This window comes from Balaenoptera musculus, chromosome 3, assembly GCF_009873245.2.
Source record: "Balaenoptera musculus isolate JJ_BM4_2016_0621 chromosome 3, mBalMus1.pri.v3, whole genome shotgun sequence".
Lineage (NCBI taxonomy): Eukaryota > Metazoa > Chordata > Mammalia > Artiodactyla > Balaenopteridae > Balaenoptera > Balaenoptera musculus.
Genome location: NC_045787.1, coordinates 63,883,502 through 64,158,567, shown reverse-complemented (window position 1 = coordinate 64,158,567; position 275,066 = coordinate 63,883,502). Strand labels below are relative to the sequence as shown.

General features: G+C 37.4%; 2 protein-coding genes across 4 annotated transcripts; one reads left to right on the top strand and one right to left on the bottom strand.

The window, feature by feature from the left end:
• Positions 1 to 14,629: 14,629 nt before the first annotated feature.
• On the top strand, positions 14,630 to 16,522 carry RPS23 (ribosomal protein S23). The gene is made up of 4 exons (XM_036845306.1): positions 14,630 to 14,775; positions 15,240 to 15,399; positions 16,079 to 16,199; positions 16,328 to 16,522. Exons 1-4 carry the CDS (start codon positions 14,772 to 14,774, stop codon positions 16,472 to 16,474), a joined length of 432 nt encoding a protein of 143 aa, XP_036701201.1. The 5' UTR covers positions 14,630 to 14,771; the 3' UTR covers positions 16,475 to 16,522.
• A 16,185-nt stretch (positions 16,523 to 32,707) lies between these two features.
• ATG10 (autophagy related 10) lies at positions 32,708 to 264,095 on the bottom strand. 3 transcript variants are annotated; one of them, XM_036849388.1, is made up of 8 exons: positions 263,788 to 264,028; positions 249,151 to 249,270; positions 206,303 to 206,410; positions 124,800 to 124,938; positions 111,083 to 111,180; positions 35,116 to 35,213; positions 34,338 to 34,453; positions 32,708 to 34,013 (listed from the first exon to the last, which is right to left on the bottom strand). In XM_036849388.1, exons 2-8 carry the CDS (start codon positions 249,256 to 249,258, stop codon positions 33,976 to 33,978), a joined length of 705 nt encoding a protein of 234 aa, XP_036705283.1. In that variant the 5' UTR covers positions 249,259 to 249,270; positions 263,788 to 264,028; the 3' UTR covers positions 32,708 to 33,975. The 3 variants fall into 3 exon arrangements, with proteins under 3 accessions (XP_036705283.1, XP_036705285.1, XP_036705284.1); XM_036849389.1 differs by lacking the exon at positions 263,788 to 264,028 and adding an exon at positions 264,048 to 264,095 and having other exon boundaries at positions 32,773 to 34,013; XM_036849390.1 differs by lacking the exon at positions 206,303 to 206,410 and having other exon boundaries at positions 263,788 to 264,030.
• Between the last annotated feature and the right edge of the window lie 10,971 nt (positions 264,096 to 275,066).

Below are 275,066 nucleotides of genomic sequence, written 5' to 3'. Positions count from 1 at the left end.
AGCATGGAATGCAATGGTAAAGCACACTGGCTTTAGAGTCAGACAGCACTCAAGTACATTCCCAGCTCCAGCTCTTACTAGCTATCTGATATTAGGCAAGTTACTTTTCCTCATTTGCAGAGTGGGGACAAAAGTACTTAACTCAAAGAATTGTTGTGAAGATTAAACAAGGTCCTGAATAGCCAAATCTACCTTGAGAAAGAAGAGCAAAGCTGGAGGCATCACACTTCATGATTTCAAAATACATTACAAAGCTACAGTAATTAAAACAGAACAGTACTGGCATAAAGACAGACATATGGAACAATAGAACAGACTAGAGACCCTAGAAATAAATACATGCACATAAGGGTAACTGGTCAACAAGGGTGCCAAGAACATACAATGGGGAAAGGACAGTTTCTTCAACAAATGATGCTGGGAAAACTGGATATCCACATGCAAAAGAATGAAATTGGATCCTTATCTCACACCATACACAAAAATCAACTCAAAATGGATTAAAGACTTAAAACCTAGAAGAAAGCATAGGGGAAAAGCTTCAGGACATTGGTTTCGTCAATAATGTTATGGCTATGATCCCAAAGCATGGGCAATAAAAGCAAAAACAGACATAGGACTACATCAAACTAAAAAGCTTCTGCACAGCAAAGGAAACAATCAACAGAGTGAAAAGGCAACCTATAGAATGAGAGAAAATATTTGCAAAACATACGTCTGATATAGGGTTAATTTCCAAAATATATAAGGAACTCCTACAACTCAATAGCATAAAACAAATAACACAATTTTAAAATGGGCGAACGATTTGAATAGACATTTCTCCAAAGAAGACACACAAATGGCCAACATGTATATGAAAAGTGCTCAGTGTCACTAATCATCAGGGAAATAAAAATCAAAACCACAAAGAGACATCATCTCACACCTGTCAGGGTGGTTATTATCAAAAAAAGAAGTGTTGGCAAGGATGTGGAGAAATTGGAACACATGTACACTGTTGGTGGGAATACAAAATGGTGCAGTTGCTATGGAAAACAATATGCAGACTCCTCAAAAAATTAAAAATAGAACTACCATATGATCCTACAATTGCTCTTATGGATCATTATCCACAAGAATTGAAATCAGGATCTCAAAGAGATATTAGCACTCCCATGTTCACTGCAGCACTATTCACTATAGCCAAGAGGTAGAAAAAACCTAAGTCTCTGTTGATGGATGAATGGATAAACAATACATAATATATACATACAATGAAATATTATTCAGCCTTTAAATAAAAAGGAAATTCTGCGATATGTGACAACATGGATGAACCTTGAGGACATTATCTAAGTGAAATAAGCCAGTCACAAATACTATATGATTCCATTTATATGAGGTGTCTAACACAGGCAAATTCATAGAATCAAAGAGTGGAATGGTGGTTGCCAAGGGCTGGGGAACGAGGAAATGGGACTTGCTAATTAACTGGCACAAAGCTTCAGTTAAGCAATATTAATACATTCTAGAGATCTGCTGTACAAGACTGCATCTATATTTAACAATACTGTACTGCACACTTAAAAATTTGTTAAGAGACTGCATCTCATATTGTGTTTTTATCACAATACAATAAAATTTTAAATAAATAATTAACACAGATGAAAGCCTTTTCTTACCTCAATGCCTAGCTAAATAAAGAATATCTATTGTTGGGCTTCCCTGGTGGCGCAGTGGTTGAGAATCTGCCTGCCAATGCAGGGGACACGGGTTCGAGCCCTGGTCTGGGAAGATCCCACATGCCGCGGAGCGACTAAGCCCGTGAGCCACAATTGCTGAGCCTGCGCGTCTGGAGCCTGTGCTCCGCAACGGGAGAGGCCACGATAGTGAGAGGCCTGCGCACCGCGATGAAGAGTGGCCCCCACTTGCCGCAACTAGAGAAAGCCCTCGCACAGAAACGAAGACCCAACACAGCCATAAATAAATAAATAAATAAATAAAATTAAAAAAAAAAAAAAAAAAAAAAAAAAAAAGAATATCTATTGTTATTCCTTCTTTGTCAGCCTCCACTCCCACCCACCACCACCTAAAAAGCATCAAACAAACAACAAAATTCCTAACAGTTGTTTTATATAAAAACATACAATTAAAAAGCCACAATAAAGAAAATCCTCCAAGATGAAAGTGTCAGCATTTTTGACACTTAAGAACCTTGATCTTTTTAATGGCAAAGTACTGGTAGCTGAAAGGGGCTATTTGTAAGTGGCATTTCAGAGAGGGTGTGTTATAGGAAGACTTGGGACTTGACCCTGATGAGATACTACCTTCCTCACTGTCCACTTTGCACAAATACCATCTTCTAACATGACTCTAGGGAGCCCTATGGAAAATGAGGAGATTAAATCACAATGACTGGGAGAAGTGGGAGAAAACAGAAATAAGGAAGAAAACTGATAATAAAAATTATAAAATAAAAAAGGTCTGTCCATGTCCCATCTTATTCCTACTTCTCAGCATGTATTTCTTTTCTTCTCTGTTCTTTCACTGCACCCAACTTCCACCCTCACCTTTTCTTTTACCTTTCTGTCCTCTTCCTGATTCCATGGAATTTCAAGAAGCAAGACAGGCCTGGGCAGGAGGAGTTTTGTCATAGGCAGTGTTGCCAAATAGAATTCGGGACACTCGGTTAAATGTGAACTTCAGATAAAAAAACAAATAATTTTATTACTAAGCATGCCCCATGCAATACTTGGGACATATTATGCTAAGAAATTATTTGTTGTTTATCTGAAAACTAAATTCCACTGGACATCTTGTATTTTTATTTGCTAAATCTGGCAATCATAGTCTTAGGGACTCTCTGCTACTCAAATTTTAACATGCATACAAATCGCATGAGATTTTCTAAAATGCAAATTCTGATTCAGTAGGTCTGGGGTGGGGCATGAGCGTCTTTGTTTCTAATAAGTTTCCGGATGATGCTGATGCTGCTTGCCCGAGGACTGCTCTGTGAGTAGCAAAGATAAAACATTGTTCAGTAGAAATAAAATAAGAGCTATTGTACATATGTAATTTAAAGTTTTCTAGTAGCCACATTGAAAGAATTAAAAATAAGCAGGTGAAATTAGTTTTAATAATATATTTTATTTAACCTGATACATCTAAAATATTTCCAAACATAAGTAATTTTTAAAATTATTAATGAGATATTTTACCTTCCTTTTCTGCCCTAAGTCTGAAATCTGGTACATTGATTTAATCTACACTTATACACATCTCAATTCAGACTAACCAAACTTCAAGTGCTCAAAAACCACATGTGGCTAGTGGCCGCTGTACTGGACAGTGCAAACACAGACCATCTCCAGCTGCCAGAGCAACACGTCATAGTCTCCCACGATAGTAGAAGTAGTACCTGATCACATTGCTCCCCAAACTCCTGGTCAGGAGGAGGTGAGAGCCCAAGCCCATGATGATCCTGTACTGTGATAATAATGGTTCTGTGAACACTCAGAAACCACAGGGTTAGTCCCTTAGTGCTTATCATGTAACAAACTTTCCTGAAAATACGCTTCATTTATATTTTCAGGCACATACACATATACAACATTTTTTATTTACATCAAGTATCATTTTAATATATTTTATGACTGGATGATTCTAAAATTTTAATATAGCATTCTTTCTGTTGCCGAAATTTTCTCCCACTTGGTTAAGAATATTTAAGGCAGAATAATTAGTAGTTAGTAGGTTTCACACATGTATTTTAGAATAGAAGTCACACTTAAGATGTGATTGTCTGAGAATAGCTCATGTTGTGACTCTGGAGGAGAAAATCAGTGACAAAAAAAAATGCTAATATGATAGCTTGCAGGCTGCAAAGCACAGGGTATCACCTGTGTGGCACTGTACCTGCCTGCTCAGACGGCTAAGGGGTCTCTGTCCAAAACTTTGAAGGTCTGAGGTTTTCCCAACTTGGAAGCTAACAAGTTAGCCTGCTATGGCTTCATGGATGCCAGCAGAAGACAAGACTCATGGGTCAGAGACAAAGGACTTTATTTACTACTCACCACAGAACAAGCAGTATGAGCATCAGTCTATTTGTGTTAGTTCCCTTTGCCCATAAAGCAATATAGGCGGGCCCAGATGGACGCTTGTACACACGGTGGGTTTCATTTCAGGAGAAAAACCCTGAGTTTCCAAGGCTATAAACAAACCTGCCCCTCTGCTAGAGAGAAAGACATTATTTCTACCTTTCAAGGCTGTTCGCTATACAAACATCCTAAAGATATTCCAAAACGAAGAGCAATTAGTGACTTACAAGATAAACAGAAAATACAGAGGTGCATGGAAAATATTCCCTCAACATTTTCCATGAGAGAACAGGAAGTTGTATATCCATGCTGCCTTCTTTTCAACTGAAAATACTTGGATTTGCTTCATTTTCTGATTTACTATATATTATTAAATGAAATGTTACCTGAAAATATGAATATCAAAAATCTATCTTCCATAATCATATATAACTATACAGAATTGAGTTCTCATGGGAAAAAAATGGATCTATCTTAATTCTAATATTTACTTCAAGGAGCATCTAGCGTTTGTCAGACCACAGTCTCTATTTATCCTAATGCTCTCAGACTGAAAATCGCGTTAGTCAAATGTTCAAATCAATTACAATGGTCTTTGCACACTGATTCAAAATCCAAATCCATATACCTCCTACAAAGCCTGCATGACCTGGCCCTTGCTGGTCTCGCTCGCCTCATTTATGGCCGCCCTTCTCCCACCATGCTCCATCACACTGGCTTGCACTCAGCTTCTCAACACCCTCCATAGGCCAAGCTTTTTTGCACCTCAATGACTCTGCACATATTGTTCCTCCTGTAGGGATCACCTCACAGCCCTCTAGCTCTCCCTGCCTTCTGTTCACTCTCATCATAACATATATCACAATTTGTACCAAGACATTTATTTTCTTGTTATTTATTTACATTGCGTTTCCTCATCAGAAGGCCTGCTCCATGAGGGCAGGGAACATGTCTAATTAACTGATGTACACCAAGACACTGCTGGTCCAAGTTGGTGCTAAATAAAGTGTACAGAATAATGAATAAACTTATCAAAAATGTTACATAATTAATTCCCACTTCATGCCACATGGCTGTGACTCCTAGGGCCTGAATATTTAGGTAATTGTAGCTAGAAAATCAATTAATTCAAGTATTCCATCAAATTCAGTAACTTGAAAATGCAAATGGACAAAACCCACATTACATTAGTTTATTAGCAAAACACCATAGTATGTATGTACTTCTTGCTCCTTGTCAGGGGTATGACTCTGTGATGGTTAATGTGTGTCAACTTAACTGGGCTGTTAAGTACCCAGATACCTGGTTGTGTCTCTCAGGTTGTTTCTGAATGAGATGAACATTTTGAATCAGTAGATTGAGCAAAGCAGACTGCCCTTTCCAAGGTGAGTGGTCCTCATCCAACCCACTGAAGGTCCAAACAGAACAAAAAGGTGGAGTAAGGGAGACTGCACTTTCTCTACCTGTCTTGTAGCAAGGACATCAGTCTTTTCCTGCCTGACTCAGACTACAACTGGAACTATACAACATTGGCTCTCCTGGGTCTCTAGCTTGCTGGCTATAGATGTTGGGACTTCTCAGCCTCTATAACTGCAAAAGCCAACTCCTATATTAAATCATATATTCATATTCATATGTGTGCATAGATAGGTATATATCTCCTATTGGTTTTCTCTGGAGAATCCTAATACGGACTCTTTATCAAGTTCAGAGCCTAATTGCTACCATGATTTCTACCAATTTTCATCAAATTAACTTGAGTTGATTAGAATCAGGTTAGCAAATGAAACACAAGTGCTTTTGATTTAAATGTTAATGTTTCTTATTTGAGATCCCCCTTTGACTTCGTGGAATGTGGATAATGTGCCAAATTAGTGGCACACTTTTACATTCTTGTTTCTCAAGTTAAACTGAACCAGGAGGCCTGATGTTTCATAAATCTATCCATTATGCAAACATTGATTGTCATATGCTAGATGCCAGGAATACAAGGTAAAAAGGACCTAGTCTTCGCCCCCAAAAAGATCCCAAGCGAGTGATATGCAGAGATGTGAACACATAATTGCTGGGGTAAACACTTTGGGGACGTTTCACCTAGCAAACTTCTCTGAAGTCCCACCTCCACTCCAAGCAACGGCTGATTAGATGAGGGGGAGAGAGGCAGGTATATAATAGATAAAGATTTAAGAGATGAGTCATAACTATCTCTTTTGAAGAGTTGAAGCAGCTTTCCTAGGGAAGAAAATGCCTCCACTATTCTCAAAAATGCTCTCACAGGCACCTGCAGAGCCCTCACCTCAACAGACAGGAATCAGAGTTTTAATTCATAAAATAAAACTCACATTGAGAATATGTGCTATTTGATGTTGCCCTATACTTTAGGCTGCCATTTATAGAAAGAGCAAAATGGATTCTTTGGACAAAAATTGATACTTCAGACAGCATTATGTACAACTACTCGGTAAAAATCCAAGATGTTGTCTGCTACATAATTAACATAAACCTGGAAACTTTAACTGAAACCCTATCTAAGTAAATTTCAAAATTCATCGGCACATAGTACAAAAAATGATCTTATATATGAACTGGTTATAGATTCATTCATTTGAGTTATCTTCATAATCAGTAATGACTGCTAGAACCAACAAGATCAAAAAGTAATGGTTTAGAGCAGTGGAAAAATTACCTCTGTCCTTTTGTAGCTATAAAAACCCAGAACCCTTCACTTCTTCTTTTCTTCCTCTCTTCCTCCACTTCCTCATTCCTTCTTTTTTCCTTTTTTTTTTTTTAAATTTATGGAAAAAAATCTTGTTTAACCTTATTTAAAGTCCTTTAAACAATAAAAATCTTAGTAACAGAAAATGCTCAAAATTTTACACATCTACTTTCATAAAAGTTTTATATTTATATATTATAATATTATTACATTTAAATAATCTAGAAATAGTCCCGGTGAAACTTCATTTTACTATGGAATGAAAAGGCAGAAAGAGTGACACCAGCCATTCTCCATCACAAACATCAACTGGTCCCCACTGAACTCAGACAGCACAGATTTGGCCCATCTACAGGTTCTTAAACCTCTCCAGGGAATAAGATTCTAAAACTTAATGTTTCACTGAGTGAAGAAAGTTATTTTCTTTTCCTAGTGAGAAAAATTATCTTTCATTTCTTATAATTCAAAGGTCCCTGATGAAATAGAGGCCTATTTTCTTTTGTTTGGTTTTCAGCCAAGTTAGAGAACACCTGGAGAATAACTTTTAACATGCATATTAAAATGATAACTCTCTTCCAGGAACTTCACAAAGGGCATCAAAGAACAGCACTGTCAATTCCCCTTAGATCCTACACAGAGCTTTAGTTAAATAACAAGATTTTAAAGATCAGGTTTGAATGTTATTAAGATTATATGGCAATACACGTATTTCTTTAGTTCCACAGAATAGGTATATGAGAAGAAACAACAACTACATCAAAAAGTAGCTAGAAGGAGAGGATAAGAAATCTCATTAATTTTGGATAAAGGAAAAGTTGTGTTTAATAATTTAATCAGGTAAAATGAAGCACTCAACATTTATTAATAGTAGTTATACAGAGCGTGTAAGCACTGGTCTTACTTTTACTGCTTATTCTTCCCCACTGAAAGCTGTTATTTTATCTTGTCACATTTCCACAGCAACTAATGCCTCAATTTTTATAGCTAAAACACTAAGAGTAACTTCTAACCATTCCAAATGCTCCAGAATCAATTGTCAACATTGTTAAAACTCTTAGCCATTCTTCCCCAAAAGCGAACTTCTTCCCCATACAGTACAAAGAAACAGCATCACCCTTGACCTAAGTCTCCTCATCAACTGATCTAATTTATGAAGATCAATCTTTCTTCTTAGTTGGGGGGCTCTGAGAGAAGTCAAATAATAATACTCTTCTGCCCCACATGAGTGCTAAACTAACTGAGATATAAAACAAGGAGTAAGACAAGCAGAGGCCCAAATACCATCTTTATTACTATGAAAGGCCAGGTTGGAGGACAAAGCTTAGTACAGGAGCAAAATGGATTGTAACTGAACCCCTCCCCGCACAAGACAGACATGGCAGCCTATCACAGCAGCACTGGGCTCTCAATAGGGAAGAGAGGCCTGCCCCAGAAGAAACAGGAGGAAATGTGTGCTCCACGGCAGGCTGGGTCCCAAAAAGGAAAAAAGGAAGAACTGAACATGCCTAAACTATTTTTTCTAAATTTACCACATGAAGAGAGATGTTACCTCATCTCACCTGGCATGGAATGAGTAAACTGGCAGAGAAATAAGGAGTTAAACTAATTTAACACCTTCTACTTGGAGGAAATACTAGGAAAAACTTGTTCTCCTTCCTGCCCCCATTCCCCCAACATTTTAAGAACTACCAAATAGGACCTTTTGTGACAAAGTGTCTGTCGGTTTTCACATATCTCTAGTAACCCATGGATATGGGGTTGCAATTTATATTAAGAATACTTTAATCTTAACAACTATACCCCTTACATCTCCTGGTGTTTTGCTGGCTAGAAAATTATTTCCCATCAATTTTGCACCATATTTACTTTACATTCATGAAAAATATTTCTAAACTCTTTAAAAATCAAAATTGTGTCTTATAACTAATCTGGAAACCAACAAATGTGTTCTGGTTAAGAAAGTTAACTTCTTTAAGTCTCAACTTAAATGGTAAAATGGGTGTAATAACAGCACCTACCACATAGGAGTTGTTTTGAGGATAAAAGAAATTATGCATGTGAAATCCTAAGCCTGACACTAAACAGTACTCAATATCTGTTAGATGGTCATGATGGTGGTGGTGGTGATAGTGATGATGATGATGTCAATGATTTTGCTCTTTCCAACATGATCTAACTCCAAATTATATCCTGACTCTTATGACATCGCTCCACCTCCAAAGCTACTTATCTATGATCTCTCACCTATTCTATTGCAACAGTTCCCTCCTTGGATAGCCCGAGTCCTCTCTTGTCCCTCTGTGGTGGCCTACCATGGCAGGCAGAGTGATATTTTTAAGATGCAGATCAGATCTTGTCATTCTTTCACCTGAAGCCTCCAGTGGCTTCTCATCACACTCAGGATAAAACCCAAACTCCTTACCCTGGCCTATAGGTTGGACGTGAGCTGATCCTGCCCACCTCTCGGACTTCACCTTCCTCTGTTTACCAGCTGGCTCACTACACTTTAGCCATGGCAGCTTTCTTTTCCTCTAATTCCTCAAGCTGATTCATGTTTGGGTACCCTTTTAGAAAATTCAGGGTCCAAGGTCAAAGGAAATTCTGTCTCCTTTCAGGCTCCAAATTACATAATAAGTTCTTTATCATGAAGTAAAAAATTCAAAGCTCCAAAAACAAAAATTAAATCCTTTTTAAAAAATTTGCGTAGCTATAGTAATCAAAATCCATGGTTCATAACACATTCTGACCATTGGTTCATGCTTTATTTATTTGTTGGTTTCTATAATAATATAATAATTAAACCCACTACCTAAAGTAAACATAACCCAACATCCAACTATGATCCCCACTCTCTCCACATAATGTCACTATCATCCTGTATAAAGGATACAGAAGACCTGAACAGCACTATCAACCACCTTGGGCTAATTAACATTTATAGGACATTCTTCCTCAGCAAAATATATTTTCTTTTCAAGTGTACATGGAGAATTCACCAAGAGTGACTATATTCTGGTCCATAAAGCAAACCTCAACACATTTTAAAAATATTGCAATCAAAAAAGGATGTTCTTAGACCATAATGGAATTAAATTAGAAATAAATAACATAGATATTTAGAAAATCTCCAAATATTTGGAAATTAAATAACACAATTCTAAATAATCCATAGGTCAAAAAGAAAATCAAAAGAGAAATTAGCAAATGTTTTGAAATGAATTAAAACTAAAATATAACATATCAAAACTCACAGCATGCAGCTCAAGCAGTACTTAAGATAGTCATACTACATATATTAAAAAAGAACAAAGACCTCAAATCAATGACATAAGCTTCCATTTAAATCTAAAACAAGCAGAAGAAAGTAAATAATGAAAAAGACCAGAAATAAATAAAAATGAAAACAGAAAAACAATAGAGAAAATCAGTGAAAGCAAAAGATGGTTCTTGGAGTACATCAATAAGATTACGAAACTTCTAACTGACCAAGAAAAAAAGAGAAAGAAGATACAACTTACCAATATCAGGAATGGAAGATGAGACATCACTATAAATCTACAGATATTTAAAAGATTATAAAGAAATAGTACAAACAACTTTATGCCCATAAATTTGACAACTTAGATGAAATGGACAAATTCCTTGAAAGGCACACATTACCAAAGCTCACTCAAAAAGAAAGAGACAACCTGTATAGTACTATATAGTACTATATATTCACTGTTAAAAACCTTCCAAAAACAAATACATATAAATACATATATTCATGCATGAGAGAATGTCATAACAGCTTTATGACACAATTTTGAAAACTTAGATGAAATACACAAACTCTTAAAAAAAATGACTTACCAGGTCTGACTCAAGAAGAAATCACAGTTCTCTGAATAGTTCTGTAAATTAAGAGATTTAGTTTAAATGAGAGATTTAATTAAAGAGATTTAAGCTGAGGTTTATAACCTTCCCACAAAGAAAACACCCAGCCCAGATGATTTTACAGGATGTTTTACTAAACTTTCAAACAACAAACCATCCCAACTTTATATGAACACTTCCTGTGAATATCAACTCAGTTTGTAACTTTTTTTTTGCTTTCTTTCAGGTGTTTTTGTAGAACAAAGGTTCTTAATATGGTCAAATGTATCATTCTTTTCTTCTTCTTTAGAAATATTTTCCTTTCCTAAGTTCATGGAGATATTCACCTTTGTTTTCTATTAAGAATTTTAAAATTGTATTGCTTACATACAGGCCCTCAATCTGCCTGGAGTTGATTTTTGTTTTTAGCCTGAAATGATGATTCAATTTAATTTGGGTAACCACTTTTTGTGCAGTTCCATCTGTTTGACAATCCTTCCTTTACACATTGATCTGACATCTAATTCTGTCATTTAATAATATTCTATACTAATTCTGTAGGAGTCTTTTGCTGAGCTCTCTATTCTATTCATTAGTCAATTTATCTACTTCTGTACTAATGCTGCACTATCTTACTTAGCCTCATAGAAATTTCTCGTATCTGGTAGCGCCAGGCCTTCAGAACTGTTTTGCCTATCCCTGGCTCTTTACTCCTCCAGCTTCAATCTCATGGAAAGAGAGATTCCTTATAATCACTCTTCCTTTCCTTATAATCACTTTCAACTCCCTTGTCCTTCCTCCATCACATTCACTTAACTAGATCCCACTCCCAGGCCTGTTAAAAGCCAACTCTCTACCTACTCAGTCACTACACTGAATGAATCTGAAGAACACACAAGACCATGCTAACTGATGTAACTTTGTAACTACGGTTTCAAATGGGTCCTCAAAATTGTTCAACAATCCTACATTCTCTTGTCAATCTATCCTCCCACACTTCTGAATTAGAAGGCAAAATTCATGTTGAGACCTAATCCCCAATGTGATAGCATTAGTAGGTGGGGGGCCTTTGGGAGTAAATTAGGTTATGAGGGTGGAGCCCTCATGAATGGGATTAGTACTCCTATAAGGAGGCTCCAATATGTCAAATACATCTCAATAAAACTGGAAAAAAAACACAAAACAACAACAAAAAAACAGAATATAAATAAAAGCGACCCCAGCGCTGTCTTGGACCTTCTGCCACTTGAGGTTATTGCAAAAGAGTCTATGAACCAGGAAGCGGGCTCCCACCATACACCAAATCTTCCAGCACCTTTGCCTTGGACTTTCCAGTCTCCAGAGCTGTGAGAAATAAATTTCTGCTGTTTATAAGCCATCCAGTCTATGGTATTCTGTTACAGCAGCGTGACTGGATTAAGACACTATCCCTCAGTAAAACAGAGGTAATAAAAGTATTTACCTTTCAGAATTATGAGAATTAAATGAGTTAATATATGTAAGGCACATAAAATATGTGGCACACAGTAAATACTATTTAATGCTAGCATTGTTACCCTACGTGATTTCACATCTTACCCCCTCTACTCAAACCTCTTTTCCCTACTCCTTCTCTTCACTGATGACCCTGCTAATTTCATTGATATAAGAGTAATCAAAAGAGAAGTTCCACGTCTTCCTATCAACAGATCTTCCAATTTACTTGCAGTTGTACCCGTATACTCTGCCTTCTCTATTACTGTAGATAAATTGTTATTATTCCTCAGGTCAACTCCTTCACTTAGGGACTTCCCTGGTGGTCCAGTGGTTAAGACTCTGTGCTTCCACTGCAGGGGGTGCAGGTTCGATCCCTGGCCTGTAACTAAGATCACACATGCCGCATGCGCAGCCAAAAAAAAAAAATTCCTCCACTTAGACACCCCTCTAGTCTACTCAAGGACTTGCTCATGCAATCATCCCTTTTCTCCATGAATTATCTATTTTTTTCTTCTCTACTGGAATAATCCCATCAGTATACAAAAATGTCATAAAATGTGCCCTCTTAAATCCATCCTGGCTCCACAACCCTCTCCAGATACGGCCCCCTTTCTCTGCACATTATAGAAAAACTCCTTGCAAAAACTGTCCATAATTGCTGTCTATAGTTCCTTCTCTCTCATATTCTCTTGACTCCAACCCAATCAAGCTTACATCTTCACCACTCCACGGGATCCCCTCTTGACAAAGGCACCAACAACTTCCACATTGCCAAATCCAAAAGACAATTCTCAGTCCTCATCTTACCCTTCCTTCACACTTGCTCACTTCCACCTTCTTCACTTGGCTTTGATTAGAGGACAGCATTGGCCATTCCTTCTCAGTCTATTTCGCTTCATCTGCTTCTCTTTCATACCACTAAGTTTCCGTGTGCCTAAGGCTCAGGCCTCCAACCTCTCTCTGTTCCACCTACAGTCATCCCCTAAACGATCTCACTCAGAGCCATGGCTTTCAATGCTATCTATTCACTGATGACTCTCCTGAACACCATACCTGTATATCCAACTGCCCACCTCACATCCCTACCTGGAAGTCTAACAAGCTTCTCAAAATTAACGCATCCTTAACAGCACCCTTAATATCCCTTTCTAAATCTGCTCCTCTCCCAGTATTTCCCACTCTGTAAATAACACAAGTCATTCAGTTGCTCAGGTTGCAAATCATAATTAACTTCCCTCTCACATCCTACAGCCCTGAGCAAATCCTGTTGGCTCTACCATCAAACTGTAAATCTAAACCAACCACTTTTACCACCTTGGACTGAGAGGGGCATCATCTCCCAACTGAAGTTAACACCCTCCCAAATGGCCTCACAGATTCATCTCTTAACAGTTTTTTTTCTCCTCACAACAGCCAGAGTGAAACTATAAAAATATAAACCCTATCTTGTTACTCCCCTGCTGAAAACTTTCCAAAGGCATTCAATCACAGGAAGAATAAACAAAGTCTTGACCATGGTCTACAGGCTCCATATGGCCCTGTGCACCTCACAAACCTCACCTAGCACCACACTACTCTTCAAGCACTCAGCTCCCCCCTCCCTGATCCCTCAGTTCTTGAGAAGCGCCAGTCCATTCTACTTATGGAGAATCCCTCTTCTTGGAAGGCTTTACCCATACACTTGTCTGAATGGCTCCCTCTCTTTAGGATCTCAGCTCAAATGTAATCGCCACAGAGATACCTTCTAACACCATCCTACCCAAGGTAGCCACCTACATCCCCAAGTCACTATCACTTAACCAATTGCATTTTCTCTATAGCACCTTATCCATATGTAAAACTATCTTTTTATTTTAAATACACTTATATTTTTGTCTTCTCGTACCTAGAATATAAACTTTATAAGAGCAGAAACCTTCACTCTCTTGTTAACTGTTGTACCCCCAAGTGCCTAGAACAGTGCTGGGAACAGAGAAGACATTTTAAAAACTAGTTGTGGAATGAAACAACATCCCAGAAAACTTTCATATCTACTTCATTCTCCAGGAGAAACTGAAGTTTAAAGACTCAACTAAATGAATCACCCAAGATTCCACAACCAAGACGGCAGCTTTGAGGTTTAAGGCCGGGTCTCTCACTAAAGCATGGGTTTTTAAATACTACGTCACCTTGCTTCACTTAATGTTTTTCAATTTACTGTGCTTCTTGTGAGTAGGAGTTAAGCCTCCGAGGTCTAATTTTCCAAACTCGACAACACGTAGACCCACACGCCTGACCTCTCCGTCCTCCGACCCAGCGCCACAACGCCGGCCCTGTGGGTTTGTCCAGAGCGCCTGCGCCATGAGCGGGGCTCGTGCAAAGGCTTCTGGGATTGGTAGTCCCTGTTCCTTCTGTCTAAGGCATTCACATAAAAAGAAATAAACCACAGTGTAAATTAGATATCTCTGAATTGCGCACAAATTAAACACGACGCAGATTCTGGAAGGTGGTGCAGACTTCTCGTTTTCTACCGAGAGGCACCAGCCGGACCAGGCGCTGCGCAGACAGCCGCAAGGGTCCTCATCTGGGCGGGGCTTGCTCGCGATGGCTTGTGGCTCCTTCCTGCTCTGCTTCTCTCTTTCGCTCAGGCCCGTGGCGCCGGCAGGATGGGTGAGGTGTCCTGGGCCGGGGTGAGGGGGCTGCGCGTGCAAACTGGGGTTTCGGGGACGGGCGGGCAGATAGAAGCAGAACGGTGAGGGAGAGCCACGGTGGGGAGCAGATGGGGAGCGCCGGGGGAGCGCCGCTACCGCAGGCACATGGCCGGGCGGGAAGGGGCCGGGGCTGCTCGGAGGCCGCGGAGCCGGAGTTCGAGAGGGACGCGGGGGCGTTGGGGAGGGCGCCGCTTCCCCCGAGCTTTGGTGCGGGGCTTCATTCGTTTGGGAGAGCACAGCTGTTGGAGCGCTTGTGTCCAAGTCTTGGTTGGTTCAAGGGAAACTCTGCGGTTCGAACCAGGCCCAGGGTGTGATGTCAGAGCCTACCGGCCTGTAGTCTAGAGGAGGAGGCTAGTACCTGAGATAATGTAAAATAAGATTTGGGTGTTTTTACTGGGGATCTAAGGTTATTTTGAATTATAGGCAAGTGTCGCGGTCTTCGTACTGCCAGGAAGCTCCGTAGCCACCGACGAGACCAAAAGTGGCATGATAAACAGTACAAGAAAGCCCATTTGGGCACAGCCCTGAAGGCCAACCCTTTTGGAGGTGCTTCTCATGCCAAGGGAATTGTGCTTGAAAAAGTGTAAGTCAAAGTCCATCGCTGTTTCCTTCATGGTTTTAGTATTGTAACTCGGGATAGATGCGCTTAAAGAAGGCTTGATGTAAATTCTAAGTCTTTGTGTATCTGCGTCTTTTGGAAAGTTAAATAACCCCCAGAGGTTTTTAAACTTTCAACATTAGTTTGGAAGGAATTGGGGTGGCATTGGAGGGGAGAAAGCGATAATGAAACAAGGGACATTATGAGAGCTTAATATGTGTGGAAACTATTCTAAGTAATTCGCACCCATCAACTGTTTCATCTTTACAATTATTCACATCTTTCCCGGAGAGAAAACTAATATGGAGAAGTTTCTTGCCTGATGTTGTACAGCTAAGATTGAACCACATGAATTTGCCAGCACGCAACTGTTTTTTGACTTTACGAAATGATCCCATCAAATTTAGTAGTACTGAGGATTTGAATCCAGGATTTCTAGCTCTATTTCTTGGTTCATGTTTTACAACTATAAAGAGGCCAGAAGTTTCCCCTGTTGGTCTAATGAAACTAAGACTAAAGAAAAACTTGGTTTAAGTTTAGCAATTTAGGATTATGTTGAAAAGGTAGGAATACTACAATTTCTAATAAGTTTTATGCTTAATGAGCGAAAATGTGTCCCTTTTCAGAAAGCCAGCTTACTGTGTTACATGCTGTTATGTTTCAGAGGGGTTGAAGCCAAACAGCCAAATTCTGCCATCAGGAAGTGTGTCAGGGTTCAACTAATCAAGAATGGCAAAAAAATCACCGCCTTTGTACCCAATGATGGTTGTTTGAATTTTATTGAGGTAAGTGTTTTAGTCTGTTAGCTTCTGTTTCTGGGGCAGCAACTGTTTCCCCCAGTTGTTTATAGGATGAATGGGTATTTTTGGTGATTGCCACTTACACCAGAAGTAAACTGTTGATTTTATTCCAGGAAAATGATGAAGTTCTGGTTGCTGGATTTGGTCGCAAAGGTCATGCTGTTGGTGACATTCCTGGAGTCCGCTTTAAGGTTGTCAAAGTAGCCAATGTCTCTCTTTTGGCCTTATACAAAGGCAAGAAGGAAAGACCAAGATCATAAGTTTTGATGATGAAAGCAGGATAGTAATAAATTTCCATATGCCAAAAATATGTTTTGTGTCTTTTCTTACCACGGAGATGCATTATATGCTTTACCAATTTTAGGAGATTGGTTAAACAGTTAATTCAGGATTTTCTAGAGTAAATGGAATTCATAACAAATTTTTTTCCCTTCTCCATGGAATAAACAATATTGGTTAAATCTGAAATAAATATACAGTGTTCCTGTGTAGAGGGCCTAAAACACTCTTTGAGCTTCTAGTGGGAATCATCTTGGGATCCCTAAATGTACATTCCTGGATCCATCTCCTTAGGGACCCAATATGATAGATACTATGGTCAGGTTACTCCCTGCTCTGGTGATTTTCGTTTCTCTAAAGGTCATCAGGATCCATCTGGTAATTTTGTGTTTATGATAGCAAAACTTAGGCACTACACAGTTTAGTAGACAGGAGTTAGTGGAAGTGTATCCCAGGTAAATTAAAGCATAAGGGAAAAGTAAGGGAGACCAGTTATGGAAAGATTGATCTAAGTACTCTTGTCTTCAGCTTGTCAGTAATACAGATTTTGACCTTGAGATTTACTTCGAGGCACACAAAGTAGTGGAAATGACTAGGTAAAAATGGTCCAGATGGGTTGGTTGTCTTTTGATAATTGAAGCGGGTGTTGGTTGGGTACATAGGGATCCTCTGTCCACAAATTGCTTGAAGATTTCCATAGGAAAAAATGGTAGAATTATATCTTAAAAAGTTTATTAGCCCTATGAAATCTGTGATCTGAAGAACTGCTTTTGGCAGCATTAGTAGGTATGAGTTAATTTGCTTTCTGAGTTATGTTTAAGATCTTTGGAAAATGGAAATTTTTGGCTATCTCCCATAAGATCAAGACCAGGATCCATACCTGGCATAGGAGACCCTGTGTGTTGTGTGTTGTCTTTTCTCTGCCTGCTCAGCAGCATGACCTCTCACTTGCTCAAACCTGCATTCCCCAGCCAGCTTCAGGTAGTGTCTGGCAGGTCACCTGCTGCTCCTCCCACCTCAGACCTCTCTGATCCCAAATTCACGCTTCACGCTTGTGCTTATACTTGTACTCTCTGTGCTTATACTTGTCGCAATTGTGCGATTGTCTTTCCACGAGGGTGGAAACAGGCTGTTTTTTATTTTTTTAATTGAAATATATTTGACATATTACTAAGATGTACATGTTAATTTGGTACTTTTTTTTTTAATAGGGGAAAAGCTTTTATTCACACACACAACTTGAATAATACCAGGGGAGTGTACCAAATTAGCAGTGAGCAAGTTGGTTTTCGTAGACATGTTCTATCTTTTAACAAGCTTTTTCCACTGAAAATTTCAACCAAAGATATATAGACGTACACACATAGTACCATTCTCTAATCAATTCCACAGTATTTGGAGAGATGAGAAATATCTGTTTCATGAGAGCAGGAGCTAAATACATTGTCAGTTTGCATATGCAAACATTACGGCCTTATATTTAGGTCTTTAATCCACTGAGTTTATTTTTGTGTATGGTGTTAGGGAGTGTTCTAATTTCATTCTTTTACATGTACCTGTCCAGTTTTCCCAGTACCACTTATTGAAGAGGCTGTCTTTTCTCCATTGTATATTCTTGCCTCCTTTGTCGAAGATAAGGTGACCATATGTGCGTGCGTGGGTTTATCTCTGGGCTTTCTATCCTGTTCCATTGATCCATATTTCTGTTTTTGTGCCAGTACCATACTGTCTTGATTACTGTAGTTTTGTAGTATAGTCTGAAGTCAGGGAGTCTGATTCCTCCAGCTCCGTTTTTCTTTCTCAAAGTTGCTTTGGCTATTTGGGGTCTTTTGTGTTTCCATACAGATTGTAAAATTTTTTGTACTAGTTCTGTGAAAAATGCCATCGGTAGTTTGATAGGGATTGCGTTGAATCTGTGGACTGCTTTGGGTAATATAGTCATTTTCACAATGTTGATTCTTCCAATCCAAGAACGTGGTATATCTCTCTATCTGTATAATCTTTAATTTCTTTCATCAGTGTCTTATAGTTTTCTGCATACAGGTCTTTTGTCTCCTTAGGTAGGTTTATTCCTGGGTATTTTATTCTTTTTGTTGCAATGGTAAATGGGAATGTTTCCTTAATTTCTCTTTCAGATTTTTCATCATTAGTGTATAGAAATGCAAGAGATTTCTGTGCATTAATTTTGTATCCTGCTACTTTACCAGATTCATTGATTAGCTCTAGTAGTTTTCTGATAACATCTTTAGGATTCTCTATATATAGTATCATGTCATCTGCAAACAGTGACAGTTTTACTTCTTTTCCGATTTGAATTCCTTTTATTTCTTTTTCTTCTCTGATTGCTGTGGCTAACACTTCCAAAACTATGTTGAATAATAGTGGTGGAAGTGGGCAACCTTGTCTTGTTCCTGATCATAGTGGAAATGGTTTCAGTTTTTCACCATTGAGAACGATGCTGGCTGTGGGTTTGTCATATATGGCCTTTATTATGTTGAGGTAAGTTCCCTCTATGCCTACTTTCTGGAGGGTTTTTATCAATGGGTGTTGAATTTTGTCAAAAGCTTTTTCTGCATCTATTGAGACGATCACATGGTTTTTCTCCTTCAATTTGTTAATATGGTATATCACATTGATTGATTTGCACATATTGAAGAATCCTTGCATTCCTGAGATAAACCCCACTTGATCATGGTGTATGATCCTTTTAATGTGCTGTTGGATTCTGTTTGCTAGTATTTTGTTGAGGATTTTTGCGTCTATGTTCATCAGTGATACTGGCCTGTAGTTTTCTTTCTTTGTGACATCTTTGTCTGGTTTTGGTATCAGGGTGATGGTGGCCTCATAGAATGAGTTGGGGAGTGTTCCTCCCTCTGCTATATTTTGGAAGAGTGTGAGAAGGATAGGTGTTAGCTCTTCTCTAAATGTTTGATAGAATTCGCCTGTGAAGCCATCTGGTCTTGGGCTTTTGTTTGTTGGAACATTTTTAATCACACTCTCAATTTCAGTGCTTGTGATTGGTCTGTTTATATTTTCTATATTTTCCTGGTTCAGTGTCGGAAGGTTGTGCTTTTCTAAGAATCTGTCCATTTCTTCCAGGTTGTCCATTTTATTGGCATAGAGTTGCTTGTAGTAATCTCTCATGAGCCTTTGTATTTCTGCAGTGTCAGTAATTTGGTACATTTGTATGTGGTAACTAGACTGGCAGTTCTTGGTTTCCATCCCAATGGTTCCTAGTGCCTCTAATTGCACAGTTACTGGTTAAGCCATTCCCAAATGCTGACCAGATGCTTCCAGATGGGCATAACTGACCCAAATGGGGAGCCCCTGGGCCTCTCCCGCCTGTAACAGAAGAGGCTGCTGAGGGCCACAGTTTCACCCCTGGGCTCAGGTGTTGGGAGGGCACCACTTGTGGGTGGGCGGGGCCCTGGCAGTAGGAAGCTCTGCGCAGGGGCGGGCACGTGTAAGGGAGGAGGGGTCGGGCAATAAGGCCGGGTGGAACAGACAGCCACCTACTCCTGCGTCTCACTCCTGCAGCGCTGAGACCTCAGCCGAACCTATAAAGATGAACAAGCCTGGGAGTTAGGACACCCTGCGACGATGGTTCACACTTGTCTCCTGGGTACACCCAGGACGCCTCTGTCCTGTGATGACTGACCCATAAATCCACCACAGGCGCCTCAGACCCAAATGTTAGACCCTGATGTGAGTTGCCTCTGCCTCCTGTGTATTCATTCCCTCCATCCCACCCGCTACTCCCCCACCACCTGTGAACAAAGCCCCTTCATTCTTGGATCCTTCTCGAAGTTCTAGGGAGGGAAATGAGGCACTAACCTTGGGTGCAAAATTTAAGCAAAATCCCAGCAGCTCTTTTTGGTAGAAATAGAAAAGCTAATTCTAAAATTTGTATGGAAAGGCAAAGGAACTGGAATAGCTAAAACAATATCGAAAACGAATAAAGGTGGAGGAATCACAAACTGGTTTTAAGACAATTTGTAGCTATAGTAATCAAGAGGGTGTGGTGTCGGAGGAGGGACAGACACACAGATCAATAAACTAGGAGACTAGAAATAGACTTACACAGGTATGACCAACTGCTATGTGACAGAGATATAAAAGCAATTGAGGGGCGGACACATAGTTTTTTCAATAGATAGTGGGGACTTCGATTAGCAGAAAAATGGACTTCAACCTAAACTTCACACCTTTTACAAAAATTAACTCAAAATGGATCATATATCAATATAAAAAGTAAAGCTGTAAAAATTATAGACAAAAACAACATCTTCATGAATTAGGGTTAGGTGAAGAGTTCTAAGAGATTACACCAAAAGCACGTTCCACAAAAAGAAAAAAAGGATAAAGTGGTCTTCATCAAAATTAAAATCTTTTGTTCTGTGAAATATCTTGTCAAGAGGATGAAAAGAAACTACAGACTGGGAGAAAATATTTGCAAATCAATCACATATCCAATAAAAGACTTGTATCCAAAATATACGAAGAACTCGCTAATCTCAAAAGTAAGAAAACGATCCTATTACAAAATGGGCGAATGAACAAACATTTCACTGAAGAGATGACAAGCACATGAAAAGATGATTAACATCAGCCATTAGGAAAATGCAAATTAAAATCATAAGGAGATATCACTGTACACCTAGCAAATGACTAAAATTAAAAATACAATACCAAGCACTGGAAAGACTGTGGAGCAACTGGATTGTTGGTGGGACTCTGAAATGGTAGACACTCTAGAAAAGTTTGGCAGTTTCTTATAAAGTTAACATATGCTTAGGATCCAGCACTTGCACTCCTGGGTAGTTATCACACAGAAATGAAATGTCTGCCCACACAAAATCCTGTAGACACATGTTCATGGCAACAGTATTTGTGATAGTCAAGAACTAGAAGCAACCTAAATGTCCTTCAGTGGGCAAATAAACTGGTTGCATCCATAAATGAAATGCTACTCAGTCGTAAAAGACACTTGTTGCGTGCAACAATTTCTGTGGATCTTAGTGGTATGCCAAGTACAAAAAGCCAATCTCAAAAGGTTACATATGTCTTGTATCATTTCATTTATATGAACTTATTGAAATGACAAAATTATAGCAATGGAGAAGAGATGGGTAGCTGCCAAGGATGAATGATGGGGATAGAGACAAACTATAAAAGAGTGGCAGGAAGGAGTGTCTTTGTGGTGATGGACAGTCCTGTGTCCTGATTGTGGTGGTATTTACACAAATCAATACTTGTGATGGAATTTCATAGTCCCCAGAAAGTGCATATAAAAATTGATGAAATAAAGCAAGTTCTGTAGTTAATACTGTTGTAATGTCAATTTACTGGTTTTGAAAATATACTCTGGTTATCAAGTATGTTATTAAGGGGAAGTTGGGTGAAGTATACAAACTATACTGTTTTTGCAACTTCTTGTGAGTCTTAGTTACAAATTAAAAGGTTTAAAAATTGTGAATGAGTAAATATTTAAATTCTGTGACCTCTTACATTTGCCTAGCAAACCCCAAACAAATCAGAAATTGTTACTGCAGAAAGAATCTGGAGATCACTTAGTCCTGTGGTTCCCAAATCCAGAACGTCAGAGTCCCTAAGGCATTTGTTAGATTATACAAATACTCCTGATCTTCTGGAAAACAATCTTTACAGTATTTCTGGAAAAAATCTGTCTTATCGACAAGCTATCAGGCAGTCTTTATGAAGCTATCCCCTTGCTTTCCGCACTTATGGGGATACTACTGCCCTATTCCAGCCACCTCATTTTATAAGTCAGAAGCCAAAAAAAGATAGCTCTTAAGTATTTTTGAAATAATTTGCCCAAGTAATTGGCATAGCTGAAACTAGAGAAAGAGTCTGTCCTCTAAATTAAACTGTTCCTGTAGGAGATGCACCTCATAGCAAAATAATAAACACTACCTTACAGGTGGCTGCTTAGCGAATTATGGCATACATAATGCTGGGTATTTAATAAGAATTTTTGTTGTAAACTGTATTAGGGAAATACACAATACCTCAACTATATGGGTTTTTTTCCTTTTATTTTTTGATAGAGCTGAGAGACACAGTTCTAATTTGACAGCTAAGCAAATTTGAATGTATATCTTTGTATAGATGAATTTTCTGTTTCATTCCAGGTAAATGTCTGGATTTTGTTATAATAGTCATCTGTGGGTAACATTCCTGGAGCCTGTTTCACGTTTGTCAAAGTAGCTAACATGTCTTTATTGATTTTACACAAAGTTGAGAAAAGAGACTAAGGTCATAAATTACCATATTACAATAAAATTTTCACTAACAGCTGCTTGTATAATCTTTATTCTAACCTATAAAATCTAAAATAAAATGGATCATCCAAGTATTAACTCACATTTCTTATGATATTGTACTTGGGGGACTGCCTTGGCAGGATGTACTAAGCATTCTTAGTTTCTAGCACAATTTCTATCCGTATTATTTGGTAAAATGATGTTATATTTACTAGTATGTGAGGAAAAGAAGTGGACTTTTTAAAGCTTATTGTCATGGTAATGTCACCACAGGAGTTTTAGAGCAAAGTATTAAAACATTTAACAACTGAATGTTTTAGAGTGATCATTTGAGGGGACCCAGGAGTGACAGATAACCAACATTTCCAAATATGCACACAAACAGTTGCCACCTCATTCAGACTGTCACTTAAGCCTTCAGTATGTGGTGTGTATCTTCAAAATGAGGGAGCCATTCACATACAGCCCTTAGAACTTGAGCCAGGCTTGATGAACATCATTGACCTCCCTTGCTTCCCAGAGGATCTGAAGCTTTCAAACAGCAATTCTGACGCTAAGGAGAGCTTTTCCTGTAGGAGGGAGAGGAGGAAACTGTGGCCCCAGATCACCCCTTCAGACCTTCCAGTCTGAGAAGTGTCAGCTTCCTCTGCAGTTCCTTACCAGTGATCTGCTTATCTGTGGTAATAAATTATTGACATGAATTGTCTAATCTACTCACAGTGTAGGAGTTTTTGTTTAAGTCTAGCTTTCTAAACCTCTTTGACTGTAGTTAATTAGAAGTCGAACAATGGGTCATGTTACTTGGCTGGGTTACGAGTGTAGGACATGCTGAGCATACCCAAATTTTCAAATAAGATGAGGTTAGATGCTGATAAATATAATGCTTTCGTACCTCTTTAACAACCAGTGAACGTTTAAACCTGTACAATAGGGGGCAGAGTGAGCCACATTTTTTTTTTTTTTTTAAAGGATTCGTTTTTTTATAGCTGCTTTATTTATTTATTTATTTATTTTTGGCTGTGTTGGGTCTTCGGTTCGTGCGAGGGCTTTCTCTAGTTACGGCAAGTGGGGGCCACTCTTCATCGCGGTGCGGGGACCGCTCTTCATCGCGGTGCGCGGGCCTCTCACTATCGCGGCCCCTCCCGTTGCGGGGCACAGGCTCCAGACGCGCAGGCTCAGTAGTTGTGGCTCACGGGCCCAGCTGCTCCGTGGCATGTGGGATCTTCCCAGACCAGGGCTCGAACCCGTGTCCCCTGCATTAGCAGGCAGATTCTCAACCACTGCGCCACCAGGGAAGCCCGAGCCACATTTTAAATAATTCTTTTTTTATGTCAATCACAGCTGAGAACAGTTGAGGGAAATGTTACTTGTTGAAACACGTTTTGTCCATTAACACCTGCTTTGGAAACAATGACATGAAATAGATTGTCTTGTCATATCTTTCTCCCCCAACAGCTTGGTGAATTTGTTTATCCAGTTTATAAGAAGATATGTTTTCTCTATATAGCTCGACAGTTTCAGGTATTCTGTTTTTGTGTGTGTTTGCAGGCTAGTTGGACCACACTGCCCCCCCCTTAGGTTCCTGATAGATTCCAGGTATTTCCTTAGAATTTTAATTCCAGTATATACAATAGTTGACTTTGTTCATTCTATATTTTACACATTTTCTTATGTTTATAATTAGGTAGTTTTTTTTCCCCTGTCAGCATACCCCTTTTCCTCCTACCCATGACGTAACATAGATGTGTGTGTGTGTGTGTGTGTGTGTGTGTGTGTGTGTGTGTGTAATAGAAGAAAGCCATTTTGAACGATTTATTGACTAAGAGTCTTGATCTAGGATTGTATTTTAGAGGGTCTAGGAACCTCCTGAAACTGTATGTAGAATTTTCTGATATATATATGTACCTGTGCGTGTATGCATACACACACACACACACACACATACCCAACACATACATTTTTCTGGAAAAGGGATCTATATATTTTTCAGATTTTTGAATGGTTTCTTCCCAAGAAACCAGCTACTGTTTAAATTTGTACATCAGTGAGCAGATTATTACATAATTATTACATAATTTTCCAATTTAATCACAGCTGAGAACAGTCGTGAGAAGTTGCCTGTGGTTTGACATCATTTATGAAATGTCCCCAGAGTGGTGAGGATCTGCGGATGCATGATCCAGGCTGCAGGACCTGCAACCTGCACATTTCACATACTGCTTGGATGGCACCAGCTAACCTAATTATGGAGCAGTGGGCCATTTTAGAGAAAAGTTCCACAATGTCACTGGTAAATGCAGAATCAGAAAGAGGGTATAAAGCCCCAGCCTCGGGAATAAAAGCAGAGGACAAAAACCCAAAGATGTTTTAACACCTAAGACTGAAGTAAAACTTGACAGAATAGATCAAATAAAAAATGTGCAGTGTGTGCCTGTAAAAACAAATGACACAACGTTTGTGTTTGCTTTAAAATATTTAAGCAACTATAAAGTTTTTAAAAAGGGTTAAATGAAGCAAATATGGCAAAAATCTTGGTAATTGCTGATTCTGATTTATAGGTATGTTAAAGTTCATTGTACTATTTACTTTTCGGTATGTATGAAATTTCCCATAATAATTTTTTAAAATTACATACATGTCCTAATTGCTTAACTGCCATACTCTCTGGTCATACTAGAACCAGTACAGTCAGCTCTGATAGGGGCAAAATGAAGATATGGAACAATCAAGTGGACAATAAAGAAGCTGGAAAGGAACCCTAGGAGCACTGAGACATATGTAACACAGCAGGAAGAAACAAAGCTGAGAAGCCATGCAAATTTTAGCAAGACTAGATGAGAAAAATGATCAGTTCAATAATAAAAGCACAATAAGCTAAAATCATTTTCATTGATTTTAGGAAATGGTAAAACACAGACTGCTTTGGGGAATGTAAATTGGTATAGCCTTACTCCTAAAACAGTTTAGCGACATGAATCAAAAATCTTAAAACATTCCATATCCTTTGATCCCTTCATTCCCTTAGTAACAGTGTAACCCAGAGAAACATAATGTGAGCAACTATTTCTGCACACATATCTTACATTTGAAAACTCTGGGGGGAGGGGGACCCTACGGAACACTATATCCCTAGCACAGGTCCTCCTAACTATGCAGGAAATAAGTGCTCGTTGAATGCATGTTAAATAAACAGTGAAGAATTAGAAACAACCCCAAAAGCCCTAAAGCTATTTGGTACATTTTGATTTAAAAGAAATACTAGTCATTTTAAGTTGTTTTTTTCAAAGAATGTTAAATGACATGGGAAAATGCTGCACATAAAACGTTAAGTGGGAAAAATCAGGGTGTAAAACCATATACAGAATGATCCTAATTAAATATGTTTAACCACAACAAGAAAATATATCAAAATTTTAACTGTAGTATCCCTGGGTTATAAACACAAGTAAGTTTTAAATTTTCTCCTTCAAATTTTTCTGCGACTTCCAAATTATCTATAAGGACGAAAATCTTTTTTTTTTTTAGTGTATTTTTAGTTTTGCAGTCTCTGGATACATATGTGCACTGCATCAAAAAAGAGCCCAAGTCTTCTTTGATCACTTCCAGTCCAAGTTCCCACTCTCCACCTCTGAGGTAACCTCTCTTACAAGTTTTGTGTGTCCTTCTAGACCACTTTAATGTTTTTAGATACATATACTGTATATGTACTACAGAAAATGTGTGGTATTAGTGTATTTTTTATATAAATAGTGTTAAGTGGCATGCATAGTTTGCATCTAGTTTTTCTGTTTTAACTCAACATTCTATGAGAATTGCCTGTTTTTTTTTCTTTTAATTTATTTATTTCATTTATTTTTGGCTGCGTTGGGTCTTTGTTGCTGTGTGCGACACACACACACGCTTTGTTGCTGTTGTGGTGAGCGGGGGCTACTCTTCGTTGCGGTGCGCGGGCCTCTCATTGCGGTGGCTTCTCTTGTTGAGGAGCATGGGCTCTAGGTGTGCGGGCTCAGTAGTTGTGGCGCACGGGCTTAGCTGCTCCGCGGCATGTGGGATCCTCCCGTACCAGGGCTCGAACCTGTGTCCCCTGCATTGGCAGGTAGATTCTTAATCACTGCGCCACCAGGGAGGCCCCGAGAATTGCCTGTTTTGATACATGGAGATGAATTCACTCCCCTTAACTACTATACGCTACTATATTTTATTTAACCATCTCGCTCTCACTACGCAGGAAAGGGCTTGGGTATTCTCTCTCTGAACCTACTGAAGGAGGGGGCTATGGAAACCTCCTCCCACTCTGCTGCTGGTGGCAGGGGAAATGAATCTTCTCAAAGGATAGAGGAGTGGGTATCAGTTCCCAGGAGCAAAACAGGTCCAGTCCTTAGCGTCTGCAGAAAGGAAACCATGGGAGGCTTCCCCTGGGCTCAGTGATCACCCACATACACAAACATCCACAGAGATCTATTGAGTACTACCAAGTGCCAGGCACCAAACTAAACTCTGAAGATCTGGCATGCATGTGTAAATACCAATGCACCAAAGGCTGTAGATATACTGAACTATGACTTCCTGTTAGCCTATCAGGGCATGCTTTGTTAAATTTCTGCTTCACTGTTATTACTAACAGTGATCTCTGGGTATTTGAAAAGCTTTAAAGTAACCCAAGAAATCACCACCTAGCCATAGGTTTTATTTATTCTCATGTAAAGTTTATATGAATGTAGGAATACATGTGAGTTTCCAGTTTGTTTTTAATAATTTACAAAATGGGACTTGGTGATCTCTAAAATCACTTTTCAGCTCTAAGTCTGTACAAGATATTTGCAATAGGGCTCTTTTACCACTAGGTGTCGCTATTGACAACACAAAAGTTAGACAAAAGCAAGGGGTTTACATTACAGAACTGCTTTAAAGAACACTAAGAAATTTAATAAAAATGTGAAAGCACTTTTACAGACAAGCCCTATAAAAACCCAGAAGGGGCGCTTCCGGAACCTATGTGCATATCAAAGTAGCCCAGTTCCATGGGCATGTTACTAGTTAAGTACTCCCTATACCTTCTAGAACAACCTTTAGCAACTTACTCGTCAGCAGCATAAGAAGGGAATCAAAGGTCTTAGAATTGGAAGGGAGTTTATTTGCCTATTAGTTTTCCAATCTCTGCTCCCTGGAGTTAGAGATACGTTTACATCACAACCTAGTGCACACACACACACACCATAGACACAGATTTTCTATGTCTGTGTTTCTACTTCTAGTTGAAATCAAAGTTTCACAAAACAATGATACCCTCACTATGCGCAATGCACTTTTTTCTGTGTACTTGTGAACTAATAGAAAACATATATTGGTCTCTGCCCCAGTTCCTGGCACAGAGCTCCTAAATGCCTGGGAATTTCCTGGGTCATAGGAGTGGCTTTTGTTCTAATGGGTTGACTCTTGGTGGGCTCCTGAATAGCTTTAGGATGGGAGCTGGTCGCCAGGAAGACCAAGCCCTGATTAAAAGCTTGGAACTTTCAGCCCCATTCCCCATCATCCGGGAAGGGGAGAAGGGTTAGCAGTGGAGTTAATGACTGATCATGCCTATGTGATGCAGCCTCCATGAAAATTCCAGAAGTACGTGGTTCAGAGAGCCTCCAGGGTGGTGACATGCCAACTACATGCCAAGAGGGTGGTGCTCCCCAACTACAGGGGGACAGAAGTTCCTGCACTTGTGACCCTTCTGGACCTCACCTGTGCAGCTCTTCCTCTGTATCCTTTATCATATCCTTTGTTATATAACAAACTGATAAGCGTAAGTAAGTGTTTCCCTGAGTACTGTGAGTCATTCTAGCAAATTACTGGACCCAAGGAGGGGGTCATTAGAACCCAGATGTATAGCTGGTCAGTTAGAAATACAGGTGACAATCTGGGACTTGCAACTGGTATCTTAAGTGGGGCAGTCTTATGGGACTGAACACTTAACCTGGAGGATCTGATACTAACTTCAGGTAGATGGTGTGAGAACTGAACTAAATTGTAGAACACTTAGCTGGTGTTGCAGACTTGTCTGATGTGTGGAAAACCCATAACATCTAGTGTCAGATGTGCCATATGATAGTATTGTGACAGTAAAGGAGACACAGGGAATGCTTTTCCTAGACATGTTCTATTTCATAAAAAAATACTGGTCATAATCCAATAAATTGATTTTACTTGATCTAATACCCTTCCTTCCATTTAATACGTTAGGAAACAGAGGTTCAGAGAGGTGCAGTGACTTGCCCCAAGTAACACAGTAAACCAGGACTCAGACTTTTCAGGACACTGGCAGGTTTTTCTTTGAAAGGTGCTAGGCAAAATTCAAAAACTGTCCTTGACATACTCCCAGCCCTTTCTGCACTCCTGTTTCTTCTAAAGTTTGTGGGCCAGTGCCTGCTGGTGAAAAAACCAACAAAGTGTAAGTGTGATTAGTCATTTTAAAAATACGAGTTCTTTCTGAAATACAAATATGATCACTTTAACTGTTCTACTTGAATTCCCACAGCAGCTCTTTGTGGTTTTCAGGCCAAATACAAATCATCAGTGTGGCAATAAAGGCTCCTCCAGACCTGGCCCCAGTCCTGCTAGCCAGCCTCACTCTTTACCACTTCCCCACATGCAACTTCAAGGTCTTTCCTTCCTCCATTCTTGGCCTGGCTAAATCCTAAGTTTTTCACAACTCTACTCACATTGCTCTTCTGTGACTCTTCCCTGGTGCTTGCTTTCCACACCTCCGCTACAGCACACGTCGTGCCATCCCCTAATCTTCTTGTCTGTCTTCTCCATTGGACTGGGGCATTCGTATGAGCCGGGTCAGGGCTCTCGGTCAGCTGCCCCTGCCACCCAGCCTAGGGCTCAGCACACAAGAGGAATTCAGTAAGTATCTGCCGAAGTGAATCTTTGCATATTCTTACTCTCAGATTTTAATCCCCCCAAAACTCCAACTCACTGAAATATCAGCTCTCTGAATTATGTAAGAACTAGTTTTTCTTTGTTTTTTTTTTAACATCTTTATTGGAGTATAATTGCTTTACAATGGTGTGTTAGTTGCTGCTGTATAACAAAGTGAATCAGCTACACATATACATATATCTCCTCCCTCTTGCGTCTCCCTCCCACCCTCCCTATCCCACCCCTCTAGGTGATCACAAAGCACGGAGCTGATCTCCCTGTGCTATGCAGCTGCTTCCCACTAGCTATCTAGTTTACATTTGGTAGTGTATATATGTCCATGCCACTCTCTCACTTCGTCCCAGCTTACCCTTCCCCCTCCCCATGCCCTCAAGTCCATTCTCTACATCTGCGTCTTTATTCCTCTCCTGCCCCTAGGTTCTTCAGAACTTTGTTTTTTTTTAGATTCCATATATATGTGAAGAACTAGTTTTGATAATGCAGATCTCCGTTTCCTAATATCTTGAGAGTATTAAGAAAAACTATACCTATCATCTTGGGAAAAATGGATGCAAAAACCCACTTCTGACTTTTTTTTCCTCCTTATCTTATACGTATTGGGTGGGGGGTGGTAATTTCATTTTTTTAACCTCCAGCTTGTAGGCTAGTACCTGATGATCAGCACAGCCTCTGACCCTTCCATGGTTACTCAAAGAACTAGCCCACCCACTCGGGTTCCCAGACTGAGAGCTTTCCCTGGATCACTTACGAGGGGCAGACAGCAACTCTTCCTGAATGCCACCTTACCACATACCCAAAAAAGTGGCTCAGTAAGTTACTTACTATCCATCAAATCAGAGTGAAAAGGAGACAGTTAAATGCTTCTATGAATAAGTACAGGGATAACAAAGGGAGAGGTCCACCACGGGGGGGCTGTGGTGCTCAGAGACGGCTTTGTAAAGAGTGGATCACATAGAGCAGGTTGAGAATGGGGCAGAGAGATGGGGAGGGAAACACTTCCAGGTGAGAACCAGCGTGCACGACAGTCAGGCTGTGGGCAGAGAAGGCGCCCGACCAGGAGCCCATTCGCCTGGGGAGAAGTCAGGCCGGAACTGAGGTGGGAAGGAGCAGGCATGTGCCTCGACGGGCGCAGGGCCGATTACCCTCTTCCGCTGACGCCACGCGGCACTGTGCAAGTTACGCAGCGCATTCAGACTCACTCACCATTGCGATCTCTGTGCCCTTGTCAGGTGAGCGGGATTGATAGTAATGGACTTTTTAAAACAGAAGTGGTAACAGACTAAAGGAGATTAAGAAAATCAGCTCAAGCCACGCAGCTAGTAGCAAACCAACCTCACAGTCCAGCTCCCTAGACCTCTCCCAATTTCACAGACCCAAGCGTCGGGTGGGCCTCACAAGTCACATGGCTGAGCTTCCTCATGGTGCAGGTGAAGACTCTGAGGACCAAGGAGGTGAAACAGCTTTTCGAAGATCACACAACTGTAGAGTTTAGGAGACGGACTTGTAGCAGCTTTTTTTTTTTTTTTTTTTTTTTTTTTTTTTTTTTTTTTAAATATTTATTTATTTTTGGCTGTGCTGGGTCTTCGGTTCGTGCGAGGGCTTTCTCTAGTTGCGGCAAGTGGGGGCCACTCTTCGTCGCGGTGCGGGGACCGCTCTTCATCGCGGTACGCGGGCCTTTCACTATCGCGGCCCCTCCCGTTGCGGGGCACAGGCTCCAGACGCGCAGGCTCAGTAGTTGTGGCTCACGGGCCCAGCCGCTCCGTGGCATGTGGGATCTTCCCAGACCAGGGCTCGAACCCGTGTCCCCTGCATTAGCAGGCAGATTCTCAACCACTGCGCCACCAGGGAAGCCCTTTGTAGCAGCTTTAACCAGTCTTGTTCCTCACTGAAGGGGCTTTGCCTTGTATTGGCTGGAGAGGAAACCCCGAAGAAAAAAAATCCTCATGTTGCAGAGAAAGAACTGTTACTTTGACAAAACAAAATATTTTCTAATTTTATGACAGTTGGGATAACAGTCTGTTATTTAACTGCATTCTTAAAAAAATGGAAATTTTTATCAACCAAATATTAGAAGTTTAAATGAAAAAAATTCTGAAAAGAAATAGAGCTGCTCGAGGAGAGGCATCTATCTGGGGAGGGTGGTCTCTACAACCTACAGGAGCTCTTCAGAACTTTGTGCTGCCACTGGTGAGTTTTTAGGTCTTCATCAATCAGGGAATTAAAAAAAAATTAACTTAAAAAAAGGAAACTAGGGCTTCCCTGGTGGTGCCCTAGTGGCTGAGAATCCACCTGCCAATGCAAGGGACATGGGTTCAAGCCCTGGTCTGGGAAGATCCCACATGCCGTGGAGTAACTAAGCCCGTGCGCCACAACTACTGAGCCTGCACTCTAGAGCCCGCAAGCCACAACTACTGAGCCCACATGCTGCAACTACTGAAGCCCGCCTACCTAGAGCCCATGCTCCACAACAAGAAAAGCCACCACAATGAGAAACCCGCACACCGCAACGAAGAGTAGCCCCCGCTCTCTGCAACTAGAGAAAGCCCACGCACAGCAACAAAGACCCAACACAGCCAAAAATAAATAAATAAAATAAATAAATTCATTAAAAAAAAAAAAAGAAACTACACACTGCCCCCAAACTGACAGACTACTATCATCTCAGAATCTGTTCAAAAAGGATAACTAGTATTTCCAGACGAGTACATCATCCAGATGACACACTATTACAGTTTTTTTTTTTAATAGTAATCTTTTTTATTTATTTATTTATTTTTATATTTACTTTTGGCTGTGTTGGGTCTTCGTTTCTGTGTGAGGGCTTTCTCCAGTTGTGGCGAGCAGGGGCCACTCTTCATCGCGGTGCGCGGGCCTCTCACTACCGCGGCCTCTCTTGCTGCGGAGCACAGGCTCCAGATGCGCAGGCTCAGCAACCGTGGCTCACGGGCCCAGCCGCTCTGCGGCATGTGGAATCCTCCCAGACCAGGGCTCGAACCCGTGTCCCCTGCATTAGCAGGCAGATTCTCAACCACTGCGCCACCAGGGAAGCCCCAATTTTTTTTTTAACCCTAGAAATGACATGGCTTGAGAAATGACTTGCTGAGAAATCTGTGTTTACATTAGGGAGAGTCGGGGGTGGGAGGTGGAAATCCCTTGCAGAAGTTGAAAAGATGTTAAGTGGTAAATACCAAAATGCCCAATAAGCATGTAAGCAGGCTCTCATCCCAGCAAGAATATGTGCAGCTCAGCATTTTAAAATTTACTTTTAGCTTTTCCAGCAGTTTGAATTAACCCTTTCTCTACTTCTGTTCCCTTCGTGAGAGTACAGCCCTTAACCTAGAGACTCACAGGGCTGTCGCGGTCCTCTGCTATTCGCCAGCAGATAATCCCCTCATCCTAACCACTTCCCCAAAGTAGGCCGCCTCTCCAAATGCCTCCTAGACTTCCTTGCTATCCAGATTCTCGGGGCAAGGCCCGGGCAATGTTAGGAAGTAAGTCCATCTTGCAGGAGCTATGCACAGAATTGGAAAAGACCTACTGGGAGACCAAAGCAATACAAATCAATGCCACTCGAAGGGTACATCCAGACCAGAACTTCTTCAGGAGCATGTGCATCAGAATCACCCCAGAGGGGCTGTTCCAGCAGGTGGCCCCAGCGTCTGTAATTGTAAAAGATCCTCAAGTGACTCTAAAGTGCATCCCCCACTGACAGACACTAATCTAGATGCTCTAAAGAGTCAATTACGTTTTTCTCTTAGTTTTAAGACCCTAGCAAGTTAAAATGAAAAACAAAACAGGCAACCCCAAACCGAAAATTCTATGGTTCATCTTAATATCTTGCTGACTATTAAACTTATTGACAGCCTAGGTGAATGACAGCCAAATATAAGAAAGGTGACCATTTAATGAATATTTGCATAATACTTTACCATATTTTCTCATACACTAAGGCTCTCATGTGCTTCACACAGCAACCCTGTGAGGTAGCTTGTTATTCTCAAATTAAAGATGAAGAGAATGAGTCTCAGAGACATGAGAGAACGACCTGGAAGTGCCCTGATGATGTCAGTATTTCTATTACCGAGTTAGATTCCTTTTTTGCTATTTATAGTGATTTGTGTCTTTGCAGTGTTTCTTCTAAACATAGAGTACATCAGTTGCTGCAGACATTTGCTTCCAAGGGAAAAAAAATCCACGTCAAAATCTCGGTGATCTGAAATCTCACACCATACTGGTCCCGTTAAAACCAGGGCCGGCCACATAAACTCTCAGAGTTCTTCTAAGCTCTTTGGCTCAATAGATGAATCTGAAGAACAAGAACAAAACAAAAGCCAAGAAAATAAAAGAAGGTTAACTGAGCAGTAAAGACTTGTTTCAAGAATATCAATTCTAAAATAAAACCACTCAGCTCTGTGGTTGGGTGAGTGTTATTATAGCAAAGTCAAAAGCTTCCTAAATGAGTGGGTGCTGATTGGTTGGAAAACAAAACAAACAAGTCAGTGCCCAGTCCGTTAAAGATGAAAGCAGACTTAACACATGGTGGTGCCAGCAGGGACGACATATCCAAGTGCAAAAGAGACACCAGGATCTTTGCAACAGTGAAACATGCAGCACAGGCTTCTCTTTTTACCTTGTCTGTCGACATTTCCTTCATCCTGAAAGGCTGCTCTGGCGTAACTCAGAGGCAGATTCAGCCCGACAGCTGGCCCTACCATGCTCAGCCATGACGTGATGTAGTTGACATTCCTGGGAAATAAGTGAAACACAGAAAACTCTGTTTCCATTGTAGTTGTTTGAGTGGTAGAAAATCAGTTACCAACAATCATAGAAATGAGGCTTTCTTCAAAGACGTGTGCTCAGCACCTGGAATCTCAGCATTTCCAAATGCCAGCCCATTGCTTAACAGGGACTCGAGGGCCAAAGAGGCTGAGGATCCATCCCTCACTAAAGCAGCCGAAGGGAAGGTCAAGGCACTGGGGCTCCTGACTTCCCTCGATGATTCCAAGTTGATGCAATTGACAACATTAGCTAAGGTAGCAGAGTGCAGTTAAGTGCATGGCTTGGAGGCAAAAGTGCCTGGGTTCAAATGCCAGTTCCACTGCTTAACTCGACGTGTGACCTGAGCGGAGTCATTTAGCCCCTTTGTGCTTTAGCTTCCTCCTCTGCAAACTGGGCAAAATAATGGTCCTTAGCTCGGAGGGGTGTTACAGGAATCCAGTGGTTTACTATATCCGAAATACTTAGAACAGTGCCTAGCACACAGTAAAAAAAAAAAAATCAATAAATGTTAGCCATTATTATTATTACAAAGAATATTTCTTTTTTAGCTTAGCTTTTAGAATCACATAAAAAGATTTACACTTTTAAAATAAGAGTGAAAGCCAATGTAGCTTGATGGTGTTTCTTACCTATTGAATTTCTGAGAATTTTTTAACACAGGAGTCATGAATTCATTCGTCTTGCAGGGATGAAGTACAAAAAAGGGTTGTCCAAGTATCGGATGCTCCTGTAAGAATCAGAGTTGGCCCAGGATTGCCAGCTTAAGTTACTTTGAAAAAGTTAAAATCCATAATCTGGTTTACTCCTTTAAGATAAAGGTTTGTTTTAAATTTCAAGTTATAAAATTAAGATACAGATTGATTCCTTTTTTGAAATATAATTCATAACCCAAACATGAGAAAAAGTTGGTGAGAAGAAACTATTTATTGATAAAGGACAGGCACTCAATACAAGCTGCAGATACATTTATCAGTTCCCTCTAACTGTTCTTTAGCTAGTGTTTCCTTTGGCCTATAATTATTCTTCAGTTTTAACTCAAGGATATCCATGAAGTCCAGGAGGCTGACCATCTGAACAATGCATTTCATTCCTCTCTTTGTCAATGGTAAGGGGACCAAAATCATTCACATATTTTCTTACATAAATTTTGTCAACATATTAATTGCTTCAGGCCTAACTGCATCCAGTGCCAGTGGGCACATGTCCAGTGAGTAGACGGGATAGGGAGTGGGGTGGAAGAGGGGAACGGCTGGCACTATTTAAATTGCACTGCTTCTGTCTGTCTCTCCCTGAGTTTCTCTGTTTATCTATGTCTCTCCTTCTGTCTCCCCCAAGCTTACGGGGCTGTTTCCGTAAGTTCAAAGTCCGTAAGACGGAACTCCACTGCCTTTATGAGAGAGTGACTGGATATAAGATACAGGTCAGACTGCTGCCAAGTTAGGGATGTGGACAGCATTTGGCAAGCATTGGGGAGCCCTAGAAGGTTTCTATATAGTGAGTGATCTATGCATAAATTCTACCAATGCAAAACCAATTATTGTTGATAAATTTATCAATTGCTTACATTGTGCATTAGCCATTATGCCAGAGATTGCAAACCCAAATACTGCTATGATCTGAATGTTTGTGTTCCCACAAATTCATACACTGAAATCCTAATGCCCAGTGTGATGGTATTAGGAGGTAGGGCCTTTGGGAAGAGCTTAGGTCATGAGGGTGGAGCCCTCATGATGAGATTAATGCCTTTATAAAAGAGGCTCCAGAGGGCTAGCTTGCCCCTTTCTGCCATGTGAGGACACAGAGAGAAGTATGCAACCTGGAAAAGGGCCCTCACGAGAGAGGGCTGGAGACCTAAACCTGGTCTCAGACTTCCAGCCTCCAGAACTGTGAAAAATAACTTTCTGTTGTATATCATCTACCCAATCTGTGGTATTTTGCTATAGCCGCCCAAAGAGACCAAGACAACTACCTATGAAGACCAGGCACGTGACCCGAAGGGGTGAGGCCAATTAACTACACCAGCAGGTGACGAGGACTGTGGGGACCTGGAGAGCCCAGCCGAGGCTGTTTTTGCCACTCTGCTTCAGCCAGCTGCACCACGTGGGGTGCAGGCTTGGTGTGCGAGGTCTCCCCATTTGTCAAAATAACCTAGAAATCCAGATTTTTATGCAAAACCCCCTAAATTTAAAAATGGGCACAATTTTTTAAAAACATGGTGCGGGCCAAATAAAACAAGCCTGTAGGCTGGATCTCGTCTAGGGGCTGACTAGCTTCTTCTCCTGGCTTCTTCTCTTCTCAGCCAGTCCAAGGAGAAGCTGAACTCAGAGCTGTCCATGGGAAGAATTATATCCTGCTGCCTCCACTGTCCAACCCTAAAACATTCATGGCTGTGCACAAGTGAACACACCCAACCATAGGAAATGGGAGGAATAGTTCCATTTGCATGGGTGACATCAGGCGTGGAGATACATGTGTTTGTGAGTGCACGTGTGCGTGTGTGGCGAGGGCTGAGCTATCCGCTGGGAGTAGGTTGGAATATGTCTCCCTGAGTGCCATCTCCAGATGTCTCTGCCCAGGGTCCTGATTCTCACACAGAGCGTGAGCTCCCATCTCCTGCTCTCTCCCTACCCCTCATTTCTGTCCCTAACCAGACGCTGGGGTCACAGCCCCAGATGTGTTATGCTTATCGCAAGTCCTCCTGTCCAACTTGATTCTGGCTCCCCTTACCTGCCTTAAACTAATATTTATTAATTCATCACATATCTAGTGATCATCTCTTATGTGTCTTCCAGGAATAGTTCTGGATCTAGTTACAGAGATCACTATCTCTAAGATAAACCAAGTCCCTGATCCCATGGAACTTACATTCCAGTGCAGGAGACAGCCAATAAACACATAGAACAAATAAGTAAACAGGATAATCTAGATAATAGTAAGTGCTATGAATAAAACAAAACAGGGTAATGTGATTTTGGAGGGACTGTGGTAATAATTTAGATTTGGTGAAAGGGAAGGCCTTACTGAAGAGGTGATCTTTAAACAGAGATCAGAATGGCAAGAAAAACCCAACTGTGCAGAGAAACTTGATGGATACAGAAGACCATAAAGGGAAATGAGTATGGGAAATGTACAGAGGAAATGCGAAAGAATTTTAGAATCATCCTGGACTAAAATAATTATTGTTTATAGAGCTGAGATTTAAAAGGTTAAATTTAGTCTAAATTCTTTTTGGATTACTTGTGTAGTAAACATTGGAAGGAATGAAGAGCAGTAACCAAATCTGTGAAGACATGTTACCTTCTTTAATAAAATGAAACCTATGAAAAACTGAAACCATTTCCACTAAGATCAGGAACAAGACAAGGTTGCCCACTCTCACCACTATTATTCAACATAGTTTTGGAAGTGTTAGCCACAGCAATCAGAGAAGACAAAGAAATAAAAGGAATCCAAATCGGAAAAGAAGAAGTAAAGCTGTCACTATTTGCAGATGACATGATACTATACATAGAGAATCCTAAAGATGCTACCAGAAAACTCCTAGAGCTAATCAATGAATTTGGTAAAGTAGCAGGATACAAAATTAATGCACAGAAATCGCTTGCATTTCTATACACTAATGACGAAAAATCTGAAAGTGAAATTAAGAAAACACTCCCGTTTACCATTGCAACAAAAAGAATAAGATATCTAGGAATAAACCTACCTAAGGAGACAAAAGACCTGTATGCAGAAAATTATAAGACACTGATGAAAGAAATTAAAGACGATACAAATAGATGGAGAGATATACCATGTTCCTGGATTGGAAGAATCAACATTGTGAAAATGACTCTACTACCCAAAGCAATCTACAGATTCAATGCAATCCCTATCAAACTACCACTGGCATTTTTCACAGAACTAGAACAAAAAATTTCACAATTTGTATGGAAACACAAAAGACCCCGAATAGCCAAAGCAATCTTGAGAACGAAAAATGGAGCTGGGGGAATCAGGCTCCCTGACTTCAGACTATATTACAAAGCTACAGTAATCAAGACAGTTTGGTACTGGCACAAAAACAGAAATATAGATCAATGGAACAGGATAGAAAGCCCAGAGATAAACACACACACATATGGTCACCTTATCTTTGATAAAGGAGGCAAGCATATACAGTGGAGAAAAGACAGCCTCTTCAGTAAGTGGTGCTGGGAAAATTGGACAGCTACATGTAAAAGTATGAAATTAGAACACTCCCTGACACCATGCACAAAAATAAACTCCAAATGGATTAAAGACCTAAGTGTAAGGCCAGACACTATCAAACTCTTAGAGGAAAACATAGGCAGAACACTCTATGACATACATCACAGCAAGATTCTTTTTGACCCAGCTCCCAGAGAAATGGAAATAAGAACACAAATAAACAAATGGGACCTAATGAAACTTAAAAGCTTTTGCACAGCAAAGGAAACCATAAACAAGACCAAAAGACAACCATCAGAATGGGAGAAAATATTTGCAAATGAAGCAACTGACAAAGGATTAATCTCCAAGATTTACAAGCAGCTCATGCAGCTCAATAACAAAAAAACGAACAACCCAATCCAAAAATGGGCAGAAGACCTAAATAGACATTTCTCCAAAGAAGATATACAGATGGCCTACAGACACATGAAAGAATGCTCAACATCATTAATCATTAGAGAAATGCAAATCAAAACTACAATGAGATATCATCTCACACCGGTCAGAATGGCCATCATCAAAAAATCTAGAAACAATAAATGCTGGAGAGGGTGTGGAGGAAAGGGAACACTCTTGCACTGTTGGTGGGAATGTAAATTGATACAGCCACTATGGAGAACAGTATGGAGGTTCCTTAAAAAACTACAAATAGAACTACCATACGACCCAGCAATCCCACTACTGGGTATATACCCTGAGAAAACCATAGGTCAAAAAGTGTCATGTACCACAATGTTCATTGCAGCTCTATTTACAATAGTCAGGACCTGGAAGCAACCTAAATGTCCATCGACAGATGAATGGATAAAGAAGATGTGGCACATATATACAATGGAATATTACTCAGCCATAAAAAGAAATGAAATGGAGGTATTTGTAATGAGGTGGATGGAGTTAGAGTCTGTCATACAGAGTGAAGTAAGTCAGAAAGAGAAAAACAAATACAGTATGCTAACACATATATACGGAATCTAAGGGAAAAAAAAAAAAAAGGCCATGAAGAACCTAGTGGCAAGACGGGAATAAAGACACAGACCTACTAGAGAATGGACTTGAGGATATGGGGAGGGGGTGGGGTGAGATGGGACAGGGTAAGAGAGTGTCATGGACATATATACACTACCAAATGTAAAATAGATAGCTAGTGGGAAGCAGCCGCATAGCACAGGGAGATCAGCTCGGTGCTTTGTGACCACCTAGAGGGGTGGGATGGGGAGGGTGGGAGGGAGGGAGATGCAAGAGGGAAGAGTAATGGGAACCTATTGTATATGTATAACTGATTCACTTTGTTATAAAGCAGAAGCTAACACACTATTGTAAGGCAATTATACTTCAATAAAGATGTTTAAAGAAAAAAAAAAAAAATTCCAAACTAAAAAAAAAAAAAAAAAAATGAAACCTAGACCTCCAAGGACAGCATTACATGGAACACTCATAAAGGGGAGAGTCAGCTCAGCCATGCCTCCACTCCTCCAGGACTCACTCTTCCCTTGGCAGCCCTTGTTTCCCATGGCCACTCTCATGCTCATGGGGAAACTCCTCCAACTTTAAACACTTGAGCCCAAGTTTCCTGTAGCTGAGGTGGAATGGACTAGTCAAACAAGACTCTACCAAAAGCCTGGGAATACTGAAAGGGTAACAGAACACTAAGCAACAGGGCTCTAAAAGATCCAGAGTGTTACAATACTGGGGCTCCCAGGCCCATTTGAGTCATGGGGGACACTGGCAGAGATCTTGGCTGGGCTTTCCCTTTCTGGCCTGCATGGTTGATGGAAGCACTCACAACAACTATGCAAGAGTGTCCTCCAAGAATCTTAACCCCTAATAATTCAGTCTCCTTGAGGAGATGGTAACTCTCATGAGGAATGCTTCATCATATAGACAAGACCTTGCCTCTTCCTTACAGGTCTGTGGCCTAACATTTACAAGACCTCACAAGAATAACCACATCAGAGTATAACATACATCTGAGAGTTACAGACACACTTAAAGTTCAGGGGTCCATTTTCTAAGCAGATGTCGGCCCATGTCACATTGTAGCTCTGCTTATTTGATGCTCCTTAGTAAAGACTTGGACTTCATGGCTACAAGTCATCTTTTGCTCACTCCATATAGCAAGTAGATAAGAGCAGGCTTGGGATCTGTAGTTAAGACTTAAGTTCTGCTCCACTACTTAGTAGCTGTGAGCTTTGAGGCAAACCACTTAATCATTTCATGTCTCTGTTTCCTCATCTGGTAACTGGGACTAATGATAGTATCTACCTCATAGATTGACTGTGATACTTCAATGAAAAAATGCCAGAAAACTGTTCAAAATAGTGCCTGACATATATAATAAGCACTTAGTTGGCTATTATTATTAAACCCATTGTTATCTAAACAGACAAGGATAATAGCACCCAGACATCCAGAATATGGTCTTATAATACCCTATAACAAAGTCCAATTTCAATATGTAAAAACAAAAAACTCCTATAGAGTTATGCAGCACAGGAAAAATATCACTGACCAGTGTCTAAATGTTTACGAATATTTGACAACTGATTATAACCAAGGGCAAGAAAACTCTAAATTAGTAAAAAGTCTATATACAATATATATGGCAATTAGAATTATCAATATATTGGTATTCAGGACAAATTAATGGAAAATAATTTAAAGAATTTAAATTAAAATACAAATTCAGGCACTTCAAAAACCCTTCAGTAATCTACAGCATTTTAATATTCATTTTTCCTCAAACAAAATAAAAAGTTATATTAGCATTTAAGGTTATATTCTAATAAAATGCAAGGTAATGCTTATGTGAAACACTTTTTTAAATACTAGGGGCTTTCATGCCTTAGAAGAGCTTTTAGATCAGCTTGGACAGTTCTTTAATACAGGTTTGGCAACATTAAAAAAAATTCTTTGTCTTTTATTATGTTAAGAACTTATATTTATATAATTAGATAGAATATATTTAAATCAACGACTGCCTTTAAAAACAAATGTTTAAATTGTATTTTAAACATAAAAATTATATTGTTTTGGTAAGATGCTTCGGTTTAAAAAAGCCAAGCTATGAGATGTTGATCTCCTTATAATAGGAATTATAATAAGGGACATTTGTGTAATCTCTTGAGAAAAGTTTTGTAAATAAATAACAATAGGAGTAGACTTCTAGTTATAGCAGAATGATATAGAGGTCAACAAATTTCCTTGAAAAACAAGTATAAAACTGAACAAAATTGTCAAAAAAAAACCCACTTCTGGGATGTGGAAATCAACCAAAGGCAAATAAAAAATTTGATACGTGTTTATTAACTCATGAAAAGCTGCTAGAACCTCAAGTCAGACACAGAGAGAGTCTTCAGCCTTCTTGCCTAGAAATACTCTCATACTCTCCCCCACCTCCACCTGGCTCCTCAACAGGGAAGTTTTACGGGAGTGGAGCTGGCCACGAGAATCAGCAGCTGTGCTGCTAGCAGGGCTGACTTGATTTCCAACAGTCAAAGAAAACTACTGCCCGGTGGCATTAGCAACAAAACCTAATAGGGAGATCTTGGAGGTGAGACAGTTGTAGAAGGGCTAGGTAAGTTCTCCAGGCATCCTGGGCTGATCGGAACTAAGCACATGTTCAGGGGAGGTACAAGAAGGCCTGATGAAAAGTAAAAGCTGATGACAACTTGAACATTAACTGAAATTTGGATGTGCTCCCAACCCACACACACATCCATGAACAAATGAGGAAAGGCTTATAGGCCTGAGGTATATAAGCACAACCTCTGTCCAATCACTGGCTAACCAGCAAGGTATGCAGATAGAGCTGGTGACCCTGTGGAAGTCAGGCAAAAACATGAAAATAAGAATGAAAGACAAAATAGAGACATGAATGGCCACACAGAGTAGGCAAATTCTGCAGGTAAAACCTAGGAAAGCTACTAAAACAAACAAAAACAACAGCAACAATAACAAAGAGACAACCCTCAGGGAAAAATATAGGAATCCAGAATTGCTACAATATATTATCTAAATTGTCTCGTTTTCAACAAAATTTATGAGACAGGCAAAGAAACAGAAAAGATACATACAAAGGGAAAAAAATCTATTAATAAAAACTGACTCTGAGTGGGCCTGGTTATCAGATTTACATAGAATTCAAAGCAGCTATTATAAATATGTTTGAAGAATTAAAGAAAACTATATTTAAAGAGTTAAAAGGGGAAAATTGTGATAATGACTCTGCAAATAGGTAATCTCAATCAAAGAACACAAACTATAAAAAGAACCAAATAAAAATTTGGAGTTGGAAAGTACAATACAGAAATTAAAAATTCACTAGATGGGTTCAACAGTAGATATGAGATGGCAATAAAAAGAATTAATGAGTTTGAAGATATGTTAATAGAAAGTATTCAATCTGAAGGGAAAAAAAAAATGAAGAAAAAAGAACAAAGCCTCAGAGACCTGGTGGGACAATACCAAGCATACCAGCATACCCATAGTAGGAGTCTGAGAAGGAAAGGAGAGAGAAAGGGGCAGGCAAAATGTTTGAAGAAATACTGGCTGAAAAGTTCTAAACTTTGATGAAAAACATTTAAGCTACAGATACAAGCAGCTCAACAAACCCTAAGTAGAAACACAAAAATCCACACCTACACACATCATAGTCAAATGTCCAAAAGCCAAAGACAGGAGAAAATCTTAAAAGTAGCAAGAGAGCAAGAACTCATCACATAAAGAGGAATAAGAATACAATAATGGCTGGCTTCTCATAGCAGCAGAAAGACATATTCAAGTCCTGGGGAAAAAAACCCCTAGAACTGTCAATCAAGAATTCTATATCCAGCAAAACTGTCCTTCAAAAATGAAGGTAATGTAAATACATTCTCAAGGAACAGACTGAGAGAATTCCTTGCTAGTTGACTTGCCTATAAGATATACTAAAGGAAGTCCTTCAGGCAATAATACCAGAGGGTATTATTGAGATACCAGAGGGTAACTCAAATCCACAGGAAAAAATAAAAAGCATCATAAATGGTAAACATAAAAAAAGAGTTAAGTATATTTTCTTCTCTTAATTACTTTAATAGACATAGGATTATGTAAGCAAAAATTATAATACTGTAGTGTTGGGTTTATAACATACATAAATGTAATATACATGACAATAATAGCACAAAGGAAGGGAGGGAATAAAACTATATGGAACAAAGTTACTGTATTTTAGCCAGATTAAGTCAGTTCTAACTTGTCTTCCTGCCATTAGAATGTTAGTAAAGGTATTGTTTTTGAGAGCATTTAGAACTCAAAACATCCTTCTTGTTGTTAAATAAATCCTTTAAGTATGTTATTAATCAAAGTTAGCCTTGTGACTTGAGCCAATACTATTTTTTTCAGTCACATTCAATGAGCTTATCCTGTAAGCCAAGCAATTTGTATTCAGACAAAGTAAGGTAGAGAATTTACAAATAATTTGAGGCATTTGATCAGTGTAGACAATCTGGATAATATTCTTCAAAAGCCTTTTTTCTGCAATGGAAATTTTTTAAGGTTTACACTATCAGGAAGGATTATCTGCATTTTCTACTTTCTCCTTCAGACAGCCAGAATCAGATATAAAAGCATCTTTACTTGGTTTAGGAATTATGTGTTGGAGTTAAAAAAATCTAAAATCCTACACCTTATTTGTTTAACATACCATTTTCAGAAATGGAAGAACATCAAAACTGTCAGGATCTCTTTAGTGACATTTCTTAGATCAATTCAGAAGGTAAATTTGTGTGAAAGTGCTACCATCTGCTGTCAGTACTAATGAACTGATGCAAATCTGCGCTGGGAAAAATGTCAGTGTGTAAATGCAGGCAGCCAATGAACTGTGTTAGGCTTACAACTCAATAAACACTTCTACTGGAACAAAGTTCTGCTAAATGGTTTTCCGTGAAAGTAGAAATGATGGGTCAGATTTCTATCTCTGTAACTCCAGAGGAGTTATAGTGGCACATTCTCTTATGAAATTTAATTTAGCACATTCTCTTATGAAATTTAATTTAGCAATGGTTAAATGTCTCATAAAATAAGTCTGACATGAATACTGTGAATTGGTTTCAGAACTATTAGATATGACTATCATAAGGAAATGATAATACTGCACCTTCATTCTTACATCTAATAAATATGATGAGTTACTTGGTTCATTTCTTAATTTTCTTGGCTCTCCAGGACGGCACAAATATAATTTCACGTGCTAAGCTTTCATCCAGTTTCACATTCCAGACTGATCAAATTTGCCTTCCACTCGGGGCACATTCCTTAGAAATGGAGAAGGGTATCTCCCTCATCCTGCCTCCTCAGGCTAGGAAAGGAAAATGGCCACTGAGCATCTACAGTATCAGGCACTGTACTAAGAGCTTTGCAGGGGTCCCCTTTCCCAATAACTCTTTGAGATAGGCTTTATTATTGCCACTTTGGAGAACAAGTTCCAAGAGATTATGCCTTACAGTCGTCCAAGTGAGCATCCAAAGTGCATGCTCATACACCGTACCTCCTCATCCCACTGACCAGAGCTCGTGTCAAGGATCGTCCCTGGTTTTAATCCTCTCCAGTCCACTTCTTTAAAAATCTATTTTTTCAAATTTCAAATTAATGTATTTTCATAAAAATTATAAGAGCAATACATGGAGAGTTCAGAAAATACAGAAAAGAACAATGAATAAAAACAGAATTATCTAAAACTGCCCAACTCAGATTTATTCCGTTTGGTGAATTCCCTTTCAGATCTTTTATACACATGTTTATAGTTTTCTGTTGCTTTTTATTCACTGAACAGATATTTATCGAGTGCCTACTATGTGCCAGTCCCATCATATGTGTCTTTTGTCAATCAGTTCTTTGTCTTCTGTTTTACTAATTTCTGCACTTATTTTTATTATTTCCTTTCATATAATTTGTTTGGTTTTCTTATTCATTTATATTAGTTCTTTAGTATCTTTTGAGGATATTGATTCTTTTCATTCATTCAACCACCATTGTGAGCCATGCACTGGGTCAAATGTTAGTAATACAATGGTACATAAACAGATTACCCTTGCTCTCATAAAAGTTGCTGAAACAGTCAAAACATTTTTTATTTCCAGATTATTTGTCATTAAATTATTTTCATGATGATTTAGATATGAAATGTATTATTAAATAATTAAATCAATAATTTTTCTCCTTTGTTATTTCTTTTATCATTTTTATGTTTAAAAAATCCTCTTCATAAGTCAGAAAGAGAAAAACAAATATATATTAACACATATATGTGGAATCTAGAAAAATGGTACAGATGAACCTATTTGCAGGGCAGGAATAGAAATGCAGACATGGAGAATGGATGTGTGGATACAGGGTTGGAAGGGGAGGGTGGTGGGCTGAATTGGGAGATTAGGTTTGACATAAATATACTACCATGTGTAAAATAGATAGGTAGTGGGAACCTGCTATATAGCACAGGGAGCTCAGCTTGGTGCTCTGTGATGACCTAGATGGGTGGGATGGGGGGGGAGGGAGGTCCAAGAAGGAGGGGATAAATGTATACATATAGCTGATTCACTTCACTGTACAGCAGAAACTAACACAACATTGTAAAAGCAACTATACTCCAATAAAAAAAAAATCCTCTTCAGGATTAGAAAACCAGATATTTACCTATATTTATGTACAGTTTATCATGACATTTCTTGCTGTTCCCTGAACACAATGCTTTTTCTTACCTCCAGATATTTGAACATGCAGTTCTCTCTGCCAGGAACACCCTCCCCCCCCCCCCCCCCCACCTACTAATGTCCTTTTCTTCCCTACAGATCTCAGCTTTCTTTTACCCCAACCGTGTATCAGGTGCCCTCCCTCTGTTCCCACTGCACCCATGCTTAAGCCTACTGCTTAATTCCTCACTGTTCTGTATAGGAGATTGACTGTTTACAGGAGTCCTCCTCTACTATAATTTCTTGAGGGCAGAAGAAATATTCTGATTACTATTTTAATCTCAGCATCCAGGACAGTGCCTTTCATCTAGTAGGCACTCGACAATAATTTGTGGAATTACTGCATAGAAAAAGACATCCTACTATGCCAAAGTAAATTATTACTGGCACATGCAGCCTGTTCCATAAAGGGGAATATTTGTGCAGGAATCACCAATGGCCTCCATGAAAGAGACCAAAACATTCTCTCTCCTTGGCACAAAACCAGGGGCAGCACCTCCTGTACATTTATAAGAGTCCCCAGATAAGAAATTCAATATCTGTTTTCTGAAATATTTCCTCCAAAGTGTACCTAAGAACAAAGGAGAGTTTGAGGGTATGGTTAGGAATAACTCTCTACGTAAAAAACTTATGTCAACTATACAATATATTCTAAAATCTACTGGTTTCTACATAAAAATAATATCCTTCATTATCATTTTAAAAAACCGATGCAAGATGCATATTTTAGTTCTGTGAATTAGCCTTCCCTCTGCCATGCCACCATATTCCCCTAAGATTTGTTACTCAGACTTAGAAGCAGATCAAATACTACTAAAATGTGTAATAAGCTCATGCCTTTCTACTTAACTCACTCCTTTATTACTTCATGCAATTTTTGCTCATGCATTCAATAAACAGCACTGAATACCTAATGTGGGTAAGACTCTATGCTAAACATTCGTCCATCTAGCCATCCACCTCCCCACTCACTTATTCAACGAATATTTATGGAGCCTGTTCTATGTACCAGGCACTGTTCTAGGCACTGGAAATATAAGTACACTCAAGACAGAAGCAAAATCTGCCCTCATAGAGGTTACTTTTAGTTTGAAGTACTAGAAAGATATAAAACAACATCCTGTTATCTCAACTCCTGAGGTTTACAGTCAGTTACATGCCCAGGACTCAAAGTCCCAGATCGCACCTCAAGGGCAGAGAGTTCCAAAGGTAAAGTAAGTTTGTCACTACTCACTTCCCTTCCTTTAGGATTTCTAAAGAGAATGGAAAAGCTGATCCCCAGAGAGAATAGCAGTGTCACCTGGTCTAATGATGGGAGACGAATAATAGGACTTGTGACCAGTAACAAGAAAAGCTGGCAAGAGAGACGCCCTCGGTGGGAGGGATTTTTTTTTTTTTTCATCATTTGGAAAGAAGGCATGGGGAGGCTTCACACTCCACAGAAAACTGTGTAGGTGATCACAGTGGCACTAGCATAGAATGAGTTGCTCCCCACTGTAGGATGGAGGGTTTCCTAAGGAAGACATATAAGTACCTGAGGCCATAGAGGAGCTCACCAGTAAACTAAAGGAAAACCACAATGCAGAGGTGGCCAAGCCTGAGACCCCACACATGGAAAGAAGGCTTGTTCCCTGGAATGATACTCATGGTATCCAGGTATCAGGATATCCTGATGCCTGGAACTCAACTACTATTTTCACCCAGCAGAGCTAATGCTTATTGTAGTTGTGTGATTCCTATAATGCTATGTTGAGTGCTCTGCAATGGGAAACACCAGACTGAACACAGGGTGTATAAATTTCCATGAGCTGAGAGCGACCTTGAGTCAAATGAAATAGGTCATCTCCTCTCCTCATTTCTCCCCATGCTCCCGTTAGGACGGCTGCAATGCGAGGATTACAGAAATCACTATAATACGCAACATTTAAAAGGCACAAACCCAGGAATATAGGAACTCAGAGAAAGAAAAGGTCAGTTTTGTCTGGGAGGAGGAGCGAGTAGCAAAGGTTTCCTGAAGATGTGGTATTTAACCTGGTCCAGACCCTAAAGGACGGGCAGGACTTCGAGCAGGGGAAGAGTGTGCCAGTAGAATTGAAGACAGAAAGAGGCTACTCTAAGTTTAATGGGAAGGGAGTTCAGTGAGAGGCACAGAGACTTCCATCTTTTGAGTAAGACTAACAAGTTTGGTAAACTGAAGAAGAAAAAAAATGCCCTTTTTTTATGTTTGTTTGTTTGTTTTGTTTTTTTTGGTGTGTTGTTAAATGATTGAGGCAATCCCTGTAAGTTCCAAAGTATTTACTGGAAATAATCAACACCTACACAAGAAAAAGGTTTGAAGTTTGAGCAATCCTCTCTTATAGTTTTGAAAAAAAGACAGGGAAAAAGGGGGGAAAGAAGATATACCCTGGTACACATTTTTACCCCTAATAAGTGCATGAGGATATAGTTAGAAAGACAGTGAGAAAATATTTAAGAAAAAAAATATGTGGAAAGAAATGAAAGTCATGCCCAAGTACCCAAGAAAGGTCCCCAAGCTATGCTTTGCTCTAGCTGTACCTGTTGACATTTTGTGGCCATTTAATTGGGAATAAAATTCTAGTGGTGTCTGGAAAGGTGGATTTTAAAAAAAATAGACAGTTCCTCAAATTCATATGTTGCACAGAAGCCACTAGGCTTCCTAGAATTTTTATTAAAAATTACAGACACCAGAGCAATAGTCCTCAGATACGACCTCTTCTGCTAACAAAAACTTTCTTTTCATGGCTCCAGAGGGAGTCCAGAAACTAATTCTCCCACCCCTGCATAAATCTACAAAGGGCTCCCTCCTTGGGCTGCTGACAGTCCCAACTGCAACTCCTGGATTAGAGAGCAGAGTTTTAATATATTTATAGAGTCTATATGGGTTGTTGCTTTAAGCAACACCATTAATATGCCAGAACTCTGCATTCTCAAACTTATTCACTTATCAATTTGTTGTACATAATTTAATCTTTCTGTATTTTGATATGCAAAATGGAAATAGCACTGCTGATACTTCACAGGGTGAAAGGAGATAACCAACAAGACGATTATAAAGCTTGCTGGGGGAAAAAAGAGCTTATGTAAATGCCTATTAATTAAACAGGAACGACTGCACAACTAGGTCAGGCATGATGATAAGATGGAACAACCCACCCCAGCCATCAGCATCAAAAGGAAGAAATGAGCATTTAATGCTAATAGCACTTGTTGGTTGCATTTTATAAAGAATATTAAATTGTAATATTCTGTAACATAACATGGAATAGCATATTTCAGACCATCCTCAAAGAATTCTTTGATAGAACATAAACTTATTAGAGACAACAGCCAAAAACAAAAACAAAAACACAAGCCAATTACTAATGAAGAACTTGCAAAAAGCTAATCAAAGCTCTCATCCAGAGAAAATGAGAAAATCTGAGCTCAGAATGATTTTGTATATTGATGAGATTTTATACAGCACCACAGAAAGAAAAATAAAGCAGCTTTAAAGGAAGACAAAAAGGACTTTAAGTCTCTGTTAAAAAGCCTTGTTATGGTCCATATCAATGTTTTTATTAAAATGTTCTGTTCGGGTGGAAACATCCATTTTTTAAAAATACCTGATGGGTGGTGTTGGCAGTAGAGGACACACTCGGTTTCCTGTCTCTCTGGTCAAATCCCTGAGTTGTGGGAGGGTCACACAAAAGAACCTTAATTCAGCCTCCACCCATTTTGTACAAATCTGCTCAGAGAGGTGGCTTATCCACCTCTCTGGCACTCAGAAATTATGGAGTCAAGCCTCATGTCCAGATTCAAGAATAGAACTTAGTCTTTCTCTACCAACACCAAGCCTACTGAGACTAAATGCGGCACTTGAGCATGAAACAACTTGCAGGCATTACATTTATTCTATTTTTGTCTTAAAGGAAAACAATAGGGAGCTTGTGCTTTCCAAGCATTAATTCTTCTTTTTTTTTCCCTTCCACTATGTTACATAATGGTGACAATTTTTGGCTAAGTTTATTTCTGGGATACTCACTAAAACAGTGACACCACTTTAGATTATGTTGGGGTATAATAAAGTGGTGAATCACAATCAGAAAAGTCAAGGATTTTCAAGAACAAACTCACAAAACAGCCTAATTTATTGATAACCAGATATTAATGTCTAGCAACTATCACATAGGAAGATGTTTTATGAGAAACACAAAATAAAATAGCAGTCTGTTAGTACAATTACTTTTTAGGATGATGCCAAATAGAATTTTAAAGTAACAGAAAAACATACAGATTAATCTTTAAGATGATTTTTTAAAATACCACAATGCTTCTCTTTATGTAAATATAATCAATATAAATTTCTAACAAAACACCCCAGTTTACAGCTAACAGGTATTTCCTTCCTGACTCTTACCCAGTTTTGATAATTAAAATATTCTTTTTATTCCCAGAAGCAGATTCCTAGTGATTTCTTTAAGTTAAAATCAGTTTTTCTCTTTAGAAGTGCTCTAGAAAGAGACTCTATGAAGAAAATTCCTAAGGATGTGATAAACCCATTATAAAATCTGTTACTCATCTAATAATGAAAAATGTTAGGTAAAGATTGGACCTGTAAAAATTTAGCTACAATGAGATACTCCCCCAGTTTTTAGACTACTACTCATTTGAAACCAGGTAACAAAAACAAAACTACTGGGCTTCCCTGGTGGCGCAGTGGTTGAGAATCTGCCTGCCAATGCAAGGGACACGGGTTCGAGCCCTGGTCTGGGAAGATCCCACATGCCGCTGAGCGACTAGGGCTGTGAGCCACAACTGCTGAGCCTGCACGTCTGGAGCCTGTGCTCCACAACAAGAAAGGCCGCAATAATGAAAGGCCCGCGCACCGCGATGAAGAGTGGCCCCCACTTGCCACAACTAGAGAAAGCCCTTGCACAGAAATGAAGACCCAACACAGCCAAAAATAAATAAATAAATAAATAAATTAAATTTTAAAAAAAAAACAATGCTACTAATAGGCTACAGTATTAAGAAATCATATTCTTCTATATAAAAATATAATCATGGATTTTTTTCAGGCAATAATTATATCCTGGTATTTTGCAAACAAGTGTTAGAAAGAGGAATAAGCTGATACATATGGGCAAGAATGGCAGTTTCTTATATTTAAAGATATTTTATTAAAATATAAGCAACTTAATAATGTCAGGATTAAAAAAATGTACATTCTAATCCTGTTTCCTGACCAAACATTTCTGCATAGTAACTTCTGTCAGAATCTTAAAAACTGATTTTTATACTTTGGATCTAGTCCTGTATTTTCTAGACAACAAAGGCTAGGACACAAGAAAGAGTCTAAAGTCGAAAAAGAAAATCAGTAGCAGCAAATACAGAGGCTTTCCACATGAACTCAGGAGTGAACCCTGATTAAAAGGCTGAGCTCTGAGCTCACCATTATTTTTTTATAATTTTTGAATTTTATTTTATTTTATTTTTATACAGCAGGTTCTTATTAGTCATCAATTTTATACACATCAGTGTATACATGTCAATCCCAATCTCCCAGTTCATCACACCACCACCCCCCCCACCACTTTTCCCCCTTGGTGTCCATACGTTTCTTCTCTACATCTGTGTCTCTATTTCTACCCTGCAAACCAGTTCATCTGTACCATTTTTCTAGGTTCCACATATATGCACTAATATACGATATTTGTTTTTCTCTTTCTGACATACTACACTCTGTATGACAGTCTCTAGATTCATCCATGTCTCTACAAATGACCCAATTTCGTTCCTTTTTATGGCTGAGTAATATTCCATTGTATATATGTACCACAACTTCTTTATCCATTTGTCTGTCAATGGGAATTTAGGTTGCTTCCATGACCTGGCTATTGTAAACAGTGCTGCAATGAACATTGGGGTGCATGTGTCTTTTTGAATCATGGTTTTCTCGGAGTATATGCCCAGGAGTGGGATTGCTGGGTCATATGGTAATTCTGTTTTTAGTTTTCTAAGGAACCTCCATACTATTCTCCATAGTGGCTGTATCAATTTACATTCCCACCAACAGTGCAACAGGGTTCCCTTTTCTCCACACCCTCTCCAGCATTTGCTGTTTGTAGATTTTCTGATGATGCCCATTCTAACTGGTGTGAGGTGATACCTCATCATAGTTTTAATTTGCATTTCTCTAATAATTAGTGATGTTGAGCAGCTTTTCATGTGCTTCTTGGCCATCTGTATGTCTTCTTTGGAGAAATGTCTATTTAGGTCTTCTGCCCATTTTTGGATTGGGTTGTTTGTTTTTTTAATACTGAGCTGCATGGGCTGTTTATATATTTTGGAGATTAATCCTTTGTCCGTTGATTCATTTACAAATATTTTCTCCCATTCTGAGGGTTGTCTTTTCGTCTTGTTTGTAGTTTCCTTTGCTGTGCAAAAGCTTTTAAGTTTCATTAGGTCCCATTTGTTTATTTTTGGTTTTATTTCCATTACTCTAGTAGGTGGATCAAAAAAGATCTTGCTGTGATTTACGTCAAAGGGTGTTCTTCCTATATTTTCTGCTAAGAGTTTTATAGTGTCCAGTCTTACATTTAGGTCTCTAATCCATTTTGAGTTTATTTTTGTGTATGTTGTTAGGGAGTGTTCTAATATCATTCTTTTACATGTAGCTGTCCAGTATTCCCAGCATTTCCGTTTTCATTTCTAATTTTATTGAAGAGACTGTCTTTTATCCATTGTATATTCTTGCCTCCTTTGTCGTAGATTAGTTGACCATAGGTGCGTGGGTTAATCTCTGGGCTTTCTATCCTGTTCCATTGATCTATATTTCTGTTTTTGTGCCAGTACCATACTGTCTTGATTACTGTAGCTTTGTAGTATAGTCTGAAGTCAGGGAGTCTGATTCCTCCAGCTCCGTTTTTTTCCCTCAAGACTGCTTTGGCTATTCGGGGACTTCTGTGTCTCCATACAAATTTTAAGATATTTTTGTTCTAGTTCTGTAAAAAATGCCATTGGTAATTTGATAGAGATTGCATTGAATCTGTAGATTGCTTTGGGTAGTATAGTCATTTTCACAATATTGATTCTTCCAATCCAAGAACATGGTATATCTCTCCATCTGTTGGTATCATCTTTAATTTCTTTCATCAGTGTCTTATAGTTTTCTGCATACAGGTCTTTTTTCTCCCCAGGTAGGTTTATTTCTAGGTATTTTATTCTTTTTGTTGCAGTGGTAAATGGGAGTGTTTCCTTAATTTCTCTTTTAGATTTTTCATCATTAGTGTATAGGAATGCAAGAGATTTCTATGCATTAATTCTGTATCCTGCAACCTTACCAAATTCATTGGTTAGCTCTAGCAGTTTTCTGGTGGCATCTTTAGGATTCTCTATGTATACTATCATGTCATCTGCAAACAGTGACAGTTTTACTTCTTCTTTTCCAATTTGTATTCCTTTTATTTCTTTTTCTTCTCTGATTGCCGTGGCTAGGACTTCCAGAACTATGTTGAATAATAGTGGTGAGAGTGGACATCTTTGTCTTGTTCCTGATCTTAGAGAAAATGCTTTCAGTTTTTCACCATTGAGAATGATGTTTGCTGTGGGTTTTTCGTATATGGCCTTTATTATGTTGAGGTAGGTTCCCTCTCTGCCCACGTTATGTAGAGTTTTTATCATAAATGGGTGTTGAATTTTGTCAGAAGCTTTTTCTGCATCTATTGAGATGATCATATGGTTTTTATTCTTCAATTTGTTAATATGGTGTATCACATTGATTGATTTGCGTATATTGAAGAATCCTTGCATTCTGGAGATAAACCCCACTTGATCACGGTGTATGATCCTTTAAATGTGCTGTTGGATTCTGTTTGCTAGTACTTTGTTGAGGACTTTTGCATCTATGTTCATCAGTGATATTGGCCTGTAATTCTCTTTTTTTGCAGTATCTTTGTCTGGTTTTGGTATCAGGGTGATGGTGGCCTCATAGAATGAGTTTGGGAGTGTTCCTTCCTCTGCAATTTTTTGGAAGAGTTTGAGAAGGATGGGTGTTAGCTCTTCTCTAAGTCCTGGGCTTTTGTTTGTTGGAAGATTTTTAATCACAGTTTCAATTTCATTTCTTGTGATTGTTCTGTTCATATTTTCTATTTCTTCCTGGTTCAGTCGTGGAAAGTTATACCTTTTTAAGAATTTGTCCATTTCTTCCAGGCTGTCCACTTTATTGGCATAGAGTTGCTTGTAGTAGTCTCTTAGGATGCTTTGTATTTCTGCGGTGTCTGTTGTAACTTCTCCTTTTTCATTTCTCATTTTATTGATTTGAGTCCTCTCCCTCTTTTTCTTGATGAGTCTGGCTAATGGTTTAGTAATGTTGTTTATCTTCTCAAAGAACCAGCTTTTCACTTTATTGATCTTTGCTATTGTTTTCTTTGTTTCTATTTCATTTATTTCTGCTCTGATCTTTATGATTTCTTTCCTTTTACTAACTTTGGGTTTTGTTTGTTCTTCTTTCTCTAGTTCCCTTAGGTGTAAGGGTTAGATTGTTTATTTGAGATTTTTCTTGTTTCTTGAGGTAGGCTTGTATTGCTGTAAACTTCCCTCTTAGAACTGCTTTTGCTGCATCCCATAGGTTTTGGATCATCGTGTTTTCATTGTCATTTGTCTCTAGGTATTTTTTGATTTCTTCTTTGATTTCTTCAGTGATCTCTTGGTTATTTAGTTACGTATTGTTTAGCCTCCATGTGTTTGTGTTTTTTACGTTTTTTTTCCCTGTAATTGATTTCTAATCTCATAGCGTTGTGGTCAGAAAAGATGCTTGATATGATTTCAATTTTCTTAAATTTACTGAGGCTTGATTTGTGACCCAAGATGTGATCTATCCTGGAGAATGTTCCGTGTGCACTTGAGAAGAAAGTGTAATCTGCTGTTTTTGGTTGGAATGTCCTATAAATATCAATTAAGTCTACCTGGTCTATTGTGTCATTTAAACTTTGTGTTTCCGTATTAATTTTCTGTTTGGATGATCTGTCCATTGGTGTAAGTGAGGTGTTAAAGTCCCCCACTATTATTGTGTCACTGTCAATTTCCTCTTTTATAGCTGTTAGCAGTTGCCTTATGTATTGAGGTGCTCCTATGTTGGGTGCATATATATTTATAATTGTTGCATCTTCTTCTTGGATTGATCCCTTGATCACTATGTAGTGCCCTTCCTTGCTTCTTGTAACATTCTTATTTTAAAGTGTATTTTATCTGATATGAGTATTGCTACTCCAGCTTTCTTTTGATTTCCATTTGCATGGAATATCTTTTTCCATCCCCTCACTTTCAGTCTGTATGTGTCCCTAGGTCTGAAGTGGGTCTCTTGTAGACAGCATATACATGGGTCTTGTTTTTGTATCCATTCAGCAAGCCTGTGTCTTTTGGTTGGAGCATTTAATCCATTCGCGTTTAAGGTAATTATCGATATGTATGTTCTTATTATCATTTTCATAATTGTTATGGGTTTGTTTTTGTAGGTCCTTTCCTTCTCTTGTGTTTCCCACTTAGAGAAGTTCCTTTAGCATTTGTTGGAGAGCTGGTTTGGTGGTGCTGAATTCTCTTAGCTTTTGCTTGTCTGTAAAGCTTTTGATTTCTCCATCGAATCTGAATGAGATCTTTGCCAGGTAGAATAATCTTGGTTGTAGGTTCTTCCCTTTCATCACTTTAAATATATCATGCCACTCCCTTCTGGCTTGTAGAGATTCTGCTGAGAAATCAGCTTTTAACCTTATGGGAGTTCCCTTGTATGTTATTTGTTGTTTTTCCCTTGTTGCTTTCAATAATTTTTCTTTGTTTTTAATTTTTGTCAATTTGATTACTATGTGTCTCAGCATGTTTCTCCTTGGGTTTATCCTGCCTGGGACTCTCTGCGTTTCCTGGACTTGGGTGGCTATTTCCTTTCCCACGTTGGGGAAGTTTTCGACTATAAGCTCTTCAAATATTTTCTTCGGTCGTTTCTCTCTCTCTTCTCCTTCTGGGACCCCTATAATGAGAATGTTGTTGCGTTTAATGTTGTCCCAGAGGTCTCTTAGGCTGTCTTCATTTCTTTTCATTCTTTTTTCTTTATTCTGTTCTGCAGCAGTGAATTCCACCATTCTGTCTTCCAGGTCACTTATCCGTTCTTCTGCCTCAGTTATTCTGCTATTGATTCCTTCTAGTGTAGTTTTCATTTCAGTTATTGTATTGTTCATCTCTGTTTGTTTGTTCTTTAATTCTTCTAGGTGTTTGTTCTTTAATTCTTCTAGGTCTTTGTTAAACATTTCTTGCATCTTCTCGATCTTTGCCTCCATTCTTTTTCTGAGGTCCTGTATCATCTTCACTATCATTATTCTGAATTCTTTTTCTGGAAGGTTGCCTATCTCCACTTCATTTAGTTGTCTTTCTGTGATTTCATCTTGTTCCTTCATCTGCTACATAGCCCTCTGCCTTTTCATCTTGTCTGTCTTTCTGTGAATGTGGTTTTTTTCCACAGGCTGCAGGATTGTAGTTCTTCTTGCTTCTGCTGTCTGCCCTCTGGTGAATGAGGCCATCTGAGCTCACCATTATTTTCTCCCCATCGCCCTTCAGATCAGCAAAGTCAATAAATCTCATGATTGCTTCAGACTAGGTCACCCTTGAGTTCTTTTTTTCCTTCCTCTTAAAGGTTGATTTCTTCCCAATTTTATTGATATCTACCTACCCACCTATCTATCTTTCATAGTTATGTACACAGTGAATATATAATTTTATGATTCAATTTTCCTTTTACCTCAACATTATTTCATATATGCTTTCCTATATTTTGCATAATCCTCATAATTTTCTTTTTAGCTACATAACATTTCATCTGGCTAATATATCATAATAGATATTCCACTGTGAGACATTTAGATTATTTTCCAAGTTTATATTGTTATAAATTGTGTGTGTGTGTGTGTGTGTGTGTGTGTGTGTGTATAATAAAGTTTCAGGAATGAGTAAAAACAGTGGGGATATTTACATGTCTGTTAATCTATATTATCACTTTTCCCTCCATATTGATTAAACTAATTTATATTGCCACCAATGCAAACTGCTTGACTACTCCCTCACTGCTTCAAGTAGCACTGTCAATGTTACAAATTAAAACATCCTTTGAAATATTTCACAAAAACATCACACAGACTCTACAAAGACTCTAAGCAACTAGCTTAGGCTTCATGCCACTTTTGACTTGGCCATAGGATGCAACCCTTGGGAATTACTGACTCGATTCAGGAGAACATATGGAAGAAGGCTTAGGGCTCAGGATGGGGTTGAGTAACTCTCTTGAAAGTCTGTAAACACATCATGTCCCTAGATGCTGTTTTTCCAGATTGGCTGAGGTAGGGTCAGCAACTTTTGAGGAATGGTATGCCAACGCCCAAGCTCTCAGAGCAGGCTTGCATTATCTGACCTGAGTCTCCAACAAGCTGGTACTTGGGTCTCGGAGGGTCAGGAAAATAGGCCAGCACAAATCACATTAACTAAAGCTTATGCTCTCCTCAGATTCTGTGCCATTTGGTATAAATATGGCTACAGTATTATCATATCACTCGTCTAAGAAGCTCTACTTTCCTTGGCAAGGGTCTGGAAAATAATGCTAAGTGAGAAAACCAGCTCACAAAATTGTATATTCATTATGGTTACAACTATGGATATGCTGACTTGAAACTTGCCCAGGAAGAAAATGGCATCTAAACTTTCATTTTGAGGTAAGGCCGAAATAAGAATGAAAACTAAAATCGTGCACATCAAACTGATACAAATATAATTGGCAGTAAACACACCTGAGGGCATACACACTTTCTTCAGCACTTATTTTTTTTACATAGGAAATAGCCCATTTGTAGCAAGTCCCCCTTAAGGGGGCCATTCATTCTTTCCTGTCCAAGCTGGTGCTCTTCCAGTAGCAGTAACAGGTGCCTTTTCCAGCATGAAGGAAAGTTCTCAGAGCTTCCATCCAGCAGTACAGCCTCCCCATTTCTGCCTCAACAGGATCCACTCCGAGAGGGCACCTTCCATAAGCAGATCAAAGGACAAATCCACCTCCCTCTTCAAAGGTAAGGCTCTCTCCCGACATTACTAATCAACTTGGGAGCACACATGTAGTCTTCACCCTGACCTACTGTGAAGCACCAGAGATACTCAGCCAAATTAGTCTACACAGAGTCAAATCGACTTTCTGCCAGAGGAGTCTCAAAATTCTAGAATTTTACTTAGTTTCCAAACTTGATAAGGAAGGTATTATTCTTAATATCTAGTACTCAGAAAACATAAATTATGAAGTTAATTTTATATTTCTATTTTCACTTACACCATTACTCTGATTTATAGTGTTTTATTACAATGTCTGAATGTTTTTGCTTGCACATACCTATATTTTAAAAATATGTATCTACAAACCCCAAGGCAAAAAAAAAAAAAAAAAAAAATCCCAAGGCACATAGTTGACCTCTAAAATTTTTCATTAAATAGTTGCAAAGGATGTAATTTTCAGGGTATTGTAAATATGAACAATTTTAAAAACATTCTGTTTTACTTAAACATACAATTTTAAATAATACTATTGTCACTCTCTTAAACGCACTCAATCAAAAATAAATGCCCCAGTGTTATGATCCCCACCATCATTCATTTTAAAAATATATGAACAATTGGATGTTTTATATTTTTCTCCTTGAATTCATCTCCATTCTGCTTCTCTCAAAGAACTTTATCCTAATGTATATTTCATGGTTAAAAGCTTTTTATTGATCCCATTCTTGTAAAAAAAAAATTTATATACAGAAAGGAGTTTATTTTCTAAAATTTCCTGTGACCATTTTGCTCTAGGTATTAACTAAGATATGTGATTGAGTTGTCATTATAATTATTAGTAGTACTCGGTTGAGCAAAACAATATATTATAAAATTTGATAAATAAACATGTAAAGTGAAATATTTTTGGAAATCATGGGCTAATAGCATCATTTAGTTTGTACTACAGGTCATACTTCTTTCACACATGTTTGAATTCACTTAATCCTCACAACACCCTATTATTACTATCCCCATTTTGTAGATGCAGAAACGGAGGTTGAGAAGGCTTAGACTACTCAAGGTCACAGAGCCTGTATCCACAATGCTCCCTGGTTCCAGAGCCCGGGCACTTAACCACAATCCTGTACTTCCTGACTCTTAAAAATATGGATTGGGGCCTGGAGAGTGGAGCAATATGCCATGGTAAGGGATAGGGTGGGTGTGATGTATGCCTTTCTCAGTGGAGAAAGGCAAAAGGGGGAGGTGTGGTAGGAAAATCTCCGTAAGGGCCTTTCAGGCAGATGGAGTTTATGAGACGGTACATATGGAAGTAGAAGATCTGGATATTAATTCCTTTAAACCTTTCTATACCCACATATCCTTTGGGATGTCTTCATATCCACTCAAGGGTACGCATACCCCAGTTTGAATGCTATTGGTCCACTCAATCTTTGATACAATAAAAACTAGGGAAGGTTTTGTGAAACATTCAGAATGCTTTAGAAACAAAATTTAATTAAAATTTAAATTATTTTAACCCTTGAATTTTATTTTAAAATGGCAGTCAATTTTGATAATTTGGAAGGACACAAATGCTAAAATATTACAAGAGAATAATAAGCAAAACTATAATCTACATGGTAGGTTTATAATGATTAGATGTAATGCATGAAAAGAGAGCAGGTCAGTAATAGAGCCATGCATCAAATGCTCCTCTCAAAATCTTTATTTGCATTTCTATTACTGACATCATTTCCTAATAATGAAGTTGCCATGAGAGAAGCTCCATTACTAAGGAATCACTGTTACAGAAACAACGTTATTAAAGCATTGCTATGTACAGGAACTTTTATTAGGATGATACAAGTTATATATCATTGTAATAAAGCTTCCATTATAATCCTAATTGCATAAAGCTGTGTTTGAGTATAGCAGTGCTAGAGCTGTAGGACTTTTAATAAAGTATCAAAATAATGCCTTGGTAATAGGATTGTTTAGAATACTGATACTTCAGGGAAGGCTGAACTGACTAATGGATGATGTTTATGTCACTGATTATACACGCTCTACCAAGAATTAAAAAGAACAGAAGTGAAAAGAACCCTCATGTACTTAGTGGCATACAGTGTGGAAATACATGTGTTGAGGCATACATACCAGCTCTCTTTGATATAACAACTCAGTATGTCCAATTCGCTTACTGACACAAGACAGCAAATTATCAAATGGACATTTGTAACTGTGATAATTAAGAGGTTTAATGCTCATATCTATGAAGATCTGGTAATCAAAAAATTAATTATACCCAGCACAATTATATATACCCACAGACATGTACACAGGCACATCTTAGGAATTCCTGTTAGAAGAACCACTGGAGAAATGTGAGGTTTTGGTGGAGAGTGAAAAAGATAGAGAGAGAGAGAATATTTAAATACTATATAGATAATTCACTCTAAGGTGCCACTCTATATAATACATCAACAACATAGTGATCCTTCTGAGTTATAGCTAGAAGTTAGTATCAGACTTAAGTTCACACCAGGGAATTTTAGCAGATTCGTTCAAATGTTTGTTTTTGCATTTGCTCAAATGGAGTCAAGTATTCGGCTGTTCCCTCTAAAAGCATATCTAATGTCTACCACCAGAGACCGCCAAAGAGCCATCCAATCACCCGGTAGGCACGGAGATGTTCCTCAATATACCTGCTGTGTGGAAAGCGTCAAGGAAGGCACCAGACTGTCGGAAAATGGCTTCGGCATATGCTAAGGCAGCAGAGACCCTGACGAGTGGCTCTGCCACAGCCATATTTGTGTCAGATAATGGGGCCAAGGCCATTTTGGTTTTGAGACCACTTGTGGCAGCTGGACTGACTTGAAATCGGCTTAGAAAGCAAAGTGCTTTGAACTTTGAAGACAGTGTCTCCTTTCCACAGTTCCCACTTGGCCTCTGCCTCCCAGATGTGCTCAACTACAAACAGTTGGGTGGGATTAACTTAGAGCCCAGAAGGTTTATTGTCCTTACTGACTCAGGTGATCAAGAGCAAACATGAATCTTCCCCTAATGTGATGGTCCCCAAATCTTTGTATTACCTCAGGGGAAGGTACAAGGTGTTGGTTGGTTTGTTTGTTTTACTGTATAGTCAGCTAGAATATGTTATTTTTCAGAATTCTAATATTCTCTCATTAAATATGGTCAACCCAAACTAATTTGCACAATGAGGGACTCGTCTATTTCTGAAACACCTACAAAATTTGAAATCTCTTGACTTGGGAGTGTGTGACATTGAGAGAGTGAAAAGGGCTTAGTTATCCAACTGGTCAGGTAAATGTCTGCAACAACTGAGGCATCCAAAATATTTAGAGACATTTTCAACTTCCACAAATTTAACTGGAAATTTGAAATCAGGTAATTTTGAAAGAAACTATCTTAATTTCAGCATTCATATGAGGTGGCAGTTCACGATTCACTAATGTCCTTATTTTTAATACATCTTTCCAATCAGGCCTTGCAAGGAAAGTCTAAGCTCTCATTGCAACAGGAATAGAGTTCTTATATGAAAGGCTTTACATCAACATGGTGAAGACTCAAGAGGCTTGAATAAATAAATGTTAACTGATTGATTTCTTTAGAAACTGATTTGAACTTCACTACCTCCCATTTCCCCATCTTCTCCACAAATGTTTTGACATTATCCTCCAAAGGAGAGCTTTCCTTTAAACACCTCCTTTTCCCTCTACCTCCTTGAAGACTGTCAGGACTGTCAGTCCCACCCATGGTGCTGTCACAGCCACGTCTGTCCCTCCAGCCTGCTGCAGCCTCCCACCTGGTGTCCTCTGCTCCAGTCTCTCCAGTCTGTCCCTCACCCTGTGCAGATACCGGAGTCATCATCCCAATTACCAATTTTTATGTCACTCTTGCTCAAAATCATTCCTTATTATCCATTACTTATTAAGCGAAGCTTAATTTGGAGACAGGGGGCATGAATGTCTTTCAATATCCAATAAGAACTATGGACCTTAGAACAATGCACAGGTTTTTGCCTATGATTCAAGGGGTTCACATATATCCTGAAGCTTGGGGATTTGTGACCCTTAGGTAAAAAATCCAAACCTATAAAGTTTGAATTGCACGGCCCTCTCTCTATTCAGTTTCCCTGCAAACTGGCATCAAACTATTAATATTTTTCTAGGCTTATCTTCTATCAGAGTACCCTAATCACAGACAAGAGTGAAGCCTTCATTGTTCATATGAACATTCTTCTGCTGTTAATATTCTAGAGACCTACAGTTATCCCGTGTCTTGTCACACCCTAACCTGCTGTCGCATATCCTCAAAGGTATGCAATTCCTAGTAACCTGGCTCTTCATGTAGTTTATACTGTCATTAATTGGGTTTGCTCTCTACTCTCAGTATACCTTGTGTTTCCTCATGTCTGTGCTCATCCCACCTACCTAGAATAATCCTTTCTCTCTCCCTCTCCCTCCCTCCCTCCCTCCCCCCCTCTCTCTCTCTCTCTCTGCCCCCCTATCTCCATCTCCACTTCCATCTCTATCTCTCTCTTTTCAAGAAGTCCTTCCAGAACCATTTCAGCTTACAATAAACAAACTTTCTTCTTATATCTCTATCAGTGATCTGGTGCTTTTTCATATACTGCCTGCAGCACCTCTTAAGAGTTATCTCACTTTATAACTTATTATTAATTAATTCTGCTATGTAATCTGTGCATTATCGCCCCATCTTTGGAAAAGGAGACCATGCAATAGATTTCCGTTTCCCGAACAGTGCTGTCTATCACAGTGCCTTTTACACACACCACCACTAAATCTCTATTTGGTGGCTATTGTTGATTGATTGCAAAAGATGATGCCACTGAGATGATGAAACTTATCTCTAACTTTCAGGGGTGGTCCAGAGAAATTTCAGAGAATCTTTCTCTGCTTGGGGATTGATAATATGACCAAAGTGATGCACAACTTAAGCAAACCAACCCAACCACTGTTATTCATCATTCTGACTGTGAGACACCTGTGTGCAGTCATTGGCATGCGGACAATACGTAATAAGGTTGTTTATATTCCAAATAATAATTTGCTTTTGCCATCTACACACGGCAGAGATTAGATGCATTCTTATCTGACCTAACCTTCATGTTAATACGTGAATTGAAATCTTTGAAGGCAACAAAGGGCATCTTAAAACAAACAAACAAACAAATAAAAAAAAAGCTGACAATAATGGTATACATGTGCCGGCTTGTTTGGTGCTATTAGTCACTGTAAACGTATTTGCTATCTGTCTGCATCTATAACTCTCACCATCACTTCCTTGCAGAGTAAACAAATGATGCTTATAAACTTCCACACACAGACTATCTTCGCAGTATTTTCTAACCTACCAATATGCTCACCAGACTCAAATGCCTTGTTAAAACCAAGTAGATGGCATACCAATTACAAGGCTATTCTTTGGACTGTATCAGAGATGGGGTGACAGAATTTCTTAAGCATGATACTTGTTTTCTTAGAAACCTGAAAGAACCACGTGTCCTGATTGTTATCCTGGCATGTCCATTTCCACTCATCCCTATGCAACCTCGCAGTTGATATGCTTTGAAATTCTGAAGAATATCTTCGACCTCCCAGAGCCTGGGGTAATCTCCACGTGGGTTGCTATTTACCCCAGTGACAGAGTTCCATAAAGTGATCATCACTACCAGATGATCCACCCCATGATGACTGTTGGATGGCAAAATAATATGAATTTATTTCTACTTAAGTATAGTGATATATGTTATTTGAGCTTATGTCTCATACTAGCCACGTAGTAAGGTTAATTTTGAATTTGGTGAATGAATTCATAGAGACTATGTTTATCATCAACTTGAGATAAGATCATTAATAACAATAATAGCTAATATTTATTGTGTGATTGCATACTATGTGCTACAATCTATTCTAAACATTTTATATTTATTATTTTATTTAATCCATGTAACAACTCCATGAAGTATGTACTACTATTGTCATCATTTTACAGATGGGGAAACTGAGGCACAAAGAGAATTATTACCTTGTGCCAGGCTTCACGACTGGTTTTGAAAAGCCAGCATTTGAATCTAAGCAGTTTGGCACTAAATCAAATATTCTTAATCACTGTGTTATACTACTTCTCATTTATTTTGTTCCATTCTTTTTTTTTTCCCAATTTTAATGAGATATAAGTGACGTATGGCACTGTATAAGTTTAAGGTGTACAACATAATGATTTGACTTCCATATATTGTGAAATGATTACCATAATAAGTTTAGTTAACATCCATCATCTCATATAGATACGAAAAAAAACAAAAACAAAACAATTTTTTTCCTTGTGATAAGAACTCTATTTAGTTCCATTCTTAAATTGGGAAGTTGATGCATCACTAACTACATCCTGTCTTGCCATGTCAGAGGAAAAATAGTATCAGATATTTATCATGACTCCATATGCAGTTGACTGTTGAACAATGTGGGTTTGAACTGCATGGGTCCAGTTACACGCAGATACTTTTCGATAGTAAATACTGTTACATGGTCCATGGTTGGTTAAACCCATGGCTGTGGTGGGACTGTGGACACCGAGGGCCGACTGTAAGTTATGCATGAATTAACTCTGCGTTGTTCAAGGGTCAACTGTATATGGTGTTCAATGGGCTGGTCTTAGGCAGGTGTCTAGTATTAATAATTCTGAGTTCTCCTCCATACATCCAAGGAACCTTTACCTTCGCAACAAAACATGCTCCATGCCATTGTTTGTACTGTGGACTTTGTGATGACCAGTGATTTGTCTGACTAGATGGTTTCAGCTAAAACAAGCACAGAATCATCAAGAATATTGTGGTGCTTTCTGTAAACCTGGGGAGAGGGTACTAATCAAACCATCACAGACGTGTTCTCTGATAGCTTCTGCTTCTCTAACATAGAAAGAAATGCACTATTCAGTTTCACAATTTGGCCTACTTCAAGCATGACATTTAATGCAACTTTGACACAAGCTTCTCTGTCAATGTTCACTAAAAGACTAGCAAAATGTTTCTTTGGTGAATATTCTGATTGGCATGCAAACTCAGGGCTTCAGACTCAGCATTATGCTGAATTTGCTGACTATATACCAAGGGCTACTGGCCTTCCGCGTCTCCTCTATAGTCCTCTAGCACATAACAGTCTGAATGATTCATCTGATACTCAGCTAGAATTCACTTTATTTGTTTGTATCTACATTTTTGCATGTCTACATCTTACACTGCCAGCCTCAGGTCCTTGAACCATCTCTACATTGTAGATTCTGAGTCCAGTCAAATGGCCTGATGCTGCCTTGGCTCTTGGCTTCTCCGGCTGTTGGAAAAACCTCAGAATGAACAGACACCAAGACAAGTGGCAACACCAAGACATGTTGCCTGGCTTGCCCTGTCCCTGTGATTATCTGACATCTGGGTGTTTTCTTATTACTGCACTTGGCACCTCATCTGCAATGAGGCAAAAAACATACATAGTAGTTCAAAAAAAAAAACAACAACCAAACTCTATCAGACCAGTTCACATCAATGAACATTAGCTCTTACTTACACAGAGGTTAACACCCTGCTTATGCATGTTACACAAATAAAAACAAAATCACAGCCCCTACAGTGGAAGAGGTTCCACATAAGTAGGAGAGATACCTCATTGAACAGCTTCCAGTTGGTATCCTAAATAGAGAAATGCAGAGGCATCAAAAGGGCAAGCCATGCTAGCTCAGAGAAGATCACTAGGCCAGTTGGGAAAGTGTTCCAGACAAAGAGAACCACAGAAGCACAGGCCTGGAGTCACGAAGCAGCATGGAGCACAGAGAGAGCCATAGAGAGATGCAGAACAGGAGAGGAAGAAGTTCTGCGTGTTGGAGGAAGGTCAGGTCATGTATTTCCCCAACCGGCACCCCCGCCTCCATGCCTTCATCAACTCATACATATTTTCCCTCCTAATATTTCCTTCTAATGTTATTTCCTTCCTCACAGTCTACATTCTCTTCCATCCCTGTTATTATTGGCCCACTGCAGTGGTCTTCTAACCAAAAAAGGGGAGGGGGGGGGTTTAATATGTTGAAAGAATAAGCCTTCAATGGCAGGGCCTCTGTGCACTGTCCTGCTCTATCTCTGAGCCTCTCTTGGGGTCCCAGGCACCAGCGTCAAGGGCTGATGGAAGCCTGTTTTCTGCTCATGCCTGTGGGACCCTGTGTACACTGCTTGCTCCCTCTCACCCCCTTCCCCGTGTGTATGACTAACATACTACTATTCAACTCCACCTATGAGTCCTTTGCCCAGGCAGAATAACTGCACTTGTTCCTTCCCCAGCTCCTTACACACTTTCATGGTGACTCTTATCCTACTGTTTTGCAATTGCTTGTTCGCAGAATTGTCTCCTCACCAGAATATAAGTTCTTTGAGGACAAGGACTGTGTAACCCCAGCACTAACCACAGTTCCTTGCTTATGACAGGTGTTCACTTAATGTTCGTGAACGAGAGAGAAAAAGAAAAAATGAATTATTGCTACATTTTCCCCAGACTCTAATAAGCCTGGAAGTAATGAAGCATGTAGACCAAACATTTAGACCAAATCAGCTTGTCTAAAAGTAATGTTTCTGTATGGAGCAAACCTTCTCTCTGCGGCCAGGCAGACACAGGTAACAGGATGTTGAGATGCGGCAGGTCCTCACCGGGATGGTGCACTGAGTTGGCTGCTAGGCTGCTAGCCTGACTCCCCCAGCAACATAAGCCTCAGTGAAAGTGGCTGGCGAAAGTCTCTTCACTATCGACAATGCCGCAGCTAATCAGAGAGGACTATTGGGGTTTTAAAACCATTACATGCCAAGACTATATCTTTGTAGAACCTAGTAAACAGTCAGTGCCTATTAAGTAAGTGCTTACTATTAATATAGTGTTTCAGTAAAAGAGAAGAGAATCAGTGGAACCACCACCCTAGCATGCTAATTAATTCTCTGTGTGAAAAGAAGTGCTAATCTCCATTTTAAGACATCAATCACGGAAAATAAACTAAAATGTGACCAGATTTTAAAATGCTACTTGTTCTAAAATCAGATGTAAATGAAAGCTTCCAGGATTCTGTAAGAGGCGATTATATGGTGCTGAGAAACCCCATTTAAACTCAATCTTCTAGGAAACTTTAAAATACTTTTTACCAGTTTGAAGCTGTTCCCTAATATCACCCTTCATATGCTTTCCTTGTCTAAGAAGCTTTGCTCTATAAAAATTTCTCCCGATTTCTAAGTGAAATATTACAGAATTTCCCAGAAGCATTAGCGACGGTTCCTTAGCAACTGTTGATATGTCTCAAAACAACCTGAGACAATCTTCTCTGAGACATACAGTCTCTCCCTCTATCTGCTAACAGAATTCCACAATATGGCATAAAAGATTCGTGTGGCTAAAAATAGCTTCTGACACACATTTTTAAAGTTGACGGAGTCTTAATGATTTAAGTCTTCCATATCGCAGCTTTGGGTAGGTATGCCTCAACAACAGTATATCAAAGGATTCTGTGCAGAGAGATTTTCGAATCTTTCTCTTTTTTAATCACACCATTAACACTCTTGACATGTCAGAAATAATGTTTATCGATTTTGGTGTTAGCACTCCCATAAATTAAGTGATGTAATGGACGGGATTATTGTGGTACTATAAAGAACATGTCATTTAGATTGTTAACTACATATTAGAAAAAGCACAGACTCTGGATTCATGTAAAAAACCCCCAGATCTGGATAGTAAATAAGAGATGGAGGAAACTGACCTACTCCAGTGATTGATAGGTCTATCTCCACCATTACCTCCTGGATATTGTACCAAAAACAACTGAACTTGTTTAATACAAGCAAGCTATAATAGCAATGGTCATTTTCTACACACACACACACACACACACACACACACACAGGCCCCAAAGGTGAAAATAAGATACATGAATTCAAAGTTATTCACACCAAAGAAGTCAGTATGATAAAAAGTATTAGGAATAGAGAAAAAAGCATTGAGAACCTATAGCAGAAAAGAACCACCGTGGTACAGAAAGCAAAAACAGTCCCTAATAATCTGTGGGGCTATAAGCTTCCACAAGGAATTTGCCTCTTTTACTAGAAGAGAGTCAGAGTCTAGCCAAAATCTGTGATTATGGTTCTGGGGTAAGGATAGATAAGCTGAAAATGGTAAAGCCACCATGTAATGGACAGATTGAAAGAATTCGCGTGTCTGCGTGTGCGTGAGTGTGTGTGTGTGTGTGATAGGACATATATGGGATAAGAATTGCATTTATACCTCATAGGGTTACTATGAGGAGTGAATGAACTAATGCACATAAAAATAACGCAGTGCCTGGTACATAATAAGCACTTAACACATGTTAGCTGTGATCATCATCATCATCACCGTAATCATCACCATCATTTCTCCCATTTTATTTAGGAGGACACTGAGTTTCCAGGGAAGTTAGGTAACTTACTCAAGGTCACACAGCTATCAGGAAACTAGGCAAAGACTGACGTCTGCCTAATTGCAAAGCCCATGACCTTTCTAATTTCACTACAGATTTAAGCATTCTTATAGAGGGGTTAAGCATTTTGCTTCTATGAGATGGGTTTCAAATAAGAAGAGAATATAGCTGCTGGTACCATCTTCACTCCTATAGTTGTAAATGCAAATAAATCTAATGAAAACTCTTAATAGTATGAGTTTTATTGGCCAGACATATTAGAATAATCTATTGCTAGGCTAAGACATTTCCTGGTCATAGGTTAAGTATCTAGAAGTGGCTTTTGCTAAAGTGTTGCCAGTCTGTCATTGATCTATTATTCTATACATATCCAATTAGCATTCCTGAAATCACACAAGTTGCTGAGGTGACTAATTTGATTATGTTATTTTAAAACAATAACATTACTGTGGATATAATGAATAATTTTTACCATATCAGAACATCAAACTCCATTCATTAAAGAATCCATCAAATAAGTCTGGATATATATTAATAATATGTGTCTGTGTTCTGGTTTGGATATGAAGGAGGAAAGTTACTTGAAAATAAAAGGGCAGAAGATTTATTTTTAGTCCAGGATATACTTAGCATTAATAGTCCTAAGCCAGTGTGGCTCAGGGCCAGAGCAAAATTCACTAATTTGAATCTCTTTTTGTTGCCCTTCCTCTTTGCTCTCAAACAGGCAAGCTAATAAGCAGTGGGGACATAACTAGGATCTACAGAATATTTCTGCAGTTTCTATTTTCTAAATCATCAAGCTGTTCTTTAGTTTTATAGAGCAGTTTTTCAATTGTTGAGGATCTTTCTGCAGAAACGCAATTTGATTTCTATCCTTGGCTTTTCGATTTTACATTCCATCATCACTAAACACTGATTAAGCCTGCTGCAATACACTCCCTTGTATTTGGGTCTTTGAATTCTCAGAAGGTCAGTATTTATTACAATGTAACAATCTGGAAATATTTTTTAAAATATGGTCAATACAGGTGCTGTACTTATTGGTATTGACCTTTGTGGGGTTTTTTTCAGGGAAAAAAAATGAACCGATGTTTCTGAATAACTATGGCATATTTAATTCAATTTTTTAAAGACATATGAAAATTAATATTCTTTTTCTGAGAATATCATCATTTAAAGAAACTCAAGGTTTGGTAGGCAGCTTTCTAAAATGGCTCAATAATCCTTATCTCCTGGTATTCATTCCCTTGTGCAATCCCTTCTCCCTGCATGTGGGCTGGATCTAGTGACTTGCTTATAACGAACAGAAGGTGGCCAAAGTGAGGGAATATCACCTCCATGATTAGGCTACAAAAGGCTCTGACCTCTACAGTAGTAGCTCTCTCTCTCTCTCTCTCTCTCTCTTGCCCTTGCACCTCCTCACTCTGATGGAGCAAGCTGCCACATTGTGAGATGCTCTATGGAGAGACCCACGTGGCAAGGATCTGAGGGAGGCCTCCATCCAACAGCCTGTGAGGAACTGAGTCCTGCCAACCACCATGTGAGTGAGCTAGAAAGTGGATCCTCCCTAGTCGAGCCTTGGGACAACTGCAGCCCTGTGACAGACCCAGGACAAGAGGACCATGCCTGTTTTCCTGATCCACAGAAAATGGAAGGTAACAAATGTTTTAAGCCACTATATTTTGGAGTAGTTTGTTATACTGCAATAAACAACAAATAAAAGCTGTAAAATATATAATGTCATCATTCATACTATTTAGTAAATATTTAGCAAGAGCCTCTTATGTGCCAGGCACTTGGCTAGCTGTGGAGAATGAAACACACATGGTCTTTGTCCTCTGGAACAGAGAAAGATGGTCCTGTGTACACTTCCTTGGCTGCCAGTTTGCATTTGGTTCCCCACGGGAACTCTGATGAGTGTTAACTGCCATCTGATGAGAGAGCCCCTCCACCTCGAGAGATACACTCTTCTCCCGCAGAAGGTTTTGGTAAACCACAGCCTGGTCTGAGCAATTATCCCTGGCTCCAAGGGGCTGATTATCTTCTTCTCAGGTACCACAAAAGTCCTGGCATATGTAGATAGTGATGCTTTATTACTCAGATTCTTCTACACATGAAAGGTAAGAACAACCCTTGAATGAATTTTTTTCATATTAAAAAAATGTATCTCATTAGTCTAATCATAATAATAATTATAATTGGAACCCAATTATATTGTTGCAACAACAATGCAACTGCAAATCTTCTGTAAATTAGTAGTCTTCATCTGCTTCTACTAAAGTATCCTTATCAAGCTTACAAAAAATCATACATTTAACTCATTATCATACCTATTTTTTTTTTTTGTTCTAGTTTCACCTATCAAAAAAGTCAACTATATTCTTGTTGCCTTCAGATTTTGTGGCACATTCTTTTGGTGGTAAATCTCTATTCTTTAAGATTAGTTACATTTTTAGAAAGATCTTAAGGCATTCATATTTAAATATCTATGGATTATGAAGCAGTGTTCAAAGATTACCAGGTGGAAATCCATGGGTATGAGTAGATGTCTTATGCTTCTAGCTTCTGATGCACAATTAAGCCAATGAGTAGTTTAGGTGACAGTGAGGCAGAACCTCGTAATTAAACTGGTGAAATCAACCCTAAATTTTTGGGATTAAATTTGTACAAAAGTTACCTTAAAAGACAATATCTAAGGCTCAAAGTGGAGAGAGCACAATTCTGGTTTGAATGATTCAGAAAGAATGTGTCAACAGAAGAGACAGAATTAGCAGAGATCAGGGGAAAATGGGAAACAGAGAGCAGAGTTTGGCAGTGCTCATGTAGCACCATCCAGGACAGGGAACTCTGGGCATATTCATCCACAGGCTAAGTATTGGATTTAATGGTGAGCATGAAAGACATGGACTCTGCTCTCATGAACTCTATATTCTACTAGACCAGATGACAAAGTGACTAGTCTATTGGCAGAAATATGCATGGTGGAGTTGGCCACACCAAGCTATTTGTTACCTTTCAAATTATCTAACTCTTCTTTGCTGAGATTTCTAGACTCACCATATAATATTCTGATTATAAAGTGGCTTCCAATAATCTTCCTCAATGCTGATTAGCTGACACCAGCTTTCCCATTCACATGGCAGTTACAACACATAATTATAAATTAATACACTGGCATTCTAAGTTTTCCATATCAGTCACTTAAGACTCTGGTTGGCATTCTCTGAGCTTTCCCCATAAACTTGAAGCAAGGTGGTGGCCAGAGGAAGGAAGGTCACCAGGTAGGACTGGGAGAGGTAGTTAGAAGCAGCCAAAGCAGGGAGAGATAACAAGCCAGTATCATGGACAGGAATCAAACTCTTAGCCTGGAAAACTATAACTTGTCTCAAGTCCAAAGAGGAAGTTTAAAACAGAAATGGGAGAGTGAGAAGCAAAGTCAAATCTTCAAGTTAAAAGAAGTTAAAAATAGAATAAAGTCAAGGAATAAATAGATGCCAAAAGTTCAGGATTAAGTGAAATCAAAGATGTTGTTAGTTTTCTTGGCCTGAGAAACAGGGAGGGTAGTGGAGTCATTTAATGAAATTAAAAAGGCTTGGTGAGAGGAGGAGTGGATTTAGGGAGGAGGAAAAAGAATCAATCCTACTTGGGCCACCTTAAGTTTGAGATACCATCAAGTTATCATGTAGACTGTTGAGATGAGCTAGTCCAGAGTGCACAGGAATCTCTCAGTTGAAGGTCTGACTTTAGAGTCACTGGTGTATAAAAGGTACTTAAAAGACAAGGAAGTGGGTAGAACCACTTAGGAAGAGAATGTAGACACAGAAGGTCCACAAAGCCCTGGAGGCACTCTAACGCTTGTAGGTCTAATACAGGATAAACTCCAAAAGTGGGGCTGCTGGGTCAAAGGGCATATGCATTGGGTAATTTTTCTAGATATAGTCAGATTGACCTCCATTGAGGTTGTACCTATTTTCTCCCACTTCTCTGTGTGAAAATACCTTTTCCACCATACCCTTCTCATTACTATATTTTCAAACTTTTATATCTTTGCTGATATGGTATGGTAAAAATGTCCTTTTGGCATAGTTTTAATTTGCTTTACTCTTTTTGTGAGTGGGCTTGAGTATCTTTTCAAATATTTAAGATGCTTGTTTGTACCTATCTGTGAACTGCCTATTCATAATCTTTGAAGAGAAAGTTTCTCAAGATGGGTGAAAATAAAGGTGCTCGTAAAGCAGTAGAAGGATCCTGTGGCAGGGTGGCAGGGAGACATGATGATGCTAGAGGAATAGGGCGTTACTGCCAGAGTCACATCCTTGAGAAGGAAGAGGGTTTAGGGCCCAGGGCGCATAGCAGGGCTTAGTGTTGGGAAGGGGCAGTTCCACTTTTCCCATGGTAACAGGAGTTAAGGCAGAGTGTGTGGGTACAGGTGTCAGTAGGCTCAAGCACCGGTGCTGAGAAGATGAGGGGCTCTCCTCTGATTATATCTATTCTCACTGTGAGATAAGAGTGGGGAAGAGAAGCTGAGCTGTGAGAGGAAACAGTGTGAAATAGTGCCCTTGAGGCGTGGGAAAGTGAATTTACTAGAGGAGTGGCATTGAATGACCTGGTAGTTCTACACGTCCTTTTGAGATTTGTGGTCATCAATTTGAAGTGAGCCTTGGCAATGTGTTTGTGTGATTTTTTCCACAGGGATGTTCAGTTGCTTGGATATGGGCACAACATAAGAGAGATACAAGATGATAAAAAGTTTGAAAGAGCATGATTATTGACCCAGGCCATGGAACCTACACTGGGTCTGGAGAGATGTGAGGACACTGAGGTGCAGAGGTGGTAACAGGAAAAAGTGGAGGGGTGAATTGACTGAAGGACTCAGTGAAGTTGGGGGACTGCTTGAGTAGGAATCCACGAGTATGTGAACGAAGGGGAGTCCTAGGAAGCTGTACATGAGAGCAGTCAAGAGGGTAGACAGTAGGTCAGCCCTGACCTGAAAGGAGCTGGAGATTTTACACAAGGGTGAAGGAGTCATGAGCCAAAAAGGCAGTCTGAGATATGCAGGAAAGAGAAGGCTGCAGGAGCAGCAGGATCCTCTTGGGAGAGCCAGGATTCCGTTGAGGACAATAGCTGAAAGGAACATTCAGTAGAAAGGCTGAGAATGTTGGAAGCTCTTTCTACCATGGAAGAGGAATTCTAGACAGCATAGTGAAAAGTATGGCATGGAGGGAGCAGCGGGCAACAAAGGGGAGAAAAGGACAGAAGATAATTAGCATGAAGACCCAGGAGAGGTTAGATGAGTGGAGGCACTTACGTCATGAGCAGAGAAACACCCAGAACCTGTAGATTGTATAAAAGAAATAATAAAATCATAAATACAGTATAAGATATGAGGAAATGAGGCAGTTTCCATAAATGTATACTACACAATGATCCACAGAACAGTAAATTCCTAGCAGATGATATTGCAACTGGTTCCCTTTAGACTTAAGATTTTAGAATCCCATTGTGCATTACAGAAAGAAGCTGGTTCAGCAATTTACAACTGGGAGCTACTGTGCTGAAATTAAAACCCGGAAGTTTTCTTTATGATGATAAGCCTCCTTATCTCTACAGGAGAAATTTTAAGTTCTAATTAAACTTCTAATTAACCTAAATGGAAGCCCAGCTTATTTAATAGAATCCTAGAATTTCAAATTACACGGAAACTTAGATGTCATCTAGTTCAACCAACCTATCCTAAAGTAAAAAAACAAAAAACAAAAAAACACTTTTATATTAACTCGCCCCTCCCCAAGCTCTCCAAGTTCCTTAGCTTCTTCTCAGCATGAATCCTTTAACTCTTGTCCTGAGTAATATCTGACAGCCCCTAAGGTCTCTTTCCCTTGCAGCCCTCTCAAACAGAAACTCAGTGCCTGGAGGTAGGACAGGAGTGATCCTTCCCCACTGCCAATTCCAAACAGTTTCCCCCCAACTATCTTCAAATGCCCCAGCTCATATGAGTTCTATATCTAGCATGGTTCCCACTAGGAACTAGGCAAGCTGGAAAAAATTTAACAACATCTGTTTGAAGGCATCAGAGTTACAAAAACATGGGATTGTAGGACAAAGAATATGGAGAAGAAGGAAGCTCAGCAAAGTGAGCCTGGCATTTGAAGCTGCCTTTTCCTTTGCAACTGCTGATTCTGAAAGTTCAGGGTCTACTAAGGAAGAGAGGCCCTGGTAAGCACATGAAGATTTTGAATGAGATTTGGAAGGACTACACTTCAAAAGTAAGGGTATTGAAAACAGACCAGCCCATATAGCAACTGAAGCCCAGCTTCAAAACATCTCAGTCCTTAGCTGGATCAACATAGGCAGAAATTGCTAGTGTCTTAAGCTAGCTGTCTGCCTGAAGCAGAAATAAATCCTCTCTGGAGAAAAATAACATGTCACAGAGCCTTAAATTACCCCTGTAAACTTTTTATATGCACAACATCTGGCTCCTAATAAAAAGAAGCTATTAAACATATATAAATGAAAAGACTTGACCAAAACCCAAGAGAAAAAACAGACAATAGAAACAACCCACATGAACCAGATAAAAGTGTTAGCAGACATTGACTTCAGACTTCAATTAATGCATTTAAGACAAGCTTGAGCATTTTGGTAGGGAACTGGGATTTTTTAATGAATTAAATAAAAATGCTAGACTGAAAATACTATAACTCAAATCTGGAATTCAATGAAAGGCTTTCAGAGCAGATTTACATAGATGAAACTGGAAGACAGGTCAGAAAAAAAAATCCAGAATGAAGCACAGAGAAGCAAAAGTGTGTGTGGGGGTGTGGGGGTGTGGTGCAGGACGAGTCTAACAGACATACGAGATATGGTAAGGAGGTCTAAATACGTGTAATTGGAGCCATCAAGAGGGGATACAGACCCTGGGGCAGGAGCAATATATTTAAAGAGAAAATGGCCAAGAAACTTCAAAAACCAATGAAAAACATCAAGCCACTGATTCAAAAGGAATCATAAATCTCAAGGAAGATACATATAAAGATTATAATGCATAGATATATAATAGTTAAAAAACCAAGAAGTTCATCCTGAAAACATCCAGAGAAAAAGAAAGACTACCTTCAAAGGAGCCACAGTGAGACTGACAGCTGGATAATATCATATCTATTAAAAAAATCAAATCTTTTATTAAAAACCTTACCATGAAAAAAACTCCAGACCCAGATCGTTTTACTGATTAATTCTCCCAAACATTTAAAGAAAAAATACCACCAACATAACATAAACTCCTCCAGAGAATAGAAAAATAAGATCCCTTTCCAACCCATTTTATGAGGGTAACATATGCTTGATATCTAAAACTGACAAGACACTATAAGAAAGAAAAATGCCAATTTCTCTTATGAATATGGATGAAAATGTCCTAAGCAAAATATTAACAAACTAAATCCAGCAATATATTAAAAGGACAGTGTATTAAAACCAAGTTGTATTTTTTTCCCAGGAATGTAAGGTTGATTTAACACTTGAAAATCAATCAATGTAATTTACCATATCAAAGAATAAAAGAGAAAAATCATATGATCATCTCAAAAGATGCAGATAAAGCATTTGATTAAAAACATTAACATCTCAAAAACACTGAGTAAACTAGGAATAGGAGGAAACTTTCTTAATCAGATAAAGAATACCTAAAATAAAACCTAATGCAAAACAGCAGAGATTGGTACAACATTGTAAATCAACTATACTTCAGTAAAGATAAATAAATAAAATAAAATATTGAAAGTTTTTCCTCTGAAATGGAGAATGAAATACCCATATCACCACTTCTATTCAACGACGTACTGGAGGCCCTAGACAAAGCAAGAAGCTAAGAAAGTTCAACAAAAGATATGTCAGAGCTATAAGTAGAATACTATAAAATAATATTAAAGGAAAAAATTTTAAACTAAATTAATGGAGGGATATACCATATTCATGAATAGGAGGAGTCAATATTGTAAAAATTTCCACTCTCTTCAAATTGACCTCTAGATCCAATTTAATACCAAAATCCCAGCATGATTTTGTGGAAATTGACAAGCTGCTTATAAAGTTTAAATTTATAAAAGTTAAGAATACCTAAGAAAAAGAAGAATGAAATTAGGCAGCTTTCTCTACTAGATATCAAGACTTAATATAAACCTACAGTAATAAAGATAGTGTGGTATTGGCACAAAGGCAGACAACTGAATAGAACAGAGATTCCAGAAACAGACCTATGCATATGTGGAAACTTAACATGTAATCAAAGTGACAGAGCACTGCTGAAAGGACAATCTTTTGATAAATGGTCCTGCTCCAATCAAATATCCACATGGAAAAAAATGAAATTTGACCCATACCTCATACCATAAACAAAAAGCAGTTCCCAGTGGCTCACCAAAATAATGTGAAAGGTAAAATAATAAACCATCTAAATAACAAAGCGGCCCAGTAGCACAATTAACAGCCACATGTAGCTATTTAAATTTATTAAAATTAAAACAAAATTTAAAATCCAATTCCTCAGTCACACCAGCCACATCTCTAGGGCTCAACAGCCACATGTGGCTAGTGACTATTGCATTGGACAGTACAGATAAAAAACATTTACATCTTTGCAAAAAGTTCTATTGAACAGCACTGGACATTGACTATCTTCATGACCTTGTAGTAGACAATTATCTCAAACAGGCTACAAAAAGCAGAAACCATGGAGGAAAAGATTCATAAATTAGCTTACAATAAAACTAAAAACTTCTGTTTATTAGAAGATACCAGTAAGGAAATCCAAAGTAAGGCTACCACGCAGGAGAAGCTATATGCTATACATATATCCACCAATGAAGTCATACTCAAAATATATTACAAACTCCTACAAATCAGTAAGAAAAAGACAGGTAACCCAATAGAAAAAATGGCAAAGACCTAAACAGGCACTTCATAAAAGAATGTATCAAGCTCATTAATCACCAGGGAAATCAAATTCAAACCACAGTGAAATACCAAAACACATCCACCAGAATGGTTAAATTTTAAAAGACTGACAATTTCAAACAGTAGTCAGAATATGGAAGAATTGAAATCCCTATGCTGCGGATGGGAGTGTATGCTGATAAAATACTTTTAGAAAACTGTTTGGCTTTACCTACTAAAGTTGAACATATTCATACCTTATGGTACAGCAATTTTATTCTTGGTACATACCCAAGAGAAATGCATATGTATATGCATCAAAAGACAGCTAAAACTTGAGGGGGGCACCCATATGTCCACCAATAGTAAAAGATAAATACTGTAAATTGTAGTGTAGTCATACAATGAAATACTGTACTACATAGCAATGAAAATTAATAAATCCCTGCTATATGCAACAACATGGATGAATCTCACAAACATAATATTTTGCTTAAGTAACCAGGATTAAAAGAATACAATACTGGGCCAGAGACCTTCAAGCTGGCAGAAGAGTAAGACGTGGAGATCACCTTCCTCCCCACAAACACATCAGAAATACATCTGCATGTGGAACAACTCCTACAAAACACCTATTAAATGCTGGCAGAAGACCTCAGACTTCCCAAAAGGCAAGAAACTCCCCACGTACCTGGGTAGGGCAAAAGGAAACAGAAAAAACAGAGACAAAAGAATAGGGACGGGACCTGCACCTCTGGGAGGGAGCTGTGAAGGAGGAAAACTTTCCAAACACTATGAAGCCCCTTCACTGGCAGGGACAGGGGTTGGCAGGGGGGAAGCTTTGGAGGCTCGGAGGAGAGCGCAGCAATAGGGGTGCAGAGGGCAAAGCAGACAGATTCCCGCACAGAGGATCCGTGCCGACCAGCACTCACCAGCCCAAGAGGCTTGTCTGCTCACCCGCCAGGGCGCGCCGGGGCGGGCGGGGGCTGGGAGCTGAGGGTCGGGCTTCAGAGGCCACATCCCAGGGAGAGGACTGGGGTTGGCTGCATGAACACAGCCTGAAGGAGGCTACTGCACCACAGCTAGCTGGGAGGGAGTCCAGGAAAAAGTCTGGATCTGCCAAAGAGGCAGGAGACCATTGTTTTGGGGTGCGTGAGGAGAGGGGATTCAGAGCACCGCCTAAATGAGCTCCACAGACGGGCGCGAGCCGCAGCTATCAGCGCGGACCCCAGAGACGGGCATGAGACGCTAAGGCGGCTGCTGCAGCCACCAAGAAGCCTGTGTGCAAGCACAGGTCACTATCCACACCTCCCCTCCCTAGAGCCTGTGCAGCCCGCCACTGCCAGGGTCCCGTGATCCAGGGACAACTTCCCCGGGAGAACACACGGCACGCCTCAGGCTGGTGCAACGTCACGCCAGCCTCTGTCGCCTCAGGATCGCCCCACATTCCGTACCCCTCCCTCCCCCAGGCCTGAGTGAGCCAGAGCCCCCTAATCAGCTGCTCCTTTAACCTTGTCCTGTCTGAGCAAAGAACGGATGCCCTCAGGCGACCTACATGCAGAGGAGGGGCCAAATCCAAAGCTGAACCCCAGGAGCAAACAAAGAAGAGAAGGAGAAATTTCTCCCAGCAGCCTCAGGAGCAGCGGATTAACCTCCACAAACAATTTGATGTACACTGCATCTGTGGTATACCTGAATAGACAACGAATCATTCCAAAATTGAGGCAGTGGACTTTGGGAGCAATGATATATATTTTTCTTCCTTTTTCATTTTTTCTGAGTGTGTATGTGTATGCTTCTTTGTGTGACTTTGTATGTATAGCTTTGCTTTTACCATTTGTCCTAGGGTTCTCTCTGTCCGTGTTTTTGTTTGTTTGTTTTTTAGTATAGTTTTTAGCTCTTGTTATCATTCGTGGATTTGTTTGTTGGTTTCGTTGCTCTCTTCTTTCTTTCTTTTTGTTTCTTTTTTATTACTTTTTAATTTTTTCATTTTTATAATTATTTTTTATTTTAATAACTTTATTTTATCTTATTTTTTTCTTTCTTTCTTTCTTTTTTTCTCCCTTTTCTTCTAAGCCGTGTGGCTGAGAAGGTCTAGGTGCTCCAGCCAGGTGTCGCACCTGTACCTCTGAGGTGGGAGAGCCGAGTTCAGGACATTGGTCCACCAGAGACATCCCAGCTCCATGTAATATCAAACGGCAAAAGCTCCCCCAGAGATCTCCATCAGAACGCTAAGACCCAGCTCCACTCAATGAGCAGCAAGCTACAGTGCTGGGCACACTATGCCAAACAACTAGCAAGAGAGGAACACAACCCCACCCATTAGCAGAGACGCTGCCTAAAACCATAAAAAGGTCACAGACACCCCGAAACACACTGCCAGATGCGGTCCTGCCCACGAGAAAGACAAGAGCCAGCCTCATCCACCAGAACACAGGCACTAGTCCCCTCCACCAGGAAGCCTACAATGCACTGAACCAACCTTACCCACTGGGGGCAGACACCAAAAGCAACGGGAACTACACACCTGCAGCCTGCGAAAAGGAGACCCCAAACACAGTAAGTTAAGCAAAATGAGAAGACAAAGAAACATAGCAGATGAAGGAGCAAGGTAAAGACCGACCAAACCAAACAAACGGAAAGGAAATAGGCAGTCTACCTGAAAAAGAATTCAGAGTAATGATTGTAAAGATGATCCAAAATCTTGGAAATAGAATGGAGAAAATACAAGAAACGTTTAACAAGGAACTAGAAGAACTAAAGAGCAAACAAACAATGATGAACAATACAATAAATAAAATTAAAAATTCTCTAGAAGGAATCAATAGCAGAATAACTGAGGCAGAAGAATGGATAAGTGACCTGAAAGATAAAATAGTGGAAATAACTACTGCAGAGCAGAATAAAGAAAAAAGAATGAAAAGAATTGAGGACAGTCTCAGAGACCTCTGGGACAATATTAAATGCACCAACATTCAAATTATAGGGGTCCCAGAAGAAGAAAAGAAAAAGAAAGGGACTGAGAAAATATTTGAAGAGATTATAGTTGAAAACTTCCCTAATAGGGGAAAGGAACTAGTTAATCAAGTCCAGGAAGCGCAGAGGGTCCCATACAGGAAAAATTCAAGGAGAAACATGCCAAGACACATATTAATCAAACTAGCAAAAATTAAATACAAAGAAAAAATATTAAAAGCAGCAAGGGAAAAACAACAAATAACATACAAGGGAACCCCCATAAGGTTAACAGCTGGTCTTTCAGCAGAAACTCTGCAAGCCAGAAGGGAAAGGCAGGACATATTTAAAGTGATGAAAGGGAAAAACCTACAGCCAAGATTACTCTATCCAGCAAGGATATCATTCAGATTCGACAGAGAAATTAAAACCTTTACAGACAAGCAAAAGCTAAGAGAATTCAGCACCACCAAACCAGCTTTACAACGAATGCTAAAGGAACTTCTCTAGGCAAGAAACACAAGAGAAGGAAAAGACCTACAATAACAAACCCAAAACAATTAAGAAAATGGTAATAGGAACATACATATTCATAATTACCTTAAATGTAAATGGATTAAATGCTCCAACCAAAAGACATAGACTGGCTGAATGGACACAAAAACAAGACCCATATATATGCTGTCTACAAGAGACCCACTTCAGACCTAGGGACACATACAGACTGAAAGTGAGGGGATGGAAAAAGATATTCCATGCAAATGGAAATCAAAAGAAAGCTGGACTAGCAATTCTCATATCAGACAAAATAGACTTTAAAATAAAGATTATTATGAGAGACACAGAAGGACACTACATAATTATCAAGGGACCAATACAAGAAGAAGATATAACAATTGTAAATATTTATGCACCCAACATAGGAGCACCAGAATACATAAGGCAAATACTAACAGCCATAAAAGGGGAAATCGACAGCAACACAATCATAGTAGGGGATTTTAACACCCCACTTTCACCAATGGACAGATCATCCAAAATGAAAATAAATAAGGAAACACAAGCTTTAAATGATACATTAAACAAGATGGACTTAATTGATATTTATAGGACATTCCATCCAAAAACGACAGAATACACTTTCTTCTCAAGTGCTCATGGAACATTCTCCAGGATAGATCATCATATCTTGGGTCACAAATCAAGCCTTGGTAAATTTAAGAAAATTGAAATTTTATCAAGTATCTTTTCCAACCACAACGCTATGAGACTAGATATCTATTACAGAAAAAATCTGTAAAATCTAAAAACAGATGGAGGCTAAACAATACACTACTTAATAACCAAGAGATCACTGAAGAAATCAAAGAGGAAATCAAAAAATACCTACAAACAAATGACAATGAAAACATGACAACCCAAACCTATGGGATGCAGCAAAAGCAGTTCTAAGAGGGAAGTTTATAGCAATGCAATCCTACCTCAAGAAACAAGAAACATCTCAAATAAACAACCTAACCTTACACCTAAAGCAATTAGAGAAAGAAGAAGAAAAAAATCCCAAAGTTAGCAGAAGGAAAGAAATCATAAAGATCAGACCAGAAATAAATGAAAAAGAAATGAATAGAACAATAGCAAAGATCAATAAAACTAAAAGCTGGTTCTTTGAGAAGATAAACAAAATTGATAAACCATTAGCGAGACTCATCAAGAAAAAAAGGGAGAAGACTCAAATCAGCAGAATTAGAAATGAAAAAGGAGAAGTAACAACTGACACTGCAGAAATACAAAGGATAATAAAAGAATACTACAAGCAACTACATGCCAATAAAATGGACAACTGGAAGAAATGGACAAATTCTTAGAAAAGAACAACCTTCCGAGACTGAACCAGGAAGAAATAGAAAATATAAACAGACCAGTCACAAGCACTGAAATAGGAACTGTGATTAAAAGTCTTCCAACAAACAAAAGCCCAGGACCAGATGGCTTCACAGGCAAATTCTATCAAACATTTAGAGAAGAGCTAACACCTATCCTTCTCAAACTCTTCCAAAATATAGCAGAGGGAGGAATACTTCCAAACTCATTCTACAAGGCCACCATCACCCTGATACCAAAACTAGACAAAGATGTCACAAAGAAAGAAACCTACAGGCCAATATCACTGATGAACATAGAGGCAAAAATCCTCAACAAAATACTAGCAAACAGAATCCAACAGCACATTAAAAGGATCACACACCATGATCATGTGGGGTTTATCCCAGGAATGCAAGGATTCTTCAATATATGCAAATCAATCAATGTGATACACCATATTAACAAGTTGAAGGATAAAAACCATATGATCATCTCAATAGATGCAGAAGACAGCTTTTGACAAAATTCAAAACCCATTGATGATAAAAAACCTCCAGAAAGTAGGCATAGAGGGAACTTACCTCAACATAATAAAGGCCATATATGACAAACCCACAGCCAACATCGTTGTCAATGGTGAAAAACTGAAACCATTTCCACTAAGATCATGAACAAGACAAGGTTGCCCACTTCCACCACTATTATTCAACATAGTTTTGGAAGTTTTAGCCACAGCACTCAGAGAAGAAAAAGAAAAAGAAATAAAAGGAATCCAAATTCGATAAGAGGAAGTAAAGCTGTCACTGTTTGCAGATGACATGATACTATACATAGAGAATCCTAAAGATGCTACCAGAAAACTACTAGAGCTAGTCAATGAATCTGGTAAAGTAGCAGGATACAAAATTAATGCACAGAAATCTCTTGCATTCCTATACACGAATGATGAAAAATCTGAAAGAGAAATTAAGGAAACACTCCCGTTTACCACTGCAACAAAAAGAATAAAATGCCTAGGAATAAACCTACCAAAGAAGACAAAAGACCTGTATGCAGAAAACTATAAGACACTGATGAAAGAAATTAAACATGATACAAACAAATGGAGAGATATACCATGTTCTTGGATTGGAGGAATCAACATTGTGAAAATGACTCTACTACCCAAAGCAATCTACAGATTCAATGCAATCCCTATCAAACTACCAATGGCATTTTTCACAGAACTAGAACAAAAAATTTCACAATTTGTATGGAAACACAAAAGACTCCAAATAGCCAAAGCAATCTTCAGAAAGAGAAATGGAGCTGGAGGAATCAGGCTCCCTGACTTCAGACTATACCACAAAGCTACAGTAATCAAGACAGTATGGTACTGCCACAAAAACAGAAATATAGATCAATGGAACAGGATAGAAAGCCCAGAGATAAACCCACGCACATATGGTCACCTTATTTTTGATAAAGGAAGCAAGAATATACAATGGAGAAAAGACAACCTCTTCAATAAGTGGTGCTGGGAAAACTGGACAGCTACATGTAGAAGAATGAAACTAGAACATTCCCTAACACCACACACAAAAATAAACTCCAAGTGGATTAAAGACCTAAATAAAAGGCCAGACACTATCAAACTCTTAGAGGAAAACATAGTCAGAACACTCTATGACATAAATCACAGCAAGATGCTTTTTGACCCACCTCTTACAGAAATGGAAATAAAAACAAAAATAAACAAATGGGACCTAATGAAACTTAAAAGCTTTTGCACAGCAAAGGAAACCATAAAGAAGATGAAAAGACAACCCTCAGAATTGGAGGAAATATTTTCAAATGAAGCAACTGACAAAGGATTAATCTCCAAAATTTACAAGCGGCTCATGCAGCTCAATATCAAAAAAACAAACAACCCAATCCAAAAATGGGCAGAAGACCTAAATAGACATTTCTCCAAAGAAGATATACAGATTGCCAACAAACACATGAAAGGATGCTCAACATCACTAAGCATTAGAGAAATGCAAATCAAAACTACAATGAGGTATCACCTCACACCAGTCAGAATGGCCATCGTCAAAAAATCTACGAACAGTAAATGCTGGAGAGGGTATGGAGAAAAGGGAACCCTCTTGCACTGTTGGTGGGAAAGTAAATTGATACAGCCACGATGGAGAACAGTATGGAGGTTCCTTAAAAAACTAAAAATGGAACTATCATACAACCCAGCAATCCCACTACTGGGCATATACCCTGAGAAAACCATAATTCAAAAAGACACATGCACCACAATGTTCATTGCAGCTCTATTTACAACAGCCAGGAAATGGAAGCAAGCTAAGTGTCCATCGACAGACGAATGGGTAAAGAAGATGTGGCACATATATACAGTGGAGTATTACTCAGCCATAAAAAGCAATGAAATTGAGTTATCTGTAGTGAGGTGGATGGACCTAGAGTCTGTCATACAGAGTGAAGTAAGTCAGAAAGGGAAAAACAAATACCGTATGCTAACACATATATATGGAACCTAAAATAAAAATTAAAAAAAGGTTCTGAAGAACCTAGGGGCAGGACAGGAATAAAGACGCAGACATAGAGAATGGACTTGAGGACATGGGGAGGGGGAAGGGCAAGCTGCGACAAAGTGAGAGAGTGGCATGGACATATATACACTACCAAATGTAAAATAGATAGCTAGTGGGAAGCAGCTGCATAGCACAGGGAGATCAGCTTGGTGCTTTGTGACCACCTAGAGGGGTGGGATAGGGAGGGTGGGAGGGAGACTCAAGTGGGAGGAGATATGGTGATATATGTATACGTATAGCTGATTCACTTTGTTATAAAGCAGAAAGTAACACACCACTGTAAAGCAATTATACTCCAATAAAGATGTTAAAAAAAAAAAAAAAAGAATACAATACTGGGAACTCCCTGGAGGTCCAGTGGTTAGGACTCCGTGCTCCCACTGCTGAGGGCGTGGGTTCAATCCCTGGTCAGGGAACTAAAATCCCACAAGCCACATGGCGCGGCCAAAAAAAAAAAAAAAAAAAAGGAGTACAATACATGGTATACGATTCAATTTATATAAAATTCAGAAACAGGCAAAACGAATGGAAGGTTTGAGAAGTCAGACAACGGCTTCATTTACAGGGAAGGGAAAGTGACTGCAAGCAGGTATGAGGTGGGAGCTTCTGAGATTTTAGAATGTATTTCTTGGTTGAATGGTAGGTACACAGGTAGAATCACTACATGATAATGATCTGTATACATTTTATTTGTGTATGTTTGTGAATGTATGTTATGCCGCGATAAGAAAATATTTTTTAAAAATCAGCTCCGTTGATGCACATGCCATTGGGTTCTCATACCTTCTACCTCCTCCCCATTTCTGTTATTATTTTTCCCCTTGCTCTCCTTTGTTTATTGTCTGATACACATTCATTAAGAAATACATATTGGGTCGCTGAATGAAGAAAAAGCAAGCCAGTTAAATGTCCAAGCTACCAGAGTTATTCATGTCAGAAGAACTTTTAGAAGGACAGACAAAAATAGCAAGAAATCAGCCAGAAATGAAAGTTTCAAGAGGATATAAATGAATTTTGTGAAATCTTGTAGTGTGTAAACAAGGAGAATACTGATTTTATTAGCAAAATCAAGACTACAAAAGTAAGGGACATTTCCTGCCATTTTAATTTTTAAAAATTTATATAGAGATATCTCTTGGAGTTTTCTTCGTTTCTTTAAATATTCTGAGGGTGATGGAAAGTGTTTGGGTTTGTTTGTTTTGTTTTAGGAAGCCTTTGGTCTTGTTTTTATATTTCACTTTTTTTATGGAAGAATTTTTTATGGAAACATTCTAACACACAAAGATGTAGACCGTATCATGTATGGAATCTCTAATAACCATTACTTAGATTCAACAATTATAAACCCTTGTACAATCTTGATTCATCTATACCTTCACCTACTCTACACTCCCTATCCCCTACACCTGGATTATTTTGTAGGTAATCTCAGACATCATTTCATAAATATTTCCATAAATATTTCAGTATATATCTCTCAAAGTTAATGATGACATTATCATATCTAAAAAAAATTAACATTGATTTCTAAATATCACCAAATATCCACAAGAATTCAAAACTTCTCCACTGTCTCAAATTTTTTTTTTCTTCTAATTGTTAGATGTCAGTGTTTTGTTTTATAGCATATATAGAACTCCTGGAACAATATTACATAGTGATAAAATATCATCGAAATATTATGTATGTTCCTAAATGTTTTTCCTATATTTGTTCCCCCTTCTCATTGCTATTATTTTTTTTTTCCTGTTCACCATTTTATTTTATTTATTTATTTATTTTTAACATCTTTATTGGAGTATAATTGCTTTACAATGGTGTGTAAGTTTCTGCTTTATAACAAAGTGAATCAGTTATACTCATTGCTATTATTTATTGGTGTAGTCTCTAAGAGTTTAGCATTTGATTCATAGTCTTTCCTTCTACTTCAAGTCCCGCCATCATCCAAGTTGACTTTATATCCATGTGGATGATCCATGCAACACTCTGGCCTCTCTTTCTTGACTTCCACTTCAGCTAAGCACTTCAAAAGTCACACTGAGGAATTTATCAACACCAAGAGTCACTCCCCCTCTAAAACCATTTCCAGATCAAAATATCCTATCTTTTCTGATCTCTTAGAAGATCCCCAAGATTTCAGTTCTTTGATATCATGGGAACCTCTAGCCCACATTTTCTATGAGCTCACCTCCTCTTTTCCTTATTAAACCTAAATTCTATTCTTTGTCACTTCAATCACATTCTTACCAGTATTCTCAATTTTCTTGTCTACTGTCTCTCCATTTTAACACCTGGCAAAATCCCAATTCTGGCTGACTCTATTTTGCACTTCCACCCAGGTTGCACTGCTTGAGAAGATCATGTAACTGGGCACACCTCAAGTGGACCCACCATGCCTCCTCCTTGTCCTATTTCTCCAGTCTACTTTTCCATCCCCATAGAAGGAAGTCAAATCTCCATTTTCTCTAAAGCTCTGAAATCACTCTCTGTCAGCAGATGAGTTTGCTTCCAACTTTACAGAAAATTTAGAAACCAAAAAATATATTTTTCTTGCCAAACTAAAAATACATCTGAATCCATAACCATATCTTGTTCTCTATAACTTCTGTTAAAAAGGAAGAGCCATCTCTTGTCCCTCCATCACCCCCACCTTTTCTGGAACTTTGCTCTCTCAATTCTCCTTCTATATCCTCTCTCTCTGTTGGCTCTTTCCTATGAGTTTTTAAAACACTCAAGTCCTTTCCATCTTAAAAACAAACGAATCAACTACAATGAAAAATAAACCCCTCCCCCCTTCATTTTCTTCTCCAAGAATCATCCTATCTTTCTCTCCCAATTAATGAAACAATTATTAACTCTGTCTACTTCCTCATCTCCCCACTGAGGCATCAAACCACAATAATCTGTTTACTCATCACAAGTACACAAATGACCTTGTCGTTACTGAACTCAGTGGGCACATTTCAGCCTTTTCTTACCTGGTTTCTCTGAATACAAGCTCACAGTGCTGAAACCCATTCCTCCCTAGGCTCCAGGGTCTCAGAATCTCCTGAGTTTCCTCCTACACTTTTGGCCACCCTTTCTCAATGCCTTTCATAGGCAGTCTTCTACTCTTCGCTTAAATAATGGTATGCTTCTGAATTCTCTCTTAGGCCATTTTCTCTTTTGATTTTACTTTTGGCTGGATGACCTCCTCTATTCCCATGGCTTCAATTACTATTTATTACTGATAGCTTCCAAATCCATATATATATTCCTGATATGTTCTCATGAGGTTCAGAGATATGACACTTGGATGTCTTGCATGATCTTTAAACTTTAAGGATCTTGAAAACTGAATTCATCCCATCCCTCCTCTGTGACTGGCATCATCCATCACCCAGTTTCCCCAACACTGTCAATTCCACCTCCTAAAATAAACTTTCTCTTTATCTCTAGAATCATTCTTTATCTCCACACACCTCCACCCCCCATCTAGGCCATCATCATATTTTTATTGGGTTACTTCTTTCTCCTAACTGGTCTCCTGCCTTCGGTCCTGCTCCATTCCAATCTTCTCCATACTATAGCCAGAGTATGATTCAGTTGTTTGTTCAAAGATTTGTCCTCTCATTAGATTGTAAGATTCATGAGAATATGGACCATGTCTATCTTGCTAAACTATCAATTACTACAGTGTCCTATTACATAGTAAAATTCAAGAAACACTATGGAAGAGATAAATACATTTGCATCGTTGACTTCATCTAGTATGAAAATAATGTAGCAAAATCCCTTAAGACTTCACAGGGATGCCAGGTCTGGTTTTGCTCTCCATTGTACCCCAGAGTCTAGCACAAATCAGGCCTACATTTGTTGAATCCATGAATAAGAATAAAAACAAAATATGAGATATTAACTTGCTCTGCAAAATGACATATAAAATGCTATGCAAATGAAATGTGCAAAGAACAAAGCAGTACTATTTCTCATACAGAAGGGAACTAACTTGCCAGTTTACAGCTGCCAACTCTACCTTCCCACTGTTCTCCCTAACCCCTTCCCTGCTTTAAATTTTTCCATAGCAATTTTTGTCCTCTATCAGACTATGTAGTTTACTTATTTATTTTGTTTATTGGTGTCTCCCCTGCAAGGATGTAAGCTCATAAGAGCAGTAATTTATATTTGTTCTGTTATTGAACACATAATAGGTGCTCAATTAATCTTATTAAGTTATATTTACTGTACCTGGGACATGCTAGATACGTTAAATATTTTACCTTATTAATCTTGAAAATAACATTCTAGTTAGATCCTTTTATCTCCATTTTAGAGATTAAAATTAGGAATCTCATAAAAGTTACATCACTCTTTAAAATTAGAAGAATGCTATACAAGGAAACCAAAAAGGAAGACAAACAGAAGCACAAATAAGATGTAGGAAAAAAACTGAAATATATCACAATAAAAGTAAACAGATTAAACTCTCTGGTTTAAAGACAAAAATTATAGACTGGATTTTTTCAGTACAGCAATATGAGAAAAATATATAAATAGCACTTAAACATAAGGACTCTATACTTCTGGTGCCAGCCAAGATGGAGTAAGCCCACTACAACCTATCTCTACGATTGACTAAAGCTAAAAAAAAGACAAAATTTTTAAAAGCAACTACTCTAGGACTCTGAAAAGTTAACAGTAGTAGCAGATCGGAAAGAGAAGCCAAAACTTGAAGAAAAACTTCCAGGGGAGTAAGTTCCCTGGCTTTTCCTCTTTTATCTCCTGGCTTTGACCCAGGGGTTGCCCAGTGTGGGGTTGTGCAAGGAGTGCAGGCAACAAAAACACTGGCCAGACAGCCAGGAAAAGGGGTCCCTGTGAGATGAAGAGGGTGGAGAAGATCTCTGTGATTTTTTTTTTCCCTCTTTCTTCTCTCACAGTCCTGCCCCAAGGATGGCCCCAGTCATTTACCTGCACTGCAGTGGCAGCCTAAAACTTCGAAAAAAAACAAACAAAACAAAAAAACACATTTCTGTGGGAAAAGGAGACATGGTAGTCTGAAGATGTGAGGGAATATCTGGGTTTATTTTTTTTTTCCTTCTTCTCTCTTTCTTCTGCTGCTTTGTCTCAAGGGTAGTCCTAGTAATATGAAACTACACGCAGAGCAAGAAGTTAAAACTCCAAGAGAAACCCTCTCTTTCTAGCCAGAAGACCAGGAAAAGGAGCCTCTGAGATCCAGAGAGTGTGGGAGAAACTGTAGAGAGCTGGAGAAATGGATCCCCTAATTCTGCACACAAACAGAAGTCCCAAGCTCACTCCCAAGCAGTGCATGTCCAGGATAGATCCAAACCAGCCTAGGAAAGGCTGTGAGGCAAAGGAATAGCTGACACAATTTTGTCAAAGAACAAGGTTGAGAGACTTACACTCTGATTTCAAGACTTAATATAAAGCTACAATAAGCATGACAGTGTGGTATTAGTGAAAGAATAGAAAATTGATCAATGGAACAGAAAAGAAAGTCCAAAAATAGAGCCACTCATATATGGTCAGTTAATTTTTGACAAAGGTATGAGGCAACTCCATAAAGAAAGATTAGTCTTTTCAACAAATTTGCTGGACCAAATGGACAGCCACATGTAAAAAATAAAATAAACAAGAACTCAGACCTCACACCTTACTCAAAAAGTGACTCAAGGGGCTCCCCTGGTGGCGCAGTGGTTGAGAGTCTGCCTGCCAATGCAGGGGACACGGGTTCGAGCCCTGGTCTGGGAGGATCCCACATGCCGCGGAGCAACTGGGCCCGTGAGCCACAACTACTGAGCCTGCATGTCTGGAGCCTGTGCTCTGCAACAAGAGAGGCCGCGACAGTGAGAAGCCTGTGCACAGCGATGAGGAGTGGCCCCCGCTCGCCACAACTAGAGAAAGCCCTCACACAGAAACGAGGACCCAACACAGCCAAAAATAAATAAATAAATTTATATAAAAAAAAAAAGTAACTCAAAATGTATCATAGATATAAGTATAAAAAGTAAAACTATAAAATGTCTATAAAAAATCTTTGTGATCTTGGGCTAGGCAAAGAGTTATTTGATATAATACTAAAAGTACAGTACATTAAAAAAATGTTTTTTGATAAACTGGACTTTGTATAATTTTAAAACTTTTGCTCTGTGAAAAATACTGTTAAAAGAATAAAAAGAGAAGTCACATAGTGGGAGCATGTATTGTATATCACATATCATCTGGTAAAGGACTTGTATCTAGAATATGTAATGAACCCTCAAAAGCCAACAATAAGAATATAAAGCATCCAATCAAAAAAAGGGCAAAAGATTTGAAAAGACATTTCACCAAAGAAAATATAGGAACACCAAACAAGCACATTTAAAGATACTCAACACCATTGGTCATTAAGCAAATGCAAAATAAAACCACACTGTGATACTATAATACACTAATTGGTAGAGCTAAAATAAATTTAAAAATTGACAATACCAAGGGCTGGTAAGGATGTGGAGCAACCGGAACTCTCAGAAATTGCTGGTGGAAATGCAAAGTGGTTCAAACACTTTGGAAAACAGTCTGGTGTTTTCTTATAAAAATCATATGGACTAGTAATCTTAGTCCTAAGTATTTACCCAAGAGAAATAAAACTTAAATCAACCAAAAACCATGTTAATGAATTTTACAGTGTTTCCACGTTAAAGAATTTTATAATGGGGTGTTATTTTTAATCAATGAAAAGTACAAACAACTCAAAGGTCCTTCAAGTGGTAAAGGAATAAAGAAAATGTACATTTATACAATGGAATGCTACTCAGCAACAAAAAGTTATAAACTATTGATATATAGCAACATGGATGAACTCAAATGCATTGTGGTAAGTGAAGGAAGCCAGACTTAAAACACTATATACTGTATAAATCCATATACAACATTCTGGAAAAGGAAAACATAGGTACAGAGGACAAAGGTCGGGGCGGCAGGCGAAAGGATTGAGGACAAGGGGCTGCACTAGGGAATATGGGGCAGGTGTGAAGGAGCAGCTCTGCATCTTGATTGTAGTGAGAGTTACACTTCTCTATACATTTGTCAAAATCCACAGAACTATACAGCAAAAAAAAAAAAAGTGAATTTTACTGTACATAATTTTTTTAATGTTCTATTTATCAAGAACAACAAACAGAGAAAGATGAATAATTAAAGGGCAGAGAAAAGTTTATCAGACAAATACTACCCAAAAGAAAGTTGGTGTTGCTATATTATACTAGGAAACGTGGTTTTTAGGTAACTTGCCTCAAGGCATATAACTTGTAAGAGGCAGATTCAACCTTTAATCCACTTCTTTCTTGCTATAGATTCTATGTTGTTTTCAATATATCTTAATGATGCACATTCTAGTTATTAACATGTAGGAAATTTATTAATTAAAAAAGAAAAGTTTGAGACAATCTCTCACAAGCACACAAATTCTACCATGAAATAATGCAGTTTTTATGTTTTGAGAAAAGTCAGTAAATATTCAGAAAAAAAATGTTTAATATCGGTGAAACAATTTTTGTTTCACTTGGAGATTACTTTCCTTGTTTTCTTTCATAATACTAGAAGTCATCCATTAATCCCACCCTAAATTTCAAAATTTCTACCAGATTTCCCTATAAAAAGAAATCAATATTAACATTTAGAATTGAAGAATCTCTGCAGCTAAGATAAATGATCAGAGGAACTTGCCTGCTTTGAACTGAAACGTGCAGGAAAAACTAGGGGAAAATTAGCTATATAACATGTCAGTGTGAGCTGAATGTGCACATGCACCTGAAAACATTTAAGGCATATCATGCTGCTTATAGGACATTAAATGAAAATAATCATATTAACCATTAAGTAGGGACTTCCCTGGTGGGCCAGCGATGAAGAGTCTGCCTTACAATGTGGGGGACATGGGTTCAATCCCTAGTCGGGGAACTAAGATCTCACATGCCATGGGGCAACTAAGCCTGTGCACCACAACTACTGAGCTCACGTGCCTCAACTAGAGAGGCTGACTGAATGCCACAAACTACTGAGCCCATGGGCTCTGGAACCCTCACGCCACAACTACAGAGCTCATGCGCTCTGGAACTGGCACGCCACAACTAGAGAGAGAAAACCCACACACCACAACTAGAGAGAAGCCTGCTCGGGGTGACGTAGAGCCCTCACGCTGCAACAAAAGATCCCGCATGCCTCAATGAAGATCCTGTGTGCCACAACTAAGAGCCGATGCAGCCAAAAATAAATTAAATGAATAAATAAATAATAAAATATTTTAAAAAAGAAAAACCATTAAGTAATACTTCCACTGATGAAATTAGGGTGTTCGGTCTTCAGAAAAGTCAATGTGAAAAGTCAAACAAAACAGCAATTAAAGTTTCAAGAAGTCCCCAAATCCCAAGAAACTATTCTAGTACTGTTCCCTTCTGGAGACGTAGAGAACAAATCTATGAATACCATGGGGGAAAAGGGGCGGAGGGGTAGGATGAATTGGGAGATTGTGATTGACATATATACACTATTGATACTATGTATAAAATAGATAACTAATGAGAACCTACTGTATAGCACAGGGAACTCTACTCAGTGCTCTGTGGTGACCTAAATGGGAAGGAAATCCAAAAAAGAGGGGATATATGTATACATATAGCTGATTCACTTTGCTGTACAGTAAAAATTAACACAGCATTGTAAAGCAACTACACTCCAATAAAAATTTAAAAAAAAAAACAATAGCTGCCTGTCCTTAGAATGTTGAAAAATGAAAGAAGAATAACCTCTTAGAACAGGAATTCAGGTTGTGGAATCTGCTTTTGGGAGTGAGTCCAAAGTTGACATCAAAACTACAGAAAACCTGTAGAAAATATGCATCCTTATCCTAGCCTTCTTTATTGGTTATTAAATGCAAATCTGGTTTCTTTTTGCTCACTTATATATGATCTAATATTACTTAGAGTGTCTACAAATTAAATCTAGAATTGAGCAGGTGAATTAAATGAAAACCTAGAGGGAAATATACCACATTAACAGCTGAATCCCCTTAATCAACCTTCCCCAGACCCAGTCCCTCCCTCTCTCCCAATTTTCCTCATATTTTTCACTCCAAAATATGTGAGGGCTTCTCCTTCCATGGATAGGGCATGTAACATCATGCAGTAACCAGGACCTTGACAGAACATTCATACATTAGGAAATGGATTTTACTTCCTGCTAAACACCAGCCCTTGGCAAGAGTGCTCAGGGCACTCGATTCAGCTGAGGTTAGTCCCCTGAACCCCTGAATGTGAACTTGATATGGGCATATGGATCATTTTATCAATAGATATAGACAGACAGATAGACATAAAATAAGGGGCACCTAAGATTTCCAAACCATTACCTGGAAAGCCTCCGCTGTCCTTAGACTGGTTTGGAAAACCTCCCATCTTGGCTGAAGAGTTTGGGATGGTTAGGTAGGTCCTGCCAAATTTGTTGTTTGTGGGCCAGAAGAAGATAGGAGGATTCTTCTTCAGGTAACAAGACCAAAGCCAATATTCACAAGAGAGAGTTGAGGTTTGTGCATCAGGAAGACATCTCTCAAGTACCAAGGTCATAGGACAAAAGGTCGATACTAGGGTTACACAACAAAGTACTTGAAACCAGGCACGAATGAGACAAGGGTGAAAGCAGACTACACACAATCAAGGAAGAAGGGGCATCCTGGATGATCTCCCTGAACTATACTGGTGTGTATACAGATTGGCGAGCTTTATCTAAAGTACAGGTAAGTTGAGTTAGCAAGGGAGACACTATTGGCAGCTGTAGAAACTTAAGATCCTTAGTTTCCAAAGTTAACTGGCTACATTTTCTGATTATAAAGGAGCTCCAGAAAATACCCAGAGGGTCAAAAGTTTGTCTCCTATGAAGAGCCAGGATGGAGAGCTCAGTTCAAATACCCTGATCACCTTCCTTCTGGGCCATATCGTTAGTTGCTAGAATCTGCCTCAGTTTGACAGAATGAACTGTCATATCCAAGGCTGTGGATTCTAAGAACTATTTTTATTCAATGCTCCACAAAAAATAACTACAGCAGATGCAAAGGTAAGTCTGGCCACAATGATCTCAGTTAAGACCAAAAGGATCTTTTTCTGAGCAACCTGCTGGAAATAATATGGACTTATATATTCCTGATTCAACTCTCTCAAAAGATAGACTTGACATGTTTAAAATTCCCCTTGTCAAGGAACAAAGCACTGTTAGTTGTATAGCTTTAACTTGACAGTCTTTTGAATTATATCTTGGCAATATGTCCTCTAGCTCAGACGTTTTCAAACATTTTAAAGCAGTAGAACACTTTTTGCAAATAAAACCTTACAAGGAACTAAAAAACAGAAGAAAGTGGAGGTGCTTTGCCTGAAGTAAGGTGCAGAGCTCCAAAGACCCATCTACCTTACTTGGCCTCTTCCAAATATGTCCCCTCATCCCCCTCACACCCTCATATACACCCTAACATACACATAGAATAGCCCCAAGATACCCCCACTCACACATGGGACTTCCCTGAACCCAGTATGAAACCCAAGTTAGCTGACACAATAACTTTAGGAGATGGGAGTGTACGAAATGATAATGATTAGATTAAAGCTTCATCGGTAGAAGAAGGGCCTGTTTTGAGAAGCCGGTTTCCATATGGTCCACACCTCTAGGGATAGCCACTTTGATCAATGGGGAAAACAACAGCCAAACTTGTGTTAAAGTTATAACTTAAATCTCCTAAATTGAAGTCCAAGGGGAAATATCATTCACATATTCAAGAGAACAGTGCTTTTGATTACTTAGCCTTTCCTGATGGTGACACTGATGTCAAACATGCCTTTGAAGAAATTCAAATAAAATGTGGAAAATAATTGCAATTTGCTGATTATTTCTACCTAGGAGATGGACTTCCGAGGATTCAAAGTGATCATTTTACAGGACTCTTAATTAAACAGATTTTCTCCTTTAACAGCTGTTTGCAATTAATTTGATTCTATGACCACCTTCAAATCACAGTGGAGGAGGAAGGCTTTCAGAACTTTTAAACGGGTTACATAAGCAACCTTCTGAGGTCTACAGCATTGAGTGTCTGGCTGCCCTGTCGTGGAGTTCCCCACTGGCTGTATATCAAGAAGTCTAAGTTTTCAAAACCTGCCTGAACTGCCATGTGAGGGTGTTCTTGGCTGTTGAAGCCTATCTGAATAAGGCTGGGGGTGGGGGTGGGGTGGGGATGGGGAGAAAACCTGGCAGAAAGGAGCATATTGATTAGAGGAAGCTACTTAGACACCTATTCCATTTAACTCCTTTAACCAGGAAGTGGTTTATCTCACAGTGTCCATGTATATTACCCTTTTCTCTTCAGTATATAACACAAGTTTTTCTAGTCAGGTAAAATACCCTGTACTTCCTCTGGCTCCACCACAATTACTAGTGCAATGTTGGGGATATTGCAGCGATTTAATGAAACAGTTTCTACTGCACAAAGGGTGCAAAATTTCTGGAGACATTTTGCCCTTAAACTGAAGAACATTTCTTTTATTTTTTAATTTAGTTAGCCTTGTTAGCTATTCAGTATAATTGAACAAACTGTACCTGGATTGTGTTTCCTTACCCTTTAATGCTACTGGAAAATAAGGCTTAATATCCACCTCACTTTCTTACATGTAGCAATTTTTTTAAATATTTATTCCCAGCATTACTATTTTTTTTAATCTATTTATTTTATGTATTTATTTTGGGCTGCGTTGGGTCTTCATTGCTGCACGTGGGCTTTCGCTAGTTGTTGTGAGCGGGGGCTACTCTTCGTTGTGGTGCACGGGCTTCTCATTGCGGTGGCTTCTCTTGTTGCGGAGCACAAGCTCTAGGCACGCGGGCTTCAGTCGTTGTGGCTTGCAGGCTCTAGAGCGCAGGCTCAGTAGTTGTGGCTCACGGGCTCTAGAGCGCAGGCTCAGTAGTTGTGGCGCACAGGCTTAGTTGCTCTGCGGCATGTGGGATCTTCCTGGACCAGGGCTCAAACCCGTGTCCCCTGCATTGGCGGCAGATTCTTAACCACTGCGCCACCAGGGAAGCCCCCAGCATTACTTTTTAAAAAACAATTTTTTTTAAATCAATTCTAGATGTGTTGTAGGATATGTTAAGACATTTCTTTATCTCTATGGGAAGCTGTAGGTTTAGCCAAAAGCCCAATAACAACTACAGTCTCTAGAGTGCAAGTGCTCATGGCATGGCTCGGAGAGCAGCACTGTGGATGGATTCTCACAGGCCCAGATGGGCGACTTCTGCTCTAACAGCCTTGGGACATCCTTCCCATGATTTGCCAACCACATCACATAAAAAGCGGCATGTTGAAATAGCCATCTAAAGCTGAAGGTCTCTCCTGAGGAAGGAGATTAGCTGCCAGAAGGTTTTGAATGCGATTTGAATGAGAACTACCAAACTTTTTATCTAGTTAACTAAGTGAATATGACCCCTAAGTACTCTATACAGCTTCCTCCTCAATAAACTATCAGTTTGAGCCTGTGAATATATTGTTGTAGGAAACTTGAAGCTCAACAATTATTCTATTGACCACTGCAGTGCTGTATTTTATCCAAAACACAAACTGTGCCCACTGCTTTTTCTTTTCACAGTATTTAAGGATTAATGATAAATAAGAGCTCACATTCTTAGCACCCACTATGTATCAAGCATTATGCTAGGCACATCACATAAATTAACTCAAGTAATTCTCACAACAACCCAATGGAGTAGTCCTTATAATAGTCCCCTTATAGAAATAAGTTCCCATTTTGTGAAAGAGAAAGGTGAAATGTCAAATAATTTGTCCTTGGTCACACTGTTAATAAGTAGAACTTGAATAAGAACCCAAATGTTTCTGAATTCAGAGCCAAACTCCCAACCTGTTGAAAAAACTATCCTTAGGTCAAGCTATATAATATTGTATCAGTCAAGATTCAGTTGCAAAAAATGGAATCTCCTCTGTCTAATTGAAGCCCTCATTGGGAGAGCTGAATAAACACATTCTAGATTACTTTCCAGGAACAATTCCCAGAGCCTCCCTGGAGAACTGGAGACCTGGAGACCATAGGACATAATGCCTCTTTTCAGATCAGGAATCTGCCATTCCAGAATCATATTCCCAACTCCCATGATCAGAAACTTGCCTCTACTGCGGCCACCTCCAGGGCTATGCTACACCTGCTGCAATTCACACCAGCAAAATGGTCGCCCCATCCACTGCCTCTTGACACACCCAAAGCTAGTGACTGGACACTGGAGCCACACAGACAACCCTCATGACCCACAGTGCTTCCAACAAAGTACAGCCTCCAACACTTCTGCCTTCCAAATCCTGCACGAATGCAACCAATATGATGAACCTAAATCAAATTCAGACCCCTCTTAAAGAGGGAAATGGAGAATGGTGTTTTAACTTTCCAATGTCTGCAATACAGGAAGGGAACAAGAGAAGGAGGGTGGAATGGATGTTGAGTTCTAATCCACGACAGCCACTACAAATTCCAAAGATTTGGATGTTCTTCTTTAATAGGGTTGCAAAATTTTGTGTCAAGGAAAAGGTCCTGGATTTTTCATCAGATTCTCAAAGGGGTCCATGACACAAAAACGGATCAGATCTATATGATAACATCTTGAGAATAAGATAAACATTGCAGGAGGAGCTAAAGCATAGTGGTTAATGATGGAGTTCTCAAACTCATGAGTTCATGAACATGAGTTCAAATCCTGGTTCTGTCACTTAATAGACGTTAGACCTTTAGCATGTTATCTGATGTCCTTATGCCTTGATCTCCCCTTCTCTAAAATGTGGAGAATAGAATCAACCTAATATGGGTGTTCAGAAGATTAAGTGAAATAATAAATGTAAAATATTTAGAATACCTGGCACTTGGGAAATGCTCCCTAAGTGTTAGCTATTGGACTGAAAAACCTTTAGACAAGATAAATTCTAATCTTAAAAGGTTATATAATAGAGTTGCATTCATGCCCCACACTTTTAAATTCATTTCCAATTTGATTGAGCTTTTAGAAGTGAGTACTTGATTTCCTGTGACAGCAAACAGAAAGACAAGCACCCGTCTATATGGTGATGACCTGGTTCTACTTAAAGAATACATTAATCTCACAGCCAATTACTGCCAGGGGGAACAGCTCAAGCACAACTGTGCCAAAACCAAATTTGTCAGTTTTAGGAGATGTTCTTCAGGACCCAAATGGATAGTATTTTGAAAGTATTCAAAATGCTAACCCTTTTATTGTTTGGAGGGAGGTGTATTAATAGTAACCTCATCCTGGCAGGCCTGCTCCGATACAATGTTACTATCAAATATTCCACTCCTGTCTTGTTATCTGGGTGAGGTGGATGACTGACACCTCCAGCTTGCAAAAATCTTGCCATCCAAGAGCTTAACTTCCATGCTTAAAGGAGCAGGACTTCCATGCTTCCATGGATTCTGCTCAATCATTTGTGCAAACCTAATAAAGCTTACAAAGAAAAGCCTCAGCCCTGCTGGCAGGTACTCCTACAGGCTTCTCTGGACGGCAGAAACAAGACTATATGTCTTGGCAAGAATGCAAAGCAGACCCTTTAATTCTGACCATACATCGACTTCCTCGGTGTCTAAAATGTATGTGCCAATCAACTGCGAGAAAAACCTACATTTCGTTCATCAGTAACTTTGGTGTTCGATTGTTTGATACATGTCTCCAATCAGAAGCCTGGTTGACATCAGACTGAAACATGTTAAAGAGAACAATTATGGCCAGTGTCAGCCAGCACTTAGGGAAAGGGTTCTTTAATATACTGCTGGTAGGAGGAGTTAGTACATCTTTTCTGAGATTGACATGGGAATAACTAACAAAATCTTTAAAAGTGAATGCTTACTGACTCACCAATTCAACTTCTAAGAATTTATTCCAAAGAAATAATCTGACAACTGCATAAATTGTATGTACAAAGATGTTCACTTAGGAACTGTTTATAATACAAACAATTGTAAAAGAACTCAATGTTCACAACATAAAATTGGTTAAAACAATTATGGTATATATAGCTTTAGAATGGAATTCTAAGCAGTTATTAGAAGGAAAATTTAGATGTATTTAAATATTGGCATGAAAAGATAGCTGTGACATAAATTTCAAAAAACCAGACGCATAGTATGATCTCATTTGTGTTTGTGTATATTTATATATAATGTATACATATGTATGAATATATATTATATATATAATTATATTAAAAATATATATATAATATTTCTAGAAAGCCATACACTGGAAGGTTAACAGTGGTAATTTATAATGCTTGAGATTGAGCAATTCTTATTTTTTCCTTATGCTATTCTGTATTTTATTAAAAATGATCCATATGTATTACTTTTTTAATCAGAAAAAGTAAGTTATTAAAAAATTTTATGCTCAAGTGATAGCACTTTTATTTGAAAATAGTCCAAGATATGTACTAAGATTCATATATTCATAATCATACATAATCTCTAAACTTTCTTTGTATCTTGTATCAATATTGGAATAGGCAAACCGATATGCCTTTAGAAGACAGGTGGGCAAAGTAAGTGAAATAGGGTATAAGGCGATAGGAAGGGGAAGTGACCATGATTAACTACAGAGCAGATAACCAGTCCAAAGGCTTTCAAATTCAAAAAACTTTCCAAGCACTCAAAATACATCTACAGGCTGAATTTGAATGGCAAGCTGCTAATAAGGACCTTTACAGTGTAAATCTACACACAGGGAGAACATTACTATAACTCTCCCACACAATTACAACTGAACATCACTCCCTCTCCATCTTCTAAAGGTGGCTTAAGTAGTATCTATAAAGGAGATTATATTTTTATATTTGTTAAAATTATCTTCCTAAAATTTAATATAAGAAAAAGGTTTGTCTCTCTTGATAAACTTTCATTTCATAACAGAAGGAAAGCAACATATTTAATTGGCTTTCCCTTTTTTGTTATTTCCCTATTTTGTTCTAGAAAGCTCAGATATGTCCCTTAGTCTAGGTTTTCTGTAAAACTGTCTTTTCCCCTCTATCACTTAGTTCTTACTCACTTGCTTTGATCTTTACAGTATATGCATTAATCTTACATTTGAGTGTATGTATATACACGACTTTAAATATTTTTGAAATTCAGATTGGATAGAGGGAAGTAGAAATGAGTTAATGTACTGAAAAAATAACATCAGCATGCAATTAAATAATTGTAATGACTAGCAAACACACTTTATATACTTTGGTAGTATCTCTATTTATTTGCCAAATTTTAAACTTTGAAATATAGACTGCAAATGTAATATGGGGAATTTAACAGCTGACATGGAAAAGAACCAGGAAAAGAACAGGTGAAAAGAAAAGGCAAAAGGGGTAGGAAGTAGAATTTTCTTTAAAGGTGGAATATTGTATTACAGAATATGAATGTGCAGCAACCACTGTGCCAAAAATAAGATAAAACAAATAGCATCTTTCTTAGGAAGCTTATACCCTTACAGATATCTGGATAAGCCTGTCTGCAGAGTTCATCTTCCATCCCCTCTGGGTCCTGTGCCTGCCTTTCCACTCCCCCAGGCTTGTCTACCTGCTTCTAGCTGCTGCTTTACAGCCCACCCATCAATAACCTCTTTCTCAAAAACTAGAAATGAGAATATAAATATTCTTCAAACTTGAAGTTTTGGAACTAAGATGTTTATTAAAAATTAAAAATTGATGGTAGGTAATTATCCAAATGAAATGTAAGATGAGTAATATTAAAATTAATTATTAAATATTTTAAATGGTATTTTATTTTCACATTTATAAGCTGCTTCCTTTTTTTATTCTTAGTTATCTATTTTATACATATTAGTGTATATATGTCAATCCCAATTTCCCAATTCATCCCACCACCACCAACCCCCTTCCCTGCTTTCCCTCCTTGGTGTCCATACGTTTGTTCTCTACATCTATGTCTCTATTTCTTAAGCTGCTCCTTTTTTAGGAATAAAAGTTCTAAGGATCAATGAAATGCTGGAAAATTCTTTAAAGAAAGCCCTCATATAAATTCAATTCATACGCTGAGTCAAAAGTGCAACTTTGATGGTAAAAAGCTAAGCAATATTCTGCTCAACCAGATATACATATAACAAAAAACATTAACTAAACAGTCTCTTGTTTTTATTGTCTACTGAAATAAGTTTCAATTTAAAGAAATAAGACCCAAATATAAATGAATAAGCTGGCTATTATAAGAAATACATTCCTTGTTTAACTATGTATCTTGAACTCTCATTGAAATGGAATAAAACAAAACATTTTAGAAATTAACTTAGTAATCAAAAGCTGGATGAGAAAGTAATATTATATCAATGCCTAAATAGCATTTAGTATGAAGTTAAGATTTTCTAAAACACTCCAGGGTGTAAAGTCAAAAAAATTTTGAGAAAAATTAATTATTTAGTCAAAGATAATGAGAAAGAACTTTCATGTACCTTTTAATGTAAGGCAAGTCTGAGGAACAAATAAAACTTACAAAAATGTGTTTTTTACCCCCAAACATGAAAAGCACAATAGATTGTGAGTGACAGAGGATATTTCTGAATTGATTTAAAAAAAATGAATATAGAGAGTGAAGTACTCTGACGATATATGGAATCCACAGCATCAACATTCAATAAACATTAAAAGTCACAATGCGTGTGCAGATCGACAATCTAAAAATAATTACCAACAAAGGAAAATAGCACTGTCATCATTACCCCAGGATACCAAACAAAGTGACACACAACGAAGCATTCACTCTCCTAAAACAGGGAATTGTGGTAGAATTACTGAGTACTGTTAAAACATTGGAGGGTTTCTACAAAAAGTCTGCAAGATAGATATAATTACTACAGGATTATAAACCTACCCGCTAAGGTGACGAATTAATGTCCAGAATAAATACCTAGAAACTCAGAATCAACAAATTAGTAGCAAATTACAGAGAAAACAATCACATGATGTCTGCAGTCCCATTTAAATAAAACTCTACTGTGAAAGAGCCAGCAGTGGAGCTGGCAGTGATTCTGAAGCAGCAGCAGCAATCCATAAAGGCTTCTTAATTTTCTTGTCATTTAAGAATTAAGCCACTTCCAGTTCACACTGATCGTACCAGGTGCACTAAATTGATGTCATTATGAGCCATCAGGAAATACCCACCGAGACCTATACCAACACTGAGAAGTTCTGTTAAACAGCTGGGTGTTTTAATTGATTTGTATTATTTAAAATAGGAACAGTTAAAAGTCAGTTATCGGATGTTGTGTAAAAGAGATGCCTAGAGACACTAGGGAGACTGAGCTCAGAAAAAAGCCAATCACTGGAACTTCACTTGAGCACTTAAGATTATTACTAGAGGAAGCACAATTAAATCATCAGTTTATCAGCCATCATTATAAATCACCAGGCAACATATCAAGCTTCATTATTTAAGAATCCTTAACCAGTGACTTCCTGCATCACTGAGAGTCAAAAGCAATCTATCTACCAAAGGGTACCTAAGGAGTTTTAGATTTTTGTTGTGTGTGTGTGTGTTTGTGTGTGTGTGTGTGTGTTTTCGTTTTTTACCCTGAGAGATTTATCATGGAAATATGAAAACTCACTGAAATTAATTATCATACCTTTGCATGTTTTAGACATGCTAAAATCTTCAAAATGAAATTAGTGGTATTTGGGGCATGCAGAATGTGTATTCAAGGCTCCTCCTAGTCCATTTCTCTCACAGTACTTGTGTGGGATCACATGGAAAAATAGTCACTGAAATTAATTATCATACCTTTGCATGTTTTAGACATGCTAAAATCTTCAAAATGAAATTAGTGGTATTTGGGGCATGCAGAATGTGTATTCAAGGCTCCTCCTAATCCAGTTCTCTCACAGTACTTGTGTGGGATCACATGGAAAAATAATCATTGAGTTTCTTTCCACTTCTATCCACCCAAACCCATTCATTTACCTGTACTTGGACAGCCTTCCCCAGACATGTAAAATCAGAAAACAAAGTACCTCAAAAGTCTTAGTTTTCCAAATCTAAAGCACACAGTTCAGGTGTTAGAAAGAATATATTTGAAAGGAGATGACACAGGTTGAGTTTTGTATACAACCCTCTCTCTTACTCTTCCCACCAACTCTATGTAGATGCTGCCATTAATTTTAATGGAAAAATAAGACACGGAGAGTTTTTGTAATTTGCCCAAGGTCATACAGCTAGTAAGTGGTAGTGCCCAAAGTTAAATCCACTCTGTCTGGTGCAGCACCTAGATAAGGACTCTGGAAGGGGGCAAGCCTCCTTGGAGAATGCCCAAGTCTGGGCATCAACTTGTCATATCAAAAAGCAAGAAGCCATCAAAGCTACTTGGGTTGTATCAAAATAACTCAGGAGTCAACTTAGAGACTTACGTTGGCCATGGAAATTCCCTGGCAGTCCAGTGGTTAGGACTCAGCACTTTCACTGCTGTGGACCTGGGTTCGATCCCTGGTCGGGGAACTAAGATTCTGCGAGCCACACAGCGTAGCCCCCCCCCCAAAAAAAAAAAAAGAGAGAGAGAGATTTACACTGGCCAAAGATGAGACAAACCAAGCATCAATAAAGGTAATCACTACAATGAATTGAAATACATAAAACATTTATATCCATGACTTCATAAAAAAAACTTTCTTGGTCACCTTTGGAGGATGCTAGAGAACCAACTCATTATCTTGAAAGCTAGAACATAAAGAGAAAGAATCAAGCATTTATCCTGCCTTTTCTATACAAAGCACACCTCAAGTAACTAAGCTGGTGAGGGAAACTCTGTCATTATAGAAGTAGTCCAGCTAATAAATAATGAATGATAGAATTAGAACATTACCATTTTGCAACCCCTCTAATGAATTAATGGGTCTAGGCAATAATCATCAATGGCTGCTAACATCACAAAAAAGAGCAAAAACCAAACATTATGTGCCTCCTTATAAAAGTACCCAGAATCACCGATGAAGTATTCTTGCCCTAAAATACTAAACCTGAATCTGATCAAGCTTCCAGATCTAACTAGGAGTGTATATAAAAAATAGCGAAGAACATAGTAAACACACCACAGAGACACAATCAAAAAAAAAAAAAAAAATCCAGACTGCAAATACTACAGGACAAACAACCTTTTTTCTTTAACAAAACCTACAAGAAAAAAAAAAGGAAGGAATGAGAATTTTAGTTTCAAAAGTCTTGAGATGTTAACCATTTTAATGTATAAACCTTATTTGGATCCTGATTCAAAGAAACTATTTAAAAAAGAAGAGGAAGGAAGGGAGGGAGGAAGGGAGAGAGGAAAGAAGAAAGAAGGAAGGAAGGAGGGAGGGAGGGAGACGGGGGAGGGGAGGGGAGGGAGGGTGAGGAGGGGAGGGAGGGAGGGAGGGAGGAAGGAAGGGAGGGAAGAGGAAACAATTGGGGAAATTCAAACATTTGCTTATTTAATGATATTAAGAAATTATTAACAACTTTAGTTGTGATAACAGAATTGTGGTTATGTTTTTTAAGAATCCTTACCTTTTTTAAATAAACTTTTTTGAGATAAATGTGGATTCACATACAGCTGTAACAAATGATACAAAGAGATCACTCATACCCTTCACTCAGTTCCCCCAATGGTAACATCTTGCAAAACTATAGTATATTATCACAACCAAGACACTGACATTGATACAGTCAGATACAGAACATTTCCACTGCCACAAGGTTCCCTTGTTGACTTTTATAACCACACCCAATTTCCTCCTACTCATAACCTCTGAAAACTGCAATCTATTCTCCAATCTATAATCTTCTCATTTCAAAAATGTTAGCTAAATGGAATCATATACTAGGCAAACGTTGGGGATTGACTTTTTGCACTCAATAATTCTCTGGAGATTCATCCGGGTTGTTACGCGTATCAATAGTTGGTTCGTTTGTATTGCTGAGTAGTATTGTGCTAAGGATGTACCACCGTTTGTTTAACCATGCACCTCCTAAAGGACTTCAGAGTTGTTTCCATTTGGGCTATTACGAATAAGTCTGCTATAAACATCTCTGTAGAGCCCTTATCTTTTAATCACTTTTATTTTTTTATTGGAGTATAATTGCTTTACAATATTGTGTTAGTTTCTGCTGTACAGCGAAGTGAATCACCTATATGTATACATATATCCCCTTCCTCTTGGACCTCCCTCCCAACCACCCTGCCCCTAGTGCCACCCATCTAGGTCATCACAGAGCACAGAGCTGAGCTCCCTGTGCTATACAGCAGGTTCCCACTAGCTATCTATTTTACACATGGAAGTATATATATGTCAAACGTAATCTCCCAATTTGTCCCACCCTCCCCTTCCCCCTCTGTGTCCATATGTCCATTCTCTACGTCTGTGTCTCTATTCCTGCCCTGGAAATAGGTTCATCTGTACCATTTTTCTATATTCCACATATATGCGTTATTATACGATATTATACGTTTTTCTCTTTCTGACTTACTTCACTCTGTATGACAGACTCTAGGTCCATCCACATCTCTACAAATGACCCAATTTCAGTCCTTTTTATGGCTGAGTAATATTCCATTGTATATATGTACCACATCTTCTTTATCCATTCACCTGTCATTGGACATTTAGGTTGCTTCCATGTCCTGGCTACTGTAAATAGTGCTGTAATGAACACTGGGGTACATGTGTAATTTTGAATTATGGTTTTCTCAGGGTATATGCCCAGTAGTGGCATTGCTGGGTCATATGGTAGTTCTGTTTTTAGTTTTTTAAGGATCCCCCATACTGTTCTCCATAGTGGCTGTATCAATTCACATTCCCACCAACAGTGCAAGAGGGTTCCCTTTTCTCCACACCCTCTCCAGCATTTATTGTTTGTAGATTTTTTGCTGATGGCCATTATGACCAGTGTGAGGTGATACCTCATTGTAGTTTTGATTTGCATTTCTCTAATAATTAGTGATGTTGAGCATCTTTTCATGTTGGCCATCTGTAAGTCTTCTTTGGAGAAATGTCTATTTAGGTCTTCCACCCATTTTTTTGATTGCGTTGTTTGTTTTTTTGATATTGAGCCCTTATCTTTTAAAGATACATACTTAAATACTCATGGATGAGAATGGATGAGATAATATGATGTCTAGGATTTGCTACCAAAAAATTCCAGATTGGGTGAGATACCAAAATAATAAGATTGGTCATTAGTTTGCAAGTGTACTATACTATTACCTCTATTTTTGTATTATGTTTGTATTTTTCCATATAAAGTTAAAAAAAGGAGATGGTAAGAAAAAATTACTTATCTGATACACTTATCTGAAGATATGTGTATTTACACATATCTTTGAGTAAAATTGAAAGTATGATTTCTTATCATCTAATTTTAGCTCATGCCAAGATTACAGGAGTTCTTTACCTAAAACATAGAGCCCACACCTTCCAGTGATTATTATTGTAACATTCACTGTACCAAATTTAGGCAGATCCAATCTAGGCATCTGTTCACTTTCTTCTTCTGGAAGTTCTTTATTAGGCTGCAGGGTTGAGATAATAGGTAGTCCGTAATGTTGGACAAAAGCAGGTAAGTAATCACCATAATCAAATGTATGAGATTCATGAGTGGCTTGTCTTCAAAAGAGAGAGTTCATATCTGACATGAATAGGTCCTTATCATCAAGACAAATGCTGAGAGAACAGAAGTGTGATTACTAAAGATGAAGAGCAATAAACTACATGAGCACAGTCAAGCCTGAAAATGAAGTGAAATGCATGTTATATTATGCAAAGGCTACTTTTGTTTTTAAGCCACTCTGGAGGACAGGATATTATTATCATGTTCAGTCTGCAACCTAATGGTTCTTTAGTATAATCCTGCAAAATGGTGTCTACTATTTGGTGCCACCAATATTCTATCAGCTCATTCTTCCCCAGTGCTGTATCACACCCTCCCCTTCACAGCACTGAGGACACCCTATTTTTTCTCCACATGGAGCCTTACAAAATTGAGGACACACTCTCTCAAAGATCTCAAGCAAAGAACAGCACATAAATAGCAACCCATTAACTAAACTGGGATTAAAAGCTAAGACCTCCAAAAAAAAAAAAAAAAAAAAAGCCAAGACCTCCAAAGTAAATATTCATAATGACTTTCAAATACCAAGTTAGTACAATGACAACAAATGAGTTTCCCTTGCTAGGTCTTCAATGCCTGGACATACACTGTGATGAGCAATTCTAAAGCTTAAACAAAGTGTGTTATCACAAGTGGGGATACCTGTCCACAAGATCAATCCCAATAAGACAAATCCCAAAGGAACATCTAAGTGTTATAGTTATGTTGTAGTTTGGTTATATCAAATATCCCTCCCAATAAGTGGGCATCATACTTGGTATTGAGATAGTAATGCTTATTGTGATAGGATTTGATCATTACTACCATACTTTGACAAGTAGGAAAAAGATGGTCTGCTAACAGGCTGTCTGTATGATGCTTAAATGCCTGGAAACTAAAAGATACTAGTCAATTTCATTAAAAACTATCAACATACAGATTGGTTCATGTAGTTTGTTTAGCAACTTAGGAATTCCATCAATGGAATGAAATCTATTGGCAACATCATATTAGGTAACTAAGAAAATATGGTTGACTTCAAAATCTTATTCATATGTCACATGCCAGAACGGAGACATGTGGAATTAAAACCCAAATGACATAGACCACCTGGAATTGTGCTATAGGTTTGCACTGAGAAGATTAATAATAGGGATGCTAGTGACAGAAAAAAGAAAAAAATAAGATTCGGGCTCAGGTGCACAATGTAAAACTTGATTGAGAAGGAGCAGAGAAAAAAGGCCCTGAAGTTAAATACATATATATTTTTGGATGCTCCCTTCCTCTATCCTTTGCCGTCTTCCTTGACTCTCACAAATAAACATTTTCTGGGTCCTGTGGATTCTGACTCTACATTTTTGGACAGTTTGTGGTCACTTACAAGACACTGGAAGTTGAAACGCTTAGCACTTACCTTGACATACTTAAAGGTTAATCTAAAACACTTTGCATAAAATAAAATGCTCTTGCCAAAAATCTTTATGATGGATTTGCTTATATATCTCATTATATTATCCTTCTTCAGAGCAACCACTGATTCCTGGTCTACAGAAATGGCATTTCAGAGGGGGCCGTTTTTGTAAGCTGAAGTGGTTTCCGAGAAAGGAACATATGAAAGAAAAAGAGGGATATACAAAGATAGAACAAAGGCAACAGGGAAAGCATGAAACCTGGAAAGAATTCCAAGAACAAACTGCACAAAATGGGTTTGGGGAAGTGAACAGCCATGCTTGGCAGGAGCTGAAACTGTGTAGCGTGGAGGCGTAGGAGAAAAGCTTGAAAGGGCTGGTGGGACCCAGGGAACGGCAGCCACTGGAACCCCAGCAAGGCATTTAGACCACATAGCATAGCCCCTTGGACAGCTATTGCAGGTTTGCACATGGGTAAGATAAGAGCAGCATGGTTAGGAAAAGTTGACTAGAGGGAAGGAGCAGGGAGGAAAGGAGCAGAAGACCAAAGTAGGAGGTTTTACTAATTGTTCCAGATGAGGCAACAGGGCTTGAACTAGGAAGGTGACAGTAGGAAGAGAAAGAAAAGGATTAATTTGAGGGGCAGTGTGATTCATATACTTAAAAACTAATTTTGTCCTCAATTAAAACCTAGAAAATGGTCATTTGCAGTCATTGCCAAAGAACTACTTATGAGATGCTAAGGGTTCTTAAGTTGATTGGGAGGTAAACTGTCATTATTGTGATCAAACACGTAAGAGGGCATAAAAATTCTAATGGCTGATAAAGTCATTTTTAAAGGAAGCTTTGATTAAGCTTAACAGATGCTGGGAAAAAATAAGATTTTTGATATAAGTAAAAGTTATTTTTAAAGAGAACATGATTGGTTGAAAGGTGATGAGTATTTTTAAATTTCTAAAATAATTACTGATTTTAGCAGGGCAGTAATAATGACTTATATGATTGACAAATCTATTTTTCTCTACTTTTGTAAATCTATTTTTTATATCTACTTTTGTAGATCTATTTTCTCAACTTTTTCAGATCACTACTGCAAACTTATTATTAATCAAAAGTTAATTTTTTTTTGCAAATGCACCTATTAGTAGAACTCTGAAGCATTATAGGTGACACAAGCTAAATCATCTATTTCTTGGTGTATATGCCAACTTTGTTTCTATTCTCATTTACTTAATACATTTTTATTGAACACCTACTGTATGATAAATACTGTGCTGGTGCTGGATATACAGTGAAGAGGGAAAAAAAACAGGGTCTGCCCACATGGGAGCACACAGTATAATGGCAAAGACAGACATTAAATTTTTTTCAAAAAATCCAAATAGATAATTTAAACCTGTAAGATGCACTATGAAGGAAAATTACAGGGTGCTATGAGGGCTTATAACAGATAGGCTAAACCAAGCCTGGATCTGGGAAGATGTATTAAAGGAAACTGTCTTTGAACTGAAATCTGTAAGGAAGTAGAGGAGTGAAACAGGAAAAAAAAGTAGGAGAGAGAACTAGAAGAAAAGACGAGCAGAGGGAAAGAAACACATATAATACAATGAAAATACTCTCTAACCTGTTGGGTAATAGTGTCCCACGGTCCATGCAGCAGCCGAGTCTTATAGCACTCATGAACTCCTTCCCATATGTCCTTCAGAGCTAAAGGGCTTCCATCTGTGAAAGCGCATGGTAAAGACTGCCAGTTAGTAATCCATTTAACACAATGATGCTTGATGTCTATCTAAAACTACTGAAAGAATATTATGATTTTAAAAAAATCTTTACTAGTACACACACTATTTATATATCAAAAGAGTGCTGTATGAATTACTATCTTCTTCCTGAGGGAAATGTAAACATTCAAACTTGTCCCCTTTGTAACCATCTAGCAGTTAAATTATCTGCTCATTTATTGCCTCTAGGAATTTTTACAAAATAAATAAGATATAAATGTGTTTTAGAGAGAACTGATAAACAGAAGCATCGGCAAAGGACCAGGTAGACTCACATATTCACAAGGGTGTACTACACATACCTCTGAAGTCTTAATACTTCCTCTAATCCTTAAATCAGAGACCATACATATGCTTCTTTCACCCTTTTGTTGGCTGAATATCTGTAATGTTCAAATCACTCTGTTGGGTATCATGGGGAATAGAGAGGAGGAAAGCACACAGTTTCTCCTAGTAAGGAGTATTTCCCTACTAGGGAAATTATGACAAGTATATCAGTAAATATTGATACTAAAATCCTAGGTAGAATGGTCACTGCCAGAGGAAAGCTGCAGTTCTCGAGAGTCCAGAGGAGGGAGACATTAACACCCACTGTTTGTGGCAGGTGGAGAAGAGATCTTAGGGGTGGAGGGACTTGAGAAGGGCTTGGCATGAAGAGATCAGTAAGAGCTTTAGTGAACAATAAACCTCCTTTTCTTTGTTTAAGCAACTTCAATTATTCGCCTATATTCGTAATCACCCAAATAATGCATTTTACCAAGAATACTATGACACAAGGTAAGTAAAGTGGAGAAATAGACATCTAGGTTCAGAAAAGAAAGCAGAAAGAGGGAATTACCTAAGGACTTTAAAACCACACACTGCTGAAAAGAAGGTGGTCTTAACATTAGAATTTAGTGCTACTTGGCCCATTTAGAGCTAACCAAGTCCTCAAGACCTATGGGTGTGCTCTTTTCTTTAGGCAAGTAGACAATATCATTTAAAGAAGACTCATCAGCATATTACATCCAAAGAAGTATTTGGTCATCAGGTACAACAAAACTTGGGGAAATAATCTACTCAAAAGCCCCCCAAACCAAAAGGTATTGCATTCAGACTTACAGAGTACAAGTAAAGATGTGGGGTGTAGGAGAAGAGCATGAAATTTGAAGTCCGGGCTGAGTTTGAATCCTAGTATTGGCACTTACTCTGTATGTGACTGCAAGTTATTTTGCTTCTTTTTCTTTTAATTGAAATATAGTTGATTTACTATTTTGCTTTTAACTTTACCTGAAAAAATGAGGATAATAATCCTTTTCAAATCGTGTTCCTGGGACTCCCCTGGTGGTCCAGGGGTTAAGAATTCGCCTTCCAATGCAGGGGACGCGGGTTCAATCCCTGGTCGGGGAACTAAGATCCCACATGCCGCGGGGCAACTATGCCCGCGTGCCGCAACTAAGAGAGACCCGACGCAGCCAAAAAAAAAAAAAAAAAATCCTGCTCTTGTGAACAGTTTACATCAGTGAACACACCAGGACTGTGTCACACACATAACAAGAGTTCAATATATATTAGGTATCTCCTCCTAGCCCCCATTGCACCATTCCAGTAATTCTCATACCTTAAAGCTAAAAGGTTCATTTACAGACCATTATTTCTTAGAATTTTCTCATGTTGCTACACCTTGCACATTGTGTTTGATACAGTAATATACTAATACCATAAGCAGGGCATTTCTCATGTTTGACCTGAAAAGTTGAACTTTTCTCAACCTTTATTTTCAATAAATAGCAATAGAATATTTTGATACATTTTCAATAAGTATCTTCATCTTGGCATTTATCTGGTGGCAGGAAACCATTATCTTGTGATAAATTGTTTTATTCCATTGACATTTCCATGTCTGTAAAATGAACAAGATTTATTCATCCAATTAACATTTGAATGTCATGTTTAGCTACAAGTTTAAAACAAGCTGCCTTCAATATCTGTGTTATATTATTTTCTGAACACATTTACAGAATAGGGCCAAACTTTAATTTCAAGCACTACACATCTTCAAAATATGCACATACATGTGTGTGTGTGTGTGTGTGTGTGTGTGTGTGTGTGTGTTGATGTTGGAAGAGAGGAATAGCATCTTAGGTACGTCAGTGTCAGATAGCAAACCAAATAATCAAATTATTAAAAGGTGACATGCTTTTAAAATAATTTTCAGGTGTCAAAGTTAAAAGAAATCAAGTTGTAGGATAATAAAATATTATAGCTGGTATAATTACTAATTTTATAGATAAGGCAACCAAGGTCTTGGGAAATATACATCTGCCAAAATTATGGAGCCAGTTCATGACTGAACTGGAGCTGGAATCTCAGGACTCACAGTTCAGTGCTCCTCCTGCTATTCCGTGCTGCCTCTGAGGGTGAAGACTGCATCTGTCCTTTCATCACAGCAGCCCTGCTGTGCAGTTCTAAGCCTCACTCACACACTGCAAATGCTTTTTATATATTGACTGAATAAATGACAAGTGAAAGGATGCTTTCCTTAACTTTATTTCCTCTAAGACAGGGAAAGGCTTTGCATACCTAGAGAAGAATGCTGGGTTTAAAATCTGGTAATCAGTAATGATCTCAATTTTATTCCTTAAAATATTTCAGCTAAAAATCTAAGGATGGAGTAAATGGTTTGGCTATTACCACTGTCAAAACCCTGCATACTCTGCTGGAAACATTCATACAAAATGCAATAATCAGCAGCCTAGCAACAATGTGGAGAGACCCAAAACAAATGTTATAGAATATTTTCATCAGATTTGATGCTAGAATTAAGGGTATGTGTCTTAAGTTTTCAGGCAACACCTAATTTAGAGAAAAAAATTTAACACCTTAAATATAAGAGTTAAAAAATGACCTGGTTAGCTCAAAATAAGAGACAATCACAAGGAATAAAAAATAAGTTCAAAACATAGAAAGATGCATGATACTCTTTTATGTATGTCTATAAGAGTGCTACCTGCTTGCTACAAAGAGAAGAGTGTTTTTTAAGTGAATGGATGTGATTGGATTCTCTAATGTATTTAGAAAATTGTTTAGAAACATACATATTAATGATGATCAAATGAGTGCTTGCGCCAGTTACTTTGACAAGAGTGTCAATCTCTCCATTTTCTGCCAACCATTTACACTACAGAAGATCTGGGTAATATAGCTTTGTCTCTCACATACAGATATGACAATAATGATTTAATGAAGTATGATGTGGATTCTTTTCCCTAAGCCCTCATCACCGGTTTGCCTAGTCATAGCTCACACCTTCAAGAGCAAAAACATACAAAAGTTAGTTTTGTGATCCTTTATTCAAAGACAAAAAATGCTGACCTGATCAGCAATATCTTCAAAACCATGACATATGCAATTGACATGCAAAACATATTCAAATATGACTGTACTACAAAACCAAAATGGAGCCTTCAGATATCCCACTGAAATCATTGAGATGAGATAGTCAAATATATTTTTTAAATCACATCATAAAACCTTAAATATGGCAGAAACATGAAGAATTTTGTGATTTTGAATCTATTTATGAAAACTGAAGACCCAAAACTTTAACTTAAAATTAAAATGTGGATATACACTATTGATACTATGTATAAAATACATAAAATACAACTGATGGGAGCATACTGTAAAGCACAGGAACTCTACTTAACGCACTGTGGTGTCCTAAATGGGAGGGAAATCCACAGGGCAGGGTATATATGTATATGTATGGCTGATTCATTTTGCTGTGCAGTAGAAGCTAACACAACATTGTAAAGCAACTATACTCCAATAAAAATTAATAAAAATAAAATTAAATTAAAATGTGGACATAAACAAATACTTGGTTAAACTCATGAAATATATTATTTTGTGCCTTCATGTTCAGTTGAAGTTATCTTCAATCAAGAACTTTAAGCCCTGTTTATAGGGTCTATTTTTTCCGTCTGGCCTCAGTCAGAGGAGACATAAGCATACTCAATCAACAACTCCCTAGTTTCAGACCCAAGATATTCGATAGCACCAATTTCAACATGCTTAGAAATCTCATTAATCACACTGAAGCTGAGAAGCTCAGTAAAATCCCTTGCATACTTGAAAAACAGAAGTAGAAGCTGAAATAATTTCAGCAGCAACCTACAAAGCGAGCATGGTAAATTAAGGTCATTTGTTTCACAAGTGTTTATTGAGTGCCTACTATGTGCTTCTATCACCTGGAATGATAACACACATTTGAGCTAAAGGAATATTCTCTCAGCAACCTATAATAAAATGTCAATGACAAGAGAGGCAGAGACACTGGATGAAAAATAGAGTAATTAAAAAGTACAATCTTTAGCAACTGCCAGTAGCATTTAATTTAACATTTTCATATAAAATCTCTCAATTGAATAATAACCTACATGTCAAGTAATCTATATATTACTCAAAATGTTCAGCTTTCTAAATTAAATTTCTCAGGGCTATTAGTTTTCATGAATCAAATAACAGCGTGAGATATTTCACTAGCACTACCTAACTCTAGTGTAAGCATGCTGAAGTCACCTTTAACCTGCGGTGCATGGTTTCACTAAAATTTCATAACTCCTAAAAAGAAGATGAGAGAGGATAAATTATTTAGAGTAAATGTAAGAATAATGTTCTGAATGTGGTCACTAGAAATAAAAAGGAAAGGGTGGATTTTTCACAATGAAATATGTCATTATTCAATATATTGTCTTCAAGAGAGCTTTGAAGTCTATAAAAATTCACCTCACACTCCACAGTAAGGCAGAGATGATGCTCCATCAAAGGGGAAAATTCATTTTTGCTTCAGTGAGAAAATTATATTGTGATATGAAATGAGTGTTAATTGTTCATGTACATTCACATCAGCTACTATGCTGGCTAATTCTATAATTTTTATTTATTCCTACATACATTTTTTGCATTTTGAGTCTTTATTAACCTCAAGAAATCTGAATGAAAATTCCAAAAGTATAGATTATGGCAACTTCTCTTTAATGTTTCTTAAATTTTGGTTACTGCATCGTGCAGTAAAATAAAAAGGCTAAAGAGTTTGTCTTAACTCCATAGTTTTCTATGTACCCTTGAATAAATAAACCATTTAACCCCGCTGAGCATTCAGTTTGTATGACTGCACTTGTGGATAGTAACAGTTCCTATCTTACAGTGTTATTGTGAGGTCCAAGACACAGAACTCAGCCAGCATTACTGGAAGGTACTACATGCCAAGCCCCACTTTATGTATTAGCTCACAAACTTTAAAACTCTATAAAGTAGGTATTATTATTATCTCATTTTTTTAGATGATGAAAGAAAGGAAACAAAAAGTTCAGTAACTTCCACAAGGTCACATAGTTAGTAATTAGCAGAGTGAGGAATCAGAGCCAAGGCATTCCAGCTCCAGACTCTGCATTCTGACCAGTACCCAGGAGCTCTTTGTAAACTATAAAGTGATACACACATATTAGTTGTGGTGTTGTTTTTGTTGTCACTAGTACTCTCTACCAGCATCGCCTAACCTAGGAGTATCTAGAATTTTGCCTTTCCTAGGTTTCTTAGTAGCCCAGGCCTGCCCCTTCCCTCATCAATGCATGGACAAATCCCAAGTCCAACCAGGGCCTCTCTTGATCACTCCAGCTCAAGGTAATCTCTGCCCTCTGAGGTCTGGTGGTAATTTTTCCCCCAGCTTTATTGAGATATAATGGATTCATAGCATTGTGTAAGTTTAAGGTGTACAATATGATGATTTGATATATGTATATATTGGGAAATGGTTACCACAATAAAGTTAGTTAACGCATCCATCCCCTCACATATTTACCATTTGTGTGTGTGTATATGTGTTAATGTGGTTAGAACATTTAAAATCTACTCTCTTAGTAACTCTCAAGTATAAATACAGTATTGTTAACTGTAGTCACCATAATGTACATTAGACTCCCAGAACTTATTCATCTTATATCTGAAAATCTGTACCATTTAACCAACATGTTCTCATTTCTACCACACCCCCCACACCCCCCCCCCCACCCAGCCTCTGTCAACCACTAACCTATTCTCTGCCGGTGACAATTTTTACCTCTCTTATGGCCGTTAACATATTCTACTTGTTACAGTGAATTTCAAACCTGTCTTGTTTCCCTCAGGAGACTGTAAGCTCCTTGAGGGCATCAATCATCTCTGATTCCTTTATTCATCTATGCACTCCAGAAACATTTTCATGTCTTGTGCATAAATATTTTCCAGTGCTTGGATAGATAGATGTTCAATATTATTTCTAGAGCAATTAGCACAATTATTACTAAGAATAAAGACTGAACAATCATGATTAAAAATTCATTGATTAAAAGCTTTTCATTTATGTAAAACACTCATATAAATCTATAGTGTTAAGTAGATAAAGGTATAGTGAATATTTGATTTTTCAGCATCCAAACATAGTTCCTACTTGGGAGATAAATTCCAAAATAAGTGGTAGGCAGAACCCCATTCCGCACCACTAAAGCCAAAGAGAGGTAGACATCATAACACTTTTGCCTTCAGTTGACTCTACAATCTACCCTTCCAATAAATCCTTTTCTGCTTATCATGGGCAGGTTCAATTATTTGCAACTAAGTATAGGCTAACCTAACTAATACACCCCAGATAAATGGTTTATAAGTCTTGCTTAATATTTATCAATTTTCAAAATTATCATCCCCGATGTTTTAAATGTCATATATTTGTCTAGTAATTTTGAGTGGAAAATAAATGTAAGACATCTTTCAGTTACATGAGAAAGTTTATGTACGTTGCAATCCATCTTTATGAGAAATATGCCCAAGAGCACAAAGAGGAGCAATTTGGGGGTCACCTTAAACTGTCCACACACTGTTAAGAACTTACAATAATGCAGGTGATGCTATAACCTCTCATTTAAATTAAACACTTAACCTAGTAGAAGTACACACAAGACCTTCTTGAAGAATCTCTGAATCAGAAAATGTTCCAAGGGAAGCAACACTGGGTCTACAAGGTACCTGAGACACCAACTCTGAGTTCATCAGAACTCCGAAGACCACATCACCAGATGAATATCTACAACATTAGGTCTGCTGGTTCTAAAGCAGAATGCACTCTACTTTCAATCCTATCCAAAGTGTTCTGAGGTTTTGATTCCAACCTCTTGCTCTGGCACACCAGTACTCAGCATTTTGGACTCCTGGCTTTCTTCAAATCTCAGTACCCCACAGAACATGGACCTGTTAACACCTGCAGCAGCACCTTGACTATCCATCCAACATGATCTCCTTCCCGTGATCACCTTCTCAGCACAGCACCTAATATATGGACTTAACAAACTCTGCTTTGGTGACTTTAAAGGAGGAGAAAACCAATATACTAGTTTCCAGTTAGGCAGTGATTTTCGTCAGCATATTTTTTAAATAGGCTAATGAGTTTTTGTGCTGTGCACACAGTAGGCACTCATGTACGTTTTAATGGATGTTTCAAACAGGGCTTGTTTTGTCAAGAGTAAGCAAAGAAATGTTTCTTCTTTATGGTCCACAACACATTTATTTGTCCAGGAAAGCTAAAGTATAGTCCCTTATTGATAAGAAAATAAATTTGTCTGCCTTTTCATGTTCTCTTCCTGTCCTCTGAATCCATGTAAAATCTGTTGCTTTTTGTGTATGTGATGCTTTGTACTAACACAGGTTTGAATAAACCTTTTAGCTAATTAGGTGTCCCTGTAGTTTTGTTGCACCTTTTCTTTAATACATTTTAAAATTAGGGCTTGACTTTTCAATGGGATTCTATTCCCATCATGTGTTCTAACCCAGCATCCTACTTGTACCCTAATTCCCCATAATGTTTCAAACATTTACCTGGTTCAACAAATAATTCTCATTAAATTCCCTCTATTATTTAAACTTTTCGGTTTGAATATATTTATATTAGTTAAATAATTTTTCATTATTTATCTTAATAACTTTTACCATTTGCTCTTCAAATTTCATTTCAACCCCTAGAATCTCTTTTTAATGCACTAAAATTCATGTGCCATTGCATTATTATGACTTTGGCTAGACCTATGGTTTATGTAAATATAAGTGGCATATATGAACTTTCTTAAAGATTCTCTACTATCAAATAAGACTCTAAATTGTCTGCCAAGTCATCTTCTATTTCCTGGTCATTATAATAATTAACTAGAATCATTTTTGCTTTAATCTTTAAGTACCCCTCTAATCCACCTTTCTTTCCTGTTCAACAAGCAGCCTTAACTCTCACTCTATTTTCCCTGAAAATATGTTCTTTCCAGTTCATTCTAAGAGACTATTAAATTGTTTTTAATATTTCTAACAATTATACTAAAAAAAGACAAATTCCTTTTCCTAAATTTCACTCTTCATAATTTCTTCTCATCCTTCATTAATTCTCTCTCTGCTCTACTCAGTCATATACTTTCTGCTCTAGAAAACCCCTCCTTTGATCCCATTCACTTTTGCTCAACCTCTTTCACCCTTTCATTATATCCTCCAACCCCATCCCATCCATTATCTCTTCCATAATTTTACCTCAACCTATCTTTCCAACCATTTCTTCTACAATTTGGAATAGAGGTTTTCCTCAAACCAGCCTCTCATTGTTCCCCAAATATGCCATGCTTTCCAGCCCTACAGCTTGGCACTCACCCATCTCCCCTTCTCCAGTGCTTTTCCCAGCCTATTCAGAAAAGCCAACCTGTTATGTTCCCTTGAAAATTGTTGGGCAGAGCTATGAATATTTTACTTTTATTCTCCAACTTCCTCCAACCCCCATCTTTCCTGTTTTCCTGTCATTTTCTTCTATATGGTCCAAAGACTCCCTCTTGTTCCACACCAGGGACAAGCCTCTTCCTCCTCCTCCCTGATGATGTATATACTATTCTAATTCCAACCTTTTCATTATTCTTCCTTTGAGCTGGGCTTTAGCTTGGTTTGGTTACGCTGCCTTTAAGAAGAAATTATTCTCTGGCTATTTCTCTTGCCCTGTTTCTCCATGAGCATCATTCAAGCATACAACAAGTGGATAAATCTTCTACGTGAAATATCTGGGTTACATTTTTAATTCTATACTCTTACTCCCTGGGCCAATAATAGAATGGATCTCCAGAAAAAACAGACATTCAGTCGCTGAATGCAAGAAATGTTGTTTCCTTCCCTATTCAAAAGCAGCCCTTCTAACTAATTAAAGAAATATGTCAGAACAGTTCCCAAGAAGAACCCATATGTCAGCACCAAAGAATTAAATATTTTGAAAATGAGAAGAACCACTTGGCCTATTTTTCAATAGAGATCACGGACAAAGGAAAGGAAGAGAGACAGGGAAGAAATTAATCAGAATTCAAGCTGAAATAAATATAGAAATCTCTAGTTGTAAGGTAAAACTAGGTAAACTTAGGAGTCTGGTGAAGCCCAAAGCCATTATGTATATGCCTAAGGTTTACACCACATTTCTAACACTTACCATCAGCTTTTGACCAAGTCAAGCCCTCAAAAGGGAACACTGGGACATAAAAAGTTCCTGGAATGATGAGCAGCAGTTAGAAGCCTTTAGCACAGTACAAATAATTCCTTAACGCGGTGAGCTTCAAAAATAGTTGGGGGAGGGCTTCCCTGGTGGCGCAGTGGTTAAGAATCCACCTGCCAATGCAGGGGACACGGGTTTGAGCCCTGGTCTGGGAAGATCCCACATGCTGTGGAGCAACTAAGCCCGTGTGCCACAACTACTGAGCCTGCGCTCTAGAGCCCGCGAGCCACAACTACTGAGCCCCTGCGCCACAACTACTGAAGCCCGCGCGCCTAGAGCCTGTGCTCCGCAACAAGAGAAGCCACCGCAAGGAGAAGCCCGCGCACCGCAACGAAGAGTAGCCCCCACTCGACGCAGCTAGAGAAAGCCCGCACGTAGCAAGGAAGACCCAACGCAACCAAAAATAAATAAATAAATAAATAAATAAATTTATTTTTAAAAAAAATAGTGGGGGAGAAAAACAGGTGGGCACTTGAAGACAAAAGTGCTTTGTGAGAATGGACTTCATAGACTACAAAGCACTGTCTGAATGTAGGCTATTTATTAGTACTTGAGAGAAGTGCAATTACCTCTCACCCACTGCTGGGTAGCAAATGGTATTAAGCGTGCCCCACCACCTCTCCCAAACCTAAAATAGCAAGAGTGGTTAGGGAAAAAAGGACTTATTTCTTCCCTTAAATTCATGTTAAACCCTAGGGAACAGAGTTCCCATATGGCCAAGTAGTAGAAATGTTTCTGCATATGCCCAGAAACAGAATGCTGTCTCACCTTAGCTGTCTGCCTTCAAGGATCAAATAAAAATATGTGTTTATAAGAAGTGGCAGGGCTGCCCACCTAGCTTAGATGCTCACCTTTGAGTCCTCAGGACTTTCTATTTTCCTTAGTCAAGCATTCCTGCTGTCTCTAGGAAGTACCAGGCTAAAGAGTAAAGATATATAGATGGTTTAGGTTCTGAATTTCCTGGAGACAACAGCATTACTCCCTTCCATATAACTCATCAGAAAAGTTCAAATAAGGCACCATCACAAGGTTTCCATCTTTGGGCTATATGCAAAAATGGTTAGAAATTCCTGCTCACTGTTTCATTCAATAAATACTTGTTGATACTGTGGGTATAAAAATGAGTAAGACAAAGAATACATATGTCATATATGTATTACACACACACACACAGAGCTATGAATAAAGTTCACTTTGTAGGTTGTAAGTACTCACTATTAATTTCCTTCCTCCCTCTTTTTACCTTAAACCCCTATATTCTAGCTTACCATTTTATAGGGGACAAGTAAACAAATATTTTTCTGATATTGTGCAACAAGATATATAATATAATGTGATATGATATGACAAGGGGGTGACAACAGTAAGTGGCATGTAAGCTGAGTCTTAGGCAGTAGTTGGCCTGGTGGACACTGGACATATCAAGGAATAAGAGGTAATCACAGTCCAATGATTTGCATTTCAAGAAACAAAATAAAGATCTCCTCTGGCACCTAAGCCAGTCGATAAAAGAAAAGGTAATGTCAATTTAAATGGGAATTACTTACCACTTGCTTTACCTAAAACAAGAGGTACTGAAATAAAATTTAGAGCAAAGCAGAGAAGCTAATTTTTACTGAGTCAAATGCAAAAAAAAAAAAAAAAAAAAAATCCTAAATATCTGTCAAAAACACGGCTAAGTGAACTATTTTTGAAGCAACAAAAAAAGACCCCTGAGCAAGAAATTTTATAGCCATCCTTTTTCTAGGTCGGAACTCTCTTAGAATGAGACAAAGAAAAATCTGGACCTGGAATAAGAGGAAGATGTTAGGAATCCATTCACCACACTGACAGAGATTTGTTTAACAGATGAAGGGCCAGAGTAATCACGTAACAAATAAAGAGGGAATGGACTGAGGGGAAAAAAGGAAAAATTCTGACTCCAGAGTAAAGGACGATACATTTTTAGAATACTCATTAGGTTAAGTTAGGTAGAAAAGAGAAAAGAAATTATGATAAAGGAAAGAACCATTTTTCATGTTTCTCCACAAGAAAACATTCAGTATGCTTTAAAAAAATTAAATGTGGTATTTTAATGTACCTGAAAAACCACTAAGTGAATTTCGGAATTTAAAAATTCCTAATGCTCATTCTATAGAACACAGAGTAGGGAGGGTGGAGAACAAGAAATGCTTCCACACAAAATAAATGACTCATTTTGACTGCCTTTATAAAAACATAAATAAAGAGCATCTTAAAAATATACAAATAGGATCCAAAAAGGCTAGGGGTTTTTTTTTTTTTTTTTTTTTTTAAGAAATAGAAAACCGTCATGAAGAAAAGATCTTAGGAAGTATACAAATTTCATTAAAATATAAATGGATTTGCAGGAACAATTACTGTGCTGTACTGTAAGGGGAGCTGTTGGCACATAAGAGCAAAGTACACGTATGAGCTCATCTGCCGGCCTCGGCAAGACCCACTTCCAGCTAGAAGCAGTCATGTTTCAGCACCTCCGATTCCCTAATGCTGACAAGCTAAACAACTTGTTTTGTCTCTGGGAGCTCTTCTCTGGTGATTAACTGCTTATGGTGAATACTAATTATATGAAAGTACAGTATTGAAGAAGTAGTGTCCTATTTCCTCTACCTGCAGCCTTGACATGGCTTTGAATCCAGAAGGTACTGGGTAGAGCCCTCGCAAACCAAAACCTAGAAGGACATTTTTCTTCCCTCTGGTAAATAAATGTATCCCCTTCTACTTTTTAGTATAACACAGCTCACTGACAAGAAACTTCCTTTAACCCCTGGGCTCCAAACCCAATAGAATTACAATAAAGTGAGTGTTTTAAAGGCCTGTAATAATCATACGGATAAATCTGCAGCAAGAGTTTGTGAATTGGTGAACTATCAGTGTCCTCAACTCCCCATGTTCCATGTTGAAAATTTACCCCAAATTGTCAGTTCTTAGGAGCTGTACCTCAGAGTAAAATCTTCTCACCAGGGAGTCTATGAGAATTTGTTCTTGTGTTTTAAATCCTAAGTGCTTGTTAAACCACCAACACTGCAAAATTAGAGACCATTAAACAATATAAGGCAGCAAGTGATTAAATCTACCAAATACACATTCAAAGCAGCTTAAGCTACTTTTTAATTAAAAATAAAATATCACTGGCTAAATTCAGATGTCTTAGCTATCCAGAAAAGGTTAGAAGCCTGTTCAAAATGCAAAATGCTGCTGCTAAGTCCAGATAGAAAAGGAGAAATAGGGTAGGGGTGGGCTGGGGAGGTGGCTCCTCTTGTCTCTGAGCCCAGGGTGGAGGGGCCTCAAAATGTTGACCCGGTTAAGTCATAGGACGTGAAGGGGGGGAGTCCCGGCTGCGCTGCAGGGTGAGGACTCCACGCGGCTGCTCATTAAATAAGCTTTATTAGCCAAGGCCTCAGAGGAGACAGGGTGTTCCACCTTCTTGGCAAGGGGGATGAGTTGAGTAACAGCATCGCAGGAAGCTGAGGTATTGGAGATGTATAGATGGCCGAAGGAAATGTTAGTGCTATTTTTAAATATAGCTTAAATGGATTGATGAACAGTTCCTGAAATAATAATTAGTGCTTGGGGAAGGAGACATGGGGACTTTTGAGTTAATGGGATCACTTGAGATTGAAAGAAATTTTTACTGTAAAGTTAGAAGTAAATAAACATTGTAGCTTTAAGTTGTTCCTACTTGTTTAAAGTAAAGAAAAGAAAAAGGGCCAGGGGGCTTAGTCAACGCTGGGCAGGAGGCCAAGAATCTGAAGATCAGACTTAAGGCTGGGATGATATCATTCACTCTGAAGTCTTGATACTCTTTCTAAAGCATGAGAAAATTTACTGGTAAAACCTTACCTCACCCACAGTTTTCTTATTTTTAACTCTATTTTTTTCTCTCAAGAATAATTTTCCAAATCTGCTTTCTGCCTTATATGTAAATGCTATGAATTTACATTTAGCTTCCAACATGGTCTTACCTAAAAAGCTTGCCCTAAAGTAAAGCACAGGCACTTGGTAGCTGCAGGAATATAAGACATGATACTCATATTTAATCACTTCGGTTGCCGTGGTGGTCTCCGTCACCTCAAAATCATCCAGGGGTGGCTCTAAAGCCTCCTGAAAAAAAGCAAATACAAAAACAAAATGTGTCTGTCAATAAAAAGAAGTACATTAACACAGAGAGAGAAAGATGAGGTTTTCTTCTTGCAAAATAACAGTTAAATAAATATAGGACTATGAGGTAAGGAAAAGGGAGTTTCCCACATTAATGTTTAACATTTGAGTCCTGGGTAAATAGTAAAACCAGAAAACAGCATTAAGTAATTCCAGATTGTTTTTGAGAGACAAAGCAGCTCTGGGTAAAGAAACAGGAAGAAAAAAAAAAAAAAAAAGCAAAAGGATCTATTGCAACAGCAACTCTGAAAAATCTTTACTGTACAATTTTAGCAACAAGATGATGGCTATACAAGCTACCTTCTTCCCTACCTGTGAAAGCTAAAAACATCCTAACAATTGAACAAGATACTGCAAAATGTCCCTAAAGACTCTATTGTACTTGCCAAAAGGTGATTCACTGTGTGCTGAACAATTCCCAGTTCCATTTTGAATAAGAAAGTTATTTTGCAAGAGGCTGAATTTGTTAGGTACATTTCAAAACCTGAGATGAATCTGTTTTCTTTATTATTGTGCTACCTTTGGTACATTTCTACAATAAATCTTGATTTATAATAGAGTAGATAGCAAATATTAATGTCAACTTAAATGGGGTTTTGTAAACAAAGATGGTTCTAAGCTAGTTCACTTCTCACGTAATCATTCTCCACTGGTTGATTTTTTATTATGTGTGGGGTTTCTTAAGAATGTATCTTAACGTTTGGAAGCAATTAATTGGACATGTTGAGTCAGAATCTGATTCCATCCACATTCACTTATTTATTTGGGCTGAAGAATTTCCTTTGACATTAATTTAGTAGAAGGAAAGAAGCAGGTTGGTTTGGCTCATTTCTACCTCTCATTAAAACGGTAACAACAATGAACAATCGGGAGGAGCTACAGGAAAGATTTCAAACTTTACCAATATGAAATACGGTTTCCTGTGGAGATAAGTAAAGCCACAGACTACTCTCCAGATCTGTTATCTGCTTTTCTAATTCCCCACTCACAGTCAATTCACTGGGGGAGATATTACACTAGGTAAATCACAACTGAAGATATTTACAAAATAGCTTTTCACTAAACTCCAGTAAACACTATCAGTTAAACACAATGAATTAAATAACCAAAGAGAAACCACTAAAATAAATATTCCAGATACAGAAAATTAATACAATAGCAAGGAAGAGTTTTGTCTATTTTTTTATTTAAATTTTCATTAGGCAAAGATAAATACGTCTTTTAAAGCAATTCTTCTAACCAAAATTCTTTCTTTTTGGTCAAAGATTGGGTTCTTTAGCATTTATAATTTCTTTTCTTTTGTAACATTATAAAATCATTGTGATTAAAAATAACTGCAGACACTACACAAATACATTAAAAAAAAAAAAAAAAAGTGAAATTCCCCTCATCCCAGCACTTCAGTACCTCAGATTTGTAACCATTTTCAAAAGGTCATTGTGTATTTTTCCAGACTTTTATTTTTTGGTCTACAAACACGTTTATACACATACATCCACCTACCCTCCCACCTCTGCATCCCCAATTAAATCATGCTATATATACATGTTCCTTGATTTGATTTATTCACTCATGAACATACTACCACGTGCTGCCATGTCAGTGCTGCAGATTTTGTTCCTTCTTTTAATGACTTCACTACATTCCAATATATGACTATGCCATAGTTTTGTGTGTGTGTTTTTAAACATTTCCATATTGCTAGATATTTTAGGTTAATTATAATTTTCTGCTACTACAACTAATGCTGCCGTGAATATCTTAGCACATATATTTTATACACCTCTGTTTTTCTATGGTGCAGATTCCTAAAGGTGACATTAATGTATGAGAGGGTACGTACATTTCAAATTTCAATAGATTCTTCCAATTTGTCCTCAGAAAAAGGCTGTATCAATTTATATTCCCAGCAAAAATGTAAAAGAATGCCCTTTCCCAATTCCCATAAATACTGAATATTATTTGTTTTTAATTTTTGCCTATTTGATGAATTTTTAAATGTCAGTTTTTTGTTTTACCTTCTAGTTTCTTAATTACTAGTGAAAGTGAACATCTACTCATATATTTATTGGTAATTTATACTCTTCTGTGATGTGCCTGTTCTTATTCCTTTCCTATTTTTCTGATATTTAATTTCCATTTTTTCTTATTGAATTATACAAACTCTTTGTATATTAGAAATAATAACTTATTACTGGAAATATATACATCTCTGCACCATAGAAAAACAAAGGTGTGCAAGTGTATGTGTGATATGTATGTGTGTATAAAACACTTTCACTCAGTTTTCTTTTGACTTTGTTTCTTGTACATGTTATCATAAAATTTTTTTTTTACTTTCATGTAGTCAAAGCTGTACATTTTCTGTTTGCAGCTTCTGAGTTATCTGTCTTCATTAGAAGGACTCCTGCTATGTCCCACCTCATCCTTAAAAATTATAAAAATGTTAAACTCCTCTATTCTACACACACATACTCTGTCTCTCTCACATACACACATGTTTTTAAATTGACATTTAGATCATTAATCCATCTGAATTTTGTTTTTGTGTATGATGTGAGGTAAGAATTTTTCCCAGATGATTTCTAATAGTCCATCATTTTCCCATTGATTTTTAATGCCACTTTTACCATAAATTAGATTTGTGTGTATGTGTGTATTTATTCCCTATTCTTCTCTATTAAGCTATTTCTCTTCTTAGACCATCACTGTACAGTTTGTAAGTAAATATTGAATTTGGTCATTAATTTCTGCACAAAACTGCAGAAATAGTCTGCTTGAGACTCAGTCCTGCTAGGGAGGATAAAATTCCTGGAAAGACTGTCCTTCACCCAAACTCAAATTAAGCACTCAGGTAATGTGTTGGGGTTGACACCAGGTTCTTGCAACAATTAGACATAGATTCAGATTCTTGGAATAAGAGAGAGGGGACAGGAAAAGCTTCTTCAAGAGCTATTAGAAGTTTCACTCCAGTCACTGTTCTCACTGGCAGCTGAGTACCTTTGTAGGATTTGAAGGCTGGAGTACCTGTCCTCTAATTGCGAGTGCTGTTATGTCAACCCAGCCCCTTGCTCTGAGCAGCCATCTACAGGCAAAGACATTTTTGCATCCTTAACTCATATTAAATGAACTGAATTCTTGGCCTGTTTCTGCTAGGATCTTTCCATCATTCGTGGTCACCTTTATGATGCCCATGAAAATATCATCCTGTGAAGTCATGCAATTTGGAAATCTCGGACTTCTACATATTTTCTGCTTCCCTTTCCCAAAGTGCCAGATGGTTTTAGAACCTTAAGACCAAGGTTCTTGTCTTATTCATCTTTTTATTCCCAGAGACTCTAACACAGAGCTGAGAACACTGGTAAGCAATATTTTCTGTAGCAGTTGCAGATCTGGTTCCTCCCATTTAAGTATACTATAACAAACATCATAGGTGATTTACCAGCAAGCCTACCCCGACCCTAAATTCTGAAAAGAAGTAAATGGAGGAGTAAAAATGCAAAAGATCACCAAAGATGATATACAAATGGCAAACAGGCATATAAAAAAAATATTCGATATCATTAGCCATCAGGGAAATGCAAATTAAAACTACAATGAGATATCACTACACATCTATCAGAATAGCTAAAATAACAAACAGTGACATCTTCAAATGTTGGTGAAGATGCAAAGAAACTAGATCATTCATACATTGTTGCTTGGAGTATAAAAGGGTACAGCCGCTCTGGAAAACCATATGGCAGTTTCTTATAAAACTAAACATGTAATTACCATACAGTCCACCAATTACACTCTCGGGCATTTATCCCAGAGAAATGAAAAACCTGTACACGAATGTTCATAGTAGTTTTATTCAGAATAGCCAAAAACTTGAGACAGTTCAGATGTCCCTCAGCAGGTCATGGTTAAATAAATTGTGGTACATCATCCCACACTGCTCAGCAATGAAAAGAGCAAATTGTTGATACACACAATCACCTGAGTGAATCTCCTGGTACTTATGGAGTGATAAAAGCCAATCTGAAAAGGTTACAGACTGTAGGATTCCATTTATATAACATTTTTGAAATGACAAAATTTTAGAAATGAAGAACAGAGAACAGATTAGTGTTGAGGGGATGGGCAGAAGGAGGTGGGTATGGTTACAAAATAACATGAGTCGTCCTTGTGATGATGGAATTGTTCTATATCTTGACTACGGTGGTAGATACATGAACCTACACATGTGATAAAGTTGTATACAGCCAAACACACACACACACACACACACACACACACACACACACACACAGAGATCAGTATAAATAAAATGGGGAAATCTGAATAAGATCAGTGGATTATATTGATGCCGATACCCTGGTTGTGATATTATACTATAATTTTGCAAGATGTTACCACTGGGGTAAACTGGGTTAAGGGTACGTGGGATCTTTCTGATTATTTCTTATTATTGCCTGTGAATCTGTATTTATCTTAAAATGTCAATTAAAAAATGAAAAGGAAAAAATAGCTAGACAATTTGAGATTCGTTAAAAACAAAATACAATATCTAAGACCTCAGGGCTAACAGTACAGATGGCAGAGGGATTACGTTGATAAAGAGAGGCTGATGTCTGGAATTAGCCTTACAATAACACAGGAGGGGTGTCAGTGGATGGAGATGTGGAAGGGGCACAGTTGGCCACAGAGTGATTATTGTTGGGGTTGATTGATGGGTCTGCAGGTTCTTTACACCTTTCAGTCTACTTTTTTGAATATTTTTAATTCTCATAAAAATTTTTTTAAGGTAACAAAAGTTTCTGCTACCATGTTACAGGATACAGAATCACAGAACTCTAATAGTGAAAGGAACTTCAATCATTCCATCTCGCCCAACACTCACCTTGCTGATCCAAACAAGAAGGCCCAAAAAGGTTAGTGGTTTACCCAATGTCACCCAGATAATTAGAGGCAGAGGCAGGCCTATGACCCATATCTACTGATCCTGAAACCACTGCTCTTTGTACTGGAGAATGCCATTTCTTAACTGTTATATACTTAATTTGGACTGATGTTCTAGACACCATCAGATTACTGTTAACATTTTGAGTACATTTGTTAATATTTTATTACTTTTCTTTTATTATGTTTTAAAGAGGATTTGGGTATATTTAATTTGATATTAAGAGTTAATAGAAAAAGGAGTCATGTGTACATTTATTTTCCTCACAATGTTGCTATTTCATTAAATGAGAAGATACCTGTGTTTAGAAAATTACATTCATTCAAAGAGCTAAAAGATTAAGTAGTTCACATTAATTATAGAAACCTTGATTTTATTGAATTCAATTAACAATAAGTTGACAGTGATCTCTCATTTAGAAAATCTGATATGAATTAAGCTTTACAACTAAATCTCATTAAATAGTGATCATGCTAAAGACACTTCATAGATATTTTATTGAAAGCAAACCCAAATAGTGTACTGTGCTTAGGAAATGAGATCCATATCTCTATTTAGCCTACAGGGAAAAGTAACTGGAGGAAGAAAAACTTTTTTTCTATCACTAGAAATCTCTATTACTATTACTGAGCAAACATAAGCAACGAGATTTATTCATAATGTCCCTTGAGGAAAAGAGATTCTATTTGTTTATCTTCCACCAATCAGGTTCTTAACTCAAACCTAACAGTTACGGGCCAGAATCGTAGCCAAGAAGCCAAAGAGTGACAAAGGGACAGTACTGGTTCAGGACAGTCTTCAGCTGCATCCACGAGGGGACACATAACCATCTAATCACAATGGAAAGATGGACTGTGTAACAAACTTTGCTTGATTTTCCTGAGCCAACATCCTTTTAATATTTTCAGAAGTGATAAAGACTGACAAAGCCTTTGGACAAATCGTTGAAAAATCAATTCCTTAAGAAAGAAAGAGTTTTAATTATTAAAACATTTTAAATGAATTATAAAAATAACCTATGTGGGACTCTAAGTAAGCAGGCCCTTTTTGTTTTGTTTTGTTTTGCTTCACATGCTCATTATTTTACAGTGGGGTGGTTTTTTCACTATTTTTACTCCTAGAATGACTCTTTCTTTCATGATCTCTGTGGCTTTTGAGTGCGTGATTGTCACAAGAACTTTGCAAGTGATGGCATTCTTTTAGCAACTGTAAATGTTGCATCCAGTACATAAGAGAGAGTTCAACACCAGGCAGGCGTGTGTCTGACAGCATCTGGGGTGACACTGGTACCAAGATGATCCCAAGGATAGCATCTCAGTGAGGCTCCCCCTTTCCCAGAACACTATCACTACTCCTGATTTTTTTTGGAAAGAAAGGGGTGCCATTCTTTGCTCTCCAAGCTCCATCAGAGGGGAGCGAATTAGCATCCGCATGGCCAATGTGGGTTCTCACTGAGAGAAAGAATCTGTCTCCTGTGTGGGATTAAATCCGATGCATCCTGGCATGCTCAAGGGCAAGGCAGTAAGGAGGGGACACAGAAACCTGCCAAAGCACATCTGGCAGTTTTCTGGATGTTTACTGCTGGCTCCATTGTGCTTCGAAGGCCATGTTTCCTTTAGGACTGTGCAGGAGACAGCAAGACAGCTTGAACCCAGAGTTGGGCAGCTAGCAACTAGGCTGGGTGCAAGGCAGACTGCAGAAGAGGCTAACTCTGAGATTCCGTGCCAGAGAACACAGGTTCCCTGGCAGAAGGGAATAGTAATAATGGTTAGAGGTACCTAACATATGTCAATGATGATTAGTCCTTACATCAGAACAATATATAAAAAGTATCATTTTCTTAGAAAAAATTAAGGACTCAGAAGGACTTTTTAAAAGAAAACTCAGGTTCTTCTCACCTACTTTTTAAGATTTCTGAGAAGTTAAATGCAAAAGAATTAGCAGGATAAGGGATATGAAAACCAGAAATTCCTTATGGAAATCATGACTGACTCAAGGAAAAGGGAAAGACTTTTACCTAGTATTCTGAGCTTCAGAATCAGTCAAATGTGTTTCTATTCAGAGTTACCCTTTGCATGCTACATAAGAAAGACCAGCCTCAGTTACAACAGTTCACAGTTTTTCTAAGAACATTTGTGTGCATTATGCCATTTGCTCCTCTTCTCTAGAGGAAGGCCCAAGGTCACCCAGCAAGTAAGAAACTGAGCCAGAGCACACATTTAAGCCCCCAGGCTCCAGGCCCAGGATTCCTTCACTCTGCACAGATGATGGGATTTGGGGGAGTAGGGGATGTTAAACATTTGACTCTCAGGCTCCACTCCCAAACTTCTGCTTTTGAACTCAGTAGTTCTGGGACAAACGCAAATGGAGGTGGCCATACTCCAGTGAAATTTTATTTACAAAAACAAGCTATGGTCCATAGACCTTGGTGTGCCCACTCCTACGGGTCTGTCTTAAGGCTTTCCTTAATTTCATTTTATTGTATTTTTATAAGTAGTAAGCAGAACCTTATTAAAGGACCTGTGTCTCCATTTGGTGAACTTTCCCCCTTTTCTATTTTTTTTTTTTAATTATTTATTTATTTATTTATTTATTTATTTTTGGCTGTGTTGGGTGTTCGTTTCTGTGCGAGGGCTTTCTCTAGCTGCGGCAAGCGGGGGCCACTCCTCATCGCCGTGCGCGGGCCTCTCACTATCGCGGCCTCCCATGTTGCGGAACACAGGCTCCAGACGCGCAGGCTCAGTAGCTGTGGCTCACGGGCCCAGTTGCTCCGCGGCATGTGGGATCCTCCCAGACCAGGGCTTGAACCCGTGTTCCCTGCATTGGCAGGCAGACCCCCCAACCACTGCGCCACCAGGGAAGCCCTATTTTTTTTCTATCTTAGAATGTTACATTAGATTTCCTGAAGGGATGATAAATTCTAAGCCTTCAAAGAATGATGATAATTGAATCCAACAGGCTGAAGTTTGGCTGAAGTAATTTCCTAAGGTAAGAGATGGCACTACACTAATTTAAACAAGTGGGATTTTTAATTGTCTTGATGAATAAACTGCAAATTCCTTCAGCATATGAATAAACGTCTACAGTCAAATCCAGAAATGAGTAAATTTCATTGCCAAAGAGTGAAACTGATAAGGTCTTGATAAACAGACCAAAAGGCAAGCACTAGTAATTTCAGGAGGGGCTGTCTCGGTATGTGCACAAGAAACATCATGTCTAGGAATCAGCTGTGAACTGCTCTACAGGACCTTCAAGTGAGCCTGAATTCCTTCCCCTTCCTCAAAACTGTCTCTGGATTATGTGGATGTGAATAGGCTTTATTTGTTTGCTTGTTGGCTCTTTTACTAGGAGAACCCCTTAAAAAATTCCACAAGTGCATACCACGTGCTTGTGCCAGGACAAAGATAGGGGTTGAGGGGTGGTTAAACAATACTATTTCAGCAGCAAGGAGAGCACAGTGAACGTTCTCACCTTTCTACTGAAGTGGAAGTGATATTCAAATCTCAGATTAAAAACATCTAGATATTAGAGAAGCAGAGTATAGTCAAATGTGGAAAAAGGCATGGAATTTGTAGTTAGACCTGGGTTCAGTTCCTGACTGCACTCTCTGGATGAGCAGACCACTTAATCCCTCTGAGCCTGAGTTTCCTTATTTGTCAAATGAAGGCACTTTCTCCTTGTTTAAAGTGTATTAAACAAGATAAACTATAAAACTATCTGACACATAGTAGGTATACTGATTAGTTTATTTATTCATTCATCAAATGTTATAGGGTATTTTCTATGTTCTACATCAAGGGTCCGCAAACATTTTCTTAAAGGGCCAGGTAGTAAATTTTTTAAGCTTTGTGAACCATGTGCCTCTGTCAAAACCACTCAACTTTGCCACTGTAGCACAAAAGCAGCCTAGACAATATGTAAATTAATGACTGTGGCTTTGCTCCAATAAAATGTTATTTATGGACACTAAAATTTAAATTTCATATAATTTTAGTGTGTCATGAAACACTATTCTTTCTCAACCATATAAAAATGCAAAAACCGTTCTCAGCTTCTGAGCTGTACAAAAATAGGAAGCTGGCCACAGTTTGCCAACCCTTGTTCTAGACTCTGTCCTAGGATCTGGGAACAGAGGGGAGAACAACAGCAGACATTGTGCCCTAAAGGGAAGAGATATGACAAACAAATAATCACACAAATCATTAAAATTATCATCACAATAAGTGCTACTAGAGAAAATGCACAGAGTCCCAGAGTACACATAATTTTACTACATCTATAAATTTTGTGTGTGTGGTTTTTACCTTTTTTGTTTCAGCTCTTTCAAATATAAACCAGTTTTATGTAGGATTGACCCTTTTAATATCCTAATCCCCATTCCCCAAGGTTTATTTTTTAGTCCAATGACCATATCATCCACCCAGATAGATTTTTAGGAACACCTCTAATCACCCAAGCTTCTTCCTAACAAACTCTTCTTGCAGACACTAAAAATTCTCCTTGCACACTTCATTCTGTCACTACATGTCCTGCTCTCAGCAACAGTTTCTGCTTGAGAATGCCCCATGCCTTTCTTTCTCAGCTTTGAGCAAACCCACATACATGTGTACACATGTACACAGTGTGTGCAGACAGAGCAAATATTCTTTCACTAACCATTAATGAGCGTCTACTATATGCTAGGCATGGTGCCACCACTGGAGAGTTAGTGGTGAAACAGAACAGACACAGTCTTTGCTCTCAGAGAGCTTATAACTGGAGGGAGAGTGCAGGAAAAACCAAATCATTCCATAAACAATTATTTGATTATAGTGTTGCAAGTGCTATAGAAATATAAGAATGTATCTTGGGGCCTTATCTGGTCTGGGGTCAGGGAAAGGCTATGCTATGGCACACACACATCCCTTGGGACGTGAGTGCCCCGAGGGCATGGTTTTTGCCTATCTTATTCACTAAGGTATCCCAAGCATCTTGAACAGTACCTGGCAAATAGTAGGCATTCAATCAATATTTGTTAAGTGAAATAAGTGAATGGAATGAGCATAAACTCTCTGTTATCATTTCTGTCCTATAAATCAGGGGTCTCTCAACTTTTTTGATTGTGATTCCTGGAGTCAAAAAATTTAAGCATTCATCTTTAATGTGTGTATATTTACCTTCTGATCAGTTATGAACATGTATTTCTGTGTAATATACTATGTACATTTTAAAAGATTAAAGTTGAAAACCTTCATGGATAAGACAAAGTTGAGGGAAAAATATTTTCCCAGTGATTATTTTAGTTAGGTGATGATCTGGGCACTGATAGAAGTAGGCGTCCCACCCTGCTCTTTGCTCTGAGCACCACAGGACCTTCACTGGCCCCTTGCCCTCATCTCCTCTTTGGGCATCTTGCCCATTTTGCCCTCAGCTTTCTGGGGCAGTGGCTGTGGCTGAATAAAGTTGCAGAAATGTTGATTTTAAAGTATCCATTGCAAAAGTTAGCACCTAAATGGTCACACATGTAAATCACATGAAAATGAGCACAGAGTTGCCAGCGTTTCACTGGGCTCCTGGCTTCAGAGCCCGTGCTGCTGAGCAGCCAGCCCTGGTCACAGTCCTGGATGACCAGACACCCAGACACCAAACGCCCAGATCCTGGCTGCCCGGCAGGCCTGCCTCTCTCTCCAGCACAGGGGCACAGCCTTAATTCAAAACGGACTCTGAAGAACCAGGCGTGACTTCCTTCCTCTTCATAAAGAATCTTGTTCTAATTTGCACATAGACAAAGAGCCCTGGGTTCCAAATGTGTAAATCAACACAGTAAATAAAGTGTTATTGAAAAACCGTTATTTTATTTATTAATGGTACAGACACTTTTTTTGCCAGTAATATTTTGATGACAGTAATTTGACTGAATATGCTACAGACTTTTTTGTTTGTTCTGTTTTAAATCTTAATTATGACATGGCATTTCAAAAGTCTGGCTTCAGTTTTTTCTCCATTTTTTTGGTAGGTGATTTTAATGGTTGCAACAGCTGAAAAAGATACACAGATCCACATGGAAGACGTATATCACTGGCTGCGCCTAGTAAATCATGACACACACATTTCAGTCATTTCCCCAAGTCCTAAGAGGTTTGTCTTCATGTTCTGGATGCTTTTCAGTGAGTTGCCAATCAACACAGAGAGCTTCATGTGATCGTTAGGCACAACATACACACAGGTTGAGGGTCATCATTAATAACAGTAAATATAAATCCTATCTCAAGAAATCTTAACTTCAAATTTGGAGAGACAATTTTTTTGAAAGATCGGATTATATTGTTGTTTATACATACTGCCATTTTGTTGTTCATTAAAGTTTCTTGGCAGGGATCTTTAAAGTCCCTAGTCTGACAAGTAGGAGTTGTGTTAACTAAAACTGGATGAGATCATCCCACTAAATCCAGGGCACAATAAGCTGTGATACATAACAAAAGCCTGAAGGAGTAAACCACCACTGTTGACCCCTTCCTAGCATCTGGCTCCCCGTTCCCTTTCGGATGCCTTGAGTAACATATAGGACTCCTGGTCTTCTGACAAATGAACTGCGTGAAGACCCAGTGTGAGTCCATGTTTAAATATTAGTAAAGCTTCATTTAAAAAAATAAACAAAGTATAAAGGTAGTTCTAATATTATTTCCCACATCTCAATGGATTGTTCTGCAAGCCCCCTGGGTGCATGTATCCACTTTAAAGACTATGCTGTTGACCCAGACCATTGTTAAAAAATTATGAAGAAGACAAAATTGATCCTTAGCATCTCCTGTATCCAGCTTTTCATGGCCTTGTCTTCCTCTTTCAGCACAAGACTTCCAAATTCAGCCCTTCTGATTTTCAGAGGAAAGGGACTTGAAAAACTCATTTACAGTAAATGTTACAGGCTAGAAATGTGCATCTTACCAAGAGTCTTTTCCTTTGAAAAGAAGTTTCCCTGAACGGGAAAATCTTAATGAATCACTGACCATGTAGTTACTGTAAAGGAGAACAAGACATGGGGGGAGAGGGGCAGCAGCGGGGGCTTCCCTGGCACCCTTCAGAACACACCCAGGGGATTGACTGCCTACTGTACTGAGGAGAAGGCCAGACCTGCCAAGGACAAGGATGGTGCAAAGCGGCATGTGGACATGACCAGAGCCTCACGATCTGTCTCTGAGGTAACAGAAATTGCTCCTGGAAGGAATGTGACTTCCAAATGCTGGACCCCCATTTTCCCTGTTACCAAGCATAGGCATTCAACCACTTTTTCTATTTGTAATGCTAATGATAAATCAAGATGCAACAGAAGTTTCCAAACAATAAAATAAAAGAAGCGTAAGCTGGTAATACTGAATTAATGTATTTTCCTGGTTACTTACAATGGTAGAGAATTATTTGCATAGTAAGGAAAATGCTAATTTCATTAAAGTGCTGTTAGATAAGGCTTTTAGACTAACTTGGAGCACCCTAAATAATTATATAGAGGTACTTGATTTGTCAGTTCTAACCTCTTTAGAATCGTTTGCCTGCACAGGTGCCACACGTGGAGGAAAAACCAAATCCAGAACTGACTTGTTTCCTAAATGAACTGGGAAGTTGTCATTAAGAAGCATCTGCTACTTTATTGCCTTCATGTAAAAGCATTCTTGTACCGCTATAACGGACTATTGAGCAGATGTTTTAGAGCACTATACCCACAGCAATACGTGTATCATAAAAAAGATAAGGAGCTACAACGTAATTAATGATTTCAGTTCCTCGATAAATGAACTTCACTTTTTTTAAAAAAATGGATTTAAAGTTGTGTCACGAATTTCAACTTTTAACTCAAGCAATTCTTGCAAGAAAGTGAACAGAAAATCATTTACAGCAATAAATAACAAAGGGTCAAACCCAGCCTTACACCTAACATGATGAAATCTGAGGGTCCAGAAAAGGCTTCTCCAGACCAGACCACTCTACCACCTCCTCATGGATCAGCCAGAGAATTCACCATTGGAGATCGACTTCATTCACACAACACTGGGAATGTAACATAATACAGAATCTACTTTTACAAAATTACACTACTATTTTAAATCCCCCAAATCCGAATTCCAAAACACACTGTAGCTCCAGAACTGTAGGAATGTAGGTTTTTGGTACCTTCTGCCTTTGTTTGATTTTAGATTTGTCTTGAGCATAAACAAGATAATATAGATAGAAGTGTGTTGACCTCCTTGAACAAAAGGCACTAAATAAATTCCTGAGCATAAACTAGATTAAAAAATTGGAGAAAAAGAGAATAGGGGTAAAGGGGGGAAGAAAGAAAAGAAATAGGAAGAGGAAGGGGGACAGAGGAAGAGAGAAGAGAGACAAGACAAATTATGATAAAAAGCCAATAGCATCAATAAAAAGTGAAAGCTAGAGTAAGACTAAACAAAATAACAACACAAACAAGCTTTATGCTTCTATTCTCCAATTATATTGTTGCCAAAATCTAGTCCCCAAACTTTTATATAGAAAGACAAAAGAGAGACAGAAAGAAAACAGAGACTATGCACATGGCTGAAATATTTAAGAACTGCCTGAGGGATCTGATGAGACACTTATCAATATTCAAAAGGAGATCACAACCCATACACCCAGAAGGAATACATCACCCCTCTGTTCTATAACCATCATTGACGCATCAGCTCTATTTTACATCTGAATCTTTGTCTAATCCATCCCTGTGCAAGAATAGTTTCCTTTCACCATTAGAACATAGGGTGTTATTAAATTTAACTTATTAAATTTTGGCTTAAAATTCCTCTGTCCTAGAACATCTTCAGTGATTAACCATATCAGCCTAATGTTTGACCAATCTCTTTAACAATAAAATTTTGCAATTATTATATTTGTATGTTCAAGTCTCTGTGAACTGGGCTTATTTTGGAATGGCAGCTATAGTTCCTAGAAAACTTTTTAGCTATGTGAGAATTTTTATTCACTGGGATTCTTGGAGCTCTCTCTTTACCATGGTCCACCCATGGGGAACAGTTTTAAAATTCCCATTTAAAATATAAGAACTTTACATCTTCAAAAACTCGCCCGGGAACATCAAAACCCAACTCAGAGGCAAATATTTTAAAGTATGAATATTGAGAAAGGTCTCAGTCCTTTTAAAAAGGTGATCTCATTAAATTAACACATTTATAATTTCCATATCTGCCTCTCAAGCTCATATACTTCAGAAATCCAAAGCAATAATCCTAATTATTGAGGTCCACAATCACAAACTTTTATTCATTCAATAAACATTAACTGAGCATCTAGTATACCTAAAACAGTAATACTAAGTAGATTCACAAATAAAAACATGACAGATAAACCCACGAGTCATTTCCACAAGTGACTACAACACACATCAAACTGTTATAATGCCTGTATAAGAAGTAAACAGTGTTTATGGGATTACAAATGAAGACCTCAATCCTAACTGGATCCTACAAGGATGCAGGAAGTCTCAGCCTAAAAGGTGTCATTTAGCTTGAATAATGAATGATTCCAACTGGTAGAAATGAGGCATAGGTTATTCCAGGCAGAAAAAATGGCAAGATCTAAGGTACAAGAAAATGAAACTCATGGCCAGTTTAGCAAGTCACCCTGTTTGTTTGGAACATAGTTGTATGAGAGATTTAATATAGGATAGAATTGTTAGTCTGAAGTCAGATTGTAGAGGACTGAAGTATAGAACTTAAACTGTATATATATATATTTTTAATTTTTTAATAGATCTTTATTAGAATATAATTGCTTCACAATACTGTGTTAGTTTCTGCTGTACAACAAAGCGAATCAGACATATGCATACACATGTCCCCACATGCCCTCCCTCTTGAGCCTCCCTCCCATCCTCCCTATCCCACCCCTCCAGGTCATCACAAAACACGGAGCCTATCTCCCTGTGCTATGCTGCTGCTTCCCACTAGCCAACTTTTTCACATTCAGTAGTATATATATGTCGATGCTACTCTCACTTCGCCCCAGCTTTGCCCTCCCACCCCATGTCCTCAAGTCCATTTTCTATGTCTACCTCTTTATTCCTGCCCTGCAACTAGGTTCATCAGTACCATTCTTTTTTTTTTTTAGAGTCCATATATATGCATTAGCATACGGTATTTGTTTTTCTCTTTCTGACTTACTTCACTCTGTATGACAGACTCTAGGTCCATCCACCTCACTACAAATAACTCAATTTCGTTTCTTTTTATGGCTGAGTAATATTCCATTGTATATATGTGCCACATCTTCTTTATCCATTCATCTGTTGATGGACATTTAGGTTGCTTCCATGTCCTGGCTATTGTAAATAGTGCTGCAATGAACATTGTGGTACATGTCTCTTTTTGAATTATGGTTTTCTCAGGGTATATGCCCAGTAGTGGGATTGCTGGGTCATATGGTAGTTCTATTTTTAGTTTTTTAAAGAACCTCCATACTGTTTTCCATAGTGGTTGTATCAATTTACATTCCCACCAACAGTGTGGGAGGGTTCCCTTTTCACCACACCCTTTACAGAATTTATTGTTTCTAGATTTTTTGATAATGGCCATTCTGACTGGTGTGAGGTGATACCTCATTATAGTTTTGATTTGCTTTTCTCTAATAATTAGTGATGTTGAGCATCTTTTCATGTGCCTCTTGGCCATCTGTATGTCTTCCTTGGTGAAATGTCTATTTAGGTCTTCTGCCCATTTTTTAACTGGATTGTTTGTTTTTTTGATATTGAGCTCCATGAGCTGTTTGTATATTTTGGAGGTTAATCCTTTGTCTGTTGTTCCATTTGCAAATATTTTCTCCCATTCTGAGGGTTGTCTTTTTGTCTTGTGTATGGTTTCCTTTGCTGTGCAAAAGCTTTTAAGTTTAATTAAGTCCCATTTGTTGATTTTTGTTTTTATTTCTGTTACTCTAGGAGGTGGGTCAAAAAAGATCTTGCTATGGTTTATGTCAAAGAGGGTTTTTCCTATGTTTTCCTCTAAGAGTTTTATAGTGTCTGGTCTTACCTTTAAGTCTTTAATCCATTTGGAGTTTAGTTTTGTGTATGGTGTTAGGTAGTGTCAAACTTAAACTATATTTGATAGGCACTGGTGATCATAAGGAAGTAGTTGTGAAGCAGTGCAGTCTAACAAATTAAGAGGGCAGACTTTGGAGTTGTTCTGCCTGGGCTTAGAACTTGATTGCACTGTTTATTAGCTGGGTGACATCACAAGTTAATCAAGCTCTCTAAGGTTCAGCTTCCTCATTTGTTCAACAGAGATGATAATGATAATATCTGGTTTATGGAGCTGCTGGGAGGGCTAAATGAAACAGTTCATGTAAAACATTTAGGGTACTGCTTAGCACATAAGAAAATAATGTTAGACGATGATGATGGTGATTATCCATGTAGTAGAGTAATATGATTAGAGCTTTGTCTTCAAAAGGATAATCTGGAAACAAACTGAAGGATGAATGGGAAATTAGAGAGAAAAGACCTGGTGAGATAAGTTAGAAGCCTATCTAAATAGAATGATCCTCAAGAGAGATCATAAGAGGTTTTTAAAAAATAGTTAGAAATAGTATTGGGAAAGAGGGAACAAATAAGAGAGATGGTCTAAGAGAGTATTTATTTGTCTAAGCAAATTACTGTTGAATGGAAGGGGCCAAAACGAAGCCCATCCATTAGACAATACCAATGTTTTGAGCCTGAATAACTGAGAAGATGATAGTGTCATTAACTGTAAAAGGAACATCAGTACTAGGTACTATTTTGGAGATGTTGATTTAAGACATCTGGATTCTATAGTCCACTGAATTTGTAGGGCAAAAATCTGAAGAGAGATGGGTACTGTAGAAATGGCTTTAATAATTGTTACCAACATTTGAGCATTAACCATAAGTTATATGTATACTATAAACTATGTATGCTAATGTGATAAGCAACCCTATAAGGTATTAGTATTTTACCCAAAGTGGGTCCTAAAGATCTTGGCTACACATCTTGCCTAAGGTCACAATTAGTAAGATGTAGAGCCAGAATTCTGCCCATGTATATAACTTTAAAGCTTGAATATACTTTGGATTTGAGTCATCAGCATAAAAGGAGTAACTGGAACAACTCCAGTAGTAGTAGATGAGATTTCTAATTGAAAAATAAGACAAGGCCAAGAAAAAATCTTGAGGAATACCATATTTCAGAGATAGAGGACAAGGGGAGCTGGCAAAGAGAACTTCACAGATAAAGAAGAAAAATAAAGATTTGAAAATGATACGAGGGCTTCCCTGGTGGCACAGTGGTTAAGAATCTGCCTGCCAATGCAGGGAACATGGGTTCAAGCTCTGGTCTGGGAAGATCCCACATGCCACAGAGCAACTAAGCCCATGTGCCACAACTACTGAGCCTGTGCTCTAGAGCCCACGAGCCACAACTACTGAGCATGCCTAGAGCCCATGTTCCGCAACAAGAGAAGCCACCACAATGAGAAGCCCACGCACCGCAATGAAGAGTAGCCCCCGCTCGATGCAACAAGAGAAAGCTCGTGCACAGGATTGAAGACCCAACGAAGCCAAAAAATAAATATAATAAATAAATAAAATTTAAAATAAATATATAAATAACATGCCTATACTGCTATTTCTAAAAAGAAAAAAAGAAAAAAAGAAAAATGACATGTAAGTCACAGAAGGAAAAGCTTCCAGCTGACCATGGTCAACAGCCTTGAATGTTACAGAAAAATGAAGGATAGTCTGAGGAGAAATTTTGAATTGATGGTTCAGTTATCACTGATGTCTTTTAAGAGGGAAATATCAAAAGCATACTAAGAGAAAATGCAAAACTATAAAGAGTGGTATAAACTTGTGGTGAGGAACTGTAAGTATTAAAAATAGACAACCCTATTAAGAAATGACACAGAAAAACAAAAAGTTAACATATAGGTAGCTTGAGGCGATACCAATGTGAAAGTGAGAGCTTTAAAAAAATATATATGCAAATCTGAAATTGGGTTTATCTGGAAGTTAAATGGAATGAGTCAGTTGAGAAGGAGGAACTGAAGATGCTAAGAGACTCAGACTTAGTGATACAGCAGAGGATGCCCAAGTGGTAAAGTACGGAAGAGTGCCTAATAGACCAATCCTCCTCTAAATAACAGATATACATTCCAGGGGGGAAAACCTATTTGAAGGCTTTGGAGACTCAAATAAGGAAGACAGATTTTGGAGGGGAGTCAACGTCTGGAGCAAGTGACTTGTTTTTTGCTGTTCTTCTCTAGAAGCAGCTGCAGTGGAAGTGGTGGTGGCAAAGGAATGGGGGGAAGGAAGTCAGCTAAAAGTCCTATCACCTCTCTGAGTAGAGAAACAGGGAGAAAAAGCCTGGAGCAACCACAGCTGCTGGAGAATATGGAGGAAGCCCCAGAAATGAGGGAGATAAAGAAAAGGAACCTTAAATTCCATGTTCAAACTCAGTCTAAGTCTCTGGCTGACTCCTGAGCCATGAATGTGTGGAACAAACTGAAAGCAGCTGGGAGCTAAGTTGTAAAAAACTGAACTGAGATCTCAGCCACTGCCTACTATAGGCATGACAGTTTGCAGTTTTAATCCAAGTTAATTGAATGCTAAAAGGAAATATCAACACTCTTTGGAAGAATGTAACTAAATCCAGAGCCTCCAAAACATAACAGTTAAAATATCCAAAACACTCAAGGATTATTCAACATAGGATGAACAGGGAATATGTGACTCAATCTGCTGAGAAAAGTTGAACCAGATGTCAGCAATATTGAATAAGGACTTTAAAGATACTCAGTAACGTAAAGAAAAATATGCTCATACTAGTTAAAAAGACAGGATATTTCATGAGAGAAAGAGGAAATGCAAAAAACAAACAAAAAAAACCCCAACCAAACAAACAAAAAACACCAAATGGAAATATCAGAACTAAAAAAATAAAAATATTTGTGATTAAAAATTCAATGGGAGGGAGGGAGATGCAAGAGGGAAGAGAAATGGGAACATATTGTATATGTATAACTGATTCACTTTGTTATAAAGCAGAAGCTAACACACCATTGTAAGGCAATTATACTTCAATAAAGATGTTTAAAAAAAAAAAAATTCAATGGGGGCTTCCCTGGTAGTGCAGTGGTTGAGAATCTGCCTGCCAATGCAGGGGACACAGGTTCAAGCCCTGGTCTGGGAAGATCCCACATGCCACAGAGCAACTGGGCCCATGAGCCACAGTTACTGAGCCTGTGCGTCTGGAGCCTGTGCTCGGCAACAAGAGAGGCCGCGATAGTGAGAGGCCGGTGCACTGCGATGAAGAGTGGCCCCCGCTTGCCACAACTAGAGAAAGCCCTCGCACAGAAACGAAGACCCAACACAGCCATAAATAAATAAATTAATTAATTTTTTAAAAAAAATCAATGGATGAGGTTAATAGCAAACTAGAGACAACAGAGGAAAAAGTTATTAAACTACACAGTAGACAAATTGAAATCAGCCAATCTTAAAAAGGAAAAATATTGAAAGAACATGAACAGAGAATCTGAGGCTTGTCCATCAGATATATAAAACTGGGTTACCAGAAGAATAGTTGAGAGAGAGAATTGAGCAGAAAAATGAGATTTGAAGAAACAGTGGCAGAAAATGTCCCAAATTTGGTGAAAGAAATAAATTTACTGCTTCAAGAAGTTTAGAAAATCACAATCTAATAAATGCAAATAAATCCACACCTAGGCACATTATAATCAACTGATGAAAACCAAAAATAAAGAGAAAATATTAAAAGTAGCAAGAGAAAAACAACACACTATATACAGGAAAACAACAATTAGAATTATTATGTATTTCTCATCAGAAACACTGTAGGCAATAAGACAATATCTTTAAAGAAACCTGTATCTTGTGAACATATCCTTTAAGAATATAGGTGAAATAAAGATATTTCCTGATAAAGGAAAACTAAGGCTATTCATTGTCACCAGACCACACTACAGAAATGACAAAGAAATTCTTCAAGGTGAAGAGAAATGATACCATAGGGAATTCAGGTTTTGAGGAATGAATAAAAAGCACTGGAAATGGTAAATATTTGGGTAAGTATTAAGGAGTATAATTTTATCTTATATTTAAAAACTACCTGTGAGAGCTTAAAGCAAAAAATTATAACACTATCATGTGAGGTTTATAATGTATGTAGATATAACATATAGGATAACATATAAAATGAGGGATGTGGTAAATGGATGCATATAACTGCAAGGTTTCTACATTTTTTGTGAAGTGGCATAACATTAACTCTAATTAGACTGCAGAAAGTTAAGAATGTATACTGTAATACATAATAAGTCATAAAATAGTGTAAAGAGGTTTATCCCAAAAGTTAATAGAGAAATTAAAATGAAATTCTAAAAATTCATCCAAAAGAAAGCAGGCAAGAGGAAATGGAAGAACAAAAACCAAAAGTGGGATAACAGAAGAAGTGTCAGACTTAAATCAGTCATATTAATTATTACATGACATGTTAATGCACTAAGTACTTCAATTAAAAGGTGGAGATTATCAGAATGGATTTTTAAAAGAAAAAGCAGTCTCTGCCTACAAGAGAAAAAATAATTAGGTAGAAAAAGATAAATCATGTAAACAATAAACATGTAGGCTAGAGTAGATATATGGTACATATATTAGTACCAGAGAAAGTAAACTATAAGATAAAGAATATCACTGAAGATAAAAAGGGATACTTTGTAACAATAAGAGTCAATTTTTCAACAAAGTCATTAGGCATATATACATTTTTAATCATAAGTGTATATGTGCCTAATGACAGAGCCTAAAACTGACAGAATTAAAAGAAGAAACAGACAAATCCACAACCATAGTAAGAGACTTTAGAACCTCTTTCTCAGCAATTGATAGAAAAACTAAACTAAATTTTAGTCAAGACATAGAGTATTTATGATTTAACTTATATTTTTAGAATAGTATGCCCTCCAAACTGTAAAATATTGATTCTTTTTAAGTACACATGGTACATTAACCATGATAGGCTATACGCTCGGCAATACAAGTCTCAATAAATTTAAAAGGACTGAAACCATACAGAGTATCTCTGACCACAAAGTGATTAAATCAGAAATCACTGCCAATAAGATATCTAGGAAAACTCTCAATATTCTGAAATTAAACAACACACTTCTAAATAATCCACGGGTCAAATTTAAAAACTCACAAAGGTTATTATAAAATACCTCATTCTTTATGAAAATACAACAAAGTAAAATTTGTGTGATTCAGCCAAATCAGTGTTTAGAAGGAAAACTATAGCTTTAGGGGCTTATATTAAAAAAGAAGAAAAGTCCAGAATTAATGACCTAAGTTTCAACCTTTAGAAGAGCAAAGTAAACCCAAAGCAAATAAAAGTAAGGAAATAACAAAGATAAGAGCAAAATCAACAAAAGAGAAAATAGACAAATCAGAGGAAATATAGACCAAAAAACTGATTCTTTGAAAAGATCAATAAGATCGATGAACCCCTAGTGAAACTGATCAAGAAAAAAAGAACAAAAATCATCAAAACCGGAAATGAAAAGGTACTATCACTAAAGATCCTACAGACATTAAAAGTATAACAAGAAAATGTTCTGAACTGTACACCAAACAGTTTACAATTCATATGAAATAGATAAATTCCATGGAAGAACAAGTTATCGAAGCTCACTACAAAACATATAAATAAATACTCTAAGTAGCTCTCTACCTTTAAAGAAATTGGCTATAGTTTAAAACCTTCTCACAAAAAACTCCAGGCCCAGACGGCTTCACTGGTAAACTCCATAAAATATTTAAGGAAGAAATAGTACCAATTCTACTCAAAATCTTTACAAAAAGAGAAGTAGTATAAACACTTGCCTACTCATTTTATTAGGACAGAATTACTTTGATAACAAAACCAGAAAAGAAAATACAAGAAAACTATAAATCAATATCCCTCATGAACATAAACACAAAAGTCCTTAACAAAATTTGAGCAAACTGATTCTAGCAATATGTAAAATGTTAAGACATGACCAAGTGGGGTTTATCACAAGATGCAAAGTTAGTTCAACATTCAAAAATCAATTTAATTCATCACAACGACGGAATAAAGGAGAAAAACCATACAGTTTTTCAATAGATGCAGAAAAAGCATTTGCAAAATTCAACACCCATTGATGATTAAAACTCTCACCAAACTAGGAAGAGAGAGATCTTCCTCAATCCAATAAAATGCATATAAAAAATCCTTCAGGTAACATATTTAATGACGAAACACTGCATTTTGTAAAATTTAAGGGCAATTTAAGGTTTTTAAAATTAGGCTAAAGTGACAGGGCAAGAAGGTAGAACCAGTACCACCTCGGAGCTGAGACTATAACATGAGGCTATCCGGTAGGCAATTGGGACCTTTCATGCTATTTTTTTTTAATAGCTTTACTCGTGTGTGTGTGTGTGTGTGTGTGTGTGTGTGTGTGTGTGTGTGTGTGTGTGTGTGTGTGTAATTACACTCCTTAATTAGAATTTTGGGTTATAAAAATAGATTATCCTTAAGACAGAAGAAACTACCTTAGTCAAAGAAAGGAAATTCCTGACTCTTAAGCATAATTTTTATATATTCATTACTATTTTCTTTCTTCCCTTCCTTCTTTTTCTTTTCTTTTTCTTTTCTTTTCTTTTCTTTTCTTTCTCTCTTTTCTTTCTTTCTTCTTTCTTTCTTTCTTTCTTTCTTTCTTTCTTTCTTTCTTTCTTTCTTTCTTTCTTTCTTTCTTTCTTTCTTTCTTCCTCTCTTTCTTTCTCTCTCTCTTTCTCTCTTTCTCTCTTTCTCCCTTTCTTCCTTTCTTCCTTTCTTTCTTTCTTCTTTTGTCTAAAGCAAGCTACATTTGTTGGCATCTCTGGGCATTTCACCCAACTTAGCTTAATCTTTTTTTCATCTGTTCAGTCTTTTCTGGGTACATGGTGACTGATAACTTTTAGATAATAATTTAGCATTATCTCTTCACTTTTATGCCCCCTTCCAAACTAGAATTATGACTTGAGAGCAAAAGAGGGTGTCAGGCATTTTCTGTACTGTCCACAGATACTTTAAGAAAAGGACACACCAAAGTTGAACCCTCAGAAGCAATTTTCTTAATTAGCTTAATTAGTAATGATTGTGTTCAAATTGGGTATATCAGTTTAAGAAACCCTTAAAAAAAAAAAAAAAAGAAACCCTTTAAAGCATGATAGGCTTCAATAACAAAAATATTTAAATTACAGGTTATTAATTCCTATATCCTACTCTAATTGTAATTCTCAGTAGATGGCTTCAAATTCTGTTCTTACCAAAATGTATCCCAAAATTTAAAGAGTAGTATTTTATTGATAATATACTTTCTACAAACATGCCAAAAATATTTCATCTTCTGGATATACTAAAAAAGGGTCCACAGATATCAGGGGAATAAAACAAAAAGTAGATAATCTATTTTTAATCTAACCATTTCCTTTTGTTTTAACAAGTAGTTTAGGGTTAGACTAGACTGTACAGGCACTGCCTCCAACTTCTAATTGTAAAAAGCAGTCTTCATAAATAAAGCAAAAATGTCCAGCTTCCAAAAGAAACTTAGTCTATTTCACAGCTTTGCAAAGGGCCCACACAAATTAGGAAATGCCTGAAGAGGGCATTTATGTCCCATGTCACCTTCTCAGTGTCTCCTGCTAGCAAGATCACAGGACTTCAGCCATCTATGGCCATGATACCCCCAAATTAACAATTCTTTTTACACCAATCTGAAGAATTAACTATAGAAATGGTGATGTGACCTCTCAAGGAAAAAGGCTCTAGGATGGTATAAGCTTTACTCCTAGGTCCAGGGTTACCGAACCCCATCTTACAGAATGTAATTTTATCATTTCACTCATTTAATGAATACTTTGAAGGCTTATGAGCACAAGTTATTAAGATTTCAAATATATTCAGGGTAATAAATACGGATCTTCCTGCCAGAAATATTAGAACCCTTTAAACCTAAATGGGTAGATAATACTTCTACTCTCCAGCCTGATCCAGGCCATTTGACCTCTAAATCACCTTACTGCCTATTGGCTTAAATCTTGGCTGCATTACAATCATTCCTTTGGGGTCCAGTAATTACTTTTCTGCTCAGCCATGAGAGGTTAAAATGTTGCCTGGAAAAGAGAGTATGGTATCAACAAAGACAGTGAGATTCATTAGAGGAAATGGATGAAGCGAATAAACACAAACAGAAAAAGTAAATGCAGGGATTCTTTTGTGTCACTTCTTTTATCCATTACCAAAATCAATCTCTATATCAAGAAGCCAAGGAAAAAATGTTTAGAATAATGCCCCTTAATTAAGTTACTTTCATCCTACTTTGGGTAAGATTTGCCTAAATCAAAAATGCAAATGTTCTTTCTACAGTTTTTCCCTGCCTGCCTGACTACTCCTAAATACATATTCCATCCACTTATTTTGTGACTTTTTCCCCATGTATATCCCACAGGCTCTGAAACTTCCTGCTGGACTAATGGCACCTGGGCAGATATGGTGTTATTGAAGACTTTCCTGGCACCTGGCCAAAAAAATCAGTGGATTCAACCTGACTACCAATGGCCAGGATAGTTTCTACTAAGTGCAACAATTGTTGGAGAACCAGAAGGCTCTCGATTTTGTATTGGGCTGGCCAAAAAGTTGGTCCCGGTTTTTTGGTAAGATTGTACAGAAAAACCCAAAAGAACTTTCTGGCCAACTCAATATATAATTTCAACAAGTCAAGCATTTTTTTTTTATATTAAGCTTTTTTTTTTTTAACATCTTTATTGGAGTATAATTGCTTTACAATGGTGTGTTAGTTTCTGCTGTATAACAAAGTGAATCAGCTATACATATACATATATCCCCATATCTCCTCCCTCTTGCGTCTCCCTCCCACCCTCCCTATCCCACCCCTCTAGGTGGACACAAAGCACCTAGCTGATCTCCCTGTGCTATGCAGCTGCTTCCCACTAGCTATCAATCTTACATTTGGTAGTGTATGTATGTCCATGCACTCTCTCACTTCGTCCCAGCTTACCCTTCCCCCCCACCCATAGTCAAGCATTTTTTAAACATTAGGTAGCTTCTAAATCTTGTCAACAATTAATCTTTCAACCCAAATTTACTGATCATCTAGTGGAAGCACAGTACAGTATTGATGGGGTCTATTTATAAGGAAATGTGTCATACTAAATGAGTAACATCCCATACAATTTATAAATTTAGAGATACAAAACAGATCTTTATGGGCACATACACTTGTATATCATAAGCAGTGGATTCCTGCAGCCAAATAATTCTTAAGTGTTTCTAATTTCCAAAGAAAGTTTTTATATTGTCTGTCTTTTAGTTCTCTCTGACTGATTGAATGGTAAAGAACCCAGGCTATTGCTAAAATAATTTGTTTTTCCAAAGAAAATCAGGAGAATAAAAGGGAGATTGTGATTTTCATTGTTGTTTAAAATAAAACTCATAGTAACTCAAAAAGCCTTCCAAACCAAAGAATAACAGCTTCCCCATTCCACCTCACACATTAGTGTATTCACGAATGTTACAATAATAACCTTATGCATTAAGAATCATTTATAATGATTCATTTGTCTTTAATTGCTTTAAAAGTGTTATCACAACTGAAAAGTAAAATTTATTCGAATGAAAGGAGCAATGGACCATAAAAATTTGAAGAGAAAATTAGTTTAGGACATACACTTCATTTAAAAGCAGAAAATTTATTTCTAAATTTTTGTCTTTTCCTCTTGCAGTTCATAGGCAAAAATCTTAAGGCTCTATTGCCTGAACAATACTCATATAGAGGGAATTATAAGGTAATAGAAAGTATCCACAGTTTAAAGTAATTTGACCATAAATTAAAGAGTTAAGACATAAATTCTGAGGCACAGAAAAAAAGAGAGAGAGAGAGAGAGAATAGTTCAGGAAGCCCTGACTTCCAAGAACTCTTCTAGGGATTCAAATTTCACAAATACTATGTCCCAGGACATACTCCTCGTTGAAAGATTTTCCTCATTTCCCTTTGGTGACAACACTGTCCCCTGATTTTTCTCCTAAAACTCTGGACACCCTTCTCAGTTGCCCTAATTAACTCTTCTTTCTCTACTTATCTCTTAAATATTTGTATTCCCCAGAATTCTGTCTTCAGCCATTATTATGCCTCACTTTTCTTACTCTATTAATCTCAAATATTCCATGGCTTCAGGTTTCACTTTCATCCCAAATCTGAATTGCCTACTACCAAGATCGCTCTTTTGAAGTTTAGATAGATTCAATCTCCAACTAGATGTTCATGGCATCTCAATTCAATGTGTCCAAAATATAATCCTTTATGTTTTCACTAATCTTCCTCACCCTCATGTATTTCATGTTCTAGTTAAAGGTATTAAAATTCATCTTTAACGGTGCCTGGTAGTCAATAAATTGTATTGAACAAATAAACTAGTCAGTTGGTCAATAACTATTGAGTGTATCAGTATAGCCAGACACTGTGTCTAGTACTAGGGAATATGGATATAAGCAAGAAAGACAAAGTCTCTGCCCTCATGGAGTTCAGTCCAATGGAAAAGACAGCCATTAAACAAATAGTTACAAATGTAATTAATTTTTTTTTAAATTTTATTTATTTATTTATGGCTGTGTTGGGTCTTCGTTTCTGTGAGGGCTTTCTCTAGTTGTGGCAAGTGGGGGCCACTCTTCATCGCGGTGCGCGCGCCTCTCACTCTCGCGGCCTCTGTTATTGCGGAGCACAGGCTCCAGACGCGCTGGCTCAGCAGTTGCGGCTCACGGGCCTAGTCGCTCCTCGGCATGTGGGATCTTCCCAGACCAGGGCTCGAACCCGCGTCCCTTGCATTGGCAGGCAGACTCTCAACCACTGCGCCACCAAGGAAGCCCCTAATTAATTTTTTACATTAATTACAATTATAATGACAAAGGAAAAAATAACCCATCTAATCACACATACCAGAAAATTTGGAAAATATCTTGAATATTTTTCTTTCCTTCCCTGCTCAATTTCCAGTTAGTTTCCAAATCTTACTAGTCCCATCTCTGACATTTTTCTGATTGATTTCTTCTTCTCCATCACTACTGTCTTGCTCAATTCAGGGCTTCATCATCTCTTTCCTTTAACTGGTCTCCCTGACTGCAATCTCTCCTCTTTATGGTCCAGTCATGACACCATTATCTTTCCAAAGTATAGATGTGATGGTGTCACAGTCCTCCTGAAAACCATTTATGGGTCCCATTTGGCATGAAAAATAAAGCGCCAAATCCAAGTTTTTTATGGTTCTTAACAGTCCAACCTTCACTTGCCTTTCCAAACATCCCTCTCAATCCTCTTGCACCCTGGTCTTGAGCCACATCACACCTGCATTTTCTCTGACCTTTCTTTTCTAATACGCCATCTCAGAAAAATAAAATTGGCTGGAAGACACTGGAGTCCTTGGCTGGAGTAGGATTCTGAATGCCTGGCCAGATCATGTGAACAAAGCTCCTCTCGCTTGAAGCTGCAGTAGGTCAAGGAGAGGGGCAGTTACCAGAAGCAGAGTACTTTGAGAGTGCCGGGTCAGACTAAGAGTAGATAGCTGAAAGCCAGGTCAGTAATCTAAAATGGACCAGATGTCAACCAGGATCCAAAGAATAAAACCAGATAGGACAGAGGTCAAAGGCTGCAGTACAAAAAAGCATCTGAAGCAGACAGTAGGGAAAAATGGAAGCAGAAGTACCTTCAGAGCTCAGGAGAGATGACACCTATTGATCTTTAAAAACCTGATTCTCACAGTTGCCATTATTAATGTAACAAGAAATATAATCAACCTCAATTTATTCTTCAAGGTTCTTTTCCATGAAAAATGTCTGTACCTCAATCCCATTCCATCTCCTAGCTAATCCTTTTCTCCATAATATTCCCATGGCCCTTTGCATTTACCACCACTATAACAATCGGCATACTCAATCACAATTACTTACTGTTTATTCAGCTCAAATGTGAGCAGCATGAGGGTAGGGGCTATGTCTTATTTATACTTTCATCCTCAATGGGAACACATATTAAGTTTGTTAAATTAATGAATAAAGGGAATTCCCTGGTGGTCCAGTGGTTAGGACTCCACGCTCTCACTGCTGATGGCCTGGGTTCAATCCCTGGGCAGGAACTAAAATCCCATAAGCTGCGCAGTGTGGCCAAAAAAAAAAATTAATGAATAAATATAAAGAAATAATCAATGAATAAACAAATGAGTATAGTAGTCCTAACTTAATAGTACCTAATAAATTCAAATATCTGCCATTAAACTTAGAAATTGATTTTGTGAGCTTATTGCTTTTGACTATAGAATAGTTTGGGTACAGGAGGAGAAACAATTTTTTCTTGGCTTTAACTAAATAATTCTGAAATGGAACTCAAAAAGAAATATTCAAATAGTCCATAAAAGGTACAAATAAATACAATTAGAAAATTATCACAATGCCAATACAATGCTGTTCAATAATGTCTTGTTTTACTTTGCTTTTAAATAGTCATGTCCTAGTGAGGCAACTGTATAACAAACATTCCACTCACTAATTTATTCCTGCATTAATGGTTTGTTTGCTGAACTCCCCCCGTCCCCATTCCTGGTATGAAATATAAAACATGGACACTTGCAATAATGTTAAAATGTACACTATGTGGCTGTTCATTTATTGATGTGAGAAATTCTTGCTCAACAATAGCCCTGAGACCAGAAACATAAGTGTAAATACAATTCATAAGTTGTATTAATAAAATAAATTTTATTTTATAAATAAAATTATTCTTCTCTACTTTAATCAATAATCAATTTAACCAAATATTTGCATTACTTGAATAATCATAACTATTATCAACTCATCTCAAAATCTTGAGAGCATACATAACTGTAATTTTGTAATCTTTATGGTACCTAACTCAACGCCAACTACCCGTTGGAAATGCAATATGAATTTGGTAACACTTAGAAATAAATGGGTTGAATTAAATGACCTCAACAGCACCTTCCAGATAAAAATTCTATACTATTACAATTATTTTAGATTAAATAAATAGAGATTATCAGGTATAGTGGTATATACATTTCATAATAAATAATGTCAATATTGGCTATATGCCAAGTCAGTTAAGCTGCCCATGCAGCTGTCTCCCAGTAAGAATTAGCAGTCATCATCCTTACTTTCTACATAAATTATGCTCTCAGCCTTTTGACCTGGTCCCATCTTATCCATTCCAGATCTCTTTGGACCTTGCTTCTTCCTATCCTCTCAAATCTGCTACTGGACTGCTCCTCTGGTTTCGCTCCCAAGCTACTTTTTATATTCAGCCCTCAAATCTGGATTCTGTAATATTCCAACCTGATCCAACTTGCTATGGAAAACTCTACCCTCTGCTGACCTATGTGGCCAGCTCTGCTACCAAATTTAGCCGTATCCACATGAGAGGGAAATGTGCAAGACAACTCATCAAGGGTCATGGAGCAGGTGGGATGAAGAACCATGTGTCCAAAATATGATACAGTGCAATGTCATAGAAAATGAACAGAACTTAGAGCCAAATGACAGATCTGAATCCTAACTCTGCCATTTAATGACTGAGTAAATGAACTTGGAAAACTGGCTGAACTTTATGACAAACAAGGAGCTCTCCCAATTCAATACTGTTTATTATGAAAACATTCCACCACATATAAAAGCATAAAAACAGTATAATGAACATCATATGCCGTTCAGCTAGCTAAAGATCTGTGAACACTGGCCAATCTTGTCTCAGCCACTCCCCGGCAAATACTTTTTTCTCTAAAGCAAACCCTAGGTATCATATTATTTCATCTGAAAACTTCACTGTTGTGTTTTAATAATACAAGCCCATTGCTATTATCACACCTAACAACGTTAACACTAATTCCATAAAACCACCTAATGCCTGATCCAGGTTCAAATTTCCCAGATTGTCTCAAAACTGTCTTTTAAACTTTTCATAGTTGGTTTCTTCTAAACAGGATCCAAGTAAGAGCTACACATTCCACGACATTTTTTATCAGATAATAAGGGAGAAAGCCTCTAATAGGCATTAAATTGACTTGTCAATTCTGTGATTTAGTGAAACTCAGGACTGTACTTCACTCAATATAAACCTCTAGATCTATGCTTCTCAATATAAGAGCCACGAGCCACTAGCCACATGTGGCTATTTAAACTGAAATTTAAATTAATTGAAATTAAATAACTAACAATTCAGTTTCTCAGTCACACTAGCCACATTTCAAGTGCTCAGGAGCCACATGTGGCTAGTGGCTACCATATTGGATGGCAAAGATATAGAACATTTCTCTGATCAGGAAGTGAACAGTAATATGGTATACATTTTACATCACTGCAGGAAATTCTACTGGGTATTTCTGCTCTAGATCCAAAACAGAAGACATACCTATGCACCAGTCAGACTGCCTCTCACCTCACAGAACTTACAAAACAAGTCTTACTGTAAAACTACTGTGCGGAATCACTGAGGACTCGTTAGAGTCATCCAAGATCAACCGACCATTCCTGGTCCAGGGTCCTTAGATATGGCTCCTCAAGAAGACTGACCGGCAGACCACAAGCTACAAATGGGCTATGCTTCCAAAGTTTATTTGTAACCTGTTTTGAACTTGAAACCGTTTTTTGTTCAGGTTCCCAGGCTACCCTTAAAACCACAATTAACTCAAAACATGGCTGACATTTTATACAATGAACAGTGGGGAAAAAAACTATTATTGCTATTGTGGACTAGCCTGGAAATCAAATAATTATGCATTTCTATAATTTCTGTACGTAAAAGTGCTCTTCAAGTAGAGAAGAGAAGAGTGTCATTGGAAAGGTTTAAGCCCTCACTCTCCTTTCTCCACTTCTTCCGCAGTGGAGAAGTGTTACGGCAGCAACTAAGAACACAGAACACTGGACACTTCACTTGGGAAGGGCCCTCCACAACCTGAGGTAAAACAACCAATCATATCTATGGGATATCTGTAAATGAGTCATTATAAATAAAAATTCACACAGTCCAACAAAGGTAGTTCCTTATAAGTTATTTAAACTAAGCAATATGAAGGCTTTGTCTGATTACTCCCTCTTACATCACAGTTTCAAAAGAAAGAAAATTTTACATAATTTAGGGTTGTATAGGTCTTTCAAATCTTAACAAAGAAAGAAAGCATAGACTAAATGATTACTAGACTTAGCTATAATCATTTTTTAAATTATATATGCCAAAAAAACACTGCAAACAAAGTTAAAATACGAAAATACTAGGTAAAATATTTCTAACATACACAACAAAGTGTATTTGTTTATTCCTTAACAAATAAAGAATTTCATAACCAGTAAGAAGTGAGTACCTTAATAGACAAATGGACAAAGAACAAGGATAAGCAATTTATAAAGGAAGAAATACAAGTGGCAGAATAAACAGGCAAATTTTCTAACTTCACCGATAAGGCAAGAAATACAAATCAACACAAAGATAATTTTTTTCCTATCAAACGAGCAAAAGAAAAAAATTAATTTAAATTGGTAATCTCTAGCGCTCACTCTTAGAGGGAGGCTTGCTAGAGAGAGCAGAGCTACTGGTACCTAAAGGTACATTTCCTGTCTTTCTCAGCCCTCAAGAGAGAATGAGTACAATACACTTGAAATAAGTCTTCACCCCACTGGAAATGCAAAATGCATCGCATAAATATAAAATATCACTCCTAATAGTTATGGTGAAGAATTTTATTAAGGGGATGGGCATGAAAAACTGGACTTTTTATGTAAAATTACTTTATCTCTATTATATTTCACATTAAGGCATTTTAAAGCCTTTTTAGTCTGCTTGTCTGCATCATCTCTGCATTGCTTCTTGGCATTGACTCATTAAGTATTCTTCATCTGATTCAAGGCAAAATATGCTTCTGATCAAATATGCACTCACATGCTCTTTGGCAAGCTACAAACCAAATTAGAAAAATCATAAATCTGGTGCTAAATATTCTGGAGAGATGGTATATGCTATACCTTCCTTATCAGAAAAGCACACATATGGATTGCAATATGTCAACAAACTACATCTGTGACTTTTCTCACTCTTAATTTTAAAAATCACAGATCAATAAAATAAGCTATATTACTATATTTGGCTTAATAACTAACAAACCTAGCTCCTCACTTCTCAAATGGAATTCATTCAAAATTACTTTGAAAGACACTTGAAATGTACTTGAAATGTACATTTAAATAACTGTATCTACATAAAAGTTAAAAATAAATATATTTGATATCCCAAGGCTGATACCAATTTTAATATCACTAACCACAATATGGTTCTCCAAAGAAAGTTTGCTGTTAAATAGCCTATAAAATCATTCTATCACTTTGAATATACCCCTTTATTTGCGAAAAACTTCAGTTTCCCTATTTAAATCAATATAACAAAAATGATCAATTATCACTAACCTTTAATCATATATGCAATGTGCATTTTATGCCACAATTTCACATTAAAATCATTTTCAAAGGTTTTTAAATAATTTTAGCATTAATGTCCAATAAACCATGTACATAGCAAACAAAATTCTTTGCAGCTCACAGGAATCAGGGTCTAAAAATACAATTCTGTATACGATCATTCACTGAAATTAACAACAGTTGAATTCTGCAAAATGAGATTTAGGTATACAATTACCCGATAAAACAATAAATCTTTCTATTCAAGTAACAAAATGCATTTATCAAAATTCTAAGCATAAGACTTATCACCATAAATTTTAAAGTATCTATACAAAAGAGTCTAAACCCCCTCATATTTTATAAAATAAGTTAACAAACATTAATTTTTAAAAATTCATTACAATTGTTATTCAATATTTAAATATTTATTTCAGGACCAGTACATGCAAAGTACACGATACGGTTTGAGCTATGCACCAACGAAGAGCAGAAAGATGCATAAGACATCGTTCCTGAACTTATCAAGGAGAAAAACTAATAGCAAGGATCTGATATACACATGTCAGAAACATGGAATTTCACAGCTTGAAGGGATATTTAAGTTTATTTAATCCAACATAGGTAACTACATATGAGAGTATCTGTATTCAAAATAGGGGAATTCCTCTGTGCTTTCTTAAAAGTTCACCTTTATGCTTACACTAAATGATTAGAAGTCTCTAGTCTCTTGAATTTTTCCACTTGTGAAATGTCTCTGTGTGCCTTTTACCCACGTTTCTTTTGCAGCAGTGGTTTTATCATATATAAAACACATACACAACAAACATCTATCATCCATCATTTACTGTGAATATTTTACCTGTTGCAATTTTTCCTTTAACATTATTTGTATTTATTGTTGGTTTTTGTTTTCTGAGGTTTTTTTTTTTTCTTTCTGATGCAGAAAAACCTATAGATCATTTCTTCATGTTTTCTATCTTGAAGATTCTTAGAGAGAGTAGAGGGCCACCAGTGTTTTCATCTACTAGTTGTATGGGTCTTATTAAAAAAATTAATTATTCAGCCCATCTGGGATTTTATTCTGGGGCATATTGTGAAATAAAGGTTCAATTTAATTCATTTTCCACATGCTTCTTATAACATTAAAGTTGAACAGAGGATACCAAAAGAAAAAAATTTACAGGAAAGAAAAGGAAGAGAGAAGAAAAGAAAAAAAGGAAATCACGCACAAATCTGAGAACAATGAAGCCAGCACTGGATTTTTCCACAGCAATTTTCAACAGCAGAGGACAACTGACCAGTGTTTGTATAGTTCTGAAGGAAAGAAACCATGTCCCCAGAGCAGTCTGCCTAACCAAGATGTCTGCATAGGATAAATATAACAAAATATGTTCTCAACAGGAAAGAGCTGTCTATAGCCCTTCCTAAATAATTCCACTTATTGATGGAAACTAGACAACTAAAATATGAATCAAAATTAAAATTCAAGGATGGAAACGCCAGGGTAAAAAAAAAATCATGGTGAGTACTGAACTCCAGTTAAATATAGAACTAGATTTAAACAAGTATAGGCCTTAATTACAAAATGATGTAAATGTCATAAAGCTTAAACAAGTGCAACTAATGTAACAAACACAAATTGGGAGGGGACAGGAAGGTAGAGCACACATGTGAATCTTTCAAAAACAATCACTCTATATGGTCTCAACAGAAACGTGTATCATAAAACAGTAACTCTAACCTCGTTATGTTTGTCATAATCTCATTTCTTAACTGTAGACAGATCTTCCGAAATATATACTACGTCTTGTAGTCACGAAGTACTTATTTGGAAGCTCTACAATTCTCTTAGGTACCTTTAGTTTCTTTTCCTTTTTATAAATTTAAGTAAAAGTAAATTTAATCCTTTTTATTTAAAATAAAAGGCATACTATAATCAACAAAGCAATAGGAAAAAAAGAAAGAAGGGAGGGAGGAGGAAGTAGAAAGGGAAGGAAGTTCTATTTCTGGTTATCTAATGTATTATAGTGGTTATTTAAGGGGTGATTTTTTAAATTTCTTCTTTGTATTTTAATTTTTTACAATGAACTTACGCAAAGATAATGGTGATTTTTTTCTCTGTTATAAAAAATCAAATACAAAGTAGTCATAAAATAAAGATAAGTAATCAAGGCTACAAGGGCATTGTACATCTTTTGAAAGCTATACAAGTGAGTTTGACCCACAAACAACACACCTGGATATCAAAGTTACAGTTCACAAATTTTGAGCCAAGGGGCGGTCCTCTGGATCTTTTAACTTTGCATTAACAGAGCTGTGAGGTGGAAGTCTACTTTGTATTTTAGTACACAACTAAAGGAACTATTTAGGAAGTCTGATCTCCTGAATAAACAAACCCGATGACCCTCCCATCAGTCCCCATCCTAAACTGTCCCTTGCAGCAGCTGACTCTGCTCAGGCCCCCTCCTTTACACTCTGGACAGAGGCTTCAGTGCTTTGCACACAGCAGCGAAGCACATATTGTTGAGTGACAAATGGGGCATTTTCCTGACTACTCAGCTCTATCAGTGTCTGTGCAGGCTTCTTCCCACACTTCTTCCTTTCCTACCCTCCTACATGTAGGCATCCCCCAAGGTTTGGTTCTCACTTCACTCCTCTTCTCTGTCTAATTGCCCTGAATAATCTCATCCACTCCCAAACTCTAGCTCTGGCTTCTCTTCTGAGCTCCAAACCTAAAACTGGAAGTATGTGCTAGACATCTCTACAAGGATGGATGCCCTCCAGCATCTCCAGTCTGATACACCAGTGTTGAATAATCCCTGCCCTCCAACTCCACTCCAGCCTCTGTCATCCCTTACATCTCCAATGGGAGTAATGGTAACTTGTTCAATTTCCTGGTCACAGAGACTGAAAACCTGGGCGTTCTTTTGGGTACCAGCTTTGCTCTGAATCTTCTATGAGACCTGGTACATATTACCTAAATGTACACATTACATTTTTAGTACAAATCTTTAAATCACAGGATACTTCTGAGGGATATATATTTACATATATGATTTAGGAACAGTATTGTTGTATAAATTGTATGTGTGTGAAAATATATACACAAACACATATATATCGGTGTCTATATATACACATGCGTGATATGTATACATACAAATACAAAATAAAGATATTATTATTATTATAGAATATTCCCCCCATGAACTAGTACAGAAAAGTCCAGTTTTAATCTCTCAGTTCTCCAGGCAACCTTTTACCCAGAGTGAAAAACATAATTTGTTTCCTCTTAATGGTCTGCAATTTACTCTCCTTTGCCAAAAGAATAAACCAAAACTCCTAAGCATGGATTTCAAGGTGCTCTGTATCTGACTCTACCTTAGCTTTCTGATTTCATTTCCCAGTACATCCCCTCTATCACCCATGTTCTGTCAAGCCACACCCTTATAGTTTCCTTTTCCCAAATACACCCTGCATTTATGCTGTTCTCTCCAATCTAGAATTTTCATTTTAGGAAACCTCTCCTTCAAGGTCCAATTCAAATATCACCCTCTCAAGAATACCTCCAATGATTCTTTATCAAGGTAAGTGGCCCATATTCTACCTTGTAAATAGAAGGATCTTTATAATTCTCTATCCAACTAGACTATAAATACCTAAAGGACAGAGACTGTGGAGTATTCACCTTTGACTCTCCATTACTTATCTTATATACATTAGACATTTAATGGACATATGCAGAATTGAATTGCATAAATAATACCCTTTAAGTCTTTTAATTTCAAACAAGAATTAGAAACACAGAGAAAGTTAAATCTATATAGTAAAAAATGTATAATCAATAAATGATTAGTTGTAGATATATTTTTAAATGAAAATGGAGAAAAGAATTTAAAAATACATTATTAAGCTTTAAGCTAAACAAAAATATTGTTTGGTGCTCCCTCTGCTGGCTTTGCAGCAGCAACTTAAGAATGCTGAACAATAACACCACAAAGAAGTAAACACAGATTCAGCTTATCTGTTCCCTGTATGAACCTCCTTCAAATAACAAGAGTAGAAATTTTTCACTGAGTTCATTTGGAAATAATCCTATCTGCAAAAAGGTTTAGTCTATGAAAATTGTTTATAAGGAAACAAAACTGATCTTACAATTTTGGTGATAATAATTCCTGTAAGAACTCCTGTTTGTAACTTTGATTTCTAACTATACCACCTACTTTATGTATAAAATTTTTTTAAGTTTAGCTGAAACTATTGAGAAACAAAGTAGGATGAGATACTTTTGTTTTCTAATTAACCTATAGTTTTTTTAAACTGATTTGGAACATAAGAGGTTAAATTCTTCTTGTGTTTCTAAACAGAGTTATTCTGAGTACCCTGAAGGCATTTAATTCCAAAACAGGAAGCCACAGAGAGGAACACTTGGTTACACTAATGTTATGCAGATCTTTTGGAACATATTTTCCTAAACACTTGCTGAAAGAACCTTTTCTATACTGTACGCTATCACATAAAGTTGGAGAAGGGTCCCACGGATACCACAGTGCATTTACTGTTCAAATTGCCCTTTATACTTCTCTATTTCCCTCCACTTTTCTTACTTTAAATGGTCCTCTGCTTGCTCATAGAAAGAGTGGTAAGAAAATCAGCTTGGGGGCAGGGAATGTTTATTCACACACTATAATTCAGTTGTTTTTGCATATACTTGTACAAGAGCTATGATATGACTTAATGACAGTCAGATTTTTAAAAAATGATTATGACCCGATACCATAAAAGATTATCTCGAGACCAGCAGAGCCATCACTATTAAAGATCAGTGTCTTTTCTACTAAATTCATGTTTTCTATGCTTTTAACTGTACTGTAAAATCTCTTTAATCTAAAACATGTTGCTGCTGAAACCAAAAACAACAGTAAACCATAGCCAAGTGGAAAGAGCAGTGAATTCATGTAAGTGGTGTGGATACCGGAGCTACCTCTGTTATTGAGCTAATCACTTAACAGGATTGGCTCTCTTTCCCAACTTCTCAAGTAAGGATTCAGACTACTAGTGATCAGCAAGTTGCTTCCTATGGTTCCATGACTAAATAGGTGAACCAGATCCTAGGTCCACTTAAAGTTACAGGTGTAGGTCAGAAAAAAACACCAAGGTGAGTACAGTTTTCATATGCCATTTGATTTCATATACCATTTCAATGGCATGTTTAAAAATAGCTCTTTTCCTTAGTTTCTGTCTTAGTTTATATTCAGTTATGTTTTAAAGAAAGTAAATGATCACTGAGCAATTATCCTTCTGTGCTGGAAATTAAGGTTTCATGCACATTCTCGATTATCCATAAAAATGAAATGCAGTAATACTAAAAGCACTAGTCTAGTCAGAAGAAGCCAAATAGGAAAAATAGTCAATATATTTGGATCTGCTTATTGTTACTTTCAAAGAATTTATGAAAATATTTATTCCATTTTTAACGTTTAGGCACTAAGAATTTTTGTTGAAATCAGCTGTGAGAGCGTCAAAATAGTATGTTAAATCCATTCTGCAGAGCCTGGAAATTATTTTCCCTTAAAAAAATCACCATGAGAACAAGAACAAGGGTTTAGCCACTACAGTGAGCTACTTCTGGCATTCTTGTGCTGGGATTCATGACTGTTGCCCCCACCCCCTGCCACTGAGATCGCTGAAGTGAGAGACTGGTTGGTGAATGGGTGCCTCCCTGTCAGGACCATAGGACAATGGAAGCCCGACACAGAGGAGTAGGCAGAAGGTCAGAGAACAGAGGATGTTCCCAGGCTCATCCCAACTCTGTCATCTAATACATAGACACCTCTAAAATGCTGAGCTGCTGTCTTTTGAGCAGGGCTGTCAAATCGCTAGATTTGTTTTTGGAATTTCAGCTCATGAACATGTCCTCTAATGTTCAGAGGGCAGCTCATTGAAATGTACAATTACATATATGACTGTAGCAAAGAAACACATCACAAAAGATTTAACAGCAGTTCTTCATCACACAGTGATTCATTTCACTTTAAATTATTGAATACTCTATTCTGAAATGCTACAACAACAAGGTTTCAGAGCTGTAAATTAGCTGGCAGTTAGACAATATCTGAAAAGGACATTTTGAAGTGTGGGAGAAAAATATTCAGAATATGTAATTCTTTTTCATTTAACATAATATATACCCAGTGATGAATGAACACAAGAAACTTATGATGTGGTTTGTTGCAAAATGGAAACAGTAGTAACCAGTGATAGTTATGTTTCTTGCATTCCTATTAGCCAATACCAGTGCAGTAAACTACTGAACAATTTCTGAACATTTCTGTAAAGAAAATTTCATTTCTGATTGAAATTACTGAACATTTTCTGTAGAGAAAATATCAGGGAAGTCCATTTATCAAGCTCCAGCTGTGCTGATGTCATTATGCACAAGTGTGTGACATCAAACACTGACATTATTACGTGTTCATCATAATAACTCAATCCTTTCTAGACTCTATGATGCAGCATGAACTGATAACAAAATCAACTCATGTATGTCACATTCATTTCAAAATACCTACAACATCAATAAACACTAGACATTCTGAAACAAGAATACATATAGATGAATATAACTTTATACTCCAGATGTTTTTTCCATGGAAAATAACAATAACAAAAGGCCTTATCTATGATGATTCAATATAATCTCACATAGAACTTCAACGATGAAGATTAAATTGTCTCCTTTAAGATAAGCAGGTCTCTAAAGTTGCTTAAAAGTTAATTTAATAGCAAGTCAAACACTGCTATGCAGGGGAGTGCCATGCTCAGCTTTGAGTTTTAAAAATGTCACTCTGGTAGCCATGTTGGCCATGTGGCAGGGCTGGGGGCAGGATGGTGTGATGGGTGAGAATGGAATCCAAGAGGCTCAACACAGCACTGGGGAACAGGTAGCTTAGCCTGTCTGAGTCTTAATTTCCTCATTTTAAAAACAAAGAGTGATGACAACACCTACCTAGGAAAGTTACCATGGGATGAAATGATAGCTGTTTTGCACAGTAAGTGCTTCATAAAGGTCAGCTATTCATCCTGTGAGCTGTTCCAAGAAAGCTCACGAACCCTTGCTTAAAAGTTAAATTAATAAGACAATGGTGTTTAAGAAAAAACTATTAAATTGTTATAACTCTTTTCTATCTATTGCCTTCAGTTAATCCCAATATGGTAGCCAAAACCAGTACAGAATCTGGTCAGTTAACTTACTACTCAGTCGGCTGAAAAATCAAATGTTAAATCAGTTCCTTGAATATTATACAGAAAAACAGATTACCTGTACTTAATTTTTTTATTGGGTTGGGCAGAAGTTCCTTTGGTTTTTACATAAAAATAAAAGACACACTTTTCATTTTCACATGCAGTCTTGCATTATCCTGACGGAAGATTATGTGTTTTCTGTTGACTAATTCCAGACGCTTTTTGTCGAGTGCTGCTTTCAGTTGATCTAATTGGGAGCAGTACTTATTATTATTGGAATTAATCGTTTGGTTTTCTGGAAGGAGCTCATAATAGAGGACTCCTTTCCAATCCCACCATATACATGATACACCACCTTCTTTGGATGAAGACCGGCGTTTGGTGTGGTTGGTGGTGGTTCATTTCGCTTGCCCCACGATCTCTGCCGTTCCACGTTATTGTACAGTATTCACTTTTCATCGCCCATCACAATTTGTTTTAAAAACCGAATGTTTTCATTACATTTAAGTAGAGAATCGCATGCAGAAATACGGTCAAGAAGTTTTTTTTTCACTTAATTTATGTGGAACCCAAACATCAAAGCGATTAACATAACCAAGCTGGTGCAAATGATTTTCAATGCTTGACTTGGATATTTTGACTATGCCAGCTATCTCCCACGTGGTATAACGTTGATTGTTCTCAATTAACGTCTCGATTTGATCACTAACAACTTCAACTGGTCTACCCAATGGTGGAGCACCATCCAGAAATCTCCAGCACGAAACTTCGCAAACAACTTTTGACACGTTCCATCAGTCACAGCACCTTCTCCATAAACTGCACAAATCTTTTTTTGTGTTTCAGTTGCGTTTTTACCTTTCTGAAATAATAAAGCATAATATGCCAAAAATGTTGTTTTTCTTCCATTTTCAATATTAAAATGGCTACAAAAAAATTCACCAATTTTGATGCTTTTTTTAAATGCATGCTGATAATGACAGCTGTCACAATACAGTCTAACAAAACTGTTTCGAATGAAGTTAAAGACAACTAAGTGCTACTACAGCCATCTTACGGAAAAAAACAAATGAATTTTGGGCCAACCCAATATATTGATATTTTATAATTGCTCAAAGTTTGATCCCAAATTGATAGAAACATTTTAGCATTATCTAAAAATTGATAGTTAATTTTGAAGAGAGGAGATGAGAAAATTTCAACAGAGAGTTAATTTACTCCACCTTGTGGACAGAGAGTAGGCTCTTTTGAAACTATGAAGCAAGTAGGAGTGTAAATTATTACAATTACCTAGGAAGACTGTGTTGGTATAATCTACTAAAGATGGACATATACATACCCTCTGGCCCATCCATTCCACTCCCAAGTATAACCCAACAGAAATATGTCCAGATACTCAGCAAAAGAGATGTATAAGATTGTTCACAGCAGCATTCTTTGTAGTAGTCAAAAAATGGAAAGAACCCAAATCCCCATCATTCTAAAGAATGTATAAACAAATGTGGTAAATTCACACAATGCAACCATATACATCAAGTAGAATGAACAAACAACTAACTACATACAACTTGGATGAATTTTACAAACAAAATGTTGAAAAAAGAAGACACACACAAAAGAATATGTGGTGTATGATATATTTATATAAGGTTAAGAAGAAGAGGTAAAATGAATGTGAAGTATCAGAAGTCAGATTAGTGTAACCGTTGGAGAGCAGATAGCGACTGAAAGTGCCTAGAGGGGATCCTGTGGTTCTGGTAATGTTCTTCTTTATCTGGGTATTGGATACATAGGTGTGATCACCTTGTGAACACTTCTTGAGCTTTAAAAATCAAACAAACCAACCAACCTAGAAACCTGTAGGCAGAAGAAATGGGAGAGCCACTGAAGCCCACCCCAGGCATATACACATATACTGCAATTTAGCATGAATTTCTAAAAGAAAGATAAGTCTTTTTCTGGGGCAGGGAAGGGAGACAAATGGGAAGCAGGACAAGGGAGGGAAGGTGAGGAATAGACCTAGTAACAAGCCATAGACATGCAGTAGAAAAAGAAGAGAAAGGGGCAGGTAGGTTTATGTAAGAGTGAACCTCAACCCAGCAAGCACAGCTAAACTGAGAGGCCCATGGAATAACGGCTGAGACTACAGGATCATAGGGGTCCCTGTTATATGAGGACCTCATTTTAGAATGCAAAGGGAATCACAATTGTTGATCATTATGTACTGTGCTAAAAGCTTTACAACAAAATAATTTTACATTTTACTAGACCAAGATCCCAGAAAGAACTCAGATGTTTATTGAACTTAATTGCCATAATCCTTACATAATAAGCATTATTATCCTTATCTGCAGATAAAGAACCTGAGGCCTATTGAGTTATTTGTGCAAAGTTTTAGAAAAAGCAAGTGGCGGAAGAAGATTTGTCCTTTTTTTCTTGGGGAAGAGTTGGGAAGAAAGAAGGAAAGGGGCAAAGGTAATCAATCCGTCCACTTTAATCCTTCTCCCAGCAAAGTAAATTGTGGTCTTTAGAAGGCTAGGCTCAAGTCAGTTCAATGCAGTACATATCACATTAGTTAAGGATTCCACCTGAAGATCAAGTTAAGGGTCCTCAAACTAAAAGTATTCAAATTGGGTGTGAAATGAGGCCTAGATGCCAAGCAAAAGGAGGACCAAACAGCTGGGATCCCACAGTTGCTTCCACAAAGCAGAGCTGAGCTGTCCATGGTCTAATACATATCAGGTCAGGGCATCCGCCCCCCAACCCTGTCCTTTTATGCTTTACACCATAAAAACTCTAGGTTGAAGCAAAAATGTTTTCCAGAACTGTTCTCTGTGAGTAACTAAAACAAAACTATATCTTGAAAATGTGTACAGGCCAAGTTATGTACACGTAACAGTATTTTTATGTACTGGAAAATTCATTTAAGTCTCTAAAAGAGCACAATTTGACAGTGTTTACCATTGCATTCTTACTGATATTTGGTTTACCTATTTGGAATCTTGAAAAGAAAGTTTCATTTTTATATGACATTTTTCTGGTTTGGCAAGCAATAGATTTTCTTCTTCTGTTTCTAATGGAGCAGCTATCCAAAAACTATTGTGTATAACTTTTTAATATTACCTGCATCTATAGAATAAGCACTGGCCTAGAAGTACTGGAGTGTTTTCAGTCTACTTCTTATAGACTTACGGTCCAGGCAGGGTACTATAGTCTAAAATTACAAAACTCATAACTTTAATATTTAGATCTCTTAATTAGAGAACTGTGAATACAAATCCAAAATACACATCACATCAACAGCTTAATATTTTCTGAAGAAACTCATGTAATTCAGACACCAAGGGAAAATAAAAATCCACCACAAAATAAAACTGGACCTACACATTTCATATGCCACAAATATTAAAATGTATCTGTCTTATAGCTATATTGAGTGAAATTTGGGTCAATCAGTTGATCAATACTTCCTGTGGCAAGTTAATTAATAACAAAATTCATAAGGCAAAACACTTCATGTATCAGAAAGATTGCTAAATGCGTGAAGTTATGTGTCCACAAAATCCTACTTCACTAGAGTGCCTTCCATTTAAAGAATATGCTGGCTTCTGAATAACACGATAACAACACTTGTGTACTGAGTATTCACTTTAAGGAACACGTCATTATTGATATGTAGTAAGTAGAAATCTGATTTTATCAAAATCTCTTATAAGAAAAGTTAATCAAACTAAAACTCAGCATGGCCCATGCACACATATATTGAAATAGTCTTAGCACATAGTATTGGAAGAAACTGTACCTATCAGGTCTTCCCCTAAAACTTCTCTGATAGGCAATTTCCTAGTTGCTTTTGAATGTTCAACAACAGTAACATCAGTACCTCTAAAAAGGTGCCCTTTTGAAACTTTTACCTACTGGTTCTATTCTGCCTCGATAGCAGCCAGGTGTGGCCATGAGACTAAGTTATGGCCAAAAAGATGTAAGTGGAAGAGTTTTTGGAAATTCTGGGAGGGTTTCTTAAAAGGCAGAAGGTGTGCCCTTCCCCCACACCATACCTATGCTTCTTCCTGCTGTCTGGAATAGGGATGTGATTGCAGGAGCTCCAGCAACTTACTATGACGCGATCTTGAAAAGAGAAACAATCATTCATTGAAGATACCAGAGTCAGAGAGTCCTCAATGACTCTGTGGAGCTGCTTCTCTAGCCCTGGACTATCTGTCCCCAGACTTTATTTACACAAGAAAATAACCATATGTGTGCACTCTTGGTACCCATAACTTAGGAACTTAATTCCTAACTCACATACTGAGTTTGCAGATACACTTTCAGTATTTGACAAGCAACATCACATTCTACCTGTATCCTCTCTACTTTAAACTTAAAATTTCCAGCTGCCTCATCATCTGAGTTATCCTCTTCTATACAGTTTCAAGCTTTTCAGAGTCCTTAAAATTTTTAGAATAGAACTCTACAATTCACCAGATGTGATCTAACCAGTAGAGAACAGAGGGATTATTAACTTCCTTTTGCTTCCATTCCGACACAGACTTATGCATTACCTTCTTCAGCTATCCTCAGGACTAAAGATTCATACTGTGGTTATAGGCAGCCAAAAAAATCTAGATATTCCATTACTCCATATAACAGAAATAAACTTTGAACCCCAATTTTAGTAGCCTACCTAATTAATTATCCTTCTTAGCTTCTATCTTTTGATTTTTTGGTTAGCAAGTGTTCTGTGTTCCCACCAAGTCCTTGGTAAGAATTTGACATGATCAAGGTAAAGACAGAGCCCTTTAGTGATCCACTGAAAACCTCTCTCTCAGTGGGCAGGTAACACCTGATCAATACTCTAAGGATGCTGGTCCAACAAGCTCTGAGTCCCACGATGTGCTCCTTCAAGAACTCAGGGCCAAGGACAGGGCCATAAGATGCCCGTGGGTGGCACTCAGGAAGCCCCTGATCTTGACATCTGCCACCTAGAGAGATGGGCAGCACGGGCTGCCTCACTGTGCAGGGGGTAAGTGTGCAGGAAAAAGGTGGTAGGGGAGAGGAGGCAGTCAAAGCAATAGCACTAGCCTATATAACAAATACTTAGAAAGAAGTAAGTCATTGTCTCTTTAAAAAGAAAAAAATCTATTAGTATTTTGAGTGTAGGGTGGAGACTTGACTAGTGATTGATTGACAAAGCTGTGTAAATTCCATAACCACCTCATTTGCATAGATATTGATTGCAGTGGGCTTCAAAAGACTGATTATGCTGCTTTTCAGATTTCAAATGAGTGTCTTGTACCTTAGCCCTACAGAAAAACCAAGATAGCAAATGTTAAAGAACTTAAATATGCACATGTGAAAATGTATTTATGATTAATGATAATTTATTAAGTGCAATACTGTGCTAAATTACTACACGCAGAGTAAGACTGACTTGTGCTGATGGGATTATCTTGTTTATGATTACTATTATTGACTTTAAAAGAGCTATATCACTATTTTCTGAACAAGAGGCACAATCTAACATACACAATGCATTTGGATATTTGACTACATTGTCCCTGCTAATTTGATGTAGTCACTGTAAATTAACAGTTCTCTATATCTATAAATGTCATTCCATTTATAAAAAAAGTATACAGAAATAATATTTAAATATAAAAAGATAATCATATATAGTAAATTATAGTACTTTGTCAATTAGTAATTATACCAATATCCCTTAAATAAGTTATCTCTTAACTAAAATTATTCAATATATAAACAATTGCTGCTTTAAAACTAACTATTAAATATTTTTATTAATCAATGTACTTTTTAAGTTCACTTAACTACCATGAAATAGAGAACAAACTGCAACCATTCTTTTCTTTGGGGAGCTAAACTTTTTTTTTTCCCAATTAAATAATATATTTAGGTTTGGCTGACAAATATTTATATTTGTTCTAGTTTGGTTTTTCGTTTTTTTCCAATGAGTAATCTGAGAAAATATAAATCTAGGTGAAGTTGCAGTTTGATCACTCAGATAGCTTTTTCTTTTCCTTTTGGTGAAAGAAAGATCTACAAATTAGTGTGGTTTGTCTAGTTTTTTTGGTTCACGGTTCACGTCAGTTCAAGTCCCTACTTAAATCTAAATTAAATTAAATTCAAGATGTAATGCTGTTTTATTGCTCTTATATGGTTCATTTTTCTATTTTACTTCAATGCTGTCAACAAGTCTCTGGGTTGTGGGTAAGCTGGGCAAAGGTCCCTGTAATTTGGTCAGGCTGACTTCTTGGGGACCATATAAAGGAGAACTATACAGCACTTGCAAACTCACATTGTTCTTGCCACGGCTAGGACTGTTTCAATAAATCTTACTCAATTCTAAGTGACCTGAAAATTTTTCACTGGTCCCATTAACTAAGAGCTTTGTCTTTAGGTCAAATCAAGTATGGAAGTCAAGAAACAATGATCCCTTTATTTGCACAGTGTTACTTAAAACTAACATGAGCAAATAATTTAAAAGAAAAAGCTGAGCTCAATTTAAAAAATTAAGTTCACTATTACCATATATTCTGTTTCTTTAGATACTAAAATACTAAACTTAAGACTTAAATATTTCATTCTTGTGTCTCAAAACTGATTAATTAATCTAAATTAAAAGTGTTCAACACCTTAGTATTCAAAAGCTTTAGCTTTTGACAGCTTGGGCTGAAAGATAACTTTCCTGACCATGCTGAATGAGACAATCAAGGCTACAGAAAATCCAGACTAAATGCCACAGTGGGAAACAAGATTTCCTTAGAGCAATACTTCATCCTTTTCCATATGGCATCTTTATTGTCTTTTGTTGATGTTATTAAACCAGTTTTAAGATGTCCATTCCCTTCCTTCTAGTTCTCCAGCTCCATATAACAATTCTCTCCCAGACCCACATCACTGTGAACACAGGGGTAGGGTAAACAACACCTCAATTTTACAAGATTGCTTTGGTTTTGTGAGAGATATGAAAAATATTTTTTAAAAATCTGCTACAGTAGAAATATGCCCATTATTTTGTACCCTATATGTCTGGCATCTTCAATTATTAAAATGAAGCTAATATAACGGGAAATTACTGGAAATTTCTTTTTAAATTAAATGAAGAAAATGATTCATGTTTCTAGTTTGACTTAGTGTTTAAACATGGTTATTTTGTTGCTCAGGTTGAAACTCTTGTGGCATGGATCTATTGTAAGCTCTCTTGAGACTTCTTTGGGCAAATATTATGCTGTAATTTAAGATGGTCCTAGACCTTTAGATAAACCTTTTCACATAATTTAAGCAACTGTGAAACAGACTTTCTAAATACTTTGATATTTTAGTACTGAATCATCATAGCTCTGTGACCTTTGATCTTTTATTCGGGAATGTTTGGGTTTGGCAAAAAGAAAGGTATTTTAAAATTTTAATGCTAATATTTATAGGGATAAAGGTCATTAGCGTCCATATAACAATAATACTTTAGTATTTACCTAGTATTCTTCCTCAAGAAAGAAAATTCCTTCCTTAACCAAAAAAATCAAGGTTGACCGAAAATTCTGTTTTACAAAACACATAACAATTTAAGATATTTTAGATATAACTAACTATAATTTTGCAGAGGATTTACTTTTGCTAAAGTTAAAAATAGATTGTTATTGCTTCAAAAAGCATACACGACTACTAAGTAAATGCAGCTAATTTACCTTAACCTTGAGGTAACTCAGAAGATATTTCTTTGTAGGTAGGTAATTCATAGGTATCTCTTTGTAATTACTTCTTTGTAGGTAGTTTAAGAAAAATATATATAATAATATGAACATGAAAGACAGGGATAGAAGGTATTATTTGATCAGATGATGTTATCAAGAAAATTGGGGCAGTGGGGTGTAGCAGAGCACAGTATAGAAAGTATATGAAGTTACTAATTAGTGATTTCTTTTGTTAAGTAAGGGCATTAGTCTACATAATGTGTTCATAGAGACTTTAGGATGAAACGCTAAGTTACCAGGCCTGCCCCCACGTCTCACTAGGATACTAACACCAGCAAACAAACTTTGTAATATTTTGGATAGATGGGCCCCATTATAAGCTCTCAAGACTTTAATAATAAAGCCGGCATAGTTAGCCCACAACCTATGGCACCCTCCCCTTAACACCTCAGAGCCTGACACAGGCACTCATCAAGGAAATACAATAATGGAGGGTAAAGCCAAAGGGCTAGAGGGCAGCAAAAGAAATTGCAAAGCAATGTTGATACCACGGACTAGAAAAGACTGCAAAATATTGAAACAGCAATATTCCAATAGGGGGAGGGTTCCATTTTGAGCTAACTTTGGATTTAAGTCACTCCATAGGAAACATATCTAAGAGATAAAATAGGTTACAGGTATAAGTTGTTCTAAAATAAATATGAAGTTAGACTTATAAGAGCTAACTTCTAAGCTTCTCTACTAACAGCAAAAATGACTGAAATTGACATCTGCAGAAATTTTAAACCCAAATCACCTGATAAAATGGACAAATCTTAGAAATAGATGTGTGAGTGCACCTGCTCTTCTCACAGCAGTGCATAAAAATATTTCAAACCCAGAAAGACTGTAGAACTGAGGCTTTACGAGTCTTTATTTGACTATAAAACAACATCCATGTGATAACTGATGTGCCAGTGTTTTCATTTAAAAGATTAGTAATGTCTTTGGAAATAAACTGATTCTTATTTCACAATATTAGTGGCAAGAAACTATATTTAAGTGAAAGGAAAGAAACTGATAGACTTCTTGCCTCTGTAAAGTCTCTAAAGCTGGGCTGTCATAAGGGTGCATAAGGGTAAAGAAATGTTTTTTATTTGAAGAGTTCAAGATCATTAATGTCTATTAATTTTCCTACTAAAGTAATACACCTCATTTTAAGAAACACAAGGTTCCTCTTGTTCTTCAGAGCCAGCCTATCTCTGGGAGTGAAGGAGTGGTTAGAAACAGAGAGAAGGCAGAGAGATCCCCAGGAGGAAGGGTACCAAGTCACTTGGCCCACTTCTTCAGCAGTAATATGTCTTTGCACCTCCTGCCTAAAGCCATCTCTCCCCAGCCAGAAGTAGGAGCCATGGTGGGCTGCGGCACACTGAGGAAAGATAGGACAAGAGGAACTACCAGCTGTAAGTACAGACACCACTCCTGGCTAAAATGAAATGAAACAAAATACTCTGTGATTCTCATAATTGAAGATCATATTTTAGACAAAAATTGAGCTTAATTGAAATTAAAGATAGCAGCTCTCATACAGAGATAATTAGTATTTGTTAATTGCAGCATGATAATAATAAACTCATCCCATCATCCGAATAGATTTTATGCCTGGTAAAAACTATTCTCATTCCCTTATTTTATATTTAAAAAATTTAATAAACTACTCTTTGCTGAGCACTTTTTATTACCTGTGACATAAATATAATAATTATATGATATATTACATTTGAAAATAAAGACTTTAAAAACTATTAGAGATGTTTAGTAATTTGCCCACAATCACCCCACCTATAAAGGAAAGAGCCAGGACTCAAACTTGGGTCCTGCTTTTTCTACTAACCAGATCTACCAACTGACAAATCACAGGTGTCATTTCCATTTTACAACCTGGTTTCTTGGAACCTTCTAAGGCTTCTCTGTGAAGGTTTCCTTTCTGATATCTTCCTTTTTAAAATATAGAAAGAGCATTTTTTTTCCTGAGTGTACAAGCTCATTATTTACATGCTTATTATTTTGAAAAATTAAAATATATAAGAATGAGAAAATAAAAAATAAAAATTCCCTGTAATTCTACATTTCAAAGAAATATTGTATGTGTATATACATGTGTATGTGTTTGTATGTGTATATTTCCCAGATATCATCTATACGTACTAGTTCATAACCTGCCTTTTTCACTTAACATGTTGAAGACATCTTTTTTTGTTAATAAACATATATTCACTTCATTGTTTACAGTAAAAGAATAGTGATATCCTGAATGTATATACATACATATATTTAATCACTGAAGAAATAATTGCAAAAAATAGTAAAGATAATTATTGTAGAATTAAAAAATAATAAATAATTGCACATATAAAGATTAACTATTTGACTAATAATTTGCATTCAAGTTATTTTTAGTTTTTATTGGTGATTCTACAATAATTTTTTTTTACAAACTTGCAGGAATATTTGTTTAGGATAAGCATCTAGATTTGGAATCACTAAATCAAGTAACTATTTTAAATTTTCATACATATTATCAGACTGCATTCCAAGAAAATTGTGACAATTTACATTCTTACCTACTGTGTATTAGTATCTATTTTGTTATCCATGTGTATCATCATTTGTTTTCTTCCTTAAGAATATGACAGGTGAAAAATGGTATCTCTTGGTTATTTCAATTAATATCTCTTTGATTAGCTCTGTGACAGAATTTTTTTCATGTATTTATTGGTCATTTTCATTTCTTCTTTTATCAACTGCCCACTAACAAAAGTAAATAAACAAACAAAAATACCCTTTTCCATTTTCCTATTGGGAATGTTCATCTTTTTCTTATTGATTTACGAGACTTGCTTCTATATTGGAGCTCTCAATGCTTAGGAGGGCACAATAATTGCAAATACTTTTCCCAGTTTGTCACCTTGTCTTTCAACTTAGTTTACAGTATCCTCTACAATATTGTTATTTGTTTTTAATATAGTAAAATACAAATGTCACTTGCCATCTAAAGTTACTAGGTTTCTGAAGACCATTTCAGCCAAGAGGAAGTAACAGGGAAGAGATTTATCTTGCCACCTGAAACAACTAAAAAACTGGACAAAATATATGAAAGAATGATTTGTCAAGACATTGGACATCAGGCAACAAAAGACAGTGATCCCTGAAATATGGGAAACAAACAAAGTAAGCTCTAAGATTGCCCCAGCTTATTGCCAAGAGAGAGTTTTCGAGCCACAGGACAGAGCCATAACCCAGGCAGAGCCCACAAGGTTTCAAGTTAAGGAGATAGAACTGGGAATCCGGGAGGCCAAGCACATTAAAAGTCTGCAGGGCAAAGAATCAGAGAGGAGAGAGTTACACAGAAAAAGAAGTCTCTCTCATCTTCGGCTAAGTACAGATTAGCTTATGTGTATGAGGAAACAACACAGGTCAAGAAAACAACCATCCAAAAGGATTGGTGGAAATAGCTGACATTTGCATAGAGCTGGAAATAATTCAGGTTCCTACTAGTCATAATTCTTGAGGCATTGGATAAATTCCTCAGAGGAGCTATGTCTCAGTGACGGGGTAAAATTAGCCCTAGACAAAAGGCTGCTCTGGTCCTACTTAACAAACAAAGCTTAACAGTCAGACTTGAAAAGAATCAAACTGCCTTCAGAAAACCTAACTGTATCCCAAAACAAAGCTGAAGAATATTTATAGGAATACAAAAATATCCAGCACTCAACAATCCACCAATATCTGGCATCTAATCAAAAATTACCAGGCATGCAAAGAAGCAGAAAAATACAAAACTGTAGTGAAAGGAAAGATCAATCAATTGAAACTGACTCAGAAATGACATCAGTGGTAGAATTCGTAGATAAACATAGTAAAACAGTGATTATAATGGTATCCCATATGTTCAGGAAGCACAGAGGTCAGCATTTTTTATTCTATAAAGGGCCTAATAGTAAGAAATGTAGACCTTGCAAGCTACACAGAATCTGTTAAAACTACTCAACTCAGCTATTGTAATGCAAAAAGCAGCCATAAACAATGGGTTAACAAATAGGCATGGCTATATTCCAATAAAACTTCATTTACAAAACAAATCTGCTAGGCCAGATTTGGCTCATGAGCTCTTATTTGTCATCCCCTGAGCTAGAAGACTGAACATGTTAAGTAGAAACACTGAAGATATAAAAAAAGATCCAAACCAAACTTCTACAGATGAAAACTACAATGTCTAAGAAAGAATTAAAGAAAGACTAGTCATTGCAGAAGAAATGACTGGCGAACTTGAAGACAGAGCAGTAAGTCTATCCAAAATGAAACAGAGGGAAGAAGACTAAATTAAAAAAATAAACAGAGCATTGGTGAGCTGTGGGGAAACTTCAAGTAGACTGATATATATGTAATTTCAGTCCCTGAAGGAAAGGAATGGTGGAGGGGGCAGCATATAAATATTTATACAGGTATAAACCCACATATTCAAGCTCAATAAAACTGAAGCGCAGGAAACATGAAGAAGACTATACCAAGGCACATCATAATCAAATTGCTTAAAGCCAGTGATAAAGCTATGACATTTCCAAGTTAGGATAGTGCATATATAGTTGGCAAATCCAGAGAGCAAGGTCACCACATTATCCAAATCTATTTAGATCTTAAGTTTCAGATAGCAAGTAGCTGAACAAGAGTAAGAGATTTATCCAAAACTTTATCCAGATCTACTTTGTTCCTGTTTTTAGGCAGAGTGTTTAGATAGCAAGAGATTCTGAGGGAGGTGATTATAATAATGGTTCCCAATGAATTATGCTTCATTATGTCTGCATCTCTTTGCATTGTGATATTGCTGCTCAAGAGGTAGAGTCTATTTATTCACCCCCTTTTATCTGGCTGACCTTGCAATTTGTTTTGACCAAGAAAATGTGGCAGAAGTGAATATGAGTTCTAGAGTCTAGAACAAGCCTGATAGCTTCTGCTTTCACTCTCTCAAGACCCAGCCACCATGTAAAGAAGCTTGGGCTAGACAACTGAATAAGACACTACAGGGAGGGAGAGGTCACAGCCACCAGATAAAAGAAGCCTTATAAATGAGAGGTGAGACCCATGGAAGAATAACTTAACCAATCTACAGAATCTTGAGAAATAATAAATCATTGTTGGTTTAAGCTGTTAAGTTTGGGGATGGTTTATTGTAGAAAAATAGATATCAGAAACACACATTTTTTGGTTATTACTGTCATGTTTAGAAAGCCCTTGCCACTTCATATTATAAAAATATAAACCTATATTTTCCTCTAGGGCTTTAATACTTGAATTTGTACATTTAGCAGTTCAATTTGTTTTGACATACGATAGGAAGATGGTATCCAATCTTGTTTTTCCAAATAGGTATCTGGTTATCCTGACATTTAATAAATAACCATTTTCCTCCATTGATTTGAATGCTACTTTTACTGTATATTAAATTTTGAGGACACCATAATGAGACAAATCCAAAAGAAAAATGTCAAACCCACCCTCAAATACAGAAGCTATTAAGCCAAATTGGTAGTGTTTCATAAATACAAAAATTTCATATTTCCATTTTAAGTATGTATATGCATACTTTATTATAAATATTATTTTTCTACATTTCAAGAAGAAAATCAGAAACATATGTTTTCCAACATTTTGTCATGGAAATAATCTTATTATTCAGAAAGCTTTTTAGATTATATTGACTGTAATATGATTTTGCTGGTACTAATTAACCCTGGTCTTGTAATGTGGTTTCTACAGCTCCCTGACTATGTATTAACCAAATGACCTTAAGTCAGCTCTAATCCAACAGAAAATGCTTCTTGAAAAGACTTCACTGCAACCTGCAAATATGGGATAAAATTCAAGTCAATTTTTTCCACATTACAAAAATATGGCAAAAAAACCCAGATCTCGTTAAATTCCACGTAGGACTTTGTCAACATGCAGGTCTCCTGCAAGTTTCATGAAAGCCACTGAATTGGAGGAAGGAAAAAAGCTTTAAAAAGGTAGAAATAGCAAAGAAGCTGATTTCTAAATGGGGTCCCTAGAAAAGATAGCCTGCCTACACCTTACCTCCTTTCCAAAAAATGTCCCACATTGCTAGTATTGCTCCAGTTGATTTGGTCCTGTTGCTTGAAATCACATCAATACACCTCAGTCAATAAGTATCCTCTTTCCAAAATATACTAAAATCTCTAAGATGTTTAAGAGCTTATCACATTTGTGTAATTTGTTCTTTCATTGGATTTTTCTAATAGATTATGGAAATCACCTGTATTGAAGAAGTAGGACTTTTCTAATTATATTAAAAAGTACCTTCATTCTCCCCATTATTGGCTTTGAAATCTAAAATCATTTTTAATTAAACTTCTAATCTCAAGGTAATTATAAACACACATGTAAGATAAGCATGTATTGTAAGAAGTAATACAGATCCTTTACCCAATTTCCCCCAGTGGTTACATCTTGCAAAACTATTGTGCAAAATTAAAACAAGGATATTGACATTGATACAGTCAAGATACAGAGCATTTCCATCATAACAAAGATCCCTTGTGACACTCATCTCCCTCCTACCCCATCTTCTCCTTAACCCTGGCAATCAGTTTTTTGTTCTCCAATCTATAATTTTATCACTTTAAGAATGTTATATAAAAGGAATCATATATTATGTAACCTTTGAAATTGGTTTTATTCATTCAGCATAGTCCTCTGGTGATTCATCCAGGTTGCTGTGTGTATCAATACTTTGTTGATTTTTATTGCTGAGTAGTATTCCAGAGTATAGACGTACCACAGTTTGTTTAATCATTCATCCATTAAAGGACATCTGGGTTGTTTCACGTTTTGGTTATTACAAATCAAACTATTATTAAAAATTTGTGTATGATTCTGTATGAGCATAAATTTTCATTTCTCTGGGATATGCCTAGGAGTATAATTGTTGTGTCATACAGTAGTTGCACGTTTAATTTTTCTAAGACACTGCCAAACTTTTTCCAGAGTGGTTATAGCATGTTACATTCCAACCAATGACATAAGAGTGATTCTGTTTTCTCTGCATCCTTGCTAGCATTTGGTATTATAACCATTTTTTAAATTATTATTATTTTAGTCATTTTGATAGGTGTGTAATGCATTTCTCTGAAGGCTAATAATGTTAAGTATCTTTTCATGTGCTTGTCATTTGTATATCCTCTCCAGTGACTCTTCATGTCTTTTGCCTATTTTCTATTGGACTGTTTGTTAAGTTTTGAGAGTTCTTTATATATTCTCAATTGTAGTCCTTTGTTGGATATGTAGTTTATGAATATCTTCTCCCACTCTGTGACTTCTCTTTTCATCTTCTTAACTGGGTCTTTTGCAGAGCAAATGTTTTAAAGTTCAAGGAAGTCCAAGTTATCAATTTTTCTTTTTATGCATTGTGCTTTTGGTCTCAAGTCGAATTCTTTGCCTAGTTCTAGATCCCAAAGATTCTCTTATTTTCTTCCTAAAAGCTTTGTATGTTTTATATTTTGTCTTTAAGTCCATGATCCATTTTGGGTTACTTTTGTATAAGATGTGAGACTTATGTAAGGGTTCATTTTTTGCCTATGGACGTCCAAATTGCTCCAGCACCATTTATTTAAATGGCTATCTCTCCTCAGTTGAATTGTTTATGCACTTTTGTCAAAAATGAGCTGGACATATTTATGTGCATCTATTTCTGGATTCTCTGCTCTATTCCATTGCTCTATGTGTCTGTCCCACCACAAATACCACACAATCTGATTACTGTGTCGACATAAGAAGTCTTAAAATCAGGTAGACTGACTCCTCTCACTTTATTCTTGTTTTTAAAAGTGCTTCTAGCTATTCTAGTTCCGTTGCCTTTTCCTATAAATTTTAGGACAATATTTTCTATATCCCAATAAATCTTGCTGGAAATTTAAGAGGAACTATGTAAACATATATATTTATATATAATAATAATACATTATAATATATAATAATATATAATTTATATATATATATATATATTTAGGAAGAACTGATATCATTGCTATGTTGAATCTTCCAATCTGTGAACACAGTGTATCTTTCCATTTATTTAGATTTTCTTTGATTTATTTCATCAGTGGTTTGTAGTTTTCAGCATACAAGGCCTATGAACGTCTTTTATAAAGGCTTCCTAAATAATTTCAGACCACGTTTATCTCTCCCTTCCGTGAAAATTTGTCAGTGCTTATGGAGTTCTATTTGACCCCTGATGGGTAAAACTTGTCTCAAAAACTAATGTTGCTTGAGTGCTGGGTCTTATAAGACAGGGTCTTATAATTCCCTGTATCTTTCCCCTAATGACTTGGGCAGTACCTTGTATCCAGGACATACTCAACATAAACTGAAATGAAAGCATTAAGGCAATTATTTTTAAAAGATTTATTTTTCTCATTGCAACTAAATCTCTTACTAATCTTCAGGTGAAAGTATATTTTGGCTATAAAATACTGTTATGTATAAAATTAATGTGAATTTTAATTTTGGAAGTATGTTGATACAAATTATATCAAAAATATGGTGAAATGATTATTGTCCACTTATGAATGAATATTTCACATTGTGATAGCTAATCTCTAAAGATACCTCTCCTCCTTCCCCTCTCTCCTTCTCCCCCCACAATAAACCATGCCTTCTGAGTGTACACATGCCCTTATGTGGTTTTCTACCTTTGAATCTGAGCTTGCCCTGAGACTCACTTTTGCCCAAGAGAATGTGGAGGAAGTGATGCTGCATGCTTTCCAAGGCTAGGTTATAAGAAGTCCTTCAACTGCCCAGAGTCTCTTGGACTATGTTCTCTGGGAGAGAAGGTCACCAGCTAAGAAATCCAACTACCCTGAAACAGCCATGCTAGAGGAAGCCCAAGACTGCCACGTGGAGAGAACACATAGAAAGAAAGAGATGCTCTGCCAGCCTCAACTATTCCAGTCATCCAAATTGCACATGAGTGTTTGGCACCTCAAACCATCTTGGATATCCGGCTCAATTGAACCTTCAAGTGACTCTAGCCTCAGTTCTTGCTTAAAGCCACTAAATTTTGCAGTGGTTTTTTAGGCAGCAATATATAATAGAACCAAAACACATACTTAAAACACAATCACTCAGGCACATGCAAAACAAAATTATAATATACATATGTTATTTCAGTCATATTTCTAAAGCTATTACTGTTTTATTTGTCTATTGCTGTTGTTTTTCATGGTTTTATTTTTGTTAATTCTATTGCCACTTTTAATTTTATTCCATTATTTCATATTATAAATTATAATTGGCATTAATAATAGTAATACAACAGAAAACATTTTCTTTGTAGAATCCACTCAGATTATTTATTAAAATATGTGGCTTTTAAACATTTATTGAAAGTCAAGATAATGTCTTGATTATTTTTTCTCTATACAAAATAGTACATAGTAGTTATTCAATAAAGATTGAAAATTTAATTGATGAGTGATGGGAAATGATAGTTTGGTGAAAAATACAATAAACATCATGCACTGAATCCACCATTGACCCAGTTAAAAACTGTTTGGCATCTACTGTCTTAAGCTTTTATTCCAACTCATAGTATCCATTTTAATCCATTATTACCCCGAAATTCATATTGTGATTAACCAACAATCACTTCACAAATAAAAATAAAATAATTTAACATTTTAAATGTATTTGAGGGCCTAATAGAAAACAATTAGAAATAAATACAATAGTCCTTTAATATAGCTTTTGAACAAACTAGAAAAACCTTTATTTTTTTAAAAATATTTTATTTATTTTATTTTCATTTTGGCTGCATCGGGTCTTCGTTGCAGCACACGGGATCTTTGTTGTGGCATGTGGGATCTTTCATTGCAACCCGCGGGTTTCTCTCTAGTTGTGGTGTGGGGTTTTTTTCTCTTCTCTAGTTGTGGCACAGGCTCCAGAGTGCGTGGGCTCTGTAGTTTGTGGCACGCAGGCTCTCTAGTTGAGGCACACAAGCTCAGTAGTTGTGGCGCACAAGCTTAGTAGTTGTGGTGCACGGGCTTAATTGCCCCACGGTATGTGGCATCTTAGTTCTCCGACCAGGGATCAAACCCGCATCCCCTGCATTGGAATGCGGATTCTCTACCATTGGACCATCAGGGAAGTCCCAGAAAAACCTTTTTTAAAAACCTTATTCAAACTTCTTACCGAGTTTTTGCAACTATCCATTTTTTTTTTTTTTCTAGCTTAATGGAATAACAATTTCTTAAACCTTTATTGAGTATTTATTGCAATTCTATATTCTATATGTATCATTAATAATTTTAAATTTTCTACCCTAATTTTTTATATACCTAGTTTACAAAATTGGTTTCTAAAAAAACCTTGATTGTGACTATCTGTAAAAATTATGAATATATATCTACTTAGTAAAACCTCAGTCTTCCATAACTTTTTTTTTAATTGAAGTATAGTTGATGATGGATACATGTCATTATACATTTGTTCAAACCCACAGAATGTACAGCACCAAGAATGAACTGTAATGTAAACTATGGACTTTGGGTGATCACGATGTGTCAATGTAGGTTCATCAACTGTAACAAATGTACCACTCCGCTGGGGGATGTTGATAATGGGCCATAACTTGTGCAGGGGCAGGGGTTATAATGTGAAATCTCTGTACCTTCCATTCAATTTTGTGGTGAACTTAAAACTGCTCTAAAAAATGTCTATTAAAATACCATAGAGGGAAAAAAAAAGTATAATTGATTTACAATGTTGTGTTAATTTCTGCTGTATAGCAAAGTGATTCAGTTATACATATATATACATTCATTTTTTAAATATTCTTTTCCATTATGGTTTATCATAGGATATTGAATATAGTTCTCTGTGCTATACAGTAGGACCTTGTTGTTTATCCATTCCATATATAATAGCTTACATACGCTAACCCCAAGCTCCCATCCCATCCCTCCCTCAACCTCCTCTCCTTTGGCAACCACAAGTCTGTTCTCTACGTCCGTGAGTCTGTTTCTGTTTTGTAAATGGATTCATTTGTGTCATATTTTAGATTCCACATATAAGTGATATCACATGGTATTTGTCTTTCTCTTTCTGACTTACTTCACTTAGTATGATAATCTCTAGTTGCATCTATGTTGCTGCAAATGTCATTACTTGGTTCTTTTTATGGCTGAGCAGTATTCCATTATATATATGTACCACATCTCCTTTATCCATTCATCTTTCGATGGACACTCAGGTTCTTTCCATGTCTTGGCTATTGTGAATATTGTGCTATGAACACAGGGGTGCATATATCTTTTCAAATTAGAGTTTTGTCTGGATATGCCCAGGAGTGGGATTGCTGGATCATATGGTTATTCTATTTTTAGTTTTCTGAGGAGCCTATCAACACATACAGTTTTCCATAGTGGCTGTACCAACTTACATTCCCTCCAACAGTATAGGAGGGTTCCCTTTTTCCCACATCCTCTCCAGAATTTATTTGTAGAGTTTTTAATGATGGCCATTCTGACTGGTGTGAGGTGCTACCTCATAGGATAGTTTGGATTTGCATTTCTCTAATAATTAGAGCTGTTGAGCATCGTTTCATGTGCCTATTGGCTACTCGTATTTCTTCTTTGGAGAAATGTCTATTTAGGTCTTCTACCCATTTTTTGATTGGGTTGTTTGGTTTTTTGTTGTTGAGTTATATGTGCTGTTTGTATATTTTGGAAATTAAGCCCTTGTCAGTTGCATTGTTTATAAATACTTTCTTCCATTCTGTAGGTTGTCTCTTCATTTTGTTTATGGTTTCCTTTGCTGTGCAAAAGCTTGTAAGTTTGATTAGGTCCCATTTGTTTACTTTTGTTTTTATTTCCATTGCCTTGGGAGGCTGACCTAAGAAAACATTGGCATGATTTATGTCTGAGAATGTTTTGTCTATGATCTCTTCTAGGAGTTTTATGGTGTCACAGTCTCTTCAGCAAGTGGTGTTGGGAAAGTTGGACAGCCGCATGTAAATCAATGTGACTTAAAGACTTTCATAACTTAATTTGCTTTCTATTTCATGAAAGTGAATGAGTTTCTAACCATTTTAGTAACTTGGTTAAAAAAAAAAAAAGAAGGAAAGAAAGAAAAAGTACTAACAGTTGGATAAAAGGCTGAGAATTTATTTTAATCCCAATGCACTCATATGCACTTTTAAAAGAAAATCTAGAAGTTCATCAGTCAGAAAATATGTTATAAAAGGAATTTAGAATAAATTAAGCATGTTCAAAGACTCTCAAGAGGGTCTTCAGAATGAAGCTGCCCTTGAGACATGATGTTAATCAAGTAATTGAAGGAAAAAAAAAAAAACTCAGCATGACTAAGTTCCTATTTACTGAGATATTTCTGGGTTCAACAAATGAGAAGATATGAAAGAATAGGTGTTTAGGTATTCCTAATTATATTTCTTATATTTTTGCTACCTTCTTCAAAAACTCTCACACAGTCACTTCACTGAATTCCAGGATGTATAGATTGTTATAAATCATTGTGGCCAAGAGGTCTAGAAAAAAAGCCAGTCTCATCGTACCCCTTTATCTTCAAAAAACAGAAGTTTAGGGGTCAGGACTTGAAGTTTATCAAGAAAACTGAATGACTGGCTTAGTCCAGACAGAACCATGGAGCATCAAACCAAACTGTGAAACAAAGGAAGAGACCAGGAATGTGAATCAAATTACAAGGTTGAGTTCAGAAATAAATGGAGAGTCACACAGGACCAAGTACAAAGAAAAGCAGAAAGATGAGCAAAGCAAGGTGCAAAATTCAGTTAGGTTAGCAGAGGTAGGTCAGGAGTACCAGTTTCAGATCTCAGAGAGGGAAAGTGAGGCACTGCAGTTTGGAGTCACTGGCTGACCAGGCTCCCTGGTAGAGAGGAAAAGACTCTAAATGGTCTCTGCAATACACCAGGTTGAAGCTGGTATTAGCTTCACCCCCACCCAATGTAATGCATGTGTCAATCCCTAAATACTTAGCTTCAAGGATCCTAATGTAGATTTTACACACTTTTCAGAGCCAAAATATTGATAAGTTTCCTCCTGGTGTTCCTACAGCAAGGTGAGAGTGGACAAATAAATGACTGCACTTTTGTATGATCCTTACTTATAATTTCTTACGTAGTAAATGACCAAGGAACTCCAAAGAGACAAAATAATCACTTTATCTTCTAAGATTTCTGGTGCCTTCTTCTTTGAGTATAAAAATGTATACTAAAACTTTCATTGCATATTAAAGTAAAAAACTAAAAGGAAGGGGAACTATCAATCTAAGAAAGCACAGTGAATAGTGGCTAGACAGGAATCTATATCCTTTGAATAATATAAATCATAAAACCTCAGTATTAAAACCCTTCGACCTACTGAAATGCTTGGAAAGATTATGATGGAAGAAAAATGACTGTATTACACTCAAGTTAGAAAGTCAGTATATTTCCTTTCTTAAAAACCATGATCCCAATGCACCAAGACCTTACTCCCTAGTAATAATTGATCAAAGGAGAGAGATTTCACTGCTTACTTGTACTGCAGTCAGTGAAAGATCAGAACCTATAAGAACCTGCCAACAAAATACTCCAGACAAGTGCAAAATCTACGAAGTATAAGGAGTATATGCCCCACACTATAAAGGAAAGGAAATCTTGCAGTTTTTTCTAAGGCATCAATCAAATCAGAATGAAGTGGCACAGAGAGGATTTTGCTTTATGAAGTGCTGGCTTCCTTCAAGGTCATTCATGGAGATAATGCAAAGATATCTGCAGTACTGTGCTTTCAGTCTCAGCTAGAGAACTGCCTAGGGTCCTTACTTAATGAGTTTACTAGCTGAGCTTCATCTTAATAGAAGCAGTTGAGTTCTTAAAAAAAAAAATTTTTTTTAAATCTCAGCTCAGTGCAGTCTCTTTCACAACTATAAAAAAATAAACAATACTCCTATTATAAAGTAATGAATACTAAGTTAAAATAAATGTGACATCCAAAGAGTCACTAAGTATTATTATTATTACAAACACGAGTTTTCATCATTTATTCATCATTCTGCCCAAAAATCTATAAAATATTTACCTTTTAACATTGAATCTCATATTTGTTGCTCTCCTTTATCCCTAATGACACCCTTCATTTACTAAACCTCAAATCTTTGAAAGACAATCCAACTTACAAAGGTTATAAAAAGCCTAAACCAATGAATTGTGAAGCAAGATTAAAATTAGGTAGCAGATAAATCTGAAAATGTAGACTTAGCATATAATTTTTTTAAACTATCAGAATGTACTTATACATCCAAATTAAAAAGGAAAGAGGACCACTGAGTACTCTTCATATTATTCTAATACTATACTTCTGAAGGAGTCCAATTTGGTCTGTTACTTGGTCATCTTGTCTGACCTTTCAGTGTAAAATTCATCACTGATGACCACCCATATATTTAGCCCTCTGGTTATACTGAAGTAATCCATGTTAAACTAGTTTCTCTGAGAATATTATTATAATCAGAGGCCCTCAAAAGGATCATCACATTTTGCTTTTTCTCTAAGATCTTCCAGTCACACTCACAGGAGAAGAACTACACAGCCACAAAAACTAAAGATAAATTCCAGAGAGGTTCCCAAGGAGGACTTATGTATCCTCTTATAGCACTTCAGGGTTATAGGAGAAGCCAAGAAATTCTGGTTGTCTCTTTAAGTATGTCCATAAAAATGATCCAAATAATACTATTTAAAAGAATTTTACAATTTAAAAGTGTCATAAAAAACTAAACAATAATGTTCAGTACAAATAATAATATTCAATACTAGTTATGGAGAAAACCTAAAAAACCTAACACAAACCATAAAATGCCAGAAAAAATATTCTTTTCTAAACTCTCCTGAGACTTATGTCACTGCTTCCAAGGAGGGTTTTATTCCTTTTGGTATCCTTTAACATAGTGCCTAACACTCAGTAGATACTAAAAAATATTTGTTGAATGAAGTGGTGAGTTAAAAAAATGAAATTAAAAAAAATATAGGCACTAACTTACTGAGGTTAGTGGACATAATTTAGTATGCAGAAATAATACTTCACAAATTACTTAAAGTATTACCTAAAGCTTAGCATATATGGATAACCAATATTCAAAGGCATTTTTGTTTTGAAAAAAAATATTTCAATGAAAAATGTGTAATTTGTTTACTCCAAAGTTACTTTTAGTACTACTATGCAATAAACTACACAATAACAGAGATGTTTGTAACTAAACATTCTTTATTAAAATAATTACAGATTAACTAAATTTAATATACAATATAGTACAAAACCTTCAAAATGCAAATAACTAAATACAAACTAAATAAATCCTCTTAATAACCTCAGCCATACAGAAAACATTTAATCCTGCTATTTAACATGGATGTTGGATGTCCATTAAAAATATCCTTTAATTTCTCTCACCTACATGTTTCCAGGCACTGAAAAAACCCTAGTCTAACCTCTCTATGTCCTCCTATGCAAGCTCGTTATATCTTGCCTTCATAGTATTTTCCAACTGTCTGCCTTACACAAAGAGTCCTTGCTGGCATTGGCTTGTTGCTAGTCAGTATTTAGCTCTCTCTTTCTGTAGCGAAGAGAGAGCAACCATCTGCTTCCCACAGCTTTTCATTCCTATGATAGCTTTCTGCTCTTTCCTCTTCCAACTCAGAAACAGAAAGTAAGATAAAATAAAGCATCTTAGGTCCACAAGAAGTTGTAGAATACCCAGGAGAGTTTTCTCCCAATCAGGAAAATGCTTCCTTAGCAACCAAGTTACTAAGGCCAATTAACCTCCCTTCTCTATCAATATTCAATTTACATTGAAACCCTTTCTGGTTAAGCCCAAATGAGCTTTCTGGCAGAGAAAAAGGTACTTCTGTCTTAAAGGAGCCACGCCTCTTCTGAATATAAGTGTGATTTGAACTTAACATAAAGTGTTAGGTGATTTCCTAACACAATGTAAGGTACTGGAAACATAGAAATGAAACAGGAATTAAGTGCAATCAACCAGCACAGGCCTAAAATGAGAGTGAAATATTTCAGAACAACCAGAGACTGGATACCATGGAGAATAAGAGATATAGAAAAGATGCTTTGTATCTGTCATGGCCTTATACTTGCCTTGTCTGATTTATGCCCCTTCCCCACAACCAGCAAAGCCCAGGTTACCACTAAATAATCACAACATCAGTAAAATTCTAGAGAAAAGATGAATGGAAGAGAGAAGCAAAGACAGTATCAAAACCAAGGAGTTTTCTTTCAGGCAAGAAAATAAAAAATTAACACTAGTGAGGAAATAGCATTTCAAAGTTATGAACTAACTTAGAAGTAGTAAAAACTATAACACCTTTAAAGTAAAGAAGGTGCTTTTATAAAAACATACAAATATACAATGAAAATTCTCCTTCCTCCCAAGATTTCAAGCTGTGAGATGGAGGCTACATTCTTCTACATCTCACAATTAAATTATTATACTGCATTCCAGTTAAGGTAAAGAAAACGACAGAAATATTATACAATAGGTAATTAGTTGTCTTCTGATGTTCATTTTCCAGGTCTTGATGAAGCAAAATCCTCTGTTGAATAATTTTAAAGTTTCTTTAAATTCTATATATAATGCAAAATGGAACAACTTGTATATAGTAATTTATAATAGGCACTATAAATCATCCTTTGGCAGTGTTGGTAGCAGTTCTCCAATATCCACATGCAATACCACTACATCTCAAAACAATCCTTGCTACTAAGTCATAATACAGAATTTCAGAACCAGTTTTGTTTTCTAGTGTTGTCACGTAACCTTTGCAGGACTCTCTATCCCACTTGCACAAAGATTTATTCTGAAACAGTGATGCTGCCTTAAGGATGCTCTGATAAAAATTAACATTAGTTAATCCTTGGCTTCCATTATCCTATGTGATCCTCACAACCACCCTGTGAGGCAGGGGTTACTACCACGCCCTTCCCCAGGTGAGGTGTTTGAAGCTGAAAAACAGCTGTTGAAGTGGGGAAAGGAACATAAACTTTATGAAGCTGTTGAAGTGGGGAAAGGAACATAAACTTTATGAAGCACCTACCACTTTTTCAGCAATGGTCAGGTGCTTTCTTCCATGACATCATTTAATATAGAGTCCCCAATTCCCTACTTCCTGACTCCCTCAAATATTTGGAATCTGTTTACAGATGAGGGATGTGAGGCTCAAAAAGGTTCAGTAACATGTTCAAAGTACACAGTTAAAGTGAGGAAAAGTAGGGATTTAAAACCAAATTTGCCCAACTCCAAAACCCTTGCTCTTTCAACCACGCCACACCACCTGCTACCCAAAGCCCAAGGCAGCCCCATTATGCTACTCTGAATCCCTTCTACTGACATTAGCAATCATTAAGGATCTAAGTAACATTTTCTAACTGTGAGTCATGAGCTGTTAGGAGGTTCTGAAATCAACTGGTGGACTTCAGCATTTTTAAACAAACAAAATAGAGCAGAATAGATTAATAAAGTAGGTAGATCAAAAAGAATAAGAATTGTTTCTCATGAACCTTGGTTTCAGGTATGTGTGTATGGAGTGTACTGGGTCCTGATGTAAAATGTATTTCTTAGTGTGGGTTTATATCAAAAAAGTCTGAAAGCCACTGGTCTCAGAGGATGCTCTCACTCAGACCTGGAGCATGGAAAGACCTATCAAGGGACTGGAAACTACTCAATGCTCAGCTCTGTTCATTTAAAATTAACATCAAGAAACACAAGACAGGAAGCCCCTTCTCAGACAAGGAAGAAAAAGGGTTACCTAGAATCAGCATAGGAGGAGGATGCTGATTGTATAATTACATACCTCCTTCACAGCAGCTCCAGTCCATCAAGTAGATGGTATGGTTTATTTTTTACAGCACTAATTATGTAATTATCCATAACATTAAATCAGTTCCACCTGATTCAGTCTATCAGAGGTTTCCTGAAATATTCATTTGTTTATTATTTTTAAAAAAGAACGCTAAACTACCAATCATCTTATATGTAAAAGCTCCAGTGTGGAAGCTGGCAAACTTTTCTTGAAAAAGATCTTCTGTCAAATATGCCACTTTTGGTCCTTTGGGATAACTGGCGATTGAAATTTCATCTTAATATACCTTGGCGCTTCTACAAGCAACAGATTTCAGACAATACTTGGATATTTCCACTTGTTTTATGTAAAGTTATTTTTCATCCTTAGGCACGTAAATACAGAAATAAACTTTAACAAATATTACTGGCCACTTCATTTAATAAGTACCATTTAATAAACAGACAAAAAAATTGATAATGACAAAATATTTATTCTAACATTGCTGACTTTTAGTAAGTTAACAGTATTTCAGAGAGAGGGGAATTTTAGACAGTTCCAATCCAGAAAAATCAAGATACAGGCTACATTAGTTTCTGGCATTAATATGCCAGGCACTGGGCTAGATGCTAAGGACACAGCGGGGATCGAAGTGATCTAACCAGGTCAGTGCTTAGAGTCTAGGAGCAAGGTTGAGAACCACTATTCCAGTCTGAAAATGTTTTGTTCTCTCCTGGTAAAAATAGTCCATCCACATTTTTAATAAAGCCTCTTTAATAGGAGCATTTCAGGTACTAGTGGAAGAAATATTGGGAGCTATATTGGTCCAATTATATAAGTAGCAATCTACATGTATGACTGCCCTTAGTTCTAGGCAATAATTTTGTAGTAAAACAATATTCTATATAATAGTCTTTATCTGACACTTAAAAAAAATCCTGCCAAGTAGCTAATTTCATTGAAGCTAAAAAACAAAAAAAAGACAATCTTTTAAACATCCAAAGATTGCAGTTTTTCATGATATTTCACATTTCCATTTCAACATTCAATTTCCTTAGACTTTTTGAGCCCTGCATAGAATATTATGCTGATGGGAATTTCTTTCACTCCAGAAAATATTTTTTAAATTAACCTTTTCAATTTAACTAAGGAGGACTTCCCTGGCAGTCCAGTGGTTAAGATTCCATGCTTCCACGACTTCCCTGGTGGTCCAGTGGTTGAGAATCTGTCTTGCAATGCAGGGGACCCCTAATGAGGGAACTAAGATCCCACATGCTGCGGAGCAACTAAGCCCCCATGCCACAACTAGAGAGCCCACGTGCCACAACTAGAGAGCTGGCAGGCCACAACTACAGAGCCCACATGCTCTGGAGCCCACATGCCACAACAGAGAAGCCCGTACACCGCAATAAGGATCCTGCAAGCTGCAACGAAAAATCCCATGTGCCGCAACTAAGACCTGACACAGCCAAAAATAATAATAATAATAAATAAATGAATAAATATTTTAAAAAAAAATATTCTGCGCTTCCACTGCAGGGGGCACAGGTTCAATCCCTGGTCAGGGAACCAAGATCCTAAATGCTGCGAGGCGCAGCCAAAAGAAATAAAACAAAAACAAACAAACAAACAAAATTAACTAGGGAAGAAAAAGAATTGTAAATATAATTGATAAAATACTCTTGAAGACTCAAATATTTTAGATCCTATTTAATCTTTTGTGAGAGCAAATCTCATTGGAATATATTCCAACCAATGTATCCCTCTCCACACATGGAGTTTCCACTGACTTCAAACAAAACAAAGGGAGAGGAAGAAGTACTAAATAGTGGTTTCACTTTCATTTATTTTAGATTTGATTATAAAATCAAGATACCCTGCTCAGAAATTTTCCATTTAAAAAGATCCACATAAAGATTGAAAGCTCCAATCAATCCATTCTTTCTTTTTTAAAGCTATATCATGGAAAACATCTCACACTCATTGTTTTTTGTAAATGGGAGAAATAATTAGAGCAATTAAAATAATACACTAAGTGTTCTTCCTCAGAAACAACTGGTTCCTGTTAGACCTTTACAACTGGACATAAGCTTCCACATTGAAAGTCAGATTTTCATACAGAAAATATCAGCTCAATATTCTCTCAAGTACACATCTGCTGCTAGAAATGATCATACTTTTTTTTTTTAAAGATTTATTCATTTTTTGATTGATTGATTGATTGCTATGTTGGGTCTTCGTTTCTGTGCGAGGGCTTTCTCTAGTTGCAGCAAGTGGGGGCCACTCTTCATCGCGGTGCGCGGGCCTCTCACTATCGCGGCCTCTCTTGTTGTGGAGCACAGGCTCCAGACGTGCAGGCTCAGTTGTTGTGGCTCAAGGGCCTAGTTGCTCCACGGCATGTGGGATCTTCCCAGACCAGGGCGCGAACCCGTGTCCCCTGCATTAGCAGGCAGATTCTCAACCACTGCGCCACCAGGGAAGCCCAATGATCATACTTTTGATTTTTAGAAAACCACCCCAATATTAGGACTATACATAAAGAAAGCTTTGTGATATAACTCACTGCTGAGTTAAAATACAATGGCTATGTCACGTGCCTTTACAAAGGCTTTTCTACTGGCTTGAAAAATAGAAAGAGAATTAGTTACCTATCTGGATTGATTCAACTTGATTTCTCTCAAAAAATAGATTCTCTCTTTGCTCTGCTAAGGCAAACAGAGCACAGAGAATTTCAAAGGTAGGAGTAAACTTAAGAAGCCACTTAGACTCCCTCTTGCGAGAGCACCGGAATCACAACTAACTGCTGAACAATCGTCGATAGGAAGACACTGTAACTTACCAAAACAGATACCCCATATCCAAAGACAAAGGAGAAGCCACAATGAGACGGTAGGAGGGGCGCAATCACAATAAAATCAAATCCCATAAATGCTGGGTGGGTGACTCACAAACTGGAGAACACTTATACCACAGAAGTCCACCCACTGGAGTGAAGGTTCTGAGCCCCACATCAGGCTTCCCAACTTGGGGGTCTGGCAACGGGAGGAGGAATTCCTAGAGAATCAGACTTTGAAGCCTAGTGGGAATTGATTGCAGGACTTCGACAGGACTGCGGGAAACAGAGACTCCACTCTTGGAGGGCACACACAAAGTAGTGTGAGCATCGGGACCCAAGGGAAGGAGGAGTGACCCCGGGGGAGACTGAACCAGATCTACCTGCTACTGTGGGAGGGTCTCCTGCAGAGGCAGGGGGTGGCTCTGTTTCACTGTGGGGACAAGGACACTGGCAGCAGAAGTTCTGGGAGGGACTCCTTGGCGTGAGCCCTCCCAGAGTCTGCCATTAGCCCCACCAAAGAGCCCAAGTAGGCTCCAGTGTTGGGTTGCCTCAGGCTAAGCAACAAACAGGGAGGGAACCCAGCCCCACCCATCAACCATCAAGCAGATTAAAGTTTTACTGAGCTCTGCCCACCAGAGCAAAAGTCAGCTCTACCCACCACCAGCCCCTCCCATCAAGCCTCTTAGATAGCCTCATCCACCAGAGGGCAGACAGCAGAAGCGAGAAAAACTACAATCCTGCAGCCTGTGGAACAAAAACCACATTCACAGAAAGATAGACAAGATGAAAAGGCAGAGGACTATATACCAGATGAAGGAACAAGATAAAACCCCAGAAAAACAACTAAATGAAGTAGAGATAGGCAACCTTCCAGAAAAAGAATTCAGAATAATGATAGTGAAGATGATCCAGGACCTCGGAATAAGAATGGAGGCAAAGATCGAGAAGATGCAAGATATGTTTAACAAAGACCTAGAAGAATTAAACAACAAACAAAGAGAGATGAACAATACAATAACTGAAATGAAAAATACACTAGAAGGAATCAATAGCAGAATAACTGAGGCAGAAGAACGGATAAGTGACCTGGAAGACAGAATGGTGGAATTCACTGCTGCAGAACAGAATAAAGAAAAAAGAATGAAAAGAAATGAAGACAGCCTAAGAGACCTCTGGGACAACATTAAACGCAACAACATTCGCATTATAGGGGTCCCAGAAGGTGAAGAGAGAGAGAAAGGACCAGAGAAAATATTTGAAGAGATTATAGTCGAAAACTTCCCTAACATGGGAAAGGAAATAGCCACCCAAGTCCAGGAAGCACAGCAAGTCCCATACAGGATAAACCCAAGAAGAAACACACCGAGACACATAGTAATCAAATTGGCAAAAATTAAAGACAAAGAAAAATTATTGAAAGCAGCAAGGGAAAAACAACAAATAACATACAAGGGAACTCCCATAAGGTTAACAGCTGATTTCTCAGCAGAAACTCTACAAGCCAGAAGGGAGTGGCATGATATATTTAAAGTGATGAAAGGGAAGAACCTACAACCAAGATTACTCTACCCGGCAAGGATCTCATTCAGATTCGATGGAGAAATCAAAAGCTTTAGACAAGCAAAAGCTAAGAGAATTCAGCACCACCAAACCAGCTCTACAACAAATGCTAAAGGAACTTGTCTAAGTGGGAAACACAAGAGAAGAAAAGGACCTACAAAAACAAACCCAAAACAATTAAGAAAATGGTCAGAGGAACATACATATCGATAATTACCTTAAATGTGAATGGATTAAATGCTCCAACCAAAAGAGAGACGCTTGCTGAATGGATACAAAAACAAGACCCATATATATGCTGTCTAGAAGAGACCCACTTCAGACCTAGGGACACATACAGACTGAAAGTGAGCAGATGGAAAAAGATATTCCATGCAAATGGGAATCAAACGAAAGCTGGAGTAGTAATACTCATATCAGATAAAATAGACTTTAAAATAAAGAATGTTACAAGAGACAAAGAAGGACACTACATAATGATCAAGGGATCAATCCAAGAAGAAGATATAACAATTATAAACATATCTGCACCCAACACAGGAGCACCTCAATACATAAGGCAACTACTAACAGCTATAAAAGAGGAAATTGACAGTGACACAATAACAGTGGGGGATTTTTTTTTATAACACCTCACTTACACCAATGGACAGATCATCCAGACAGAAAATTAATAAGGAAACACAACCTTTAAATGACACAACAGGCCAGGTAGATTTAATTGATATTTATAGGACATTCCATCCAAAAACAGCAGATTACACTTTCTTCTCAAGGGCAGATGTAACATTCTCCATGATAAATCACATCTTGGGTCACAAATGAAGCTTCGGTAAATTTAATAAAATTGAAATCATATCAAGTATCTTTTCTGACCACAATGCTATGAGATTAGAAATAAATTACAGGGAAAACAACGTAAAAAACACAAACACATGGAGGCTAAACAACATGCTACTAAATAACCAAGAGATCACTGAAGAAATCAAAGAAGAAATCAGAAAATACCTAGAGACAAATTACAACAAAAACATGACGATCCAAAACCTATAGGATGCAGCAAAAGCAGTTCTAAGAGGGAAGTTTATAGCAATACAAGCTTACCTCAAGAAACAAGAAAAATCTCAAATAAACAATCTAACCTTACACCTAAAGGAACTAGAGAAAGAAGAACAAAAACAACCCAAAGTTAGTAGAGGGAAAGAAATCATAAAGATCAGAGCAGAAATTAATGAAATAGAAACAAAGAAAACAATAGCAAAGATCAATAAAACTAAAAGCCGGTTCTTTGAGAAAATAAACAAAATTGATAAACCTTTAGCCACACTCATCAAGAAAAAGAGGGAGAGGACTAAATCAATAAAATTAGAAATGAAAAAGGAGAAGTTACAACGGACACCGCAGAAATAAAAAGCATCCTAGGAGACTACTACAAGCAACTCAATGCAATAAAATGGACAACCTGGAAGAAATGGACAAATTCTTAGAAAGGTATGATCTTCCAAGACTGGACCAGGAAGAAATAGAAAATATGAACAGACCAATCACAAGTAATGAAATTGAAACTGTGATTAAAAATCTTCCAACAAACGAAAGTCCAAGATCAGATGGCTTCACAGGTGAATTCTATCAAACATTTAGAGAAGAGCTAACACGCATCCTTCTCAAACTCTTCCAAAAAATTGCAGAGGAAGGAACACTCCCAAACTCATTCTATGAGGCCACCATCACCCTGATACCAAAACCAGAGAGAGATACTACAAAAAAAGAAAATTACAGACCAATATCACTGATGAATATAGATGTAAAAATCCTCAACAAAATACTAGCAAACAGAATCCAACAACACATTAAAAGGATCATACACCATGACCAAGTGGGATTTATCCCAGGGATGCAAGGATTCTTCAATATACACAAATCAATCAATGTGATACACCATATGAACAAACTGAAGAAGAAAAACCATATGATCATCTCAATAGATGCAGAAAAAGCTTTTGACAAAATTCAACACCGATTTATGATAAAAACTCTCCAGAAAGTGGGCATAGAGGGAACCTACCTCAACATAATAAAGGTCATATACAACAAACCCACAGCAAACATCATTCTCAATGGTGAAAAACTGAAAGTATTTCCTCTAAGATCAGGAACAAGACAAGGATGTCCACTCTCCCCACTATTATTCAACATAGTTTTGGAAGTCCTAGCCACGGGAATCAGAGAAGAAAAAGAAATAAAAAGAGTACAAACTGGAAAAGAAGAAGTAAAAGGGTCACTGTTTGCAGATGACATGATACTATACATAGAGAATCCTAAAGATGCCACCAGAAAACTACTAGAGCTCATCAATGAATTTGGTAAAGTTGCAGGAAACAAAATTAATGCACAGAAATCTCTTGCATTCCTATACACTAATGGTGAAAAATCTGAAAGAGAAATTAAGGAAACAATCCCATTCACCATTGCAACAAAAAAGAATAAAATACCTAGAAATAAACCTACCTAAGGAGGCAAAAGACCTGTACTCAGAAAACTATAAGACACTGATGAAAGAAATCAAAGATGACACAAACAGATGGAGAGATATACCCTGTTCTTGGGTTGGAAGAATCAATATTGTGAAAATGACTATACTACCCAAAGCAGTCTACAGATTCAATGCAATCCCTATCAAATTACCAGTGGCATTTTTTACAGAACTAGAACAAAAAATCTTAAAATCTGCATGGAGACACAAAAGACCCTGAATAGCCAAAGGAGTCTTGAGGGAAAAAAACGGAGCTGGAGGAATCAGACTCCCTGACTTCAGACTATAATACAAAGCTATAGTAATCAAGACAATATTGTACTGGCACAAAAACAGAAATATAGATCAATGGAACAGGCTAGAAAGCCCAGAGGTAAACCCACGCACCTATGGTCAACTAATCTATGACAAAGGAGGCAAGGATACACAATGGAGAAAAGACAGTCTCTTCAATAAGTGGTGCTTGGAAAACTGGACAGCTACACGTAAAAGAATGAAATTAGAACACTCCCTAACACCATACACAAAAATAAACTCAAAATGGATTTGAGACCTAAATGTAAGGCCAGACACTATAAAATTCTTAGAGGAAAATATAGGAAAAACACTCCTTGACATAAATCACAGCAAGATCTTTTTTGATCCACCTCCTAGAGTAATGGAAATAAACACAAAAATACAGAAATGGGACCTAATGAAACTTAAAAGCTTTTGCAAAGCAAACAACAAAGAAGACAAAAAGACAACCCTCAGAATGGGAGAAAATATTTGCAAACGAAACAACGGACAAAGGATTACTCTCCAAAATACATAAACAGCTCATGCAGCTCAATATTAAAAAAACAAACAACCCAATCAAAAAATGGGCAGAAGACCTAAATAGACATTTCCCCAAAGAAGACATACAGATGGCCAAGAAGCACAGGAAAAGCTGCTCAACATCACTAATTATTAGAGAAATGCAAATCAAACCTACAATGAGCTATCACCTCACACCAGTTAGAATGGGCATCATCAGAAAATCTACAAACAACAAATGCTGGAGAGGGTGTGGAGAAAAAGGAACCCTCCTACACTGTTCGTGGGAATGTAAATTGATACAGCCACTATGGAGAACAGTATGGAGGTTCCTTAAAAAAACTAAAAATAGAATTACCATATGGCCCAGCAATCCCACTACTGGGCATATACCCAGAGAAAACCATGATTCAAAAAGACACATGCACCCCAATGTTCATTGCAGCACTATTTACAATAGCCAGGTCATGGAAGCAACCTAAATGCCCATCGACAGACGAATGGATAAAGAAGATGTGGTACATATATACAATGGAATATTACTCAGCCATAAAAAGGAATGAAATTGGGTCATTTGTAGAGATGTGGATGGATCTAGAGACTGTCATACAGAGTGAAGTAAGTCAGAAAGAGAAAAAAAATATCATATATTAATACATATATGTGGAACCTAGAAAAATGGTACAGATGAACTGGTTTGCAGGGCAGAAATGGAGACACAGATGTATATGGACACCAAGGGGGGAAAGTGGTGGGAGTGGGGGCGGTGGTGGTGGTGGGATGAATTGGGAGATTTGGATTGACATATATACACTAATATGTATAAAATAGATAACTAATAAGAACCTGCTGTATGACAAATAAATAAAATTCAAAAATTAAAAAAAAAAAAAAGAAGCCGATTAGGTTATAGGTTCTCACTACACCTAATACCCTCTCTGAGTTTTGCAAAGTGATATTACTCAGGTACCAAGAGCCTAGAGAAGAAAGAAGATTCGGGAGAATATGGAGCATGTCCCTGCCTCTATATAAGACTTCTTGGTTTTCACAGCCAAATGCTAAGTTGCTTTAAGACCCCTTAAGATTTTATTAGGTAATTCAAATAATTTTAGTGCCACATCTCTATATGTGGTTTCTGATGAGTTCTATGAGTAAGTAAACACACACTTCTGTCATACAGTAGTTAAAGAAATATAGTTTGTGTAATAAATACTATATCTAGTGCAATAACCCACAATTTTATTAGAACTGAAAATCCTAATCAGACCTGACTAGTTTTCAGAATATCCTATACTATCCCTTCTCAAACACCACAGTACTCTGTGACATATATTTACACTCTAAATTAAACAAAATTAAAATTTACTTTGCCTTTGAACATTTTCATAATACCTCAAGAAAAACACAAAAATGGTATTGTGGGATTGGGGTCTGCTGTATTAATAGTTATTTACTTTAAAAATTTACTTATCTATCAGCATTAGATTCATTAAATCAATAAATAAATACTGACTGACTATTACAGGTACCTTTATTTGCATCTACACACATTAAATATAACAGACTTTCTGGTATGTTAGCATTGCTTTAATAATTACATTTTCAAATACTAGTGGTAATCATGCTTATTACTCATCATTCACATTTATCAACATGTCTATACTTCAGTCTAAAAATAGCAGTTGCTTTACAGAGAAATTGTTAACACTGAGAACAGTAGCTTGTCATTTAGCCATTATATATTAAAAAAAAAACCCCACAATATTCTGACATATGAGTCTACTTCAGACATACAAAATAGAATTCATCCTAGAAGCCACTTAATAAAATCCTTAGGGCAAATGTGTATATTTGAAGACCTGGTTACATCAGAAGATCATCAATCTCTGAATATGTTCTTTTGGCAATTGAGATCATCTCCTGTTACTGATTCTCAGCTTTACGCTTCAGGGAATTTATGATAGGTTGTTTTTTGTTCAGGGCTCCCTATAATAGTCTACCTGCCCTGGACTAAGGAAAGTCCCAGTTAGTGGACTACAAGGCCCTAGGACAAAAATCCCTTTTTCCAGTAGCATACTATTACTATTTTTATGAATCTATCATTTTCATAGTTTTAAAAAATTTAATCTGAAGGTGTAACCTCAGGCTTTAAAGTAATGAAGACAGTAAATGAATAAATAAAATATTCTCAATACCCATCTCTGATACCTCATCAAAAGGAAGAAATGGAACTTCAGACAGAAGAATCCAAACTTCAATAATATAAAAAAATCACTGACCAACCTAAAATAAATATTTATGGGTATCTAAATTGAATGAATCAAAGGGCAAAATCTGGGCCATCTCTATTCTATGAAAATGATTCAGAATTTCATAAATGAAGAAGTTAGAGATAAAAATAAAATGCAAAGCAATGTCAGACAAAAGCTAGTTCTACAGGAAGGACTTTCAGGCATTTCTCTCTTCTAAGCATTCATTAATAATTTTTACTACTCATTACTAACAATCAATATCCATGTTGAATATTCATCTCATTGTTTCCTTTTATTTAGAGTGGTTTAATGTTAAACATGATTAAAAAAAAACTTACACCTTGTTTCTTCATTCTAGTCATTGTAGTCTTTATTGGCCAGTGAGTTAATTTATAACCTTACAAAATATATTTTATTTACTTATTTATTTATTTATTTTTGGTTGCGTTGGGTCTTTGTTGCTGCACGGGGGCTTTTCTCCAGTTGTGGTGAGTGGGGGCTACTCTTCATTGAGGTACGCAGGCTTCTCATTGCGGTGGCTTCTCTTGTTGTGGAGCACAGGCTCTAGGTGCGCGGGCTCAGTAGTTGTGGCTCGCGGGCTCTAGAGTGCAGGCTCAGTAGCTGTGGTGCACGGGCTTAGCTGCTACGTGGCGTGTGGGATCTTCCCGGACCAGGGCTCGAACCCGTGTCCCCTGCATTGGCAGGCGGGTTCTCAACCACTGCGCCACCAGGGAAGCCCACAAAATATTTTTAAAGTTTAGTAGTTATTTTGCAATAATATTCACATGAGTTTTAAAGGTTAATAATGACTAATTTTCCTCAAAAAATTGTCTAACATGAATATGGAGCCTTTGCTCCCACTTCCATGCTCAAACTATTGTTTTATTTATGTAAGTAAGGCTTTGATAAGACTTTCCACAATAAGCTCATATTTGTTAAAGCATTTAACATGTTAAATCATGTTTTTCACTAGTGTTAAATGATATCTTAATTTCTCTAAGAAAAGTCTTCAGTTAAATCCAAAAAGTCCTAAGTTGATAAAGTGAAGTATTAGCACCAACATCCATTTACAGAAATTAGTGTTTCGGACTTCCCTGGTGTCGCAGTGATTAAGAATCCGCCTGCCAATGCAGGAGACACGGGTTTGAGCCGTGGTCGGGGAAGATCCCACATGCCGCGGAGCAACGAAGCCCGTGTGCCACAACTACTGAGCCTGCACTCTAGAGCCCACGAGCCACAACTACTGAGCCTGCATGCCACAACTACTGAAGCCCGTGGGCCTAGAGCCTGTACTCCGCAACGAGAAGCCATTGCAGTGAGAAGCCCGTGCACCACAACAAAGAGTAGCCCCTGCTCGCCATAACTAGAGAAAGCCTGTGTGCAGCAATGGAGACCCAACACAGCCATAAGTAAATAAATAAATAAATAAATAAATAAATAAAAATTAAAAAAAAAAGAAATTAGTGTTACATATAATAAGATATTCAAGAACCAGTGTTGATTATGTTGGCTCCTGTTGAAAATATTCACTTAACGTTTATAAAATTTTAAATTGAGGCAATGAATTTCTCTTGATCACTGGTAAAGAAAAGATCTTGTTCAAAAATTGCCACAGTCTTGTTATTTCACAAACTCAGAAATGTCACAAGCAAATCATATAAACTACTCTCAACAATAAATGTCTTATCTAATGATTAACCTATAAGAACTCCTGTTCCCCAAAACCAGAACTAAGATACCCCAATATATTCAGTAGATTTCTGAATATCATCTCACTCTTTTAAGTATCATTTTAAATTATATTTTAAAAATTCAAAAAAGACACAGTTTATGATTTTCACAAATTACTTCACTTATATATTCCATTATATTTCACTTTGATTTTGAAAATCCTGTTTATTAAAGGATTAAACTCACAGGCATAAAAATCATGAATCCAGCTACCCTTCTACAGTCAAGACTGCCGGTTCTGGTGAGAACAAAGAAGTGAGTTACTTCCCACTTCATACATGGCCAATTTTTTAAAAAATCTTTTTAAAGCAACTATTAGTAGAGGCATTCTTTCAAATAAATAGGAAATGTGATATACAGATATGGATCAGGCTTCAAATTCTAAAGAGAATTCAGAGGTCCCATGGCTCAGTCTTCTACACAATGCAGGACTCCTTTCTATAATGTTAGAAGCTAGGTTATAAACTGGTGGCCTAAGGACCATTTGAAGCCCATACACATAGTCTATTTGGCCTGCACAGTTTGTTTGTTTTTCAATTAAACCCACCTGTAGCTGCATTCCTACTGCCCCTTTGGATGAGCCATTCCCTCTCCACTTCTCCACAGCTCCCACCACTTCCCATCACCCCACTTCACTCACTCATCATCTGCCTGGTGCTTTAAGCATCTGAACATCTCCATCAGTGACCACTGTTCTGGAGAAAGGTTATCTACTCTGTGGCTGAACATCTCCATGAAAGGGAAGGGAACTCACAACTTTGCAAGTCGACCAATTTCACTGTAGGCAACTCTAAACAGTAGAGAGACTTGTCTAGAATAATTTCCAGACACAAACTAATTCTATCCTCAGAAACAAAATGAGTCTACTCTGTCTTCCACAGGAAAGCCTTCTAGATATCTTAAGACAACTAACCTTCCTAGGTCTTCAGAGCTCCCAAATAGTCCTCATAATAATATATTTTCAAGCCCACCCATGGCATGCTTCTTTGAATGGATAAACCCTACTTATGATTTATTTTCAACTATTATTTATGGATTCATTCATTATGCATTCTAGCTACCAATGTTGCTCTTCACGTGTAATAATGTAATATTTCCTTTAGATCAGTGATTTTTAAACTTTCTGGTCTCAATACTCCTTTATACTTTTAAAATTCATTGAGGATTCCAATGAACTTTTGTTCGAGAGTTATGTGTATGGATATTTACTATATTAGAAATTAAAATTGAATTTTTAAAAAAATTTGTTAATTCACTTTAAAAATACATAGTAATATAAGAGCAAATTTCTATGAAAAATAAATGTTTTCCAAAATAACATAAATGAGTAAGTAAAGCAGTATTGTTTTACATTTTGCAAATATTTTTAATGTCTGACTCAATTAAAGACAGCTGGATTCCTATAACTATTTCTGCATTCATTCTGTTGCAATATCACACATAGGTAGCCTCTGGAAAACTCAGGGAGAATGGAAGTGAAAAATGTAAATAATATTTTAATATTGTTAAATAGTTTTGACTTTGTGGACCCCTTGAAAGGGTCTCTGGGGTCCCCAGACAATATTTGGAATCCATTTATAAATGCTTTCATTAGTGTAGCTTAGGTTCCAGTTATTTTCTCTAGCATCCATGGCATTCTTTTCACTTATCTTGAGCTTATGGTCAACTAAAATCACTCGCTCTTTCTCAAACAAATTGCTGTCATGTCAATGCAGACCTTATACATAAATTTCCCTACAGATGCCATTTTGTTGGCTTCAGGTTACCCTTTGGTAGTAGACGCTGTTGGTGCCCTACCCAGGTCTCCTTAAGGCTGGTGTAATTGTTGGCTGATAACACACAGCAGCCCCCTTCTCTGAAGAATTTCTCAGTAATACTGGAGCCATCTTGCTTGGGAAGCTATGTCTATCTCTACGTCAGCCAATGACTGACTGACAAACCAATAACTTACAGAGTACAAAAGGTCAGCCTCAAGGACACAAAGTAGGACTAATTCTGGGTATCTGTGCTCCAGAGCTTCAAGGAGATCAGACTAAAGTTAGTCTCTAGTGAGACCACAATCTTCCTTAGTTTTTATCCATTGTTCTGTCCTGCTTCTGGTACTCTCTTTCTCCTAAGAACACATCCCTAATAAGTCATTTTAACAGGAATCTCCATATCAGGCTCAACCTAAGACATTTTTTATCTCATCAAGATTATTGCAATATCAACTCTACCATACACCATATTAGCTAACCATCTCAGCTGTACACCATCTCAAATATGCTAAGAATTCTATTATAAAGTACTGCAGTGGTTCTCAAAGTGTGGTGGTCCCTGTACCAGCAGCATCAGCATAACATGGGAACTTGTTAGAATTGCAAGTTATCAGGCCCCAGTCCAAACCTACTGAATCACAAACTCCATCACAGAGATGTACTGTAAGTAACTAATCCACTACTGTTGAACATTTTAGTTTCTATTTTTCCTATTATAAATAACGGTAAAATGAATATACTTGCATGTAAAACTTTGTGTACATTTCTGATTATTTTATAAGTATTTGTCTGCAATTTACTTTGATGTAAAAGTACTGCATCAAAAAAGATGTATTGATAGATGAATCAGGGATGGATATGTAATACAGCAAGCACAGCAAAATGTTAATGGCAGAATCCAGGTGATGAGTACATGGATGTTCACTGCAAAATTCTTTCAACTTTTTCATATGTGTTTGCAATTTGTTGGGAAATGTTGAAAATGAAAAATGTTGAAAAAATATATTTTATGAAGCTAAATTCCTAGAATTGGAATAGACTGTTCATAGTATGTGCACATCTTCAAACTTTGTAAAGTTAAAACATCAACCAGAAAGTGTCAGTTCCCTCACACACTGTCAACACCACTTTTTAGTGCTTTTCAAATGTCTGACAACTTGTTAGGCAAAAACTAGTAATTTATCTTTTAAATCATCATCTCCATGTGCATTTTTTAAAGCTAATATATAATGAACTGAAAAGCTTCCTAACATGCTTGGCTTCAGATAGGATGTTGGTTATTTGAACCAGGAAACAGTAATCAAGATTTGAACACCTACTCAGAGGCACTTACCTTATTACCAAGCACAATACCCTCATGAATAACTTGCAAACTAAATTGTACAGGCGAGAGTTACTTGCAGGCCAGCATCATACACAGGCAGAGGGGGTTAGTGCTGGACTGCCCAAGGGGACTGATTTAATAGGTCCTAAGAAAGGACTCTTCCTTCACAAAAAAGTCTCCTTTCCCATTTTACCAGGATACTCAGAATTCTAAGCATTAGAGTTCTTTCTTTATGTTGAAGCAATTAGATTCCCACCAATTCAATTTTAAAATTCAAGTATTTTACTTCAATATGGGTTCCACATAATTATGGTGCATCCATAGGATGGAATGCAGTGGAGCTATTAAAAAAGAACTATGGATATCTACATCTACTGACATGGAAAGACGTCCATGCTATGCTTGTTCATTGCAGAACACAAGTATGTATGTGTGTGTATGACAGAAATATGTATAAGGATACTTACTAAAATATTAATAGTGGTTACCTCCAGTTGAAGGATATATGAGAGTTTTTTTACTCTTTTAATATATTTCTCTATTGTTTATTTTTACGATAGATATATAAAAAATTTTATTAACAATAAAGGCTATTTGCTATTTGATAAAAAGAAAATTGAAAATATCCCAGAAAACCATTAAACCATTATTAGCAACTTATTAAATTTTAATTTAGCAAGATTTTCAAGTCAAGGTTAAAGTTGCCTAAGCAATGAGACCCAGATCTAGCATATTTTAAAGGACATAGGAGAAAAATTAAAGGCAGACTAGGTGAAGAGATCTCCATCCATGTATTAAGCAGCTGAGGTATAGGCCTGTATTATCCTGGGGGGATTTCACTGGGAAAAAATCAACAGGCAACGGAAGGCATCTGTGGTCTTTAGATGCAAGAGAAACCAAAAGAGTGAAGGCTTACTACAATCTGTATAGACCCGGAGTGAATCTTAACTTTACCACAGTTCCTGCTCTCAATATTATAGAAAATAACCTCCTACAAATGATGTTCACTTCTCCCCCTACAGCAGGTCCAGGATCTGATGGCAGTTAATTTTTAAAATATATTATTTATCAGATTTAAATTTTTACTTTATACTTTATAAAGACTGAAAAGGAAAACATGACATGTTAAATCACTCACCTCCATGGGAAGACATGTTTGTACACGGGCAGATGTTCCTCGATGTGACACTGCAGTCCTATTTTTAATTTGAAACTGTGTTTTGCACATGTAGCCATCAGAACAGTCCTGTGTTCCATCACCAAACAATACATAAGAAAATGCCAATTATTGTAAGAACTCATCATTCTAATATCTACAGCATCTCATAAGTTCCAAACCGAGCAATGAAAAACTAAGTATATTAAATGAGATAATATGGATAAAGAAACTCATCCAATACCCCTGTACATAGTAGGTACTCAATAAATAGAAATCTTAATCGCCTACTTTTCACACCTATTAATGATGTTTCCTCTTCTCTTAGATTAAATCCCTTTTATTCCCCAAGCATTTCAAAGCATAGAATTCATAGAACACAATGTGTTGGCAGCTGTTTAAAAATATCTAAACTTATAGAAATATCTTGTCACATAATTAATACTGATGTCCATGGCATATACAGAAATAGAAATTTTAGGAGGACATGCATCTTGAAGCTAGAAGGGACCCTCTATTTCAATTTCTTGTTCAAGGGAAGATCTCCATTAAAAGGTCCCATGAGGTAATCATTCAGCACCTTCCTAAGCACTTCCAGGAACCTGCACCTCACTCCCTTACATGACTACCACCTCCATTTTGGCATATGACACATTGTTCATTGAGAAAGTTTAGTTCTACATTGCACTAAAATATCTCCCTTTAACCTTAATTCACTGGTTCTAGTTCTGCCCTCTGGAGTCTAAACTCTTTTCCACAGAGCCATTATTCAAAGAGTTGAAGACAATTACCACCATTTTCAAATGTTTGTTGTAAGATATGATTTCCAAGCCCTTCACCAGTTGCATTTCTCTCCTGTTTTTTATACTTGCTGTTAAATACACTAATGGATGATGTTCATCTAATTGTGGTCAGTTGCATTTTTTTTAAGGCAAAACTTGTTTGAACTTAATGAAGTCGTGTAAAAATGTAATAACTCGTCATGCACAGACATACTCACATATCAATGAATATTATTAATTCTCCACCAAAATGTCACACTAACATTCATATTTTAACAGAATTAAAATAATTATAATTAAGAAAAACATGGTTACTTAATCTGACGTAGTAAAAAAAAAAAATACAAAATAGCATCCAAACTAAAAAATTCATAATTCACTTAAATACTTTTACTAAGATTCAAATATCCAGTTTTTAACTATAAAATAAGACAATTTTAGAGTGTTTGTGAGCTATTTAATATTGAGTATTTTTAAAAATTTGTGTCATGACAACTATGTAAGAGCATTTGATATTAGGTAACTATCCTGGGTTGAATCGTATCCTCCCAAATTTCATGTCCACCGAGAACTTTGTTTGTGACCTTATTTGGAAATAGGGTCTGTGCAGATGTAATCAAGTTAAGATGAGATCATACTGGAATAGACTAGACCCTAAGTCCAATATGACTGGTGTAGTTATAAGAAGAGGGAAATTTGGCTACAGAGACAGACACATGGGAGAAGGTCATGGGAAGAAAGAGGCAAAGATCGGAGTGGTGCATCTACAGGCCAAAGAATGCCAAGGATTGCCATCAACTACCCAGAAGCTAGAAAAGGCACAGGAAGATTCTTCTCTAGAGACTTTGGAGGGAGCATGGACCTGCTGACACCCTGATTTCCAACTTCCAACTTCCAGAACTGTGAGAGAATAAATTTCTGTGTTTTAAGCCACCCAGTTTGTGGTACATTGTTATGGCAGCCCTAGGAAACTAATACAGAAACCATATTTTCAGAGAAATCTGGTGGCACCTTTATAATACCTCCCAGTTAGTTAGGCTGTCATCCCGCCAGGACTCACACAGGGGCCGCCCTGCTGTTTGGTCATGATCAACACTAGTTCTGATTGACTGCAGCCAACTCATTCAGACTGGTTGATGCCACTACCATAGGTTGTTAAATATTTTGAATATCCTTCCTGCCTGTAAAGTAAGCTATTAGGCATCGAATACTATCATCTTTTATTATTTCACTAAGGTTCTACATTTTGTAGATGGAATTATTGCTTTAAATTCTAGTGAAAGCTATTCTCTTTTCTACTAGATTTGAACCAGAAAGATAAAACCCTGGCAGTGTCGGCAGCCATCGTGTGATTAAATGGAGCCTGAGAATAAAGCCAATGCAGAGGAAAGCAAGGCCATAATATGCAGAGACCAGATCCTGATTACACTATTTATACCAACCATACCTGAAGCTAGCTCTACCCTCAAATTTTTCAATTACATGGACCCCAAAAGTCCCTTCTTTGCTTCACCCAACTTAAGTTGGATTTTCTGTCACTTGTAACCAAAATAATCTTTTTATAAAGTGACCTATATTGCATTTACTAGTTTAAAATGAGATTTTCTACTGTATTGTATTATCACTCTCATTATGATAATCAATACCTGATTATATAAAAGATTTACCAAATACAATAAAACCATAATAGTATGTGTTTCTGAGAAAAAGTACTCACAGTCTGCAATTTAAAAATAATCTAGCGACTTTGTAGTCAGCAACTTTGCTAAGTTTGTTTATAGACTATTTTTGATTTTATAATTATAATATCTGTATCATCTATTAATAAAGATGGTTTTACTTCTTTTCCAAAAAAAAATTTAAAAAAATAAAAATAATCTAACAACAGAGAAAAAAATCATAGGATATTCAGAGAAAAGTTAGAGCTAAACTGTGTGTACTGAGTATAATTCATCAAATGAGGAAAAATGTTCTATTTCATATTTTCTATACCTGAGTGCTGGTCATACAACCTCTTCCTAAGGGAAGCTACAATTTAGTAAAACTCTAATTACAATGCAAAATACACCTCCTTTGACATCAAAGAGGTGAGTCAGAAATTCCTGTACACCTATGTTATAAAATCTAAATAAATTATCTGGTATCTTTTAAGATAGAGACATTATTTTCAGTATTACTTATAATTTAAGCAATTTAAATCTCTGTTTTAGGCAATTTCTGATACTATTTATTAGTGTCTATAGGGAGGTGCAAAAGGGTTTTTGACTCAGCCTATATTTGGTCATGGTGATTTTCTTTTCAGTATCAATCTCTTAATAGTCAAGATTAGCCTTGAAAAATTAAATATAGAAAAAGGAGAGTTTTATAGCATTTCAAACATTTACTTCCACAGAAGTAGGCCTTTCTCCCACATCATTTTAACTTAAGGCAGAAAATGTTTTATTCTTCACTGTTGAAGGATGCTTTTTTAGAGACAACAAACATAAAGGTATGAAAATTGCCCTCTGAACTGGCACTAGTCAATCAAGGCCAGTAAACAAAGTTGAACTCAAACCTCCCCCTGAAAATTTCAGTGGACGTTCTGCTCTAGCTTCCCTGCATTCTTTTTGTACTTACAATTTAATATTAACCTCCTTTAATTTTTTAACACTGATTAGTTTTACTTCCTCCAGTTGATCCTAAGATCAGGGCCTAGGCCCCATCCCTGGAGAAAGAAAGGCTGCAAAGGGAAGCCAGGGTCCTTACTGTAGAATCTAGACTGTCCTCCACATAAAAACCTCATCCCCACAGAGTCTGAAAACACCCCAGACCTGCATGGGAGGAGGTGGAACAAAAGGAACCTTACAGCTTACCCAGTTCAACCCTCCTGATTTAGCGATAAGAAGGTGAAGGACTGAAGCAATCTTAAGAGACTTGTCTTACTGCTAATTAGGGGCAGAGCTAGAAGTAGAAGGCAAGCCTCTTGGCCTGTGTTCTTTCTACTACACTAAGCAAGTTCTGCCAGAGAGCAGGATCATGGCAGAAAGATCTTTACTGATGCTCGCGGACTGGTAGACGTCAGGCTCTGCACATGGAATAACAAGCTCAAGCCACTCAAAGTGTGGTCTGGGGACCAGCAGCCTCAGGGTCACCTGGGAGCTTGTTAAACATGCAGAATCCCAAGCCCCACTTCAGACCTTCTGAATTGGAATCTGTATTTAACAGGATCCCAGGTGATTTGTGTGCACATTTGGAAGCACTGAGGCAGGGAGCACTGCGATCCCTGCGGGACAGCAAACTGACTGCATTAAACAGTGGTTCTCAACCCTAGCTGCATATCTGAATCACCTGAGGAGTTTTCAAAATGCTGTTGCTAGGGTCCACCCTCAGACTGGTGAAGTGAGAATCTTCCTAGCAGCCTCTAATGAAAAGCCAGGGTAGAGAACCACTGCACTAAATTCACTGGAGTCCCCTTCTGAACTCTGAGAACAGAGCCAACCACAGACTCTGCAGCTGCCTCAGCAGAAAACGCCACAAACAGCTCCCAACTTTCAGGAATTCCAGGGCTCACTCGGAGCACTCCATGTACTAAACTTGCCTCTGTGGATGCTCAGCTTGGAGCTTCGACTGTGCTGAGACTGCTTTTTATATGGTCTTCACTAACACCTCAAACCCTACTCTCTGGCAACTTGCCCACCCTTGACCTGGTCATCTGTAACAGCCAGTAATCTCATAACTTAAAACCTTCCCATGTCCAACTACACTTCTGCCATCAGGACTCCCTGCTGCCCACTGCCACAAAGCAGGTTGCTCCACATTGTCACTGTAGAAGAGAAACTAATAGGAAATGCAGGTGCTGTATGCAACCCAGACACCACTAATAAAAAGAGAACACTTCCTCACAGTCAAAACTCCTCAGGTCATCTACATGGAATGCCCTTCACCTTATGCCAAAACAAGGAATAAAGATTTAAATGAGGAAAACAATACCATAAATGTGTTCAATGAAAACACTGGAAGATTAGAAACTCTTTTATCTATTTTTTTTAATTTTTTAATTTTTTATTTTTGGCTGCGAGGCTTGCAGCATCTTATTTCCCCGACCAGGGATCAAACCTGTGCCCCCTGCAGTGGAAGCACAGAGTCTTAACCACTGGACTACCAAGGAATTCCCTAAAAGCTTTTAAAGGATATTTAAAAAGTAAGTAAAAATCTTGAAGTCATGTAAAATAATGATAAATTCTACTGCATGGAAAAAATTCTTAACACCATAAAGTCAAAAGGCAAATATTAAAATGTGAAAAAAAGGTCTGTAGCTCAAATCATAGAAAAGGACTAATTTTGTCAATATATAAATAGCTTTAATTTCCTCAGTGTATTAATAGTTCTCACAAACCAATAAGAAAAAGATGAACAGCCCAACAGAAAAATAAGCAAACGATATAAATAGATAGTTCACTAAACAGGAAGTATACGTGGATTTTAATCATATAAAAATATGTTCAATGTTACCCATAAGAAAAATGCAAATTAAAACTATGTGATACCATTTTTTACCTATCAGATTGGCAAAGATCAGAAAGCGTGAAATACACTCTGTAGACAAAGATGTGGATAAAACAGGCAGGCGCTCTCATACACTGCCAAGGGCAGGGTAGTTTAAATTAGTATAACCTCCCTGTAGAGCAAGTTGACAATAACTATCTAAACTTAAAATGCACATACCTTCCATCCAGAAATGCTACTTCCAGGAATTTATCGTACAGATACAATTGCACATGTAGAAAGTAAAATTCATGCAATGATATGTATTAAAGTATTGTTTTAATAGCACAATATTGGAAATAACCTAAATGCCCATAGGTGAGGATTGGCTAAATAAATTATAGTATATCCAAATAATAGAATGCTATGCAGTCATAAAAAAGTGACTATAAGTATTCATATGGAATAATAACCAAAATAGATCATTAAGTTAAAAATATGCAGAACAGCATATATATATGTATATTATCCTACCATTTGCTTAAATATAAACGCATATGCTTGTGTACATTGAAGATACCTGAAAGGACACCCAAGACACTGGTATGAGTAATGACCTCTGAGGTTTGGGTAAGGAGGGTGGGAAGGTTAGGAAGGAAACTTACCTTTTTAGTGTACAAACACTTTTGTGCCTATATATAAAAAACACTTCATGTTAAACAAATACTTCATTGATTGCCTTTTGAACATATGCCTCCAGGCCAGCGCAATGCTGCAATGGATTCCAACTTGAACTTCTCAGGAGAAAATGTTCTGGAGGCCTTATAGAACCCTAGATAGACAACCAAGTTTTCTAGTGTAGTACTGACTGCATACTAAGGATTTCCTGACAGAACATGTTTAGGTCTGCTTTCCTACAAGCTGTCAAAAGTTATGCCACCCAGATAGTTATGTTATGCCTGCTGGAATCCAGCTACCCAAATAACTATGGGGCTCTTGTAGCTGAATTTTAATAAGCTTTTAACAATCTACTCTAGAAAAACACTGCTGTCTAAAAAATTAGGTGGTTACCTAAGAGCCTCAGCCCTGCTTTGGAATAAAGGATTGCATATAGGATGTAAACTCAAGTTAACTGCCCATAATGATCAGCTGCAGGAAGGGCTTGTCAAGGCCACTGGGGAGGAATTAAGACAAGAGGAAGTTTCTAGGTCACTGCTGGCACTGAACAAACAACAGGACCTTCAAGGCCAATGGAACCCTGAGGAACAGGCCAAACCTAAGCCACAGACCTCAAGTGGTTGTTCTTTTCTTCTGTAAGAGATCAAACCAATACTACCAGTAACTGCCCAGAGCTAATTAATCTTGGAGTCAAAAAAAAAAAAGAAAAACTGCTGCTGAAAAGCAAAGCTTACACTGGGTAAGTCAGACACTAAACTAATATCTGTTCATTTTTTTAAAAGCCTGAAAGTTAGATGGTGTATGAAGGTAACTGTTAAGGATTTAGAGAGCCTCCAGAACACAATTTTGAATATATTAAAATGTCTCCTCATGCCCCAATCCCCACCCAATCTCACTAACCAATACTGCTACGCCTTCCCAATATGTGTGTGGATGTTGACCATGGCTGACTCTGATGCCTCTGAGTCAGTATCAAGAGTGACCAGATCCAGTCAAAGTGATTCATGGGTAACTGCCGGCCTTTGACTCAGGCAAAAATTCAAAAGACCAAAAACTCAAGAAACCAAAAACCCAAAAGTAAAAGTAGGTATATAACATATTTCATCTTTGAAAAAGACCTTGGTCTTCTCCTTGGTCTTGTAGTATTTTGGAGTTTATTAAACATGACACAGCCATTTATTGAATAGTCCACCAATACCTTCACCATACTTTCTTGGGGGAGAGGGTTGGAGATACACCTCAGATAATAATAAATTCCAGCTGAGGGAGCTGAGGCTGTCCTTCTGGGAAAGAATTAAATCTTCTTCTGGATGTGTGGTCGCATCCAATAGAGGCCCATACCCCCTTGCTTCACCATTTGCACAACATAACCCGTTATGATTACTGCCTTTATCTGTGTGACCTAAGGTGTGAATGACTACTGAACACATTGGTTCACTAGCTGGGAATTAAACCACAAAACATGGTGACCATTGGTCCTTGATTGGAGGTTCTCTGGCTCTGCCCAGTTTAAAAGAGCTTTTTCTTAGCATGGTCATGGTATGAAACTAAAAGAGAATCTGTGGGATTTTAACTTGAAATATTCTCTCCAAGGCAGCCGTGTGTCAGAGGGTTACACTGCCTTCTCTTACAATACTTAGTTCAGCAGTTACTCTTGTTTACATTAGCATACTCATTACAGACTCTTATTAGGTTTAAAGTTCTAATCAACCTATAAACAAAGCACAGAGGACTAATTATAGTTACTGAACAGAATCTAAATATTATAAATCTTGATGATGTAAAAATAATAATATAATTAATTTAAAAATCAGAAGGAGGAACAGAAAGGAATGTGGGATATAGTATAAGTACTCTAAATTCCTCACCTATCACAGAAGGAATCAATAGTTACTATCCAAAAATGAAAAATCAGGAGTTAAAAGTATTGATATATTGTTAAAGTTTACAGGGATCACTGTGAGAATAACTGAGTTATTCTTCACCAATAGGGGTTCCTTTAAACAAATTTAAATCATCCATATGATGGAATACTATGTAGCTATCAGTAATAATGAGATAGCTCTATATATGCTCACAAAGAAAGATGTCCATTATGTACTGTTAGGTGGAAAAAGTAAGTTACAAAACAATGATCCCACTTCCGTAAATATGTTATAAACGTATGTATATTTACATGTGCATAGAAAACAAACTACAGAATTGAGTCAAAGGAGAGGGAAGGAAATATTTTCATCTGTATTTTATATATCTATATATTATTAGAATTTTTACAATGATCATGTATTGTTTTTCCTTGCAAAAGTTATTTAATTAAATATAAAAATCCAATCCATGAAAGAAAAATGTAATACTGTGCTTTCCTTCCACTCTCTGCAATCAATAATACTCTAAGAACCATAAAATGTTCTTGCATACAATATTAACTTTTATTTTCTCTCCTTTTTAAACTTACCCTCTAGTTGCTAAGCCAAAATAAGGCCAATACTTCTTTCCTAGGTCACTACCTAATTATGGTATACCTTCACTTTGCTTCTCAAGTGGACATTGTTTTACATCACTTAGGGCCTTCAATTTTCAATTCCATTCAATAAAGACATATTGAGAACTCCAGCACTGTGCTCATTTTAGTTAGTTTTCCTACAATAGTCCTACTCCCTTTCCCTGACAGGACTCTTAGACCTACCCTACCAAGTCCCTCTGCTTTTTACCTCTAACCCCTTCCGACTTCCTAGATGAGCAGTAGAACACACTGCTCTCCCCCTCCCCAAAGACAGGTCAAAGCACAGCAAGTACCTGCTGTATAAAAAAATAAATAAAATAAAAATCAAAAATTCAAAAAAAAAAAAAAACACAGCAAGTGCAGTGACCCCAGGGAATAAAGAGCAGAAGAAAATCAGCCACTTGTCAGCCCAGAAAAGGAGGTTACTGGACCAATTTGATGACCTTACTGGGGAGAGGGGGCGGGGATGAGCACACACGCATATCTGTTGATGTGTACTTGCACAGCCTGCTTATTTCATGCAAATTTTAAAAAAATGGTTATAGTTTAAATAATGCTAAATCCCTTCTCTTTCTTGGAGCCAAAGCATCAAAAGTAAGTTTAGATCACATTGGTTCCATTTTCTTTATTAACACTTTCAACAGATATCTCTACATTGTTGTTTCACTATTAAGCATTTTTGTGGAATTTCACTCGCTTTTCCCTCTTTCACCTTTTTTTTTTTTTTATAAATTTATTTATTTATTTTTGGCTGTGTTGGGTCTTCGTTTCTGTGCGAGGGCTTTCTCTAGTTGCGGCGAGCGGGGACCACTCTTCATCGCGGTGCACGGGCCTCTCACTATCGTGGCCTCTCTTGTTGCGGAGCACAGGCTCCAGACGCGCAGGCTGAGTAGTTGTGGCTCACGGGCCCAGTTGCTCCGCGGCATGTGGGATCTTCCCAGACCAGGGCTCGAACCCGTGTCCCCTGCATTGGCAGGCAGATTCTCAACCACTGCGCCACCAGGGAAGCCCCCCTCTTTCACCTTTTAATAATTTTTTTTCAGGTTTTCCAAATTGCCCATTTTGATTTTTCAACTTTCAGTTCATAAATGTGGGACCTCCATGTGTACCCTCATACTTTTTATTATATTAAACAATTTGGTTCTGCTTCCAAGAGCATTCCTGCTTATTTGTGCCCAAGGATTGGCCAACAAATTCTATAACTGATTGGAGGGGAGATGGGAGCCTGCTGTAGAAAAAATTTTTTTTCTCTCTTTGTTTCTACTTTCAATTTAAGTTTGTAGAGATTTTACCATATTTTGTTTGCTCTAGATGAAATGTTCTCAAAGGTTTATCACTGCTTTTCTAATATCATAGATAAAATAAGAAAACAAAGATGACCCAAGTTCTGACCTCCATCTTGATTTCTAAATTTAAAGTTACTCAAATCTTATTCCTCTCATAAATAATATTTTTATAAAATTACCTGTTATAAGGGAATTATTCAAGAAAATTAAGAGTATTTAAGTAATTTTGTATTTAATAAAATAAATTGAAAGAAATTTTATAGACAGTAGCAAATTATCAGGGCAGCAAATTGTCACTTTCATTTCAAAGCACTGTCCTTGTAAAGCCATACAAATAATTTATTAAGTTTCCTATTTTTTCATGAAATGAAGGATGCCTGAGCTTAAGCAGTTTTACTGGGAGAAGGATCCTGCTGTGCGGGTGGGAAGAAGGAAAGGAAGGTGAGAAAGGCCTTCCTGGCATGGGTGCATACAAAGTACCGCAAAATGGGTGGCTTAAAACAACAAAGATTAATTCTCTCACGGGTCTAGATCTGGAAGCTAGAAGTCTGAAATCAAGGTATTGACAGGGCCATGCTCTCTCTTCAGGCTCTAAGGGAGAATCTTTCCTTGACCCCTCCTGGGTACTGGTTGTTGCCTACTTATAGACACATCATTCCCATTTCTGCCTCTGTATTCACATGCCTTCTTTCCTGTGTGTCTGTATCTTTGTGTCCAGATTTCCCTCTTCTTAGAAGGACATCAGTCAGATTGCATTTAGGACACATGCTAATCCAGTATGGCCTCGTCTTAACTTGATTACATCTGCAAAGACCCTATTTTCAAATAAAGTCATATTCACAGGTTCTGGGTGGACATGAATTTGGGGGGACACTATTCAGCCCAGTACAGGTGAAGAGGCAGGAAGAGGTGGGAGGAAGGCAGTCTCACAGCTCCTGCACCTAACACAGGGGTAGTTTGCCCAGAACAGCTGAGGGAGGCCAGTGTTTCAGAAGCTGTTCCAGCCTGAAGATACTAGGCCAGATTCTCATGGCTGTTGCAGGAAAACAAAAGGGCTTTGACCAATAATGGGGATGAAAGTACTGACAGCTTTTAGAGAAGGCTGCACAGTAGTACACTCACTGTTTTTATGCATGGGACCTGGATAATGAGAGATTGAAGACTTTACTGGAGTCATCCTACGTGCCAAAAAGAGCATTCAATATCCACTACTTGGATCAATACCAGAAACGTGGCAAACTCACACTGCTGGCAGAGAAGAGTGAAGAGGAGGAAGGAGAGAGGGAGGATGTTGTCCACTCAGCCTTTTTTATTGATGTAACAAAAGTTTCCTGACATATTTTCCAGAATGAGTCACAATCTCTGCCCTCATAGTCATTTCCATTCCAAGCCTGTGCGTGTTTAAAGCTCTTATACTGATGCCCTCTCTTTCTGTATCTTCCATCAGAACTCCTGCTTCCCATAGCTTGACATTACCAGGTTGCCTCTGCATCAAGGCAGGAGTTGTGTGAAAGCCGGGTGGACACAATGCAATAGAGAAGGAGCAGAAGCTTACCACCTCACTCCACACTTATGCTACAAATCTTAGAGAGTCTTCCCTCATTTCCATGAATTAATCACGTTCTCCCCCTGCTGTGTTCCCAACCATAGGTTTAGAAACAGACCAGCTGAACTGATGGTCATGTATCTAACAGAATCTTAGCTTAAAATTGGTATTCATTAAATTTACATTTCATATAATAAGGCGATAGATTGGTATCCTTCAAGAATTTTTGCATTCGTCTAAGTGTTTCTTTGGTCTTCTAGCCATGATAGAATAACAGAGACTAGATCTACTCTCCCATCTTAAGCAACTAGAAAAGCAAACAAAAAATATATGAAATTGGGGTTTGCAGATGTTGGACACAGGCAGTGTAGGACAGTGATCTCTGAGGAAAAGGAAATAAACAAGGTAAGCTCTACAAGTGTCCCAGCTCACTGCCTGAAGAAAGTTCTCAAAGAAAAAGATTAAAATGGCAAATGATTTCATTGTTTGTTTAAATAATCTAAGAGAATCAACAGAAAAAGTAATAAAATAAGAGAGTTTCAGAGAGTGGCCAGGAAAAAGATCAACATATAAAAATCAGTAACTTTACAACTGTAGCAATAATCAGTTAAAATCATAAAGATAAACTACACTATTCCTGGTACAAACACAAATTGTCAAATATCCAGGAAAATACCTATCATTATGTCAAGAAAACTCTATAACTGTACTGAAAGACATGAAAATAATCCCAACAAGTTTTTTATGAAACTTGTAAAATGATTCTAAAATTACTTTTAAAAGAAAATGCATGGGGTAATTAATTTTAAAAAAACAATGAATGATAGGATTATTAGATATCAAAACCAACTAAAGAGCACTAGTAATAATTAAAATCTATGTTATTATGACAGAAAAGAAAAATAGATCAGGGATTAGAGTATGGAGTCTAGAAATAGACACATTTATATGTTGGAATTTAATATATGATAAAAAGAGAATTTGGATCACAGATGGAAGAATGGATGAGTCAATAATGAAATGAAGTCATGAGGTTCACCATTAAATAAAATAAACAAACTACATTACCACATCTCACAATCTCTAAAATAAATTCCAGATGGATTAAAGCCCCAAACATAAAAAATAAACTAATAAAGGTCTAGAGGAAAATATAAGAGAATATTTTCTTAATTTGAAGTTAGGAAAGATTTCCTGAGCAAAACACCAACCCAGAAGCCATAAAGCAAAAGACTGGCAGATTTATTAAATATTAAAAAACTCCTGTTTGACAAATGATACTATTAACAAAGTTAAAAGAGAAGTGACAGTCTGGGAAAAAATATTTGCAATACATATAGGAAATGAAGGATTGATAGTCGTAATATATAAGTTACTCCTACAAATCACTATTACAAAGATAAACAACTACAGTAAAAGAGACAAAGGGCATAAACAAGAAATTCCTAGAAGAAATATCAGTGACCAATAAGCATATAAAAATATGCTCAACACCAATGTAATGAGGAAAATGCAAATTGAAACAATATATCATTTTGCATCTTTTAGAATGAAAAATTTTTAAAGATCAGTAATATCTCATAGTCTAGAGAGTATGAGAAAATGGGCATACTCATATACTATTTAAGAATATAAATTGCTCCAGTCAGGAGAGAAATTTTGCCTTTCTCATTCACTCATTTATTCATTCAACAAATATTAGCACTTAGTTCATATAACGTGGTGTGCTAGGCCCTAGGAATACAGCAGTGAACCAAACAGACAGAAGTTCTTGCCCTCAGGCAGCTTGCACTCTGGAGGAACAGATGCAGGGCAGAGAAGATAACAACTGAATATGTACAGTAGATGGTTTTAGTGCAATAAAAATAAATAAATTAGAGTGAGGGGGACTGAAGTGATAGGGTTAGGAAGATGCTATTTTACATAGGGTGGACAGACAGGAGGACCTTGCTGATAAGGTGAGGGATGGTCTCACTGAAGTAGGGAATAAGTCATAAAGCTACCTTTATGAACACACTAGACAGTGGGAATGAGCTGCACTTAGACTCCATAGTGGAAACAGCAGGGATACTATATGTCTGGAGCAGAGTGAAGGAACACGAGAATGATGGAATTTAAGACTAGAGAGGAAAGGGGTGAGAACAATTTAGGCCATGGAAGTCATGGTCAGAGCTTTGGATTTTACTCTGACAAAGACTGAAAGTCATTGGAGGATTCTGAGGCACAGACTGGTATGATTGCACTCACAGTTTTAAAAGATCACTGTAGCTGCTGTTTAGAGACCAGATTCCTAATGGGCATTAGTTAGGAAGCTATTGCAATAGGCCAGGCGAGAAATAATGGCAGCCTGGGCTACAGTGGTGCAGTGGAGGTGGTGAGAAGTGGTTGATTATGGATATATTTTGAAGATAGAGTTAGTAGGATTTATTAATGGATTAAACATGGGATGTAAGAGAAAGAGAGAAGTCAAGGGGAACGCCAGGTTCTTGTCCCTAGCAACTAGAAGCTAATATTTACTGAAATAGGGAAATACGTGGAAAAAGTAGGTTGTGAGGGAGGGGGGAAGGTTAAGTAAAAGTGAGTTAAATGTGCTGCCTCATAGACACTCAAATGTAGTGTCAGGTTGTTGGATATAAAAGCCTGAAGTTGGGGCTTCCCTGGTGGCGCAGTGGTTGAGAGTCCGCCTGCCAATGCAGGGGACACGGGTTCGAGCCCTGGTCTGGGAAGATCCCACATGCCGCGGAGCAACTAGGCCCGTGAGCCACAATTACTGAGCCTGCGCATCTGGAGCCTGTGCTCTGCAACAAGAGAGGCCGCGATAGTGAGAGGCCCGCGCACCGTGATGAAGAATGGCCCCCACTTGCCGCAACTAGAGAAAGCCCTCGCACAGAAACGAAGACCCAACACAGCCAAAAATAAATAAATTAATTAATTTAAAAAAAAAAAAAAAAAAAAAAGCCTGAAGTTCAGGGACATAATAGGTGTTAAAAATACAATTTCAAGAGTCATCAGTGCATATATACTATTTACAGCCAAGGAGCTGGGTAAGATCTCCTAGAGAAAGTGTCTAATTGGAGAAGTCCAAAGACTGAGCCCTGGGTCACTCCAGAGTTGAGCTATTGGGAGATGAGGAGGAAGCAGCAGAGGAAGCCACTAAGAACAGTTGAGAGGTAGAAGGAAACCACAAGGTCAGCATCTCAGGTGCCGAGTAGTTCAAGACGGGAGTGACAGCTGTGCCAATTTTGCAGCATCTGTCAAAATGTCAAGTGAGCATACCCTCTCATTCAGTAATGCTATTTATCTATTCTACAGAAATAAGAATAAGTACACATAAAAATTGTTTTGCATGGACATTTATTAAAGTATCATTTGCCATAGAAAATTAAATGCCCATCAATAGAGGAAAGCTTAAATTATAGTGCATCTGAACAAGAGAACAAAATGTAACAATTAAAAAAAAAAAACCTGGCAGATGGAAGTTACTGATATGGAATAACCTCTGGATATTAAGTTAAAAAACTACTTTAAGAACAATCATATGAAATGATTGATTCCACATATATGGAAAAAGAAAACATATACGTATATGTTACCTGCAGGGCAGGCAGGATAGTGTGATGAGAGAAAGCATGAGCTCCAAATCAGACTTCCTCAGATATAAATTTGGCTTGTTACCGTGAACAAATTTCTTAACTTTTCTGACCTTCCTCTCTCCTATAAAATCCCTCAAATGGCGGTTCTAAGGATTAAATGAATTAATATACAAAAAAGATCAGTGGCATATAGCAATCCCTCAATAAGTGTTAGATATGAATAATGTCTTAATAGTGTACATTATAATATATAATAACCATATATAAGCACATAGGAAGATATTTTGAAGTTTACTCTCCAAACTGTTAACACTGGTTTTCTCCGAGGAGAAGTTTGGGACTGGGAGTTGGCAGGAGGGTTAGAGGTAGTTGAAAGGCACTTAAAACATTTTGACATATATGTCTAAATTACTTTCATTTTTAATAATATACTAGTGCAGATTTTTACAAAAGTATATGTGCATTTCTCATGAAATTTTTAAACTTTTTTAATTTAGAGAAGAAAAAAGAACAGTAAACATGTATGGACCTCAAAAGCTATTGCAATTTCTATTCAGCTGACACCAAAAAAGATAAATCAAAGAATTGGGATAATGTGAAGCAGGTAATGTAACATTTTCTAGCCATTTCCAAGAAAGATACACAGACAGACTTGTGGTAATAAAAATAGAAAAGACAGAAAAGAAGAGCCTGAATAATGAAATAAAGGGAAGAGAATGAAATCAAGCACAGATTCACAGACTCTGAGTCTAACCATTCAGGCAAACAAAAGCCCTACCTATCACCTGAGAGAAGCAGTCACCCAGTGTCTCCTGACACATTTCCAGTGACATAGACAGCATGTGTCACCTTATATTAACCAAATATAGTCTCTCACTGGTCCTACTTGTCTCATCCGAAGTAACACATTTAAGACTCTCTCTTCACCAAGACTGACTCTTGGCTACATATTCTGGCTCCACTACATTGTCTGGGCGAGCCCAGCCCTGCCCAGTGTGGGCAGAGAGAGCATTCCAAGCAGCAGGCTGCTACAGCTGCTCCAAATCTAAAGCAAATACAGCTAACATTCTTTCCATTTAATGACGCCAACAGGTAGAATGGTTAAGACAATGTGGATGTACAACTGCATGACTTCTGACTTTGACTAAATTCTGCTTGGAGAAACAACATGTATTTGCAGGAGACAAATACTAAAGCATACTTTATGCAGGCTCAACTTAAGTCTTTTGTACATAACTCAATGTTTTTCATCACTTCTTTCTTTGTCTTCAGTACAAACCCTTCACCAGCTCCTTCCCAGACCTTCCCAAGGTAGAGCTCACTACTCCATGTATGGCTGTGCCTCTAATTACTATTTACTGCATTTGCATGTGTTTTTTCTCATTATAATGTCATTAGCATGTGAGGGAGCCTGGTTGCCAGGGCAACCAGGAGTGGTGAATGCACAGCACAGCCTTTAATGAAAACTTAACCCTACTTCGTTTAATTCCCACTGTGTTTTTTGGCTCACTTCACTTTTGTGGTCGCAAGAATGGAAATATCCTGCAGTTACCCCTTCTTATGTGGTGCTGCTCCAAGGTCTTAGGAACCTTTGTGTTCCCCTGAACATACTAACAACACTTTATATTTCTCATAACTAACCTTGAAAACTTCCTCTGATAACAATAAATTCTCCTTCTGATCAACAGTGCTCACTCAACACAGTCCTTTGAATATCTAAAATAGTTTATTTTTCTCCAGACTAAATATTCTCAGGTTTTTCAAATTTGATATGTTTTCTGCAGTCCTTATTCACCTAATGGCCCACCCCTGAAAACATTCTAAATTATCTGGTTGAGACCAAACTCACTCCTTCTATAGCATCCTGCCAATCTGGTAACCTTCTAAAAAGGAAATAGATTAGTTTGACATGACTTCTTTTTAGCCAGCCTACAAAGGTATGCTTATAAAAGTTAGGTATAATAATAATAATAATAATGGTTTATCAGATGATCAAATCAAGATTTAATTTAAAAAAAAATCTCAGTCAGGCAAAAATGGGATGATATTTGGCATGAATAAAAGCAAAATCCTAGAACTAGGCTCAAAAATCCAGCTACACAAATACAGGAGCTCTTGCTTAACAGCAAAGCACACCTTTAAGCCACAAGATATAGATGCCTTCAAGTTCAATAGGAGCCAAAGTGTGACAGGCTGTCATGAAGGGATTTCTTAGAACTCAGTTTGTAATTGTTATACTTGCAGGATAAAGTAAGGAGAACAAGGTCAACAGTATTGCAGAACTGTTTTAAGATAGTAAATCTTATATGAACCAGCAATTAATGACCACAGAAATCTATTATTTTCTGGTATCATTGTCTTTCACAATATGAGGAAAGACAGAAATAGTGGGGCCAGCCACTGAAGTAAGGCAACCTGAGGAGTTAGAAGCCAATAGGAATTGAGCTCTCACTTCTGATGGAGCAGACTTGAAGAAGGGGACCAGTGAGAATGCTATTGTCCAACAAAACCAGCAGCGATGATGGTAATGTTTTTTGTTTTGTCCAAAATGGTAGGCAGTAGCCACTTAAAATGCAGCAAGTGCAACTAGGAAACCACATTTTTCATTTTATTTAACTTTACTTAATTTAAATTTCAATTTGAATAGCCACATGTGGCTAGTGGCCACCATATTCTACGGCACAGCACATAAATGATGGTCTGCTGCAGAGTAAATGTTCTGATAACATTTTAAGATCAGACTATATTCTTTAGCTTTCCCCCAAACAAGCAACTGAAGTGGGACCCAGCAACATCCGAGTCACAGTCTAGGAGGAGGCCCTACTATAGCATCCACTGTAGGCCACATTCTCTACAGGAGAAGGCCCACGCCATAAGAACAATCTGCCTGAGACCAGGGGTGGGAGTTTAGAAGGAGATGGGTGGTTAGTATTACTACAGACTTGAGAAGCAGTATGGCATAGAGTCAAGCACACAGACTTGAAAACCACACTGCCTGAGTTCAGAAACCATCTGTACAGCTATCTGGCTTAATCCAGCTTAGTCTGGTTCATCACCCTCCTGCCATCTATGCATCCCACTACTGCTGGCCCTTATCCCCCATATCAGTAAGACATAAGACACCACACATGCCCAGTTGGTAAATATATTTTCTGAAACTTTACCCTCTCCCAGTCCTTGCTTTTTACTCCATTTTCTGATATCTCTTAGTTATTGAATTTGGGACCCATCACAGTTAGCATTCCTGCCTCAGCCTTCCAGATTGTCATATGATTCAGTCCAGTGCTTCCTAACCCTTTTCACATCATGACACATAAAAATTCATATTTGAACAGTATAATGGAGTAAACTGTAGGGTATTTGGTGGTGTCTATATGAAAGCTGGTGAAAAAAATCTTAAATATACTTTCTTTATACCATACAATTATTACAGTCAATTCCCATTCCTACTCCCAGCCCCAGGCTAATCTACTTTCTGTCTCTGTAGCAAGGAGTATTTATCATTTTTCTCCAAATGATGGAAACTCCTTTCTCATCACTAACCACAACTTGGATAATTCAAATCTAAACTGTACTTCAAAAGTGCCATCATTCAGTAAAACAAATAGATCTTCCTTTACTTTCATCAACAAATGAAATGTGAAAATTTCTTATGATAGTATGAATAAATTGTAAATACAACTGAAAAGCTGCTTTAACCAGTGAAGCAGCTTTTCCTTAAGTATACAAGATGTTGCTCTACTTGTCTTAATAATCATTCTTTACTATTCAAACGGTGACACAGACTAAATACCACAAGTGAATCTTTTTTAACTCCTTATTTCCAAGGCTGAATTTTTCACTTGAATCCATAAATTTTGTCAGTACATGTAAATACAGTATCATGAGGTCCTGGCAATTTTCTATTAATTAGGTTCATTCATTCAGCTAATTAAGCTTTTTTTTTTTTTTTTTTGCTACGCCGCATGGCTAGTGAGAGTACAGAGTCCTAACCACTGGACCACCAAGGAATTCTCTAAGCTTTTTTTTTTTTTTAATAAATTTATTTATTTATTTATTTTGGCTGCGTTGGGTCTTCGTTGCTGCTCGTGGGTTTTCTCTAGTTGTGGCGAGCTGGGGCTACTCTTCATTGTGGTGTGCAAGCTTCTCATTGTGGTGGCTTCCCTTGCTGTGGAGCATGGGCTCTAGGCGTGCGGGCTTCAGTAGTTGTGGCTCGAGGGCTCTAGAGCACAGGCTCAGTAGTTGTGGCGCATGGGCTTAGTTGCTCCGCGGCATGTGGGGTCTTCTCAGCCCAGGGCTCGAACCCTTGTCCCCTGCATTGGTAGGCAGATTCTTAACCACTGAGCCACCAGGGAAGCCCTAAGCTATTTTTTAAAGCCAAGTAACTACCTTTTAACAAATCTTCAAAGTAAGAATTGCTTACCAAAACAACTTCTAATTCTTTCATAAACCTTTGACAAAACTCTTTGTTGGACATCCTCTGCCCTTCAGTGGAAAGTTGTATTCCAATCCCATTTCTTCACGTGAAGCCAAAAACAAATGTGAGTGAAGCAGCTTCAGTTACATTAGATTCTCCATTTTGATATATGAGGCTATGTGAAACTCATATACAGGCAAACTTTTACACAACAGAGTTTCTCTGGGAATAAAACATCGTATTATTTGAATCTCAGTGTTTTCATGACTCTTGATGTGTAGCCGTTATGCCATCCTGTCACTGCAGTCACTCTACCAGTAATACAAATTCAAGCATGTTTCCATAATACCTTATTTATTTCAAAGTATGAATTTACCACCTTCAATATTTCATCCCTGGTAATTTGTTTTCGTACTTCTTTACAGAGAACCAATATTCCTCCTAGCGTTTCTCTTTAGGAATTCTAACTGTGCCGGAATTTGGCAGTTTCTAACATGTGCAGATTCACCAATCTGAAATAAAAGCTTGTTTGATTTAATAATAATCTGGATTAATTTTGTCTTTATGCCATCTGACACATCATCAATACATTTACAAGTATTATTTGAGAGTGCCACCTTCTCCATCTCTTTTGCTTTACTGGCCTAAGTTTCTAGCCTGGCTGGTAAAATGAGGGCTTCCATCCTTGTGGGAGGCAGTTTGGTTTCAGTTTTTAATGATGTGACCATGTAACTGGTTTATTTAGCTTAATCTAAATAAACTGAAATAGTTGGGGGTGAGGTGTCAGTGCAGTTTGCTTGGTACTGTGTCTTCATCTGATAACTTCTCCTGCCAGGAAGGCATTTAGACTAAGGGGAAAAAAGTCACAGGCACATACATCAAAGTTTGAGATGATTCTCATTTCATTACCTAACTAGTGACTTCAACTTTTTTCGATACTGTGTTTCTTTGTGAAACTGATGGCTTTCCAGTTCTAATAAAAAGTTATCCATTAAGATTGAAAAGTAAGTACAATATCTGTAAAATTTAAATATTTGTTAAATATGAAGAATAGGGCCAATAGGCTTTTACAACCACATAAAACCTGTTTACAGGAATGAGAAATCTGTGTTCATTAAAATGTTTTAAAAACAAATTTCATGAAAATTCAAACAAATAGTCATTTATCACTGCAAAAATTAAAAATTTGAAATATTCACAGAATATATATAATGCATAAACTGGTAGATATATGATTAAAATATTTTGACAATTTATTTCCTGAAACTAGAAAGCCTTTTAATTAATCAAGTTAATTAAATTACATTCAATGATTATTTGATTTTTAGAAACAAATAATTTCCAAAAACAATAATTCGTTACAAAATTCTAACAAGAATATGACTTTGGCTAATTGTTAACACCAAAAGCAAAAACTAAGTATAAGTAAGTAAATAAGTCAAAAAGCAACAAAATTCAATGTTTTATTTAGCAACACTTAGTATCAGAAAATGATAATAAAAGTAATAAAAACAATCATACATAAGTTCTGTCAGAAAAATTATAAAATGATGATGGTGATAGCAAAATTAAATTGAAATTAAAATACAAATATTTTACATGCATTAAAAACCAAAATTTTAAAAGATGAAAGCAACCCAAATATCCATCAAAAGATGAATGAATAAATAAAATGTAATATATATACAATAGAATATTATTCAGCCTTAAGAAGGAAGGAAATTATGACACATTCTATAATATGAATGAACCTTGAAGACATTATGCTAAGTAGAATAAACCAGCTGCAAAAGGACAAATATATGATTCCATTTATATGAGGTAGCAGTCAAGTTCATAGAAACAGAAAGTGCAATGGTGGTTGCCTAGGCTGGGCGGAAGGAGTTGTTTTGTGAGTAAAGAGTTTCAGTTTACTAAGATGAAAAAGTTCTGGAGAAGGATGCTAGTAATGGCTGTATAACAATATGAATGTAGTGAATACTACTAAACTGTACTACTGAACTGAACCACTTAAAAATGGGTTAAGATGGTAAATCTTATGTATTTTTCCCATAATTTTAAAATATTTTAATTTAAATGCTTAAAATGGTACACTTTATGTTTTACATATATTTTTTGTTGTATACATTTTATCACAATTTTAAGAATAAAAAAAAAGCTTACTAATGACAAGTATATCACAAGTGTGTAATCAGACATACTGGAATGATTCAAGGTCTAATGTCAAGGGTAGGTGCAATGTGACGTGGATACTACAGAGGACCTCCAGGCCACAAGTACCACACCTAAAGCTTTTTGGTCCAAAATAATTACTGAATTTAGTTTACATAGGGAGCCATTCAAATAATACTCAAATATCATTTCAACTACTATAAATTTCTGAATGATGGTACAAAACACTGTTAATGAATTATGACCGTAGTATCCTGAGGCCCCTTGTAGCCTGTTCACGGCACAGCAGTGTGGCACAGCAATGTGCATGGCATGGCAATTAGGAAGCTCTGATCCAGTAGTCAACTTTCAGCTTTCTCCTGGATCAGCTTATCTCTCTCCCAAGCTCAGCATATTCTTGGACAATCTTCTGGGTAAGTCTCATTCCAGCTCAACCAGGGCTTGAGACCTGTGCTTCTTGCATGCTACGTCCAGGATATCTCCCTTCCGGCACACCCTACCCTCAAGGGCAGAACCCATAGAGTGGCTACAAAAAAACTAATGCATCATAAGCAGCCTTAGTAGAAGCGGTATTCGGAACAAGATGAATTATATGACCTCCTAACTGTAAACCTCTATTTCTATGACTTATGAACATTTTTATGACTCGAGGTTATATAACACATAAATCTCAGCTTTATACTCTGATTGCTTGTCCAGGTATCAGCAATGAATAAAATGCATACCAAAGAGGCATGCCTCGTGATGATTTTTAGTAGCACTAAGATACGCTAGGTAAAACTGAAAAGTAAATGAATTGATGCTCTCCCATTTCTACTCCCCCTTTGTTGTCAAGGCCCACATAATGTCCCATGGTGGTCCAAAATTCCTGATCCTTCAAAAGTGCCGCAAAGTACGTAATTCAGCTTTCTCTGTTCTTTCCTTTCCTCCACCTAAAACCTACCCTCATTTTAAAAAATATCTGTTTGGCAATGGCCCACTTCCATTTGGACACAAGATCCTAGTCAGGCTTTTCTTATGAGATTTTCTTATGAAAATGTCAACACCAACTCTTACTCAGTGGTCACTAGAGCATATGGACCTGCACTTAATGGGAATCAGAATATCTCCACTTCAGGTTCTACTATCCAGCCCTTAGCTCATTAACCATTCAATACCATCAAGCTGTTCTCTTAGGGTATGGGAATTATAAATGATGGTCTTTCCTTTTTATTCAAATTTTAATATCTAATGTTATGTAATGGGGCAAAAGGACATAAATCAACATTTGAAAATCTCATCTTAGACCAAATGCTTTTCAAGCCATCTGTGGCGAAATATCAGGATTTTTATTTCCAATCTGTCATAGACATACTTTTGTGAAAAACACTAAAAATGGATTACTAGAAAAAAATAAAAATTACATTTAAAAATCCAAAACATACAAAATACAAGCCCCAATTAAAAAAAAAAAAAAAAAGAACTTTTTTTAGAGTAGTTTTAGGTTCACAGCAAATTTGATAGGAAGGTACAGAGATATCCCATATATCCCCTGCCTCCACACATGCATAGCCTCCCCCATTGTCAGTATCTTTTTTTAATCTACATTTGACAGACATAAAATTACTCTGTCAAATTACTAACAAGTTTCTAAGTACTTGTTTTCAATTTCTTTACTTATCTCCTTGCATTGCTGCCAATCTAGGACCACACTGAGTGGCACTGCTCTCTCATCCCAACCCAAATATCTACCTCCATCCTATCACCAAACAATCCTCTCCATAAAGAAGCAGGATGATAGAGGATGCCATATGCTATGGTTAGTGAAAAAGCTACTTGGGGTATACACACATCTGCCATCTATAGATTTGTAATTCATGCAAGATGATCCTTTTTCATAAGCCATTCACCAATTGAATACACTTTCAGTTTTATGAGAGTAACACAGTCTAGGTGTCTCATATACACCTTTCATTTTGAAACCTCTCAGTTTTTTAGGGTAGTTAAAATCCCTATTCTGGTTCTTGATTATTTACATAATAAAGATCCATTTAAATGCACATGCACTATACCCTCCTGAAGTCAGCAGGAGGTGAACATGAAGATCTGAGACCAAATTTCTCTGTATGTGTGCAAAGCATGTTTCCATTGTGCAACTGCTTTACAAATAAGAAATAAACGTTGGGTTTATAAGACTTGGAAGAAATGGTTTAATGGCCTTTGACTGTTTTCCATTACTGGAAAATTTACATGCTGAAAAGTAGCAAAAACCAGTGCAAAAGAATAAACAGTGGGCGCACTTCAAGGGCTTGCTTCTTTTGAGAATCAGGAGTAAAACTGGGTTTTATTAGCTGTTTCATTAAGTTTTACTTTGAAGAAAAACAAACAGTGAAGGCATATGTGCAACATCTGATGAAAAAGGGATTTTATTCTAAACAGTCTCTGTACAAAACTCATTAGCGTAACATTAAATGTGAAGACTTGTCTAGCAATTTAAGGATAATTTTACTCATTTTAGTTTATTTATAATTTCTGACACAGTTTATTTAACATATTCTAATCTTTAAATCACCATGTGCACTAAACTAATACATTAAATCTGTCTTTTCAATGACATTTTGCAATAAATATCTACAGCAACTGTTAAGGGCAATTAGTGTATGAAGTTTGTACCAAATTTAACACCTAAAGATAATATAGCTGGATACTGATAACTTGGAAAATTCATGAAAACAGAACAGTTCATCTTAATCAAACTCCTAATTATAAATGCTTTTCTTATACTATAAATACACCTTTCAAGAAAAATCTAAATATAGGTGTTATTATAATCCAATATCTAAAATCTAAGCATCTAATATAATATTCAAATTATTAAATAACTGGTTTTTCCTCAGAGAAAATTTATACATGCTGGATATTCATCATATTCCCACTGGAAGAATTTACTCAACTGCTATTTTTCCATTTCAAGCCTAGTTGTTGTTAAGAAGCAACTAAAATTTGATAGCAGGAAAAAAATACATATATTCCAGTTCCTTTGTGCTGGCTACAAAATAGCATGGGTCTCTGGTATAGAGCAGATTAAACTTCAGCTTCTAACTAAGTAGATGAATTCAATATTAAACTACAGGTTGGGGGTTAAGTCCACAGTCTTTGAAAGCAGACACACGTTGGTTCCAATCTTGACCCTGCCTCTTACATAAAGACCAGGTAACCTTGGACAAGTCACTTAATTTCTCTAGTCCCACATGCTTCATCTGAAGTAGATATAACAACAGCTAACTCACAGAGACTTTGTAAGGATTAAATTAAATGAGGTATTATATGTAAATAACAGCACAGTGATGGTGCTTTGAAAATAGACTTTCCTCTATAGAAAAAAATTTTTACTGATTTTAATCAAAGTAATGTAGTACATAATTTAAAAGGTCAAACTGCACTAGAATGCAGTTATAACAAAAATCAGCAGCCCCTTCCTTACCCCTCCCCATACTTTGGTCAGCCTACCCAGAGGCAGCCTCTTGTAACTTCCCTTGCTATATCTTCTGCCATTCATCTCCAAATTCCATATGTTTTCTGTATATAGCTTTCTCCTGATACATAAAATTTAGATACTATCTATTGATATATTATGTAGCTTATATATATTCAAATTCAGTGTGACCCCCAAATTAAAACACCAGGATCTTTAAACAATGACTTCTGGGGTAAATTCATATTAGAAAGAATATATAGAACAAACCATCTCTGTTTTAAGAGCCTATGTAGTCCAAATCAATTGTAACCCGTGATTAAGGGGTCTACTCCTCAGAGCAGAAATATGAAATGGATTTATTTTTTCCAATAACTGCTCTTAGCTTTCCTGTGTGGAATCTCCTTTCCTACCTGATAGGTGTGGCAGATTGATTGCATTAGTGACCCCAATTTTTCATACCTCCCTATATCTTGTCCTTTGGTAGTACCTTTCCACACTGACTCTGAGCTTGGCCCCCCAAGAAAAGCTCAGGTAAAGGTCTGAAAGAGTGCTTGAGTGTTTCTACTTTCTTCCTTTGGACCCTAACCACTGCTATGAGAACAGGCTCAGGCTAGCCTGCTGGAACACGGAAGCAGGCTGAATCACCCCTCTTAGATGAGGCCCTTTTAGACTAGCCAGCTCCCAGCCAATACTCGGCTGGATTGTAGATATATAAGTAAGCCCTATGGAGATCAACTGAGCCTGCCACAGACCAGCAGAACTGTCCAGCCAATTTGTAGGTTTCTGAGAAATAATAAATGGTTATTGTTTTAAACCACCAAGTTTTATAATGATTCATTATGCTGCAATTCCTAACTGATATATTAGGGATCCTTAAACAACTTGGTCCCAATCTATAACTTTTTAGATGCTTTCAGTTTTTAGAACTTGAGCCTTCAGAAAATTAAGACTCAATCTTATATTATTTTTGTTATTTTGAAGATTTCAGACTCAAAATCAATTTGAAGTTCTTTTTTCCCTGTAGTTCAACCCACACTCTCTGCTGCTTAGAATGGAGAAATGAAGCATTGTCTTGCTCAGAGAAACCTTCTGCCCCTCACTACTTCTTCCAGAGCCCGTGGCTTGAGACCTGGAAGCAGGAAGGAGAATCATCCCCTTGCTTAACGGGTTGCAGTCACAGTCCTCTCCTTGTTGCTTGCTGTTGCTTCTCTGGCTGACACTGACTGCTCCTGCACGTGGCAGGCATGCAACTGCTGGCTCCCTCGTGAGTGATTAAACGGGCTCTTCAGAATATCCTGCAGGGACATTTATCTGATCTAGACAGTAACCATCCACCCTCTACCACTGCTGAGGTCCCTTTACACCTCCTGGCTTGAGCTGGACAATGGAAAAATAGGTCCAGCACAGTTATTCTCTGAAGTGACCATATTAAACAGATTGAACAGTGTCCTCTGCTTCCCACTCTTACTCTCAACTCCCTTTAGCCTTGCTCCAGCAGAAAAGGGCAGATCAGCAAGCCCATGGATAAGCCAATGCTCAACTAGGCAATGAAATGTCCCCTCTCCCAACTGTAAAGTACCCCATACTTTACAAGTGGTTCTTTGGAGAACGAAGAGGTTTGTGAGGGAGGGAATCGTTTCTCAGTACGACTCTGCACTTCTGCTCACTGAGTCCTGTTCTCATATTGGGGTGGGGTGAGGGATCCCAGTTCTTCAGGAATGGTTCCTCTGAGCAGTCTCTGCAGGCAGGTTTCTGACCCCAGTGGCTACTAGATTATTCATAGCAATCCAAATATAGAAAATCGGTTACTCAAAAGTCTTTTGTCCTCAGCTTGGGGCCTTAGCTGCAATGCAGGAGCAAGATAAAAAGGTCCCACTCAACACACTGTTATACGGTTATTTTAAAATCTAAAGTATGCATTAAATTCTACTATACTGCATATCATTATAGAAAAATTCCATTTTTACAGAAATGCCAGTTTTATTAAAAAGACTGCCCTGAAGAGGTTATTTGAATGATACTTATTAACTTTTTATGTAAATTTTATGGTGTTTTCATGGATCCTAATTCATCAATTAAGGGCTAAAAGAAGAACATTGGCATTTTTTTTTAATTTCTCATATTTTTTCAAATAAAACTTTTTGTCTAATAAAATTCTTCAGACAAAGTGTAGATTTTTCTTTTTTCCAGAAAATCAGATATTCAATCATTCATTCAGCAAATATCTGTTTGTGTACCTACTTTATACCCAGTGATAGTCTAGTTACTTTGGGCATATCAGCAAACAAAATAAAGATCTCTGTCCTCATAGCCTGAGCAGGGAAAGAGAGACATTAAACAATAAATATAATAAATAAGTAAATTACCGAGCATGTTAGAAGGTGAATAATAGTATGAGAAAAAGAAAATGTAGAAGAGGATAAGGGAAATCAGGAGTGAGGCTGTAGGTAGGTGGACCAAGTAGTTTGAAATATTGAATAGGGTGGTCAGGGAAGCCTCAGAAAGAAGGTGACATGTGAGGAAACACATGGGATGGGACAGAGGGATGGGGGCAGTTAGTCATATCTGGAAGAAGAGGGTTAAAAAACAGAGGGCCCAGCCAATTCAGAGGCCCCCAGGAGGCAGTGTTTGTCTGGTGCATTTGAGGAACAGCAAGAAAGTCAGTGTGCCTGGGTGCCCTAATATTATGAGGTTATGGAAAAAAGAAAAAACAGCAAAGAGGACTGAAAAGGAGTGAAAAGTAATATAGGCGGTAAACCAAGAGAGTAAGGACACCAAACGAAAAAAGTATTTCAAGGAGAAAAGAATGATCAATCCTTGTCAAATACTACTAAAGGATCAAAGAATTTACCAGTGAGCTTAGCAGCAATAAATTTAGAGGTCTCCGATAACATTACATAATAACATTGGACACAATGATTCATTCTACTAAAAAGGAATTTTACTATTTAATGAAAATTCTTATAAAACAAATAGGTTTTTAAATACTAGTCAATGACCCATTTATTTCAAACAATATATTATACAATGAAATGAAATACAATGAGATGCATTTACACAAATAAAAAACCTGGCAGAGGGCTTCCCTGGTGGGGCAGTGGTTAAGAATCCGCCTGCCAATGCAGGGGACACAGGTTCGAGCCCTGGTCCGGGAAGATTCCACATGCCGCCGAGCAACTAAGCCCGTGCACCCCAACTACTGAGCCTGTGCTCAGAGCCCGCGAGCCACAACTACTGAGCCTGCCTGCCACAACTACTGAAGCCCGCATGCCTACTGCCTGTGTTCCACAACAAAGAGAAGCCACTGCAATGAGAAGTCCATGCACCACACTGAAGAGTAGTCCCCGCTCGCCTCAACTAGAGAAAGTCCATGCGCAGCAACAAAGACCCAATGCAGCCAAAAATTAATTAATCAATTAATTAATTAATTAATTTTTTTAAAAAAAGAAATGCATATAGAGTGCTTACTACACTAAGCACCAAGGATATAGAAGTGAGGATGCAGAAACAAAATTCCTGCAGTCAAGGAACTTTCAGACTACTGTGGGGAATCAGGCAAGTATACAGATAACCACCATACAAAATTGTGCGTCAATTATATGAAACTACAGAGAAGGGGCAGGCTTCTAAGCCAAACTTGAGGGTGGGGTTACCTATCTGCTTAAATTTAATCTCAAAAAAATATGTAGTGATTATGGGCAAAAGACTTAACCAAACAAATCACAAAGGAAGGTACAATAAACTAATAAACATATGAAAAGGTGCTCAAATGAACTAGTTTTTAGGCAAATGCAAATTAAAATCACCCTGTGGCGTCAGGAGGCAGGACTTCAAATCTCCAAAAAACAACTTGGAAACTGTTCAAAATTGTTAAAAAAAAAAACAAACCATTTCAGGATTCTGGTAATCAAACAAAGTCAAATAACTTAGTAAGAAGTACTTATTCATGAAACACTGTTGAAATTAGGGTAAGAACAGTGGGACTCTGTGACACTCCTGCCTGGGGCTGCTGCCATCCCTCCCCTGTGGTCAGGTGGTCAGGGATAGGGTTCTCCCTGGACCGTAGGCTAGGGCAGCTTCAAGGCCAGAGAGGCTCAATTGATCTGGAGCCAAAGATGAAAATATGCAGTCCAGCAGCATCACCAGCAAATGTAGCAATCTCAGGAGCAAGTCTGAGGTAGCCATCCCAGTTGGGACAAGCAACCTCCCGACAACAAAACCATAAAGGTAATAGGTAGATCCTGGAAGTGAGAGACCACAGAGGGGCTTGAACTCTGCAAACAACCCTGGCTGCCTCCACCCACATGCCTCAAGAAAACCATACTGTCCTCAAGTCCTGGGCTGATGGTGGAGCTGCTCACATGAACAGAGGACATGGGAGAAACTAGAAGGCAGGGCAGAGTAGAAACCTGCCTGAACTTTGAATGTGCTCCCCAACCCACATATAGATCCTTTGGGAAGGGTAGAAGCCTTACTCCATCCATCATGCTCAGGTGTCCAAGCATAACCTCTGACCAATCACTGACCATAAAGTTATGCATAAATGAATGTTGAGTAAACAAAGCCAGACTCAAAATAGTGCATCTGTTTTAGGCATGAGCTGTGTATGCTTAGCTAAAGACCCTAAACTATATCCTGAAATAACGGAGAATCACTAAAGGATCTTAACCAGGGAGTAATGGATTGGAAATGCGTTTTATAAGATCACTTTGTCAGGGTGGAAGTCAGGTTGGCAGAGGGCGAGATCAGAAACAGAAAGCAGAAACAATGGCCTGAGCCAAGACAGTGGCAATGGGAAAGGAGGGCAGAGGAGGCAGAGGTAAGCCAATGTGAGAGATTTTTAAAGGTGGAATAAACTGATATAATGATCCATCAGGTCTAGGTATTGAGGAGACAGAGGAATGTAAAAGCCTTCAGGTTTACGGCCTGAGCCAGAAGGATGGTAGAGCCATCTACTAAAACAAAGAATTCAACTGACAGGAGGTTGAAAGATGAGGAGCTCAATTTTCAGAGCTTGAGGTTACCGAACTCTAATCTGTGAGATCACTTATGTGATTAAACTTTGTACAAAGGCTATTATTTAGAAGAAGATAAGTAGTATATGGCAATTCGGGACTGTAGTGGTCCAAAGACCTGGGTCCTTGCTCCAGTGGTAGCTCAGACTTGGGCAGGTCAATTGTTATCTCGGTGTCCAAGTTTATTCGTTTATTCAAGTTATCTTGACACAAAATGAAGAAAAAAAGACTGCCCCATATACTTACAAAGTGTTGTGAGCCTAAAAAAGGATGCTGTAAAGCAAGAATACATGTGATTGCTGCTATAGCATGCAATTAGTTCTGGAAATTGTCACTAAAACAACATGACCAAAATGAAACCACATATATTGGAAAAGAAACCATATTTTTGCTATATCAGATGACATGGAAAGCACCAAATAATTATTTTTAAAAGCACTAGAAGTAGTATGACAGTTCATTTAGGTAACCAGTTACAAAATATACCCAGCAGAATCAATCTTTAAAGTGAACACCTATTCTGTTCCTAAAAGGGAAGATAATGTTTTAGATATGTAATTTCACTCCAATATTTTAAATTTAAAAGAACAACCATTAAAATCCCACTTGGGAAATTTAGCAACACGTGTTTAAGAGGACCTAAAAATGAAAGCCTACACATGAAGGAAATTCACCAAAACAACCACAATTGTATTAGGGTAATGTGATTCTTTTATGATTTTTTTTTCTATTTCTACAAACATTCAAGATCAGGGTAATGTTGTCTGTAACTGGAGGCCCAATCCAAGGCTTTGGAAATAAGCATTTTTCGAGTTCAAGCATGAAATTAACTCATAATAGATCAGAGCAGATGGGCAAATTACCCTGAAGAGACAGAATAGCTCCCCAGTCTGCAAGATTTGGCTATAATCAAATGGCAACCAAAAGAGACTGGTCAGTCATTAAAACTTTAAAAAAAAAAAATGAGATCAGTGGAGGAAACATTAGCATTACCCACTACACTATTCAAGAAAGAGATTTCTTACCCTACATATCAATACTTTAAACAACTTGGCCTCAAATGGTAAGACTATCCCTACTGCAGAGCCAGATGTATGATGCCACTCTTAGATTATGCCACTAAATATTTCGTTCATACAACTACACATGAGAATTTGTACTCATTCTGTGTTCACGCAATTGTGATTTGCCCACTTACAAAACAAAATGAATCATCACAATGACAGGAGCATTCCAGTTCATTTGACAATTCTATTCATTATAAATTAATAAATTAGATTCTGATATATATATATATATATATATATATATATATATCAGGATACAAATGTCAAAGGATATATGTATACATATATATATATAATTTGACATTGCTTGATGTGGATCCCTCTTTGAGAGACAGCTCCATTCCATTCTATCTGAATCTGAGGGTCAGATCCTGGGCTTGATAAACTTACCAGTGTTAACTCCCTAGGAGGCTTTTTGAAATAGAGCCTGCCAGCCTGCCCAATGAACCCAAACATCACTGTTAGCCAAGAATGTGCTTTTAATTGTTAAATGTGCACAATTACTATCACTGTTTAAGTTCAATTGATAAATTTGTAAAGTATTACAGCTTTCCTTTCTGATACTCTTGATAGTCTTTAAAAATGGTATTCAAAAATATTTAATTCACGAGTAATACAACTTGTTCTTCTTGAAGTGATTGCTTAAGATTTGCATATGCTTAAGTGACAGATCATATCATAACACACAAGAAATTATGAATGAAAAACCTAGTGTAACTATGAGTCAATGTTTGTTACAAAAACACAGCATGCCGCTCCAAGTGCATTTTTCTCCTAATCTCCAAAGATAAACTAAAAAAAACTCTACTTTAGTCTAATCAAGAGACTATGTGAATGCAATATATTTAATCTTTATCTAGTGACATTTGGGGCCAGAAATGATATTTCATTAACTCACAGTAGATGACTTAAACAAATACAGCATTACACTAAAACTAATAGCAATAACATGCTCACAGCCACCCTAAAAAGGATTAATACTGGGATATATAAAAAATGTTTTTTGGGGCTTCCCTGGTGGCGCAGTGGTTGAGAGTCTGCCTGCCAATGCAGGGGACACGGGTTCGAGCCCTGGTCTGGGAAGATCCCACATGCCACGGAGCAACTGGGCCCGTGAGCCACAACTACTGAGCCTGCGCGTCTGGAGCCTGTGCTCCACAACAAGAGAGGCCGCGATAGTGAGAGGCCCACGCACTGCGATGAAGAGTGGCCCCCACTCGCCGGAACTAGAGAAAGCCCTCGCACAGAAACGAAGACCCAACACAGCAAAAATAAATAAATAAATTTTTTTTAAAAAAATGTTTTTAGTAAGCTGGAGGAAGAAGAATAAAAGTTAAGCAAAATTAAGTATTTCAAACCAACAAATGTATTTATTTGTTACTCACATAAAGCAATATTATACTTAAGAAACCTGTGGGAAATGTCTGTTCTTTTCGTAAACCTTAAAATTGTCACTAAATTTTAGCAAAGAATCTATCTAAGGATATTGTGTACATAGAGATCAAAAAGTATGAGGATAGGGCTTCCCAGGTGGCGCAGTGGTTGAGAATCTGCCTGCCAATGCAGGGGACATGGGTTCGAGCCCTGGTCTGGGAAGATCCCACATGCCGCGGAGCGGCTAGGCCCGTGAGCCACAACTACTGAGCCTGCGCGTCTGGAGCCTGTGCTCCGCAACAAGAGAGGCCGCGATAGTGAGAGGCCCGCGCACCGCGATGAAGAGTGGCCCCCACTTGCCGCAACTAGAGAAAGCCCTCGCACAGCAACGAAGACCCAACACAGCAAAAATAAATAAATAAAAAATTTAAAAAAAAAAAAATAGTGCTTTTAAAAAAAAAAAAAAAAAGTATGAGGATAGTTAATATTTCACCTTTAAAACAGAAAGCCTTACTTCCAACAATTCAATGTATAAATACCACAAAAATGAATGCATAGGCAAAGTAAAATAACTGTATTTAAGATATTAATTCTATTATTTACTCTCTAATTTGATTATGTTTCTGATAGAACTAGCCAGTAGGATTTATACAGTATCAGCAAATTGGAGACATGATGAAAAATTAGTCTCACCAGACACACATAGAAAGCATTTTTAACTCTCTTTAATAATGTTGTGCTTCAAAATAAAAGAAATGAAATCTCTTAACAGAATGAGGCTATGTAATTCAAGATGTCATCATCTAACGGAAATTCACCCCCAATTCTCTGTTTAGTTCTCTACTTTATAAATCCCTAAGTCAAAATTTGTAGAAATAATGGGTGAACTTCGAAGATGTCATGCTAAGTGAAATAAGCCAGTCACAAAAAGATAAATACTGTATGATTCCCCTTATATGAACTACCTAGAGTAGTCAAATTCATAGAAAGTAGAAGGGTAGTTGCCAGGGGCTGGGGAAGGGAGGAATGAGGAGTTAGTGTTTAAGGGGTATAGAGTTTCGATTTTGCAAGATGAAAACAGTTCTGGAACTTGGTTGCACAACAATGTGAATGTACTTAAGGCTACTGAACTATACACTTAAAAATGGTTAAGATGATAAATTTTATGTTATGTATATGTATTTTACCATACTTTTTAAAATAAAAATTTGTAGAAATAATATTTTATGTCTCTAGAGTCTTTTTTCTGAGATCATTAATTTTAATGTTAATGATAAATAAATTTAGAGTGCACTTGAAAAACCCATAATTTTAAGACATATGGGGGAAGGGGAAAAAAGAAAGCCAACCTAATTGAATTGAGATATATCATGTCACTTCATGATATATGCTTTAAAACAGTATATTGTTACTCACAATACATATATTGTTACTCACAATGGCTGTGAGCTGATAATTGTGGGAGCTAAGTGATAGGTACATGGGAATTCATTATACTATTCTCTTTGCTTTTGTATGCTTAAAATTTTTCAGAGTAAGACATTAAAAATAAAGATATCTGTGCAAATAAACAAGGTGTGAAATTCAGCACGGCAGCAGGATTGATGGGAAGGGTAGGATGGGTTTTCTAACAAGATAGTGTTAAAAGATGGAATAAAGTAAGATATGGAAATATTTTAGAATCTATTTTAAAAATATGAATTTGATGTAATTAGGATAATGGTGAAGGGTTCTAAGAAAATCAGTGTGAATTAGTCAGAGAGAAAGACTACTGAAAGGGAGGAATTAAAATGGAATTAAAAATCAGGAATCAAAAAGAAATTTAAATTGTTTTAATTTCTAAGAATAAAATAAAATTTAAAATTTTTACTCTATATAAATTAGGAAATAAGCCCTTTCAATAAGGGTTCCTAAGCTGTCAGGGAAATAATCAAAATATTTCTAGTGTGCTGCTATGAAATTTCAAAATATAATCAAGTAGGTTTAACTGAAGAGACAGGGATTAATGGGGGGTGGGGAGCAGAGGCCTTTTAATTCTTCTTTAAGAATAACAGGACTTCCATGGCGTTCCAGTGGTTAAGACTCTGTGCTTCCACTGCAGAGGGCATGGGTTTGATCCCTGGTCTCGTAAGGTCCCTCATGCCGCCTGCATGCCGTGCAATGCAGCCAAAATAAATAAAATAAAATAAAATAAACAATTCTTCTGCATATCATTGTAAATCAAAGTGACTCAACTATACTTCAATTTAAATTTTTTTAAAAGAACGAATAACATACAAAATAATCTAGTGTTAATTGTATAAAATTTAATCTCAAAATTAGTATTAATAGAATAGAATATTTTGTTTTCAGTATCTGAATGGTCTCTCTTCCTGTTTCTGCTATACAAAAGTGAGAGAATATAGTTGAAAAGCTATGGGAAATTATTTTATCAATAACCTGTAAAAGGTGAAATCACAGAACTAATGTACTCATATCCAGTGAGTAAAAACACAAAAACAAAAGAAAATATTTTAGAAGGCAAGTGCTTTGAAGTTTTAAAACTGCACAAATTCCCAAAGGGCTCTGATCTAAGACAAGGTTAAGAACATTTGCAATGATGAATAAAGTTTAGGGTGAAGAATAAATTGTGATGACACTGAAGAAAAGGAAGCATATATGTAATACACAAAAAAGTAGAGAGAACAGTACCAAAATTAAACCTATATACACATTACTTATATTCAATATATGTCATGATTTTGCCACATTTGCTTCATCTATCCCTGGTGTGTTTTTTTTCTTTGCTAACCTCATTAGTAACATTTTATACCTTAGTCCGTAATCAAATATCCCCAACTGTCTCAAAAAAGGTCCTTTTACAGTTGATTTGAGTCAGGGTCCAAAGAAGGTTCACACACTACATTAGGCTATGCCTCCTGATTTCTATTAATTTAGAGTAGTGCTACTCAAAACGTGGTCTGAACTGGTGCCAATTCAAGAACTAATTGTAAATTACCAGTCCCAAAACTGTTCTCAATCTGCAAACTCTTTGTTATGGGTCAATAAGATAAATTCAGAAAAGGAAAGTAAGGGCTTCGAAACTTTCATAGCAAGTTGACACTGTCAACACACCCAAGTGCATGGTCAGTGGACCCATCTAGTGAACGAGGCTGGTAATCTCACCCTCCTATGATTGAGTCTCACGTGATCTGAGCTGCACACTAGTTTTGCATACCAGGACAGCTTACTGGTTGCTGCCCCAAGGATATATTAAAAACAAAACAAAAAAAAAACTGGTCCTTAATTCTAAATAGTTAGAAGTGTAGTCCTCCTCCTCACTTCTTTATCCTACCATTAGCTTTTTAAGGAAACTGGGTCAAATGTCCTTTAGATTTCTGGATTTTTCTATTTGCTTCCTGTGGTGTCAATTAACTTGGTCCTCTATCACTTGTCTTCCTTAATTGGTTCTATTCAGGTTCATCTTTGGGGGCAAGAATATTCCATAGACTGTGCTCTGTGATTCAGGTTATAAAACTTCAGAAAGTATATAATATCTGGATATCCTATTTTTAGTAATGATAAGATTGATTGCTAGGTTCAGGTAATGATAGATCAATCCCTCTTTTGTAAATTTCACATCAATTTTTCACCTTATATTTTCACCTACTGATTATTGTTGACTAATTCATTTCATTAGGGATTGAAAAGTGGTAACTTTCTAATTCTATCATCCTTTCTATATTTATTAGATGGAATTCTCACGGGAAAAAAAAATTTTCCTTATCAAATTAGGCTATTTAGTTACTATGAGATATAATTCATACAGGAAAGACAGGATAAATGCTTATTTCTTTCCTTTTGACTAACAATTTTCAGACCAAGGAGTTGATGAGTTCATGTCCTAGATACTCCCAATGGTGTTCAATGAGTTAGGTTTGGAGTCTCTTCTGCTCCACTCTCTGTCTCTCTCTCTCTCTCTCTTTGTCCCCACCCACCCCATCCCTCCCTCCTTCTCTAACATTATGAGCCCATGGGTTTTTAAGATATATACAGACATATATTGGAGATACAAAGAGCTAGGTTTCAGACCTCCACAATAAAACAAATATCACAATACAGCGAGTCACATGAATTTTTTGGTTTCCCAATGCATATAAAAGTTATGTTTACACTATACTAAGTTATGTTTCCCAATGCATATAAAAGTTATGTATACACTATATTAAGTGTGCAATAGCATTAGGTCTAAAAACACATTGTATGAACAAAAAATACTTTATTGCTAAAAAATGTTAACCATCATCTGAGTCTCCAGTGAGTCATAATCATTTTGCTGGTGGAGAGTCTTGTCTCGATGTTGATGGCTGCTGACTCATCAGGGTGGTGGTCGCTGAAGGTTGGGATGGCTGTGGCCATTTCTTATAATAACACAACAATGAAGTTTGAGACATCGACTGACCACTTCTTTCACCAACGATGTCTCTGTAGCATGCAATGCTGTTTGATAGCATTTTACCCATTTTGAATTTCTTTCTAAACTGGAGTCAGTCCTCTCAAATCCTGCTTCTGCTTTATCAACTAAGTTTATGTCATATTCTGAATCCTTTGTTGTCATTTCATCACAGAATCTTCACCAGGAGTAGATTCTATCTCATGAAACCACTTTCTCTGCTCATCCATAAGACGCAACTCCTCATCTGTTCAAGTTTTATCATGAGATTGCAGTAAGTAAGTCACATCTTCAGGCTCCACTTCTAATGCTAGTTCTCTTGCTATTTCTACTACATCTGCAGTGACTTCCTCCACTGAAGTCTTGAACCCCTCTAAGTCATCCATGAGGATTGGTCAACTTCTTCCAAACTCCTGTTAATGTTGACATTTTGACTTCTTCCCATGAATCACAGTGTTCCTAATGGCACCTAGAATGGTGAGTCCTTTCCAGGAGGCTTTCAATTGACTTTGCCCAGATCCAACTGAGGAATCACTATCTTTGGCAGCTATAACCTTATGAAATGTATCTCTTACAAAATGTGACTTGAAAGTCGAAATTACTCGAACCATGGGCTGCAGAATAGATGTTGTGTTAGTAAGCATGAAAACAATATTAATCTTGTTGTACATCTCCATCAGAGCTCTTGGGTGACTAGGTACATTGTCAATGACCAGTACTATTTTGAAATGAATCTTTTTTTCTGAACAGTATGTCTCAACAGTGGGCTTAATATATTCAGTAAACCACATAAATAGATGTGCTATCATCCAGGCTTTTTTGCTCCATTTATAGAACACAGGCAGAGTAGATTTAGCATAACCTAAAGGGCCCTAAAATTTTCAGAATTATAAATGAGCATTGGCTTCAACTTAAAGTCACCAGCTAAGTATTAGCCCCTAACAAGATAGTCAGCCTTTATGTCTTTGAAGTTTTGAAGCCAGGCATTGACTTCTCCTCTCTAGCTGTGAAACTCCTAGATGGCATCTTCTTCCAATAGAAGGCTATTTTTTCTACACTGAAAATTTGTTGTTTAGTGTAGGCACCTTAATTGATGATCTTAGCTAGATCTTCTGGATAACTTGATGCAGCTTCTACATTCAGCCCTTGCTGCTTCACCTCACACTTCTATGTTATGGAGATAGTTTCTTTCCTGAAACCTCATGAGCCAAACTCTGCTAGCTTCAAACTTTTCTTCTGCAACTCCCTCACCTTTCTCAGCCGTCATGGAATTGAAGAGATAGGGCCTTCCTCTGGATTAGGCTTTGGCTTATGGGAAGTTGTCCTGGTTTGATCTTCTATCCCAACCACTAAAACTTTCTTCTTATCAGCAGTAAGGCTGTTTCACTTTCTTATCGTTTGCATATTCACTGGAATAGCACACTTAACTTCCTTCAAGAGCTTCTGCTTTGCATCCACAACTTGGCGAACTGTTTAGTGCAAGAGGCCTAGGTTTTGATCTATCTCAGCTTTTGACATGCCTTCCTCACTAAGCTTAATCATTTCCAGTTTCTGATTCAAAGTGAAGATAGGCAATGCTTACTTTCACTTGAGCACTTAGAGGCCATTGTAGGGTTATTAATTGGCCTAATTTCAATATTGTTGTGTCTCAGGAAATAGGGAGGCCCAAGGAGAGGGACAGAGATGGGGCAATGGCCAGTCAGTGGAGCAGTCAGAACACACACATGTATCAAGTTCGCTGTCTTAATGGGCAGGATTCCTGGCACCCCAAAACAATCACAATACTAACATCAAAGATCACTGGTCACAGATCACCATAACAAATATAATAATGAAAAAGTTTGAAATACTGTGAGAATTATCAAAATATGACACAGAGACACGAGTGAGCAAATGTTGTTGGAAAAGTGGCACCAATAGACTTGCTCGAGGCAGGGTTGCCACAAAACTTCAATTTGTAAAACATGCAATATCCATAAAGTGCAATAAAGCAAAGTGCAATAAAACAACGTAACCCTATAATGTGTTTCAAACAATTGCATTCATTGTTATTTACCATCTTCTGCTCCCCTTTCTTATTGTAGAGAATTCAGAATAATACACTACGGACCATTATTACGGTATATTTGGTGCTAATAGATTTTCATAAAGGTTTCTGAAAACCTAACTACAATTTCATTCATAGCTTTATTTCTATAACAAAAGATGCTGAAAATTTCAAACAACCAACTAAAAATTATAACCACAATATAACTGTCCACGTGCCAGAAACTGTGCTAAACTTTTTGAATGCAAATCTCATTTAACGTATACAATAGCCATGTTAGGTGAGTATTATTATTATTCCTATTTTATAGATAAAGAAAATGAAGTTTGGAGACATTAAGTAATTTGTCTAAAATCCAGCTAGTAAATGGTAGAGTCAGGATTTGTACTCAGGTCTATCTAACTCTGAAGCCCATGCTATTAACCACTATCTTTAATATTTGACAGACCATCATGTTAAACAATGGCTCTCAACAAAAGTGTACCGCCTTCCTGAAGGGTTTGGAGATGATGGGGGTAGGAGAACAAGAAGAACTGTCCTGCCCAGATGCCAACAGAATTAAGCCCCACTGAAAAAATATTGATTTAGAAGCATTCTCCTTAATCTGCATACCTCCAGATATAAAAATTAGGACTATTTTGATTATTTTAAGAAACTTCTTCCTTTTAAAATTTTGAAATTATTCACATGTTTCATTAATTCACATTGCTTTTCTCATCAACTCTGCAGGAAAAATGATGCTTTGCCTTATATAAAAAGTTGAATTATACCAATTCTCTAAACATTGTCACAATTATTTTAAAATTAAAAAATAAAATGGGGGGCTTCCCTGGTGGCGCAGTGGTTGAGAATCTGCCTGCTAATGCAGGGCACACGGGTTCGAGCCCTGGTCTGAGAAGATCCCACATGACGCGGAGTAGCTAGGCCCGTGAGCCACAACTACTGAGCCTGCGCGTCTGGAGCCTGTGCCCCGCAACGGGAGGGGCCGCGATAGTGAGAGGGCCGCGCACCGCAATGAGGAGTGGCCCCCACTTGCCGCAACTAGAGAAAGCCCTAGCACAGAAACGAAGACCCAACACAGCCAAAAAAATAATAAATAAATAAATAAATAGATAAATTTTTTTTTAAATAAAATAAAATAAAATAAAATGGGTGGTACCAAAGTGATTTATGAACGAACCTGAAGGTATGAGTGACAATATATGTACTCTTTAAAGGAGCCTCTACATACAGGGATAAACAAAGGTTTTTTTAAAAATAAGGGGCAAAAAGGGGCAGAGAGAGGCATTAAAAAGTTGTATTAGGAAACTTTTGGGGATGATGGATATGTTCACTCTCATGATTGTAGTGAAGGTTCAAGGTCCGTACATATGTCAAAACTTATCAAATTATACACTTTAAATATGTGCAGTTTATTGTTTGTCAATTATACATCAATACAACTATTTTTAATATAAAAATTAATTTCTGGAGCCTAAAAAGTAAAAGAATATTCTAAGTATTGTCTCCAAACAGTCCCACAAAGCCTGAGATGTAATACAGATGGAAGGTTAAAGGAAATAACCAAGTGACTGATTCACAATTTCCTTCTTAAACTGGGTATAGGACTGCAGAAATTAAGTGGTAAAAATACTAATATTCCAAAATACAGAAGAGAGGGATCTCCTTGCTGGAGCCCCTTTTCCTAATTCAGATCAACAGCATGCACTGAGGCAGGGCTGGGTGAGAAACCACAGTCAACACCACGCAGACACCCAGTCCCAGAAGTCACCCACTGGCCACACAGAGCCCACATATTATACATCACTGGCATGTTGGGTTTGCTCCTCACTGTGTTTAAAAAATATCTTTTTTAATTAGTTGCCAACCTTTAAAAATTTAGATTTTACCCCCAAATCTTTTTTACTTTTCTTGGAAGATCTGGTAAACCCCTGGGCCCATGTTTCCAACCTGGCCTCAGGCCAAGCACTCTGGTCAGCCACAGGCCCCAAGACTCAGTGTCCATTCTGTCTTGTCCCTGGCAGCTTGACCCACTTACATTACCCAACCAGCTCTTCACAGACTTTTGAGTTTGCAGTCCTAACCCTAAGGCTATAATGATTTTCTCTGATGAATGTTTTGTTTTGTTTTGATACTATCTACAGGCTTACCCCCACATTAAAGAGAACAGTCCTTAATTAGAGGTGCAATCCTTACTCCAAAGGGTAGGGAGCTCAGCAGAAAGTGGCAGCAAACAAGAAACTAGACTTAGCCATACCCATCCGTGAAGTAGAGGCCAGGCCAGAATAAAAACAAATCCTGGAAACTGGTTCTTATGGCACTAGTTTCAACAAATTCAGTGAAGAAACTTCTGACATATAATTTGTCTCCTGGAGATCTTCCCCAGAGTCCCCCAACACACACACATACACACACACACACACACACACACACACACACACACAGACCCAATTTCCTCCCTACCTTTCTGCTCCCCAACTCTGCTAGGTCATGAAATGGTAACAGGAATCTCTATTATCCTGCCTCCAACTTAAGATAAAAGAAAAATTCTTTTTTTTTTTTTTTAACCTGGTAAAAAGGGAAAGTTCCCAAGGAATAATCACACAAATTATTACAGGACAAAAGGGGTCAGAAACCTATTCTCATTCAATGAATAAACAGCCAACATTTTAATCATTACATATCAGAAGCATTAATATTAAAGTCAGGAAGAAGACAAAGATAGCTGTTATTACTATTAACATTTTTCTACTCAGTTCATAAAATAGTAGGGAGAAAATTACAAGAAGGCAATAAAAACTCCTCATTTGCAGATAACCTCACTCTACCTAGAAGACACAAGAGAAATCACTGAAAAATTATGAAATTAACAGGAGAATTCAGTTAAGATGACTGAATGGTACAAAATTAATATACAAAATTAGCAGTTCTTTTATATGTCAATAATAATCAATAGAAGAAATAAGATGAATAAAAATTCAAACATAATAGCAAACAAAATTATTAAATACTCAGGAACAAATTAATAAAGATGCTAGTAAGGTCACGTTATCCTAGAGCAAGAGATGCCCTTAAAAGTTTATGAACTGTCCCATCACTAGCTTAGAGAGTGGGGCTAGAATCCACCACAAGAAATTGACTCTATACCTCTGAACCCTCACATGAGCTCCCCTGTCAAAGCTTAGCTGATATACGACCCAAGAGGAATCATGGCTTCTCCTTCCAGTGACAATCTAGATCTGATCAAGGCCTGCATTTCCCTAGCCTCTAGATCTGAATCATAGGAATAAGCTCAAACTGTTCTCATTTTCTCAGATTTTCATATAGGAAACAGAGTTAATCGGCAGAGAATCAGGATTCACCACTTTTTCATGGATCAGATAAAATGTCAAGTAGAGAAAACTTACTTATTCTCTAAGAACAGGATTTCAAGGAACTCTAAAGAGCTTTTGGCAGAGAACCTTACTAAATGTTTTGTGTGGAAATAAATGAGTACATAGACCTTTTACATTATTACTACTGAATAGAATCAAAAGAAAGAATGTTTTGGAAGTATTTATATTATTAAGAAATTCCCAGTGAATACAGTCCTCAATATTTCAGAATTTGTGACTATTTGACTATGGTTTGGTTTCTGGATTACCTTTTCCACTCTCTGGACAAAAGTAGTTCCTAAGAAAATTAATAGTGTAAGCAAATGGTTTGACAGCACCACAGAAGCATCTGTTTACGTTCAGATAATTAATATGCTAACACACTCTTATTATTAAATTAAAGCAGTTCACTAAGGACCTTTTGTAGATAATACTTCATTAGCTTAATTATAATGAGTATATATAGCTGAAGTAATAAAATGGACATCTGTTTTAAAACATTCTTCAATTTAAGCCTTCTACTAAATCAAACTAGCTTTCATACATTACTTTCAATTACTGAGGTTTTTGGGGGGGGGGGACAAAAAAAAACCCCATTGAAATAGAACATAAAATTTTCTTACCTTTGAAGTTCTCCATTCCCAGCCATCGCCTATCTTCTGTGAATGTTTAATGAATTCTGCACAATAATGCTGGAACGTTTCCTCTCCAAAGAACTCATCTTCTTCCATACTAAGTAACAACTGAAATATAAAAACTATTAGCATCAGCTGTGGAATGAATACTGAAAAGAATTCAGCTAATTCACTTATTTCTTTAAACAAACAGAAATTTGGGATGTACATTGGAAATTAACCTCAGAGCCACTCCAAAAAAAAAAAGTGTTTTGTTTCCATCTTTCTCACCCTATCCCCCTTTTTTAATCAGGAAGAAAATGTGATCAACATGAAAACCCAGGGACTTCCCCGGTGGCGCAGGGGTTGGGAATCCGCCTGCCAATGCAGGGGACACGGGTTCAAGCCCTGGTCCGGGAGGATCCCACATGCTGCAGACCAATTAAGCCCGTGCACCACAACTACTGAGCCTGCGATCTAGAGCCCGCAAGCCACAACTACTGAAGCCCACGCACCGCAAGGAAGAGTAGCCCCTGCTCACGCAACTAGAGAAAGCCCGTGCGCAGCAACGAAGACCCAATGCATCCAAAAATAAATAAATTTATTTAAAAAAAAAATGGAAACCCAAAACCTAGCTTTGTATTGATAACAAATACATAGTTTGTCCATAAATTTACTTTCAAGTGTTTATTATCTCACTTCTTCTAAGCTAATGCTTCCAAACAACCTCCTCACACTTCCTTCTCTATCTCCTACCTTAGCTCTTATACAGACAGCATCACAGTGATTAGTGGAGCTGGGCTGTTCTTCACACCTTATATTAGAGTTCAACCCACTAACAAAAGATGTTCTAAAGCCTGAAAGTATTTGTTTTGCAAGGTGTAAGGTGATGATCACCTAATTAATTACCTACTTTACTGAGTCTACAAATGTGCCAAAATCAAGGATTACCCATATATTTGTTATATAAATCTATCCAAAACATGAAACATTGTTTATAGAAAGAAAATTTTAGAGCAGCTGGAAGGAAACTCACAGATTATATAGTTCAAGTCTCTTGATGAGAAAAGTTGGACCAAGTGAATTCCCACATTCTCCTCATTAGTGATAAGCATCATCAGGACAACGAGCACTTGTTAACTGCTTACTATGTCAGGTACTTATGCTAGACACTTCACAGTTCCATTTAATCCTCGCGCAACCCAAAGGCTGCTGTTACCCTCATTCCTCAAATGAAAAAGAGTAAGTAATCTGCTCAAGAATACAAATGAGGAAAAGTTCAAACCCCAGTTTGGCTCCAGGGCCAATGATCTGTCTATACTAGCTGATTCCCAGTCCAGTGTTCTTTCTGATTACTCAAATTTAGTATGACCTACATAAGAATTTGTTCACTCATCCAACAAATACATATTGTATGTAAGTAGTAGGCACTGTGCATAGGTAAAGGTTAGACACACAAAAATGAAAAAATGTATAGTCCTTGCCTTGTAAGAACTTATCTTGAATGAAGCATTGTAGGACGTTGAGCAGCATTCCTGGTCTCTATGCACTGGGATGCCAGTAGCATCCTTTTCCCCAGTTGTGACAACCAAAAATGTCACCAGACATTGCCAAAGGTTCCCTGGGGGACAGTCACTCTATAGCTGATTACTTCTCTGTCTTTCGTGGTTGCAAAAGTGTTTACCCACCTGGCAAACTCATAAACATTCTACAGGTGTCCCTCCAGGATGCTTCCATCAAGATGTACCTTGTGTTTCCCCCACTAGACCATGAACATCTCAAAGACAAGATCCGAGTCTAATTCATCTTGGTACCCCCAGCACCCAGCTTAGTGCCTGGCTCTAGACTGAACCTGATAAACATTTGTTGGATGAATGAATAAGTAAATGAAGTATGAACTGTAAAAAAAAACAAAACAAAAAAAAAACTTATCTTGCAATGAAGGGAGATAACCAGTAACAATAATTACAGCAGAAACTCTCTTATAAGACCAACCTCCATTCAACTTGCCAGATTAATTGATACAGCATCTATTCCCTCTGTAAAACAATGACTAATGTCTACAGCATGCTTTTTATGAAGCATCTCTACTCCTATCAGTTGAGTGTACTTTCACAAACCATATTCATGTATCATAAATACATACTTTAATTAAATGCAACACAAACCAAACCAATAAAATGTAAGTAAAAAAGAAACACAACTGTTATTTCTATGATGTAGACTTCATAAAGACTTGGAAAGAGTATAAAGGTAAGTCTTCATAAGAAAAAACAAACTACTATTGAACTAGTTATAGACAATACAACTGAAAAGATTGGCTGAGGGGAAAAAAATCATACAAATCAAGGATTATGCACTCAGATTGCGGCACAAGTGGCTTGAGTTCTTTCATTTAAACCAAAACTAGAAATTTACAGGATGCATTCCAGGTTCAGTATAATTAAGAATGAACAATGAATTCCAATCAAGTACCCATACTCAAAGAAAATGCCTTGGTCATACACGAGAAAATTCGCAAATGAATGTTTATATGTTTTAAGTTGAAATAAAATGTTTTAAGTACATATGTATCTTTTAAACTCTAGCTTTAATCAAATTTCTCAATTAACAGCTCAACTCTTAATTCTGATAGCAATGGAAAAGAGGACTTTGAGTTAAAGTATATAAACGGAGTGATGCACAGATTATGGTAGGCACAAGAAGAGTTCCTTACAAAGAGGGGATGGTGTGGGAAAGTGTGTGGGGTGGGGGTGGAGATGAATCTTTAAGGTTAAGTAGGAGTTTTTGCAGGGCAAATTGTCAGTGAGTGAAGCACAGGGGTTAGAACAGTGGTCCAAGCGGGGAGGACAGTGTGAACTAAGGTAAGTAAGGGTGTAGAGAACCGCAAGTTTGATGTCACCAACATGATAAAGAGACTATAGTAAGATAGAGATAGTCAAATCCCATGCAAGTTAAATCTGTCTGCCGTCACTAGTGGAGGAGAAGTGGATGGGAAGGGCCTCAAAGATACCAGATAGAATAGTGATGAACTTCCTGAAAGGTCACTTGTGTGCCATACCAGAGTTTGGACTGTCTCCATAGGAAACAGAGAATCAGACATTGGAGCTGAAAAGGTCAGAATAGTAAGTCATTGGTGGTTCTGTGGAGGATGGATCTGAAGGGTACAGCCTGAGGGCAGGGAGGAGAGTTAGAAGCTGTTGCTGGATGAGAGGTCATGAGGACCTGAAGCCAGGCAATGAAATGCAGCAGAAAGAATACGTATCTTAAGGTATGGAGACAAGCTAAAATGAACTTAAGAGATTTGGAAGTCATCTGTTTAAAAGAGACAAATGAAACCATGAGGGTGAATACTGCCCAGCTGGAATGCAATAGCAAATTCTTAATAAGCCTTCTGGTGGGTCATGAAATTTTACACTAAATTTTGTATGTATATGCCTATCTATATTTTGGAAAGGAAAGATTCTATAATTTTCAACAGACTGTTTGAGGGGTCTTAACCAGAAAGTTAGGAACCTCTATGCATAGTGAGAAAAGCAGTGGGTTGAGAAAGAAACCTTCAGAGCAGCAGCATTTAAGGGACCTACTGAGGAAGAGGAACGAACAAAAGAGCTAGAGAATGAGTCAGGCATTAGGAGATCCTAGCAAGAGCAGTGCCACAGAGCCCAGGGTGTAGAGAATAACTAACAAAGAACCAACAATGTCAAAAGAAAAGAGAGGTCCGTTAAGAAAAGGACTGAAAACATCCATGGAGCTTGAAAATGAAGCAGTCATTGAGGACTTAGTGAGCAGTTTCAGCAATGTTGGAGAGAGAAGCCAGGTTGTGGTGGGCTGAGAAGAAAACTGCAAGTGAGGAAATAAGTAAAAACTTTGTAGACTACTTTTCAAAAAATTTGATTGAAAAGTAGATACAAATTGGTAACAGAAGCAGCACACAGGCTTAAGGGAGGATACTGTTTTTCCTAAGAAAGGGAGATATGAATATATGTTTAAGCTGAGCAAAGAGGGTTGGAGAGAGGGAAAAGTTAAAAATACCAAAGAGAGAAAGTGACTGATGAAGCAATATCCTAAAGGGGCTGGGAGGAGATGTGGTCATCAGCACAGGAGGATGGATTTGAACAACACAATTAACACCTTGTCCCTTGCAGAGGAAAGGCATTTGAGGATGAACATAAAAATTAGAGAAGTTTTTCAAATGGCACCCCAAATTAAGGAAGACAAAGTCTGATGATCACAAGATTTTCAGATGCAGGGGTAGAGGATAATGATAAAAGGAGAGTGTTTGAGAAAGCGAGTATAAATTAGGAATTGATGGTGAAGAAGAAGAGAGGACAGCATTTTAAGATGAGCAGATACAAGTGAAGGCCCAGCACAGGTTGGGAGCCTGAATTTGCAGTGCAACACTCTGTGAGGTATTGTGGTTGCCTTCAGCAGTGCTCAGCTCCCCAGGTGTCAGAACAAGCAGAGAGGGCTGCATTGACTATGCATGCAAGTTGAGGTTTTGCTGGGTTGAGTCAGTGTAAGGATAAGGGTGAAAGAGGAAACAGAATATGCTCGTGAGAACAGCTCAGAGGTCCAGATTATGTAGAAAAAGAAAAGATGCCAAGAGAAGGTTAAAGGGGCTGGGAAAATATGGCAGTATCAAGAAATACTGCATATGAAAGAGGGTAAAGGACAACTGCAGTGAAAGGAGGGAAATGGAAGATGGGAAGACTATGAGATTTAGAAATTGAGAAGGTCTCAGCTGTGGCCATGGAAATAAGTTATAAGGTAGCTTGGAGATGAAGGTCACTGGAGCTCACAAAGTTTAAAAAACTATAAGATGTATAATGTTTGCTGTCTTCCACATGGACACTGAAGTCATTTAGGATTATTCTGAGAGCTACTGGGAATGCAGAGCTCTTTAAAAAATATGTAAGTTAAACTAGGAGATTTAGAAATGACAAGGGGCAAATGGTAGAAGACAATAGAGCACAGAGGTGGTAAGTAATATGTGGTATATAATGCCAAGTCCATCAAGATAATCACTAATAAACCAATACCTGTGTTCATGATAGCCAAACACAGCCTTGGATTCCTTCTCAAGATGGCGCTCAAGGCAGCAACTACCAGTGATTAGGGACAGCATGTGAGAAAAAAGTCTACCTTGCCATACCTGGTAGAGCTGAATTTCATGAGCCTCAAAGGAGCAGGAATATTTACATGAGGCTGGAGAAGCAGTAACCTAAAGCTGGCTCTTCAGAAGTGGGGGTTACCAGCAATCTCAGCACCCTGAGCTTTGTAGAGTGGAGGAAAAAGCCTCCATTCAAAGAGTTTTTGGGTTTTGTTTGTTTGTTTGTTTTTTAAGTCAAGTTTCCTTTAAAACAAGTTAGTGGAAGCACTAACCTGTGCAGATGTTAACATCATGTAAGATACGTGTGGAAACATCCACACTACATCCACTCACTACTCCCACCCTGGAGATTCACAATGCACATTTATATGGGGAAACTATTAACTCAGGGTTTCCCAACTCTTTTGACCACAAAATTCTTTTTCCTGGGAACACTTTTTAACATCTTACTCCACAGAATGTAGTAAAGGAAATAATGAATTAAGGGTTTAGACAAGTTTTTTTTTTTTTTTTTACTGTGGATGTGTGCTCCTGAGATCACAATAGAGAGGAATAGGGAAACAGTGGGAGAACAAGTTTGGGAAGAGAAAGCACCAAGTACAGGAACCAAGTACAGAAGAGTCGATAAACTCCAGGGGCTTCTACAAAGGCAGTCAAATGTTTCAAGGGTGTAAGTGAGATCTCCAGTTTACACAAAGAATTCACGTTAACAAGGTGCTTCAGTGCAGATAAAAGTTGAGAAAGTGACATCTAAGAAGTCTGTAAAAGGAAGAACAGAAGCTATCTTAGCAAAAGGAGGAGGTAAAGGGAACAGACTGTGCAAATGCCCAAGAATGTAAGAGAAGGTCTGGTAATTGAAGAACTCTTGTTTGACTGAAATACAGAGGTAGAGGAAGGGTACTGAGAAAATCACAGTTGATGAAGACAAGAGAGCCTTGTAGCCTGAGGGCTCAAAAGGGTTTTGAAATGGGAGTAAACTGATCAGATTTGCATTCTGGTTTCCAAAGGGGACTACAGATCTAACCAGACTGAAGACCAGTTAAAAGGTCCTTACAATCATTTAGGAGAGACAAAATAATGCTAAACAGAGCCAAAGATTGGCAGTAGGGTAGAAGAGAGACGGATTCAAAAGTTATTTTGATAGTGTAGTATACTCATTACAACAACTGGCTGACCTTGATATGTAAGGGATTGATGGGAGAAAAGGTTCAAGAAAGAGTCCTAGCTCTTTGCCTTAAGTGGTAGTCTACTAACTGAAACAGATCCCTCTAGGAAAAACAGGTCTGGGGAGTGAGATGGGTTTAATGTAGCACTACAGAGTTTGAGTTTGAAATGCCTATGGAATACCCAGCAAAGAGATCTAGCAGGAATTTTTAGATGGATCTGGAACTCAAGAGGAAAGAGAAATCTGAGCTAGAAATATTGATTCTAAATCAGCATTTCATAGATAACAGAACACATTTGATCACTTAGGGAGAGGATACAGAACAAGAATAGAAAGACCAAAACAAAGTGGTTAGAGAAATAATTTTTCCAACTATATGATGACCGTGACATATACTGAGAGATACTAAATCAAAGAAAAACTGAATGTAATTCATAAATAATACTAATACATTTTGGAACATTCTATAAATTCCAAACAAACCTTCACTTAATAACAAAATTGAACTAAGTGAAAACACTCCATTCCCTAAGCCCTCCAGTTACTTGAGGTTTACTGAACTCTTCAAAATGTTAGTCAAAACATAAAATTTCACTCAATAGCCATAGTTTATCTAATTAACAGCACTGTGCCACTAGCAAGATGACTGAACATCAAAGCACTAATTAATATTTGGTTGAATACTTTTAAAATTATCTAAGGACCGGGCTTTGCTGAAGGATGTTACATACAATAATAAAAACACTTATGGCTTGATTACAAAATTAGGAATTATATTATATTAAAATGATATCCATCTCAATTCAAATCATCATAATATGGTATAATGAAATATCACTGAGTAATTATTGCCTCTTTGCTCAAGTTAGAATATTTCAACTCATTAAAAATGAAAATATAATTCAATTAACATTTTTATAGGTACTTTTCAAGTTGTAATACTCTTGTCCTTTACCAAGTTCCTAGACTAGTAGAGACAGAAATTAGAATCTTAAGAACTTTCTATTATGAGATGGCTGAAATTATGGTCAAAAATGGAAATAACCACAACTGCAGCTTATTAAGCAATAATGGCAAGAATAATCCTTATTTTGCACATGGAAAACCTGAGACATGTGAACTGCCTATGTTTCCAGACTTAAGCTACCTTCAGACCAGAGGTGACAACAGAACACAGATGAACTCACAGTAAAAGACTACTTCCAATTCTCATCTTATCCTTAACAATGAACCTCTCATCTCTTATTATAAGGAAAAGTCAGAAATGAGTCAGAGCTCTTTCATGTCATAAAGTGTAAGTTGTTAATACATCTATTTTGTTTGAGTTTCACGCTTGCTGAACAGCTGTTTGTTTGTTTTTTTTAAGCTCAAACAATCAAAACTTTAAGTGCTCCAACAGAGGCTAAAGATTGGAAAGGTAGAATAATTTTTTTTCCTCACCAAGTGAAAGAAGTCTTTCTAAACTATAGGTTAGCCCTAAAGTAGACAGTGTGAAGAAGCTTATTCTGCTGCTATTAAATATATCTTTTAAGAAAAGCGGCCCCAATGAATTCTAACACTGTGTATATAATCATTGTTCAAATGATCCTTCTTAATTTTAAAAACAATTTTTTTTCACTACAACTCTCCACATTTTTTTATAGGATTTTTAATCTAATGTGTGGGGAACTGATTCTTTGTTTGTTTTGTGTTTTTGGTCAGAGACATTTCTTTTGATGAATCTATAAATCAATATATATCAGAGTCATAACAAGACTAAAACACTGTAAGACATATAACTAAATTTCTCCAGAACTTAAGATCATTTACAAAAATGTGATTATCACAGAACATATTGTACTATGCACCCCTTTAAACATTAAAGATCATTTTTAACTAATAAAAGTAGGCAACTTCCTCTGCACTTGTCCCTCCTTGCAGCAATTCTGCATTTTAACTGTAGATTTAGACTCTTTCCTAAAAAAACATGCAATTACTAGCTAGGGAAGTGAATTCAACCTATTATCTTTATGAGAATTTGGCTTGAATTAATTTAGATTAGTTAATCACTTACCTAGCAGGATCCTCGGGCAGTGGTCCTCAAATTTTAGAGAGTAAAGAAGCACCCAGGGTACAAATTTAAATGTGGAATCCTAGGCTCAGACCAGAAACATTACCTGATTCTGAAGGCCCCAAAATAAGCATTTGTAATTAGCACCAGAGATACTTTTGAGGATTCATGCTAGAACACGGAGACAAAAGATAGATCATTTTAATAGGGGTATTAACGGGCCTGGATTTCAAGGCATTTGGCAGCCTGGGCAGGGCACAGCAGGTGTGACCCCAGTAATCCAATAAATAGCACAGGAAGCAGCAAAAGAAAGGAAGCTGATTCAGGCTTGGCAGCAGTTGGCCAGCAGGCTCAGCACTCCCTCCTTGCCTTCCTGAAACACATATCTGAAATCAAACTTTAAACGGGATACAACGTTGTACCTAAACTGAAATTGAGGGATTTGAGGTAGCTTTATTGGTAGCTGATGCTTGCTATGGCCTCTGCGGCAAAAGGTCCAGTTAGGAAGAGGGTAAGAAGGCATCTCACTCTCAATTCTATATTTCCTTCAGAAAAAAAGAGCCTGCAGTGGCCCCGCAGCTTGGGGCTGAGGACAGAGTTCATGAGACCGCTTCCTTTCCTCAACTCCCACCATCTTCCAAGAGTTTAGGGAACATCTCCTTCAGTGGGACTTTATGCAGTGGCATGCTGGAGCTGGATTGTATCAAAGAGTCAATAGTTAAGTTTTCAGGAATTTGGGGAGCCAGTTGACATCATGTTGACAGCCTGAAATTGACCACAGTGGGAATATTTACACCACAAAAATTGGCAAATGCCACAACTGGCTTCTAATACCCATTAGTAACTCTCTTTCAAGAACATTCTTTACCAATGATATAATGTTCACGGCCAGAAGTGGAAGGTGTCAGCAATAGGTAGCTGTGGGAGCAGTATGAGCCCTCAGAAGAATACAGTCTCACCACTACACTCAAAAAACTATAAACCAGGCTTCCCTGGTGGTGCAGTGGTTAAGAATCCGCCTGCCAACGCAGGGGACACAGGTTCGAGCCCTGGTCCGGGAATATCCTACATGCCGTGGAGCAACTACCTGTGCACCACAACTACTGAGCCTGCGCTCTAGAGCCCACGAGCCACAACTACTGAAGCCCATGTGCCACAACTACTGAAGCCCGCGCGCCTAGAGCCCATGCTCTGCAACAAGAGAAGCCACCACAATGAGAAGCCCGCACACTGCAACGAAGAGTAGCCCCCACTCGCTGCAACTAGAGAAAGCCCACGTGCAGCAACAAAGACCCAAAACAGCCAAAAAAATAAATAAATAAAATAAATTTATTAAAAAAAAACTATAAACCACTTCAAATTACAGAAAAATACTCCCCTCATTAGAGACATAGGACTGAAAGATTAGACAATAGGAAAAGAAGACTCTCCTGAGTACAGAAAGATCTATCCTTCATAAATTGGGTTATATCTATCAATATGCTCTCCAACCTAACACTGAGAAGAGTCCTCCAGCATCTAAGTGTAGTGAGGAGGATGAAGGTAGCTTACTCACTCTGACAAGAATGAGCAACACCATCCCTACACAAGTCCCTCTTCTGTCAAGGTAAGAAAACCAAAAACCTCAATAATAGCACAGGGCCAAGATGAAGCTTGTGCACCATAAGAAAGAGGAGCACTGCCATAAAGAGGAAGAGAGAAAGCTTGCTCCTATAATGGGCTTATACTCGGAATCAGGAGAAAAACTTAGAAATTATCTAATTTACCAATTGAAAAAGAAAAAGGAAAAATAAAAATGCAGCCTCTGAAAGCAAGAGATGAGAAGGAAAAAAACAGCTAAGATTAAAAAGGAAACTGAAGAAGAAAAAACTGGAAGGGAATTCAAACATATAGTATTGGGTTGGCCAAAAGGTTCGTTTGGGTTTTTCCATAAGATGTTATGCAAAAACTGGAATGAACTTGGGCCAACCCAATATTAGACAAACTCTATAAAAGAGGCAAAAGAGAGAAGTACAGAAGCTGGAAAAGAATCTCATTAACATTTTAGCATATACACATGAGGTGATCTCCAAACATGGAAGAAAAAGAACCAAGATGAAAACAATGCATACTGATTGATAGAAAGGACAAAGAACACAGATCTAACCTACAAATAACTGGCATTTCTGAATTGAAATCATACGCAAACATATCATTGAAAAATTTTTCCTGATCTGGGTAAAAGAAAGATTAAAGAGATTTACTTCTATAAATTGAGTGGACTCACTATGTTTGAGAAAACTGCTAGAAGGAAACCTATGCCTACAGGTAGTCTATGCAACATCTTTATTTAAAGAACAAAAAGGAAAACAAAAATGCAGGCAGAAAAAAACAGTTTACCTACAAAGGAACAAAAATCAGTGTAGCCTCAGCCATCTCTTCCACAGCAAGGAAAACCGGAAGATGATAGAGCAATGTCTAAACAGCTGAGGACCTGTGACTTATAATTTTATATCTTACCACCTATAACAGGGTTAAGCACACAGCAAATATTAAGTAAAAATTGTAAGGAACAAAAGAAAAATTCAAAATTTTAAATGAATTTATTTTACATATCTCTACCTCTTTATAGCACCTTTCTTCAACTAAACTTTTAAGCCTATTCATCAGTTGGATCTTTTCCCATTCAAACAACAGATTTATATGACATCTAACCTTTCTGATACCGGTGTCATTACTTTTATAAGAAGATTATCATTTTTTTTTACATAAACCAAGACTTCTCTGCATGCACATGAGAGAAATTGTTCCTCTGACAGTGATGATTTGAACTGATCCACCAGCTCAAACTCTTTTGCTGCCTTTGAACAGTGGGACTTGTAGAACTAACTCTAGTCAGCACATATACTAATTAGACCAGAACCAGGAACTAAAGGCTTATGACCTTGGCCAAAGATATTCAACAAATAAGAAGGTACAAAAAGATCAACACTGTATCAGAGGTTATGGACTCAGTGCTGGTCTAAATAGTCTGAATATATGATAGAGCAATGTGTTTTTAAAATATATTACCAAGTGTCATTATTTTTTGGAAAAAAAAAGCTGTTGGACTTTTTTGTAATGGAAGAGACAATCCCTTTAAATTTTTCTTCTTGCAAAGTCTTCATTAAAGGCTAGATTAATGTGCCTTCTTATTTCCACAAGCTTTTCATTCATTCACTCAGCACCTACAATATCCTAGCACTTGCTATGTGTGTGTCCTCAGAGGAAGAAGTGTCAAACTTTTTCTGGGAAAATCAGAGAAGACTCCAAAAAAACAGTGAGTCTGGAAAACGCAGAACTGAATTTTGAAATTTGAATAAGGGCCTAACAAGTGGAGACAAAAGCATGTCAAAAAGATGGAAGAGCTCCAGCAAGACAGGGCCTGAAAAGAATATGCTAGGTTAAAAGGAAAAAAAAAAGGCAGTAGTTGAAGCATAGGTTGTATAAAGTATGGGCAGATAAGGTCCAATGGTTCCCAACATCAGGAGGAACCACTCTTGAAGGGGTTGTTTGGAAATGAGTAGGACCAAACTGGGTTGTCACAAAGGGGGGGTGGAGGTTGTAGTTTGCTATTGCCCTTTAGTGCTCAGGGACCAAGTATGATAAGCATCCTGCAATGTATGGAACAGTTCCATAAAAATGGCAGTTGAGCCCCCTTTGAGAAAAAATGAGAAGTAGGCTTAACAAGGTTGGAGAACTTAACCCTAGGGTTTCTTAGTATGACTCTGCATGCATACCTTTGAAATCTGTGATCACAATGTGCATTTCACTCACTAAACACTTCCAAGGAAGCTGTTTTTCCTCAGCAAGTGATATGTTTCCTTCTTTCCTCTGACCATCATGAAGCTCAGAACTCAGTCTGTATCCCACCACTAACAATTATACAACTGGTCACAGTATGTATTTGAGTATAATGCACCCCAACCTCACCTTTCTATTCAAGCTTCATATTTTCATGACTGATTTACCTTTATTTTGTATGTTTTTATATTATATATAGTTTATAATCTACTGTAAATACTTTTAGGACAAAATAGGGTATAAATTTTAAAATATAAGCAACAGAAGTAAAATGGAAAACAGAAAATAGAAAACTAGATAGTAAGATAGGGAAAAAAATATATCCAGCCCCCAGAATCATCCTGGGAGCACTTTAAGAGACTTTTTTAAAAGATTGTAATACATGATCTTTGCCCTCAACAGTTTGCAATCAAATTTATAAGAAAAGATTCAAACTGAAAAGAACATTAGAGAATAAAAGACAGTAAAAATTAGTGATAAATTGTACAACCACTGTCTAAAGAATTACTACGGATTAAATAATCATTATAATAGCATGTATTCAGCTCTTACTATGTACCAAAACTATAGTAACTTGTTAAATCCTCACAGCAACCCTATGAGGTAGTCACTGTGATTTTCTCCATTTTACAGATGAGGAAATTGGGACAGAGAGGTTAAGCAAATTGTCCAAGGTAACAGCTGTTAAATGTGGCAGTTTGACCTAAGGCAGTCAGTCTGGAACCAGAGCCTCTGCTCTAGAAGAGTTACATTTCAGATAATCCTAGAAGTATAAAAGGATACTGAAAGGCAGAGATGCTACAAAAAAATGATGAGGAGTGGGGGCAGTCAGTGAATCTAGGAACAGGTTGAAATGAGGCAGAGTAGACAGGTAAAGAGCCTAACTAGAGAGTGTTAGGAATATTAAGGAATATAGGAATACTGGGGGTGGGAAGGGGGGGGGGGGGGTGGAGCAGTTTCTAAATCACCTTAAAACTCTAAAGAGATTCTATTTAAAACAGTGGACAACAGGAAACTATTGTAAGTTCTTGAACTCAAAAGAGATGATTAAAAAGTTTTTCTCGAAAAGCTATTACATGACAGTGATATGAAATAACCCTAACTTCAAAGCTAAATTCATATTAGTAAATACTCTTTCTGGGTCCTATAAACCTACAAGATCAAGCACTTTAAGGCCTGGGGTGCCAGGTACATTAGAGGAGCCTCTGGCTCTGCATCGTTTTCAGCTGCCTCTCCCTAACCTGGATGCTTTTACGTAGGGTTTCTTCTCTGTTTCCCTACTTTCCAGTTGTTTTATACCCAGCTGCACTTGGCCCCTGAAGACATTTGTTAATCACCAAATAATCTCGAGGCCATTTTGTTGTTGTTATGGTTCCCTGAGCATGTTTAAAACAGTTTCAAACACTGCCTCTAGGGTCCCAAACACGTCTCTAGGCTTCAAAGATATTAATAACCAAATCAAGCCCAGTCTTAAGGAAACTACTTATATAAACTTTACCCTACTTGTTTTTCCTAAGGGGTTGCTTATCATTCTCAGAAACTTAAAAGCATAATCTTGTAACATTCTATTGTATATCCAATGAATCCAGTTTAGAACCAGTGAAAAGACTGTTTCCACTAGTTTCAATTAAAATATCAATTTTTAAACCTTGTAATTGCAAGACTTTAATTTGACTTTCTCAATACTCAACTTTTTTTTTTGGCCAAGTTTTCATTTTGTAAATGTCTCCTCTTGTCCATATTTGACCCTTCAGAAGCAAGGAGGATTCTACGCAGGATTCTAAAAATGTAATTTAACATTACATAGGGCCTATGCCTTCCACTTCTAAAAAGTATAAACTAAGCTTTTGCCACTTAAGAGTGAGGCCATTGTCGAAATGTAATTTTTGAAACGTTATAAACATGATTCATACAAAGTGAGCCTGTGGCAAAGATTAACTGAACTCATAATGAAGGAGCAAGCTCAATGGTAAAAATTATAAAAATCTTGGAAATAGGGCAATAACACAATAATCATCAGTAGTATTTTTTTCTCCCAGTCAGAAATAATTTGCTCCATTAGACAAAAAGAAAAAAAAAGTAACTGCAAAGCCTGGGCCCTAATCGATACTATGTCAAGCAAAAGTATAGTCTCCTAGATAATTAATTGATTCTCAGGTGGGCCTATTAGACACGGCTCTATTTTGACTTTGAAAAGACATGTAGCTATCCTTTCGCCTTGTCAGAGATGTTTATAATTTCTACCATCATAAAAGTTTGTTTCTACAAATCAGTTAACTATTCCTTTATCCCACCCACCCCCCATTCGTGATTTCAAATGCTGAGTAGATACGTTATTTGGAAGAAAAACTCCTAATTCTTAATGATTAGAAACTCCTTCAAGTTAAGTGGCACTTAACCACTGGAATCACCAGTAACTTCATATCCTCTGTTTCAAGGTTACGAGGCAAAGAATTTCTGTCTCGGTACAGGCTTTAAACACAGGTCTGTAACTACCTAAATCGAGGGTGAGGTCTCCATGGTGGCCCAGGAGTGCGATCCACACCCGCCAGCGGCTCGCCCCGCGCAGCGGCTCCAGCGCGACCCGGCCTGCATTTCACGGGCGGGAGCCCCGCTTCCCCGGCCTTTTGTTCGGGGCTGGGCTGTTTCCCGCCCACCCGCGCCCGCCCTTCCTCTCTATCCCGGCAGTGGGCTGAGGACCGTGCGGAAAACAGAGCCGGAAAGAGACGGCCGGCAAAGGTTGTGGGAATACTCACCCCGCTCCGCTCGGCCCCTGACCCTGCCGCCCAGCCCAGAGTGGGCGGGGCGACGGGGTGGGAGGAGGGGAGCCGGGGAGAGGGACCCTTCACCCTGCGAGCTACCGCCAAGCCAGCGGTCGCGGGGAGGGGAGCAACGGGCCACCAGGGTCCAAGAGGGCGGTGGCAGAGGAGCAGAGCCAGCCAGCAGGGACGCCCACTAGTAAGACCGCTCTCTACCCATCCCTCAGCCTCCGTCGCCAGAGGCGACCCAATCGGAGCATGCGCACTGGACCTCCCGCACACCCTAGGAGTAGGCTCGCGCGGGCGGCTGACGTCGTGGGCCTCGTGCGTGGGGCGGGGGCCGGAGGGCGTGACCTCCCTGCAGTTTGCTACGGCAGCCGCCGAGGCCCCGCCCCGCACCTCAGCAGCCTAAAGAACCGAACAGCGGCTGTTCCCTCAGCGCATCACAAAGGCGGCGCATTGAGGGAGAGGAGGGGTTGCGAGCGGTTTCGAGAGTCACTGCATACTCTCCTCTAACAAACAGCCAAGTATCTGGAAAATAAAAGGATGACCAATGGTGAAAGGTAGGCCAAGAACGGAGTTGAACCGTTTAGTGCCCCTAGAACGTCTCTCGGGGGTTCGAGAACCGTGCCGGCTCTCATAACGCAAGCTGCAAAATTACTGTGAACACAATTAAGCACAAGCACCATCCCCTTTGAAACTTAAGGACCGAGGCAAAAGTTAGGGATTCGGGAATTGGCAATAGTACCATCTGTGTCACAAAGCTCAGGAAAAAAAAAAATCTAGCAGGAGAATTAAATTGGGAAAAGGGATAATGAAAAGACTAGAAAAAGATGTAGGAGTAACAGGGGTGACCAGCTGAAATACTGAAAATGCAACGGTAGACATCTAAGGGAAAACTAGCATCTGCTCCTTTTAACACAACAGAATTAAATTTGTGTCAAAAGAAAAGAGTAAACACAGGCAAAGAAGTGAAAGAAAATCTGCCTTCAAACATGCAGGGCATGGTTTTGATCTTGTACGACAGTTATGTAAGATGTCACCACTGGAGAAAGCTAGGTGTTGGGTACTCAGGACTCTATGTACTATTTTTGCAATTTCCTGTGAGCCTATAATTATTTAAAAGTAAAAGGGTCTGAAAATGGGACAACACTGATCAGTAGTGACCAAGGGAAAGGAATGACTAAAAAGGGGCTTGAGGAAATTTTGAGGGGTAATGGAACTGTTCTATGTTCTATATCTTTGTTTGCCAAAACTCATAAAAGGGATAGATTTTACTGCATGTAAAATAGTTTAAAACTCAATTTTAAAAAAGATTCTGCTAGTAAAGATGAACTGTCCTAACATGTTTGAGCAACTATAGATATAAATTAATCAGATAGCTGCCAACTAAAATTATCCACTTGCTTTTTTAAAAATCACAGGGCAGTGAGAATTTCAGTGGGTTGGTGTCTCCAACTTTAAGCAGTTATCTTTAAAACATACAGCTTTATGGGAATTCCCTGGCGGTCCAGTGGTTAGGACTCTGTGCTTTCACTGCCCTGACCCAGGTTCAGGGAAATAAGATCCCGCAAGCTGTGCGGCAGGGCCAAACAATAAAAATAAGTAAAAACATAAAGCTTTAATACAAAGATAAGAATGTGTTGCTTTACATTGTGTTCAGTAATTTACAAACATTTTTCATGCATTAACAACAACACACCATGTTAACAAAATTTTTTTTTGCATTTGAGATGTTTTTAATTTTCATAATTCACCTGCCAAAACCAAAGAAACTAAAAGTAAATCAGGTAGCTTCCAGGCAAGGGATAGTACTGGCAGTCCGTACACTACAGAGTACTTTAGTGCAGAGTCTGTCATCAGTGCCTACCCAGCCTCGAGCAGGGCTCCTCACTAGTAATGAGCATTAGAATAAAACAATGAGTTAATCACAAAAAGAGAGAAAGGAAGGTATAAAATTTACTGAGCACCTACCACAAACCAGAAGCTTATGTTTAGTTTAATCTTATAATAACCACATGAGATACCCATTTTATCGATATGAAACTGAGACTAAGGGTAATGATCTATGAATCATTAATCATTTTCATTCCTTATTTTATTGGATTTCTCTGTTTCATTTGGACATGTTGATCACTTCTTAAAAAAGTCTTGCTTCCCTTAGCTTCCATAAAACCATAATCCCTTGATTCTCCTTCCAGCTCCCTGACCATTCTTTTTTTCACCCTCACAGGCTTCTGTTTGTCCATTCCACTTTAAATGTCCATGTTTCCCACAGGGCCTCGTAGAAGTTGAGACTTCTGGCTTTTCGTTTATTTTATTTTGCTGAGACACTGTAAAGTGGGAGGAAAAAAAAAAAGAATCCAAAATAAGGTTATACAAACTGTATTATATTTAGTGTTTTCCTTTAATCAATGAATACTTTTATACATATTCTTTCTGCTCATATCCTCTGGGCCATACCAAGATACAAGGAAAGTAGGAAAGGCATTCTCTAGCTAGGTAGCCAAGGGCTCAGTCAAACCTTGACAAAGTGGGATTGTTTTATAAAAATGAAGAAGGGGAAAGTAGATACAGGGGGAGAATAGCTATCTCTGCTGCAGCCTGTGGTAGGCAGATGTCCTCTTCCACCTTACAGGAGGTCCTCGGGAAAAGGTAAATTACATAAAAGAAAGACTTAGAGGAGCTAATCTGATTGGACGACAGAGATAAGAAATTTATCTTGAAGCTCTGTGTACATAGCACTTACCTTAAAGAATGAGAGAAAAAAAACTGTAGTTGGCAAAACTATAGAGACAGTAAAAAAATTGGTGGTTGCCACAGTTTATCCATTCATCTGGGAAGGACATTTAGGTTATTTTCAGCTTTTGGCTATTATAAATAAAGCTGGTATGAATAATTATGGAATATTTTAGTGAATTTTGATATTTACTCCATTTTCTAATATTCTTGGTTGGACATTTTTATCTTTTAAACATTTGAGGACATTTGGGAATTATAACTTGTGTTTTAAATTTGTCAGGGAAATTCACTGTTCTAAAGGGATCACTCTGGCAGTGATCTCATATTTTCCAGGTTACTTGTCTTATTCCACTGGAATTGGTTGGGATGGCCCTATGTTCTTTCATTTTTGAAGGGGGGTGGTATTGAAAAAACTATGCACGTCTATAACATATTCTTCTGGGTTATTAGATTCTAGCCTTATTCATTGTCTTTGACCTATTTTGCTGTTCTTTGTAAGTCATGGGTAATTGATAAGTATGTAACTCCTGTCCTTCCGGTAGTGATTTTATTTGTCCCATCCTACCCATGGAAAAATCAGTGCTGTCCCATTTTGCCTGGTTCTCTCATATTATATGAGTAAAATAAATTCTTTTACACGTGCCCTTTTTTATTTTTATTTTATTTTATTTTTTAATCAGTCATCAATTTTATACACATCAGTGTATACATGTCAATCCCAATCGCCCAATTCAGCACACCACCATCCCCACCCAACTGCGGTTTTCCCCCCTTGGTGTCCATACGTTTGTTCTCTACATCTCTGTCTCAACTTCTGCCCTGCAAACTGGTTCATCTGTACCATTTTTCTAGGTTCTACATACATGCGTTAATATCTGGTATTTGTTTTTCTCTTTCTGACTTCACTCTGTATGACAGTCTCTAGATCCATCCACGTCTCAACAAATGACTCAATTTCGTTCCTTTTTATGGCTGAGTAATATTCCATTGTATATATGTACCACATCTTCTTTATCCATTTGTCTGTCGATGGGCATTTAGGTTGCTTCCATGACTTAGCTATTGTAAAGAGTGCTGCAATGAACATTGGGGTGCATGTGTCTTTTTGAATTACGGTTTTCTCTGGGTATATGCCCAGTAGTGGGATTGCTGGATCATATGGTAATTCTATTTTTAGTTTTTTAAGGAACCTCCATATTATTCTCCATAGTGGCTGTATCAATTTACATTCCCACCAACAGTGCAAGAGGGTTCCCTTTTCTCCACACCCTCTCCAGCATTGGTTGTTTGTAAATTTTCTAATGATGCCCAGTCTAACTAGTGTGAGGTGATACCTCATTGTAGTTTTGATTTGCATTTCCCTAATAATTAGCGATGTTGAACATCTTTTCATGTGCTTCTTGGCCATCTGTATGTCTTCTTTGGAGAAATGTCTATTTAGGTCTTCTGCCCATTTTTGGATTGGGTTGTTTGTTTCTTTAATATTGAGCTGCATAAGCTGTTTATATATTTTGGAGATGAATCCTTTCTCCGTTGATTCGTTTGCAAATATTTTCTCCCATTCTGAGAGTTGTCTTTTCGTCTTGTTTATGGTTTCCTTTGCTGTGCAAAAGCTTTGAAGTTTCATTAGGTCCCACTTGTTTATTTTTGTTTTTATTTCCATTACTCTAGGAGGTGGATCAAAAAAGATCTTGCTGTGATTTATGTCAAAGAGTGTTCTTCCTATGTTTTCCTCTAAGAGTTTTATAGTGTCCAGTCTTACATTTAGGTCTCTAATCCATTTTGAGTTTATTTTTGTGTATGGTGTTAGGGAGTATTCTAATTTCATTCTTTAACATGTAGCTGTCCAGTTTTCCCAGCACCACTTATTGAAGAGACTGTCTTTTCTCTATTGTATATCTTTGCCTCCTTTGTCATAGATTAGTTGACCATAGGTGCATGGGTTTATCTCTGGGCTTTCTATCTTGTTCCATTGATCTTGGTTCTGTTTTTGTGCCAGTACCATATTGTCTTGATTACTGTAGCTTTGTAGTATAGTCTGAAGTCAGGGAGTCTGATTCCTCCAGCTCCGTTTTTTTCCCTCAAGACTGCTTTGGCTATTCGGGGTCCTCTGTGTCTCCATACAAATTTTAAGATTTTTTGTTCTAGTTTCGTAAAAAATGCCATTGGTAATTTGATAGGGATTGCATTGAATCTGTAGATTGCTTTGGGTAGTATAGTCATTTTCACACTATTGATTCTTCCAATCCAAGAACATGGTATATCTCTCCATCTGTTGATATCATCTTTAATTTCTTTCATGAGTGTTTTATAGTTTTCTGCATACAGGTCTTTTGTCTCCCTAGGTAGGTTTATTCCTAGGTATTTTATTCTTTTTGTTGCAGTGGTAAATGGGAGTGTTTCCATAATTTCTCTTTCAGATTTTTCATCATTAGTGTATAGGAATGCAAGAGATTTCTGTGCATTAATTTTGTATCCTGCAAATTTACCAAATTCACTGATTAGCTCTAGTAGTTTTCTGGTGGCATTTTTAGGATTCTCTATGTATACTATCATGTCATCTGCAAACAGTGACAGCTTTACTTCTTCTTTTCCAATTTGGATTCCTTTTATTTCTTTTTCTTCTCTGATTCCCTTGGCTAGGACTTCCAAAGCTATGTTGAATAATAGTGGTGAGTGTGGACATCCTTGTCTCGTTCCTGATCTTAGAGGAAATGCTTTCAGTTTTTCACCATTGAGAATGATGTTTGCTGTGGGTTTGTCATATATGGCCTTTATTATGTTGAGGTAGGTTCCCTCTATGCCCACTTTCTGGAGAGTTTTTATCATAAATCGGTATTGAATTTTGTCAAAAGCTTTTTCTGCATCTATTGAGATGATCATATGGTTTTTATTCTTCATTTTGTTAATATGGTGTATCACATTGATTGATTTGCGTATATTGAAGAATCCTTGCATCCCTGGGATAAATCCCACTTGATCGTGGTGTATGATCCTTTTAATGTGTTGTTGGATTCTGTTTGCTAGTATTTTGTTGAGGATTTTTGCATCTATATTCATCAGTGATATTGGTCTGTAATTTTCTTTTTTTGTAGTATCTCTCTCTGATTTTGGTATCAGGGTGGCCTCATAGAATGAGTTTGGGAGTGTTCCTTCCTCTGCAATTTTTTGGAAGAGTTTGAGAAGGACGGGTGTTAGCTCTTCTCTAAATATTTGATAGAATTCACCTGTGAAGCCATCTGGTCCTGGACTTTTGTTTGTTGGAAGATTTTTAATCACAGTTTCAATTTCATTACTTGTGATTGGTCTGTTCATATTTTCTGTTTCTTCCTGGTTCAGTCTTGGAAGGTTATATGTTTCTAAGAATTTGTCCATTTCTTCCAGGTTGTCCATTTTATTGGCATAGAGTTGCTTGTAGTAGTCTCTTAGGATGCTTTGTATTTCTGCGGTGTCTGTTGTAACTTCTCCTTTTTCATTTCTAATTTTATTGATTTGAGTCCTCTCCCTCTTTTTCTTGATGAGTCTGGCTAATGGCTTATCAATGTTGTTTATCTTCTCAAAAGAACCAGCTTTTAGTTTTATTGATCTTTGCTATTGTTTTCTTTGTTTCTGTTTCATTTATTTCCGCTCTGATCTTTATGGTTTCTTTCCTTCTGCTAACTTTGGGTTTTGTTTGTTCTTCTTTCTCTAGTTCCTTTAGGTGTAAGGTTAGATTGTTTACTTGAGATTTTTCTTGTTTCTTTACGTAGGCTTGTATAGCTATAAACTTCCCTCTTAGAACTGCTTTACTGCCTCCCATAGGTTTTGGATTGTCGTATTTTCATTGTAATTTGTCTCTAGGTATTTTCTGATCTCCTCTTTGATTTCTTCAGTGATCTCTTGGTTATTTAGTAATGTATTGTTTAGCCTCCATGTGTTTGTGCTTTTCACGTTTTTTTCCCTGTAATTCATTTCTAATCTCATAGTGTTGTGGTCATAAAAGATGCTTGATATGATTTCAATTTTCTTAAATTTACTGAGGCTTGATTTGTGACCCAAGATGTGATCTATCCTGGAGAATGTTCTGTGCACGCTTGAGAAGAAAGTGTAATCTGCTGTTTTTGGATGGAATGTCCTATAAATATCAATTAAATCTATCTGGTCTATTGTGTCATTTAAAGCTTCTGTTTCCTTATTTAGATGATCTGTCCATTGGTGTATGTGAGGTGTTAAAGTCCCCCACTATTATTGTGTTACTGTCGATTTCCTCTTTTTTAGCTGTTAGCAGTTGCCTTATGTATTGAGGTGCTCCTATGTTGGGTGCATATATATTTATAATTGTTACATCTTCTTCTTGGATTGATCCCTTTATCATTATGTAGTGTCCTTCCTTGTCCCTTGTAACATTATTTATTTTAAAGTCTATTATATCTGATATGAGTATAGCTACTCCAGCTTTCTTTTGATTTCCATTTGCATGGAATATCTTTTTCCATCCCCTCACTTTCAGTCTGTATGTATCCCTAGGTCTGAAGTGGGTCTCTTGTAGACAGCATAAACGTGGGTTTCGTTTTTGTATCCATTCAGCAAGCCTGTGTCTTTTGGTTGGAGCATTTAATCCATTCATGTTTAAGGTAATTATCGATGTGTATGTTCCTATGACCATTTTCTTAATTGTTTTGGGTTTGTTTTTGTAGGTCCTTTTCTTCTCTTGTGTTTCCCACTTAGAGAAGTTCCTTTAGCATTTGTTGTAGAGCTGGTTTGGTGGTGCTGAATTCTCTTAGCTTTTGCTTGTCTGTAAAGCTTTTGATTTCTCCATCAAATCTAAATGAGATCCTTGCCGGGTAGAGTAATCTTGGTTGTAGGTTCTTCCCTTTCATCACTTTAAGTATATCATGCCACTCCCTTCTGGCTTGTAGAGTTTCTGCTGAGAAATCAGCTGTTAACCTTATGGGAGTTCCCTTGTATATTATTTGTTGTTTTTCCCTTGCTGCTTTCAATAATTTTTCTTTGTCTTTAATTTTTGCCACTTTGATTACTATGTGTCTCGGCGTATTTCTCCTTGGGTTTATCCTGTATGGGACTCTCTGCGCTTCCTGGACTTGGGTGGCTATTTCCTTTCCCATGTTAGGGAAGTTTTCGACTATAATCTCTTCAAATATTTTCTCTGGTCCTTTCTCTCTCTCTTCTCCTTCTGGGACCCCTATAATGCGAATGTTGTTGCGTTTAATGTTGTCCCAGAGGTCTCTTAGGCTGTCTTCATTTCTTTTCATTCTTTTTTCTTTATTCTGTTCCGCAGCAGTGAATTCCACCATTCTGTCTTCCAGGTCACTTATCCGTTCTTCTGCCTCAGTTATTCTGCTATTGATTCCTTCTAGTGTAGTTTTCATTTCAGTTATTGTATTGTTCATCTCTCTTTGTTTGTTCTTTAATTCTTCTAGGTCTTTGTTAAACATATCTTGCATCTTCTCAGTCTTTGCCTCCATTCTTATTCCGAGGTCCTGGATCATCTTCACTATCATTATTCTGAATTCTTTTTCTGGAAGGTTGCCTATCTCTACTTCATTTAGTTGTTTTTCTGGGGTTTTATCTTGTTCCTTCATCTGGTATATAGCCCTCTGCCTTTTCATCTTGTCTATCTTTCTGTGAATGTGGTTTTTGTTCCACAGGCTGCAGGACTGTAATTTTTCTAGCTTCTGCTGTCTGCCCTCTGGTGGTTGAGGCTATCTAAGAGGTTTGATGGGAGGCTCTGGTGGTGGGTAGACCCTTTTTTATATCTGTATGAAAGTCATGATTTTATCTTTTTCTGAAAATTATATTTTAATAGGGCCTGGCAATTTGTACCCAAAAACCTCATAGGGATAAGTTCTCACTGTGGACTTTTAGTCCCAAGTCTCAGTGAAGTGTCCAGGACCCTGAAGGGAAAGTCAATCCAGGGTCTTTGGAGGCATAAGAGGACAGCTGCCCCAGGGAAACCAAAATCTTGACCAACACATAGTGTGAGGGCCAAGAAGACATAAATGAGAAAGTAGATCAATAGCAAATTATTTGTGATAAAAGAATGCACAACACCTTTGGACTATGTGGGGAAAAAAGAGTTCAACAGGATATTTGCAGTATTCTGTCTCCAGAATCCATTGATTTGGCAAGCAATGAATAGAGAATAGAGAAGAAGTAACTATAGAAACTCATAAACTCTTCAAAATTTTTGGTTCAACCTCCTTTGCCTTCTAGGCCCCAGGTTAGTTTCCTTAGACCTATGTAGCAAGATGCCCTCCCCTGCTAGACATTCTACTTGTCATTTGGTGAAGAAAATAAGGGGGGAAAAGGGTAATGAGACAAGATCAATGTGCATACCTAGGATCTGCAGTTAAGCTTGCAGATTTGAATGTCCTTGTTCAATAATAACCGGTTTTCTTTAATGTTGTATGGCTATGTTCACTGATCAGGAATTAATTCTTATTGTAGGATTCAATTGCATATTGATACTGTTGTGTTATAATGATGTTTTGCATGAAGAAGAATTCAATCTGCAGCCCTAGAAGCCTTTGTGCAGTTTTAATTTGGGAAGCTGCCCTAGATTCAGACCAAATCAGAAGTTGTTCCTGAGGCAATGACTCCCTTTAGGCTGTCTCTTTAAATAAATAACAGTAAGGTGTACTTTTCCAGCCCCTTCATCTGCATTATCTCATTAGAGAGACAGGAGACACACTGTGTGGAAAGGGCATCAACTTGGAGTCAAAAAGTCCTAGAGCAACCTTTATTTCTGCCACTTACTTGGTATGTAAATTTTCAGCAGTCACTTACCCACTCTGAACCTCAGGATCTGTATTTCTATATAAGGGAATTAGTAATAATCCCAGCTTTGCAGGGCTGTGGAGAACAAAAAGATACACATTTTCAAATTTATGAGATTGATACATAGAAGCAATGGAATAATACAATCATTAATATAATCATGTAACCTGTGTTTTCTAAAATGGAAAAATGACCAGGTACAAGTCAGTGTGTTAAAGTATGACTTCATTTATGGTCCTAATGAAAAATGGTAAATTATAACCAAAAATTAATAACAGATATCCCTAGGTAAGTGTATTATGGATGACTTTTATTCTTCATACTTTTTTGTTATTTCAGATTTAAGAAAAAATAATGTATTATCGATGTGTTACTTTTTATAATAAAAGTAAAGAATGCTATCTCCAATATAAAAAATTAAAATTGATGTCTGTGATTTTAGATGGGAGCAAATTATTTATAATCTTTACTGAATATTTATTTGACACAAAGAAAGGAATGTTATCTGGATATAGATTATATCCTGTTGTTCTTAAAGAGAATAACAATGGAGGTAAAGAGGTCAACTTCAAAGGGAGGAAAGCTAAAATGTGATGGCCAGCAAAGGATAATAATGGGACATTCCAAATGTGCAATTCCCTACCTCCTGCAACCCAGAGTTGACTGTGTTGAATGTCCCTGCATGGTTCAGTCTTTCTCAAATTAAGGTACTGATAATATAAAGAAGTAGGCATAGATAGTAGAAGGATGTAAAGAGATATCCTTATTCTATATATACTCAAGGCATGCTAATAAAAAGCATATAATGGAACATGAATGATGACAGGAAGAAGGAGGACACCATGAAAGCTGTCCAGTCCCATTGAAGTGATGTGCTGTTAGAATGCTAAATATGGATTGAAACAGGCCAAAGTCGTTGCTACATTTTTAATGTAATATCTGACTGCTTTGTATTATGATGCTTTTAATTCTTTATATTGTTTGATGTGTATGATGAAGGGGAGGTGAAGCTTTTTTTTCTTCAAAACAACTTTTTATTGACGTATAGCTGATTTACAGTGTTGTGTTGGTTTCTGGTGTTCAGCAAAGTGATGCAGTTATATATTCTTTTTCAGATTCTTTTCCATTATAGGTTATTACAAGATATTGAATATAGTTCCCTGTTCCATATAGTAGATCCTTGTTGTTTATCTATTTTAAATATAGTAGTGTGTATCTGTTCATCCCAAACCCCTAATTTATCCCTTTTCCCCTCCTTTCCCCTTTGGCAACCATAAGTTTGTTTTCTATGTCTATGAGTTTATTTCTGTTTTGTTAAGTAAGTTCATTTGTATCATTTTTTTAGATTCCACATATGATTTTATATGTTATTTGTCTTTCTCTGTCAGACTTACGTCACTTAGTATGATAGTCTCTAGGTCCATTCATGTTGCTGCAAATGGCAATATTTCATTCTTTTTTTTATGGCTGAGGAATATTCCAGTGTATATATACACC

Excerpts from the sequence above, each read along its gene's own strand:
- RPS23 (XM_036845306.1), top strand. Across the intron at positions 15,400-16,078 it reads GGAATTGTGCTTGAAAAAGT|AGGGGTTGAAGCCAAACAGC; the intron begins GTAAGTCAAAGT and ends GTTATGTTTCAG. Across the intron at positions 16,200-16,327 it reads GTTGTTTGAATTTTATTGAG|GAAAATGATGAAGTTCTGGT; the intron begins GTAAGTGTTTTA and ends ATTTTATTCCAG.
- ATG10 (XM_036849389.1), bottom strand. The coding sequence starts at position 249,258 with ATGGAAGAAGATGAGTTCTTTGGAGAGGAAACGTTCCAGCATTATTGT. Across the intron at positions 111,181-124,799 it reads CTTTAGGGCAAGCTTTTTAG|ATGGAAGCCCTTTAGCTCTG; the intron begins GTAAGACCATGT and ends GCGCTTTCACAG. Across the intron at positions 34,454-35,115 it reads AATTCTCAGAAATTCAATAG|GAATGTCAACTACATCACGT; the intron begins GTAAGAAACACC and ends CTTATTTCCCAG.